General features: G+C 43.2%; 13 protein-coding genes and 1 long non-coding RNA gene across 17 annotated transcripts; 11 read left to right on the top strand and 3 right to left on the bottom strand.

Annotated features, from left to right (window-relative positions):
- Positions 1-12,484: 12,484 nt before the first annotated feature.
- Positions 12,485-150,687, top strand: LOC110016721 (ubiquitin-conjugating enzyme E2 E2). Of its 2 annotated transcripts, XM_023964624.1 has the most exons (8): positions 12,485-12,534; positions 13,397-13,525; positions 14,598-14,702; positions 125,001-125,184; positions 125,579-125,629; positions 145,208-145,340; positions 148,433-148,580; positions 149,897-150,687. In XM_023964624.1, the coding sequence occupies exons 4-8, from the start codon at positions 125,009-125,011 to the stop codon at positions 149,992-149,994; spliced, it is 606 nt and encodes a 201-aa protein (XP_023820392.1). In that variant the 5' UTR covers positions 12,485-12,534; positions 13,397-13,525; positions 14,598-14,702; positions 125,001-125,008; the 3' UTR covers positions 149,995-150,687. The 2 variants fall into 2 exon arrangements, with proteins under 2 accessions (XP_023820392.1, XP_023820391.1); XM_023964623.1 differs by lacking the exons at positions 12,485-12,534; positions 13,397-13,525; positions 14,598-14,702 and adding an exon at positions 123,755-123,944.
- On the top strand, positions 62,874-63,617 carry LOC111948994. The gene is made up of 2 exons (XM_023964622.1): positions 62,874-63,466; positions 63,541-63,617. The coding sequence occupies exons 1-2, from the start codon at positions 62,878-62,880 to the stop codon at positions 63,564-63,566; spliced, it is 615 nt and encodes a 204-aa protein (XP_023820390.1). The 5' UTR covers positions 62,874-62,877; the 3' UTR covers positions 63,567-63,617.
- Positions 150,688-154,010: 3,323 nt separating the features above from the next.
- On the top strand, positions 154,011-162,402 carry LOC101156678 (ubiquitin-conjugating enzyme E2 E1). Of its 3 annotated transcripts, none has more exons than XM_004078394.4 (6): positions 154,011-154,137; positions 156,753-156,936; positions 158,735-158,785; positions 159,826-159,958; positions 161,922-162,069; positions 162,158-162,402. In XM_004078394.4, exons 2-6 carry the CDS (start codon positions 156,782-156,784, stop codon positions 162,253-162,255), a joined length of 585 nt encoding a protein of 194 aa, XP_004078442.1. In that variant the 5' UTR covers positions 154,011-154,137; positions 156,753-156,781; the 3' UTR covers positions 162,256-162,402. The 3 variants fall into 3 exon arrangements, with proteins under 3 accessions (XP_004078442.1, XP_004078444.1, XP_004078443.1); XM_004078396.4 differs by having other exon boundaries at positions 154,032-154,137; positions 156,778-156,936; XM_004078395.4 differs by lacking the exon at positions 154,011-154,137 and adding an exon at positions 154,380-154,601.
- A 2,517-nt stretch (positions 162,403-164,919) lies between these two features.
- Positions 164,920-170,200, top strand: LOC101156434 (nuclear receptor subfamily 1 group D member 2). Its single transcript, XM_004078393.4, has 8 exons — positions 164,920-165,275; positions 167,178-167,396; positions 167,471-167,559; positions 167,641-167,785; positions 167,865-168,484; positions 168,562-168,747; positions 168,821-169,031; positions 169,102-170,200. Exons 1-8 carry the CDS (start codon positions 165,245-165,247, stop codon positions 169,299-169,301), a joined length of 1,701 nt encoding a protein of 566 aa, XP_004078441.1. The 5' UTR covers positions 164,920-165,244; the 3' UTR covers positions 169,302-170,200.
- Positions 170,201-183,506: 13,306 nt separating this feature from the next.
- LOC110016747 (macrophage mannose receptor 1-like) lies at positions 183,507-187,101 on the top strand. The gene is made up of 4 exons (XM_023964152.1): positions 183,507-183,543; positions 183,826-184,230; positions 186,238-186,739; positions 186,810-187,101. Exons 1-3 carry the CDS (start codon positions 183,507-183,509, stop codon positions 186,660-186,662), a joined length of 867 nt encoding a protein of 288 aa, XP_023819920.1. The 3' UTR covers positions 186,663-186,739; positions 186,810-187,101.
- Positions 187,102-191,118: 4,017 nt separating this feature from the next.
- On the top strand, positions 191,119-194,807 carry LOC105356048 (macrophage mannose receptor 1-like). The gene is made up of 5 exons (XM_011485827.3): positions 191,119-191,265; positions 192,374-192,772; positions 193,799-194,140; positions 194,221-194,309; positions 194,380-194,807. The coding sequence occupies exons 1-5, from the start codon at positions 191,196-191,198 to the stop codon at positions 194,464-194,466; spliced, it is 987 nt and encodes a 328-aa protein (XP_011484129.3). The 5' UTR covers positions 191,119-191,195; the 3' UTR covers positions 194,467-194,807.
- Positions 194,808-196,134: 1,327 nt separating this feature from the next.
- Positions 196,135-197,274, bottom strand: LOC110016777. Its single transcript, XR_002292124.2, has 2 exons — positions 196,369-197,274; positions 196,135-196,289 (listed from the first exon to the last, which is right to left on the bottom strand). It is a non-coding gene; the product is annotated as an uncharacterized LOC110016777 (long non-coding RNA).
- A 1,157-nt stretch (positions 197,275-198,431) lies between these two features.
- Positions 198,432-200,746, top strand: LOC110016607 (C-type lectin Cal-like). The gene is made up of 2 exons (XM_023964677.1): positions 198,432-198,518; positions 200,200-200,746. The coding sequence occupies exons 1-2, from the start codon at positions 198,479-198,481 to the stop codon at positions 200,673-200,675; spliced, it is 516 nt and encodes a 171-aa protein (XP_023820445.1). The 5' UTR covers positions 198,432-198,478; the 3' UTR covers positions 200,676-200,746.
- Positions 200,747-201,326: 580 nt separating this feature from the next.
- LOC110016719 (L-selectin-like) lies at positions 201,327-202,419 on the top strand. The gene is made up of 3 exons (XM_020710474.2): positions 201,327-201,784; positions 201,865-201,953; positions 202,024-202,419. The coding sequence occupies exons 1-3, from the start codon at positions 201,487-201,489 to the stop codon at positions 202,108-202,110; spliced, it is 474 nt and encodes a 157-aa protein (XP_020566133.1). The 5' UTR covers positions 201,327-201,486; the 3' UTR covers positions 202,111-202,419.
- Positions 202,420-210,243: 7,824 nt separating this feature from the next.
- Positions 210,244-210,890, bottom strand: LOC101156196 (C-type lectin domain family 17, member A-like). Its single transcript, XM_020710580.1, has 2 exons — positions 210,425-210,890; positions 210,244-210,344 (listed from the first exon to the last, which is right to left on the bottom strand). Exons 1-2 carry the CDS (start codon positions 210,723-210,725, stop codon positions 210,244-210,246), a joined length of 402 nt encoding a protein of 133 aa, XP_020566239.1. The 5' UTR covers positions 210,726-210,890.
- Positions 210,891-215,578: 4,688 nt separating this feature from the next.
- Positions 215,579-218,234, top strand: LOC105356086 (C-type lectin BpLec-like). The gene is made up of 2 exons (XM_011485921.2): positions 215,579-215,851; positions 217,645-218,234. The coding sequence occupies exons 1-2, from the start codon at positions 215,812-215,814 to the stop codon at positions 218,073-218,075; spliced, it is 471 nt and encodes a 156-aa protein (XP_011484223.1). The 5' UTR covers positions 215,579-215,811; the 3' UTR covers positions 218,076-218,234.
- Positions 218,235-218,361: 127 nt separating this feature from the next.
- Positions 218,362-219,180, top strand: LOC110016720 (L-selectin-like). The gene is made up of 3 exons (XM_020710475.2): positions 218,362-218,830; positions 218,911-218,999; positions 219,089-219,180. The coding sequence occupies exons 1-3, from the start codon at positions 218,533-218,535 to the stop codon at positions 219,170-219,172; spliced, it is 471 nt and encodes a 156-aa protein (XP_020566134.1). The 5' UTR covers positions 218,362-218,532; the 3' UTR covers positions 219,173-219,180.
- A 10,946-nt stretch (positions 219,181-230,126) lies between these two features.
- LOC105356085 (C-type lectin domain family 17, member A-like) lies at positions 230,127-231,454 on the top strand. Its single transcript, XM_023964590.1, has 3 exons — positions 230,127-230,518; positions 230,598-230,686; positions 230,773-231,454. Exons 1-3 carry the CDS (start codon positions 230,221-230,223, stop codon positions 230,854-230,856), a joined length of 471 nt encoding a protein of 156 aa, XP_023820358.1. The 5' UTR covers positions 230,127-230,220; the 3' UTR covers positions 230,857-231,454.
- A 974-nt stretch (positions 231,455-232,428) lies between these two features.
- On the bottom strand, positions 232,429-237,496 carry LOC105356084 (macrophage mannose receptor 1-like). The gene is made up of 5 exons (XM_020710471.2): positions 235,898-237,496; positions 235,246-235,644; positions 233,636-233,980; positions 233,467-233,555; positions 232,429-233,377 (listed from the first exon to the last, which is right to left on the bottom strand). The coding sequence occupies exons 1-5, from the start codon at positions 235,935-235,937 to the stop codon at positions 233,294-233,296; spliced, it is 957 nt and encodes a 318-aa protein (XP_020566130.1). The 5' UTR covers positions 235,938-237,496; the 3' UTR covers positions 232,429-233,293.
- Positions 237,497-248,823: the final 11,327 nt, after the last annotated feature.

Raw genomic sequence — 248,823 nt, 5'->3', positions numbered from 1 at the left:
CGTATTTTACGTAGTTTATATGCAGTCATTACATAAATCGTACGCAGTTGTGTGTGATTTTTGTGAAACACAGACGCACATTTGTGGCTTTCCACGACCGTCCATGCATGTACCACCAACGTATAGCTATTGTATCGCGTATACGGCCCACTTCTCATGTTCAAATTGCGTAAGCGATGCACTAATCACAGATGATTTGCATGTAAACAGCGCAATGATTACGCACGTTTCATGTTCTACATTTACGTGTTCTTTGCGTGGTTTATTTGTGCTTCTTCGGGGGGTTTAGGGGGGTTCATTAGTGATTCATCTGGGAAAATTTCACCTATGAATGTCACCTAAAATGCACAACTTTTCTCATTTTTTCCACATACCACGACCAATTTCCATCCGTCCAATATGCGTGAAATGTACATAGTGGCTGTGTGACACGGTCCTAAGGCTGACTTCATTTCCCATCATCCCTTTGTTTACACCCTTTCCCATTAGCTTACAGCCCCTCACACCCCTGACCTAATAATTACAAAAATGGGGAGCAGTATGGGAGCTGTCCAGTTGTACAGTTCTGATCCAGATTCCAGCTCAGACGAGGAAAACAAAGACGTTCATGGATCTATTTGTCTGCAGGTGGCTGATCAGAATGGAGCGGAGCAGGAAGCTTGTGCCTTGCCGTAGTAGCTTCTACATCACAGCCACAAGCTTTTTATGGCCCGCAGCAGCAGTCACCGACTGCAAGGACCATAACGTTTTTCTGCGCCTTTGAGTAAAAATTTGACCCCTGCCGCATACTCGAAAAGTCACCAAAATGTGCACACACCAAGGATAAGTCTTGAGAAAACGGCATTTTCATTGGAGTGGATCTTCAAAGTCACATAAAACAGCAGACGGACCAAACGTCAACTTCTTTTACTGAGGTAATTCAGTGAATAATTATTAAAAAAGTATTAATATTCATTTTATTTGTTTACATTTGTTCAAAGTTTAAAATTTTTTTAACTTTTGAATAAATTCTGTCTTCTAACATCTGCCAGCTCAACAAGCAGTTGCGTTATACCTTTTCAAACATGAAATAACTCCCAGGATTTGGGTTCTCTCTTTACAAAACAATTAAAGGATTAAAGGATTCTTCGTTTAATCTGTAAGTTATACATCCTCTGAGAAGGTCAAACAGGATGTTTAAGGGAAGTTCTCTCCCTGCGTTCTGCTGCCTGTTTCCAATTACAGACCTTCTCCGGACCAGAAGGCCTGTCGGTGCTGTTTTAACGGGGAAGCTTTGATCCTTTTTGCTGGGAAATCTAAAGGCAAAAAGAAGAAGAGAAAGTTGGTGGGAGAACTGAGCTCAGAGCAGAAACATTTTTAAGTCTTATTAGTTTATTAGCCTGTGCTTTTTAAAGAGAATTCCTCCTGTAAAAGGAAACAAACTAAACTAATCTCAACAAGGTTCTGTTACAAGGCTAAAAAAAGGGGCCGTCCTCTTTCTGTTGCATATGTTTATTACTTATAAAGGGTTCAGATTATACAGACAACTTTTATGGTGATTACAGAGGCACGTCTGTGTTCTAAACTGGGCCGCATTTGGCAGCATCAGCAACAAAAAAAATGACTCATTCTGTTCCATTTCCTTTTGTTTTTGTTCGGTCTTTTCTCTTTTGTGCAGGCTGGCTGTGGCTCCTGCAGGGCTCCGCCCCTTCACCTGTCTACCACTTTATTTATTCATTTTAACACTTTAGTCAATTTGTTGTGTTTCTGTTAAAGATCCACTGTTTCTGTGCTCTGTGTGTTTTCCGTTTGGAACTTTTGGCCTTCTCGGCTGTGCTGAGGGCCTTTGTTTGTTTGTTTGTTTGTTTGTTTTTATGCTTCTGGAGTTTTCTCCCCGCTTGGAGGGGTGCCGTTTCTTAATTGAATTATTCTCCTAACTCTGCTTCGCCTCTTTGTTCCTGCATTTGGGTTGGATACCCCGTCACACAATCATGAAAAAAATAGTCGCGGTTTTTAGATATATGGATTTGTAATAATGTCAACAAGTCTAAAGGCCCGTACACACCGGGACGAATATTCGCCAGGCGTTATTCGCCAGCGTTTTTCGCCACGTTTTTTGTGTTCACACCCAGGCGATTTTCGCTGACGATTAGCCGAGCGAACATGAAATTTCATTCCCTGACATTAGATGGCGCTTAATGTAAAACAGAAATACTCCTGTACACAAGGTGGCGCTGCACAACTTTACGCTTCCTAAAGTCGCTTTTCCCTCAGAAGAAGAGAGCAAGTATTTACACGCTTGTCAGAATCATACAAAGAAAACATGAATATTTCAAGCACCAGTAGCTCCAACTGGTGCTTGGTTCGGGGATATTTTAGAATGTCCGTCATTATTTCTTCGCGGCTGTGTAGACGCAACTCGGCATCTATCTTCTTCGCTGGTATGTGTGCTCAGCAAGGCAGTTTTGTGTTTGAGCGCCCCCAAGTTGTGTTTTACTGTAACTTCAGAAGCTCCAGACACGTGTGCAAAAGCGCCATTCTCATTGGTCGAATAGATTTCGACGCGTCAAACCAAAAAAACGAACCCGAGGCGTTTTTTAAAAAGTGACGCTTTGGCGCTTGGCGTTTTTTCGCGTCGGTGTGCACACTCACATTGGTGCCCTTTGTTTAGTCACGAGGCGTTAAACGTCGCCGAAAATCGCGGGCGAAATTCGTCCCGGTGTGAACGGGCCTTAAGAGATTGAAGTCATGTATGTAAAAAATTAAATCAACTTTTCAAGATTTTTGGAATAGGAATTCAACCAAAAACAAATTTAATCAAATTTAATTGTGTCTCACCAATTGTTGAGTAGATTTTCTTTTTCTTCTGAAGGTTACGTGAGTCACGACCGTCATGAACTTCACATGGTGACAGAAAAATCCTGAGGCCTTTGGAGAAATGTTAGCAGCAGTGTGAGTCTGGTGTTGGAGCTAAAAAGATCTTAAAAGGTTTTGAAATCATGGTGAGACCTTCTACACACAGATCTGGTCAACCCAGCAAGTTCATTCAAAGAGGGGACCTTAAAAAGCTCAAGGGGGTCTACAAAAACCCTCAAAGGTCTTCACAAGACCTGTCCACAGTTTGTGTTAAAGAGGATCTTTCCACCACCAAATTGTTTACAGTTTACTCGGGTAGAAGAATAGAGCGGAGGAAACCTTTTGCTCTTCTGGAGAAACATCAGAAATTTACAGGGGAAAACCTTGACAAAGTCCAGGACTTCTGTGGTGACGTTCTTTGGACAAACGAGTCCACACTGGACTTATTTAGACACCAACCGAAGGCATGTTTCCAAAAAACAAAACCGGGAACCAACCATGAATTACGGAGGTGGAAGGGTCATAATTTGAAATTGCTTTGACTCCAGCCTGTGTCGCAGAGGGACTTGCCTGAGGGACACGTGAGAACGTATCTGTCAGAAAGTTCATTCGGAACTGGATCATGAAACAGAACAACGGTCCAAAAACTGGCTGAAAACTCAAACAGAGAGTCCTGGAACGGCCCAGATCTGGGTTCCTTTGAGAGGATGTGACCTGAAACAGGAAGGTCTTCAGGAAAACTTTCCAACCCACTTCAGAGGTAACTCCACACAGCTGAAGGAGTGTCTGCTCTTTTTCCTCAGTTTTTCAGATTAATTTTTAATTACTTTAGTTATATCACTATAATACTCAGTATTGCGAACATTGAGCTTGAGCCGTTGAGACAACTGTGTTGTGCTTTTGGGCTGTATAAATAAAATTGAATTGATTTAATTACACGTATTTGAAAAACAGCCTTTTATTTGATGTTCTTTTTTTTGTTTCATGACCATATATGGTGGTGATAAATCTTGTTTTTAATGACAGTGAAGGAAATGTGTTCAGATAAGTGTTTGAGTTGAGACACATTGGGTTTTTCTTCCAGCTCAAATGACTTTTCAGAGCATAAAATGAATCAGATTTTTCTACAAGCTTTGAATCTGCGTTTGGGTCATTGTTCTGCAGCAGAACCTTGATAGAGATCATGGTCCACCGCTAAATTAACTATAACTATTGGTTCAACTGAACTCCATCCCATCATACAACCACCACCATGTTTGACTGTTGCTCTCTTGTTCTGTCTTAGTTTGATTAGAGACAGTTGGAGACTCAAAACTTCCAGAGAGTTTCATCAGAACATTAGTCCAGAGGTTTTTAATCCAGATGTTCTCGTTGCTCAGCTGTGTCTTTCTCCTTCAACTATCACGGATGCGTGTTTCTACAAACGTTTCTTTCCAACCGTCGGATCATGACCTCGGACTTGAACTGATTCCTTCTTGCCATCAACTTCTGGCCCTTTTCTTATTCCCGGATGTGCCAAGAAAGATTTCCTCAAAGACTTTCTTAAGGATTAAGGGCAGGGAGCGTTCACTTTTTCAAGCAGTGCCAGGCAGAACGCCATCCTTTGACAGTTGAGATTTTGGATTATATTTGCTCTTTTTAAAATTTAGTTTGATGGCCTGAAGAGGCTGACACTTTTTCACTCTTTTAAAGTCGGTTTTCTCAGATTTCAGAATAAAAGTCCATCTTAACGTCTATGTTGATGCAGGTTTGAGCGGTTATCTCCTGCCTGCTCGCTTCCTCTGTGATGTAAAACACATGGAGAGGAAATGGTGGGAAACCCGACTCGAGCCCTGAAGGTTTAGTGGGAGGGACGCCGGCCACAACGCCCTCGGCTCCCTTGTAGGTGGGTTCCACACGAGCCACATTTGACATTCGGCTGTCTTGTGCAGCGGTGCAGCTCATAAACCCCCCACCACCACCTCACACGGCAGCCAGCAGAGTCGAACTCCAGCTACGGGCCTTTGGCGGAGTCGCCGAGGGCCGTGAATGAGTCATGGTCGCTCGCCGAGCCCAAGCAAATAAAAGCCAAACGCTGCAGCTTAATAACTGGTGTTTTATTTTCGTCGGCTCTGTTGTCATGACATTTCGGGTCAGCTCCCCCTCGTGGGTGTGGCTGCCGCTCAAGTTGCACCGTGTTACAACATATTGCATTACGGCTGCGTGACAGCGGGGTGGGCTGCATGAGAAGAAGTCCTGAGAATTCACTCCACACACACACACACACACAAACACACACACACCCATCCCCTGTTTGAACTTCTGAAAAGGGAAAGGCTGATCCGATGTCGTGGGTGTAATTCCCTCACTTCTCGGTTTTCCTGTGGAATCAGGATAAAAATAAAACAGGTGGAAATGTCAAAGTACACTTCCAGCTCAGTTTCATTTGACACAAATCACAACAAGCTGTGTTACTGATGCTGATGGGGGGGGGGGGCATTTAAAGGCGGCCGTTTCGGCAGCTGCACTGTGTGGATCTCGGTTAATCCATAAGCTGCCTGTGCTGCAGAGCAGACCCCTTTCATATCGATCCAATGACTCATTATTCTCAGTACGTCTTCTTTTCATCCTTGCTGCTTTCACAAGAGCTGTTTATTTCATTTCCTAATGATTTCATTTCCCCCCTTTTTTCATCAAAATATGAAGCTAACGTGAAGACATCCTTAATGCGTGCTGCTAAAAACAAAACTTAAAGACCCATGTCAATGAAAATGGTGTTTTCTGTGTTTTTACCATGTTTTTGTGACATTTTTCTGATAATGGAGGACACATATAAAGAAAATTAAGCTTTAAATCACATTTCTGAGTACTTCTTCATTCAAGTGGCTTAGAATCAAAAGCAGACAGAAAGAAAGCGGTTAGAATAAGATCATATTTGTGACGTGTGACACTAAATGTCATAATTATAATTAAAAGACCACCGGTATCGCTTTGAAAATAGATCAAAAGGTGATCCGTGGGACTTTAGGAACAACAGAAAGCACTTTGGGTCCGGATGCACCCAGAGGAAGTCATCAGAGGAGAGCAAACCGTTTCAAAAGGGCTAGGAGGTTCTGTCTGTTAGCGTCAGTGTAAACCGAAAAGCGGTCACATCCCATAAAGTGCTGGAGGGGGGAGCCAGTCCCTGAACAGAGGCTGAAATTGTCTGAAGCAATACCTGTCAGCAACTAAAAGCATTGTTGCAACTGCATCATTTTTTAGGAAGTGTCTCACTTCCGGTTTCAAACGGAGAGCAAACATTCCCTCGCAGAACTTGGAAGAGCTTGATTTCACTCAGATTATGAACAATTTTTGGTACATTTTTAAACTGGATGTCCATAATTATCCTATCATCACCTGTTTCTTTGTTTTCTTTGGTTTGATTTGTCTCAAACATGTTTTATTCCACAGACGTGTCATTAAAATGTTCACACAGAGACCCACAAATGCACACATATCCTTCCTGCACGTGTAAAAAACATCCTGTACGTGCAAAGGTGAGTAGATCCCTGTGTTCAGGTGAGAGTGTGTTTACTGCAGTGGATGATGAATATAGAAATAAAAAACTAAGGTCCCAGCCAGCAAGGCCAAGTGGGCTCCGTGTGGTTTCCAAGTGGGCAGAATATGTGGCCAGTGTACCGTAAAATCCGGGCACTGGAGCACACCTGAAAACAAGCCACACCCTTTACATTTTTAAAGGATTAACTATTTTATACACACACAAGCCGCATCTGTATATTCGGTAGAAGGCAAAGTGGCAATATCAGCAAGGACACCATGAGGGAATCCACCCACCAGAGAACCGAACACTCACCACCAAGGCCAGAGTCTGAGGGATCTCTGCAGGAGCCCCCATCACCAAACAGCACAAGGATGAAGGAGCTCGGAGAACGAAAGCCCCAGCCCAGCTAGAGACCATACCTGGGGTCCAAAACCAGGCCCCACCCACCCACTCCAGAGCTTTATTGGTCCTTCCACGTCTCCCCCTGCCTGTAAAAAACTGCTCCGGGGATTAAGAGTAGCAAGTCAGATTATCTTTACTTTGCTATTTGGTAATAGTATGAATGTTTAGAGGCGTGACATCTGAGAGCTGAAGCGCAAAGGAGGAAGATTTGTAAACAAACTGTTTTTAGTTTAATTTTTGTTAATCCTTAATCTAAGAAAAATGCGTAAAAGTGTTAAGATGACGCACACTGTTCCTACAGTCATTACATGAAGATTCAGTCTTCTAAGCAGCTTTTTAAATATTCTTTATTAGGTAATTCAAGCAAAAAAAAAAAAAGCTCACATCCTAAAAAAACCCAAACTGCATCCACTGCTGCCAGGAACTATTCATTTTAGGGACCAAAGACTTGCTCTGCTGTTCTTCGTGGTCCAAAGGACACTTTTGGAGGATCCTGAAAAGGCGTGGCATTATTTCCACTCAGACGAACAGCAAGAACAGTTACAAATTTCACCAACCGACCATCGGCGTGCTGGGCCGCCCCCTATGGCCCGCTTGTGTTACCTCAGCCTGAGAGGTTATCGTCGGGAAGAAAGGCGTCAAACTGAAAGTGTCTGTGGGGGAAAGCAGCCACAGAAAGTCCTGTTCAGAAAAGTGGCGAGCTATTTTAACCTCCAGACTGAGTTCATGTAAATGTACAGCATGATAGAAAAACATTTAGCTCACAATGGGTCTTTATTAACATCCTCTGCTTTTGCTTTTGTGTCTGCCTCAGCTGTGATCCTCCCGTTTAGTAACAGATAAAAGATAAGACGTTCCTTATGGTCAAAAAAAAAAAACTTAATAAACGTTTAGACTTTCTTTTATTCACAGCATCAGATTTTTAATCAAATGTAAGCATAGTGGGCATTTTCTCCACTCGTTTGCTCTCAGAGTGCTGTCACTTCGAGCCACATTCATCCGCTCTGGAGGTCTTTATCTCAGAGAACAAAAACAGTTTTCATTCTAAACAAACCATCGATCAGACGCAGAGAAATGCCACGTTTCGAGTCTTTCCCAAAGTCTGTGCAATCAGGTTGAGACGGACAACCAACCGGCAACCTCCCTACTGCTGCCAAATTGATTTTTATCAACAAACTAGGCTTCAGTATGCAGAATCTGGCTAGATCCACTGAAAACCTTTAAGCCTCCACGGTGGCTGTGCTGATGTCCTTCAGGTGTGTCCACTTTAGAGTTCTTCAGGTGTAAAATGGAAGTACAGCTTCCGTTTAAGTCTGCTTGTCAAAAGACGTCTATAAGAATGGATAAAAAGTATAATTTCATAATTAAAAAATAAACAAATGGCAAAACAATCCCTTAAATAAAATAAAAAATATAGAAATGTTGTCATTTTTGTTTTCATATCCTAAATTAATTGACTAATAAGACTCCATCACATGCACCTGTACAGGCGGTTGACCCGTACGGGTGCTGTGGGTTTTTGGGTTCAGGCCCGTGGATGGTCATAGAGAGACTTAAGATATGGATTTTAGTTAAGAAATACAACTAGTCTGTTCATTTTCTCTGAATTAAGCAGTAATCTCTGGCCTGTCTTTTTATGTGTGTGGATGTAATAACCCGGCAGAGAGCAGTCCGGGTCGTGCGCCTCCTAAGCAAACATTTTTGCCCAGAGCCTCAGAGGCTGTAAATCCCGGCTCGGCTGCTGCGGCTCCAGAAGCAGCAAACTTTTAGTGCCCTCCGTGTAATTTCAGCACCAACCGTGTTTGTGATCCTTGCAGCGATTTTACTACTACTTCCAAAACAGCGGGATCCTAATGTTAGTAGCAGAAATCTTTCCCCAGGTCTTAGGATTTTATACGACCCTCATATTTATATCCAGGTCAATCTCCCATTTTATTTTTATTTTTGGTTAATTAGTGGTGATCCATAAATCAAGCTCTTCTTGACTTTAGTTAATGATCACTATAATTAATAAAGCAAATCTCATTTAAGTGTCGTTTTATTTTTTATTTTTTAAATCTATGTATTTCACCATTTCTGTAATGAGTTTAAAAAATCTGTTTACATTCATTATCGCTTTGACTGCAATGCTCAAAACCAACCAGTCAATCAAACCAAACAACCAGTTATGCCAAAGTGTTTTTTTTTCATTCTAAACCCTCTGAAGAAAAACTTGCATCACATTAAATGCCTGCTCTGCCGTCAGCGTTGGACTTTGTGTTGTACTGAAATGTATTTCCATGTGCCAGTGGAAGCTGTGCTTAAAACAAATAAAGTAATCTAAAATATTTTCCATAACGTTCCACATCTGTTCAGGTCAGATTTTCCAATTTGCCAAATAGTTTTTGGCAATTTGGCTTTTTATGCCTTTTTTGTTCTTTAACTGTTCTTTGACTTTCTGAGGAACTCTGACTCCAAATATATTCTCAATGCACATATCAGAATACCATGTTTTATTCTTCAGTTTTTTTGCTACTTTCGCTCTCCAATTTTTTCAGTTCTGATAACCTTTTTTTGGGGGGGGGGTTCTGCATATTTAACATTGAAAAATAGTTTTTTTTTGTTTTTTCTTTGCTTTGCTTTTCTTTGATTAAACATCCTGAAGTTTTCTTCATCATCTATTTTTTTTGTCTGGGAACTACTTCTAATTATATGTCTTTAGATAAAAGTACCCAATTTCTTGTGTTTTCCATGTATTTAACATTCATCAGGTTGTCTTCATTAACAGCATTTTTGTCGTTGATGGTTTTCATCTTCAGCTGAGTTTTCTGGATTTCGATTTTTGCATCATCAACTCACATCTTTGGTGGACTTTTTGGGATTTTCAGCAGAGGCTATTCTTTTACGTTTACACGAAGTTGCAGAACAGAAAAAGGAATAAAATTACAACCATATTTGTCCAAAAAAGGTGACGACACCACGTTTCTGTGGTGAGTGGATTATTGGATGGCATTCCGTGTGTAATATTTGTTTTAAATGACCACAGCAGAGAGAGGGTCTGCTAACCGTGACGGAAAACATCTGACAGTCCATGGAAGATCAGGAAAGTCGTGCTCCAACAACTAAAGCAGTCTCAGATTTGCTCGGCGGCTGTGATTCCCTCCTTTCCCCTCTCTCCGCTCAGTCCGCCTCTGGCTCTCTCCTTTTGCTTTATCTGTCTCAGCAGCTTGTAAAGCCAAACGGCCAAAAAGAGATGAGCAGAGGTATTGATCTCTGGGGGAGGGGGAGGGGGGCGGAGGGGTTGCTTCAGTCTAACAAACACAAATTGATGTCAAAAGCTCATCACTTGAGGAAAAAGACAAGTTTGCTCAAAGAGATCTGAAGGAAAAGACAACATTAACTAAAGTGTTTGACGAAAGCGGGCATCAGGGTTCCTTCAGAGGGAGAAGGATGGAGTCTGTGACACAACATCTAGTGGAATGAAAAAACACCCGCAGTTCAAAGGGGAGTTTCTGTAACCCTGTAAGCCTGAAGTGAGGTGATCTAAGACGACAGGCCCTCCAGATTATCTCCAGTCGCTGCTGGACATTAGAGCAGGAAACAACAAGGGTTCAAACTCTGCCCGTTTTAACTGAACACGGATGTTCCTCTGACTTCCCGATGACCTGCTCCTGCATCCCGTCTGCTTAAGGACCGACTCCAGCACTAAATCAAGACTTATTAACAGCGTAAACATGCTTTTTTATGGGGAACAGACAGAGTAAACAGTGCCTTTCAGAGCACAGTCTCCCGGCGTGATTACCACAACGATGTCACAAAAAGCTTCTGGAAACTAGAAAGCAAACATTGAAACGTGGTAAATGATGAAGATTTAGAGCGAGATCGTCACCCTGTGACTCCTTTACAGCCACTCAAACAAAGAATTTCCGGCTGTTTTGCTAACGAAGAGTCGAGTCTGACGCTCAAACTTCAAAGGCTTGACCACATCGCTGCTTTACATCCTGATCCCTGATGAGGGGATTTTCAAATTAAGAGTTAAATAGGAGTAAATGAGGAGAACATGGAAACCTGGAGCGCCTCCAGAACCCATCTGATGCTTTGTAGAATGTAACTCTGCTCACATGACATTTATGAAACATGAGGTGTTTCACTCAAATACACTGTGAAAATGTTCTTTACCACATTAAACAGGTTGCTTCCTGTAGTTTTCTCTCACAGGTCACCGAATGTGACCTGCAGCTGCTGCAGGTCTCCAGTCACTGCAGTCCCTTAAGCCTGAGTCACATGCACCCATACGAACGGCTGCTGCGGGGTTTTGTGTTGGCCTGGCCCGTGGAGAGGAGTGGCTGCATCTTACGTCTTGTTTTTCCCCTCAAGGCTCGTTTGACCACCCAAATGGAACGTACCATTGTCGTGTGTGTGGTGGGTGCATCATGAGGGCTTCATATGGCAAATGGCAGTTAAATGCAATTATGACGTACAAGTGAAGCTGTCCTTACGCCACAGTGAGGTGTGAGCTCTGGCTGTTAACTGACCGCGCACAAATGCTGCACGCACGGGGTGTGCACGTGACACGTATGTGCCCGTAGGACGTCCACACAAACTACACTTTCCTCTTTTTCAACAGTCAGGCTGCACGTAAGGAGCACGCATGTATCACGTGAGCAGCACTGGCAGGCTGAATAACATTTTTTTAATAAAATATTACTTATTTTTGCGGCTCATTTTCCTATCTGGAAGTAAGACGACTCGATCTCTGAGGCTCCGCCTTTCTCTCCTTGTGGTTGCCGCCTATTTCACGACATCATCCTTGAGCCGGCCTCGGCGGCGTGTCTGCGTTTCGCCCCACGAAAACAGACGACATCTGAACTTTTGCAAAGACGGATGTGCAGATTGTGCACGGAAAATAAAAGCGTTTGGCCGATCACCGCTGGCTCCGCAAAGAAAGTGGGCGTGTGTGTTAGCCTGGGGGCGGGGCTGGCAGCACAGACTCTTCCTGGAAGGGGCGGTTCCCCACTTATTGACGTCACAATGTGAGAACCCAATGTAATGTATTAATTCAGTAGGTTGCAGGTTTTATATTTATCATCTCTTTTTCATGTTTAGACCAAACCTTCACACATTTCAACACAGTCATACCAGTATTTTAAATGTTGTCAGTACTAAACAATAAACTCACACTTTCTTTTAAGGCGACTATAAATGTCATAAGGTATCTTCACAATATGAAATGTGTGATACTAGGATTATTTTCATTATTTTATTCTATTACCTCTGTAGAAACACAGGAATGTGGTCGACTCAGTTTTTTTCTCTGACAGTTAAACTGAAAAAATGTCTCTCTAAGCTGGCTTGGTGGGATCAGTCCACTTGTAACCAGGCTTTTCTGTTCCACTTGTCATATTAAGTGGGCTGGTAAACTGTCAAGCATAATTTCAGGAAATAAGATGAAACGCACTAAGAAAGAGGTGCTGGAATAACAGTTGTTACCAGAATGTAATAGTTTGGTTACTGGTGCACATTGTATAGAGTTTTTTTTCCCACAGATAATGAACATTTTTCTGTTTGGTCTGTAATGTCCATCAAATAAACCGTGAGGGACAGAATCTAAAAAGAAAAAACAACAGGATACCACATCGGATGTCACCCCCCCCCCCCCCATCTTTTTATATAAAAATCTGCAGATGGAGAAAAACATTTGACACTTCTATTCCCATCCGTTGGCGGTTGCCATAGCAACACTAGGTGACACAGTGAGTCATGATCTACATAGGTCTGACGTGTAGTCCTGTCTGTAGGTATGTGGTAATTATTGACATGTTTCCTGTTTTCCTGACTCTGTCCAGAAAGATGAGTAACTGTTGCGCTCTGAGGAGATGTCTGTCATGGTTTTACGAATGCGTCTGAGTTTAGTTGGAATCCAGATGATGCTTTGATTCTCTGTGATGAGGACTGTCCTTTGTCTTATGCTGTAGTAGTCGGGTAGGTTCAGGCGTCCCCATGACCCCGTAACAAGCAGGTTTAGAAGATCAATGACTTTTTCTCTTTACATATGTCTGTTTCAACAGACTAGATGCCCAAATTGTAATTGCTGAAAGCAGAGAGACAAAAACATCGATTTTCAGCTTTTAACGGTTACTTTAAAATATTTATTTTGATTCATGATTTAGTTAAATTAATGAGCCATATTTCCTGCTTGGCTTATTAGTTTTCAATTTCATATTTGTGTTCCTGATAAGTGTGTCTTGTCCTGTTTTTCACAGAGCGACCAGCCATCAGACTGATGCTATTGTTGGCTCGGTATAGAAATTTTAACTTGCATTGGTAAATATTTGTTTTTCTCAGACATAAAGGTCTCTGGCTCTGTCATTAGTCTCTGATTTCTGTTTTTTTTTATTACATTGCCTTTTTAAAATTTAAACGGACGAAATAGCAACAATTCTATAGTAATTCCTCCATTTTTCTTAAAAAAAACAATGTTATACCATATTGTTATTAATTATTAAATGTTATACCATATTGTCTCTCAAATACATGTAAAAAAAACAATATGTACGGCATTTATCATGTTAAAATATGTTCTGCCTCTTCGGGTATTAAAATAAATTTACTTAACAGTAATTAAATAGCTTAGGAAAATCGATCAATTTGCTTTTTCAGTTGCTGTGATGCAATTCGGAAGGTGGACACGGGAGGGCGCTAATCAGCGGTTGGACCGCGGGTTCGACGAAGACAAAGCAAGAAGAAACCGCGTCCGGCTTTGTGTGGGTCCTATTTTTCAAACTAGAGGTTCGTAAATGCGCATTTAAATCATTAAATGATTTTTTGGAAAATTATTCATTTTTGTATTTTATGTACACAAAATGACCTTTAATCATTTAAAATCAGAATAGTGTTAAGTAATGGCTTTTGACTCAATGCTAGTTGTTGCTAATGCTAACGCCCGAGAGATTGTAATTTTAAAAAGCTAAATTGATTCAGGGCTGTGGATTTATTTAAATATATTATTTTATTATTTAAAAAAAAACATTTTATTACTTTATTAATTAGTTTAGTTGAAGTAATTTAGTGTTAAAACAAACTGTAAGATGACTTAACCTAACTTTGTTTAGCTAGCCTAGTGCTACAAAATGCATTGTATTTGTTTTATTTACTTAAAAAAAATGTTTTATTTACTTGAAAATAGAATTTATAACGAAGTGTGATTTATTCATCTTTATTGTACTGAGTTTTTAAGATAAATACAAACATATTATAATGGATTCATTTATAGATAAATACACAGATGAATGTTAATATAAATAAAAGGCTTTTTTAAATCTTTTTTTTGCCTCTGCCAGTTTTTTAGATATGTAGTCATATTGTCAGTAATTTATACATATAACGTATTTTCTATTTCCTAAACTTTTCTCTTCACAATATTTATGACTTTTTATTCTTTTTTTTCTCACCTCTTCTCACTCACAAGTGCTGTTACTTTCTTAACTAATCTAATTATTTGCATTTTAGGTGTTTCTGTTATTGAAGCCAAATGTCAACATTCTGTTAAACTAGTGTAGCCGTACCTCCGCAGGTGCGTGCCACGACGGCAGAAACGAGAGCGAAGACAATAAAGGAAAGGTCCAAGGCCTTTTATTTTGATATTGCCCGACCAAAGCAGCGGCACTGCAACCAGAAGAAAATGGTGGTAGAGGAATTGCAAAGACTTTGGTTTTGTTTGATGGACTAAAGTAACTCAGAATGAGTTCAGGTCCGTTTATACCTGACACAGAAAAAGGGATGGTGTTGCATCTGCAACTAGAAGTCATGCCGTGATTCCTCCAGCAGCTCAGCATGTGTTCCCCCTTTGTTTCTTTATCAGACTAGCTTTACACACCAAGAGGACAGAAGATCAGCCGGCCGCTCTTAACTTCCAAGCACTTGGACCAAAGTGGATCTGACTGCATTGGCGTCTCAGAAAAGAACTGTAAGTTTCCCTCTAAAACCTTTTTAAACACGTCTGGCATCACCTCTGAGTGTGCAATGATGTCTGTGAGAAGAAGAGGGCAGTGACAAAGAGCACTTCCAGCATTTGTGTGTTTCTGTAAGCGATGGATCCTGAACTCTGACCTGTTAGGATGGTATCTGTCTGCATGAGTTTCTCCCAGAGGTCTAGTTATCCTTATGCCTCCTGGAAGAAAGGTCTTCAGTAAAACCTGCCAGGTATTTAATGCCTTATTTTCTTAACATTATATAGTGGAGTAAAGATGTAATTTGCTCTTAAACCCATTTCAAGACCCATGTCGTATTATAAATTAACAGGAGGTAGTGTTGAAGACACTACAAGATCTCAGTGGGTCAGAGGGTGTTACGTTGCTTCTAAATGAATTTTGGACGCAGATTCAGTTTCAGGAATCGAGCGGCCCATTATTCACACTGTGAAAATGGCTTTGCAGAACAAAACCCGGGGGGTATTTTTGCAACAACAAGCACAAATCCAGAGTATAAGAGATCAATTTTCCCCCAGCAGTACTTCTTCATTCTTTTTTTTTTTCCAGCACTGAATGTTCAGACGTGATTAAGCGTCTGGCGGCCGACACCAGCATTCATATATTCGCTCCTGGTGCTTATAGTGTCTTTATGATCTGCTCCTAAACTCTCTTGGCTGGTCAACAAAGAGAGCCTTTGTAACCCCGCTGAAAATATGTTTGCTGTATTTTCCAGCTGAGAGAAGAGAAGCAGCAGAAAATGAATACCAGAGTCTGGCCTGTGCTGCACCTTTGTTTCCCCCCAGAAAAGCCCCATTTTCTGCTCTTTTATTTATCCAGAGTGACTGAGAATCCTGTCTTTTGTTGTAAAAGTATGTTTTTCTGTAGATGCATTTTATTTAGATTGCATAGATTTGTGTTGGGAAAATGGATCGAAGACCCACCCCGATCATCTTTTGATCTATTCCCAGAAAGCAATTATGATTTCAGCCCAAATCAAATAACATGACTTTTTCTAGGAGATAGTTTCTGCACGGCGGCAGAAGTTTATCAGAAATTCACACATACTGTCACGCATAGCTGACAGTTCTCTGTTTACATGCTCTCCCACTAGCTTACAGCTCTCACACCCCAACCTAACATGACTGGCGAGCTTTTACTTAGAAGAAAAATAAGAGTTGTTTTTAATCTGATGCTTGGATTATGTTGTGACTTCCTCTCTGTTTGCATTTGATATAATATACGTTTTTAAAATAACACCTATGGTTTTTCTTTGTAAAATTATGGAATAAATTAGTTGGTAGTTTTGTTTATTTTATTTTTTTTTTAAAGATTTTGTTCTCTGTGTTTGTGATTTCAAACTTGGAGCATCAAACCAAATGCTGTTGCTGCTAAAACTGCTCTGCCAAGTACCTTCTAGTAATTGTCTGTGTGAGATGCTCAAGCTAGCGGTAGCTCACAAATCCTCTGCTGCTTCGATATACAAACATTTTTACAGCTATTTGTGAAATGTTTTTGTTAAATATATTCCTTCATTTGTAATTTTTGTTAAAGAACATAAAAGCAGGGGGTCAATTTAAATCAAAAAGTGAATTTGGTATAAAAAAAAATCAGATTTCCTTTTTTGGCGAATCGTCCAGCTTTAATTTAAGAGAAGAAATATTCAGAAAATAAAATTTTGAGCATAGTTCTCGTTATGTATGTTCTCCATTATGAGTAAAATTTCACAAGAATGCGTTAAAAACACCAAAAAAATGCCAATTTCATCACAAAAGGTCTTTAAGTGTGACAAAATGATGTCAAAACTTTTGTCAGTGCGGTTTTCTGCCATCACTTTATGCCCGAACATCACTTTATTTTTACATTAGTGTCTATGAAATCCGTTAAATGCATTTACCCCACCTATGATTTTGCTTCACTGGGAATTCTACTTGTATATTCTTTTATATTTATTCCCACAAGGCCTCTGCCATAAATTAAATAAAAGACATAAACTCAAGGTTATTTACTGAGAGCCTCCAAAGAGTTTCATCGACGCCTGTAATGCACAGAAAGAATGTGCACCTTGTCACAGGATGACACCCAAAGCTCAATAAATCCCACCACTGCCACTGCACCACAAGATTAATGGAAACCCCCTCCATCAGAGCGTCCTGCTCTCCAAACCCTGCTGGGCCACCAGCAGCTGCTATCAAGGTTACGCACAGCCCTGCATTTTGTGATGGATCAGCATGCTTTCTTTTCCATCATTAGATCCCTGAACTCCTGTAAGCGGAGCAGAAGATGGCCCAATCTACAAAGACCAGGTCTGAAGAATTACACGCCCGTAGACGGAGCCCAGAGTTGGCTGCCCCACAACAATCACAAAGGAAGAAAGAAAAACGCTTTTTTTCCAGTTACAGTTTAATTAATATCATGCCAGAATTTAAAAATGAGCTGCTTTAATAATATAATAAATAATGTCTTCATGTTAAATATCCCCTTGGTAGCAGAACAAGCTCAGGGTGAGAAGCAGCTACACTTCCACCCTTATTTATTTAATGTCTGTCCTTCCACCGTTCCATTTGATCAGGAACGACTGCAAAAACGTGAAAACCTAGGGGGGCTGCCATAAATCTGCCCCTTATTTTCGTTCTTTTGTTTTTCATTTTTTATTTTCCGGTCGCACAACAATATCGGAGGCGCAGCTCGGAGTCTGTGCTGCGCTGGGAGCTGGAATTATCATATTGTCTTGTTAACTTTCAGCAGACAGATTCAACAAAGCCAAATCCCCGAAAGGCCAAATCTGAACTCATGGAAACAGAAACACACAGAACTTTGAATAAAGTGACAAAAAGAAAATGCTAATTTGACATCATGAGTAACTGAGACGTTCTAACAGGCTTTGGGGCGAGCTTTATGTGAGTTTTTTTTATTTTTACTGTCACTGAGAGGAGATTTCTGCCCAACCAAAGTCCCCACAAGAATTGACTTGGTTTTTATTTTAGATTATACTAAAGATCTTTTTTCTTTGAAACGTATTAAACGTGTATGAAATTTTTTACTTTACTTCCTAATTGAGGAGAATATTTAATATGTGGGGTTTCATTCAGAACATATAGAACTGTGGCTGTTAAATTCAAAGCTGTGTGAAATTATCTTAACTAAAGGAAAACATTTTTTTGGATGTAAGAACTATGTGAATATGAATTTTACAAAAATATTAAATAATGTGTTTATTACTTCTTATAGTACATGTCTACACATTCACAACAAATTAGGGCTCCACGATCTGAGGAAAACGAAAAAAAAAAACAAATAGCAAAACAACTAAATATATAATTTCCATTTCACTGCAACCGTTTCATTTAAAAAAGAGTTAACGTGTCTTAAATTATTCTCCAAATGACCCTCGTCTACATATTCGGCTAACATAAAAGGGCTCCTTACGATTGGTCAACGACGTGAAGGCGTCCATCCGATTGGTCAAATGGATTTATTTGATTCGTTAAATACTTCAAGCTGCCATAAGTTTGTTTTAGCACATTTAACGTGACCATTTATGGCAATTTTCGGCGACTTTAGCGATAGGAGTATTGCACAGCTTGATATCGCCATAACGATAAATTTGTGATTTATTGTGCAGGCCTACATCAAATGTAATATATTTTATACTTGGCATAAGGTGACGCATTCTTCAGTACCATGTCACATCATTTCCAAATATGTTTGTGATCCAACCTGTAGTTAAAGTGGCAGCGTCTTCAAAAAGGAATTGGACCAGTACGTTTTTATTCTAACCTGCTCTCATATGATAAATCCTTTATCACAAAACGTTGTTTTTAGCAACTTGTTTACATTTAAGTCTTCATCACGGGCACTTATATGGGGGTTGATGTCTAGGTTCATGGTGGGTCGTAGAGAGGAACGGCTACAGCTTAACGGGGGCCCCGGTGTGTCTCGCAGTTCCCTTGAGGCTCGTACGGCCACCTTACAGGATGTCATGGAAAGAAAAAAATGTAAACGAATGTCTGTATTTAGTTAATACAGACGACTCAGATCCTTTTTTGTCTTAGATTTTTGGTTGCTGATGTGCCGCCATTTTATTTTTAACTTTGTAAATGTGAACAAAGTTGAGTTCTTCATCTGACAGTAGTTTGATCACAAAGCTTAAGAGTTTTTGGGCTTTTGGGACCACCAACCTCTACTGTTGGCAGTGATCAGAGAGGCTGTGGACCTTGGTGGGGGCACTGATGTGGGTCTCTTCAGTCCAACCCTCTGAAAGTGGGTGTCAGACCTTCGAATTATTGTTCCATCGCCGAAGAACAGTAAATCTGTAAAGCTAGAGCTTCCAGCCCACAGCTCAGAGACGTCATGAAGAGCCAGCCTCTAGAAGGCTGTTCGACCCAGTGAGTCACAACTTGCTACTCAAAGTGAAGCTCAAAGTTGCCGCTTGTTGTCTGGCTGTGAGCGACAGACTCCAAACTGCTTTGGGGGGCGAGTGACATGACTGAAAAATGATTTAGCAGTTCTGTGGTGTGAGGAAGCAAAAACAAACAAAAACCAAAAAAATGAAGCTACTTCCTACAGGAAAGGGGAAAAGCTGTGAAGTTCTTTAAAAAAAATAAATCAAAGGGATTTCATTTAAAACTAGTTTAAAGCTAATTTCAAACTACATCTGCCTTAAGTATTGATAGGTGTAGATGTTCTTAGCGTAGGTCTAGATCCAAAGGAAGAAGCTATAAAGTTTAGGACTTCCTGAGCTACAAGTTCAAAACACGAGAAGGTAGTTTAGGTCCTCTGGGGTTTGTTCAGGCCAAACCGGCTTTTAGCCGCTCTTTTCTGCTGACAGGTGGAGATGGAGATATCGCCAGCTTAGCGTGCAGGTGAGGAAAAAGCTGTAGAGAAATATGAGGCAATGACAGTGTTTTAATATTCAAAACAGATCCGTCTTAAAGGGATTTGTAAGTGCAGAACTGGGATTTTGAATGTTCTGACCCATGCAGAATATTTTGGACGGAGCAAATGATAAGCGACAACCAGGGAATAGTAGTGGAGCTCAAATGGAAACACTTGTCCTCCCAGTACCTGCTGCATCCTCCTGTTGCTTTCTGACGATTTATCAACTGTCATGAGACAAAGACTCCCTGAAAGTGCAGACGAAGAGCAGAGTACTGCTCATTAACTTGCCTTTCCGTGTAATCGTGCTGCAGCGTGTGCTTCCCTTCAGAGACATGAAGTCATGCTTGTGAATCACGTAAAATGCTACTAGTGTGGTGATGTTGTACAGGTGGAAATAGACTACTATTTATGCATGAAAAGCTTTTGATTTGAACCAAACAGATGCGCAGACTCTTTACCTTGGAAGAGTCCGCTAATGTTTGGAGCTGTGTGCAACAGTCCAGTGAAGCAGTGGGACAGGAAAGAAATGGAGGAGCCAGAAAATCCTAATAACTTGAATCAAATATGATGCATTCAAAGGCCTCCTCACATTGGAAATAATGGCTTTGCCAGGTCCATATGCTGCAGTGCAAGTCCAGTTTCGTAGGTTAGAGACCCACTCTGATGGAAATGCTGCTTTTGGTGTTTTTAACATGTTCTTGCTGAATGTTTCTGATGATGGACATATATACAAACAAGCTCAAAATTGCATTTCTGAGTATTTCTTTGTTTTTAAATCGCTGTGAATGAGAAGCAGACAAAATAAATGCAGTTTGAAAAAAATAAGATCGTATTTGTGATGTAAAAAATACGCTGGGCGGGGCTGCAAGCTCCCTGCTCTGCTCCATTCCCATGCATCCACTTACAGACAAATAGACCCACGTTCGTCTTTGTTTTCCTCGTCTGAGCTGGAACCTGGATCTAAACTGTACGGCTGCGTGGCTCCAACATTGCTCGCCGTTTTTGTTGCACCGCTAACGTTAGGTTTGGGGATGTGAGGGGCTGTAAGCTAGCGGGACAGCATGTAAACTCTAAAGATCTCATCAACGGGGAAGGGGGCGGGGTTATTGGGCACCAACAGTCCAGTCCACTACCCACAGGTACATTTCTAATAAACTCCTGCCACTCTGCAGAAACTATGTACTAGAAAACGGCACATGTTTTATGGTTTTGGCTAAAAACAGCATAATCTTGATTAAATAACCACCAGGAACCCTATAGATCAAAAGATGATCGGAGTGGGTCTGTGCGAAAATACTGAAAATTGTGACTATGCACTAATATTTTTCACATAGACAGACGAGCACTAAAAAAAGAGTAAAACGTATAAACAATACAACAGCTTAAAGAAGTTTCTGCTAAAGTCAAGGTGAAATTTAAAAAGTCAAGAAGATCTTTTTTTATTAGGATCTGCAGCAAAAGCAACAGCAGGAAACCCTGTTCTTCTCGCCTCCTGTAAGGTGATGAACGCAGCACTTTTACCGGAGCCTTATCTGCAGCAGCACTAACACACACTCTTCTGCTCTATCTCTCAACATATAACCTGAGAAATGTGACAGCGCTGGTAGACCTGACTGAGTCTCTGCCTTTATCACGCTCACCATAGATAATGTTTCAACTCAGCCGGGGCTTTGGGGTTCATTCCTGTTTCATCTGAGGAACGTGTCACCAAAAGCCGAATATATGAGCTCCCGGTGTATCCTGCAAAGACAGAAAAGTCGTAAAGATAGTTGCAGCAATCCCCCCTCAGCCCTCATCTCACAAACAAGAGCTGACGGCGCTCAGGCTTATTTATTTATCGGACAAGAGAAAGTGAAAACACATCCTTTTGCATACAGATTGTAAAGTCACTCACCAAAGAGCCACATCTGTGATAATCTAAATCAAAATGTGGCGATGCAGTCAATGCATTTCAAGCTTGGTTTATTTTCATGTCACGGCAGTGCAATACTAAAAAAAAAAAAATCCGCTTAAACTGATTTTAGATTCCTTTCTGTGGTTAGGAAAACAGCTATCAGACAGAAGAGGGAAGGAAAAAAAAAGCAAGGAAAAAGATCAGGTCTGTTTCACTTTATGATAAATTGCCACTTTATTAGACACATTCTGTTCTGGGAGCTTCATCACATTTACTGATATGTGAAACACAATCCCTGTGAATATCTATCCGACTTTGCTTCATCAGTTTGTTTATCTGGAGGTGTCAGCGCGCAGCAGTAGCTCCTGCCGGCTCCTTTATTTACTCACTTCCACTGTTTACCACCAGCCTGCTTTTGGCTGCTCATTGAGCTGCTCTGATGGAGAACGCATGAGCAGCAGGTTTTCCCTGTCAGGGCAGCAATCCCAGGTCTGATCTCTAAACCCTGCAGAAGGCCCTTTAGTTGTTTGAGGCATGGATTGCAGTTAGTAAAAAAAATAAAGGTGGACTTTTTCTGTTTTAGCTTAGCATGCATTTCTGAAAGCTGACTCCCTCAGGAGTTGTTATCCTTTTTTGGGCAAAAGCCTCCAACTATTTAAAGCATGTTACACTCACAGCAACTTCTGCAGATGGTAAACTGAATCATAAATGTATTTTAGAGGATGATAATGCAATACTTAGTTTAAGTCTGTAGCAGTTCGGTTTGCATACTTCTGCCAAAAGCTGAAACCAGGGAGGCTTTGGCTGCTCTGATTGGTCACTTTTAATGGTCTGATCAGACACCATCAACCTTTCCACAAAAGCTCCAAAACTGAAGAAGTATTTCTTGGATGCAAAGCATGTTTATGTCCCAGTGTGCATGATGACTCATGGATATCCTTAATCATTTGCGAGGAACTGCATGTCTTCTTGTTCCATATTCATAAATCACCTCTTGTGTTTTTCCTTTTAGCCCTCTATGCAGCAGCTCCACGTGTACCCTTCTTCCTACGTTCATCTCCCTCTGTTTCAGAAATACAGAGTATGTCATCTGATACCTTTTTAGCTTTGTCTACCCACGGTCCAACTACCTTGGTTTGCTCATGTCCAATCATGACTATTCTCACCATACTCAAATCCTTGACATCTTTTCTTCAGCATAAGTCTCAAGAAATAAGTGATCTCACCATTGTCTCATAAATGCTGCATTCGTTGTCAATCTTACGTCTAGGGGTGTCGATTATTACTTAAGTAAGGGGCCATGGATTCACAGATCAAGTCATGATTATTATATTGTCATATATTATGTGTGAATGGTTGTTAGGTGATTGTCTTTGGATTATTTAACAACAAATCCTGAAAATGTTCTCCATCCTCGAAGTTTAGTGGACTACAGTTCCAGTAGATTGATGACTAGAAGACAGTAAATAAAGACGCAAAAACACCTCGATAGAACTGGAACAACTAGAAAAGACTCACAGTCCTTTTATTTGAACTGACTGCAGTGTTTCCAACAGAAAACACGTTTTACAAACTGGCTTTAGTTGAAAAACCAAAAATCTAACGTTAACGGTGCAACAAAATTGGCAATATTGAAGCTATCCAACTGTACAGTTCTGATCCAGATTCCAGCTCAGAAGAGGAAAACAAAGACGTTTGTGGATCCGTTTGATTGACAGTGGATGCATCAGAATGGAGCAGACCAGGGAGCTTGTGGCCCACCGGTTGTTGCAGCTGTGCCACTGCAACAGCATTTTTTCGTCTGCTCCTGATTCACAATGATTTGAATAAAGAAATACTCAGAAATGCCACTTTGAGTGTCATGATTTCACAAGGATGAGGAACCCAGATGCTGCAACCCAGAAGGAAGACAGGTAAGTGGAGGATGAGAATGGATTTATTGTTTGCTCCAGATGTGAAGATGGCTGGTTTGAGGAGTGTCCAGGTTAGACGTGGCTGTGGCGTGGCTGGAGGGTCTTGAAGCGGTTAGCGGCTGCCGAGAGTTTCCGTGCTCCTGAGGCGTAGAATGGAAGGTCCGTGCTGCCGTCACTCGTGAGCGGTAGGATCCTGAGACAGGGAGCAAAGAATTAGTTAGAGCCAGAGACTTGGAACAAAGCTGTAACGAGGCTAGAACCAGAGCAGTCACCATAAGGGGTAACAAACTGGCGTCGAGTAGTGGCGTTGATCTCCTTTTGAATCCACAGAAGATGATGAGGAGAGTGATGGCAGCTGGTGGCAATCAGGAACATTAGGGCAGAGCTGGAGGGGGGAGGAGACCGCCAGGCACCGTGACAGTACCCCCCCCTCAACGACCGCCTCCAGGCGGTCCGGGACGCCGATCCGGGTGGGCACGGAAAAAGTCAGCAAGGAGGGCACGGTCCAGGATCAGGGAACGGGAGACCCAAGAGCGTTCCTCCGGACCGTAACCCTCCCAATCCACGAGGAACTGGTGGCCGCGACCCCGGCGGCGGACATCCAAAATCCGACTGACCGTATAAGCCGGGGCACCATCGATGAGCCGGGCGGGTGGAGGGGAGGCGGATGGCGGGCAAAGCGCGCTGTCAACGACAGGCTTGACCTGAGAGACATGAAAGGTGGGATGGACTTTGAGAGCCGCTGGGAGGCGGAGGCGGACACAGGTGGGATTGATGACCTTTTCCACAGTATAGGGACCGATGAAGCGGGGGGCGAGCTTGCGGGAGGTGGCCTGAAGAGGAATATTACGGGATGACAACCAGACTTTCTGACCAGGGTGATATGTAGGACCCACCACACGATGACGGTTGGCCGTACGGCGATTGGTCTCCTTAGTCTGGAGCAGAGCAGCCTTGGTCTGATGCCAGATGCTCTGGCATCGGCGGAGATGGTCCTGAACAGAGGGGACAGCGAGGTCTAACTCGTGGGAAGGAAACAGCGGAGGCGGGAACCCCAGAGCAGCCTCGAACGGGGACAGGCCTGTGGCAGAAGAGGGGTGAGTGTTGTGCGCATATTCGGCCCAAACCAGATACCTGGACCAGTCAGAGGAGTTCCGGTCGGCGAGACAACGCAGTGATGTTTCGAGCTCCTGGTTAGCTCTTTCAGCTTGGCCGTTAGATTGGGGATGATAGCCTGAGGACAGGCTGACTGTGGCCCCCAAGGCCCCACAGAAAGCCTTCCAAACCTGGGAGACAAACTGGGGGCCCCGATCCGAGACAATGTCCACAGGAATACCATGGTGACGGAATACATGCTGGACCAGGATCTCCGTGGTTTCGGTGGCCGTGGGCAACTGTGGGAGCGGGATGAAAAGGACAAATTTAGAGAAGCGGTCTATGACGGTGAGGACGACCGTGTTTCCCTGAGAAGGAGGGAGACCGGTTACAAAGTCCAGGGCAATGTGGGACCAAGGACGCCCGGGAGTGGACAGCGGATGGAGGAGACCAGACGGTGGTGAGTTGGAGGTCTTGGAGCGGGCGCAGGTGGTACAGGCAGCCACATACTCCTTAACGTCCTTAGTCATGGAGGGCCAGAAAAAACGCCGACGGAGGAGGCAGAGAGTCCTGGTGACCCCGCCGTGACAGGCAAGACGTGAGGCGTGGGCCCACGTGATGACGTCGGACCTGAGAGATCGGGGTACATAAAGTGTTCCGTCAGGAGGTTCTGGGTGATTGGGTTCCTCACCTTGAGCTTGCATCACTTTATTCTCAATGTCCCAGGTAACGTTTCCAACGATGCAGGTGGAGGGAATGATGGGGTTCGTGGTGCCGTCCTGGTCATCAGAGGAGCAGTACTTCCGTGAGAGGGCGTCGGGCTTAATATTGCGGCTTCCTGGTCTGTAGGTTATGGTGAAATTGAAACGGTCAAAGAACAGGCACCAGCGGGCTTGACGGGAATTCAGTCTCTTGGCGGAGCGAAGATATGAAAGGTTCCTGTGATCAGTCCAGACAATAAATGGATGAACCGCACCCTCCAGCCAGTGACGCCATTCTTCCAATGCTAATTTAATAGCGAGAAGTTCACGGTTGCCCACATCATAGTTGCGCTCAGCAGGGGTCAGTTTCTTAGAAAAGAAAGCGCAGGGCTTCAATTTGTTGGAGGACTCTTCCCGCTGAGATAATACTGCCCCGACGCCTGAGTCGGAGGCGTCAACCTCGACCACGAATTGTCTAGCTGGGTCGGGTTGTATTAGTATGGGGCTGTAACGAAGAGGTTCTTGAGAGTGTCAAAAGCTTTTTGGGCATCCGAGTTCCATTGGTAGGCCCGAACAGTGGAAGTGAGTCGCGTGAGGGGAGCCGCGATGGAGCTGTAATTTCTAATAAACCGCCTATAGAAATTAGCGAACCCTAAAAATTGCTGAAGTTTCTTACGCGTGGTAGGGGGTTCCCACTTGGAGACAGCCTCGATTTTAGCGGGGTCGGGTCGAATGCTACCTGCCTCGAAGATGTACCCTAAGAAGGGGACGACGGTGGAATGAAACAGACATTTTTCGGCTTTGACAAAAAGCTGATTTTCAGACAATCGTTGGAGTACCTGACGAACGTGGTTTCTGTGCTGATCAGGATGTTTAGAGTAGATCAGTATGTCGTCAAGGTAGACAAAAACGAAGCGGTCGATAAAGTCCCGTAGAACGTCGTTTATGAGGCGCTGGAACACGGCAGGAGCGTTTGTTAACCCGAATGGCATGACGAGATACTCATAATGACCGAGAGGAGTTTTGAAAGCGGTTTTCCATTCATCACCCTCCTTGACCCGTACGAGATGATAAGCATTTCGTAGGTCAAGCTTGGAAAAGATACGGGCCTCCTGAATCGAGTCAAAGACAGAGCTGATGAGCGGAAGGGAATACTTGTCTTTTACCGTGATCTGATTTAGTTCTCGATAATCTACGCACGGTCGGAGTGTTTTGTCCTTCTTCTCGACAAAAAAAAACCCTGCACCGACAGGGGAGGAAGAAGGACGAATGTGCCCCGAGGAAAGTGCCTCTTGAATGTAAACCTCCATAGCGGCTTTCTCGGGGCCAGAGAGATTGAACAGCCTACTTTTAGGGAGAGGAGCGCCGTCCAATAAAGTGATTGAACAGTCGTAAGGCCGGTGGGGAGGTAAGGCACCAGCCTTAACTTTGCTGAAAACGGTGTGAAGATCGTGGTAGCAACTAGGCACGTTAGACAGATCGATCTCCTCAGGAGATTTAACGGAGGCAGAATTAGCGGGTGGAACAGCGGATTGCAAACAGTTAGCGAGGCAGAACTCGCTCCAACCAATAATACGACGATGGACCCAATCAAATTGCGGGTTGTGGTGACGAAGCCAAGAGTACCCCAGAATAATGGGGTTCTGGGGGGTTTGAGTTACGAAGAACCGGGCGAGTTCTCTATGATTACCAGAAGTAATTAATAACACCGGTTCCGTACGGTGAGTAATCACCGAAAGGTGTTGACCCCCCAACCCAGCGGCTCTAATAGGGGAAGGAAGGGACTCTGTAGGCAGGGACAGGCGAGTAACTAGGCTGTGATCTATAAGATTCTGTTCAGCGCCGGAGTCAATCAAAGCGTGGAGATCCAGAGTTTCAGAAATATGACTTAACTTGACAGGAATGCGGAGAAAATCTTTAGAAGATGACAAGACTTGACCCGCCCGCGGCCTGTCCTCTAGCGGGGGGTTTTGGAGTTTAAACGCAGGCTACATTGGTGTACCTGGTGTCCTGGTTTTCCGCAGTAAAAGCATGCCCCTTCGATCCGGCGTCGCTGCCTCTCCTCTGCGGAAAGCTTGGAGTGTCCAATCTGCATGGGCTCGTCGGTCTGACTGCGAGAGGTTTCAGACTGGGTTATAGGAGAAATGTGTCCGCCGTACCTTGTGGTGGATTAGCAGGACTTCTGCGTGGAGGCTGAGGTCTTTCATGCTGTCGTTCACGTAAGCGGGTGTCCGAACGGAGAGCCGCCGTGACGAGCTCCTCAAAAGAGTGGGTTTCTGGTTGCGAACACAGGTGGTCCTTAATGACTTCATTTAAAGACTGATAGAAGACCCCTCTCAATGCTGGATCCGTCCAGCCGGCTTCCACCGCCAGGATTCTGAAGTCTATGACGTGGTCGCTCACTGAGCGACTTCGCTGCTTAAGAGCCAGAAGCTTTCGTGAGGCTTCCTCCCGCTTACGGGGTTGGTCAAAAACCAGCCTGAATTCATTAATGAAGTGCTCGTACGATAGGTGGGTGACAGGATTGGCGGCCAGGAAAGCCTGAGCCCACTGCAGCGCTTTATTGCGGAGTGAGTTTATGATCAGGGTAATCTTGCTGAGGTCGGAGTCATAATACCTCGGGGCTTGCTGGAACAGGAGACTACATTGCAGCAGGAACCCTCCACAAGCTTCGACGTCGCCGAAGAATGGTTCCGGCTGCAGTCGGTAGTTTTCAGGTGACGGACCGGAAGCGGAAACTGCGGCGATGCTGGAAGCGGGAGGTGATGGTGCGGGGGTAGCCCCCTGGACAGTTAAATTCATCAAAGTTTGCGTTAGACCATCCAGGCGCCGAAAAAGTTCCTGTTGGGCAGAGGATACTTGCGACAGAGCGTCGGCTTGGCGGCCCAGGGCGATGCCTTGCTGGCTGACGGCAAAACGAAGTCCCTCTGGATCAGCTGGGTCCGGAAGTTGGCCAGTTTGTTCTGTCATGATTTCACAAGGATGAGGAACCCAGATGCTGCAACCCAGAAGGAAGACAGGTAAGTGGAGGATGAGAATGGATTTATTGTTTGCTCCAGATGTGAAGATGGCTGGTTTGAGGAGTGTCCAGGTTAGACGTGGCTGTGGCGTGGCTGGAGGGTCTTGAAGCGGTTAGCGGCTGCCGAGAGTTTCCGTGCTCCTGAGGCGTAGAATGGAAGGTCCGTGCTGCCGTCACTCGTGAGCGGTAGGATCCTGAGACAGGGAGCAAAGAATTAGTTAGAGCCAGAGACTTGGAACAAAGCTGTAACGAGGCTAGAACCAGAGCAGTCACCATAAGGGGTAACAAACTGGCGTTGAGTAGTGGCGTTGATCTCCTTTTGAATCCACAGAAGATGATGAGGAGAGTGATGGCAGCTGGTGGCAATCAGGAACATTAGGGCAGAGCTGGAGGGGGGAGGAGACCGCCAGGCACCGTGACATTGAGCTTAATTTTTCTCAAAACATGTCCTCCGTGATGAGGAAAATGCCACAAGAACATGTTAAAAACCCAATTTTCCATGGAGTGGGTCTTCTAAAGTGTGAGTGGTGATGATGCTAACATCAACATATAAACATATACAGTATCCTCTGTAAACAAACACCTGAGTTCATTATAGTTTCAGGATGCTGCAGCTCCTGCGTCGTCGCCCTCCAGATTTAAGCGAACACAAAGGAGGGACGAACAGGTTCATTTCTCAGCATTGCCTCACAGTGTGGGCATGCTGCACCGAGGAAGACTTTCAAAAGACAGTCCTTAAAGACAGGGCAGATAGCCCAGCCCATTACAAGGCCTCTAGAATTACATTTGTTCTCAGATCCAGTGGGAGAGCCAATACCTCGTGCTCCTAGAGATGGAAACAATTTAGCCTAGGGCCGGCTAATTCTCTAGGCCAATACACCAACTGACAGCAAAGGTACAAACCTTTTTTACAACAGAAAAATGATCCCACTCAGTGATTTTTCGACATAACTCACAAGTTATTCCCTCAGGCTCCAAGCAGACTCAAAACATCTGGATGTTTAACCTCTGCTGCAGCTCATGAGCGTGTTTTAACCTCTGCGCGTTTTCTTATGCTGGCAAAGTGCTGCACTCTGTCTTTTTAAACAAAGCATTCAGCATTTTTACTAAAGAATGAAGGTTAAAAATAAGAACTCAAAGCAGTTGGATACCACATTTCCAAAAGAGCAGAACACATTTTATTAAGTTAGATTAGCTGTTTTGTGATTGTGCATACATGCTCTCAGTGATATCATCTGTTGTTGGTTAAAAATGAATGAATTCATTCCACACAGGCCCTAAGCTCTTAACAGAAAGTAATGTAAAACAGTCTCCCTGGAGCTTATCAAAGTCACAAATGTACATGTTACAAAGCAAAACAATAAGGTTGTTTCAGGTTTAAGACCACATCAGAGGAAATTTGGGGGAAATTTGCAAACGTAGCAGCAGACTTGATCCCTCTTTAAATGTGTGTGTTATTAAACTAATAAATCTTACAGCCTGCAACAGTCAGCTCACATAAGGTCTAGGATGCCATTAGGAAATGATGATGACAGAATTTATGATGTGCTGAACTGTAAAGAGAGATTCCTTTGGATATTTCAAATAATTTAAGCTTTGCACAGTATCTCCTCCCGACACAGTTGCCTCTGGTGAGACATTTTTCCGCTTTAAAGCTGATCTGCTAAGACTGCCCAGACTGCAAGCAATGCCAGCTGAACGTGATCAGACATGGAAGACCTTGCTTTTGGATTTGCTGAGGCCCAATACTATCTGTACATGGCATATTAACTGTTTCTATGGAGTTCATTTCTCGTCCAACGCCTGAAGCCACATTCATATCTATTTTTCCATACTTGCACTCCAGCAATCAAGAACAAATCCGAATTGGAATGCCAAGATATTACAGCAAAATTTCAGAACATCTTGTTAAATGAAGAAAAACAAACATTTAATTTACCTGTATGTTGTTTAGATTTGGTGCAATATGTGGAATGACCTTCTTATTGCAGCTGATTCTGGCATCCTCACCATTTTTACCCCCCTCAAGCCTTTGATACCATTTCTCATTCCATCCTCCTCCAAAGGCTGTCCACCCTCGGCATCACCTCCATCCCCCTCCGTTGGTTCCGATCCTACCTCTTAGGCCACACCCATTTCATTCAGCTTAAATCATTTAAATCTCAGCCTTCTTCTGTTCCTTCTGTTGTGCCACAAGGTTCTGTCCTTGGTCCTCTTCTTTTCATTACTTACCTCCTACCCCTTGGAAATATTTTCCGTGAATTTAATATAAAGCTTCACTGTTTCGCAGATGACACCCAGCTCTATGTATCTAGCAAACTTGACTCTTCTCTTCCACCTTTCTCCCTCCCCTCCTGTCTATTAAACTTTCTGAAGAGTCTAGGTGTCATCCTGGATAGTTCATTATCTTTTCAGTCTCATATCAATAAAATTACTTGGTCTGCCCATTTTTACTTGCTTTATATTAATCGCCTGCGCCCCCCCTTCACCGTCCAGCTGCTCGGCTCCCAAACTCTGGAATTCCTGACCTCTGTTACATGGACTCCTTACCCGCTTTCAGATCTATAAACTCAAAACTCATCTGTTTAAATCTGCCTTTTCATTCTGATTCACTTTTGATTTTCTATCTGTTAATGAATATTTTTGAACTTCCTGACCTTTATTTTTACAGTGTCCCTGAGTTTCCTTGAAAGGCGCTTTTAAATCAAATGGATTGTTATTATTATCATTAAACCGGCTGATTTGGTTTGAGATGATGCTTATCCAACTGCCTCAGTACCAAACAGCATCGATGCTACACCAGCAGATGTGCCAGAGTACTTTGTAGATTTTCGAGTTGGACTCTGGTACTTTTTGGATGTTAGTGATGAGTTTTTGATATCTTGGGAAAAATTCGAGCCAGGTCAAAAGATCAAGTTTAATCGGTTTCTCCAGATTTTTTTGTACGCTTGCCTGTTGACAACATTCAGCATTTTCGCACTGTAAATATTTGTAATATGGCCAACAGAAATTAAAAACATCCACCACCTATTGATGGGTTTAAAGTCTTTAAATCATTCAAAAAAATGTTTCCAAAGGAGAAAAGTTTTATCTTAGGGAAGCACCGAATAAATTTAGTAAAGCAAATGTTCATTTTCTTTTATTATTCCAGTAGCCTTTCCAGTAAGTGTGGTAGTGTTTTTCATTCAGGCCTTTGTCTAAATGTTTCTTCACATCCTTCTGCAGAGCTGTTTGTGTTTTCAAAAATAAAAATCATAATCCAAATAATAAAATAGAGTTTTTACATTTGTTCTCTTAATTATTCTCGCTTTTTTCGGTAGTTTAAGGGGCAGAAAGGATGTTTTGACAAACAGCAGTTTTCAAAGCAAATGTCTCAGATCCTTGAATTCCAGCATTAATGTCTAAAAATACATAGATTTTTATATTTATTTTTAAAATAATGTGTAGGTTTTCTGATGAGCTTAAGTGCAGAATATACTTTTTATTTTTTTCATAGTATTAGCATCTTTTTGAGGTTGATCCTCATATCCTTTTTGTTACAGTAGCTTAAACACTTTGCTCTCCTTTTGGTTTCACTTCCTAAATTTAACTGCAAGCCATTAAAAAGAGGACAAGTTGAAGGATGAGTTGCAGATGTTAGAGGATTTTCATCCAGGTCAAAACTTTATGTTTTAAATATTATGAGACTTTGGTAAGACTGTGGGTAGCCGCTGAAGTGTGCACATAGGGTGCATTACAGTCACATTTGCTTTTAGACCTTCAAGAAACAAGAAAGTGATGAGTGCAATTTCCTGCCAGCCTCATGAAAGCTGCATGACTCCAGTTTAAAGTTCTTTTAAAACTGGACCACTTGAAGATTTAAGCACAATGTCACCCATCAAGCCAATTACACTGTTTGATCCTAAGATTAAATGCTGAATGATTTTCCCACACATGAAATGAGTGTGGAATTAAATCCTTTCTTGTTTTAGCTTCAAAAGATCTCAAGTAGGCCCATTTCTCCTCTTTTCTTCCTTTGTTGGGGACGTGAAGAGCCTTGTCCCAGTTCTGCAGGATCTCTGTTACTCAGCGATAATGTGAAATGTCATTTCAGGTCTTATTTTGCTTATATCTGAAAAGCTGAATGATGAATGAAGGTAATGGTTATTTTTCTGACTTTTCTCTATTTTTTTGTGTGTGTGTGTGTGTGTGTGTGTGGGTGTGGGTGTGTGTGTGTGTGTGTGTGTGTGTGAAACGTCTTGAAAGACCAACATGAAAGCTTGTTTCAGTTAGTGGGGCTTTAAAGGATCACACTGTGTTTGGTGCCGGGAAGATTTCCAAAGCAGCAGAGTAACAGAAATTAGTGCTGCCGTTGTGGTGATTGAGTTGTGTGTATGTGTGTGTGTGTGTGGGGGGGGGGGGGTTGTTTCCTGTATTTTTAACCAGCTCTCCATTCCCTAAAGCCACGAGCTCGTCAAAATGACAGCTCCATCGACAACACAATAGTGACACATTGAACCGAGGCGAATAAGGACAGACTCCACCTGAAGAATAAGCGGCCGCAGTTGTTCTCCGACAGCCGCGTCATTAAAATTCAGTGGAAATAACAAGCTGAAAGACTCGAGAGCAATTACCAATCCTTGCATCTCCAAGAGAAGAGGAAGTGTTAATCTATCCAGTTCAAAAGTTCAACTGTCATTTTTTTTAAATTGTTTTGTAAAATCACCATATAGGGATCCTTAGAAAGAAAGGAGACCCAGAAGATGTAAAATCAATATAAATGTGTCTAAAATGCACCTGTACAAATGTCTGAGTCCATTTATCAAGCCGGTTTGTGTTCTGCGCGTCTCCCATTGCTCTCATTGGCGTCATCCTCTGACAGGCTTCATTCCAGCAGTCTCTAGCCCCAGGTTCTTTGTCATTCCTCATTTTTTTCTCTGATACTGCTGCTTTCTGAGGCTCAGGCAAGTCAAACCTTCACTGTCACCCCTCCGGTAATTAATAACAGGCTTCTTTCAGGGGAGTTCTTCTCATTTGTTTTCTTTTGTTCCGCATAACTGCACAGCTGTGCCTCCACGACGTTCACACTGATGGTCTTTCGGCAGGAAAACGCACGTACATCCATAGTGCATGGCTCGTATGTGTTTGAGCCAGTGGACAAAGGAGGTTTATAATGTTCAAATGGTGCTATTTTGTAAGCAGTCTCTGTAAAAATATGAGGGCTATAATGTTATCATCTTCTAAATAACAGTAAATTAATTATTACGTCAAAGCAACTGTTGCTTAGTTGCAAAAAATCAAAAGGATACATCCCTTCATGTTATTGTTTATTCATTTTCACTGCTTATTAATGAAAAATGAGGTTTTAATCGGGAAGGAAGAATTTAATCAGAAATTTAACGCCTCTCAAAAAAATACTGGAAGCAAAAAAAAAAACATTTGCTGCATTTGCTGTTTTTGTCTGGGAATCATGCCAGCTTGTATAAACCAGGACTTCTGTTCAAATTAGTGCAGAGCATGTGGTGTTAAGTCGTGTCCAAAAATGGAGATTCGCACAAAGAAAACAAAGGGAGGAGGGAAAATTGCATCTAAATTGTACAACACTTAAGTTAATCACAGAAGGCTATATGCTGATGAAGAGAAGATCATTGTAAATGATTCATTGAGCAATTGTCAGATTTTCCTGGAGTGGTTGACTGTGTCACAATGATCCCATAATGCAAATGGCTTAGACAGTGGAAACCAGTCTCGCTTAAGCCAAACTGAACTACTGCTCACTTGTATGTTTTCATGAAGCTAATTCAGAGTGCTTTGGTTTGACAGGAACTGACTGCCAAGTCCAAGTGATTAGAACATTCAATGGGTGTGAGGATCAATCATGGCAGTTCAACCAGGTGCAGCTAACCTACACTGATCAGCCGTGGTCAGAGGGGGGGGGGGGGGGGACACTAAAGAGCAAAAACTCAAAACATCTGCCGCAAGGACATGTCCACCAATACAATAAAGGAGAGCCAGAAAAACTGCAGAGTTAGCTGATTGTTGAAATAAGTTACAAAAGGTCGAGTTTCACATCAGTTCCAATTAATGTCCGAGAAGTCCTTTAAAATATTAAGTTACTTTGCACGAGTTGGTGTCAAAATGAGTTAAATAAAATAAAATTGCACAGTTTGAAACACTTTTACCAACGTCTGTGCAAAAATTAGACTATGCTGACTATATAAATGTCTAGAGTGGGAGAATAGGATTCATTCAGCATCAGGTGTGCAAGGTTTTGTCAAATTCCCTCACTACTCCCGTCTTTGTAAAACATTCAGATTTATTAGTTTTTTTACTTCAGCTAATAAGCGACATCATATCTGGCATTGAACCCTTTAACATGGGTGCTGTTGCTGACGACACCGAAATAACACACTTTGACGTACTGTAACCCATCATGAATTAGCAGATTCTGGTGTGGAGAAAAGCAATTTGGTTGATTACGTGAACATTCGAAGAGTTACGGTGGTCAGAAAAGTCCAAACACAAGTTAAAGGGTTAAAAAAGAAAAGACAAGTAGTGAGCAATTGTACGTTAAAGTCAAGGGCACTGGATAGCTCCACACTATATAGACTGTTAGAGGTTATATGAATTCATGAGGGAATTTGGACATAGTCCATGTTTTCAGAAATGTAATTTTATTCCTTTGGTCTTTGCTGGCTATATACAAGATGAAACAATCAGGAGATGAGCTAAAATAAAATGACCTCAAGTCTTCTGACTCCCTGGACTTTAAGGTAATGCCATTTTGTATTTTCACTGCAAAACAATGAAGTCGTGAATTACTTGGGTGAGGCGACAACCATCCAATTCTGGATTTATAGGAAGCAAGTCAGAGGTAGCACACGTTTTATTTTTTAAAAACTCATCTCAACATTGTGTTATTAGCACACCACTAGAAATCCAGAGCTGCATTATATTGCTGTTAAACATGAAAATGGGTGGGGCTAATGGCAACACTTGTCTGTGAACTGTAAATTAAGTATTTACATTTAAAAATGCTTTATTTTTTCAGAGTGATGAGACCCAAATATTTTAATAGCCTTTAAAAATATTACATAACTGTTTGAAGCAGTCTTTCTTAGTCTTTCAAAGGAAAAGAAATGTCTTGGATTTTTTGCCTAAAAGCTGAAGCCCACCCATCTGAACACAATGTACTTAGTCATCATGATGCAGACAAGTCCCCTAAAGTGCTGCATGGAACCCGAGTGTAGCAGTTCTGATAAATGCAGAAGCATGTGGTCTGCATCTGGAGACTGTTTTATAGCACAGCCAACACGTATAGCTACTGTAGCTACACCTCTGGCTTTCTCAAAATAAACCCAGCAAACCTTGAGATCACAGCATTCCTGGAAATATGTAATGTTGCTCATATTCACAGCCTCCTGCTCTGCTGGAGAAACCTCTCTAGTCAGGGTTTTGTTCAGGTCTGCACAGTATCAAAAGCACAAATGCTGCTTTTTATTAACCTGTTTTTTTGGCCCTCGAACTCCAGCTCTGTTTGATGTTTATTCTCCACATCAAAAAAGGACTTCAAATCTGTCTTTACTTAAAACTCAAAGGAAAGAGATCATTTGCACAAACTCCCGCCTTTAGAAATTCAGACATTTTGTTGCAGAACGTGAAGCTGAAGCGATACAGATAGGATTCATTTTCGTCAAGTCTACGAGGATGCACGGTCGGCACGGCAGTAACGCCAACAGTGATTTGATTCCATTCATGAACTGTTTCAAATCACAAGCCCACTTATTCTGTAATTATAGCGGTGAGGTTCCTGCCAGGAGACCCATAAATGTTTGCTAAAAAGGTTCTGAGCCGGCTCAACCAAACACTTACATGCCTTCCCTATTGCTTTTAATCACACAAATTACATCTGCCCAAACTGTATTGATTTGTGAGTATTTGTGTAAATACCAAACTGTGAGACTGCATTTCTGCACAATGGACACTTGAGTGACCAACAACGCCAACTGCAGCGTAGAGCTTTTTTACAAAAAAAACAGTTTTGTTGGTTTTTTGTGGCTGCACGGTGGCACAGTGGTTAGCGCTATTGCCCCACAGCAAGAAGCCTCCTGGTTCAACCAAAACACCAATGGGGGACCTTTCTGTGTGGACTTTGCATGTTCTCCCTTGTGCATGCGTGGGTTTTCTCCAGGGGCTCCAGCTTCCTCCCACCATCCAAAAACATGCTTCATTGGTGACTCTAAATGGTCCATAGGTGTGAATGTAAGTGTGCATGGGTGTGTGACAGACAGCAACCTGTCCAGGATAGGCTCCGGCAGCTCCGGGACCCTGAAAGGGACAAACCGGGTTTAGAAGACGAATGAATTCATAATATTATTTTCATGCAGCTTCACTGTGTTTTACCCAAAATAAATAAAATATGTATAAAACATAGATTATAAAATTTTTAAAATAAATATTATTAATAACTAGTAATACATGATTGTTAGCTGCTGTCCCACCACTATGTCGTGACATACGATTATTATAAGTATTATAACACTCTGGTGCAGTATGTACCAGTATGCACATATTTTCATTTTGGCTTATGACCAGCAACAATCAAGAGAAAAAGAAAAACAATGGTTCTCCGTGGATACATTTGTGAATTTGATCAAAGAACCAGCTTCAAATAATCTAAAAACTGGTTATCTCGTGACTTTTTAGGAAAAAAACGTTTAGCTGAGAGCCGTCCAAAAGAGCGGAAAAAAATTCTGAATGTGGAGCCTTGCATTTTATTTATCCATGAGAGGTGTTTGTCGGTGGATGAATGACCTGAGCAAGATAATGTTTGAGTTTTTAGTACATTTATTTTCACTATTTGTATTCAAATCCCACTCCGATTATCTTATGGTTTATTGTAAAAGTGTTCCCAGTGGTCTTTTAATTATGATTGTCATTTTTCGGTAAAATAAAAAAAGCTGTCTCGTTTTCTAAGACATGGTTTCTGCAGAGTGGAGGTAGTTTATTCGCCTTCGTGTTGTGGGCTGAACCGTTGGCACGTTATGTTTACACTCTCCCCCGCTACAGCCCCTCACAACCCCAAGCTATCACTAGTGGTGCAGCAAAAATGGCAAGTGGATGCATCAGAATGGAGCAGAGCAGGGAGCTTGTGGCCTGATTTTAAGTGTCAACTACAGCCTACGTGGAATACGCTCCCAGCTTCTCAGAAAGTTGATGTTGTGACAAGGAATAAAAAAAAAAAATCACACCATATCTCCTCAACCATTTGCCAATCAACGCAAGGCAAATTATTCTGAAGCAGGAAAATGCAGCTTTGTGCCAATCTCCAACAGTTTACGCTTGTTGGCAACTGCATCTGTTAAATGGGCACACACAGTTCTCACAAGCTATGGGGCGCCTTTGGCGTTGATGTAAAGACATGGCATTTCTGGAAAAAGGTGCAAAAGCTTGGAGTAGTCGATGGAAAGTAGTAGTTGTAGCTCACACAATGAGACACAACAACATTATTTACTACTGAGACAAAGAGGCATTAAATCAACGAGATGCGACACAGACCAGACATTTTTTCTCGTTGTGTAATGACCATATTTTATTTATTCCAGAGGCAAAATTACTGAGGACATAATCCAATCCTAATTCCTGATAATCCAGGGTTGAAATCTCGAGAGGTTCGGGATTAGTTAGCTCCAGAGTTGACATTAAACGAACTACTGCAACTCTTGAACTGTTGATGTAATTTCAAAAGATTTTGAAGCTCAGAAAAGTAGCTTTGCACAGATATGCAGCATTTCATAGTAGTTAATTCATTCATTTCATTTTTTAAGACCGTTTTTTCCTTTTTTGGGTCACAGGGCTGCTGGAGCCTATCCAGCCACTCATGGGCGAAGGCAGGGGACATCCTTTAAATTGTTTATGCAGTTATAAGACAACTGATTCTTATTGGGAAAAAAGCAGCTTTGGGATGAAATGCAACACCCTCACGTAGTGAAACGTTGCATTTCAGCGCATGGCGGCTTTTCTAAGCTTCAGAATCTGTTGGAATTACAATAATCGCGTAAACAGTTTCAGTAGTTAGAAGAGCGTGTCTTCTTTCTCGTCAACAGATTCTGTTCCAGCATTAAAGGGTTAAGGGCGGAAATAGAACCAGTCACGGTAATTAAAGCAGACATTAATTAATCTTGTTTAATGTCATTGATTTAGCATGCAAACCACTGCACACACAGATTACCCGTTCACATACAACGTTCGTGGTTAACCAAGTCCCTGCTGTTAAAAAGGGAGACAAGACTGATTATAAACCAACAGTTTAAATCGGGAAGCAAACCAAAGTTTACTTCTCCATTTAAGCTTTAATACAGAGAAAGATTCTGCTTCCTTTTTTTAATATAAAAACCAGGTTAAAAAAAAAACACTGCCCTTTACAGACTTTCTTTACTCTATGTTTTCAAGCTCGGAAGAAGTGGAGAGTTTCCATTCGGAAGATCGGTCTTCCTGAGATCACCTCCAAATTGACAAGACTTGATTTAAAGGCTTGCCCAGAAGTAAAACAAAAGCGTGGCAACAAGAAAAGAACCTCATGAATTCAAACACAAAAGCTGCTGATGATTTGTGTCAAGAGACGAGAGGTTTGCTCAGCACTGAACGCACTGACGCACAAAAACAAATGTCAGCAGCTACACAATCGCAGAGCAGCCCGCAGCCGGCTTCTCTGATCAAATAACAGATGATATCATGGAAGACCCTGTTAGGGCACTTGAGCTTTATCATAAATGATGCATAAACAAAGGAGGAGGCGCAGGGACTCTTCCTCCTTCACCTCACATGATTAGTAGAATTACAGAAAAGGAATTCGATTTCAAAATAAAGTAAATGAGGTTGAGATTTAGAAAAAGATCTTTATTTTTTCAATTAAGTCAGTGAAGAAATATATTTTCTTTAATTAATCACACCAAGTGCGAATTAAAAACAAGTCTAACGAGGTTTCATCAAAGACCTCCTGAAGGGTGGCCCCAAGCTCTACGAGCAATGGTTTGGAAAGAAACAAATAAAGAATGAAATTGTCCTAAACTGTGAGTGAAATGGTATAAATATTTTGAAAATAATAATGGAGTAGATTCATCAGTCTTTAACCAAAGAAGAAAATGTTCTTTGATGTGTTGTCACAATCTTTTCTCTCACTAATTTCTCTTTTCTCTCACTAATTTCTCATTAGTTAGCTAATGTGTGATTGTGTGAAAATCAAATCAAACAAGAAATAGCTCAAAAATATTGAATATTTGTCATGGTTCTAATCTGTCTGTAGAAAGCTGTGTTAATATAATTGCCTTTTTTGTTTGAGGGGCTTAAAATTGATTCTATTTTTCACAAAATTTGTTAAAAAAATCAGTGGTGGATGTTTTTAAAGCTTTTGTACAACTACAGCACGATATCATTTAGCAGTTTTGTTCTTACTTTATTCAGTGGATGAACGAACCATTGACTGCATGAGGCAGTGCTTCCCAAACAGTGGGGCACGCCCCGATGCAATGCCAGTAGTAGCAGCTTTAGCCACAGGTAATACGGGCAATTGTCCGGGGCTCAAATTTAACCGGGGGGGGGGCTACAGCGGCTCAGTGCTTGGAAAATAATCTGCAAAACCTTTTCTTTTTCGTGGGGGGGCTTGGCAAAAAATAATTGATAAGGACTGGCATATGGGAACTGGAACGTGTTGTAGACTGAGGATGTGTGTGTGTGGAAACCACGTGTGTAAGAAAGAGGGGGGAGCGTGTGCAGCAGAAGTGTGTTGGGGGTGCGTTCATGTTTGATATACAGAGTGAAGGGGAACTGTAATAAAAGAAGGTTTCCCAGAAGAACGTTGAATGATTCTTTATTAACCCGCTCTGGAGGCTCTGAGGGTCCCAACGGGGAAGTGAACCCCGAAGGAAGATCCGCCTTCGGCATTTTCCGACCACCATCAGAAAGAAATCGCAGAAAAGGTTCAACACATATATTTACAATATTAATTAATTATTTATTTACAAAGAAAAACGGTACACAGAAAGAGTTTTCAAAGTTTCAATAATATACCTGAGCTTTTCTTTCCAAACTAGGGGTCTTCTGGGGGAAACCTTTTATTACTGTTCTCCTTCACTTCGTTACACCAAACATGAACACACACACACACACACCCCCGCGCTCTCACGCACTCTGGCGCTCTTTCCTCTTACACACGCAACGCGCTGACCCACACACACACACACTCATTCTACAACACCTATGTAGTTAGTTCATTAGTTAGATAGGTAGTTGTTACTGTTATTTGTTAATAAAGAATAGTGCGTTGTGATCATTACTTGTACCGGTTTTCATTTGCGACGCATTCGCCGGGAGATTTTGTGTTTTGGAAAAGTCTTCCTCCTCAGTGACAGATTTGAAACGCGTCAGATATTCTTCGCCGCACACTCTCTCAGTCTCTCCTTCGTTGTCGCTGTCAGTGTCACTCTGAGGTAAATTCTCTCCTGAGCTTGCACTGTCCTCTCCATCACGCAGCAGACCGGCTTTTCCAAACCCGTTGGTGATGGTGGATTTTTAATCACACTGCCTTTAACGTTTGCTTTTAACTTGAAAGCTGCGTCACATGCATTTCTTCTTGCATTTTCCATTATGAGGGTCTGTTCGTGCTATTCATTCACAAAGCAGGAATTTACAATAAGCTTGCGTCTTCCTTGACACATAAACCGTATTCCCCCTGTCTCACTCTTACCCTTTCTGCTTGAGCGCCCCTAGAGGCTGTTAGAAAAAAATGCATTAAAAAAAAAAGAAACAAAAATGCATAAATTAGCCACACCATTGAATAAGCCGCAGGGTTGAAAGCGTGTGACAAAAGTAGCGCCTTAAAATCCGGAAATTACGGTAGTTTTTTGAATGGAAAATCCTGCCAGCGGAGGGCTCTGTATCCCTTTGCCACCAGGGTAATCCACGGCGAGCTGAGCCGCGGAGCAGAATCGGATTTTTTCAAGTGGGTGTGCTCTGAAGCACAGAAGTTTGCCTGTAAATGTAAGTAATAACTTTTTGTTTGCGCTTGACTTTTTAAAATTGTAAAACTGAAGTTATACATTTTCCTAGCTCTGGTTGCTACTTACTTCTGTGGACGACCGGCGATTATTGATTACATCATCGAGTGGGAGGGATTTCTGAAATAGAAGACACTGTCCATGTGTAGGGCTAAATGTAGGGGTAGGGGAAGAATTTGGATTCGGCCTAGGTTTCCATCCTTTACCAAGATCCTAAGAATGCTCCTGTCAATCGATCTCGTTCTTGTCATCGTGAGTCCCTAGAGCGTCTCTACCGTCAACTTTTCTCTGTTTGCTAACACATCAGTGAACTACAGCTTAAACAGACTTCCTACTTGTGTGGATTTGTCTGTACCTCAACTGCCACCTTCAGGAAAGTAGAGAAGCAACTCTTGCCATTTAAATTCAATGAAAAATCATTGTTATTTACTCGCCTAGTCCCAAGTTGTCTCTGGGTTTTCAATTTTTTTTAGGGCTCAGCCGCTACCGAATGTTCAGCATGTTTACTAAACCACATAGGATTTGCTTTTTCGTTGGGCATGTTTTTAAAAGCTTTATACTCCGCTTTTCTAAACCTGTAGAGCTTTAAAGTTTCAGGTTTTACTGAAGATATCATTTATCTGAAATCCAAAATTATCCTGTAATTCTGAAGGGATTAGATATATTAAAAACAATCATTTTTGTTATTTTTATTAACCTTTAAGACCGGAGCTTTTGCTGGCGATAGCAAAATAATACAGATCCTTTGTTTGACTGTTAATAACTGTTATTAGTGTAATTCCAACAGATTCTGATGTGGAAATGGCCCCTGCCACAAAGCTACTTTTGTCCGCTACAGAATCCATTGGAATGACATTAATTGCGTAAACGATGGAAGAGTTATGATTATTCAAAGAATGTCAACCCTGGAGCTAAAACCCCAGTGTTGAAGGGTTAATACTGAAACTAATTTCCCAACACCTGAATTTTTTGTAATATTTGTTAAATAAATAAAAGATACAAATGTGGTCATCATTTCTTAATTCTTAAATAGGTTGCCTCCTATCCTAACCTCTTCACTGACTGCCAACGGTCAGTCTTGACCACAAACATGGCAGAATGACTTTAGAAATCGGGCGTGCGAAAGTGTTTTCGGGAAATGATGGGAAAGTAGACCCGGCGTTATGTCTGATGGCTCTGGTGCTCAGGAAACTCCTGCTCCGGGCCGGACTGCTCTCTTTTATCTGATATAACTTTTACCTTATTTTAAAGACAACACCATGCCAAATCTGAGTGACCTGACCTTGTTGGAGAAGTGAAGTGCTCATTCGCCGGTCACCATGAAATATGAAGCAGTACATCCAAAGCCTCCATGCTGTTATCACTCTCACCATTGACACCCTATTTCATTTCTACCTTGCCACTGACCTTCATTCTACAATGCATCCAGCTGACGTAAAACCTTTCCTGTCCTTTCTGCATGGATGATGAACGCCCCACCTGTCCTCTTCACCCAGCACAAACACAGGAGGGGGTGGAGTGTGGAGACCACCACAGTCTTCCTCTCCTCTTCCTGAAACTGACAGTGGACTCTTCAATTATTCACACTTTGAATAATGTCGTCCTCCGTCTCTATCCGAGCTTATCCTGGCCGGCGACTCTTATCTGAAGGCTGAGTAATGGCAGAGTCAATGAAAGGTGGCAGGACTTTAAAAGAGCATCTCTGCCGTTGTTTTTTCACGTGTGAGCCGACCAACACCGCAGTTCAGAGTCCAGAGGAGACGGCGATAAAATGGTTTAGTGTAAACAGCGTCACAGACAGTTTGAGATGATCTCAAGAAGTTAAATACAGAGTATGTGCTGCAAGAACACGTCAAATACCCGCTAAGGCCTAAACTAATGTGTTAAAGGATGCAAGCATTCTATGCCACTTCTTTGATGCTGTCTTTTTGCTCTGATGAACTCTGGGTTTGTATTTTGAAATCTTTTTTTTATAGCTTATTTTCCTATGAAGTGATCACATCAGTGTTTTTCTTTAAACATATTCAAAACTCAAACCGGGGGCTCTTGCTGACTCCTTTGATGCCAGAGCCAGAGGGGAAACGGGAATGCTGTAAAATATGTCAACAAACTTTACCACTGCAGGTTATCTGCACTTTACAATATAGAAGCTGTGCAAAATCAACCAATGCCTGCTTTTATGTTCTTATAGTGCTGAGTCAGCAATAGCATTGTTATTTCTGTTTGATAGTACCTTAAAACTTGCCTTTAAAATTCTCTTAAAATTTGCCTTCCTGCAAATAAAAATAAAACTATAAGAATGCAAATAAATACATTCTAAAATAACACAAAATATGAATCACTTGCTCTGTCATTTTGTTGTCGATGAAAATTGAATGAACTTTATACCCTTTACTGATGTAACAGCTAAGAGACTCTGGTGTCTTGATGGAGTTGATAAAGCGGGACAAAATTGTATTTGTAAATCTTGATTAACTTTGGATGAGTTTTCGTCAGGCATGTTCTTTATAGATACACATCAACTGGGAGAGACAAAATGTCTTAAGAAATGTTAGGAAATCCCAACAATTGACGTGGATGCTGTTAAATAGAATGATCCATTTTGGATTTGACCAAATTCTATTATGCCTTCTCTCGTCTTTCCTTTGTACAAGTGCGTCTCTGTATTTCTTTTGCCTTTGCTTCTATAATATTTGCTTTTTGTGTTTTAGCAATGCTTAGCGCATGTGTTGTGCACTGCAGTCGGCCAGTCCAATCGAAAATCCTCACGGAAGTTCTGCTTTTCAAAAACACAAGTCTGGCAACTGGCAAAGTGTGAGGTGACCCTATCAGAATGAACTTCGCTCTTGTTTATGTCAGAGAAAACTTGTATTTAGTGCACAGAGTACCAACCAACCTTTTCTCTATGAGGACTAATAGATTTTGGAAAATAAAAATACTTTTTTCTTCTAACATGTTTTTAAGAGTGCCAATTATGCTGACAAGTTTTCTAGTTTTGAAATGTTTACTTTTCTAAAATGTTTGCAATGATCTCAGTGATGTAAAGATTAGGCATAATACTTTATTTTTGAATTTAAACTACAGTTAAATGAAACACAATGATATTTTTGTATAAAGTAAACAAGGTATATCTTTGAAATCATCAGTAAATGTTTTCAAGTCACTGCTTTATTTTTGCCAGCTCTACGCTGTTATGTCTAACTGTGCGGTTAAACACTGTAGAGGGAGGTTCTGGCAGTCATATTTATGAGAGTACCAGCCTGGTGGTGAAGAACTCAGGTTAACATTAAGCAGACCAGTGTGACTGCTGTGAAAGGTTGGTATGTGGTGATTTATAGAGGTTTTCAAAGCACATTAGCAACCAGAAATAAGAGAAGAAATTACATTCTTCAGCGAGACAAGAAAATGCTGGATGTCCTGTAGCCCCGATCAGAGAGAATGTTGACAAAAAAACATGTATGTGCCTCATGAGAGGCAGATCCCACAAGTGACACAAAAAAAATCACATCTGCAGGAAGTAATATATCAATTTACGCTCCATCAACACCACTCAAAAATCCATCTGTCTGTCATCAGTCCATCGTGGGGTTCGCTTACAATCAATACCAAATATGTATTAAAATAGGTCTTAAAACATAAAAAACATGCATACCTTTTAACAAAATGAAAGTGTAAATACATGCAGTATCAGTGCAGCTATAACAATAACTTGCACAAAGTAAAGATAGCAATCAGGCCTCTGTAAGTCAGTCAAACAGCTGACATTACTCATAGCGCGATAATTAGATTCTGAGTGGGCATTTAATGGCCTAAGGCTTCCCAGAACTTGGAACTGGCATCCATTAGATTGAGTAGATTTTAATCTTTGATATTGGCAATGCCCCGACACTGACAGTGGGGGTGGGTTTGGGGGTGGGGGACTCACATCTTATGAAAAATGTGTGTAATAAGATTTCCAAAAAAACAAAACACACAATTTTCCACCAATAGCCATGTCCCATGAACAGTATGTTGAAATTCCAGGATGACCACCATCTATAAATGGGAATTTAAAAACCTATTTACTGGCTTGTTGAAAACCATCAATTGTGGAGGTACTTAGAGGTTGTGTGAGTACGCTAACCCCCAACCCTGTTAGTAAAACGTAGACTGATCGATTTGATTTGATTTTGAATTTACACAGTTTACACATTTAGACATATTTTTATATATTGAAACCATATTTTCCGCCTTATGATGTGGAAAATATGGAAAATATATCATTTTAGTATTTTATTCATACACTATTCAGTGTATGTATGCATAAATGTTAATATGCTATTCCAAGTAATGTAAAATGGATAATTTTTCTTTTAGATGAGGTCTTGAATTTAATTAATCAGTATTTCAGTCAGACAACTCTTGCAGAAGAACATTTATTTCACGACATCTTTAGGTTTTCACAACATCTTTAGGATGACATTCACAATTTGATTCACAACTTCGTTTTGGCATAAGGCTCCGTTCAATTCCTTGAGACAATTATTTTTCCATACACTTTCGGGTAACAACCCCCGTAACGGAGCCCACAGGTGGAAGCCGGGGAGGAGGGAGGGGCAAAGAATGAGCGCTGAAGGTAAGAGAGAATGAACGATTGTACACCTGACTTAAATAGGACGCTAAGCAGGTGGGTTAATTAACAGACCCGCCCTAGGGGAGTAACCTGCAATTCTGCCGAGTGTCTGCCCGAAATGCGACGAGTCGCTATTTCAGTCAGACAACTCTTGCAGAAGAACATTTATTTCACGACATCTTTAGGTTTTCACAACATCTTTAGGATGACATTCACAATTTGATTCACAACTTCGTTTTGGCATAAGGCTCCGTTCAATTCCTTGAGACAATTATTTTTCCATACACTTTCGGGTAACAACCCCCAACACCAAGATCATCCAGAAGAAGAAGAAAATGTGAATGTATAATGTATAATCAGTGTGTAAATAAGATGAGGTGTGTTTTCGGCAGCATTCCATTTTCACTTCATTTCATTTCATTTCATTTCATTTTCCAGTATGACTGCTATGTGTTTACCCGGCACCATTGACCGTTTGGCCGCTCCCTTCGAGAACCACTCTACGAAGGGAACATGCTATCTAGTGTATCTGCTATGTGTTTACCCGGCACCATTAACCGTTTGGCCGCTCCCTTCGAGAACCACTCTACGAACGGAACATACTATCTAGTGTATCTGCTATGTGTTTACCCGGCACCATTGACCGTTTGGCCGCTCCCTTCGAGAACCACTCTACGAAGGGAACATGCTATCTAGTGTATCTGCTATGTGATTTCCCGGCACCATTGACCGTTTGGCCGCTCCCTTCGAGAACCACTCTACGAAGGGAACATGCTATCTAGTGTATCTGCTATGTGTTTACCCAGCACCATTGACCGTTTGGCCGCTCCCTTCGAGAACCACTCTACGAAGGGAACATTCTATCTAGTGTATCTGCTATGTGTTTACCCGGCACCATTGACCGTTTGGCCGCTCCCTTCGAGAACCACTCTACGAAGGGAACATGCTATCTAGTGTATCTGCTATGTGTTTACCCGGCACCATTGACCGTTTGGCCGCTCCCTTCGAGAACCACTCTACGAAGGGGACATGCTATCTAGTGTATCTGCTATGTGTTTACCCGGCACCATTGACCGTTGGGCCGCTCCCGTTCACCAGGGGAGCATACTATCTGAAGAGAGAGAGAGAAAAAGAAGACTGGAGGGGAGCCAACAAGATTACACAACCTGATTCAATTTAAACACCATGCATTTTATACTCATCATTCGCGGCTTCTACTTGAGGGAGGACTTCTCTTAAGATAATTATTTTCCTTACGCTTTAGGGTAACAAAAACCCCCAACGCCAAGATCATCCAGAAGAAGAAAATGTGAATGTATAATCAGTGTGTAAATAAGATGAGGTGTGTTTTCGGCTGCATTCCATTTTCACTTCATTTCATTTCATTTTCCAGTATGACTGCTATGTGTTTACCCGGTACCATTGACCGTTGGGCCGATCCCTTCGAGAACCACTCTACGAAGGGAACATGCTATCTAGTGTATCTGCTATGTGTTTACCCGGCACCATTGACCGTTTGGGTCGCTCCCTTCGAGAACCACTCTACGAAGGGAACATGCTATCTAGTGTATCTGCTATGTGTTTACCCGGCACCATTGACCGTTTGGCGGCTCCCGTTCGAGAACCACTCTACGAAGGGAACATGCTATCTAGTGTACCTGCTATGTGTTTACCCGGCACCATTGACCGTTTGGCCGCTCCCTTTGAGAACCACTCTACGAAGGGAACATGCTATCTAGTGTATCTGCTATGTGTTTACCCCGGCACCATTGACCGTTGGGCCGCTCCCGTTCGAGAACCACTCTACGAAGGGAACATGCTATCTAGTGTATCTGCTATGTGTTTACCCCGGCACCATTGACCGTTGGGCCGCTCCCATTCACCAGGGGAGCATACTACCTCAAAGAGAGAGGGAAAGAAATGAAATGGGAGCCGACATAAGAAGTACTCCTACCTGATCTTAGAACGTAAAGCCCACGTCCGCAAAACGCTGTGCGGAACTATAATTCTAGCCGCCATGGACGACCCTAGGATGACACAAACTTACATCCAATACAATGCTCCCGATGACATCCTATGCCATGAATGAAATAACCCCATATTTGAAGCTTCCATCACATACTATGACGGGGTTAACGGCCATAAACATTTCATCTGGCATAATATTCACACAAGCTTAGTAAAATCCATTATTCTAAGCTGCCATCACACTATGACGGGCTCGACGCCATTATATACACATTATGCATGCTACTCACGCAGGTTTAATAACTTCCATTATTACGAACTCCAACGACAATACCACAACGATCTTAACGGCCACAAAGTTTTCTCCCATTTGGCATACCAATTAAAATGATTGAATTGATACAACTTAGAGCAACCTAAATTTTGAGGCTTCCACCTGACAAATAATTTTCTTTCAACATTTATAATCCAAGAATTTCACACTCATTCTGCAGCTGACATAGATTGATTCAAGCCAGAAGTGTCCTTGGAACGCAGAGGAGGTCCACCACCCCTTCACTTTCAGTGCAGCAATAGGTACGTTGAGCAGTCATCGTTGCAGCACCAGATCAGGGAATGCATGGGTGACATCATTTCCTGGAAACGGAGAAGCTGATCGGGGCGTGAGGGTTCGCAGGCTCAGGATGCGATGCATAGATAAAAAACAAAGCAATATTAGTCTTGACAAGAATATATAAATAACCCAGAAACTGATCAGTTTCAACATGATTGAGATAAATTAAATAACAGTGCACTGTAATAGTGAAATATATGACCTGCACGAAATCTTAACACCAATTTTTTTTTTTTTTTTTTTTTTTATATATTCCAATGATAAAAGTAACCTTTGACAGTTTCAGAGGGACGCACCTTCAGGAGGCCATCGAGGAGTAGGAGTAGTAGATGGGAAGAGTAGCCAAGGAGATTTGTAGATGAGGAAGGTCAACATCCCACGTAGCAGAGGATTACAGCTCGGCTGGATTTGATGCCTTGTATATGATATTAATGGTTCTCAAAATTTTTTTATTTAGCCAAGGGCGACTGGATACTGCAAAAGAGAACTTGAGAGCCATGAGGGATCATAGGTTTTGATATTATTTTTGCTAGACTGAACCTTAAGCATTCAGAGGCGGAGTATAACAAGCCTCCAAATGGGGATGCATCTAGCAGAGTGCCATCTGCTTAGAAAAGGCAGACCGAAGACTGACTTGTGGACACAAGATTTAACTCTTGAACTAAGCTTGAGAGCGCAAGTGATATATTTCCTATGGTCAGGGTAGAAGTTGCTCAAAGTGTTAATTAACCAAGTCAACCGATGACACAATACTATCATTCAATATTGAAACAGCCTTAATATAATCTCCAAGGATGAAATAACCGGACGACCCCTTAAGAACCATCAGAGCTGTAGATTCTGGCGGCCGGTCAAACACAAACCACTCTTCTTAAATCCTTTTCCCCCAAACCAGAAGGCGCAGACACAGGAGAACAAGTGGAGGAAGCCTGAAGACACAACAGTCATCACAAAACCACTCCAGGCATAGAGAGGGAAAGATCAAACGCAAAACACGAAAATCCAGAACAGGAACACGCGGCCCAGGATCGAACTACCCCCAGCCGAGAAAACAAGGCCGCCACGAGACCGACACACTCACTAATGCGGCCGACGCAAGTCCCTGAGGACAGGGCAGGACCCACTGGGGTACACAGAGCAGGGAAAAAACAGGCGGAGCAGAACGTGCGGGGGCAATGAATGAGGATCGCTGAGTGAATAAAATGAGCCATAGACGCTGCATAAGAGAGACCAATCATAAGGGAAAATGTCCATAGAGCAGAGACGGGTCCAAGAGACACTGATTCACATTCCAACTAACCAGCAGCTACAACAACGAAGAAAACAAACAGAAGAACCGCCATAATAATAAAGCCAGCATCAAATTAAAGACAATCAAGATGTACATACAGCTCCCAAAGAACAAAACAGCAATAGAAAACAAATGCTAAAAGCCACGATAAATTCAGCCAGCATGAGAAACCTGTCCAAACGAGGTCTGCCAGCCTTCACAACCACAGAAAGGACCCCACAACCCCTGAAAAAAAATAAAACAACCGGACGACGCAGAACTACGCAGCAGAAAAAGAATCAGAAGTGCATCATAAAGGACCCGGAGAAAACTACAATTCCCAGGGTCCTTAGGGGCGTGACGTCACCGAAGTAAACAGGAAGTGAGACGCAGCCATAGAAAACTACACGGGAAAAGTACCGCATGACGCTCACCGTGGATAATTGGGGTGACCACGGCAGACGAGAAGACCCGACTACTCCTGATCGGGGGGCACGGACATCCCGAACATCGCGGAAAGCACACCCCCTGCAGATGCACGCGACCGCGGCGAAACGAACGCGCTGTGCGCCGTCAGCCGCCCGCGGATCGTCAGCCGCCCGCGGATCGGAGGAGAAATTAAGGAGAGCAGACGCGGCGAAACCAAAACCCCACATCAGAAAGATGGGGATCATCCTTCCCAAGGACGGGGGAACACGGCAAGACGCCGAAAGAGAAGGAGACCCGCGGGCTCGGAGACCGGCGAAGAATGAGCGCTGAAGGTAAGAGAGAATGAACGATTGTACACCTGACTTAAATAGGACGCTAAGCAGGTGGGTTAATTAACAGACCCGCCCTAGGGGAGTAACCTGCAATTCTGCCGAGTGTCTGCCCGAAATGCGACGAGTCGCTATTAAAAACATCTTTGAAAATCTACATTTTTCTTCCCTCAAATTTGTGGACACTCTTTCATCCCTCCCAACCTTCAGGTGATCCAGAATTCTGCAGTTTACTTTTAGCACCATAGAAAACCACATCTGTCCTGTAGGAATACTTTTTCAACCAGGAAACAGAAGTAACAGAAAGGATTTAATGTGTGTGATTCATATCTGCAGCCTAACCTCATTTGCTTTAACTTTCCAAAACTTCTAATTGCAGCCTACATAACAAAACACTAAAACTTTTAACTGCTAGCTGTTAACTTTTCCTGGGAAAGAGGCTCTTTGCTCAGTGATAAACATAAAAGCAATGCAACTTTAATTCTCTTTAGGGGGAAAAAATTTGTTCCAAGTCAGTCAGTAAAGTTTCTTCTTTTTCTGAATGTTGTGGACAATGATGGTTCGGTAAAAAGAGCTCTTTGGGAGCTGAGGGTGAGTTTTGTTTTGCTTATATCCTGTGTCAAACCGGTACCTTTGACATGATACTAGTACCCAAACGGTGCTTGAACTGGTGCTTAAAAAATTTAAACAAACGAGGAAAAGAAAAAAAAATCAACATTTTTCCTAAAACATTTACGTGTGACAACCACAGTCTTCTTTCTGAGCATTTTCGGAGCACATGTCACTCTTATTCATCAAGTCGCTGAATTTGAATAATTTGCTGTAAAGTAAAGACAAACTGCTAAAACACTGATGGCCTCCCACATTCTTATAAGAGTTCGCCCACAATTGGTAGAAAAGTAGAATGATTGGCTAGAATTCTACAGCAAAACTGAATAGAATGCAAGTGTCTGAAACAAAGCGCTGAAATCCGTACCAGTATAACTGTATGTGCTGCTACCGGTACCAACTTAGCACCCATCCCTAGTTGGGGCAGGGAGTTGGAATTGCCTTCCTGGGGTCCTGCACAGTATCGTTGCTGCGTCTAGCACTTTTTCTGGACTGAGATGTCAGACGTTTTTTCCAAAGATCTGCTTCAGCCACTTCTCCAGTTTAGGGGTTACTGCCTCGAGTGCTCCAATTACCACAAGCACCACTGTCACCTACACCTTTCAAGCTTTCTCCAGTTTATGCCTTTGTCCCTGGTATTTCTCCAATTTCTCATGTTTCTATCTTAGTTTGATCAGAGGACACTGCATGAAAGGGGAAGGGAGGATGAGCACTACAATGGAGGTAAAAATTATTTGGGAAAGATATAACTTCCTGTCAGAGAAAGGCCTCCTCTCCCCCCATCATCCCTCACCATCTAGATTAATGTTTTTCAACCCCATTGGTCGGAAATCTCAGTGCCATCTGTTTTGATCGTGGTATTCTTGACAGCTGCTCTGATGGTAGATCACATAGCGTGTTAGAGGCTTCAATACCTCTCTCCTCCGCCCGCTCCAGTGATGATTTGCCTTGCTTGCAGATTTTCCTCAATATGCAGCACTTTGTGGGATGGCATGCGTCGTCTGATGAATGGGGAAGACCCTTCGCCCCTGCAGCTGCCTCTCAACTCAAGTCATGAAAGCTGCATAAAGCTGCAGGAAAATCTGCTGGTTGTAAACATCTCAGTTGCTTTTCAATTTCTCTAATCGCCAAGCAACTTGTGAAAAAAACACCACAGACTAAAAAAACTACAGCCACTTGGCTCACTTTTCCAGCTCTTTACCCAGAGACTGTAAAGCTTAAAGGTTGGACACTTTTCCTTAGAATTGTTCCAAGCAAGAAACACAATTCCAGATTTGCTCAACCTGAACAATTAGAGCTGACCCTCATTCCCAGAGCATTCCTGGGGGTTTGGCGCTGCAGTACAGCCTGGCACTGGTGCTGCCGACGGAGAGGGTTTAAAAGTGTCGGTATTGCAGGGGTTTCCATCACCTCAGCTGGTTACAGCACAGAGAAACACCCATATGGAATCCATATGTATGAGCAGCGTTACTCTGAATAGGTTGGAGGTGGTCGTGGCCAGTTTTAACTTTATAGGAACAAAAGCTTTGATGCTGCAGCTTCAGCTTTAACAGCACAGCTGCCAGAAATCCATCGGAAAGCCCGTTCTTGTATCTCATGAGGAACACAGACAAGCTAACAATGACCTCAGACTTTGTCAGTATTGTATGTCAAATTCAACATGTAAGCTGTGTTTCAATGCAGGACATGGAAGGGTACATTCTTTTGACTGTAGAACATGGGTTGCCTTTGAAGCTAAAGTTGCTTAAACTTATCAAACTTGGTATAGTCTGGGGTAGTTGGGTGTAAACGTGTTTACTTTTTAGCAGCGTTTCTCATGAGAGCGACTGCAGCACATGATGCTTCCAGTCAGTAATTTTCATGATCATGCAGTCTGACTGTTAGAAATGAGGAAATAGACACAGTTTGTGTGGACGTCGTACAGGCACTTAGGTATTACCTGACACCCTGTGCGTGCAGCATTCGTGCATGTTCAGTAAGTAGCCACCTTACTAACTGCTAGAGTGTAGCGCAGGGACACTGCGTAAGCATCACCCGTACGTCGTAAGTGTGTATAAATGAGATTAGCCTTAAGAAGACTGAACAACATACCTACAGCACAACAATCATGCAGTCAAACATGGGCCCACCAGGCTTCCCCCTCTGTTGGAATTTTGAAAAATACCCAGCGCTCGAGGGCAAGGACCAGAACCAGCTCCTCAGGGACACCGACCCTACCAGACTCGGATGGGATGTGATCCCCGAATCATGGCCTGGCCAGAGAACTCAGGGATCTCTCTCCCTGCTAGGAGAGAGGGGATATTTTTGTGAATGGATGTTTTTATTAGTTTGTTTAAGAAAATCAGAGATCGGTTTTTACAAATTATTCTTCCTTCTTTTATAATCTGAAGCGAACTGTAACAAGCACAAACTACCACAAAGAAATTGAAATGATGCAGTTATCCTCTTGTTTTATGAAAGGACAAACAAGTTCACAAAGGAAAATAAACGTTTAAGTGAAAAGTTTTCCTGCAGTACAGCTGGAAATTTAGAATGACATCTGGGGTTGTGGTTCCAGTATCTCACAATAAGGCCCGGGTTTTCACTCTCCCCTTTTTGTTCTTCATGCTAAAGTTTCCTCACAGCGCTCTGGCTTCACTCACAGTCCAACATTATGCTTCATGACTTCATTGGCTTAAACTGGTTTCAATATTTAATTAGCTTTTAATTCCAAATGGGCCCTTAAGCAAGTCTGACTTTTGTCACTTGTTCTGGATGCATAAACCGTCTTTTCTTGCTCTCATGACTGTTAGTGACCACAGTCGCATCCCCAGCGGCTCTCATGTGGGAAACACATCTCCATCACGTGACAGAGATCCCCTCCCAGCAGCACTCACCGATTTTTGTGCAGAAAGTCCTGAGCAGACTCCACTCTGATGAAACACACAGATACATGGAGCGCCTGCTTCCTCTCAGATTTCAAAGCCTGATATGAGTCACAAATTTCCGCTCCGTGCCACATCTGTTCCTGTCCCATCATATTTTACCACACACTGTCCCTTTATCTTCTGACAGCCTTTAATTTCCAATTCATCATTATTATGCGTTTGTGTGAACAGCTTCCAGACATTATTCAAATGAGAGCGTTGGCGAATCGCATCCTCCTTCGGGCTCAAACCCAGTGACAATGAACTCTGAAGACAAACTGGGACTGATTCCCTGGATGTGATTGTCTGGGAAATTGTGGTTTGGAGGAAACATGGCCACCATCTGCAAGCGCGTGAAGGCAGATTGTGTGTGTTTTCATCGGCTCATGCATGCATGTGTTTGTGTGCAGGTGTTGGTAGTGGTCATGCACACGGATCGGTGTGGCAGACTGATCGGCAGAGAGGCAGGCCTGACGATGGCGTTCATTACATGCATCAGTGCGCACACAGAGCTCCGACACAGCCATCACTCTCACACACAAACACACACAGTGTGTGGATCCTGCAAACAGGATAACCTTCCTGTGATCCCGCCTGTCTCACAAACCAACATGAGCTTTGGGGAGAAAAACCAGCGGGAAATAAAGACAAATCCCTGTAGACCTGCACAACAATTTGTGCAAAACTTTCAAATACTGTGCAAATCCAAACATTTTTAGTATATAGCTAGAGCTGTAGATAATGACTTGGGTCTGATTCAATTTTCCAGTCAAGATCAACGATTCACTGATCAAACCTCGGATCTTAGAATTTAATACATTATGTCTGAATGGTTGCCATGTTTGTGTCTCAAGAAAAGTCAGACGGCTGGATCCAAATGCAGCAGGTTTGTTAGCCCAGCTAAAAGTCCACAAAGCTAAATCAGGGTCCGGCAGGGAGGGGTCAATAATGAGCATGGGAGATTCAGAGAGGAAGCTAGAGTAGTCAGGATCCAGGCGAGATTCGGGGCAGGCGGCAAGCAAACTGAGTCAGAGACAAAACAGGCTCAGGAAATCAGAAGATCACGTCTGGATATGACGCTCAGTAATGCATGCAGAGTGGCACAAACAATACCTCACACAGAGAGGCTCTGTGCAGTGCTTAGGTAGACTGAGTGATTGCAAATGAGAGTCAGGTGTGTGGCATCCAGAAACTTGGGGGATGCTGGGAGAAATAGTAACAAAACAAAAAACACAAAGTTTTTGAAAGAAAGAAATGGTTTTTATCACTTTAAACAACGTCACGCTCAAACGTTTTTCTGTCAACTTCCTGGTTGACTTCAGCAGTAAACAGTGTTCTTTTTAACCCTTGTGCTATCTTAGATGACCCCATCCTTACATTGACGTGTTCTGCCTACCATGACAAAGGTGGATAAAGGTGGAGAGGATTTCATGTAAGATCACTAAACATTGAAGAAAAAAGGTTCAGCGCACTGTCTAGTGGGTCTAGATGACCCAACTCCCAACGTTAAAGTGCCTAGGATAGCACAAGGGTTAAAAACACACTTTAGACAGTCACATGACGTCACATCATTAATCACTACATTTTTATAATCTTCTTGATTTCCTATTCATTATATATTTTAATAAAATTCTCGACTACTACGAACATATTTCACTAAACTGAACTTCTGTGTACAAGAAAAACTATGAAAATGACAACCTTCACCGACACTTTAAAGATTTATTAACTCCTGGTTTCTTTATTTTAATTATTTAAAAACTAACAATTAAGTTTCTTTTTGTACTTTGAAGAGACAAAACAAACCATGATTGTGTACTTTGTGTACACAAACTTTCTTTCTTTTTTTAAATCTTTTTTTAAGACTTGTAAACACCAACATGTTTTTCTCCAGAAGTAGAAAGAACCTTTAATGTCATTTTTTTATTCATTTACATCCTTGACTCGGAAAGTCTGCATCTCTGCCTTCATTGTGTAACCCGTGACTGTGTAGGCAGCAGGGAATTTATCTGCTCTCCATTACTGCTCGCCTCCATTCCAGCAGATTCAGGTCAAGGAACTTGACAAACGACATGCTGTGTCTCAGCGACCCTCTGATCCAATCAGCACAGAACACATAGACTAAATTGCAGGCTAGATAATATTGCTTGCAGACTTATCATTAATTACTGCCATTCTATCAATATCTAATTATACTGGCTGTCTGGATGAGCAAGAAGGAAGATGAACCCTATACTGGAAGTCTTTAAATTGGCAATAGAGCCACCAACCCGTGACACTGTCCATCTGAAAGCAGCTGTTACTGGACCAGGTCGTTACGACTCAGAATGGCAGCAGATTTCATTTTAGCTGTTTAATCAGCGGCTATTTGACTCACAGGATGCAAAGTGAGTGCAATTTATTTCCATTAACTTCCTGGCGGGGAGGATAAAAAGACGGCAGCGGCTGATTGAAAAACACCACCTTAAAATGAACCCTTGCATTCTCACCTCATAGTGTCATTTTATTTTCATGGATTTTGTAATAACATGACCCATTTAAACTAATCAACAAGGTTTGTTTTCCAGTTTGCTGGTGCAAAACTTTGCTTTTCTGCTGGAAACAAAAGGAGATTCAACATGTGCCATTAACCCTTCCTTAAAAGAATTTCTTCTATTTTTCCAAAATTACTAGAATTTCTTATGGTTTCTTCTTTTTTTTTCTGTCCCGAATTCCTTTTTTTTTTCTTTTTTCTTTTAGAGGTTTTTCTTTACCGAGAATGAGGGCAGGGATGACCGGTTTAGTTAAGTCTGTTTAGTTTTCTTCAGCCATTACCTATTGAATGCTATGACTTTATTATACAGTTACCGGCATGAAGCCCATTGAGACGACTATGGTTGTAATATTGGGCTATATTAGTAAAGTTTAATTAAATTGAAAGTCAATGTTTGTAGAAAAGTTGAGTCAATTAAAAGAAATGTAATCTTTGACCCACCGTGTTGTTGTTCTTTGAACTACCGTAACTCCTCAACCGTTAACACAATTATTGTAATCCCAACAGATTCTGTCTGGAGCGGGGAAAAGCAGCTTTGTGTTACTATCCAGCACTTTATAGTAGTAAAGAGGTTATCCCATTGACTTGAACTGACTAATTTTGATGAAGAGAAAAGCAGCTTTGGGTCAATGTGCAACACTTACCGAAAAATTTTGCATTTTGGGCCAAATCAGTTTTTCTCAGCTTCAGAATCAGTTGGAATAATAAATCATTACATGCACAGTTTAAGAGTTAGTGCAGTTCAAAAAGTGTGTGTTATGTCACGTCTCTGGTTCAGTAATAAGGTATAAACCCTTTAAAATCGGAGTTTTCGCCGGCAACAGCAAAATAACACACACTCTTCAAACTATCATAACTCCCCAACCGTATTCTATCAGGTTTTTCCCCTTTAGAATCAACTGTAAACTGAGTGTCACACTGTATTTAGAGGTTGTTTTTTGTAGCTGACCTGTTGATGTCATATCTGTTGGCCTCAGACCAAACTAAATAATGAGACACTGCAGTCTGCAACCATAGAATCAACACCTTTAAAATCTTCCATTGATTTTCCAAAATGAAATCTTTAATGATCCAAATATCACACACTTGCAAACTGAAGCAAACAATAGTTGCATTATCCTTGTCTACTCTTTGGACCTGATATACGGAATGTTTGTAATGTAAAAATTTGGGCAAATTCGATAGGTTCAGTGCACTTGATTTACTAACATCATTTCAGCTGTTAAACAAAAAAAATCGTTGTCATTTCGTTGATCAAATTTTCTATTGAAGGAGTGTAAAACATGGACCTTTCTAGGACATGCAAAAACTTTGTAGGATCTGGTGCAAAAGGAGCAAACTATCACACACGGCAGGATTCATAAAATGTAAAGCAGTATGGCAGCCATAGTTTTGAGTCTTTTGTCTATTGAAATGCTGACACAACTTCATGCACAAACGCTGCAGAAACCTTTTTGAGGGAGAGGCTTAGACACCGCGACAGGCGTCATAGACGCCGCATCTTTTCTGCTCGGGTGAATGTTTTTGAAATGCCAGACGTTTAATGCCTATCTAGCATGAAAGTCTTTAAGCTTCTGGATGGGTTTAGGGTGGATCTGAGATAAGTCATGGAAAGGAAAGCTGACAATAATTTTGTCTCTGGGCTTTCTCCTTTTTGACAAAGTCACATTTCTACCTAGGAGGTTTCTTTTGTGGACTATCCTCTCTTCTCCTCAATCTGTCCTGCGTTCCTCCTTCTCTTCAAGCTTCAGCTGCTTTGTTCTGGGCAGCTGACATTGATCTGGGCCATTTCTGCCAAATGTGTGCTTCAAAGGCCTGAGTATCCTATCATAGCACTCATGTCACAGGAAAACCTCAGTGTAGATGTCAGACCATCTTTGAGTGCTGAAATCTGTTTCATGTGTTCCAGCAGAACACTGGTCCTTGAACTCCTCAACTCTACATTGCATTGATTTGTCATGCTCTGTAGCCCACACTACAACCTTATTTAAGGGGCCAGTCTATTCATAAGCCTTTTATAGTAAACCATATCCATACATCTGATAATATATTACCTTTGGCACACAAAATAACCCTTTGTGTTGAATGAAATGTGATTTCTGAGGCACTGCCCATGACGTCGCTCGGCAGCGAGTCTGGGTCTCGCCCACAATATCCAAACTTTAGCAAAGATGGATGTTTAGATTGTGTAAATAAAAGGAAAGCGTTCAGCTGATCACCGCTAGCTCCATGGAGAAAGTGGGTGTGTCTTTTAGCCTAGGGGTGGAGCTGGCACTGCAGACTTTTCCTGGAAGGGGCTGTTCTCGTCAGTTCGTGAGAACCCGCTCGTTTTCGTGGGTTGGGAGGGGCTGGTACAGGGGCTGGTTTGCACGGTAGAGACCCTCTACCATGCAATGTTGTTTACATAATTCTAAGCTGATTATCTACAAACAAGCGAACAGAGGCTTTTGTGTGCGCTTTAACTAGGTCCTTAGTACATTTTGGTCTCGTTTTATTTTAGGCTTCTCTTTTTGTGGGAGTTGTAATCAGCTCCTCCCACAAATGTTAGATCACGACCCGATTTCTCAAGTTATCGGATTGTGCAAGTACAAAGATAGAGACAGAATATTTGGATGTCTTTTATCCGATTACAACAGCTTAGGTATAGTCATATGCACCCAAACAGGTCTGTAGAGGGTCGTAGATAGGAGCAGCCAATTTGAGGCCCATCTTAAGAGGAGCACAGGTGTGTCTAGCAGTTTCTTTGATAGTCATTGAAAAAAGAATGCACGATTGTCGTGTGTGTGGTAAGTGTAGTGTGAAGTGTTCAAACGGCAAATGTATGTTGCATGCACTTATGATGTACGAGTGACGCTGTTGTCTTCGCCTCTTCTTGGCTCATTGCACAGATTTGTGGGGGACAAAAAAAATGACAAATCCGTACGACACGCCTGTGTCTCACCTACTTCATCCTTACTTATCCTCTTGCATTGTAGAAGTGTTCACTACGACCTGTCGCCTGCAGCATGCCCGTAGAAAAATGTGCACAAACATTTTATCTCTACAGGCTCACTGAGCAGTCTATGACCTTGATATTATGTGCTGGACACCTGATTGGTCTTTAAGGTTTGCAGATTTTTCACCTATAGACAGCCATTATCCACCCATAAGGACGCTCCTTTCTGATGCATCCACTTGCAAACATCTGGGTCTTTGTTTTTCTTGTCTGAGCTGGTATCTGGATCAAAACTGTACAGCAAGAAAGCTCCAATATTGCTCGCCAGTTTTGTTGCACCGCCAATGTTATGTTGGGTGGGGGCTATATAAACTAGCAGGAGAGCGTGTAAATAGATGGGTGACGGGAAATGGGGGTGGATTTCCTCTGAGCCAAAGTTCCTGCTCACGACACAAATTTCTAATTAACACTGCAGAGAATAAGAACACATCAAAAACACATCAATAGATGATCGGAGTGGGACTTTGAGAGTTTGTAGAAAGGCTGAGAAGTGTCTATAGATGTTTTTATAATGTATTTTTTAAGGTTTTTGAAGTAATGCTTTCTGGTAAAAGTAGGAATCAAAGTTAAGTCCCAGTCTCAAACTTTTTTTAAACGGATGACGTCCAGATGCCACGACTCAACTTCAAGGCAACACCAGGTTAATGAGACCCTTCATTGATAAGTTCACTATTTGTTTCACTTGTACTCCTTTTTTTTATTTTACATTGAAAAAAATATTTTGATTGGGGGGATAAACAAATGTCTCCTGCTTGGTGACTTCATTTGAAGTTTAAAGTTTTGTTTTTTTAATAATACCATGAGCATTCTTTACATTTTAAATAATATAGAAGCAGTTTGTGTACCAAAAAATACTCTCATGTTTCTTTTAAAGGAAAACCAAATCCTGTACTTCCAATATTGCTTTATCTAAGAAAAGATTGATACAATTTTTAAGTATTCAAAAGTCTTACTTTCGTGACTTTTGTGTTTTAATGTTTTTTAGTGTAATCTTGGAATACACTAACTAAAATGTTCAACATTCCTGAAACTGGTTCAGTTTGCTTCTACTCTCTGCTCAGGAGATTTCCGATGTCAATGAGGTTATTTTATGGCCTCATAAAATCAAAGTACAAATGAAAAAATGCTCCCCTTTCCATTATACTTAACATATAATTAGTAATAAATAAAAGTCTTTACATTTTAAAGCAGTGAGGAACAAAGTAGAGTTGAAAGGTCTCGGCAGATAAAAGTTTGGACCAGTTACAAAAATCTCATTAAGGTTTTAATCAGCGTACTCTGAGCAGAGACACGGCGCTTTAATAGAGCAGACTGGTTATGTCGGCAGTCGGATCACCGCTGCATTAATGTGCTTTCCTCCAGAGGACAGTGCAGCTGTCCTTGAGTAAAGCACTTAAGTGCTTTTGCTGAGTAAAGGCTGAGGGGTCGAAGAAGAAGGACTGCAGATGGATTGACGGCCTTTGAGGTCCAACTTACACCTGAGTGAAAGAATGGAAGACAAACTAATGCAAGCTACACAGAGAGCTATTGATCACAGCGCTCAGAATAAACTTTCTCTCCTTGTGGGTGCCGCCCATTAATGGCGTCAACCTAGAGTCGGCCTCGGCAGTGTGTCTCTTTCTTCCACGAAAACAAACAACATTCAAGCTTGAGCAAAGATGGGTGTTGGTTTTGTGTAAATAAACGGAAAGCGTTCAGCCGATTACCGCTAGCTCCACGGAGAAGGTGTGTGTGTGTGTGTTAGCCTGGGGGCGGAGCTGGCAGTGTAAACTCTTCTTAGATGGGGCTGTTCCTCACTTTGTGACATCACAATGTAATAACCCACTGGTTTCTGTGGATCGGGAGGGGCTGGTGCTCAGAGAGCAGGTTATTTAAAGGAATGCTCAGAAATGCATGAACGGATCAAAATACCGCTTTAGGGTTGTTTTTCGTGAGGAATGATTATATTACACTTTAAAACGTTGATTTTGCATGATATAAACCCTTTAAGGGCAACACAAGTCCTGGCCAAAGAGAACTCGGACAAAATCCCATATTTTGTTTCAGATTTACAGTGTTAACAGACAGATGCTAAAAACTCCAGACAGAAACAGTTGGTTGCTCAGATTTTCCTGGGAAACTTTCTGATGAATGAACAATAGACCAAAGGCCTGTACACACCGGGACGAATATTCGCCAGCGTTTTTCAACACGTTTTTTGTGTTCACATCCAGGCGATTTTCGCTGCTGATGAGCCGAGTGAACATGCAATTTCATTCCCTGACATTAGATGGCGCTTAATGTAAAACAGAAATACTCCTGTACACAAGGTGGCGCTGCACAACTTTACGCTTCTTAAAGTCGCTTTTCACTCAGAAGAAGAGAGCAAGTATTTACGCGTGTGGTGGCTGCCTACACTGCCACCCCATCAGGGCAGTAATATCCTGCACCACACCCTACATATCTGTTCACTTTATTTTTGCATATACCTTTGGATTTCTTTTTCAAACATAACACACACATTTGATAACATTTATTAGCATGCTTCAGTTTACTTTTTTATAATTTGATGGTTTGTTTGAGTTACCAGTGCTAAGGGGAACCATTGTTGCTGCTGCTGCCATCTGCTGCTGGAAAATCAAGTCAGGCCTGACACAAGAATGCATCCCAGTCAGCAGAGGCCTTATATTCAGCAGGCAGCTAATTGGACTGAACCATCGCCCAGTGGACAAGGAACTCTTTCTGTGTTTCTTTACTTTAGTTTCTATTTTGATCTTTATTTTTATTCATTTGTGTATGTTAAGTTACTATAGGTTGGACTTTAGTTTAGTTTGTTTGTATTTTGTCTTAGTCATTTTAAGTTCCCCCTTGTGTGTCTAGTTGGTTTGATCAGCCACTATATATGTTCCCTTGTGTTTCCAATGAGAAAGGTCAGTTTAATTATGTTGGTTTGTCTGTTCAGTTGTCCTCTGTTACATTTAAAAACTTGAGTTAATTTTGTTACTTTGACCTCTTTTAAGGGCCCATTTTTGCCCATCTACACCTTTGTAAAATAAATTAGAAAATTTTTGATAAAACTATTTTGCTGTCCTTGTCTTTTACTGCTCGGTCCACCACATAATGGTGTCAGAAGTGGGATCAGCAGTTTAAGGACAGTTTTTTTTTTTTTTTTTTTTTTTTTTCCCTCTTCCCCCCGGCAATCCCCTGAAATTTTTTTTTGTGAGCCATGCAACGAGGAGGAAGGACTACAAGAACACGCATTGAACATAAAGACTACAGCACTGCCAACATGGACAATGGAGAAGAGGAGGAGGCTGGAGCTTCAGGAGCTGGTACAGGTACCGAGGGTGAAGAGCCAACATTACAACATCTCACTAGTATTCTCCAGGCCTTCATGGGACAACAGGAAGCCAGAGAAATGAGACTCCAGGAGGAAGCAAAGCAGCAGGAACACAGGCTAAAAGGCCTGCAGCATCAGTTCCAACTTTTGCAGATGGAGGTGCAGGCCCGGACGTCACCTGTTCCTGATTACACCTCATCAGCCCCTGATCCAACAGAGGAGTCTGGTTCAGATGATCGGCTGCCAGAGGCCGTACATCAGACAGCAGGGGCACAGCAAGTAACCACTCACCCTCGCTTCTCTATGGATCCCAGGTTAGAAAAGCTAACAGAAAACGATGACATTGAACATTTCCTAATAACTTTTGAACGCATAGCAACAGCGTGCAAGTGGGTGGAGTCAGACTGGGTTTTCCGCCTCATCCCACTGCTCACTGGTAAGGCCAGAAGTGCCTATGTTAACATGGATGTCGATGATTCTTTGAACTATGAAAAAGTTAAAACTGCAATCTTGCATAAATATGACATCAGCCCTGAGTCTTACCGACAGAGATTTCGTTCCTTGGAAGTGGGCCCCGACGAAAGTCCCAAGGAGCTTTATGCCCGTCTCAAAGAACTCTATGATAAGTGGATTCAACCCAGAGGTAAAACGGTAAAAGAAATTGGTGAGATAATCATTATGGAACAATACTTAAGAATGATGTCTCCTGAGCTTCAGGTCTGGATAAAAGAACATGGGCCTAAATCAGCAGCTGAAGCCGCAACACTGGCAGAGGTGTTTGTGGCTGCTCGCAAGAAAAATGTACCATGGAGCAACCTGCAATGGAAGGGTATAAAAGACTCACGCAGGCCAACAGCCCCACAACACCACCACCACAGAATGGCTCCAGGTGCACCGAGAATGCCTGTGCATGACGATCAGATGAGTAAACCAGCAAAATCTTCCAATAACCCACCAATCTGCTATTTGTGTGGGCAGGAAGGACATATTAAACCCCTTTGCCCAAGAAATTCAGCCAAGCTCACTCAAATGTGTTTTGTTCCGTATCAGAGCCATGCTTTGGAAAGTCGAGCTAACCAGCCTATTAAAATGACCACTGTTAAAGTGAATGGGAAATGTTTCAATGCACTGATTGACACTGGCAGTACACAGACTTTAATTCATCGACAACATGTACCAGTCAACCTTGTTTCCACTCAAGAGACAGTTTCCATCTGCTGTGTACATGGTGATAAAAGACTTTATCCTACAGCTGATCTCTACTTGGAAATTCAAGGACAGATGTATCTTCTGAAAGTAGGAGTTGTTGAGGACCTTCCTTTCCCAGTTGTTTTGGGTCATGACCTGCCAGTTCTTTATGACCTGTTGGACACAAGAGGAAGTGCTGTTGCGGTTACGAGAGCTCAAGCTAAAAATACAGATGAGAATCTGCCACTTCTCTGCGCTTTACCTTTCTATGATGCTGAGCTTGAGACAAAACCCGGGAAGTCTCGCAAAACACGTAGTCAGAAAAGGCAAGAGAAATTTAAACGCGCTATGGTAGATCCGCCCGTTGAAGCAACTCCAGAAGTGGGTTTAGGGTTCAAGTTGCCATCTAACATTGTTGAAATGCAACAAAATGATCCAACTTTGTCGTCTTGTTTTGTAAAAGCAGCAGAAATGGCTGAGGAGTCGAAGAGGGAGTATCTGGTGGAGAATGGAGTTCTTTATCACCAGCAAGGTAAAGTGAAGCAACTGGTGGTTCCTCTGTTGGTTCGAGATGTAGTACTCAGCCTAGGCCACACCATACCTTGGGCTGGCCACCTAGGGAAGCAAAAAACAACTGCACGTGTGATGAAACACTTCTACTGGCCTGGCTTACGTACAGACATCCAACATTACTGTCAGAGTTGCCCTCAGTGCCAGAAAACCTCACTGAAATGTACCACCAAAGCTCCACTCCAGCCTCTCCCAATTATTGGCACTCCGTTTGAACGCCTTGGCATGGATGTAGTGGGACCAGTGGAGAAAAGTAAAGCTGGAAACCGCTACATGCTAGTCATCACCGATTATGCCACAAAGTACCCAGAGGTGTTTCCACTGAAATGTGTGAAAGCAAAAGCTGTGGCATTCTCTCTGGTTCAGTTCTTCTCCAGAGTGGGTTTCCCCCGAGAAATTTTGACAGACCGAGGTACTAACTTCATGTCTAACTTGCTTAAGCAGGTTTATCAGCTCCTGGGTGTGAGGAATCTGCGGACCACTCCTTATCATCCACAGACGGATGGGTTGACTGAACGCTTTAATCAGACGCTTAAGCAAATGCTTCGTAAGTTCGTCAATGAAACCGGGTCTGATTGGGATCAGTGGCTGCCTTATCTCCTCTTCGCCTACAGAGAGGTACCCCAGGCTTCAACAGGGTTCTCCCCCTTTGAATTACTTTATGGACATGAAGTAAGGGGACCCCTGACCCTCTTAAGAGAAACCTGGGAAGGAGAGCAGGGCAGAGAAGAACCTGTTAATGCCATTCAGTATGTTCTTCAAATGAGAGAAAAGCTGCAGAGGATGAGCGAGTTAGCACAGGCCCACATGGCTGATGCACAGAGACGCCAGAAGAGCTGGTATGATCAAAAAGCACGCCAGAGAAGTTTCCTGCCAGGTCAAAAAGTCCTAGTAATGCTACCCACAAGTGACAGTAAGTTGCTAGCCAAATGGCAAGGCCCCTTTGTGGTCCAAAAGAAACTTGGGGCTACAACATATCAGGTTTCCACCCCAGGTCACAAACAGTCCAGTCGTGTATTGCACGTTAACCTTCTCAAAGAATGGGTTTCCAGGACTGCAGACGATGCCATGGGACTGCTGATCAGAGATGTCAGTGAGGAGGACGAAGTGGATGAATTCCTGCCATCATCAATGCCCACCACCTTGGATTTAAACCATCTTTCTGAAAACCAACAAGCTCAGGTGAAAGCATTGATTGATTCCAGAGTCTTCCAGGAATATCCAGGACGCACAAACTTGGTGCACCATGACATTGTGCTAAAGGAGCAGGCTACAGTTAGGCGCATGAGTTACAGAGTACCAGAGCGTCTACTGGGTCCGCTGAAGGAAGAGGTTGATCACATGCTGTCCCTCGGGATCATCAAGCCTTCGGAAAGTGAGTGGTGTCATCCAGTTGTGTTGGTCCCCAAGAAGGATGGAACCATCAGATTTTGCATAGATTTTCGCTATCTAAATTCTGTGTCAAAATTTGATTCCTATCCAACCCCCAGAATTGACAATCTCATTGAGTGTCTGGGAAAGGCGAAGTTTTTAACAACTATTGACCTTTGTAAGGGTTATTGGCAGGTTCCCCTTACAGAGCGGTCCCAGGAACTGACTGCTTTTCGGACACCCTGGGGGCTCTTTCAGTTTACCGTTCTTCCGTTTGGGTTGCACGGTGCCCCTGCAACTTTTCAGCGACTTATGGATCAGGTACTCGGTGGCCTAAAGGACTGTGCTTGTGCTTATCTTGATGATATTGTGGTTCACAGTGCCACCTGGGAGGAACATCTAAGACATCTGAAAAAGGTTCTGGAGTGCCTGCATGCTGCGGGGTTAACCATCAATCCAGCAAAGTGTGCTTTTGCCCGGAGTGAAACGGAGTACCTTGGTTACACTATTGGAGGTGGGTTGATCAAACCGCAAGTCAACAAAGTACAGGCGATTGAATCCTGCCCTCTACCACAGACAAGAAAGCAGCTAAGGTCTTTTCTTGGATTAGCTGGATTTTATCACAAATTTATTCCAAGCTTTTCAGCCCGTGCAGCTCCGTTGACCGACATGACCGGCTCAAGATGTCCAAACAAGATCAGGTGGACTACGGAGTCTGTGACAGCGTTTCGAGACATTCAGCAATCATTGAGTAAGGACCCCATACTGCACAGTCCAGATTTTAATAAACCTTTCATTTTGCAAACCGACGCATCGCAAAGAGGCATTGGAGCTGTGCTTCTACAGTACACGTCTGACGATCGACATCCTGTGGCTTACATAAGCCGAAAGCTACTCCCCAGAGAAATCCACTACTCCACTGTCGAAAAAGAGGCGCTGGCAGTCAAATGGGCTATGGACTCTTTCAAATACTATCTCTTAGGTAGAGAGTTCACCTTGGAGACCGACCACAGGGCTCTGCAATGGCTGGAGAAGATGAAGGACACTAATGCCCGGATAACGAGATGGTACCTCGCCATGCAGCCCTACAGATACAAGGTGAACTACATCCCAGGGAGAGACAACATCACCGCAGACTATCTCTCTCGTGCTCCTGATGAAGGCTCCGAAGGGGAGGGGAGTGTGGTGGCTGCCTACACTGCCACCCCATCAGGGCAGTAATATCCTGCACCACACCCTACATATCTGTTCACTTTATTTTTGCATATACCTTTGGATTTCTTTTTCAAACATAACACACACATTTGATAACATTTATTAGCATGCTTCAGTTTACTTTTTTATAATTTGATGGTTTGTTTGAGTTACCAGTGCTAAGGGGAACCATTGTTGCTGCTGCTGCCATCTGCTGCTGGAAAATCAAGTCAGGCCTGACACAAGAATGCATCCCAGTCAGCAGAGGCCTTATATTCAGCAGGCAGCTAATTGGACTGAACCATCGCCCAGTGGACAAGGAACTCTTTCTGTGTTTCTTTACTTTAGTTTCTATTTTGATCTTTATTTTTATTCATTTGTGTATGTTAAGTTACTATAGGTTGGACTTTAGTTTAGTTTGTTTGTATTTTGTCTTAGTCATTTTAAGTTCCCCCTTGTGTGTCTAGTTGGTTTGATCAGCCACTATATATGTTCCCTTGTGTTTCCAATGAGAAAGGTCAGTTTAATTATGTTGGTTTGTCTGTTCAGTTGTCCTCTGTTACATTTAAAAACTTGAGTTAATTTTGTTACTTTGACCTCTTTTAAGGGCCCATTTTTGCCCATCTACACCTTTGTAAAATAAATTAGAAAATTTTTGATAAAACTATTTTGCTGTCCTTGTCTTTTACTGCTCGGTCCACCACAACGCGCTTGTCAGAATCATACAAAGAAAACATGAATATTTCAAGCACCAGTAGCTCCAGCTCCAGTTCCAGCGATGAAGAAATTATTGTTCTGTTGAATGATGAAAGACGCCGGAAAAGACGCCGATTTTGGGTACATCCCATAGATACGAGAAGAGAAGAACATGGGGAGTTTTATCGACTGGTAAAGAGCTGAAAATGTATCATGAGCGTTTTCGGGGATATTTTAGAATGTCCGTCAGTGAGTGCATCTTCTTCATCTTATTTCTTCGCGGCAGTGTAGACGCTACTTGGCGTCTATCTTCTTCGCCATGACGTATGTGTGCTCAGCAAGACAGTTTTGTGTTTGAGCGCCCCCAAGTTGTGTTTTACTGTAACTTCAGAAGCTCCAGACACGTGTGCAAAAGCGCCATTCTCATTGGTCGTATAGTTTTTGACGCGGCGCGTCAAACCAAAAAAACGAACCTGAGGCGTTTTTTAAAAAATGACGCTTTTACACATGGCGTTTTTCGCATCAGTGTGCACACACACATTGGTGCCCTTTGTTTAGTCACGAGGCGTTAAACGTCGGCGAATATCGCGCGCGAAATTCGTCCCGGTGTGTACGGGCCAAGGCTTCTTTTTAAAAAAACGTTTTTTAACAACTTCTTGTTGCAGTCTTTACATCAGTAATAGAAGTATTTAGGTAAACAGATTAACTGTTTAATGTGTTACCATTCTTTTTACCACCGTAACTCTTCGCCTTTTCTGCACAGTTTACGTGTTTCCAAAGGTGTTCTGACACCAGAGTAGATTCTTTGTAAATAATCAGTCCAAAAATAAAATAAAAGCGAACATTGTCTGAGCTATCCAGCCGTAGAGTTTAGATCCAGATTCCAGCTCAGACCAGGAAAACAAAGACGTTCATGGATCTATTTGTCTGCGAGTGGATGCATCAAAATGGGGCGGAGCTTGTAATACACTCTTTTTTAAACAGTCTTTTTTTCGTCTGCCTCGATTCACAACAATTGCAAAAATGAGATGCAATTTCGAGCCTAATTTTCTTTGTATATGTCGTCCTCCATTAGAAAAATGCCTCAGGTTAAAAACACCAAAGAACATTATTTTCATTGAAGTGGATCTTTAAGGAAACCAGTGACCTCACTCTGGATTTGATTGATTTTTCTAAGGTTATTGATTGAAGCAAACTTTTATTTTCCAATTATTTAAACATCAAGCTAGTCGGTTGCAGAGTAACACTGCACTTTCTAGTTTCTGGACGCACCTGTTGATCTCTCCAATAAGAAGGTGTCGTCCGGAAACCAGGTCGTCTGATCGAATGTAAACAAACCCAAAGTAAATGTTCAAAACAGGAGTGCAGCATAAACAGAGTCCGGCGTTTTGACCACAATTTGGGTGATGAAAAAGCTGCATGTTTGTCTAATTGTCCCATTTTTACAGTGAATCGTTTAAACTGTCGCTGTCTCCTCTGCTGATGTCCATAGTTTTAATGAGCCTCGTTTATTCATTTAGTTTGACCTCCGCAGCGCGCGGGACTCACTAAATGACAAAACTCCGATTCTCGCAGCCGGTTTTTTGCGTCTCTGCCCACCTGTGATGTGGGAACAGTTGCAGAGCAGCTTGTAAATTGCCTCCATTCTTGTTCCGCTGCTGTGGGGTTGTGACAGAGGTGTGACGAACGCTGTGTGACTGAGGGAGAAAAACACCCCGCTGTCTCTCATCTGATCCCTCCATTCTGGCTAATTGTTTGTTTCTGTTCCGTCCCTATTTGGTCAATTTGAGGATCTGTCATTTTGTGTGGAAAGGAAGAACGGTCGCCAGCAGAGAAACGGCTTTGGTTTCTTTATTTCACACAAATTCCATGATGACTTTGAACTTCTCTATGCTGCAAAGCTTTGGACATTTCTTGATTGGATTTATTGGCAGAAGTTTTCAGATCCGCTGACACAGATAATTGCTTTTCTTTGCAATCGCCCTCCGTTGGCCATGTTGTGCTGGTTTTATCCCGGCTGCTTATTTGTAACCCGAGACAGCAGAGAAAATGCCTTTAATTTCACTGAAAAACTGCACCAAACTATTGTTGCTATTTGTTAAGGAAATAACAGGGGCTTAATGCCAAAAAATGAGAAAAAGAAAATGTTCTAAAAGGCTATTTTATCCAGTAAAATATGAACTTGGACTATTTATCTTACAAAGTAATCATAGTTCTGTCACATATAACAGCAATTAATACATAAATGTACATATAATTGTTTTTCTGAGGGAGAAAAACAACAAAAAAAACGAAAAAAGAAATATTTCCTCTGACTTCTGTAAAAAAAAAAAAACATCCAAAGTTGTGCGTTTTTCATTTTTGTTTTTGGTAAACAGAAAAGTGTTGTGATGTAAATATTCATCACATAGTTGAGAAAAGCCTGTGATCGTAAAAAGCATTTCCAAAACAAAGATGGCGTTTGACGAGCAGCTTGTCTTGGCTTTGTGGTTGATGCGTTTGTTTTCCCTGGAAAGGCGAAGCTCTTGTTTCTGACATAAAGGTCTTTTTCGTAACGTTTCTGTGTCAGGAACTCACAGACAGGAAAAAGTCTTTTCATCTTTTCAGACAGGAGTTCTTCAGAAAGATTTTCTTTCTTTTTTTATCTGACAGAAATGTTCAAAAGGAGCTGCAGACACTTTGTTACATGTTGGATTCAAAGCCTCACTTGCATATCTACCTGCTGGTTTACAGATGAAAAGCACAGAAAAACGCAAAGACAATTTCCTGCTGAAGCTTCAGCCACAGCAGCCCAGTGGAGATGTGAGCCAGCTGCTCATCCGGCAGCTTTGTGCCGGTCGTGTCCGACTGTCTCCTCCCCGCTGCGTTTCCGTCCTGCACATTTTTAAAGAGCATAAAAACCGCCAGCGCCTGTAGGTCAATTATCTTCAGGGAGACCTGGAGGATGCATTCTTCCACGGAGGAACGCTGCGAGAAATAGACAGTGCTCCTGGCTGTCAGCTGGAGATGCAACCCATTATTAAAGAATAACTGAATACTTTAAAAAGTTCTTATTCTTTGCACACTAATTGTCAAGGAGGAATATTTCCCTTCTGTTGATGTGTTGTTGCATCCACCAGGGAGGCACAACAATCGGAGGGCTGTGTACAGCCTTTAGATCATGAAGTGTCAGCCGTCATTTACATCGACGGACGGTATTTTTGTTGGGAGCGGGCCTCTGCTAAGAACATTAAAGAAAAACGCTGGAGGAGTGCAGTGCATCCTGAGCAAAGAAACGAGGTCGTCGCCGTGGCGAGGAAGAGACGAGCCAATTACCAACAAGAAGAAAAAAATGACTGCGGGCGAGTTATTAACAAACTGAGATTTAGTTTAAGGACAAACGGGAATGTCTGTAAACTACAACAACACTGTAAGGTGGTGTGGTGGTCAACCCGATTGCTTCACAGCAAGAAGGTCCTGGTTCGAATCCCACCTGGGTCCGTTCTGTGTGGAGTTTACGTGTTCTCTTTGTGCGTGGGGGTTGGGGTGTCCTAGACCTTACCAGGGAAGGGTAAGTCCAGGCTTCGAGGGCCATTGTGTCTGCATGATTTCCAAGTATCCAATCCGTACCCACGACTGATTACCTGGGTCAGGTGTGCAGCCAATTAGAACACCCCAGAGAAGGGTATGTTGGAAGACATGCACGAATGTGAGCTGCCTTAGACATTTGTGGATGGATACTAGCTGTCTGCGGGGGGAAATGGTCAAATCACACAGATGAAATATCAAGGTGGTAGACTCAGTGAACCTCTACAGAGAAAATCTTCATGTACATTTCTCCTACGGGCATGCTGTGGATGACAGATCATAGTGATGAACACTGATGCAGCATGTAATGGTGAAGTAAGTGAGACGCTAGCCTATTGTACAGATTTTTGATTTTTTACACCCCCAAATGTTGCAGGATTGCGTAAGGAGCCCATTAGTTCTGTTTCCTTCCCATTCATACACACATGCGGTTGTTGTCAACAGAAAGAAAGCTGCCGTTTTCTACGGCATCGTTTCTGCAGAGTGGCAGGCGTGCATTAGAAATTCCAGATTCCAGCTCAGACCAGGAAAACAAAGACGTTCATGGATCTGTTTGTCCTTCAGTGGATGCATCGGAATGGAGTGGCGCAGGGAGTTTGTTGAATGCCTGATTCACAATGATTTGAATAAAGCAATTCTTACAATTTTCTTAATATATGTCTCCCATCATCAGAAAACTGCCACAAAAACATGTTAAAAACATCATTTTCATTGGAGTGCGTCTTTAACACTGCAGATGTCAACACTAATGCAAATTCTTGGAACTCAGGCTTCTCAGCAAACAACATTTGGAGGTTTCATTGGTCTTTCTGCTTTATAATTTTGTCGATGTCCTCTGGGGACATTTTTGACACATCCATGGGGAGCGGCCTCAACATTTAGATGTTGAAACCGAAAGCCTTTTTCAGTCTTTCAGGCTCCTTTTGTCTTTGTCCAAAAAAGTTCTCTTGTGTTCACAGGAGTCTGCGTTTTGTTGCTGAGCAGGTAGCACACGTCAGATTGATTAGAGCTTTCTGAACTGTGGGAAGCAGCCTGCTGTGTTCCTGAGTGCAGTGACTGGAGAACCCAGCAGAACAGCTGCAGGCTGGACAAACAGCATTGATGTTGCTGTAAAACTACACAAAGCTTTCCAGCAGCAGCCTCCCAGAAAGAGCTGGTGAGACTTTTATTTGACGTAAGTTATTAGGTCCTTGCAAACGCAGTCATTTGAGAAACTGTGTCCAAAGGCAACAGCACCACGAATGATGGCTGTAGGATTGAAAATATCTTTAGGACAAACATGATTGGAGGAAAAACTGAAAGAAAAAAGGTCTAATGTTTGCATAAAAATTAATCCAGTTATTTTAGATTTCTTACAAAGAAAAAAAGCCAGAAAATAATTGACAAAAAACATTTGGGTGGGGGTAACATGGGGTGCCAGACCAGTGGAGCTGAACTTGTTCACTGGCTAAACAATCCCAATAAAGTGCACACACAAAAAAAACTCAAAATCCTTAAGTTTTCTCCAGACATCATCAGCGCCCCTTATGGTTGTGTTTACTGACCTGAAACTGATTTTCTGTGGTAAACGGCGCTCAAAATCTGTCCAAAGGTTTTATTTTGACTTTGATAAACAACGAAACCTTAGCGCTTGGACCAGGGGTCGGCAACCTGCACCACTCAAAGAGCCAATTGGATCAGTTTCCCACAGAAATGAAAGCACAGGGAGCCGCAACACGAGGGGTGTTAGCAAATAAAAAATGGTTTCACCGATATATCGCAATAGTTCATTTGGTGATACAGTAAACCCTTGTTTTTCGCGGGGGTTACGTTCCAAAAAGAACCCGTGCTAGGCAAAATCCGTGAAGTAGAAACCTTTATTTTTTTCTTACAATTAATATACAATTAAATACTCTATTATACATTGAAAAGAAAGAACAAACCATTTTACAGGCTCAAGCATTTGTTTAATAAATCAAAGTACTTTAGAAATGTTTTTTTCAACAAATAACTTCTGTACTGTACTGTCAAATAATAACTTTAATCATCGATGTAAACAGAAGGCTTCAAATTGCGGAGATTAGCCCCGCCCACCGCGACCCGAGTAATTGGAGTAAACGGGAGAAAATTTCAAATGATTATGAAAAAATACAAAGTGGGACAAATAGTGACTCAGGTGTATTTCACTGCTGCATCCTGATTCCGCTCTGCAGTGTTTTCTCCTATTGAAGCCCGCAGTGCAGCTGTGTTTGTTCAGGAGAAGAACATAGTGATTGGCAGTTGTTGTCGCTCTTTTTCTATGGGTTTTAGAGAAACTCGAAATTGCAAGAGAATTTGCACGTACGTAATGTAAAATTGGCAAACTGTTTTACGTACCTGTACATATTAAACTGCAACGTTATTGACGCACAGGTAGAGAAGAAGCGGAGTGACTTTTTAGCCAATCAGAATGCAGAACACAATGCAAGGAATCTCTTGGTTTTAGTCCTGCAGCTTTGATATTTGGACACACGGTGCGTGGCCCTCTTCAACTTCTAAAAGACAGATGGCTGGAAACATCTCATGTTGAATGTAATGTGTTGGATTACGTTAGTAATTTTCGGGAGCGTCTTCAACATGTGTGTCAGTTGGCAAAGGAGAACTTAGCACGTGCTCAGTTTAAAATGAAGTCACGTTATGATCAGAAGTCTGTGACTAGAAGTTTCTGTGCAGGTGATAAAGTTCTGGTGTTGTTGCCTTTGCCTGGTTCCAGCCTGCAGGCACAGTTTTCTGGACCATATGAGGTGGAGAAGAAAATTAATGACACCAATTATGTTATCCAAACTCATGACCGAAAGAAGAAATCTCGAGTTTGTCACATCAACATGCTGAAGCGTTACTTTTCCAGAGGGGACTCGAGCTGTACTTCTGGTGATGCCCCAATAATTTCGGTCTCCACGTGTACTCGTCCTTCGGAATATCATATTTCAGAGGATGGATTTATAGAGAAAAGTGGAATTATACCTACCGCTTGTTTGGGGAATTCTGAAATATTAAGCCAACTGGACAGTTTTTTGTCTTATTTGTCTCAACCTGCTCGTGGTGACATCATCCGCTTGATTGAAGATAATTTACTGTTGTTTTCCAATCATCCTCGTCAGACCTCTGTTCTGAGTCATGACATTGATGTGGAAGGTCGGAGACCTATTAAACAACACGCTTATCGCGTTAATCCAACTAAACGGACTATAATGGAGCAGGGAGTGAGCTACCTCCTCGAACATGGCTTGGCTGTTCAGAGCAGTAGTGCTTGGAGTTCACCATGTGTTTTGGTCCCAAAACCAGATTGCACATTTCGTTTTCGTTTTCGATTTCGTTTTTGCACCGATTACAGAAAAGTAAATGCATTCACCAAGGCTGATTCGTTTCCTCTTCCAAGGATGGAGGATTGTATTGATAGAGTTGGCTCAGCCAACTTTGTAACAAAATTAGACCTGCTGAAGGGTTATTGGCAAGTGCCATTGACACCACGTGCCTCAGAGATCTCTGCGTTTGTTACACCTGACCACTTCCTCCAGTATACTGTCATGCCATTCGGGTTACGCAATGCTCCCGCAACATTCCAACGACTGATGCATACAGTATCGTTTGGAGTTAAGAACTGCGAGGCTTACTTGGATGATGTGGTTGTCTATTCTTCAACTTGGTCGGAACATCTTGAAACCTTGTCTGATATTTTCAGCCGTCTTTGTGGTGCCTCCCTTACCCTAAATCTTGCAAAATGTGAGTTTGGTAAGGCCACAATTACTTATTTGGGAAAACAAGTAGGACAAGGTGAAGTACGCCCACTGGCTGCAAAGGTGCAGGTTATTCTTGATTTCCCTGCCCCACAGACCAAGAGAGCGTTGTGTCGGTTTTTGGGGATGTGTGGGTACTATAGAGGATTTTGCAATAATTTTTCTGCAGTGGTAGCTCCTCTAACACACCTTGTTATCCCTTCATTACCATTTGTTTGGTCTTCTGATTGCAAAAATGCTTTTGTACATCCATCTAGTTTGGCCAGCGACGGAGCCGCCAAAAAATCCTCAAGAAAAACATCCATAATGTCCCCACACCACAAAAAAAACTGCCAACCAGAACCCACCAATGACGAGCGAAGAAAAAAAATCCCGGACGAGTCCCCAATTTATGTTACGCCCCCCCCTGTCTAGTGGCTCAAAAAGGACGCAACACAAAAAAAATGAAGCCCCATCTCCCTCCAATCTCAAAAGCCAGCACACTTAAAGCAGGTTAAGAGATTTTATTTTGATTGAAACATTAGAGCTAGAGTATTTACTTCAGAGTGGACCCAGGCCAAAATAACAAACAAAAATTGGCCTACCTAACAAGAACCCAAATCTTACCTAATAAAACAACATAAACCAAAAGACAATAACTTACCTCCCTAACATAACATAAACATGAGAAAACATGAGTCAAAGTAAATGGCAGTCCACTCCTACAACTCTTTTTTTTTTTTTTTTTTTTTTTTTTTTTTTTTACCTTGTCCTGTCCAACAGCTGGGCAAACAGATGAGAGCTGAGGGCCTCTTGTGTTGGACATATTTTACTTTAACAAGAGGGGTTATTAATCTTCAGACAAACCAAAGGTATGTCTGAATAAACCCCTTTTGTAATTGAGGCCAAACTTTATTAATTTCAAACATGTTTGAAGATCTTTGGTGTTGGACCGGACGGAAAAGGAAAGAGGGGAAGAAGAGAGAGGGACGTTAGAAAGAGGGGGGGAAGGAGGGTGATAGTAGGAGGGGAAGGGGGATAAGACCATGAAGCAGCATAGAGCAACAAGTTTACTGGTTGTTAATCACCATGGTAAGGCTCAAATGCAGTACAAAAAGGGCGGAGCCTGTCCACACACACACCCAAGTGTCAAACACACCTGCTAGTTGCAAAAATGTCCATCTGTCGACATGTACACAAAACAGATAGTGCTCACACGCATACTTATGCCTTAAAACCAACTAGTGTGAAACATTTCAGTCATTCAGTCACGCAAACCGCCAGTGCAAAGGTGAGCCAACACCCGTGCTCAGGTGAGTGCTCATGTTCTTCTAATATGGATGGTGGAATGTGTAAAGAAGGAAGGAGAGCGCCCAGCCATCCCCACCCCAAGACCCCCACCGCAGCAGCAGCGGCAGCCGGAATCCCCCCCACGCCACACGGAAACCGGCAGGGAACAACCGCCGCCCGGGCGACCAAGCCCGCCACCCAGGCCAGGGCCAGCAGGACCGCCGCAAGGCCCCCCAGAGCCAGAGAGCAGGGAGGCACAGAGGGAAAGAGAGGGCCGCCCCAGCCCAACCAGGAGAACAGCCCCCCCGCCGCGCCGGGAGAGCCCAACGCAGGGCCCCACCGGAGAGGGACGCCCACAGCCCCAGATGAGCACCCCACCACCACCCAGGAGTTCCGGGCATCCCCCCGCCCCAACCCCAGGTACGAGCCAGGACCCCCCAAGGGAGACCCGCCCCGCACTCCAGGCAGCCATCCGCCCGGCCCACGGTTGGTCCAGGGAGGAGCAAGGCAGGGGCCCGCCGCCCCCGCCCAGGAGGGGGGAACCCCGGGGAAAAAAGAGGGCCCACAAGGGGTGTTGTAAATATGGCCCGACCAGGCTCGGCCACAGTTGGAAGTTAGGCGGGGCCCAGCGCTCAGGAGCAAGGACCAGAACCCACCCCCCAGGGACACCAACACCCCCGGCTCAGATGTAATGTGAACCCCCCCACCGCGCGGAGAGAGCACCGCCAGGCCCAGGAAGCCGGCACCCCGGGGACACGGCCGCCGCTGCAAAGGGGCCCGTACCCCCCACCAGGGAAGAGGCAGGGGACAGATGGTCCTAGGTCCCACCTTCCTTGCAAAATGTGTGTGCGTATATGTGTGTTTAAGAGGGTGTGTGTGTGCATGTGTGTGTGTTTATGTTGGGATGTATATATTGAGGGGGGAGGGGTGTGTGTACTAAGGGGGGTGCAGTTAAAATTGGCGGGTAGGGCACTAAGGGGACATCTCCTGATTACTCACAGTGATGTCCCCTCACCCTCCCCACCAAGGGGCCCTAAATGTCTAAGGTGCGGTTAAAATTGGCGGGTAGGGTGCTAGGAGGACATCTGCTGCTTGCTGGCAGTGATGTCCAAGCACCTCCCCTACCAAGGGCCCTACATGTCTAAGGTGCAAATAAAACCTAAAGAGGGGGGGACCACTCCATACGGCAACCATAGGAGGGGGGGCCACTGCCTAGTAAACCCCCCCCCCAAGGCTCATCGCAGGCTAATCCCCCCACCCCCTCACCCTATTATGAGGTTATATGAGGAAGGGGGTAAGTTGGGGACAGCTGGTAGACTGTCCCCCGGTGGTCAAACAGCTGTCCCCCGCCCCCCCCCCCAGCAAGGGGGCCAGGCCCACCCAGCCCAGGGGCCCCACCCCCGGAGGCGCCGACACCCCAGGCCCAGCACCACCCACCCCACACAGAGGGAGAGGAGCCAGAAAGCGCCGGCCCCCCCCGGAGCAAGCCCAGGCCCCCACCCCCAAACGCCGGCCCTAGAAGAGCTCTGGTCAGGCCTCGACGGGACCGAGGCAGCCAACCGGCCGGGGAAACCGCCGATGGCCTCAGCGGAGACCCCGACCTGTCAACCCCCCCTGCCCCGTACCAATAGTGCCCCCCCCCCCCTCCCCCAGAATGCCCCCCCACAGGACAGGGCCGACAAGACCCCCCACCCCACCCCACCCCAGACCCCGCAGCCGAAGCGGATGACACCCAGAGCGCCCGGGGGCCCCAAGAGGGTTGTCCCGTCCCGCCCCAGAGCCAGGGAAGGGCTGATCCCAGCCCCAGGCGTAGATGGGAAGCCCATCCAGTGCCGCTGGGCCCCCCCCCCCGAGCAGCGCCCCCCGCCAACCCCCCCCAGCACAGGCAAAGGGACCACCCCCCCAAGCCAAGCCAGAACACCCCCCCCCCCCCCCCACGCACCCCCACACCCAAGCCCAGAGGACCACGCAGCGCCCCAGCCCGCCCCACCCCGGCGCCGGACCCGACCCCCCGACCAACGGAGCCCCCACCACCCCCCGCCAGGCACCGGAGGCCCCGGCCCCCACCCCAGCCCACGGCAGAAGGGCAAGGAGCAGCGACGACCAGGCCCCCCCATCCCCTAAGTCATGGAGTCAGCTATGGGAGACCAGAGAGACCGAATTCTTTCAAAGTTACTTGAACCTTGGGCTGACATTTTTTCCAAGCTGATCTGATCAAGCAGCAGATTTCTGTGTTGACTTATATTTATATTTTTCTTGCTTTTCCAATTTGTTAAAATAGTTTTTTTAGCAATGCAAAGAGTTATGAAAATGATAGAGCCTAATCCTCCTTCTACATCGATGGCACTCATGTCACCAAGCACACAAAGTGACGGTGAAGCTGTGATTGAAACCTTAAGCCAGACTGATAAATCGGCACATACCTGCTGCCAGAGAGCCTGGACAGGAGTGCAGAACCACAGTGCATGCATGTAATTGTCGGGTAGATTACTGTCACAGTGCTGACAAATGTCTGAGTTGCTGAGACCCATCTTGAACATCCTCTGTCCAGTGTAGTAAATTCTGTGAAGGGTTTTAAAATGGATTAGCTGCAGATTTGGACTTTTTGTCAGTTTAAAGGTGTTTAGACAAAGTTCTGACCAAAAGCTTTCATCTGTGCTGATGCTCAAATCCGCATCCCATTTTGTTGTCGGAAGTGAAATGTTATTATCTAAATTACATAAAAGTTTGTATATTTTGGAGAGAGTTTTATTCATTGAGAAATTGATCAGAGTGGTAACTACATCTGGTAGCTTTAAATCGTTGTCTCTGTATTTAAATTTTTTAGTAATACTTGATTTAAGTTGCTGATATTCCAAGAAGTTATTTATTCCATGTTTGTCTTGAAGTTCCTGGGGAGTTATGAATCTTCTATCAATAATTACGTGCTCTAGTTGTTTTATGCCCCCTGCTTGCCAAGCTGGGAAGTGGATAATTTTTTTGTTTATGAGGATGTCTGGGTTGTTCCAGATGGGTGTCATTTTGCACGGTTGAATTGATGATTTTGATATTTTGAGAAATTCCCACCAGGCTGTTAAAGTGGCGTTTATATTAATAGTTTTGAAACAATCCTGTTTTTTAACTGTTTGGCTAATAAATGGAAGATCTGACAGGTTGATCTTTCCACATAACGCCTGTTCCAAGTCTAACCATGAGTTGGTTTCTGGATTATTTTTTAACCATTTTAAGATGTATTGTAATCTATTTGCAAGAAAGTATTTGTGGAAATTAGGTAATTCTAATCCTCCACAGCTTTTTGCAGATTTTAAAGTTTTTAGACTAATTCTTGCAGGTTTATTGTTCCATAAAAAGCTTGATATGGATGAGTCTAATGTTTTGAACCATTTTAGTGGCGGTTGTGTGGGAATCATTGAAAAGAGATAATTAACTTTGGGTAAGATTTTCATTTTTACCGTGGCTACCTTGCCCATAAGGGACAGAGGCAGGTTGGTCCAGCGTGTTAGATCGTCCTGTATGTTTTTCAGTAATGGGGTGTAGTTTAGCTGCACCAGTTCTGATAGTTTGGGGGAAAAATTGATACCTAGATATTTGATATTTCCTGATTTAACTGGTATTGTGAGTCTTTGCTCCGCATTATTGTTCAGTGGTAATAAAACAGACTTATTCCAATTAATGGAATAGTCTGATATAGAGGAGAATTCATTAATGATTGTTGCCGTTTCATTTACAGAATGTAAATTACTTAAAAACAGTAATATGTCATCTGCATAGAGACTAATTTTATGATGGCTGTGTTTAGTTTTGATTCCTTTAATGCTTTCATTCTGTCTTATTGCTGCAGCTAAAGGCTCAATGAATATAGCAAAAAGAGAAGGAGAGAGTGGGCAGCCCTGTCTGGTTCCTCTTCCGAGAAAAAACCTGTTTGAAGTCTGTTTATTAGTTCTAACTGATGCATTGGGGTTGTGATATAATATTTTGATCCATTTGATGAATGCTTCTCCAAAACCAAACTTATGGAGGGCGGCAATAAGGAACTTCCAGTTTACTCTGTCAAAAGCTTTTTCAGCATCCAGTGATAGTATGGACATTTCCTGGTTGTTAATGGTGGCAAAATCTATTATATTAATAAGTCTTCGGAGATTGTCATCCGAGTGTCTGCCTTTGATAAATCCAGTTTGGTCGAAGTCAATTATGTGAGGAGTGATTTTTTCTATTCTCTGTGCTAGTGCTTTGCAGATAATTTTTACGTCTGCATTGATTAGAGAAATAGGGCGGTAGCTTGAAGGACTATTGGGATCTTTGTCTGGTTTTAGAAGAAGAATTATGTTGGCTGAGTTCATGTTAGGTGGCATTGATTGGCTTTCATTGATAGATGTGACCGTTTCATAAAACGTTGGTGCCAGCTGTTCCCAGAATTCTTTATAAAACTCAGCAGGAAAGCCGTCAGGCCCTGGTGCTTTACCATTAGGCATAAGTAACAGAGCTTCATGAAGTTCAGACAACGAGAACGGAGAGTCTAAGTTTGTTATTTGATCCTCATTTAACCTGGGTAGGTTTACATTATTAAGAAATGAGTCAATACTTTGCTCTGACGGATTGATCTGTGGTGTGTACAAGTTTTTATAAAAGTTTTCAAATGCGTTATTAATTTTGACCGGGTCATGAGTGATATTTCCTGTTTGGTCCGTAATAGAGGTGATTGATGATTTTTCTCTATTAATTTTAAGCTGATTAGCCAGAAATTTGCCAGATTTATTAGAGTTTTCAAATCTTTCAAGTCGTAGCCTTTGTATTTGAAATTGTGTTTGTTTATTAATGATGTCATTTAACTGCAGCTTTAAATTTTTCAGATCTCCCAGAATGTGTTCCTGTGCAGAAGCAGCATAAGCAGTCTCCAGGGTTTGGATTTTATTTTCTAATTCTAATAAATCTGCTTTCTCTTTGCGTTTTTTGTGCGTTGAATAAGAAATGATTTTCCCTCTCATGACTGCCTTTGCCGTTTCCCACAGAATGCACGGTGAGATGTCTGGTGTATTGTTGAATTCTAGGAAGGTTGCCCATTCTTTTTTAAAGAATTCAAGAAATTCCTGGTCTTTTAACAGAGACGTATTAAACCTCCAGGTCGTACATGAGGGTGTGGATTTTTCCCTGGAAATATTTACAGAGACTGGTGCATGATCACTGATAATAATCGGATGAATGTTGGAACTTTTAATTTCTTTTAAAAGAGAGTTACTGATTAATAAATAGTCTAAACGGGAGTGTGAATAGTGAACTGGAGAAAAAAAGGTGAACCCTTTAGTGTTTGGATGACATGAGCGCCACGCGTCGCAGAGACCCAGATCATTCATGTACTGCTTTAGAATACTTGCAGACCTCCATGTGCGCTGGGCTGCTGCTGTGCTGAGTCTGTCAAGTTCAGGGTCCAGAACCAGATTGACGTCTCCTCCTATAATGATTGTGGAGTCAGAGTGAACTGAGAGTGAGGTGAAGAATCTGTGAAAGAAGGAAGAGTCGTCAACATTTGGACCATAGATGCTGGCTATGCAATAGTCCTTATTCTGAATGGATATATTAATAATTACAAATCTACCTTCTGGGTCAGTAACTGTATCCTTATGAGTAAATGTAACATTTTTATTAATCAAAACAGCAACTCCTCTTTGCTTGGAGTTATAACTAGAAGAATATATGACTGGAAATTTTGAGCTGCACAGGAGGTCCTGAGATTGTGTACATAAATGGGTCTCCTGCAGTAGAGCTATATCTGCTTTAAGATCATCCAGGTGAGATAACACTTTCAATCTCTTTGGCCCAGAGCCAAGCCCACGCACATTCCAGCTAACAATGTTAAGACTGTTCATAACTGTTCTGACCAAGAGAATGTAAGGCTAAATAGAGTGTGTGCCGGTCCATGTGCGCGTGCCCGCTGATCGATGAAGAAACACTGTGCGTTTGTGTGCGTGCGCGTTTCCTGACTGTGTGAGCTGCATGTTGCATGTGTCCTATGTGGGCTTATGTGAGGTGTTTGCGGGATGTCCGCGAGTGTGTGCTGGTTCGCGTGTGCTTGCCCGTGTGCGCGCTTGTCTGCGCGCGCGTGCCCTTCCGTGCATAAATAGAAACCAACTTACCGGGGGACGTGTTACCTTTGGATAATTTACATATGAGGAGGGGGGGAGAGAGGGGAAACTAAAAAGAAGAAAGAGGTAAAGAAAAACAGAAAGAAACAAACATAACAGGAAAAACAACAGAAACATGAGAGGGGAGAAAACTTAAACTGCTTCAGCGAGATGGAGGTGTGGATGATTGATGAGCCGGTTTCATTCATTCAACACGTTTAGCCGCTGTTTTTTCGGATGTCAGATCTTCAGCAAAGCCAGGGGGTGATCTCCGGGTCTCGGAAGAGCCTTCCATCTACAAAGAGTTTATCCACAGAAACCACGGCTCTAGACCCGTTGGCAAGGTGTTTTTTCCTCAGAGGAAAAAGGATCTTTCGGCGCCGCAGGATCTCAACCGGAAACTGGTCATTGACACTAAAATGTGTCCCCCTCCTACAACTCTAAACTCCATACAGTTGGTTTCGGGAGAGGTGGGAGATGTCAAATGAGCCTCCTTTGGTCTTCTTCCTGGTTCCTTTTATAGCAGGTGTGATTCCAGGTGCAACTTCTGGCAGCCAATCCACTCCTGGTGTTGGAGCACCACACCAATCGCAGCCCGGCACCTGCACACTGACATTTGCAAGACACAAGAAAAGAAAACCACACAAAGAAAAAGGTCCTGGGACCTAACAACGATGCAAATCTGTGAAGTAGCGAAACCGTGAAAAGTAAACCGCGTTATCGCAAGGGATCGCTGTACTTATGTATTACGTGTTGATTACAAATGCTGTCAGGATATTTATTTAATTTTTTTTTTAAATTATTTATGAGTGTTCTCTTTCCTTTGATCTTTTGTCCATTTTACACAACTTTGAACAGACTTTTCCGTCTGTCAAACACCCAGGGTTAAGATGAATGACATGATGCAAACTCGTTTTCTATTTCTTTTCTCTTTAAATCTAGTAAACCCAATAAATTAATTCATCTTCTTCCTTTTTGTCCCTTTCGGGGTCAGGGGGCTGCTGGAGCCTATCCCGGCCACTTGTGGGCAAAGGCAGGGGACACCCTGGACAGGTCGCCAGTCTGTCACAGGGCCACACCTCTCATCTAGGGACAATTTAGAGTTTCCAATTGACCTATGAAGCATTTCTTTGGATGGTGGGAAGAAGCCGGAGTCCCTGGAGAAAGCCCACACATGGACGGGGAGAACATGCAAACTCCACACAGAAAGGTCCCCCATTGATGTGCTGTTCAAGGTCCCCCAGCCGGGACTTGAACCAGGGACCTTCTTGCTGTGAGGCAAGAGCGCTAACCACTGCTCCACTAGGCAGCCCTGAACCCAATAAAGTATATGAATTTTATGGATGAGAACTATTTTTTGTTAGGATGCAGCTTTTAGTTTTTTGCGGGTCTTGAATCATAAGCGGTGAGTCTAAGCCCCGCCCTTGCCTCTCTACCTGTTCACACCTCTGCAGCTCTGCAGCTCTGTTTTTCCCCCGCGTACAACCCCCCCCTACAGCGTGTTTTACATAGACAGAGCAACATACGGTCATCGTAGCAGATAGGTGACAGGATAGTAGGGGCGCCCTAACGCAAATTTAGTTAATTTTACGCGGAAATGGGTGGTTTTAGTCAAGGAAAAAAAAAAAACTGTCTTGTTTTTCTTCTGTCTTGAGATTACCACTGACTTTCCATCCCATGACAGACTCTGGTCGGCGTTCACAGCTGCAGACACGCCCCCTCCGCATGCTCACTAACCGATGGTGTTAAAGGTAACCACAACAATCTTAGAACATGATGGTTATTTTACAAAACCACAGAGAGCCGCAGCACAGGGAGGAAAGAGCCGCACGAGGCTCCGGAGCCGCCGGTTGCCGAACCCTGGCTTAAAGGGTCGTTGGAGAATTATGGGTACAGTAGTCAGAAGCTTGGTGGAGTGACATAAGCTGTGCTTCAACATACCGAACAGAAAAAGTGAGAGGATTACTTAATATTTTATGTGTTATAACCAAACAATGTAAAGGTACTGTCAATAAAGTTTTATTATGCTGTGTTGTTCTCTCTGCAAAGGCTGATTATTGCCTAAAAAGGGGCAAAACATGAAGAACACACTGCAGCAGGAAAACAACCCCTCTGACCAATCACCCTTTATGTTGGACCTTCTCGGCATTCTGGGTAGTGTAGTCACAGCACAATAAATTACTGTTTTGTTTTACTTAGGGTGCCTATATTCCAGTATGGCTTAGGGTCCAAAAAATATAATACTTTAAATGCAGATTGTTGCATTTATGTTTATAAGTCGATACATTAAACACGAATAACTGATGTAAACATATTAGTTTAGTTTTATTAAGAGCCACTCTGATGAAAATTTAGTTTTTTCGAGTTTTTAACATGTTCTTCTGTTATTTTTCTCATGATGGAGGACACACATAAGAACATTTAAGATTAAAACAGCATTTCTGAGTGTTTCTTTATGCAAATTGTAATCAAACCGGAGCAGATTCAAAACCGCTGTTTGTAAAAGCTCTTCGTTGTGACGCAGCAACTGAAATGGGCGGGTCAAAGTCTCCGTGCTCCACTCCATTCTGATGCAAACACTTGCAGACGTCTTTGTTCTCCTCATCTGAGCTGGAATTTGGCTCAAAACTGCACAGCTGGATAACTCCAGTACCACTCGCCATTTTTGTTCCACCGCTAATGTTAGGTTGGGGTTGTCAGAATCCAAACAGATGTCCAACATGTTCTTCAACCATGAAGCCCTGAAGCTCCTGATTGGCTAAACACACCTGATCCAGCTAATCAACAGCAGCTTCCTGGAAATTGCTTCAGTGCCAATGGTCTCGCCAGCAACTCAGTGGCAATTTCTGATGAATTCCCGCCACTCTGCTTAAAATTTTTCTTCTAAGACATAAAAAACGGCTTAATTATAATTAAAAAACTATTGGTGACGCTTTTACAGCAGATCAAAATACGATTAGAGTGGGACTGTAGAAGTTACGTTCTTTTTAAAAATAATGAATAGACGTTAATAAATTATTTTTCACATTTGGAGTGGCTGTGGTGTAGGGGAAGAGTGGTCGACCCCTGATCACTGGTTCAGTTCCAACCTTGTCTGGTCACATGTCGTAGTGTCCTTTGGCAAGACACTGAACCCCACATTGCTCCTGGTGATGGTGCAGCTAATTACTAACCTAACGTGTTGCCTAACGGCGCAAAACCGCTTTTCTCTTCTTTAGAATTCACTGGAATTATGTTAATTGTGTTGAAGAGTTACGGAAGTCCAAAGAATGTCAATGTGTTAAAGGTTAAAGATACAGTTTTTGGTTTTCAAATATAAATAGAAAACCATCAAATTTCTGTAAAAATGTCTGCAACGTTAGTCATAAACCCAACAAAACGAGCAAAGGTAACTGAAATTACTTGCACGTCCATCATTTTTGCGTGTTTTTCGGCATCAGAATTACTGATATGCCTTAGTGGAAGTTTAATGCTTGAGAGTTTAGACAAACCGTTTGTGGTACAAACGCTTCACAGTGAACGACAACTACAACTCTTAAAACAATGTTTGAGTTTAAATCAAATGAAAGCTGATTCTCTAATGTCTTCTGAGCCAGCATTTGATTCACAGCAGAGCACAGAAACAAATGTTTCATCTGACAAAAGAACAAAATCAGATCTATCTGTTTGTTGTTGGCTGAGCTGGTAACCAAATCATTCTTAAAGTTACTCTTGTTGTGTTATTTTTCCAGTCTCAGAGCTGAGAAACCTCAGATGAAATAAAGAACATGACATGCTTGTGTCTGTGATGTACAACAGCATGTCTTCATTCTTCTGACAAACCTTCACATTCACTCCCACAACCAATCAATCAGTCAATGCCGTGGATTACTTTCTTTTTTTCATTTATCAAATAGCAACGTATGGAAAGAAATTGAGCGAAGCAGCCGCAGGCGACTGAGGCGAGGATTAAACTTTATCGTGTCCACTCTCCATGGAGGGAAACGAGGAGCAGGCGAGCTTGGTTTCCTCCTCTGCAGGATTATCTCAGCGGGATGTGTGGTAATACTCAGTCAGATGTGACATTTCTCCAAACACTTGACCTTAGGGGAAGAAGACACTCTTGACGCCTCCGAATCCATGTCTTTGTTAGCAGAGAGAAATCAAACTAGTTCCACGTATAAACTATATTTGTGTTTGATGAAATGTGACTCCGCGGAGGATCGTCAGTCTATGAGAAAATCAGAGTAATTGCTGCCCGTGGGGCCTAAACACAATAAGGCTTTTCACTTTCTGAGCACATCGACTGCTGCACTCAAATGAAGGTGAAGTTCAACTCAAATAAATGTTTATATTGTTGACACAAAGCATGAATGCACTCAGTGGTTTAGTCCAAATGTTTAATTAGAGAATTCCTCGTTTTATGAGCAGCTTTTAGTGGAGTTTTCATAATTATGTTCCGTTGTAGAACAATGACCATGGATATCTGACTTTTACGTCATTTCAACATTACTGGAATTTCACCAGAAACATTTACGGAAAACATTGCTTCTTTATGACTGCATGTTCATTATGTATAAGTTTATTTAATTCAGTTATGGGCAAGCTAAGGCCCAGGCCCAAATGCGACCCATTAAACTTTTTGATTATGGCCCACCAAACTCCAATAGAATAAATTGATAATCCTTATCAATGTGTTATTTTCTCTGTAATTGGGGTGTCTCCCAATAGACGATACACTACAAATACATTAACCTTTGTTCAGGTGCAGAAAGTTGTTCTGCATCCATGCGTTGTTTGTTGTTTTTCTAAAGTTCTTGTGTGTTTTTCGAGTCGGACTGTCATTTTTCCCTTTCATTCCAACCCCGCGTTAAAGCAGCATTTCTCTAGTTTGCAATTCTTCCTGAGGGACTTCAACCCATTGGTGCAACTGGCACTAAAATGGGAACCCCTGCAATATGAACCACAGCCATATTTGTGAAATAAAAACTCCAAAATGTTTTGTTTTAATATTTTATATTTAAAAAATTTTAGTATTTAATTTTCATGTTTTTAATATTTCATATATATATCTCACATCTGAGAAAGATGTGTGCAGAAGCCACTCTCCAGGATGAAACATCCAAGATGCATGAATACGTCAACCTCAAGGCCGCAACTGACAGTGTGCTCAGTGAATGTCTCAGGCAATGGAGAGCAGAGGATACAGTGCTGGAGGACAGATCGTCATGGGAGGACAAACCCCTGCATGGGATGTACCACCGGACCATAACTGAAGTGGCTGATATCAAGAAGTCCTACCAATGGCTAGAGAGGGCTGGCCTACAGGACAGCACTGAAGCGCTCATCCTGGCAGCCCAGGAACAAGCCCTGAGCACCAGAGTGATAGAGGCTCAGATCTACCACACCAGACAAGACCCAAGGTGTAGATCTACCACAATAGACAAGACCCAAGGTGTAGATCTACCACAATAGACAAGACCCAAGGTGTAGATCTACCACACCAGACAAGACCCAAGGTGTAGGCTGGGCAGAGAGGCGCCTGAAACAATCCAGCACATAACTGCAGGGTGTAAGATGCTGGCAGGGAAAGCATACATGGAGCGCCACAATCAAGTGGCTGGAATAATATACAGGAACATGTGTGCAGAATATGAACTGGAAACCCCAAGATCAAAATGGGAAACACCCCCGACGGTGGCAGAGAATGAGAGGGCAAAGATCCCGTAGGACTTCCAGATCCAGACTGATAGGATGGTAATGGAGAACCAACCAGACATTGTAGTGGTGGATAAAGAACAGAGGAAAGCCGTTGTGGTGGATGTGGCAGTGCCAAGAGATGGGAACATCAGGAAGAAGGAACATGAGAAACTGGAGAAATACCAGGGACTCAGAGAAGAACTGGAGAAATCCTGGAAAGTGAAGGTGACAGTGGTGCCTGTGGTAATTGGAGCACTCGGGGCAGTAACCCCCAAGCTGGAGGAGTGGCTACAACAGATACCTGGAAAGACCTCAGACCTCTCAGTCCAGAAAAGCGCAGTGTTAGAAACAGCCAAGATACTGCGTAGGACCCTCAAGCTCCCAGGCCTCTGGTAGAGGACCCGAGCTTGGGTGAGAAACCACCCGCGGAGGGTGAGAGGGGCGTTTTTATACATTTAAAAGAAAACATTTGATATAGTTGATTTAATTACTTCCTTTCAACCACTTTGGTTACTTTATCATCATTTGTAGAGATGCATCATTGACTATATATGAGAACTGGACTGAGCGAGTGTGACATCACCCAAAGGAAATGGTTCACTTCCAGCTCCAACAAATTCAAGTCAATTCAATCGCCATTTTTTTGCGTTACGGAGGCCACCTTGTTGGTACCAAATGTCATCAGGAAGCAGTGGTTTGTCCGAGTCACCGTTTCTATGGCAACCATTCTCCCCAATCAGGAGTGAGCTTGCTGGAAGAAGAAGACTCCTCCTACTTTTATAGAGGCATCTGATTGGTCAGTTTATAACTTGAATTACAGAAAAAAATTAGGATTATAAAAAGATGTTAAAAAAGGTTTTCGAGCAATAGTTTAATCATCGGAGTTCAATCCATGCTAAAAGCTGCAACCAAGCAACAGAGGGGAGTCTAGTGATGGATTCTTCAGCAATAACAGGAGGTTTTTGGGAATTCCTGACACCTTATTATCCTGACAGTAAACTTTGACAGCTGTGGTCGAACAGGACCAAAAGTTATGTTTATCCAGAAAGAATAGCCGCCTCTACTCAGCCAAAAAAAAGAAAAAAGTCTTAAGAGTAAAAACTAAAATGTGACTCATGGCATACTTTGTCAAATTAGAAGCCAACAGGTTCTAGTTTGGTTTATTGTGAGTTCAAATTCATTTTTGAAATGACTTTCTGTGGTGTCATTTCTACTTCCATGTGTTCATTTCATTCACCTGAACAGTGGGGGCTGTTTTGGTCACTGACGGTTACAAAAGTAAAACGCTGACGTTGCTGGACCGGAAGGCCATAGTCGTTTAGTTGATCCGTTTAGCGCAGACCTCAGCATTAGAGCCATAGTGGGGAAAAAAACTCAAGAAAAACCTAGAAAATGAAACTTTCTTGAGTCTGTGTTTGTGAGGTTATGGTTTTTCTTTCATAAATCATAGAGAGATTGGCTTTTTAAGAGTCCTGGCATTTCATAGGTTACTTTTAAAATTAACAGTTGCCTAATTCTAGCCTTCAATAAACAAACTGCTAATGTAGACTCTGCTTAGTCATTCAATATCGTTGAATCTTCCCAATGCTCTAATGAATGTGCTGTCGCCGGTGGCTTTCATGGTTTTTATTTACTGGTATATTCACGTACCCATTAGTTTCTTCTCTGCATCACTTCACCTCTATTTGCTGTTCCTTCCAGCCAATGAAGCGGCGTTTAGTGCCATCATTTATTACTGGAGCTGAAGAAAATGTTTGCTTCACTGTCTTGGCCACCAACAAACACACACCGGCACTCATCACCAGGTCAAACCGGCAGTAGTCGGGCCTCCTGATGCCTGAAGTCAACAGAAAACCAAGGACAAACATCAAGGTTGAAGAGTTGAATCTTTGGTGTTTAGTTAGTTATTTTACGGGGAAGTATGAAGGCAGCATGTTTGTCACTTCAGTTTAGATTTAGAAACTCTTGTAAACTAAGACTGCGTTCACACCAAACGCGATGTACGCCGCCAATCGTGTTCTCTGCTTCCTTTTGGATGCACATCAAATTCGCCCGGCAAAAAAAAGTGTTAATAAACTTGACGCTCTCAACGTGTGTGGGAGGAGCTACTGTCCAAAGGTTTCAGCGTCCTCACTTCATGGAAACATTGACTGTTAATCTTATAAACAGGCCCTATGTCTGAATGATGGCCAGTTTGAAGACTTGCTGTCCGGCATTAGTCTGAGGAGGAAAAACATTCATATAGGAATAAAATTAAAGGGCCTATTCGTTAGTTATTATCTCGATGCCAATAAGAAAAATATCATAAAGTTCAGGAGAACGATCAAATTCTCCTCCATGTTGGTTTTGGACTCCACCGACTGATCACATCATTAACTGGAAAAAGCTGAGTGCCTGATTGGTTGATGGGATAACATTTGATCATAAATTTGAACTCCCAAAGACCTGTCCAAAATGCACTGCTACTTAAAAACCTTTCGGGACCTTTAATCGCATCTTTATATTGACTTTGTTATAAAAACTGGATGCCCCTGCAGTGCAAAGCGCTTTCAGTGTGAATGCGACTTGATGCAGGTCTGAAAGCTCAGATAAGGAAGTTATTATCGCCTATGACAAACGTTTAAACATTTATTACTGTAAAACGTTTCAGTCCTTTGTCACAAAATGAAGAACTTTGCCTGAACTAAAGCCCTGTGAGTCTTCCAAGAAAGGAAAGTCATTCCAGGAACTTCCTATTTGTGTTCTCATTCATTGTTTGCCTGGCATGAGACTGTGTTGCAATAATCAATGTGAAAAACAAGTAATAATTATTTTAATGTTGAAGATCTTAAGGGTGAGGAACTCAGCCAAGGACCTTTTATAGTTCTGTTTGTTAACAAGGTTTCACAAAAACAAGCTTTTTATTTCCAGGAAAAACTTTATGGACGGAGGAAATTAACCACAAAGCACCCCCCACCCCTGGAAAAACCTGTATGGGAAACGCAGGTGGACCGCAGAAGAGATGGACGAAAGAAAGTGTTCATGCACATTTTTTTCAATGGGCATGTGGGGCGCGACAGGTCATGGTGAACATTTATACAACACACAAGGGTGAGGAAGAGTGAAGTAGGCGCGATGCAGCCGTACGGATTTTTTATTTTTCAAAGCCCCCCCTGAACCTGCTCAAGGAACCCATCAACGGTGTTCACGTGATAAATGTGCGCTCCATGCCTGACTGTTAGAAATGAGTAAATTAGACAACTAGTGTAGTTTGGGCGTCCAATGGGCGTGAAGGCATCATGTAACCAGCACTCGCACCTCACTTATAACCAGAGTTTGACATAAGGGCTTTCATTGGACTTACGAATACTGTTGAGTGTTTCTTCTTTACTTTCCTGATGTTTTGTAAAACATTTATTTAAAACATTGCTTAGCATAAAAAGTTTTTTTTATTTTTACTCAGAGCAAAAGATTGTACCGTTGCACACTTTATAACGCACATTCAGAGTCACTCTGTGCCTCAGAACCAGGAGTCCATGCTTCCTCCTTCATCGGTTAAGTTCCATCGATTCCAGAAGAGGCCAGTTTCATCCAAAAATTCTCATACAAGGGTCTTGAGTTGTCTGAGTTTTTGTGATGCCCTGGAGGAGTCACGCGACTGAGATAAAAATCTGCAAATACGTGAAACCGCAAATACTGAAACGCGAATAAGCCTGGAGACACTGCGCTTTATTAAAGCCCATCTACACTATGTGCCCACAGTTCTACTATAAATCTTTACTTTGATTTTTTCAGAGTACTGGCTTTATCAGTCAATCCCACTATTTATTTAGTGATTTTCCACTCACTCTTTTATAAGTTAACACATTTATAGAGTGTATTACACGATAATATTGAAAAAAAGGTAACCACTGATAGGACTAACAAGCCTATCATTCCCCCCCAATGCTAAAGACTGTCATTGAACTGAGAAAACCAAATTCAGAATCCAACCTTTCCCACCAATATCTCAGAATCCACACATCAGAGTGACTCGTGTCCAAATTTACAAGACAAGGAGCGGACTAAAAAATTTCAAACATGGATCTCACCAGGCATCAGCTGCAACTTGCTCTTCCTCCCACTTTGTACCCCCTTCAACTAAAGTGAGTATCTTTGCTTGGACGATAAAAACCTCTTCTTCAGAGACCATCAGGAGTTTCTCAACAGCTTGGACTTTTCTCACATGACTGACTCTTCCTGATAAGGAGGCTCTCCTTCTCCTCTTCTGCTCTCACCCTGACCTAACATTTAGTCAGTGACAAAACGGACAACAATTGGAAGGAATAATTGTGTGCCAAATGTGTCTTTTCAAGGACAAAACAACAAAAAGTTTAATTCTGCTTTTGATGATCCAATCTATTTTGATTTGTTTCAAATTGAATGAAGTGTTAGATTTTTTTAACCTTCTGCTAACTGTTTTCTATTTTTTATTTTAATGGAAAAACATGTTTAGTCATTATTTGCCTTTAGCAATAATTAGATTATTTGCACCATTCCTTGAAACAAAAGTGCATTTCAGTCCATCTAAAGAGGAGCTGCTGCGTTTCTGAAAAAGTCCATTTGTTTCCTCCAAAATTCAGCCTAAAATTCCTCTTCTGACAGCGCTGCTTTTCTTGGACATGACGCTGCTCCTAAACTTGATTTTACAAAAGCGATATTCAATCTTCAACATAAACAGCAGCAACTCAGACCAAGACGAACTCGGCTAAAACCGAACGGTAAAGTCAGATTTTCCCAACAACCCGTATTGTTCTGTTTCTCATTAAAATTTGCCGGTTCGGTCTCCGGCCGTGGCTTGTTTGAGGCGGACCCAAAATTCAAACACAGCCCAGAAGTGTAGCATGAAAGCAGAACATTCTTGAATCTCCCTTTTTTATAAAACACAGTGACCGAACAGAAAGAATGCCAGAGTCTCATCAGCGAAACAGCGTTACGGAAAAATCTGCGAAGAAACCTAAATCTGAAACGACAAGCAGAAAGGGAACTGAAGTGGTACCAGAGCAGAACAAATTACAAAAGTCTACCAATGAAACATGGAACACGCAGAGGGATGTTCTCCTTCCTTCACGTTTATGTTCGCTTTGTTTGGTTTTATTTGTTTTATGTGCCACAGTAAAATGAGGACGATCTGATGGTTCATTTAATGGTTTCTGGAGGTCTTTAAGGTGCAGTTTCAGTCGTCACTCATGTTTCCATGTTCTCTCTTTCTCCTGGGAAGACTTCCAAAAGCTCCGGTTGAACTGTGTCGTCACGTACTTCGGCGTTTAACACACCCGGTGAGGTCTGCCGGGCCTGGTCTCGGGTTCCTCCGGTTATGACGCTCTGAGTCTGCAGGGAAGCTGCTGAAACATCTACTTTTCTGGAGTTTGTGAACACTCTTTAAGTGCTCTCATTTTATGATTAGATGTTCTCACTGGAGATCAATAAACTCCCAACTGTGAGGAAACGGTTTTTAACAGCTACTTTTTAGGGCCACTCGTGTCTTTTCCACTCATGCTATCCTAAACTGAAATGTTCCAGACCAACAAACAGAAAGAAACTTTGCTTTTTACGCACATTTTTCATGTTTCTTAGCCTCTGAAATCATCTAGACCAGTGGTTCTCGACCTTTTTCAGGTTTAAAGTCAGACAATATTTTAATGGACTGGTCTGTATGAGGGTGAAGTGGGAATACGTTTTTTATTTTTCCTTAACTTTATGCAGCTTTCTTTTATTTTGAAGTCCAAGGCTCTTCTTCTGTTTTCATACTGTTTATGTTCCACCAAAGGAAATGTTCCAAGTACTTGTATTTTTTGTTAACTTGGGGATTTCAAGTAGCAGATTTGGTTTTGCCTGAGCGACTTGACGTGCGTCAAGAATGAGTCGGATGTGGTGGATAGAATCCTGGAAAATTCCAAAATAAAACTTCTGTCAGAATCAGATGAGAAATAAAAATGTAGATTGTGTTTTATTTTGGGTTTTTTCTGCAGTACCAATTATCTCACAGCCTGGAGGTTAGAGACCACTGATGTAGAGTAATTATAGTTTCAATGAAAACATCAATAAAACAAATGGAAAGAATTACATTTTGATCAAACTGACATTGTGTTTGATGCCACAAAAATGTTTTTTGCTCGTATCTGTTTGATCAGGCAGGAGGCATGAACAGACACAGTTCCAATGTTTTTCAGTTTAGAATATGGCTTTTGTGAAGATGTTTCCCAGCATTCAGTGTAAATGCTATAAAACTGGATGTTTGTTGAATTAAAAAAGTCTGCTGCAATTGTTGTTTTTTAAACACACAAATAAGTTGTGATTAAAAAAAAAAATCGTATCCGTTATTGAAGTGGGAAAACGCTCTCCGTCTGATGATTGGAAGGTTCCTGCTTTGAAGGCGGGAATGTGAGAAGAATGCAAGCATATGAGGACGAGTGTCTGCGGCGCCGGATGTGTGAGATGCTTTGGTGCCTCTGTGCGGGGAAAAAAAATCCCAGCATCACTCTGTCGCTAAGCGCTCCCCCCTAAAAGGCTTCCACCCCTACAAAGCTCTGCAAATAGAGGCTGGCCGGCGCAACCGACAACAGTCGCATTACTGTGGCACAACAGGAGATAAGGCGCCGTTTACTCAGCAGGGCTCCTGGGTGGCCTTTTTTGCAGATATCTCAAAGTGGAAAACACACAGAAGTGACAGTCTTTCATGATGTTATTGTCGCCTCTACACACAGAGTACACACACGAAGAGATGAGGAGGGAGGCATTAATGCTCTTCATCTTTCTGTCTCTAGATCAATTCACAGCAGACTTGTTTCTCCCTGCTGACTCTTTTTTACTCCACAATTAACACACTTATCTTTCATTTCATGACCCCGTCCTCCAGCAGAGGTTCTCCCCCTGGCCATCACTATCCAGCCCCTCTTCCTGCTCTGAGGAGGAAGGATGCCCTTATCAAAGGTTATTTCACCACGCTTCCAGCAGAAGTCAAACTTTCTCTGTGATCCTTAGCAGCAGGGAGTGCGGTCACAGCGGTTAACCGGTTAAAGGAACGATTAGCATTTTTTTTACCAGACAAGAGCGCACAGTTTTATCCGTTCAAGTAAATACAAGCTCCTCGTAGGCTACAAACGTGTCCAAGAAAGCTGAGATGTCAGGTCATTAAAGTCCTGAGAGGTTGACTCGTACGGGTGCTGTGGGTTTTTGGGTCCGTGAAGGGTCGTAGATAGAACCGGCTGCATCTTAAGGGAAGCAAAGGTGGGTCTTGCAGTTCCTTTGATGCTCGTACAGACACCTGAATGGGACGTTCCGTTGTGGTTTGTGTGGTAAGTGTATCGTGACGTATTTATAAGGTTAATGAAAGTTAAACGCACTTATGATGGTGTTGTACAATGCCTTAACGCCACACTCTACTCATTAGTGAGGTTTGTGTAATGGCTCCTTACTGACTGTGCCCGAATGCATCACGCAAGGGGTTTGTACGTGATTTGTAAGTGACCGTAGGATGTTCACACCAACTATACGCATGGCAGACTGCGTGTCCCCTACAGGTTTGACCCTTTTTCATCCCCCAGACAGCTCATATCCACCCTTAGGGCAGTTGGGACTCAGGGTTAATTGGTTCAGACCCAGAAGCTATCCTGACCAACAAATTAAACTACAACCAATGTAATTAAATAAAAATCAGTAAGGCACTGCTGTTTTTTTTTAAAACGGTTTTCCAAAAGCTTTTTAGCAGAAATGTACAGACCACTTAGTGTTAAGTCATCACACATAACACGACTCAGCCAATCAAATGTTTGCTGTAAAGGCCATAAATGTTGATCAGACAGTGCAGTCAGAGTCAAGTTCTCAATTGTTCTATTAAATCCAGTGGCAGAGAGTCAGAAAATAATCAGTTTGGATGAAAGTTTGAGGAACAGACGGGTCAAATGGAGAAAAGAGATGAAGGATGCTGCACAGGGGACGTTTGAGGAAAAGGCAACACAAAGGGAGTGAGCCAAACAACACAACAGAGGAAAGTGGCAGAAAAAGAAGTTTATAAATGGCTTTCTCCAAAAAAAAAAAAAAAAAGGTGAACTGTAGAAAATAGAGCATTAAATCTGGAATGGACAAACTCAGTTCTGTTCATACTTCACTTTGGAATTACTAAACTAAAGTCTGTCACGGGTTCAAAAACATTAACACTGAATAAAGGTTTCAATGTGAAACAGTATTACGAGACCAAACTGGAAGGTTCTCTGCACAGCAATTTAAAATGGTCCAGCAAAGGCTGTTGGCTTGTTTTGGGTCCATTAGGAGGAAGGCAGCTTCTTTTCTGGCAGAGCTAACCGGTCAGGGGCAAATCAGTTTTCTTCTTTTTGGAGACGTCGATGAAGATTCTCATTCATCCAGGTGACATCTTGAAGTTGAGTCATAGCATCTGGACTTAGTATCTTCTCTCTCTGAAATGTTTCACCACTCATCCAAGCAGCGTCAGCTTTTTCTTTTAACAATGAACGGATGCTACAGGAAAAGGATAATTCAGCCATCCACTCTTTTCAGAAAAACTTGAGATGTTTACAGTAGATCTGCAGGGAGACTTTGCACTAGGGTTCGGCAATATAAAATGAATAAGATCACGATATAGTTTCTTTCATCAGGGGATCGCGATATAAACTATATAACTTTATTTGTCAAATATGCACACTGTTGCTCATAAGAGAAATGTGTTATCATCAGCAGGTTGTTAAGGTTAAATTATTTATTTATCAATCTTTAAACATAACAGATGCACTGAAGCAACAAGATGCTACAGTTTCTTTCAGATAGCTAAGAAAACTCTTTTATATATATATATATATATATATATATATACACACACATAAATATATCGCAATATTGATCACTAACAGGAAATACCACCAACCTTTTGTAACACCTGAAGCACAACTAAGGTTGCTGTGCAGGTCCTACTTCGAGAAGAAACTCTCACAATTTGCTTTAGTTTATCATATATATAGATATAGATATATAAATATGTATATACTGTATATCTACCAACCAAATAATAACACTGTTTTACACAGAAATACCTTTAGTTTAGGGCTGCACGATACGAGGAAAACTCACGATTTGCGATATTAGTGATCAATATTGCGATGATGAACAAATAGAAAAACAACAAACGACATGAGTGAACAAAAACAGATATGATAGAGACCCCTGAAAACATAAAGTTTTTGATTATTATTCTCATATATTATTAACATTAAAGTTACAGCGCTCTCATGACAGGGGGGGTCAGCACACAAATATGACACAGGTTGAGGTTTATGGTGTTACACCGGCTCTGTAATGCTCATTGACAGTAAAATAAGAGAAATAGATTCAAATACATTGACGGTAAAATACAGTCAATGGTGATGCTTCAAAGAAGCAGCGAATACGCACTGGATTCAATTCATGTCCTACTAATTATTTTTGTTGTATTTATCTGCCACGGCCTAAAGTGCGGTCTGTGAAAATATTGTCCGACTGTTAAACCGGTCGGGGATCACATAGGCGAGACACGGATCAGCTCGTTAGCATAGCATCATAGCATTATGCTACGCAACAGCGCAGTCTCCAAATCAACGCTTTTTATTCATCTGCCTGTCGCTGCTGTTGTTCCAGCAGGTTTATCTTCCATTTCTGTCTGGATCATGTCCAAAATAGCCAAATGTCCCCCTGCTTCATCAGCCAAATGCTACACGGAAGTGAACTGGCCACGGGGGTGGAGCGTCTCTCACGCGTGCTTGTTTACCTGGTGTGTAGACGATACAGGAGGAGAGAACAAAAGAAATCCACCAATGGGAGGGCTGATAAACTTGATTCATTTAACGCAAACATTTACTAGCTAACCCTCTAACTTTTATTCACGTAAAGAGGACAAAATGATCGCAACTGGTGAGTGTTAATTCCCCGACCCTTTCAAAATAAAAGTATCATGACAGACTCAATTTTCCATGTAGAAAAAGTTACATTACGATATGTTTAATGATCCTTTTATCACCCAACCCTACTGTGCACACTTCCCATCAGTGCAGGATCAAGTTTTTCATAGCTTCAGTGTTGGACAGCAGGTCATTATGTTCATTCAGAACCCATTTCTCCTCACAGATCTACTGGGTTCTTCAAAGGAAGTCACTCTAGATGCAGTCGGTTGATTGCCAAGCACCTTTGCTCTTAAGAGCAGTTTATTAGAACGTATCCTTGCATGTTCTGGCTCTAAAAAACACCTCCCACGTCAGAGAAAGTAGCTCTGTATATCTTGACCATATTTGGTTCTACATTTAGCTGCCAGGTGTCTTTCTCTACCGGAACATTTGATAAACTAAACACAGTTCCAGGCTCACTGACGAAGACCTCCACACGTGTCTAAGAATACCCCTGACTCTATTCCAAGCCAGGTATCAAATCCTGGCAGGACAAACAAGAGCTTCATTTTCTTACTGATTAGAAGAAAAAAAATCAAGACTTGAACGTAAAGGGAGTCAATAAATAGCTTCCAGAAGTGTTAATATGAGTTTAAAAAACTGGTTTGACTCAAGATCTCAGGAAAAGGAAAACTCTACGTCCCTTTAAATTTTGTTTTGTTTTTCTAAGTTAGGCACTGAATTTGAATACATGCAAATATGATGTGACAGTAATAGCCTCTTGACCAGGACTCCCTTGGAAAAGAGGTTTTTAATCTCAATGGGACTTCCTGGTTAGATAAAGGTTTAATAATGATAATAAAATAGTGACACCAAAATATAAATAAAACTTTCTGGACACAGTAAAATATCACACTTCTTAACAACTTATGAGCTGTTAGTTCATGAAATATTTTGTAATTCTGTACGGTTCAGTTGAATATGTCTGTGGTGTTATTTCTGTTTCTGTGTTATCAGGAAACCTGAAAGGAAAGGAGACCAATCCTGGTGACAGAAAGCTAAACATAAGAAACCCACGAGGTGAGGGAGCCACTAAAGTGGGACAAAACAAATGAACGGACTCTTAAATACACTGAGGGTAATTAACAGGCCTGGGTACATGCACGGTCATCATGGGTACATGCACGGACGTCATGGGTACGTGCACGGACGTCATGGGTACATGCACGTCATGGGTACGTGCACGGACGTCATGGGTACATGCACGGACGTCATGGGTACGTGCACGGACGTCATGGGTACGTGCACGGACCTCATGGGTACATGCACGGACCTCATGGGTACATGCACGTACGTCATGGGTACATGCACGTCATGGGTTCATGCACGGACGTCATGGGTACGTGCACGTACGTCATGGGTACGTGCACGGACGTCATGGGTACGTGCACGTACGTCATGGGTACGTGCACGGACGTCATGGGTACGTGCACGGACGTCATGGGTACGTGCACGGACCTCATGGGTACATGCACGGACCTCATGGGTACGTGCACGGACCTCATGGGTACGTGCACGGACCTCATGGGTACATGCACGTACGTCATGGGTACATGCACGTCATGGGTTCATGCACGGACGTCATGGGTACGTGCACGTACGTCATGGGTACGTGCACGGACGTCATGGGTACGTGCACGTACGTCATGGGTACGTGCACGGACCTCATGGGTACGTGCACGGACCTCATGGGTACGTGCACGGACCTCATGGGTACATGCACGGACCTCATGGGTACGTGCACGGACCTCATGGGTACGTGCACGGACCTCATGGGTACATGCACGTACGTCATGGGTACATGCACGTCATGGGTTCATGCACGGACGTCATGGGTACGTGCACGTACGTCATGGGTACGTGCACGGACGTCATGGGTACGTGCACGGACGTCATGGGTACGTGCACGGACCTCATGGGTACGTGCACGGACGTCATGGGTACGTGCACGGACGTCATGGGTACTTCCACGGACGTCATGGGTACGTGCACGGACATCATGGGTACATGCACCTCATGCACATCATGACACTTATCCTTTGGTGCAACTATCTCCTAATACATGTGCATACCTAGGTCTGATGGACCTAGAAAACAACCTTTTTCTTTTCCTTAAGCTTGGTTCAGATTCCAGAATATTTCAGCACAATTTGCTAAAGTAAATCTATTTTAATTGAAATCCTAATTAGATCATATTTTGAATATGTTGCCTAAACTTCCTGTAAAATTTGAGTGAAGGTTAAAAATCCCAAAACAGAATATACCATTTCCAGAAGGTTAGATTTTTTTTAGCCCCTGTTTGGTCACAGTTAGGTTTGGACATTCTTTAAGTATCCCAAACCTCCAGCTAAGGTTCTGTATGTCTATACTGCAGAGATGTTCAGCTAAGCCTCATCTGGATGACTGAAAAATCTTCCAAGTCATCAATGTTTTAGTCAGATTTGGTACAGGTCCCTTTCTCAAACCCTGTTTCTGTGATTGTTTTACTCTGAATAAGTGCAGCCATCACTGTCGGAGCTGTATGCGAATTCAAAGCTTTAAAAAGTCCTGATTTTGGTGCTGCAAACTTACGGGGTACGTCACCATGTTTTGCTGCTCTCCCCCCGTTTCACATCTCAAAAGAAATTATTGGGATTTTTGTACAACTGGAGGAGAATTGTGGGGTTTGATTTTAATAGATTTTTTTTCCCTGTGTTTGTGTGCTGCCGCTCATCCTGACAAAACCACAGGAGACGCAGATCTGAGCCAAATCACAGATAGTGATGAGGCGGCTGAACGTTGCCTTCATGAAGCCCAACAGAACAAAACTTCACAAAGCTGGACTCTGGATCGAACAAAAAAATGTTTCTTCTTTCTTCTATTACACGGTTGTGCATTTGAATATGCTCCTGCTGTCACCTGCAGGTCAAAACAAGCACTGCATGTTGCTCGCAATGAAAATCTAGGCTGTCTTGAAACAGCATCCATGAATATAGACAAACTCTGAATCCCGCAGTTCTCCATAGGGTTTCCCAGAGTTTTAAATTGGTTACTGCCAATACTGGAGGACTGTTGTGCTGGAAATATGTCTTAAAGATTTAATTGCAGTTTTGAAAGGACTTTTTAGGGATTAGCAAACTCCCTCATGGTGATGGCGCTCTCTGAAGACATCATAAAGTCCTGCCTACGTTCTCAACGTCTACTGGTCCGTTAGGATCACACTCAGGATGACTGCAGAGATGGTGTTTTATAGAAAACTGAGGTCATGGGTTTATGGTCATGGAAAGTCACCACAGTCGTGACTAAGACTGGGTCGTACTTAAACTTTTATGATCAGAAACCGGCAGAAAAATGAGTTAGCTGAGACTGACCCGCCCCAAACGGACCACAAGAAGAAGAGAAGTTGGAACCATTGTCACCGGGGGAAAGGGAAGTACCCAGGCGCAGAGAGGAGAGGAGGCAGGAGGTTGCAGGAGAACGGGGTTTAATAACAAAGCTAAAGACAAAACCAAAACCACTGCATACGGCAGGCAAAACTTGAAACACTAGAAAGACTCGAAACCGGGGAAATATACAATATGGACCAGCACAGGAGGAAGGGAAAGACAGCACTTAAATACATACAAGGCAACAAGACACAGTTGGAAACACTCAGGACTGATGGGGCAAGGTAAAACTCGAAACAACAACAAAACAGGAAATACTACAAAATAACACAGGAAATCAAGGAACAAAACAAAAAGTGACTGAAACCGTAACATAACCCCCCCCTCAAGGAACCGCACCGAGGTTCCTCCAAGAGTCCAGGAGGAGGGGGCCCGAAAGGCCACTCCAAGGGCCAACAGCAGTCTGGCGAAGCGGGTCCGGAGGACGGCCCGGAGACCGCCCTGTCCGGCGAGGCGGATCCGGAGGGCGGCCGGGAGGCAGCGCCATCCGGCATCGACAGTCTAACCAGCAAACGGCTGGCGGCTCGGGCTCAGAGTCTGGAACTGGTGGCTCGGGCTCGGGATCCGCGGCGGGTGTCTGGGGGTCGGGGTCCGCGGCGGGCGGCTGGGGGTCAGGGTCCGCGGCGGGCGGCTGGGGGTCGGGGTCCGCGGCGGGCGGCTGGGGGTCGGGGTCCGCGGCGGGCGGCTGGGGGTCGGGGTCCGCGGCGGGGGGCAGCGGGTTCGGGGTCCGCGGCGGGGGGCAGCGGGTTCGGGGTCCGCGGCGGGCGGCAGCGGCTCGGGGTCCGCGGCGGGCGGCAGCGGGTTCGGGGTCCGCGGCAGGCGGCTCGGGTTCGGGGTCCGCGGCAGGAACGGAAGGGGTGGCGTCCGGCAACCTCCTGGGAGCAGGAACTGAAGGAGTTGCGTCCAGCAACCTCCCCGGAGCCGGAACTGGTCGAGGTGCGTCCAGCAACCTCCCCGGAGCCGGAACTGGTCGAGGTGCGTCCAGCAACCTCCTCGGAGCCGGAACGGGTCGAGGTGCGTCCAGCAACCTCCTCGGAGCCGGAACGGGTCGAGGTGCGTCCGGGACCCTCTTAGGAGCCGGAACGGGTCGAGGTGCGTCCAGCAACCTCCTCGGAGCCGGAACGGGTCGTGGTGCGTCCGGGACCCTCCTGGGAGCAGGGACGGGAGGAGCTGCGTCCGGCAACCTCCTTGGAGCCGGAACGGGTCGTGGTGGGTCCGGCTCCCTCCTGGACGCAGGACCGGGTTGGGACGCCTCCAGTTCCACCTCCGGAACCAAAACAGGGCGTCGAGAGGGACGGTGGCGACGACGACGGCCCCTTCGCACAGCCAAACGAGGCCCGTCGAAGAAGGAGGCGGGGAGCTGACCCTCCAAAGTCCACTAGGACTCTACCCCCTCCTCCTCCAGGTAAGGGTCCTCCCACAGCCACAGGTCCTGGTCCAGAGGGTCCAGGAAGGACCGATGCCGGAGAACGTCACGCTCCAACCAGGAAACAGGGGAGGACTTAGAATGGGGGCGGCGGTGATGTGGTCGACCCCCCCTTACGGCCAGGCGACTCCCCTTAAAGTCCCTGTAGATCTGGGAAGAGCCAGGGGTCCACCAGAGACAGGTCCCCTCTGCTGGGTACTGGTAAGGCTGGTCCATAATGTCACGGGGGGAAAGGGAAGTACCCAGGCGCAGAGAGGAGAGGAGGCAGGAGGTTGCAGGAGAACGGGGTTTAATAACAAAACTAAAGACAAAACCAAAACCACTGCATACGGCAGGCAAAACTCGAAACACTAGAAAGACTCGAAACCGGGGAAATATACAATATGGACCAGCACAGGAGGAAGGGAAAGACAGCACTTAAATACATACAAGGCAACAAGACACAGTTGGAAACACTCAGGACTGATGGGGCAAGGTAAAACTCGAAACAACAACAAAACAGGAAATACTACAAAATAAAACAGGAAATCAAGGAACAAAACACAAAGTGACTGAAACCGTAACAACCATGGCCCATCTAAACAGGAAGTGGCATACTTTAAAAATATATATATTTTTTTTAATTAGGGGCATTATTTATCTGTTTGATACCCAATATTCTGTCAGACAAGTGTTGGCCAATACGCTAAATGATTTTCATCTTTTACTCTTAATCTTTATTTCTTGTTGGTAAAACATCAAATCAATGTAAGAGTTGACCGATAGGCAAAGCAACACAGGCGCACGTAAAAGTCTTCATTAAAAAAAAAAGACAATGCACCTTTTCATCCGGAGTGCCTTATGTACTGTAGCAGTACCTCTGCAGTGTGACCAATGGGGATTCGGTTCAGGGGCGTGTGAGGTAGAAAAGGGGAACAGGTGAGTGTGTGTTGCTGTAACACTTGGCCGTTTCTGGTTTTGCGGTGCATTGTGCGGTTGCTGCTTATGGTGTGTTTGTTTGGACATTCTTACATGTTGTTTTTAGTGTGTCGCCAGATCTCTTATAACATGTTTTGTGTATGTCGGCGTGTATATTTGTGTATGTCACATTATTGTGTATGTCATCTTCTTTTGGTTGTAGTGCTGCTGCTGCTGCTTTGGTTTGGATGTACAAAATAAATAAAAGGACGTGAACCTGTCCTCTAGTCCACTAGACGTTGCTCTGGTTTCTGCCGTCGCGGCACGCACCTGCGGAGGTACTGCTACAACGTGAAAACATTCTGGCTGTGCCAAAGCGATTTTGAGAGGTACAGGACGCCCTGTCAAAACGTCAGTCTGTTGTTTTACGAGTAGCAAACAAGGTTGGTTGGTTTGTAAATACGCTAACATGTAGCGTGTTTTTTACGTGTTACTAGCAGGGTTACGTCTGTTTTTTCGTGTTGCAGACAAGGTTAGATGTTACAAATGAATACGCTATCGTGGCTAACGTGTAGCGTGTTACAAACAAGTTCTAGAGTACTTCACTGCGCCTTATACAGAATGTGACATCAGTTTGAAGACAGACCATTCATTGATAGTGCGCCCTATAACCCTATAGTGTGGAAAATACAGTACATTTAAGCAAAAAAACATTATTAGGTTCAGAGGTCCACTTGTTTTACTGGAACTCCCGTCAGTAACCAGAATAAATCAACATGATAGCAGAGGATACATTAAAAATAACTAAATCAAATTGCATTCTGAGTCCAAACTGCTGTTTGCCTCCAGCTTTTCAGCATCTAACTGAGTCATTTTAACAGCTGCCTCTGCAGCAGCAGCTCATGATTAACATTTAAATCCAGACAGAAACACTTTGACTCACCTGTGCATCCAGAACTCCACATCATCTGGATGCAGCTTGATTGATTTGTCATTTTACTCCGAATTATGGCGTACAAAGATACCCTCAACTTTTCGAAATGAATCACAGATGGTGAGCTTACGTGTTAAAACAGGTTCTGATCATTTTTTTATCTATCAGATTCAAATGTTTTCTTCTTTTAAAAATGTCTGTAGCTTTTTATCAAAACCTTCAAGTAAACAGTTATTGAATGATCGATGGCCATCTCCTTAAAATGTTGTCTTGGTTTTTTCTTTACATCCTTTATCCTTTATGTTTTGACTTTTTTCTTGACACGTTAACCTTCAGTCTGATTTGTTGTTTCATGTGAACTTGAAATGTTTATTTCCGGGGAATCCTGATAAATTTTTTTCTAAAGTTTGTTTAAAGTTTTCCAGCACAGAAACATTAGGAATTCAAAGACTTGACTGATCTCCATAATGTGAACATTTGTTCCCTTAAAGCGTTTTTCTGTTTTCCTCTGCTGAGCCTCAAATCAGAAACCAGCCACTCTGAAAAACAAAACTGTGACCAGAATATAAAACACTACTTTTTACAGCCTTAATTCTTTTGCTAACATTTAATTATATTGTTTCCCGTCTCCCTGGGAGAAAAAAACTCTCTCCCCCCACATTTATCATTCATTATATGTCCAGCATGTATGCAGCAGTGGGTCGCTTGGGACGGCGGGATGAACAGAAAACAAAAACAAACAATAAATTTCCTCTTGCCTGGAAAAAAAAATCACCCACTCCGAGCTTTGCCTCAAAACATCCTGCTGGTTTCGAGTTTACTATCAGATGGACCGTTCCCTTTGAAAAGAACGGGCTAAAAAACTTGAGTTAAAAGGGAAACTGGTCTCTGCTAATAAACTAGCAGCTGCATTTAACTGATTTCCTTTGGTGTGCGAGTCAGAGCAGAAATCAGGCTCCAGAGCATTCAGTAAGAAAAGAACCTTCTGGAAGCTGACCAGCACTCATGATGAGCAATCAGAGGCCATTGTTTGGGTAATTGGAGAGGAGTTCAGCGTGACTCCATGGCACAACATGGCTGATTGTGTTTGAATTGTTGCTGATTGATTTCAAGGGCCTAAAGCCAGCCCGCCAACATGCTGTTTGTCCCGCAGGTCACAGGAACACGAAACCCACCAGGGAAAGGACTTTCAAATTAAAAGAGCTGTTCACGCTGGATGGAAATGTTCCGTTCATGTCACAGCTGGGAAGGCGTTTCTTTAAAAAAGGAATCAGGTCGTGTTCGAAAATATATTTCCTCAAGTTAATACATGTAGAGCCGGTGGCGTAATGGTGTGATTGGAAATCAAAGGTCTCAATCTGACTTCACCATGTTTCTCTGTTAATAGCAGCTTCTTTGCCCCTCAGTAATGAACACATTTGACTCATTTCTATCAATGCATTGACTGTATGAAATCTGGACTGAGTGACCCCTCCCTCCTGGCGTTCCAAACAGGAAGTACCTGCTGGCTCCAAGTAGCTTAAATCCAGTAGACTGCTAAAGAGAAAGAGACGTGTTACTCGGTGGCGCTGGGCCCCAGGCACGGCGAATGGCCTATTCTTCTGGTGGGCTGGAGCTCCTGTGCCTCCCTGATTTCTGGCATTGGGGGCTCCTGTGGCGGTCTGGCTGGCCCTGGTGTGGGTGGTGGACGTGATTGCCTAGCAGGCGGATTTCCTCTACCTATTATACCAGGGGTCGGGAACCTATGGCTCGCGAGCCATATATGGCTCTTTTGATGGTCACATGTGGCTCGCAGACAAATCTTTAATTATAGTTTTTTTTTTTCATTAGACCAGTCCTTCTCGGGCGCGATGCGATGCCAGAGGCGCGCAGTAGTAGCAGTGCTTAGAGAGAGAAATCTGCGCCAGCGCTATCAGTTACTATTATCTATAATATCACAGAGTTTGTACCAGCTGGAAACCTTTGAATTGACGTGCCTAAAACTGCGCGCTCCCGTCTCTGAGAAAGAGCGCGCAGATGCGGGGACGGGATGTGTGAGGAAGAAAGCAGAGGGTGGGGGTGAGGGGTTGTGGGGACAGGCAGCAGGTGAATCGCGCAGGGATTGTAAAAACGTAAAACCCACTGCCTGTCACTCACTGCGGCGTGTGAGTATATGTTTGGCTCCCCGTCTGCATGTGAGCAGTCTTTGTCACATCTACAGAACATTCAGACCTATGATCACGTTTAAAGTCTCAACGCCTGCATGAAGCAGAAACTCACCACGGATCAACCAGACTAGACCATCAACAAAACTACCACGAGAAATACTCATCATTTATTAGCAACAGAATAACAATGTTATTAAAAAGAATCCACAGACTTATTGTACTTTAAAAATGTTGAAATTAAATCAAATGCACACATTCATTTGTATATTTAGTTTTAAACAAATTGTCGCGGACTGAGTTGGATGGCTGTTGGGCCGCGTTAAAAGTTCTGGAGTTCATTGAACGCGTCAAGCAGAGATCTGATTGGCCCTCAGTTCTGTCGCTCAGCCTGTTGTTAGGTAGTTTGGACCAATGGGGTTCAGCTATGGGCCGAATAAGGGAAATGGGAGGGCTGGAGCGGGAGTAGGGGAATATAAAGTTGGGAGACGCGCTCTCGTCTCGGCGGGAGAGATTCAGGAGTTGCTGAATTAATTGAACGGCCTTTGTTGCGGTCTGCAGTAATTGGAATAAAGAACTTTAAAAGAGGTTAAGTCTCCGTGCCTCAGTGTGGGGAAGGGACACTACATTATTGTATGGCTCTTTCGAAATTACATTTCAAAATATGTGGCGTTTATGGCTCTCTTGGCCAAAAAGGTTCCCGACCCCTGTATTATACCGTACGGGTGTCGGGGGGGGGGGGTCCTGGCTATCATTGCCACTTCGGTGAACAGGAGCTGCTGGTCCTGTGGGTGTGGTAGCGGCTATGTGACGAGAAGTGTTGGCGTGGCTGGAGGTTGTGTCCTCTGGTGGAACCAGACAGTGAATAGATGTGTTGGACCCAGGTCGGCACAAATGGTGGTTGATCCTGTGGACAAGGAGGTACCGTAGTGGTGAGCACACAAGAGAGCTGAACGTAGGTCAAGGTAAAACTTTATGAGGTTCTAGATTAGCGAGAGACCAAGTACTGCACCAAAGAAGGCAAACGAACTGGCGGTAAATACTGGAGCAGGCACATCCTAAATAGAGGTCCACACAAGGAGAGCTGATGAACAGAGTGCAGACAGCTGAGTCCAATTAGGAATGGCCAAACCCACGGACTAGGTTCCTGGAGTACTGCATAGTACAAGAAGAAGAACAGAGAAGGGAAAAGGTAGACCCCAGAGCATCAAGACATGTTGAAGACGAGGATGATGATGATTCAAAATCCAGGTTGACCTCCAGTGCAATAAGACAGAAACCATATCAAGCAAACCTAAACCAAATAATCCACATTGCTCTAAAAGCATGTCATAAACCCCAAATCATTCCATACACCAGAGGCTGGTCCTAATGTGTTTGATCTCTGATGAAGTCAACAACTTTACTAAAGGATAACCAAGTCTGCTGGTAAAGAGAAGGTTAAACTTATCTAAGCCTAAGATGCTTTCTCATTGGGTTTTTTATATTCCTGCAGTAACTCCACAACCCCATTGTGTCCCTAGTTGTCTTTTTGAAAGCAAAGCACAGCTGGTTTTGTATTGAATGAAAGAAAATGTGTGTCCCGGTAGGAAAATAGAGCACTTGTTTGGTTTATGAAATGTTCTTCAATAACACAATCATGTTTTGGCGTGCGTCAAATCCATCAGTGTGTGTGTGGCCCTTAAAACTCACCAAAAACAGGCCCTACTTACTGCCAGCAAATCCAACACACTTTGATCTTTCTGTTCAGGCAATAAAGGCCTCTTTACAGCTAGACTGTGTTCTCCTGCTGCAGATATTCAGGGAGGAGATCCCGGTTTAATGTGTTTACCAAAGCCACAGAACTCATGCAGCATTCACCAAATCCCATTAACATGTGGGGACTCTGGTGAGGGTTAGGAATTCTTCAAGGGTCACGCTACAACCCTCATTGCTCTCATCAAATGACTTAGTCACAACTGCCCTTAGGGGTAGATATGGGCTGTTTGTGGGGGCAAACAAATCTGTATAAGACACGCCTGTGACCCGCACAAAATGTCACGGTTCAGAAACGCTTTTTACTATGGGCATGCTGCGGGCGACAGGTCATAGAGCAGTGTTTTTCAACCTTTCTTTGAGCCACGGCACACAAAAATCCCGCGGCACACCAGCATCCCAAAAAAAAAAAAAAAAGCAGAAACTCATAGTCTGTTTTGATCTACAGCGCCCCCCCCCCGGCATTTTTGTGATAATTGTGGCAGAAAAAGCAGGAAGTTGCAGATGTTTTTTCTAAAAGATGTAATAAAACTTAAGTTACATACAAACTGTATGTTTGTTGTGGTTTCAAGACGTGTAACAAGGACGACTCATTGTACGCTGAGGCGCTGTCCCTTTAAGCCAATGCATCATGGGAGATGTAGTGTGAAAACTGCGAGAAAACGGCAGAAAGACTCGCGTCTCTGAGCTTCATGGTTTTGTTCACTTGTTCCACGGTCTGACACCAGATTCTGTGGAAAGCTACACCGCTAAAGACGAGCTTTAGCTGGTATTTTTGTTGGAACTGAGTGTGTTATGAGCTAAATTGGAACAAGGAAGTGAATACTTTAAAGACTTCTGATTGGTCAGACTGATGACATGTGATTAAGCCTTCAAGAATGATTGGCGGAGTCGTGGAGACAGTAAAAGCTGCGAGACTTTTCAGATAACAGTTATAGCTGCAGCTAAATCGCGTCACCGTCAATCTTATAAAAATGTCTTTAATAGAATCAAATAAACACAAAGAAAAAAGTATTTTATGATCTTTCATATTCCTAACTACTCAGTGTTTTATCAGGACCTGTTTGGATGAACACAGAGCTGATTTCCTGGAGATGGGAAATGTTTTTAGATCAATTAATGAGGGCAATTTTCCACGGCACACTTGACCATCTCCCACGGCACACTAGTGTGCCGCGGCACACTGGTTGAAAAACACTGTCATAGAGAACACTTATACAACACGTAGGGCCCATTGGTTTGCTTATCTTTTGCCCGCAGACGGTACATACCTCACGGTAATGGCAGCTGTGACTAATACTTTAATAACTACTAGAGTTTGGCACAAGGGCACTTCACGACAGCGTCACCCCGTACATCATGAGTGGGTGTAACTTACCTTTGCCTTAGAAATACTCTACAATACACTTACCGCAAAAAAACATGAATGAAATAAAATTAGTATACTTTTATACTAAAAATAAAAATGTTTCTTTGCGAATTTCTAGCAAATTTACAAATGTACCTGTTCTACTACATGGAGAGAGTGGCAGGGGTTTACCCAACACTTCAACACACAACATTCCACACCAGAAATGCAACGAAAATTCTTTCAGGTTGATGTAGTGTCACATTGAAGTCACGGGGAAAAATCTTTTTTTTTTTTTTCCTGGCTGAAGATGCGATCATCCTGACAGACCTTCAGAGGAGACGGAGAACAGCTCCCTGCCGAAATCTGCAGGGATGTGGGGGATCCTGCCAAAGAGGACATCTCATGGTGAAGCACAGTCGGTGGAAAACAGGTGGCACAGACGTGGAGAGTGTTAATAAAGCAGTGAAAAGACAGCTGAACGCACTAAAAGGCCGTTTCAAAGTTCACCGGCGACCGTGTGATGTTGAAAGCAGATGTTTTTCACATGGCAGCAGCCGTTCTCCCGCTCCGTTTGAGGGAATAACTGAAAGTATGTTAATGGCACGCACACAAGCTTTTTCTCTCAGGATGAACTCGCTCCAAGCTTTATTAGGACGAAGATTATCTGAGACGGGGGCTGACACCACAGATGTTTTTGCTGGACTGGAACTGGAACGGGAAGGGGGTCATTTGGATCCAGCACTTTGTGGCCACCAGCTGTACTGGATTCCCAATTTGGGTCCCACTTTGAAAGCATAAATCTCCCTGCGCTTCATAAACTGAAATGTCCTTGCGAAAACAGCATAACTAGCTCTTTTAGTGAGTCTGCCAAAAAAAAAGGTCATTTTTCTTTTTTTTTGTCAAAGTCTTCAGAGATAAGATCTTTGAAGCACCTCAATGGATACTTGCTGTTCTAAAGCCTTGACTGTTGTTGTTGCTTTTGCTGACTGTGGTTTTTTTTGTCTGAGAGCTGAGTTTTTATTAGGTTATTACCTGAGACACGCTTCCTTGCTTTTTCTTCCCTGCAGCTGATTTGAAAGCGTTTGTATCGTCAGGAAAAGCTATAAGAGTCCGTCCTGATTGAACGCTTTCTGTGACATTTCAGGAGGGCGACGACGACACGGGGTAACACAATTTAAAGCCCTGAAAGATCACTGAGCATCAGAGGCTTCTGAGCCACAAGTTCATTTGTCAGTGTTTAATGGACTATAGGGAAGCCTTTGAGAAAAAGAAGAAAAGACTGGCTGTCCTTAATCGGAAGGAAAATAGGCAGAAGAGATGAAGATGAGAAACAAAACGGTGGTTCTGTCAATATAAACAAACGGCTTTGGTTGAGCAGGAAGAGGAAACGCACGCCTGTACATTCTGCCCCCCCCCCCCTTTCACTGCCCTGACATTACGCAGAAGCAGAAGGGCAGGAGGGCGAATGATTTGCACAAGAGTCACAGCTCCACCTGGTGTTCAAAAGCAGGGAATGCATGACGTTGAGAGATTACAAAGCATCCAAAATCCTTAGCATACAGCGCAGAAGGACGTTTCCTGAATGAAACTGGGCTTTAATGAAAACACTGCAGCTCTTAAACTCATTTACTCAGTAACTTTATTTCATTTAGAAAAGTAAAAACAGTCTTTCAAGTCACAGTTTTTTGGGCATCTTTTAAAAATTACAGTATAAATGTTCAGCATAAATTTAAATCAAATGTTACTTTTTTTATTCCTACATGATTTGACAGAAATGTCAAAGAAAAGCCACACAGATGGAACTTTATGCCCATTTTGTGACTTTTTATTTGTATAACGTATTACAAATAAATAGTTAACCCCTTGATATCACCTGTGATTCAGTAGATGCTAACTTAAGGTCATTCTGGAGCCAAAGTGTCAATAATATAATTCCTCTAAATCAATGCTTCCCAACCCTGGACCACAAATTCCCACACTAACGGTTGTTTTTGCCCCAAGGACACTTTGACACATGTGTGGCAGGGCGGGAACCAAACCTGTGATCTTCTGATCACAGAGTGACCGCTCTTCCACTCCACCACGCCCCAGAAAGCCCCTCTGTGTTATTTTTCCCTCAAGTCGGATTCATTTCTGCATGCAGCTGCGTATGTCAGCAGGCGGACGCTCTGCAGCCCCGTGCAGCTGCCAGCTGAACGTGGGGTCCCGGTGAATCAGCAGACGAGTGCTGCTTCCGGTGACGCGGCAGGCCGGCCTCTGCACGAGTCCCCATCCGATCTGACGATGAAGAGACACTTCAGCCCGCTTTAGCCGGCCTCTGCACCCTGTTGCTTCCTGAGCGGAGCAGGGGTGACCGGGGAAACACGGAGGGCCAGGTTGTAGATTGTTGCCGGGGTTAAACTTTACCCACAGGATTTCCATCACAAAAGCCTCCTCAGCAGTAAGCAGACGTGACCTCGGGGCCTGCCAGCGACGAACTGAGGAAGTGAATCCCCCCCCCCATTCAGGCGTAGGCCTAATAGGTCGCTGTCTGTCACACCGAGTGTCCGACCCTTGACACACCTCTTTCTGCTCTTACAGCAGCCAGAATCCCGTCATTATGCTGCTCTAATGGCTGTGGAGGGTTTTCCAAAAGAGCCTCATTAGAATGAGGCCGGCGCGTTTCGCACTCATCCAGATCTGAACTGACACCGGCGCCCATACCTGCCAGCTCTCATGAGCTTTAGAGTTGACAGCAGCGGCGGATCAACTGATGTCTTCCAAAAGATTCCTAATCACATCCCACTGTTTTAACTTTATCTCTATTTATAGGGAAATACCAAACGAAATGGATTCATTTTTGCTCTGAGAGGGTCGTGGAGGGTGCTGGAGCCTATACCAACTGCATTTTTTGTTGTTTTTCGGAGCTACACAATATTCACCTTATTTTTTTTTATTTGTTTGTTTTTTTAAACCCGTCCCGTCCAGCAGCTGAGCAACAGATATGAGCTGTGAATATCTTTAACATTAATGTTAAAAACAAGGGGTTCTGTAGCTTTGGACATACAGGGTGTATATTTGCATAAACCCCTTTAGTATTTGGCGCAAAACGTAAAACTTGGGCGCAGATTCATTCAGATCAAAGTTTCTTTCCAATGGCGATAGGTGGGTTTTGACGATTGTGGTTCCGATTGTGGTTTCATGTAAACAGTTTATTCCGATTGTGAGTCACTATTCCTCTGGTTTTACGTCATGCGCAAACGGTGTGGCACTCCAGAGGAGGCCTAGGAGAGCGAACAGGACCGGCCAGACTTCGTGTTTGCGGGCGGGGTAGGGTGCTTTGATACGCTGTGCGCTCCGTTCGGACGCTTCGGACCGCAGTCCGTTCGGACGCTCTGCGTGAGCGAGCTGTCGGACTCAGGAGAACCGTGTCTCTGAGCAGAGGGGGCGGCTTTTCAAAGCAGAAATGCCCCGCAGTCTTTAGAAACCCTGTCAACAATCATGTTGTTACGCCCCCTTCTGTATCTTGGGGTACTTAGGGGGCCATAACATAAATAACTCAAGTTTGGCTACCAAATTTAAATTAACACACACACCAAACAAATGTCTCCAAAACCCCACCTCCAACTGATCTCTCCAGCCAAGGTCTGCCTGAGGGTTGGAGCGTTCGCTGCTCAGACAACTGCTCTCACAAAATGCTCTTGGCCTCCAAAGCCAACAGGACACCAACTTCAAATGCCAATTTTATGGCCCAAAAGAAAACAAACTGTTAACCAATGTCTCCAAATACAATTGAATCTGAACAAAACCCACATATCAAATATGAACAAATTATGAATAGTTAACAGATCCCGGACAAGCCCCCAATTATGTTTTTTTTTTTTAAATCAAATACACAAAACACAACAGAACCTAACACACCAAATACGGCCACAGCCGTAACACACGTGAATTTGTGTTTCTAGTCGTGTCCAGACAAAACAAAGGCTAATGTCATTGCCACATATTTACGTGCTCCACATCGCGGCGTTGACCCCTTGGATTATAACTTCATCGAAAGCTAAATGTTGTTAGCACGTATTAGCTTAATCCTAACTCTTCCTTGTGGTGCGTTCGGCCAAGAATAAAGCACTTGCCGCACGGATTTAAACAATTATGAGCAAACAAGTGCTCAATAATAATCATACCAACAATAAAAGCACATTTAGAAGATCATCTCGCTCTATGAGAAGACGAAGCTTGTTTGTTTACTATGGAACTCAATATATCTTCTTTTACAGCCGTTTCGAGTATTTTAGAGAGTTCTGCGCGTGTCCAAATGATTTGTTCCGACTGAAAGCGTGGCGTATGCAAACGTTTGTTATAATCGGATCAAGTTTTTTCTGGACCCGTGCATACAGTTCAGTTCTATTCCATTTGTCACAACAGAACAGTTGTTATGACAATCCTCTTTTGACACAATCACCTTCAAAAGACACTTTAGCTGGATTGTGAAGTCATTTTTGTCTTTAAATAAAAATCTAACTGACAGAGAAACTGTTATTGAGCAGAAGGTTGCACTCCATCCAAATGAGTGATTCAAGAGTACTTTAATAACAACTGCAGAGAGAGGGACTTTCATTGGTTGAGGAGACACACAGAACAAAGTTTGTTAACATAAAAAGAAGTCGCTGATAACATTCATCCAAAACCAACAGCTGGAAGCGTCCCCCATTCAACCATTCATGCATCCTTTTGGCAGAAATTCAAGCAGAAAGATTCTCCCTGAAAAACAAACATCTTCTATTCAATAAATGTCTTTACAGACGGAACACGAGCAGCTCAGCCCGAGCCTTTATGTGTTATTGATCCCTGAACTGTGATCCCATGGGGGGCGTCAGGCTGTGAAACATACTGGTTAATCAGGATGAATTTGAGAATATTCTACCCAAAAACACACATGTCTATAATTAACTGACGTTTCATTTCAGGAGGAGTACTTTTCACACCAAGAGCTGGTTTGGAGCCAGTTATCGGGCAATTTATTTCTGGTAGTTTACAAGAGAGCTTCCCTTTGGGCGTTCCTTAAGATCTCTGTGAATCTGCTTTGGAGAGGTGAGAAGAAAAGAAAGGAGCTTCCAGTAAGTCATTACCTCTGACTGAGGGGTTATTAATGCAGACAATAAAGGCTGTCGCTCTCAGCGGTTCATGGTTTACACTTATTTTGTGGGCTTTTAGCTGAGACATACACTGATTGTGCAGGAGAAGGGTTTGATCGGCAGTAATAACTATTTACTGATGTGAAAATACGACACCTGAGGGTTTGAAATACAAGGATTTTCCTGAATACATGGACAAAAAAAGAGTTTTTCTGGAATCTGAGAATAGAGTTCAATTTAAAAAAAGTTTTTTGTTGTTGTTGTTAAGCATGGAGGCAGATCGATGATGGTTTGGGGGTTCATGTTGCCTTAAGGGAGAGAATGCTGCTTAAACTGTAAGGCCATAAACAGTCATGCAAGCAGTACACCAGATATTGTACTGTATTTATGTAATTTTGTTGTTGTTGTAGCTTTTAACCAAAAAAAAAAAAAGCGCTTCTCTGGAGTTAGAAAAGGGCAGAAAAGTCTCATTTTACCCTGTGGTCATTGATTTCTGCTGGTTGGTGTTTCTAGAACTGAAAGCAAATCATTAGTAAGTTAAGAAACAAAGAAAACTCACATCTTTAATGTGTTAAAAGTACTGTACTTTTTGACCATAAGGTGCAGATAAAATCCTTTCATTTCCTCAAAAAGCGATAGTACGTCTTATGTATGAATTCTGGTTGTTTTTTAGTGAGCTGGATTGAATTTTGCCCAAAAATCTGAAAAACTATGAAGCCGCATATCTGGATTGATTGACTGATGGAGCATTTTGGGTTTTGTAGTCAGGAGCTCACCGGAGTGATCCGTACTGAGAGTACTGAAGTGAAAAAGGGCCAGTATTGTTTTTCTATTCTTTGTGGTCCCACAATATCTACACAATGTTAACAGTTATGGTCAATAAAACTTTAATATCCAACTTCCCATCAACCCTTTTGACCAACTGCCTTCCTCTTGGCCTCTCCAGGCATTCTGGGTAGTGTAGTATCATCTTCTGATCTGTTTTCAAAGCCTCCCAGTTGTCTTTTATTTCTGTTTTTGTCATTTTTAGCCAGAAATCCTGAAAAACCCGTGTCGATTTCCAGGACATAGTTTCTGCAAAGCGCCAGGGGTTCACTAGAGATCCACCTCTGAGTTGTGGCTGTTGGTGTGGAAGTTAGCCTCCACTTATTTCCCTTTGTTTACACTCTCTCCCGCTTGATCCAGACCAAATGAAGTGGCATCGGTCCGGACCAACGGACGTTTCCGGCCTGAATACACCCTTTAGTTCACAGCCTCCTGTTTCAGACCGTCGATGAGTTTTTTTATGCTAGTTTTGAAATGCTGCTGCTAATTTAAATGGTCCTGTGTCGCAGCTCAAGGCCAAAGTTTGATGGTCCTGGCTGAAAACAGATGCTTTACACAAAGTCCGGCCCTTTGGTCCCCCCAGACGCACGAGGGTCACATTTGTTCAGGGGCAGCTGTGCTGCAGAGCCGTGCATCACCACTAAAAAACCCTCCGCAGGTCACAGTCGTCCCATTAGCATGTCAGGTTCTGACCCTACCATGCATCTTCACCAACCTTTGGATTTGAGGGATAAGCCCCCGAAAACGGTTCCACACAGAGGTTTTCTTGTCTGACAGTCGAAACCTCCTTTTTTACATTTCAAACACTTCCTTTTCTTCCAAACATCAAAGCTTCTTTTCAATTGTTCAAATTCTTTTTATGCATATAAAAATGCAAATATAAATGTTTTTTATGGCTCTAACTGGAACGACAGAAGATTTTGCACAAAAACTGACTTAAGCCTCTAAGACAAGGAGCAGGAACCCACATGGTTCCAGTTAGCTTGTTTCAGCTGTTTGCCATCCGCCATAATGAGAGCCCTGAAAGGCGGGTGAACGCGGGACGGCGTTTGTCCCCCTTTAGCCAACACCACAGGGGAATCAGGGTTGTTCAGCAACATCTCAACCCCAAAGATAAACATGGGACAGCAGATGTGAGGATCCGGTTTGATGTTCGACAAGGAAACATCCTCCATTTGTAAAACTAACCATGTCGGCGTGATGCGAAGGGAGATTGTCTGATCTACGGTGTTCAGTCGTCTAAATGTTAAAAAAAAAAAATGCTTTAGGTTTAGAGCCCTTAGGAGCAGAGTCATAGCTTGAGTTTTAAGATGGTTGTTCCAGAATGGATCTTGTGCGGTTTCCAGATATGTGAGAGTTCAGATAAGCAGAAGCTCATCTGAACTCTCGATTTCAACCTAAAACGTATCAAGATTAAAGTACAGATAATTGCTTTAACATTTATTTTGTTTGAAGTGACCCTGATATGAGCGGGATAGTGGCCTTCAGGGTGTCTACTATCAGAAATGAATGCACTTTGCGGGAATAACCGTCTGGCGTGGAGCTGAGGACGATTCACGCCTCTGCGTCATCCATTCATTTGACACCTCGTCTGGCTTTGTGTCTTACTTAATTCCTACCTAAAGCATCAGAGACTGGATGCTTCTGTGGACCTTCTCTGGTATCACGTCTTCTTTTGTGGATATTACTAAATGGATGTTTTTGCGCCATAACGTATATTAAAATGATCCACCTTCTCACCAATCAAGGAGCGACTTTTACTGGAGTTCTTGGTGGGATGCTCCAACGTCATGCTCACTTTGAAAGAGCGTAGCAGAAACTTCTCCCTGCAGCCGGTTTCCTGTGGCTGCAGTTTGGGAGGCGGGGACGCCGGGAAAGTGAAACCATAATGTGAGCGCCGCGGCGAGTCGTTTCTAATAGGTTCATATGTCGTCTGCGGCGCAAACCTGTGCACACAATCCAGATTCTTTATCCATAGAGATCAAAAAGTTTTAAGACACCAACATGTGCAGCTTAACCCTAGAGCACCATCGCCGGGTGATTTCCAGCAGAGTAAAACGAGTTATATGAATATTTCAATGTGTTGCGTGTCCAGGAGTCTGTTCCTTCACCAGGGAAGTCTCACATGTCACAGGAATGGGTGGACCAAAGACCAAGTTTATAGTATCGTTTTATTAATTTTTTTAGGAATTTTTGGTTCTCAAATTCCTAATTTTTCCGTCATTTTTGAGCATGTTTTTAGGAACTTCCTGTGTTGTGTTTTGTTTTTTCATTTTGTTACACAAACCACAGTTGAAAATCAAACAAAAACACTGTAATTTCTCACGTGTTGTCAAGTTTTGATGAGTTTTTATACTTTTTGTTGGGTATATTGTGTCCGGTAAAAATTACCTTTTTATACTGAAAGTATTCTAGGGTTAAAGCAGATTTAAAAAAAATTGTATCTATTGTTTTTATTAATTTTTCTTGAACAAATCATTTCAAGGTTTTATACTAAACTAAATTGAAGTGTTTTTTTTTTCTCTCTCTTTTGGGAAACTGGAAAAATTTGTCCAGCTTGCTCCTTTTCCCTGAGGGGAATATCAGTTCAGAGCAGAAAAAGAAAAAAATCCCTCCACATTTACTTAAAATGAAACACAGAGAGGCTGCAGTTTCTGCAGAACCGTTTGAACGTCAGCAAAATCCCAAAAGGTGAACGTTCAGTCAGTTGAGTCAATAAAGCTGCACTTCCTGCTGCAGAGCCGCAGGTCATGTCTCTGCGTGTCTCAACAAAACCCAAACTATGTCAGTGTTTGCAGAGCTGGAAGCATCAGTGACACGGCTTAAGGAGAGCGAGGAAAATGCTTAAAAATATTAAACAGTCCGCCGGTAACGGACCGCTGACGGTGTTTCTGACGCCTTATGGCTGCTTTCTCTGTCCAAACGTTGCCTTTACTGTTTGTACAATCTTGTCTCAAAATGAGGCTTTAAGCTCAGTGAAATGTTGATTCTGTGGCAGTTTAGGCGAAACAAACACGGTTTAACATTAATCTCAACTATTTCACAGCAGGAGGTTTCTAGGATGAGTTCAATTATATATGTTTTTTTTTTTTTTGTCTTTAAAGGTCAAAAATAAAATAAAAACATCAATGAGTTTCAACATTTTTCCTTTATGCTAATATTTAATCCTTTAGTCAAAGATTCACAAGAGTTTCACTTTATCTTTTGGAGTTAAACTAAGTGCAAATTACCCCACCAATAGGCCTGCACAAAATACCACAAATTTATCGTTATCGCAATATCAAGCTGTGCAATATGCATATTGCAATAAATGGTTACCTTAAATGTGCTAAAACAAGCTTATGGCTACTTGATGCATTTAACGAATTTAATAAATCCCTTTATACCAATCAGATGGAGCCCTTTAAGCTGTTGCAATGATGATTTTGGTTATTTTGTTTCTTTGTTTATATACTGCAAATTATATCGTTATCGCAATATTAATCATCAATATCGCATATCACAAGTTTTTCTCATATCGTGCAGCCCTACCCACCAATGACTGTTTTTAAACTTAATCTCTGTGTTTTTATGCTTGGTCTATTCGTCTTTGCTCTCGCTGTTCATTAAAAGCTCTGTTTTTCACCTGAATCGTCATCTGCAGAGATGATCTGCCATGAAATGTCCGGTCAGGCTTCAGTCTTAGGGGTCACCGACACATTGCCCGCCTTTCTTGTGAATTTCTTATTTGTGCCGACTCATTTTAAATGAGTACTTGTTACAGCTCATACGTACACATTTTCAAGGATAGGCAGGTTTTTGATAGACAGGTGGGTGGAGTGCTGTGAGGTTGGGCAGAGCAAAAGTACCAGTCTGTGTGCCCCTCCCACCTAAGGCTTTATTTTCATTGTTCAGAATGAATGGATGCCATCAGAGATGATCCATCCAGTGTAGCAAACGTCTATGGTCAAAACACGGACGTCAATGGTCAGATTCCAACCTTTAGGACTCAGGACTGTCCATCAGAAGTGAAACAGTACATTCATCCCAGGTGGTCGTGGTTATCCAGACTACTGCAAATCTTACACAGACGCACACCTGTTTTTATTTAACTGGCTTTTTTTGCAGAATGCCCGGGTTCTGCTGATCCTCATCCAAAACACTGAGGGGGTCAAATCTGACCCCACGTCTACAGTCATAGTCAAATTAGGATTATTTGACTGTATTTAAAGGAACATTTTTGCAGAAATGGCAGAAGATTTTCATCCAGAGCTCTTTGTGGTTTCACGCTGGGAAGACACGCATTTATCAAGCTGTGGGGGGGAACCCCCCCCCATTAAAATCCCCAGCCCTGCAGTAGACGGCGCTTTGAGCCAGGAGCCTGTCTGTCATCCTGCAACCGCAGCATTGATGGAAGATGCAGAATGACATGCTTTGAGTATCCGCACTGCTCTGCTGCAGCCATGTAACTGTGGTTTCAGTCTGTTCTGCCAGAGAATGAAAGCAAACCACCGGCGTGTGCATCTGCTGGGTCCCACAACCCCCCCAGGCTGTGTGCACTGCAGCAGGGAGGGGCCTTTCACACATGCATAATGCATGCTCTGAAGCTGTGACCTTGGTGTTAGAAAACAACGTCTTAATTATTGTGCGGCTCTGATTGGCTGCTGTTACTTTGGGACTCCGCCGCGTTCGTGAAGCTCCTGCTTTCATGCAAGAGGACTTTGACCGTCTCCTCCACATGAAGCTGCGACACAGAGGTTCTCTTCTGGGGAGACAATAAATCTCAGGGCTGATGTTCTTCGCTGCCCCTCCCTCACGGTGAAGCTCAGCATGTCCTCCAAGGACTTCACGAAACACCAGAGGAAACTCTGAACGTTTTCTGGACTTGTACCTGACGCAGAACTGCGGGTTTCCAGCGAGTCCGGTTGGAAAGTCTTTCAGGGAAAGCTGCTCAACCACAGCGAATCAGAAGGAAACATCCTGAAGAGCAGCGGGGTCTCAAAAGGTTTGAGTTCATCCTGATTAATTAGGTTAATCCAAATAAATATAAAGCAAAAACAACATTTTGTTTCTTTTGGATTTTCAGGACCGTCATAGACCACAAAATACATTTTTTTGTTGTTGTTAAAAACTGTTGAAGCTCACGGCATCTGTAAAAATGTGAAAATATTCTGATTTCTGAATTCAAGCGGTCCAGACTTTTCCACAGACTTCCTGTTTTAAACACGCCTTGCTGCAGCGCAACATAGAGACCTCATGGGGAGGTTTGTACCGAAAACGCTGCAAACCACAACGCTTGTCAGAAAAGGAGGCGCAGATGACAATTAAGGAAATACACGAAAGATTTTACGATACTTTTAGCTTTATCATCCAACATTCATGAACCCACAGGAATCTGTTCTTCAACTAGGTTTTAAATGGTTGATGTGGGAGAGGCAGATGGTCTTCCTTTCAGGTCATCCTATAAAGTCCGGCTGAAGAACAGAAATCCTGCCATCAGCTCACAACCATTGGCTGTTGATAGATTCCTTTCAGTGGAAGGGGTGTGGACTTTGAACGCCCTTACTCCTGATTGGCTACATAGAAACGTTGACTCGGACCACTCGGCCCAATCACCGTCGACTGGCTTAAAGATGTTGAGGTGTCGCGGAAAAATAGCAACTGAATTGGCTTCCTGTTGCTGGAGCCAGAGGTGAAGGCGTTTTCTATGGGTGACATCACACACAACCCGTCCAGTCCATGCTCACAACCCAACCAAATCATTGTGCAGGTTGGGTTGACCGTCCTCAAGATGGTTGGGATCAAGTTACAGACATAGAATAGATTCAATCTAAACCAAATGAAAACAGGAAAAATGGAGATCAAAGCAAACAACAGGTGGCTCCAACGAACTGTGTGTAGAACAAAGATCAGACAGCGTGGGGTGTTCTGGGTGTTCAGTCCTACCAGTCCACAGACCTCCCACACACTCCAGCACACGGGGCCACTCTACTGCTCACAGACATGTATTCACTGTGTCTCACGGAGCTTTATAGTGATCCAGACGACGGGCTGTGAGGTCTGATTGGTCAGGCCTCCACCGGGTAGTCAGTACGTAAAAAGTAGGGCTACACGGACAGGAACCGTAAAGATAAGAGATTGTGGGCCGTTGAGTTAAAAGGATCTGTTAGGAAGGGATGAAGGAACCTAGAGGTTGGTTTTGACGTTTTTAGGACGCAGTCGTTTTGTTTATAGTCCCCCCACTCCGACTCGTACTCCTGCACAGTAGACGGACATCCATCCTTAAACGTAAGCTGCCACCCGCCAATAAAACCCAAAAGAAAATATGAAGACAAGAAGGACAAAAAAAGAGGGATCTGCATAAAAACAAACATGAAAGAGAAGGTGGACACCAAATAAGATGAAGATGTCTTGGAGGATTGCACTTAAAGATCGACTCCGATCATCTTCTCATCTGTTTTCAAAGCGTCTTCTAATGATGATTATGCTGTTTTTAGCCAATTGTCGTTTTGTAGGACAGAGTTTCTGCAGCACAGCAGTAGGTCTTTAGAAATTGTACTCTTGGTTGTTGGGCGCGACTGTGAAGAAACCCCGCCCCCACTTCCCGTCCCTGTTGCTGAGAGCTTTCTGTTTACGCACTCTCCCACTAGCTTACAGCCCCCAACCTAACATTAGCAGTGGAACAAAAATGACGAGCAACATTGGAGCTATCCGGCCGTCCAGTTCTGATCCAGATTGCAGCTCAGACGAGGAAAACAAAGACGTTCATGGATCTATTTGTCTGCAAGTGGATGCATCAGAATGGGGCGGAGCAGGGAGCCTGTGGCCCCGCCCAGTGTATTTTCTATGTCACAAATACGATGTTTATCAAACAACAGTTTTCCTTCTGCTCCTGATTCACAACAAATTGAACAAAGAAATAATCAGTTTTGAGCAAAATTGTCTTTATACATAAAAATCAGAAAAATGCCACAAGAACATGTTAAAAACACAAAAAACATCATTTTCATCGGCGTGGGCGTTTAAGGGAGGAGCCATTTAGAACAGCTTGACCAGCTTTTTACATTATGGTGATAAAACAGAAACGTATGAGTATTTCCATTGTTCAAACAGAAAATTTTCTTCTTCTTTTTTGGGGATTAGGGTTACTTTTTATGCATTAATACATTTAATTGTATAAATGATTTGTAGCTGCCAACAGCTACTTCAAAAATATTTGAAGCCACCAAAATCCAGGTAAAAAAAAATAAACCCAAACCTTTATAGACATTTTCCTGCAATAATACCAATATTATTAAACAGTATAGCCACAAATATATATTTCATACTAATTTAGGTTTCTGGTAAGCAAAGTTGAACCTTTATTTAACTTGGTAAACTTAAGAACCCTTTTTTTTATTTACAATAACGCCCGCTGGCATTTCAGGACCCCCCTCCCACCCCTAAGGGGATTTTGGAAGGTAGAAATGTGACATAACTTTACCTGTGCAGGTAAGCTTTCACCTTCTTCATTACAACACAAGCACAAATATATATATTTTTAAACGTAGTTTAAAGAGGGTTGAATTTGGGCGTATTGCCTTAAGTTTGTATATTACCTTAAAATAACAAAGTCCTACCCCCCTCCCCCCTGAGATAAAGATGTCCACCTGTGATTCATTCATGTGGCCTTCGCTGCCTCTTGCAGGCTACTTGTCCGCGCGCGCGCGCGGGCGGGCAGCGCGCGCTGGTCGGGAGCGCGCGTGGAGGCGGTCCGGGCTGCCTGGGTTTTTTTCTGTAATCGCTTTTCTGCCGCTGAACCTCCAGTTAAATAGCGAGGACACGGGAGCGAGCAGGCGGCCGTGTGAGGATATACTTTTTTGGTACCTTGGGATTAACGACGCGGAATCGAAGCATCGACGGCCGACCTCCAGGTAAAAACAACAACAACAAACAAACATCGACCGCCCGCGCCTCGTCGAGCAGCCAAAGTGAGCAAATGTCCCGAGAAAAAAGTGTCGTTTTCACGGAGGAGGAGGAGGGAAGGGGGGTGGATGTGTGGGACGAGCCTCCCTTTGTGCCTAGCCAGGGTCACTGATCCCCAACGCTCAATGTGGGCACTGCAGAAACGGCGAGGGTCCCCCGCGCGCGCCTCTCCGCCGCCGTTGGCCGCCCTCCATCCGCCTCTCCGCCGCTTTTTGGGGCGACAGAAGCGCCTTCCTCCCTCTCCAGCGCCTCCATTAAAAACCCGCGGCCTGTTTGGCTTCTGTCTAATTTTAACTCCCCCCCCCCCCCCCCCCCCCCCCCCCCCGTCAGCGGCAGCCCCGCTCGCCGCCCCCGGCCTGTAGCGTTAGCTAGCTGCGTGTGCTCGGCGCCGCGCGCCTGCAGTCTCCCGTCGACCCTTTTGTGTGTTTCATCCCTTTAAACGCTGACCTGCCCGCTTCGACCGCGCGTGCGGCTGATGCCTCCGCGCGCGCGCATCTCAACTCCCCTCTGCTATTATTTTTCTGTCGGCGGGGGGGGGGGGGGGGGGGGGGGGGTAATGTCCTCCCTTCGACCCTGACATCTTGCATTGATGCGGCTCCATCTGAGCCGCTCGTGTCCTTATCGTTACCGTGGAACGCCTCCGGGGAAAGGCAACCCCCCCCCCCCCCCCCAGAGCCAATCGATGGCAGAGATTAATCCATCTCTTCTCGGATGTCTGACTATGTCCCACATATTCATGACACCCCCTTTGATTGGGGGGGGGCTTTTCTGACCTGAGTTAGGGTTTACATGGATCCGTTTGTTGTTAAGTGTCATCAGGTCATCCAAGCACAAACAAATGCTGCAATTCGTTTGACCCCCCCCCCCCACACACACACACATTAAAACTTAATTTCCAGCCCTGATATTTCTTCATCTGCAGATTCACACCGGAAGTGGCAGCATCCATTTGGGACGAACGAGCCCTAACCCCTTTATTTATCTCTATTTCATGTCCTTTCCAGGGCCCACGATGTCCAGCGAAGTGCAGAGACCGGACGACAGCCCCAGCACGAGCGGGGGCAGCTCGGATATCGAACAAAGGGAAACGGTACCGCCCGAGCAGGAGCGGGAGCAAGCACAGCCCAAAAAGAAGGAGACCAAGATCTCCAGTAAAACCGCTGCTAAACTTTCAACCAGTGCCAAGAGGTAAACGTTGGTCCGGCTCATGGTCCCCTGTGCCTGTGGGGGGTGGGGGGTGATGTATGCATACCCACAGACACTCTGACCTCAAACAGCAGGACGCCTCTGCTGTGGCGTTGAACCATCGCCGCGGCCGTTTATCAGAGCTTTTCGATCAAATTTCTTCTTTTCTTAATCAATACTTTCAATCAGCTCCACTGCCGTTTCCTCGACAAAAGACGATGGAGGGATTATGCAACCGGTTGAGTTTGGCCGACGCTGAGAAGCTCTCAGCGTGTCTGTGCATCTTCTCCACCTACGGGCACAATCGGGGGCAGGAAGTTGGACGGCGTCCGCGCTCAGACGCTCCGCCTCAGATCTTTGAGGTCTTTGGTTCTCATCTCACGTCTTTCTGTTGCAGGATTCAGAAGGAGCTCGCAGAAATAACACTAGACCCGCCTCCCAACTGCAGGTAGGGAGACGCAGCCTTCATTTGTGTGTGTGTGCCCCCCCCCCCCCCCCCCTTTGTTCCCGCTCTTTTGTTTGTGTTAAAGATCTCAGGTGAATCTGCGGCCTGTTCTTGCTGCAGACGCCTTCATGTGATCGATAGTAGTCTGCTGAAACTGTAGAAAACGAACGGCGATGCTGCTTTAGCCCCCACCCACCCACCCACCCCCGCCACCGTGCTGGGGATTTACCGCAGACAATGGTTATTGTGTGGAACGACGGCAGCGGCCGTGAGCGAGGGGCGGACCACATGTGGACGCCACAAAAGACGCACCTCTGGGGTCTCGCGCCCTTATGTTACAGAAATACGATGGAGCGACGGCGCCATCGATCAGAGCTGCGTTTAGCGAGGGGGGGGGGCTGCTTCCTGGACGCCGGGGCGTCCTCCCTCACACACACCTGCTGAAAAACAGCTTTGTTTGACTCATCTGGCCGGTTTTGAGACGACTGCACTCGAGACGGCCTTGTGTATTGGATGAATTAACACACTCACACACATACACACACACACACACACACACACTCCCCCCGCTGGCGCTCATCAGAACCCCGCCGTCATTAACCATAAACATGAGGCTAACCTTTTCATTTCTGCACAGCCCAGTTTTGTTCCTGAGCTGGAGGGAGGGGGGCTAAAAAAGATGCTGTTCTCCTTCGGGGGCTTTAATCTATTTTACCCCCCCCCCCCCCCCCCAAAAAGAAAAAAGAAAAAAGCGGGTTGGCTCACAGGAAGGATTTGGCTCGGGGACACCAGCAAGTCATTTGAAAGTAAAATAATGGCTAGCAGATATTTCACAGTCCTTGCCTCGGTGGGGGGGGGGTCGCTTCCCGGGAAACAATTACGGTTCTCCAGGATTATCTTTTCCTTTTTTCTTTTGCTCTTAATTTGACACCAACAGTTTAAAGATGTTTTCTCTCTGAGATCCGTCGGCCGTGGGAAATGTGATCGGTTCTGCCGTTTTCTCTTTCATTCCCTCCCGTATTGCTCAGGTTAAGCCCCTTCCTTTTTCTGACAAATTGAAGATGGGGGGGGGGCTCTTTGGCTGTTGGGTGGGGGTTCGTGTTTGAGAGGTTCCACAGATGTTGGTCTTCCGCCTTTGTGCTGCTCCGGCCTCCGAGGCTGTAATGAATGGAGAGGCTTTGCTTCCATCAGTCGGTGCAGGAAACACGGCTTTAGTCAAACAGGACTCGCCCTCTTCATCACTGTAATAAAGCGCCCGCGGCTCCTCATCAAGCGCCCGTCCAAAGCTACGCTGATGACGACGCTCTGTTTCTGCGGCCAGTGCTGCTTTTTGCCTCAGTTTCTTCCGGTTGGGACGCTCGGGCAGGACGTTCCGCTTCATCTTATCCCACATTTCTACAGACATATCCGTCAAACACGTTCTATAATTTCCACTTTTAGTCGTTTGTTCGTTTTAGAGAACATAAAACCCAGCAGCACACCTATCAGCTGCAATTTAAGTCCATATATTTCATCACAAACAAAAGTGTAAAAAGCTGAAAGAAGCAACGTATTTTATGCAAAAATAACAACTAGAAATGCAAAATTCCCTGCACACATCTGCTGAAAGATTCTCCAGACTGCTAAAAAGAAAACTATAAATACAGATAACTGAAGCTGACCAATGCTAAACTATGCAAACAAAAACAGACAGGAAATGCTTTATGTGAGGTGAAGAAGCTTTAAAATTCAGATCTTAATGTCACAAATTATGTGTTGAAAAAAGGCTACTTTAGCTAAATAAAATCGAGGACTTTTGCTAAGAAACATGGTCCTGATGAACCATTTTTAACAAGGTCACCTGATGAAAAACTGAATCCTTTCCTGTTTGGAGAAACAAAGAGGCTCAATGATGCTCGGCGTCGATCATCAAATGCCAAATTAGCTATAAAATAAGAGGCTAAAACGTGAAAAAGTTGCTCAATGGGAAGACAAACGTTTGATTAAGCTGCAGAGATTCAAAATCATATCAAAAATCTCTAAAACAGGGAAATGAAACCCTTAGAAACGCTAACTGAACGGCTGAAGGCTCAGCTAGCTCGAGAAGTTCAACCCGACCGAAAAAGCCGTCCATCCCGACTCTGATGCTTCTTCCGGTGGAGCCAACTGAACATGCAGCTGTGTCCTCAGTTGGCCCCCGTGTTTGGAATTTTCCAAACCCCTGTTTTCGCCGTTTTCTGACTTCCTCAGAGGTTTTTTCTTTTCTCTGACTGATCTTAAGAATGGATTTGCATGAACAGCAAACAGAGCGGCGGCACAAAGCGCCGCGTAGAAAAGACGGCGCCTGACATCAACTTTTAAGTTGCAGCCGGCTCGTTACGGCGGCACGTGTCGTGCATCTTGAGAGCAGCAACACATCGGAGCGCGAGAGGATCTGACAGGGCAATTATTCTCACTGTCAGGCTCTTCAGGGGTATTGTACCGGCAGCTTGAGCTGCTACACCTGTGGAAGCAGCTTTTTCTGGGGGGTTTTCTCTGTGTGTGACGTCATTAAAAATGACCGTTAGGTAGCATTAGTAGCATTTCTTTAGTCATTTCTATATGATTTGGGATTTTGGGAGTAGATGTTCAATAATGCAAATAGCTCGAGTGGTTCAGTCCTCTCTGGGGGAGGAACCAATGCATTTTGGAGTTAATGAAGGGAGTTGTGGGTAAATTCTTGTGTTTAGTGTGGCGGCTGGACCTCAATCACGTCTCGTCTCTCCCACGTCCTCCTCCGCTTCCTGCTTCCCATTTTCTGTCCTTTGCATGGCAGCAAAGGCTTCAGCTGCACGGATGAAAGCAGAAGTGCATGTGCGGCGGCGTCCGGCGCTGACGTTTCCTGCAGAAATCCGAGCAGAGGCTTCCTGGTGCACGGTCAAGCGTGCGTCTGCCGGCACTGCGCTGCTCTCAAACGCTGAAGTGTGAGCTTTCTGTGTTCGGCAGTCCCCAGCTTTTGTTCAGGCCGCCTTTGTTCGCAGATGTTCCACAACAAAAGCAGAATGATTCTTTGCTGAAGAGGTAGCAATAGCGTTTTCCTCCTCTGAGGCAGCTTGGAAAGATTAAATGCAGCTGCAGCCCCCAGTGCTCTGCAGAAACACGTTCAGCCGCCGTCTGTCAGCTGATCTTTCCACAGAGAAGAAACCACAACGTGAAGTGGATACGGCTGAGAGGGATTTGACACAAACATAAACACAGACCGGCTTCTCCTGGCAGATACAAGAATATTACAGGTTTTTTTAGGGTTCCTGAAAGCTTCATTATCCTCCTCTGTTCCTTGAATCCAGCAGCAGCGTCCGTCTTTACTGCAGCTCTTCATCATTTGCTGCGACTTGACTCTGAGTAGCATAAACTAATGGAAAATGAATTTTTTTTGCGTGCGTTTTAAAATTCATGACCTGGCAAGGGTTTTTCAGGAATCTCAGCGTCTGCATTTGCAGCTTCAGCTTTTGGATGTCAGGAATATTTGCAAAATGAGATGTAAATTCCAAAGAAAAGAGTTTTTCTGCTTTTGGAGCTGCTCTTTAACATTATGAACTTGTGCTTTTATAAGTCTCTCCTATAAAAACGCTGACAGTGTAATCTGCTTAAACACAAACAGCTGGAGTAGAGCAGATTTGGACTTTTCTGCAGTTCTGAATGTAAAACAAATGATGATGTGTAAAAAAAAAAAAACGTTTTTTTTTTAAATTTATTGTATTCACAGCTTAAACGATGCACAGTTTGATTCTGCACACATTTTCCATCACAACTAACAGTTTTTAAAATGATTATTTCAACTACAAAAAAATCAGATTTCTTCTTCTGGATAAACCTAAAATCCAGATCAGCAGAACCAAGAAAGTCCTTTTATTGTGAAAGCCTCTGTTTTACTCCTAAAGGTTCAGTTCTGCTCCATGTAGCTTAACTTTCAGCGTTCTGCGGTCCGTCGGGTGTTAGCGGTTTTGGTGCACCTGTGCGGTCCGTCAGATGTTGGAGGTTCTGGTGCTCCTGTGTGGTCCGTCAGATGTTGGAGGTTCTGGTGCTCCTCTGTGGTCCGTCAGGTGTTTGGGGGGGGGGGGTCTGGTGCACCTGTGCGGTCCGTCAGATGTTGGAGGTTCTGGTGCACCTGTGTGGTCCGTCAGATGTTGGAGGTTCTGGTGCTCCTGTGCGGTCCGTCAGATGTTGGAGGTTCTGGTGCTCCTGTGTGGTCCGTCAGATGTTGGAGGTTCTGGTGCTCCTGTGTGGTCCGTCAGATGTTGGAGGTTCTGGTGCTCCTGTGTGGTCCGTCAGATGTTGGAGGTTCTGGTGCTCCTGTGTGGTCCGTCAGATGTTGGAGGTTCTGGTGCTCCTGTGCGGCCCGTCAGATGTTGGAGGTTCTGGTGCTCCTGTGCGGTCCGTCAGATGTTGGAGGTTCTGGTGCTCCTGTGTGGTCCGTCACATGTTGGAGGTTCTGGTGCTCCTGTGTGGTCCGTCACATGTTGGAGGTTCTGGTGCTCCTGTGTGGTCCGTCAGATGTTGGAGGTTCTGGTGCTCCTGTGTGGTCCGTCAGATGTTGGAGGTTCTGGTGCTCCTGTGCGGCCCGTCAGATGTTGGAGGTTCTGGTGCTCCTGTGCGGTCCGTCAGATGTTGGAGGTTCTGGTGCTCCTGTGCGGCCCGTCAGATGTTGGAGGTTCTGGTGCTCCTGTGCGGTCCGTCAGATGTTGGAGGTTCTGGTGCTCCTGTGTGGTCCGTCAGATGTTGGAGGTTCTGGTGCTCCTGTGTGGTCCGTCACATGTTGGAGGTTCTGGTGCTCCTGTGCGGTCCGTCAGATGTTGGAGGCCAAATCTATTGTTTTCAAATCAGCGTGAACCTTCTTACGTTTAGTCCAAAACTGTCTCTGAGACCTGAAGCTGCAGAAAGTCCCAGTTTGTTGCTCTGTAATGTTTCAGAAGATAAAATACTTTCTGGAGGAAGATCTGATGCTTTATTGACCTCAACACACTTCTGTCTTCATTGTTTTGCTGTATTGTCATATTTAGCGCATCAGTGACACGCAGAACCCCTCCCTGTGTTTGATGTTCCACTTCCTCGCATCCTCCTGCTCTTTGAAGCTCCAGAACATTCCCGGGGGGGGGGGTGCTGAAGCTCATGAGCCGCTCGAACCATCGGTGGCAGATGACGCGATGCAGGCGTCACATGACCGGCGAGTCGCCTGCCGCTCTAAGACGGGCGCACGTCTCCGTCTTTGTTGGGGCCGTCTTTGTTTCAGCGCTGACCTTCAGTTCAGATGGGAACGTCCTCGCGTCCGTGGTGACTGCTTATTGGTTCTGCTCCCCCCGAATCGTACATCTACCCCCCTGGGGATGTGCGAGTGACACAGCCGCGATCATTTTTCACGGCGTTACCATTAAGCACAGCAGGACGGGCCTATCAATATTCATGAGGGGGGTGCAGGGGTGGGGGGGCTGCTGCAGGATTCCTCTCGCTCGTTGATCTTCCGCCACGGCGCCGTTGACACACGGTGTGCACGAGCGCGCTGATGTCAGTCTGAGCCCAGGAAAAGGATAGTAGAGAGGAACCAGGGGGAGAGCGTCCGCCTCCACCCAGGTTGGAGAATCAAACTCTGAAAAATGTTGTCATTTGTGTTTGTGGACAAACAAAGAAAAGCAGACAAAAGCAAACATCATCGACTAAACTCTGTGACGTTTCTGTGTGAGGGATGAGCCCAAAAGCTGAATTGATTTGAGGCGTATTTTCTGGCGTGTACGACCCTCCACGGACCCGGACAGCCCAAAACCAGAGGTCAAAGGTCTTTCAGGATATCTTGGGCTTTGAACAAAAAGGATTTGTGGGATTTGTGACATGGGCTACGTTCACACTGCAGGGCTTAATGCTCAATTCCGATTTTTTGAAAAAATCCGAATTGTTTGCTAGACCGTTCACATTTCCAAGTAAATCCGAACTTTTGTGATCTCCAGTGTGACCGTGACACAACCCAAACGAGACCCGCATGCGCAGAAGCCAGAAGAATACTCAACGGTGAACGACGTCACTTGTTGTTTGCGGAGCAAACGTTAACAATGGATGTCAACAACAGTGTTGTCAAAGCGGAGCTCTTTTTGTAATATTAAATTTATTTTCACGAAGGAGCAGCACAATTACAATCTTCTCATTTTAAGAAGGCAATGGAGTCGAGATCGTCTGTACCCACTGTAGTGGAATAGGAATGTGCATGTGTTGGAGCCACGCCCCCGCGTGTGTGCAAGCGCGTGCCACGATAGAGAATAGGGGGGGGGGGGGGGCAGTGTGTGCGCGCATTCATGTTGTGTGTTACGGAGGAAGGAGGGCGGTAATAAAAGAAGGTTTCCCCCAAAATAAATGCTATGGACTCTTTATTAACCCGCTCTGGAGAATCTAAGGATCAGAACAGGGAGGAGGAGGAGGATCGCCTCGGGTCCCCCGCGCTTGAGCACGGTCGGAAAGGAGAAAGAAAAAAAAAGTTATCGCGGGAAAGGTTCTACACCACGCTCTGCCATTTAGCTGGAAATTTTTTCAAAAACCGCCCAGTTGCGATCAGAGCCCTGGAGTTTGGCCTGAAAAGAGCGATCAGCCCAAATATTAATCCAATCCGTGACCTCCCTTCCCTTCCACTGACTGGTCTCAGCAGCATCGTCCACCATGGTTGATGTTTACGTTCTCGTTCCCGCCTACTTCAACGCAAAATGATGACGTTTGTTGCGTGTCGATGACGTACAGTTCGGAATCAAGTCGCCTGGCCGGTCAGACGGCGGTCGCAATTGAAAAGAACGGCTACAATTCGGAATCAGGACGGCAAATCCACGGGGCCTGGGTCGCAATTGAAAAGATCGGATCTGTGTCATTCAGACTGTCATGAAAAGATCGGAATTGGGCCGCTTAGGGGCAAAAAATTCGGAATTGGGTCGTTTCAGCCTGCAGTGTGAACGTAGCCATGATTTTTGCTGCTGCTGCCTTTGCAGCTCCTCCATAGATTTGTGTGTCTGCTGCTTTTACACAACAGCATACAAACAAGCTTCCTCTATAGTCTGTCTCTACTCTACTGATGTCATATCACACTCATATCTTTTGTTTTCCACTAATTCATTGACTGCTTTTCACAATGTCGGTGTGTAGATGTTATCTGCTTTGTGTGTTTGTTGCAGCTGACGGATGGAAATCTGCAGTTTCCTGTGAAATCCGGAGCATTTGTTCTCACAGTGTGACGTTTTCTCTCTTTTTTTCCCCTCAGTGATGCTCAATAATGTGCAGAAAGTTTCATTTTTCAATCCAAACCCGAGTGGTGAAGACTGATCTTTGAATCCTGGGTTGAATAAACTATCTGTGTTTGTTCTGAAAGCTCCTTTAGTTGCATGCAAATCTGTTCCAGCCTCTGATGAGAGATGTTTGTTTGCGTTTAGTTCTTGGACTGTTCGCTGCTGTTATTTTACATTTGTTTATGTTTATGAGAACAATCATATAACGGTATTTCTGTCCTCTTTCATTTAAATAGATTGAACTGGACTTTGTTGCTGTATTTTAAACCAATGAAAGAGGTGTCACTTGACGGATGCCATCCTTTACGTTCTGTCAAAGTTTGGACCCACACTTTTTACGACCGACCAAAAATCCCGAATGTCTGTATCTTGAACAGGCAGACTTGGGAACCGTGCGGCGCCTGGAACAGATGTTCTCTTCCGGTTGTGAACTCCTTCATGAGTTTTCAGCAAACAGCGGCTTCTGATTGGAAAATAACCTCATGTTCTCCTCCAGAACGTGCGGCGGCGTGCTCTCTCTCTCTCTCTCTCTCTCTCTCCCTGTTTGATTTATCCGTACTGCCTCCCGCCGCCGCTCTTGTTTGACAGGAACGCGGAGCGCCTTGATTCATGCGCGTCATTGAATCCTCAATGTCCTCATTTGTGAGGTAGTTTTCTGGCGAGCGTTTGTCCGCAGCGTTATTAATGGCTGTGCGGAGAAGTGAAGCGTGGCGTGTGGACACTCTGCGGCGCCGCGCCACCGCCTTCGCCTTCACAGTAGCGGTTTAGGTCATTGAGAATGACTGAACGCCGATCTGATGCGGCCTTGAAAGCGAACAGAGGAATCTCTTGGCGAGCGAACAAAGGCGTAACTCTCAGCGGCTCCCGGATCCTGTTTGGCGGGCGTCGGGGGTCCGAAAACCTCCTGGATCTTCTCCTGAAGTCACAAATCAGCGCTGCTGCCAAGCAGACTCCAAACGCTGACATGTTTGTGGTCTGGAGGATGTTGACACTTCTAAACATTATGCTGTTAGCGGTGGAGGAAAGCAGCAAATGATTGACCTTTTTCTCTGCGCTGACGTGCAGCAAAGCCGTTTTCCTCCTGCAGACAGGCTGGAGGCTCAGCTTCTTCTGATCGCTGACCGCTCTGCCAGAATCCTAAACGGCTGCCCAAAGTGCTTTAGTGCAAATCCAGACGACGCACTGAAGCTTTGGTTGAGTGCGTCCGTTTGGAGAGCTGTGAAATAAACATTAACATCCCGCTCTGGACTAATTAACCTTAATCAAGAGCAAAAGGCTGTTTTTTATGGAGGGCTTTCTAACCATCCATTCGTTTTATCAACATGCTTCAGACCGCTGGAGATCGGGGGCAGAGTGTCGGATCATTTCAAGGAAAATATTGGATTCTGGACGATAATGATTCTGGAAAAAACACAAATCAAAGTGATCTTTTCCTGGTAAATCTATTATCCAGTTAACAAGTCCGTCACACATAGACACAAAACATTATTAAAATTCCACAAATGTGGAAAAAACGCAGTTTCACAATCACACTGTTTCCATTAAATCCTAATTATGTGAATAAACACAAACCAAATCACACGATCAGTCATTCCAAAACACGGATGTGAACAACACTTTAATTGACAGCAGATCCATTCACATTTCTGCCACCATCATCGATCAATGGAGACGTCGGCGTCCCCTTTAGTTTTTGTTTAGAAATACAAAGTTTTATCAATCAATCAAACATTATTTATGAAGCACTTGTCATATAAAAGCATAACACAAAGTGCTTTACATTAAAACACGAGCACGAAAACAAGATGTTGGAAACGCTAATAACTGGAACCTCCCTCTCTGTGAACAGCTGCATAGACGGCCAAATGCAGCGTCACAGGCGGGGACCGCTCCACCACAGCTAAGCGGTTATGCAGGTCCCCATCCAGAGCCACAGTGGCTGAACAGCAGCCGACCCAGAGGGAGGGGTCCCAACTGAGGAAGCACCGGAAATTAAAATGAAACAGTAAACATAATAATGATGAAAGCAATAAACACTGAATTAAGGTAAATTAAAATAACGCGTTAAAAATCTAGTTTAAGTTCATAAAACAAGATGAAATGGACAAATAAATCAACAAATTAGATAACAATAAATGAATAACTACATAAGTAAATAAAAGTAGTAAAAAATCAGCTAAAAGCCAGGTTAAAGAGATTTTCATAAAAGCATTAATGCTCTCTGCGGCCCTCAGGTCCTCTGGGAGACTGTCCCATAAACGGGGGCCATAGTCCTGAAAAGCAGCCTCTCCATAGGTTTTGGTTTGTTACAGTGGGAATGGTTAAAAGACCAGAGCCAAAGGATCTCAGGGTCCATGAGGGTTCAGACTTTACTAAAAGATCTGAGAAATAGGAAGGCGCAAGACCGTCAGGACATTTAAAAACTGTTAAAGTATCTTAAAATCAAGCAGGGAAAGTTCCTCACCTGTTTAGTTGGCATCATTGTGATGTGAAAGTTTTGTTTCCTGACAAAACAAATATGCTTTTGGCAGGAAATTTGACATTAAATTGAATATCTTCTACCGTTTACCAACCTGATGGGATTCCAGCGAGCGGCTTTGCGCGGACATGGCCGATCAGCATAAATCAGCTGAATCCCATAGGGAGAAATGCCTGGGGGAGGGGTCACTCAGTCCAGGTCTCGTATGCAGCCAATGCATTCATGCGTCATTAAAAGTTCCTGTTTTACCTCCAGACAGACACAAAAACACTAGAACCTGTGGTAAAAGGCACCGAGTGTTGCGATGATTCATCCATGTTCGTCATGGTCGACCGTCCACCTGCAGACCCACGAGGACCCGCTGACCAACCATCACCCAGGGTTTCCCCGCGTTCTCCAAGTTGTTGTCGCTCCTCAGGATCTGCAGAGTCTGTGACTCATGAAGGCCTCGTTCCTGCTAAGCTCTTAATGATATGGTAATGCTATAGACCGTGTACATGTGTGGCTGCAGGCAGGTGTTTGCAGCGCGTGTGCTTGGCGGCAGCATGCAGCAGCACACAGGCCTGCAGAGGACAGAACTGCTTACAGCCCTCAGATCTGTGTCGTGCCTCAGAGGCGTTTGTAGAATTATCAGGAAAAGCAGAGGAAGGGTCGCCGCCACCGCTGCGTTTGACTCTGGAAGTATGCGTCCACTGAAGTCTGGAGCCAAAGGCCGCCCCCGACTGAACCCAGCGTGTGAGGTCGTCGCCCTGCAGGAAGACGGTCCGGCTCTACGACCAGAAGAACCGGCGTCCGCCCGGTCGAGCTCTGCGCTTGGTGCTGGATAAACCTTCCGCTCGGTAATTGCAGCGCTCACAGCAAAAGGCTGGGTTATGAAACAAAGCGTGTCATTTGGGGCTGCAGTAACGGAGGAAGGAGGTGTCACTCGAGCTGTTGAGCTGCACAGTAATTGGTCTTGGGGCTCTTTCACGGTTGGCGGAAGAGAAGATTGCTTCATTAAAGTTCCTCCTCTGATAACCGCAGCTGCCACGCTGATAGAAAAGCAGATCGTGGCTGAGTGATATATATATATATATATAGAAGCAAAGAGGTGACTGTGGGGACTGAACTGCAATGGCAAATAATGCAGATAATGGCTTTATTTGTGCTGCTGCACCGCATGTTTTATTTATCAGCCCCCTGACGCAGTTCCTGCGCTTCCCTGCCCTCGACGCGCATTTGATTGCATAAATGTGGGTTGGTGTTTTCGGAACCGCACACCGGCGTGGAAGCTGGTCCGACTGGTCTGTGTGCAGGGCTGCAGCACGCCAGTGAGCGGCGGTTTTGCGGGAGTCTTGCTGACTGCTTTCACTTCCTGTTGTCAAAAAAAAAAAAGGTCTTTGCAGAAACCCCGCGGGCCCTGCACGGCTGCAGGTGCATGCTGGGGCCGCCGGCATGCAGGCGTTTCCAAAAATGGTTTGTTCCTGTTGGATTAGAGTCCAGATTATTACATCCTAAAACAGCATCTATTTTATGTATATGAATCCAAAACTCATTTAGAAGTCTGGTAAAACATCAATAAAAACAATTCTGTTTTGAATGCCTTGGATTAGATTAGATTAAATAGGATTAGATTTAGAGATAAACCCAATAGAAGCTTACTGGGAACAAGCATTGGAGGTTCTTGGTTTTGAATCAAGATTTTATTTATTTTTATTATGAATTATTTTGTCTTGTGTTTAAAGATGCCTAATGCTGCGTAAACCTCTCACATTTTCTAAAAGCTTTTTTACATTTTTCTGCATCAAAAACATACATTTAAAAAAAATGTTAAGCTTTATTTGCCGTAGATAAAAAGCTGGTTGCAGCTTTGCATTTGAGAAATATAAACGGTTTGGAGTTTTGGCCTGAATCACAATATTTTCCCTAAATATTCTACAACTGTAAACGGTGAGCGGCTCTTTTGGTGTTCCAGCTGCAGTGGAAAACTTCAGATCTGTCCGTTTCTGAGAGGAAAGCAGTATTTCTGTCCTGCAGCCGTGCAGACGGGACCTGTTGAACATGAAATGCAGGCGTCTGTTCTGCAGGAGCTTAAATGAATTTGTGGTTATCTAGAAAATACTTTCTACCTTTCTTACCAATAAGATTAATGACCTCTCCTTCTTCTGCTGGCACCGGCGCCTTCTGGGTTCTCCCTTCCTTAGCTTTGTTATTATCATTTCTCTTTTATTTGTGTTTGTCTTTCATGTATTTTATTATGATTTTGATATTTTATTGCGTGTGTGGGGATTGGTGTTTTTTCCTTGAGCTGTTCTTTTTTTTTCCTGAAAGGTGCTTTAGAATTAAAATTAATTTGAATTTGAATCATCTGTTTGCACATACAGATGTTTCTTTATGGCAAATGTTTGAGCTGAGGTCGTGTGTCTGTCTGTCTCTGTCTCTGTCTCTGTCTCTGTCCGTCCGGGTTTTTATTTTTGTCCTTTTCAGAACTTTATCCCTTTATTTCCTGTTTGACCTTAAGGGGTGTGGTCTTTTGATTGACAGGTGACCACATTGTTCACAGGCACTTTTTGAAAGTGGAAGATCGTTGTTTTAAGTTGGTTCCATTGAAGCTGGGATCATTTTTTTCTTTGTCACGTCGTCATGGAGACGACCATATCTTCTGCTTGTTGTATTCCTGCGCTTTTAGATGGTTAAAAGTACAGATTAAGAAAAAGTTTTCCCATAAATGACTTGATTTCTAAACTTTTAATACAAGAGCATTGATGTTTGTAGTTTCCATGAAACTCTTTCAAAGTAAAAGCACAGAAACGTGTTTTCATGACGCCATTAAATACAGTCAGGATTTGTCTTTTCTTTCAACTCTGGTCCTCGTGCGCATTTGTGGTTTTGCTCTGCTGTGACTCGCCGCGGTCAAAGCATGTGACATGTCAGGCGTGTTGCAAACAACATGACACGGCTTCACGCGCGCTCATGTTAACGTCTCCGTGCAAAACTACAGATTTACGTCTGTTAGCTGTATGTATGGTGAAAAAAAATACTGCTTTGGTTAACGAATAAATGTAATCTAATTGAAATGTTTTTAAGCGGTAATTAAATCAAAAGGTGTGAGTTTTTATATGCAGTTCATTAGTGCGTCGTTAACGCGATATGATGGTTATCCATCGGTGGAACACGCGGGAAAAATCTGTTAGACATACATGGAACGATCGCAGAACAACACAAATTTGCATCTTGCAAAAATCTCACACAATTGCGAATAAACTGCACAAAATAAGGGTTACATTAAATGGTAACCTTGAATGTGCTAAATTAATCTAATGGTAGCTTGAAGAATTTAATGAACCAAATAAATCCATGTATGCATTTGACCAATCGGATGGACGTCTTTACGTTGTTGACCAATCGGATGGAGCCCTTTAATGTTAGATGTTTGCCTCCTATGCAGACGATGGTTAACTCTTATTTAAATTAAACTGTTGCAGTGAAATGGAAATTATGTCTTTGCAAAAAAAAAAATTCTTTTTTTTTCGTATACGTGGTGAGCTGCAGCTGAACTGCACTCAGGAGGCGGTAGCGTTAAGGGGTCTTGCCTAAGGACCCTCACTGAGTGATGTTAACTGCCATTGATATGGTAATTGCCCCCAGTACCATTGCTTCTTCCCCTCCGGGAATCGAACCCTGGATTCCTGCATGGTAGCCTCTCACCTTACCAACCTCTCACCTTACCAACCGGTTGTATATAAAGATATTTTTATATCTCATATTGTGCAGCCCCTAATAGATTAATAAATGAGATAAATTAATGTTAAGTTATATCAATTGGATGTGTATGTGGGGAAAATATCCAGGCTTTCATAGGGAGTCCTAATTTTTTCACATGACTGCATATCACGCATGTACATGTTCATACGTGGAAAATGGTAAAAACGTACGGCGGTGTAACTCGGCCTGAGCGTGGAAAGAGTCCTGGTGTGAGGGTTTCCTGACAGCGTGTCAGGACTTGATGAACTTGTGTTTGTCTGCGGCTGGAGCTTTTTATTTATTTTTTTTCATGGATGCGGTCGTCCTTGCTCTGCGTTTCTGGTCAGGCTCCTTGGTTTGTGATCTCAGGGAATCATCGAGGAAGTTTAACAGTCTGACGGTTTTCTCACAAAGGTTTTTCTTTTTTTTTTAAGTGACCATATTTGATTAATTTCTCCGCCCTGGTCCATGCAGAAGCTTTCATGCGCATCCATCAAAAATATCCCGATAACCGGCGTCTGTGGGAATTGGCTCCGGGGGACAACGACGGCGTGAGATGTCAGAGATGTTATGGAGATTAGCCCGGCTCATGCTGCAAGATAAAGGTTATCTTTTGGCATCAATCTGCAGATTGGCCTGACAATGAAATGAGGCAGCGTGGATGATTAAACGGGCGACGAACAGGCCGCTCGCTCACGCCACTCTGTATCTTTGGAGGGAAAGGTCACTGAATATAAATGGAAATTATTACTTCTGTCTGTGATCGTGGACCGCCGGTGAGGTGGCTTTTTAGGAAATGGGATTAAAAGGTAAAAACAAGGACATAAACCTGTGGAAGAAGACACAATCACTGCTACTCCTTTTGCTCTGCACGGCCAAGAACGTGAGAGCAGAAGCGTGGAGGGGAGAAAGATGAACCCGGAAGAAAGGGAGCAGCGCCTGTCTGTGGCTCGGCGCTATTTTGGTGCAGCGTGGCGGGGGGAGCCGGCCCAGCTGTCGGTGCGGTTTCCTGTGTGAGTGTAATGCCGGATGACAGGGCAGCGGCGAGATCCTCAGACACCCGCGCACTAATGCATCCCCGACCGCCCAAACAAATGACCCAAATAGTCAGTGAATCCCGCCGTTTGGCCGACGGTGAGCCGCAGATGTGGAGCCGTCCGCACGCAGTTCGTGGTTCCTCCGGCCCCCGCGGCGCCCGCCCAGCATATACGTTCGCCGTGAGCTGATCCGTTAGAGATTCAGCAAAAATGGTGTTTACCCAGCATGCCTCAGTCCAGAGAGACTGTGGACGGGGAGGGGGGGGGGAGAATGTCTGGAAACAAGCAGGTTCCTGGTTCAGCAGGAGGGGGGGACGTGCGGGCTGCTGCGCGTCCGCCACGTTCGGTCCACGCCGCAGGTTCTCCTGCGACAGTGGGCTGCTGTGAAAGCTCGTCCAGAACCTGTGTTCCCCTGTGAGACGGCCTCCCCAGCAGACAAAAGGAAGTCAAATGAAGACGCTTTAAAAGCGGCACCAGCGCCGTTCTCATGTAAACAGACTCTTGGGGATGGTGGGGGGGAGGGGGCGACTCTCATGTAATTGTGCTGCCTTTCTTCTTCCTCTAATTGTCCGGTCGGAGCTCGTTTGCTGCCCCCAGGTGAGCGTCTGTCAAACTGCAGAGTTTTGTTCTCTGTTCTTGGTGGAGATCTGCAGAGATGCCCTTCTGTGAATAAAGGTCCAAACATTTAAGGCATCAGGGCGGCCTGCTGAACAGATCCTAACGCTGCGCCTCCTGGCAGCAGACCCGTGCATGTGGCTGACACCCGCCTCCCCGCCCCGGCTGCTGGGTGACAGAACCACCGCTGCCCTCGTGGCCTGGGAAGGAGCCGGCGTCGAGCCGGCGAATGAATGAAAAGCTGCCTTTGAAAAGAACTGCGTTGTTTATTAATCTACAGATTCATCCTGTGTGCTTCGGTTATGAGGAGCAGAAGTCAGCCTTTCAGAGGGAATTTCTGCCATCAACAGACTGTAGAAAGTCACTGCCCCCCCCTCTGCAGTTCGTTTCACTCCACTTTTATTATTGAAAGTGACTTTTCACTCTGAGGTTCCCAGCTGCCTGTGAGCTGACAGAGTTTCTCTGTCACACATTTCAGAGACGGAAATACTGAAGGATGTTTCTGCAAACGCGTGCAGCTCTGCCTTCACATGTCCTGATTCTTCCTGGGTTTTTACTGCAATAAATGAACAAAGCAGAGAGTCAGAAACCAGAAGAGTTTGTTTTTTATCACCTCGAGGAAGTAAAAAGACGCACCTTCTCTTCATCACCACTATTTACTGTTTGATGTTAGAATTTAGATTTAACTGCAGTGAAAAGTGGAGAGATCCTGAAATCTGACCTGATGACTGGAAATGAGGCTGCATGTCTGCTGCTGCATGTCTGGTGATGCTGCATGTCTGCTGCTGCTGTTGCATGTCTGGAGTTGCTGCATCTCTGCTTCTGCTGCATGTCTGCTGTTGCTGCATCTCTGATGCTGCTGCGTGTCTGCTGCTGCTGCGTGGCTGTTGTGTGGCTGCATGGCTGATTTTGCATGTCTGGTGTTGCTGCTGCATGTCTGCTGCTGCTGCATGTCAGCTGCTTGCAGTTCAGCGCATTCTGAAGCCTCTTGGGCAGAACTGGACACACCCGTTTGCGTCTGCTCTCTAATTTTCCCACGGCAGTAAATCTGCTCTCCGCTCTTCCACATGTTGAAGATCTCGTCTTCCTTCCACTCCTCTGTTTTTCTGCCGGCTGTTATAAACAGGTTTGGCGTTTCCAGCTGTAGACAAATGCTCCGCTCTCCTCTCTTCTTGCGGTTTCTTCTGATCTCAACCTTAAACATGACTAATTCTGATGACTTTGTTTTGGCGTGAGGACACAAACAGGAACACTTCTCCTGTAGGATTTGAAGACTGGACTGAAGTTTTGATAACCTGAAGGTTGGTTTCTGTGCAGGAAGGAGAGTTTGAAGGTTCTGCTTTGTTCTGCCTTTCATGGTTTGGATTCTGCCTTTGGGTCTGCTGGTTCTCCTAAGCTTGATCCCATAAAGGCACCGCCGCTTCCACAAGGTTCCTTTCGGGGCGGTTGGTCAGTCCTGCTCTACATGGTTTACTTACCGCTGCTAACGTCCAGGATGGATGTGGTCCAGGACCTGAGTGTCCACATGGACGGGACTCCGTGACCGTTGTGTTTCTGTTGTTGCTACTTCTGTTTGTACCGAAGGCACCACTGTTTAGTGATGTCGTCATGGGAATGATGGGAACTTGAGGCCCTTTCACACCAATAGGTTTTTCTTCGTCTTCTGTGTGAAAGACCAAACAATCCTGGTCTTCCATGTGAATCCTGGTCCGGTTCACTACAGTCTGAATGCTAACAAAGGACCCATTAGAATACAGGAAGTGAACTGAGGAGTGAAATGCATTATGGTCTGAATGGTTTGCATAGGAATCAGCACCGCTGTGGGTCCGTGGCCCAAACCTTTAAAAAAAACATCAATCTGGTTCCAATTTGCTTTGTGGTTTAACACGATGGAGCATCAAAAACCAGGTGCTGTGTGACCTGGACCCCGATAGTTTTAGTCACATCTGCCCTTATGGGTGGAGTTAGTTTGTGCAACTTACATTAGCCTCATAAATACTTCACAATGAATTTAACACTAATGGTACGTTCCATTCTCCTTGAGGTGGTCATTGGAGCCCCAAGGGAACTGCAGGACTGAGCTCTCCTTAACAAGCGGTCGTTCCTCTCTATGACCGTCATCCGTGGACCCGGACCACCAAAGACCCACAACACCTAAACGGGTCACAACCCAAAGACCCACAGCGGGTCAACCCCTGTATGGGTGCCTATGACAATCTGTGTATTCAGACACATTTGGTTCACTTAACCAAATGTTAAGTGAACCAAACCAGAATTCAGTTCCCCGATAATCCGGAACACATTTTCAGTCTGAATTCATCCCAGCGGACCCTAGTCGGACCCCCAACTATCAATGTACAAGGACTGCAAAACGTAGGACCTCCATCATGGTCTAATTAGCTAATTAGTCCCGTTTCTGCATTAGAAAAAACAAATGTAAGAGAATAACATGTAAAAGCTTTTTCTTAGCAGGAATACCTACAGAATGATATATATATATATATATATATATATATATATATATATATATATATATATATATATATATATATATATATATATATATATATATATCTCTTTTTATATCCTCTAAAACCACTAAATTAGACCAACAGAGCAGCAATTGGTCAATCTGATGACAACACTTTAAATATCCTTCAGCTGTGAATATGAAAACAGAGGAAACCCAGAATCTGTAAATAAATAAAAACAAGCCAACAACAGTCCGGGGGTTTGAGTCCACTGCACTGGAGGTCAGCCGCTGCTCCCACCGGATCAGCAGGACCCCGGACAGTCCAAACAAAGACGTCTGCCTAGTTACTTTGCCCCGCCCTCGTAATTCCTGGCCAACGAGTGACGAGATCTTCAGTCACATGGTTTTGTTTACAAGCTTTGGTTTGAAACAGGAAAGTCCGCCTGACGGCAGTTTGAATCCAGACCAAACGCGAGCATCAGGACTCGGTCCGGACCAAACCGTTTGTCCGGTCTGAATGAAGCAGATTGGGGTGAAGCGATGGGACTAAACGGACCTCTAAAGTGATCCTGGCCGAGGCTGAAGCAGCCAAATGTCCAAATTCCCTTCCATTCTCAAGCGGGTGTCGTGTTCATCTGCTGCCTGAAGCTCTTTCCTGCACCGTGGAGAATGCGGCCGACACGCCAAACCAGTTTCTGACACGCTGAGGAGTTAGACCCAGAAACGGCTGCTTGCTTGTTCCTGGACCCAAAAATCCCCCAAAATAAAGACTTCAGACGACTGAGCAGAACACGCTTCTATTTTCAATTCAATGCAGAACGGCCAGAAATCCTGCTGTCATCCACAGAACAAAGAAAGCGTTGATTCACTCATCGCTTATTCTTTTCTTTGAACTTCCTTTTAGAAATTTGGTTTGGTTATAAAAAAAGGTTTTCACATAAACTGTTTAAAAAGAAACAAAGAATAAACGTTAACCACGAGAGCCTTTTTATTAATGAAAAAAAAATACTACAAATACTCTAGAGTCTCACTGCGATCATCTACTGATCGCTAAGCGTTTCCTTTTTTTTCCCGTCTGCTCCTGATTCACAACGATCTGAATAAAGAAATGTCATTTTTCTCCTCATATCTGGCCTCCATCAGCAGAAAGACGCCACAGAAACACGTTAAAAATGGCAAAAACAATGCCGTGAGTCTTTAAAAAGCTCCAGACTCGTGATGGAAACGTCCATCTTCTCTGCTGGGATCCGTGGAGAAGCGTCTGCATGTGAGCACGTCCTCACTCTGCTGTCAGATGGCATCACTCTGTCTGCCCCCCTCCCCGTTTAGTCCCCTCGGTTCTGATGGTTTCCTCCTTTCAAGCAGCAAAACTCCCTCACAAGCTCCGCTGGAACAATCGCACAATCTAAACAAACACAAATCCCGTAGCTTATTAGCAAAAGCTGAGGAATTTCTATGAATAGGAGATGATCTCTTTTCCTCGCGGTGCTTTGATGTGAAGCGAGGCGGCAGCGGCCTCGGAGATGAGCACCAGCCCCGCTAATTACACCCAATCACAGGCGTGCTCTGTTGTCGCGGGCTTCGTCATCTGGACGTTGTCCCGGCCTCCTGGCTGTCGGCCACATGGGGGTCCTGCCACAAACATCTGAGCTGGGGGGGTGGGGGGCTGGGGTGGAACAAACCACTCGGTCTGTACAACAGATGTGACCTTCAGCCCCCATGCAGCAGAAAGGTTCAGTCCGTGCAGAGGCGGGGCTTGAGTAGGAGGTGGTTGTGATGTCACCTCCAGGCGGAGCTTCACCGTTACCTTCAAGGAACCTTCTGACAATCGTTGGAAAACCTCCAGCGGTTCCCCCAAACTCCATCATTAACTCGTCAGAAGCTAACAATTAACCCCCCCCCCCAGCCCCCCCGGACGCCGTATCTGATGCAGCTCCCTGATTAACACACAAACTCGTCTTTCTGCCGCTTCTATTGTTTCAGTGCCGGCCCCAAAGGGGACAACATCTACGAGTGGAGGTCGACCATCCTGGGACCCCCCGGCTCCGTCTACGAGGGAGGGGTCTTCTTCCTGGACATTGCCTTCACACCAGACTACCCCTTCAAACCCCCCAAGGTAAGCTCCCTGACCAGAAACTCCCCTCCACCATTAAAAAAAGGGGGGGGGGTAGAAATATGCGTCCCACCATTTACCACGACACTGATCCACAGCGGCGGCCGCTGATCCACAGACAAAAATACACAAAAACACAGGAATAACAAAAAAAAGAACGCACCAAAACACAAAGGCACAATCTCCAAGATTTAAACTTCATTGAAAAGCACAAAAGTTCGACTCTTTAAGGTCTTTGCAGACATGACTCCACGTTTCCAACTATTATATCTGTAACATGTATTTATTTCAAGGTTTTATTACAGAAATAACATAAAATAAGCGAGCACTTAAAAACATAACCAAAGCAAAAAAAAAAAAGTCTGACCCCCGATTTATGAATATTATTATTTTTTTAATTATTTTATATTCGATTAATCGATGAAAAAGCTGAACTGGTATTTATGCCCATCAGGTAAATCTGCTGGAAAACTTAATAGAAAAACTTAATTTATGTCTGCTGTGGTGTTTTGTTAATTGTTGTGCGTTGATCCGGTGTCGTCATGCTCTGACACACATCATCATTTGTTTTTATGTTGTTATGTTTATTATTTTCTGCCTTATTCTGCCACCAATCGCGGCAAAAGAATTCCTGGTTGGTGAGTTTATCCTCATCACTAATCAGCAAAGACGACATTAAAATTTGATTGTTAAAAAAACAAATCAAACGGATCAAATCCTCCTCCTCCTCCTCCTCAGCAGCAGCATCTCTGTCTCTTCAGGAGGAAGAAATCCTTGCCTCCAACGCTTTGATGCGTCTGCAGCTGTAATCATCCAGAACCAACGATCCGACTTCATTCCCAGCATTGATCCTCAGACTCTCTGCTGCTTTAGGTTCTGCTGATCGCCTCGTCAATACCTCATCACGTTGTTCTTTACCGGAACCTCCTCCACCTCGATTTCAGGAGGAATACTGGAAACGCACAGATTTCTGGAGCTCCGCCTCTATTGCCCCCCCCCCAGCTGGTTTTAGGCTGCGGGCCACGTTCCCGTCGGTTCCTGCAGAACCCCCGAGTCTGCAGTTCTGCAGGCTTTTGCTCTGCATGCTGATGATCTGCTGTCCTGTCGTGAAGGACGCGGCGGGGGCGTGGTGTTTGAGTTTGCCCCCCTCCCTCTGCAGAAGGTGGATGTGTGGGGCGCGGAGGGGAGGGGAGAGGGGTATTTATATCCAGAGCCGTGTGGGGTTTTTTTTTTGGGGGGGGGTCGCAGAGGGGGTCAGGCGCTGGTGATTGGAGCAGCAGGGCGGACAGACGACCACACAGATGGTCGCGCCCACCCCCCACCCCCACCCCGAGTGTTTTGCTGCATGAGTCACAGCTGGAGCCTGTGTGGTTGGGGGGGGTGGGGGGGGGGGGGGCTGTTTACTTTTACAAGTAAGCAAACTAATTGACACTTGGCTGCTGGAGTCCAATATTTGAACAGAGCCGTCATTGTTGTGGCGCTGCAGCTCCACGCTGCCCTCTGCTGGCCGAGGACAGAATCGCCTCGCATTTCCAATTTCAAAACTCTCCGGATTATTCAACAAGACGCGCCTCACCTGTTGGATCCCATTTAAGGAGTCGAGCTTCTCCAGCAACGCCGACGGACAGAAAAGCGCCCCCCCCCCCCCCCCCCCCCCCCCCCCCCCCCAGTGGAGCCTGCGTCTCGTTATCCCTGCGGCGTCTGAGCTCTCTGCAGGCCGAAGAGGGAAGTTGGTGCAGAAGCGATCCTGCATGTCAGGAGTTCTTCCTGTTTGACAGGAAAACATCTGAAAACAATCAAAGGTGTTTTTGGTGCCCAAACGAACTCTAATTTCTGTCAGATTTGAATCGTGTTTCCGTGAGGATCAAGAGGAAGTGATTAGAAGTTAAAGTGAGAGGAAGTGAGAGTGTTTCCTTCATGGCTTTTTGTTTCACAGCGTGGAGGCCGCCGCCGCCGCGCTTGAATGAAGCCTGTTTGCGTTTATCAGAGGCTCTTTGTGTCTGTGAGCTGCGGAAGCAGAAACTGACAGAATGGGACGTTTGCTGAAAACTGTGTGATCGACAAAGAGACTGCAGTGGTCGGACTCCCAACCAAAGAGCTTCAAGACGACTGAAGCTCCGCCTCCACCGCAGATGGAGAAGCAAACATCAGCCTCCATGTCCTCTGCAGGGAACATTTCTAAACCTGAATGTCTCCCAACCACCACATACTACTGAAAGAGTGTCGACAGAGGTCATGTGGGGCTTTTCAGGGATATTAAATGTAAAGGGGTGGAGCTATGGGAGTTGTAGTTTTTTTTAGATTTAAGGGTTAAAGTGTTTTGGTTTTTTTCTTCTGGTAGTCAGAAAACTTTTACAGCAGCAGCAAACACTAAATATTGTGACATCGACGCTCAAAAGAAGCCGGCGATTTGACCTGAATCTTTTGATGTGATCCTGGAAGACGGGAAGTCCCGCACAGCACCACAGAAGAAGAAACGATCGCTTTAAGGATGATACGTTTCCCAGCAAACGGCTGTCTAAGTCAGACTTTCCATTTCAACTTAGCTCCAAACTTCGTCCGTCCAGCAAAAAACTAGAAAGAACGAGGCCATCTGGTGGCCAAAGTTAGTCATAGCAATCCAAACTGCTTTCACGTAAAACGCTGTTTCCCTCCAAGGGTCGAAGGAGGGGTTTGACGTCTATTGTGAAACGTATTTGTATTTGGCGTGCGGCACTTTGTGCTGTCGTGAATGAAAAGTGCTCAATAAATAAAGATTGATAGGATTTGAAAACATTCTTCAAAAGGCGTCATTAGGCCACTTTTGCCTCAAACCTCCAGCAGCAGTGAAGTCACTGAGAAACGTTCTGGGCTCATCGAGGTGGATCCAAAAATAACAGTAACCGTTGGTTCCAGAAAACTTTATTTAAAAGCTTTTTTTTTAAACGTTTGGATCTAGTGGTTTCAAACACCACGGCTGAAGGAATCGAACAGCGCTTCTTCTCTTCTGTTGCTGCTCGGACCCAGAGATGACTGGGTTCTGCGCATGAGCAGAACCTCTCGGCCCGTTACAGCGAATCCGGCTGACGGCGGGAACCCGTTTGTTTGTGCTGCAGGTGACGTTCCGCACGAGGATCTATCACTGCAACATCAACAGCCAGGGCGTGATCTGCCTGGACATCCTGAAGGACAACTGGAGCCCCGCCCTCACCATCTCCAAGGTGCTGCTGTCCATCTGCTCCCTGCTCACAGACTGCAACCCAGGTGAGGCGTCTGCAGACCGGGCCCCTCCCCCTGACCCGCTTAAAGGAAGGGGGGAATCATGGGGACTGTAATCTGGTAGATTAGGAACCTTACGTCGAGACAGTTTCCATGATGGGAGGATTCCATAAATCTGCTAGATCCTCCGACTGCAGGAATCCAGACTCCAGCCGTAATCTGGGGGTTCGGGTGGAGAGGTCTGAGGTCGCTGGTTTATGTCAGAACCGCTTTCTTTACATCTGAAGATGCAGTCCTGTTTCTGTCCTCATAATGAAACCCCCCCTACGACGATGATGGGGCGACAGAGTAGAAGACAGAGTAAATTTAGAACCCCATCGCCACAGACGATGCTCGGAAACTCAACCGTGGGGCCGAAGCAGAGGATTCTGGGCTTAAAGACGCTCCTCGTGTCTGCAGGGTCTTAACAAAGTCCAAACCTGACGACACTTTTGACCACAAGTCCATAGATTCTAGCAGACGAAATGAACTTGCTGGTTCCCTTTTGGGGTCATGTGGTTGCTGGAGCCTATCCCAGCTGCTGTTGCAGGGACACTCGCTCACATTCATACCTAGAGGTCTTTCAGTGACGCCAACTAACCTGTGAAGCAGTTTTTAGAAGCCAGCCCGGGTTGGAACCAGGCTGGGGCGACCGCTACCCCAAGAAATCAATCCTAAAACGTTTTTCTCCGAGAAAACTAGTTTTCTGAACTCCGCCGTGTTTGGCTCACGCTCTTTAAAGATATTTCCTCTTTTCTTTTCATCCATTAGTCTTTTCCGTTTAGGTCCCTTTTTTTTAGACGTTTCAGCTTCTGTGTGACTCAAAGTTGGATTCAATCGTTTATTCATTTATAGAAAGAACAATCTGTTCCGGGTTTTGCTGTCGGTCTAACTGATGAACCTGTTTGGCTTCAATTTGAGGCTGGATGTCCCCGTTTGTGTCCCAATTCCTTCCCTACTCACTACATAGTGCCTTTGTCATTTTCTAGTGCCCTACAAATCTAAAATCCAGTGCCCTAGAAATTTCCCAGAAGTCTCTGCAAAAACCAGTGTGCATCGATGCTCACTAGATCGGCGAATATAGACCACAATGCATTGCGCCGGACCAATTTTTTTTTAATAAAGCCTCAACGTTTTCATCTTCAGAAGACATTGGACTCATAAATAATGGTCGGCACTACATGGTAGCACTGTATAGTTTTGTAGTAGTTAGGGTGGGAACTCGGACACGCTCCCTGTGTTTTGTGTGTGTGGGGGGGGGTCACTGTGTTTTGGGGCGCTGGCGGAGGTCAAACGCTGATGCTTGTGTCCGTGTCTTTCAGCCGACCCTCTGGTGGGGAGCATCGCCACACAGTACCTGACCAACAGAACAGAGCATGACAGAATAGCTAAGCAATGGACCAAGAGATACGCCACATAGACGCCCGCCGCCGACCCCCCCGACCCCCCGGCCTCTCTCTACCTCTTCCCCTTTAGTCTGTCAAAGCACACTCACACAGTGCAGCGGTATATCTGCCCCCCTGTCGTCCTCCTCCTCCTCCCCCCGTTTTATCTACCTTTTCTGTGCAAAAACAAAAGAAAAAGACAAAAAAAAACAAAAGTTGTCCTTTGTTCCTTGTTGACTTGAAAGCTTCTTTTTTATACAGAGAGTAGATTGGGATTTTTATTTTCCAATATCTGAATGTTGGAAGTATTGTATTAGATAAAAAACACAGAATATTATAATTATCATACGCATCGTCCTCCAGCTACACAGTATGTATTCTCATTTCCTTCGTGGCGCCCCGGAAACAAACGCGCAGACCGTTGCTTTTTCCGTTGCTCTCCTCGGTTCTCGTCACGGGTTCTTGGCCTGCATGGGACGGGACGGTTGGCTTCAGTGGATCCTTCATGCTTTCTAACTCCCTCTGATTTTGTTTGTACTGTATGTATTTTTTCAAAGGCTTTTGAGGCAGACCACTAAAGTATAGGTCTGCCTGTGAAAGAGGCAGGACTTGTGTATTTACTGGCTACCCGCCACCCCTGCAATTGCAGAGTGGTTTGTCGTGCACTTGTATTTCTGAAGCACCCAATAAAACACAGTGGTTGGCTTGTGAGAAAAGAAAAAAAAAAAGTGTAAATGCTCCGTTTGTGCTTCCTCCACGTTGACACCACCCCCCCCCCCCCCTCTTGGAACCACGCATGGTTCGATCCGCCACGTCCGGCAGCTTTTCTTACCAACATCCGGAAGGTTCTCCGGCAGCACATCAGTGGTTAGATCGACAGAAATCTGACATCATGAAGGGTCATCGTCATCCTCGGAGAAGCAGGGACGCGTCTCCTCGCCGTCGCCTTTCCGGACCTCCATCAAAACGCTAAATTACGTTTTGTAGAGGAACAAGCTGTCAAAATGAAAAAAAAATAGAAGAAAAAAACTCTTATTTTTATTTCACCCTCACTAAATTACAGTCCAACCAATGGCTGCTGTCAGACTCTGTCACCATGGTAACCCTTGAGTTTAGATCAATGAAGCAGAACTCTCCTGACCTCTGACCTTTCCACAGAACGCCTCCAATTATTTACACGAGGCCACCAACACACGTGCTGTCGAAGGGAATTCAGCTGTGGTGCAGCGGGCGCCACGCCAGATACTGTTCATGCGTCAAACGCGCTGGATACCGACATCGCTCTTTGACGGAAGACAAAACCACATAAACTGAAAACAAAAAAAATCAATTATCCATTTCTTTCATTTCCATTGCTTGTTTTTTACAGTGATTTAATAAAGTCTTTATAAAAACACTGGAGCCTTTAAACGGGCTGAGGTTGCAGGGTTGAAGACGCCTGATGTTAAAGGACGTCTTTGTTAAAGTCATCATTTCTTAAACCAGCCGTCAGTTCCATTCTAGATGCTGAGTAGTAAGTCAGTTTGATGTCTGCTCCGCCCACCTGGTCTGAAGAAGTGGGATTCACGGCACAAAGCGAGAGTTTGGATTCACCCACCGGCTAATCCAAACACCACGACCTCAACTGAGGACAACGGTTTAAAAAAATAAATCGATAAACATTCATCGTTTTTGCGCCTCTAGTGGTCATTTGGAAGAACTGCAACACGTGGTTCTTTTGGATCGGCTTTAGGTTTGATTTTAAAGGAAAACTGTTGATCGCATGACTGTGAACCTTTCACATGGTCTCCCTGCTGAAGTCGTGTTTCAAACTCACCTGTGGACACCTGACGAAATCGGGCAGACGGGTGTGGTTCACCTGGATGGGACTGCAGGCACCAAACAAGGTAAGGGGGCGTTTTTTGTTTCGTTTTTCCTTTGTTACATTTTTAACCATGTTTCAAAAACTCCTGAAAGTACAAATCTCGTTACCAAACACAGTCCTGCTGATGGTGTTGCCGTGACAACGTAAATGTGTGATGGACGGAGGGAGAAGGAGATAAAGTTTAACACATCCTTCACCTGAACCACATCAGTCCTCATCGATTACCTGCAGACATTTTTACAGCGTGAAACTTTATAAACAGCAAAAGCTTTGAGTTGTTGAATGAATGAATGAAACCCTTTTCTGTTTGCGTACTTGACAGTAATATTCAAGTTCTAAGGCAAAGAAACTGGAACTTTGGGCCATTAAGAGTTCATGAGATTAACCTCTCCATATTCCAAAGGTGATCATGAAAAAAAGGAATGTAGGAACATTCAGGTTAGCCCACAAAATGACCGACTTTGGACTTTCCTTTTTCGGTTTTAGTTCTATTAAGCTCAACTTTGTTAAATTAATGTCAGTCCTTTTACTGCAGTTCCACTGCGATCATCTTTTCTTCCATCTTCAAAGTCTTCCCAGTGCTCTTTTATTTAGGATGATGATGTTTGTATTGTGCCATTTTTAGTCAAAAGGACATAGTTTCTGCAGAGCGGCAGAAAGTTCATTAGAAATTCCCCTCTAAATTGTGGGTGGGACCATAATTGAGAACTCTCTGTTTACACTCCTGCTATCTTACGGCCCAACCCTAACATTAGCGGTGTAACAAAATGGTGATCTATTGGTCTGAAAGTGGATGCATCAGAATGGAGTCTGCTCCTGATTCGTAACTATTTAAATAAATAAAAAATACTCACAAATGCAAATGTCAGTTTAACTTTAGTTCTAAATGTCCTTCATGATGAAAAAAATGGTTAAAAAACCCGGTTTTCCTCAGAGTGGGTCTGTCAGATGACTCGCCAAACAGCAGAGAGGTTCCCAGCTTCACCAACATGTTCTCCTCTGTGGAAAGAAGGAACTGGATCACTGATCGGTGTGAACAGAACCGCACCAGAGTCCAGAAGGTCGTTCTGCCGCGAGAGGACGGCTGACCGTCCTGCAAACATAAAAGGCGTTTTCAGCAAAAACCAACCACGAGGATCAAATGTTCTGCAGAGGAGCGCCGTCTCCTCTGGTAATAGGGCCCGTTCTTTTTTGGGGTTTTTTATTCGTAAACGGATAAAAAAAAAACGGTACGGTAGGCGCGTGCAGAAAAACGGCTCTCTTCAGAGAAGCATCCTGTTGGCGCCGAACACAAACGTGGAATTCCAGCTGGATGGTTATTGATCAGCGGCACGCTGGAATATTAATGCTGCAATTAGCCTGCAAGATGAAAGCAGGAAGAGCCTCCAAAGCTGTTCAATTTACCAGAAAACGTAAAAGCGGGGGCTGTTTTTAACACAGGCTCTAAAAACATGTTTGAGACACATTAAGGCAGGGATGTCCAAGCTTTTTGCATAAAGATGAAATAGAAATATCTTTATTGTCATTTTACATGTGCAACGAAATCACAGTGCAATTTTTCCAAGTACATAAAGTACATATGAAGTACATATTTATAACATTATTATAGAAATCATTATATATCATAGATAAATATGAAAAGTCGGGATAGCTAATCATCAGGAATCATCCGAGAAAGTGCTGGGGGGGCCGCATGTCAATGATTTTATGACTGGTGGCACCAATGACCCACAAACCGGACTTTGGACATGCCTGCTGAACACATAAAAACCAAAAGAGTCGAGTTTGCATGACGTAGGTCCTTGGGGGTGTCCTAGGGTGGATGCATGTGATGCTGCATTTCTGCATAAATGTGACATAAATGCATGAACGGGGGGGGGGGCTGTAGAAAGTGATGCTGTTCTCTGGAGGACAAGCAGCCTTCATGAGTAATTGTGAGCACACTACAGGTTTCTGTGGTTGCTGCAGCTCACTCATAGCAAAACAAATATTAAATATACGTCAAAAAAGATTATCTTTCATGTTTTTAATTTAGATTATTTGGTATTTTTATTATAATTGCTGGTTCATGAGTTATATATTAGATTTAACGTCCCGACGCAGCAGCGTAATTTGTCAAAAAGATCATGTTGGGCTAAGAGAGGATTTATTAAACAATAATACAATAAAAATGTGTGCGGAGGAACGGCTCTTCCCACAGCGGGACCGGCGCCGCTCTGCGCTCCGCAGCCGCGGAAGGCTACTTCCGTTCCGCAGAGGGCGACAGGCAGCAGCCAGCCTCGACCGTGGCGGAGGTCCAGACACAATAGACTGGGTAAGTTGGAGAAGTTTCACGGCTCGGAGCCGACGTTTTCGGCTCCGGGCGGAGGTTCGGAGCCGCGGATCCCGTTCGTCTGTATTTTAGCCTGTGTCGGTGAACAAGCGGCGGAAAATAACCAAGAAACGGCGAAAGGCGCTCGGCAGTCACACGGGGATGGGCTCCGGCTATGTGCTGGAGCGGAATGGTTCCTAGCCGTAGCCGTGCCCGGTAACCGCCGCGTTCCTGGATTTATCTCGTTACAGGTCGAAGTTGGGCAACAGAAACACGTCTATTTGTCGACGAAACAACATTTAGACGGCTGCATGTCTAAATTCCTCCCTGAACTCGGCGGGCCTGACTCGGATGGAGCTGGAGTTGATGTGAGGTGGCTGTGGGGGGGCGTTAGCAGGTATAGTGCGCTCGTGCAGCGCGGAGGTGGCGGCTAGCTTATCTTAACGACAGAACAACCGTTCAACTTGGTGAGTTTCTTACGGTTTATTTTGGTAAATTTTGGGGGTGCCTCGTAAGGTAGCTAGTTTTGTAGCTAGCTATTTTTGCGTTAACCGCTGCGGAAAGCGTGAAGTTACGTAAAATGAAATATATATATATATTCGTAACTCTCGCGAGAGTAGCGAGGAAAGCTGCGCTAACAAAAAAAAGAATACGCGTGAACTGATGTCGTTCCTTAAACAGAATGCTTGTTGGATTACTTAGTTATCGAAAAAAAAATGTTTAAATTGTTAAATATGTACTTACTTCGAAAAATGTGCTCAAATTAACATTTTAAACTTGAAATAAAACGATAACTTGCCAACGAGATTTGCTGATGGAGGCACTAAATTGGGATAAAACCATTAGGGTTCTAATCTGTTCCAGGTTTGGCCATGTTTTTAACTGTATAATCATAGTTCATATAGGGGATCAGTCGATTGTATTGATGGTTTTCGGTGCAATTCCCAAACCACAGTTGGGAAGAACCAGAATCCCTCATGGTAACCATCTCTCGTGAGCGGTTCTGATCCACTAGGACGGGAGAAAACTACTAGAACTTGTGTTGTATGAGGAAGGAGACAATTTCGTTAAAGAAAAAAACACCTGAGGTCCACCACCCTGCCTGTTTCCAGCTCTTCCTGCCCTGCCACCTTCTGATTACCTGGATCAGGTGTGTTACGTCAGTCAGAATGTGGAAACACCTGAGTCGGCTGTACACAGACAGAGCTGTGAAAATCCTGAGTGGGTTCTGCTACCCCGCTCAGCCCAGGGTCAGCTGACCCATGAGCTTCACCGTAATGTGGATGTTTCCCATTTAACAATATCTTAATCGATCCTTAAACATTAATGACGGACCTTATTTTACAATAAGTGACCAGAAAGTTCAAATAATATGCCGGGTGTGTAAAATTTCAACAGATTTAGCCTCTAAAGGCGTCGTTACTTTACGGCTCCTCGCAGTTTCAAAAGAAAAGATGGAAACTGGACAGAAAAGAATCGTGTTTTCCTTTTATTGGCATCATGGTTTTAAAAATGGCCACATGTCCAGTTTTGTTTCTGTTGGTCTAATCCAGTGTTTTTCAACCAGTGTGCCGCGGCACACTAGTGTGCCGTGGGAGATGGTCAAGTGTGCCGTGGGAAATTGCCCTCATTAATCATTAACTGATCTAAAAACATTTCCCATCTCCAGGAAATCAGCTCTTTGTTCATCCAAACAGGCCCTGATAAAGAAGTTAGTAGTTAAGAATATAAAAGATCTTAAAATTACTTTTTCTTTGTGTTTATTTAATTCTATTAAAGAAATTTTGATAAGAATCACGGTACCACGATTTACCTGCAGCTATGACAGTTTGCGGAAAAGTCCCGCCCCTTTAACTGTCTCCACCAATCATTCTTGAAGGCTTAATCACATGTCATCAGTCTGACCAATCAGAAGTGCTTAAAGTCTTCACTTCCTTGTTCTTAATTCTGCTGATAAAGTCGCTCAGTTCTAACAAAAATACCAGCTAAAGCTCTTCTTTAGCGGTGTAGCTTTCCACAGAGTCCGGTGTCAGACCGTGAAACAAGTGGACAATACAATGAAGGTCAGAGACGCGAGTCTTTCTGCAAGTTTTCGGCAGTTTGCACACTACATCTCCCATGATGCATTGGCTTAAAGGGCCAGTGTCCCAGCGCACAATGAGTTGTCCTTGCGAAACGCCTTGAAACCACAACAAACAAACAGTTTCTAAATTTTCTAATTTAACTTTCATTTCATCTCTTAGAAAAAACAGCCGCAACGTCCTGCTTTTCCGGCCACAATTATCACAAAAATGCACGTGAGATTGCGGGCGCGGGGGGGCTGTCGATCAATACAGACCATGAACTTTTTTTTTGGATGCTGGTGTGCCGCGGGATTTTTGTCAAGGTTAAAGTGTGCCGTGGCTCAAAAAAGGTTGAAAAACACTGCTCTAATCCACTGAGAAGGTTTATGGTAGAGTTAATCCCAAATAACACAGAAATGCTGATTTTTAGGGATGGCGTCCAGCTTTACTGCCACAGTCCTCTGTTCTCTCTATTTTACCGGGATTTCTGAACCGAATGAACAAGTTTGAACCCGTGGTTCTTCCTCGCTGAGCCGCTTTGGTTCCTTTCCTCAGGTTCCGACTCTTCTCCTCTCAACAGCGGAATGTCGGATGAGGATTCCCGTGCCAGCACCAGCTCTTCTTCATCACCACCTTCATCGAGCCAAACCCGACAGAAAGACGCGACCTGCAAGAAGAAACGGGAGAGCAAAGTCAGCATGAGCAAAACCTCCAAGCTGCTTTCCACCAGTGCCAAAAGGTGACGTGATGCAGGACGCCCGCGTGGGCACATGCTAACTTCAGACCACAGGTCCCTGACTCCAGACCTCAAGGGCCGGTAACCTACATGCTTTTTAACCAACCTGTCGTTAAAGCTCCCATTGGCCGAGCACACCTGATCCAGGTGATCGGCAGCAGATGAGGCAGGATTCCTTAAAAACAGGCAGGATGCCGACCGTGAGGCCTGGAGTCTGAGACCCCGTCCTTCACCTGCAAAAATCCGGATGGTTGTAGTTTGGAAATGTGCTCCTTTAGCTGAAGTGAATCGTTTTTTACGTTTGCTCGAGTGCCTTTATCGATTAAAAAGCAACAACGAAATGAGACTTGGAAGCACTTAACTTTTTAAAAATGTACCTTAAATTAAAACATTTCCAAAGAAGGTTTAAATGTTTAAAATAGTTCAACAAACCTGCTTCCAGAGAGATCAGGATTCCCTCGATGGCGGCGACCGAAGGCCGCCGGGGGCGCATGCCCCCCGTGGCGGTGTCCAGCTCCGGCTCTGATGACGAAGTGTCGTTCAGTTGTTCCATCTAGTACAAAAACATGAATGGGTCTTATTTTTGTGAGGATTTCTTTTTAACATCGCACCAAAATTAAGCATTTTACAGTCATTTTACCGTATCTGCTAATCTCTTAGTGGCTTAATTAAAATAATCTATGGAATTCGATTATTATGTTGCTCCTTCCAAGTAATTATTGATATATTATTCTTTTATTTTTATTTTTTTAACGGGGTCAGCTATTAAAGCTGTCTAATCTCGTCTCAAATAAGCAAAGGGGGCGGGACTACGATTTGTCATTCTAGAATTGAAATTAAGGCCACACCCCCTTTTGTGTTAACCCAAATATAAAATATGTAAATTAAAATATATTTTGTATTAATATTGATAATGAACCAAAACAAAGATGAGAAATGTTTAAAACATGTTTTAAATTTTGGATTGTGTCTCATTGGAATGAATGGAGACTCCACCCTGCCATCTAGTGGTGACTTGATGAACTGGAGTTCAGGGATTTTATTTTGGAAGGGGCTTCAACCCTGAAGTCAAAGGTTGTTTTTTGGCTGCTTAGGAAAAACTCGGGGACTTACTAACAGATGTGACTCCATAGAAACAGAATATTGATTATACTCTACTGAGAAATGAAACCATATTTTTGTCGGGTCACGGTAGATTCTTAGACCACGGGGGCCATTTTCTCGCCACAGCGATCCTTCATCACCTTTCTGACCTTTGCTCTCCAGCGCTGCAAACAAAAAGGTTCCTGCTGCAAGCGTCTTTTAAAAAAAAAACTCTTTTAATTCTGACCTTGTTCCGTTTGCTGCGCTCTGTTCTGCAGTTCTGTTGAGGATCTGGACCTTCATGCTAATCATTTTCTAAAGGAAAATGACATCGAACAGACGGAACGGCGTTCGGTCCTCTGCTCCCGTCATTCAGACGTGTTCGCGGGGAAGACCCGTCTGAATTTCTGAATGCAGCTTCTTTCAACAGTCAAAAAGGGTTCAGAAGCGACAATTTGGAGTTTTTGTAGCTGCTGTCACGCTGACGCCTGACGTTCAGCGGCCTGGCTGCCGTGCGTCTCCGTCGCACCGCGAGTCAGCAGAGAAACGTGGTCATCCTTCATATTTTCAGAGGAAGAACCCTCCAGAAGATCTTTAGAGGAAATGGTGCAAAACTCCCTTTTTCCTCTTTAGAAGGATGTTGAGTTTTCTTTCTCTTCTTCTTCTGGTCAATTGTGAGTCTGTGTTTTGGTTCTGATTGTGTGGTTCTTGTGTGCAGGATTCAGAAAGAGCTGGCAGACATCACTCTGGACCCCCCGCCAAACTGCAGGTACGTCTGCCGCTTCATGGGTGTCTACAAAGAAACTGGTCTTTCTCCATAAACTCTCATTGATCCACGTTTGTCCAAACGTCTCTTTTGGACTGTTGGATCCTAAAACCCGCTCCTCTGACCTCCTGAGGGGTCCTCCGTCTGTTGGTTCCTCCTGGAGAGGGGTCTCCTTCCCTCCAGGGTTCCTCCATGTGTGGAGGATGGATCTCTGTTGTTTTCTGGAGTCTCAAAGACTTTTTCCTTTTCGGTTTCGTACGATTACACAGTTTTTGCTGCTCCGTTAATGTTAGCTTGGGGTTGTGAGGAGCTGTAAAGTAGCGGGAGAGAGTTTAAACAAAGGGATTATGGGATATCTGTCAGATAACAGTCCCGCCCACAACCAATTTGTAACAAAGTCCCGCCGCTCTGCAGAAACTGTCCCAGAAAACGACAGATTTTGAGATTTTTGACTTAAATCGGCAGAATGCTGATTAAGAGAGGATCGGGAACGCTTTGAAAACAGATCGACAGATGATGGGAGTGGGATGAAGCGGCGTGACGGGGCGAAGGAGAGCGCGTGAAAGAGTCTGAGGTGCTTCATTGGCTTCTCTGGTAACGGTCATCGTCATGACGACGGTCTCTGTTTACCCCGGCAAGATCTTTCGCTGTGAAGTACAGAAAGCCTTTCGCCTCTGGCATTTGGTTCGAAGCTCCACCCACCCTGTAGACCACACCCATTCTCGTATAAACCCCCCCACCGTCGTGGGAAAGATAAAATGATTGGCTAGATTTGTTCAGCAACGTCTAAAAAACGAAGCACCGTGTTTTTTGGTCGGTTCTGGCAGTACCGGATGTTGGCGGCATCCTTTTCTGCTGCGTTATTCCGTCTGTTTTCCTGCAGCGGATCCGGCCTTTGGACCGGCGCCCACCCCCCAGCAGGTTCAGGGCCGCATGCTCTCTGCAGGGCGGCTTTTGAGGAAAAATCAATAAATGTAGAGAGTGGCTGCAGTGGGGGGGGGACCAGTCAGCTTTTCCAAACAAACACCTGACTGTCTCTGCAGCGCCGGCCCAAAAGGAGACAACATCTATGAGTGGAGATCCACCATCCTGGGACCGCCGGGCTCCGTCTACGAGGGAGGGGTCTTCTTCCTGGACATCGCCTTCACGCCAGACTACCCCTTCAAACCCCCCAAGGTAGAAGCTTCAGCCCCTCGCCGTTTTTCCTCAGAACCCTCCGGTTCTCCGTGCGTTTCACTGTCACGGCTGCCTTCCCACCGGAACCACGTTGGGCGCTTTTCTGTAGACGTGCGTCGCGCTCGCCGCTTCTCCAAAAAAAATGTGAGGCTCCAGGCGCGTGTGGGAGGAGCTACCACCTCACCAGTGCACGTATTCTGAGCCGTCGCTGCTGATCCGGACGGATCAAGATGTTCCCCACTTTTTTGGGGGGGTGGCGTCCAAATCTGCGATTCTAAATCCCCAGGGCCTCACAAATTTCCCAGAAGTCTCTGCGGACGGTGTCGCCACCCGATCCGTCCCAGCAGCCACAGAAACGCGCTACGATCAGAGGACGTAAATAACAATAACAACCTTCTAAAATAAAAAAATAATGAAAAACTTTGCTTTAATGTTGACGAGGAACAAAGAAAAGGTGAGAACACGATGCAATGTCATGGTTCTACCTGATCCACACGGCGCCGCTGCTGTTCGGGGCTTTATCAAAACGCGCTCACCTCTCTTTTCCTGCTGCCGACATATGAAACTGAAAACCATCAAACCGACAGAAGGACTCTAAATTCTGTCACGCCTGCTCCAGTTTTCCATCGGGGGGTCAAAAGGCAGGTGGGGTCGTGACATTCAACCATGTTCACCAGATAAGTAAATATAGACCACAATGCATTGTGTCTGAATGACAACCCAAACGTCAATAGTCTGTAAAATGTTCCTATTTATTTGCTTTTTACTTCTGTAAATGGATGACATCAATGAAATAAAAAAGTAGTTATCCGTGAAGATGTGAAGGAATTCTGACATGTCTAGAAACGGACCGTCGGTTTCTGGGATGTTTTACTTTCCGTCTGTCGACTCTCTTTGATCTTTTGGGTTCATGTGGGTTTTTTTTTTATCTCCGGGACATTAAAAAAAAACCTGGCAGCTCCTCAAAAACCTGGTGTTGATCCCACCCTGCTGTGATGTTTCTGTTACCCCCGCAGAAGCAGAGGTGAGGTAGCACGCAGAACCCCCCACGCCAAAATGACAGCCTCTTTATTTTTTCCGCTGAGCCGAGCGGCGTTCCAAACGCTCACATTCCCTGATTGATGGGGTTTCCTCGGTGCAGACGCCGTGGTTGCTCTTCGCTTTGCACCAATGAACATTTGGCCACGCCCCCTTAGTGAAAGGGTCAGCGGGAGGAGGGGCTCCTTTGATTCCTGCACTTAAAGCAACACAGGAGCGGGAAAAGTTCCAGCATGTTCCGCCCCTTTAAAGGGATCCGGACTGTCCGACCGGGAGCGAGGCGGCCCGAGAGGACACGGTGTACCTTCACGGCTTCAGAACCCGTGCAGAGCCTCACCAGAACCAAACGGGTTTCTGAGGAAGACAAGCAAACGTGACGTCAGACTTTGAGCAGTTCCGTCCTCTGCTGAGCGTCAGGCCGTTGTGCCATTTGTGCAGAAGCTGCAGCAGCCGAGGGTTTGAGCCCTGACCCGTCTGTCTGTGGATCAGTGGAAGCTGCTTAAGCGTGAATGAATGAGCATATTAACAGCCACTCTGCAGGTGGAAGTTCTTCCCTTCAGCCACCAGAGGGCGCTTTCCCCTCACAGCTGTTGTAAACGGGCCTTATAGGATGTTGTTGTGGCATTTTTCTCACAATGGAGGATGTATATAAAGCTTAAAGATGCATCCCTGAGAGTTTCTTTAGGCAAATTCCTGTGAGTCAGGAGCAGATGGAAGAAATGTCGTTGAAAAAAGCTTCCAGCTGTGAAGCTGAAGCCACCACAGCGAGCCGCAAGCTCCCTTCTGACGACTAGATCCATGTACAGAGGGGAAGTGAAGGCGGGCTCCTTAAAATCTCCTAATGAGCTCCTGCCACCCTGCTGAAACTATGTCCCAGAAGGCGCCTGTTTGATTTCCACGCGGTGGTGCTTCCTCTCTGCTGCAGGTGACGTTCCGCACGAGGATCTATCACTGCAACATCAACAGCCAGGGCGTGATCTGCCTGGACATCCTGAAGGACAACTGGAGCCCCGCCCTCACCATCTCCAAGGTGCTGCTGTCCATCTGCTCCCTGCTCACAGACTGCAACCCAGGTGAGGCGAACGACCCAAGAACGACCGCACCCTGATTTTTATTTTAGTTTTTTTTGTTAAACCCGCCGTCTACTGCTTTGTCCTTCAGCGGATCCGCTGGTGGGAAGCATCGCCACCCAGTACACGACCAACAGAGCAGAACACGACCGAACAGCCAAACAGTGGACGAAGAGATACGCCACATAGACCGGCAGTGGGGGGGTCCGGTCGTGTCGCAGATTTTTAGAATTTTGTCCGTTTTTTTGCTTTGTTTTTTTTTTTTTTTTTTTTTTTTTGCTTCCTGAATAAGTTATATCAACAAATACGGTAATAAAGGAACAACATGCAAATCCGGCTCTTTTTTTTAATCTTTGTGTTCATTCTGGATCACTAGAACCTTCTTTTGATTCATGATGCACACGGGGGGCCAGAAGACAACCCTCCGGCTGTGCGAGAGCGTCTGCAGCTCAGAAGGATTCTGCAGCATTGAACTTTGTGTTCCGTGTTTTTCTGCTGATGAGACACTTTTTAGCGTCGAGTATCTGCGATTAACGAGGAGCGGCGATAACGCGACCTTCAGTTTCCCACCGTCACGCTTCTGCTGGACCCGGATTATTGAGTTTAGTTTCGTTCTTTTATTGCTGAGTGACTTTCCCTGATAGTTTCAGTTTCATTAAATGTTTTAAATCCAGAACAGAACTTATTTTCTTCTCTAAAGTACCTGTGAATTTCAAAATAAGACTCCAGGAGACGTTCAAGACCCACTCCGATGATAAGTGTTTTTTACATGTAGCGTTTTTGGAGAGATGGATGGAGAGAAAATAGTTTAAGATTAAAATCGCATTTTTTGCTGAGTATTTCTTTATTCAGCAGATGGAAAAAATGTGCATCCGCATCCATTTACATCCACCAGGAACACCTTTACAATAGATGAAGAAAATATCCATTAAACGGTTAAAAAAAACTTGCATTTACTTTCCAGAAACTGGTTTAAACATCGCAGGTTTTAGACATCATCACTGCACATTAAAGAAAGTCAGTTTTAGTCCCACTCCGTTCACAGTGGTCTTTTAATTATGTCGTTTTTAGTCAGAATAAAACAAAAATTGTTGTTTTGTAGGGCATAGTTCCTGCAGAGCGGCAGAAGGTCATTCGAAATTTGCATCAGAGTAAGCCTGCCCGCCTTCCCATCATCCCTTTGTTGTACGCTCTCTCCTGCCAGCTTACAGCTCCTCACACCCCCAACCTGACATTAGCGGTGCAACAAAAATGGTGAGCAACATTGAAGCTATCCGGCCGAACAATTGGGATCCAGATTCCAGCTCAGACGAGGAAAACGGAGACGTTCATGGATCTGTTTGTCTGCAGGTGGATGATCAGAATGGAGCGGAGCAGCACTGTGGCAGCTTCTACATCACGGCTACAGGCTTTTCTTTCCCCGTCTCCTACTGATTCACAATGATTTGAATGAAAGAAATGCTCAGAAAAGATCATAAGAAAAATGCTAAAAGAATATGTTAAAACCGCAATTTTCACCTGAGTGGGCCTTTCAATTATATTCTCTGCTATAAAGCTATGAAAATATGACATAAACTCAGTCTACTGTCAAAAAAAGTTTAATGTTTGTGTCGTTAAAAATAAATAAAGACGTGAAACTTCTTGTTCTAAATAGTAATGAGCAATGATCTGCTCAAAATCACTGAGAGGTCAATGATGATGACTTTTATTATTGCATCTAAAGGAAAGCCTTTAAAAGTATGAAAAAAATATATTTGTCTGGTTCTTCAGGATATTATGGGGTGATAACTTGAACCAGATTCTTGGCAAAATGTGTTCCCTGTTAGCAGACATTCTCATTTCTAGTCATAGTGCTGGGAAGACACAGTTATTCAGATGGTTTTACATTATAATAGTCCCTCACTTCACTCTGCAAGTTTAAAAAAAAAAGTTAAATGTCGGAAGAAGGTATTTGCTAATTCAAGGTAAAGTGTTGTTTTAACTTTTTTATTTATTAGCCATTTTTTACACAAAATGTGGGAAATTATGTTGTAGGGACTCAAAAGACACCAAATGTTAGGAATGGCCTAATCAGATAAGTGGATTTAAGATCAACCAGTAACATTAGATTGAAATGGGACAGGACTTCTTCAGCGTTGAGACTGCAGGGATCCACCAATCAGACTCAAATGGAAGATGGAGAACCTCTCCATGAATCCAAGAACACAGGGAGAACTCATCCAGGAGGTCATCGGAAAGGTGGGATAGAAGTGCAGACCGCACTCTACCTACTTAAGGTCAGAGGTCACGGTTAACAGTCAGAAAGAGACTTTTGAAAAAACATGGGTCAACGTGAGAGATCAAACATAAACAGAGTGAAGAACGTCTGCTGTAGCTCAGTAATATTACTGTTATTATTGTTGAATGTAAAAAGTTCAATAGAAAATAGTCAAATGAGTAAAAAATCCGCACATTTGTTTGAATGAATGAGTAAAAGTGGGTTATCTGACTTTAAAACGGGTTAAAGTGGGTCTAATTTATGAGCCTAATGCAAAAACATAAGGTACGTGTTGATAACAAATGTGGGCTGATGGGTATTTTTGGGAGGAATAACTTGTGGAAGTGGTGCACATGCGCAGTTGTTATGACTTTACCGGAGACGCTCTCGTTGCAAAGTTAAAGTGAAATAACGTTTTAAAAACAACACCGGACTAAATGTCAGCTCGCGCTCGGACTCGGACACACTTTCACGTTGTGCTTTGCAACGTGACCGCCGTGTTACTGTCCCCTGTTACGTTGACGTGCCGCGTGGCTCCGCCCACTTCTGTCTAGAATGTGTGTCACTGGGTTAAAGTGGCCGGTTAGGGGCGTGGCCGACAAATGGGTCACATGGGCGAGCCACTGTGTTGAGAACATTTAGTTCTCTTGAATAACCCGCAGTGAAACACAACAAGAGGGAGTTCTTTCGCTTCGTCGGCGCACCGCAAACACCTCTCCGTCAGACTCAGGACGACTCGCCGTTCCTCCTCCGCTCTCCGCTCCGGCTCTTTCCACTGCTGACGCCCGCTGTTGGAGCTGCAGCCCCGCCGCTGCGTTGGGTTGGATCTCCGGACCGCTGTCGAGCTCCATCAGTCGCCGTTCCCCGTCACGGAGTTTGGATCCAGTTTGCTGGGTGGAGGTTTCTGTTCGCGGCTCAGAGATGCCTGATGACATCGGGACCGCCAAGCCTGGTAAGAAGCGGCACTTTTTCAGGCATGATGATGAACGAGTTTAGTTTTAGGAACACTTTGTCTCAAAAACCGATGTCCGAGCAAACATTTTTAAAGCTTTTCCATCGGGATATCTCTGATCGTTAATAAAGTACATTAACGTCATTTAGGGGGAAATAAATTCTATTTTGTAGTGTTTTGTCAGGTGACAACATTCGTCAAAGTTTTGTTTTTCTGTGTGAAATGTTGTCAAGTTGCGGCGTCACTGACATGATGTTCCAGCTCGGAAGACACAACAACACTGCTCCACTTCCCCGCGCGCCTCACATGGACGCCGCAGCCTAGCCATGTGCCCGTGTGTACGAGCTTTCCCCGTGCGCCGCTCTGATTGGCTGAGGGGCGTCCCCTGTCTGCCAGAGGAGCCGTGCTCTGATTGGCTGAGCGGGGGCCTGTGACGTAGAGCATTGTATAATGCAGCCATGTGCGCCGCGTTTTTCGGCGCGTGGTCCACGTGAGACAGTGACCCAGATTCTCTGTTTCTGGCGATTGCCTGTCCACAGACGTCGTGACAGGTCCACGTGTGGGTGGCCGTGAAGGAGAACAGTCATGGCCGAGGTTACGTAATCCAAAAAAGGCCTCCCAAAAAAGTTGATATACATGTATAATAATGTTATTTTTATTATGAATAAAAAAAGAAAAGAAAACATTTTCCCCGAAAACGAAAGGTAACACGAACTTTCCAGCTAAAGTACTACATGATTTGTACTTTATATTTAGAGATAATTTCAAAATATATTTTTGCGATAATTACGTCTAATGTGATCAAAGTCCTGCATAGTGTAGTTTATTTTCTTTTTTTAAAAATCAGAAAAATTCGTATAATTAAATGAAACTGATCATCATTGATTGAACATTTCCAGATTACTTGAATCTTTGAGTTGATGAAGACATTTTCTGTGTTTCCTCCAGCTTTTTCTTTAGTTTCTGAGTCATTTAAAAATGTACTTTGGTCATGAAAGCTTCCCATGTTGTGCGTGTGACGGTGATGCTCAGCAGAAAAAAAAAGCTCTGGACCAGATTTCAGTGATCAGAGGCTCTTTGGAGAATCTACTGGAACTTATGATTGTTTTTCTAAAAGTCAAAGAGTTGAGACCATTAGATGAATGTAGGAAACCTGAAAACCATCAGTAGACGATCAGATCTTTGGCGTGCATGTGAGCGAGCTCATGGTGGTTTACCAAACATTACGTAACCCAGACGTGGATGTCTTCCCTTCACACATGTGCGTTTCCACGTTGGCCTGGTGCTTGACTGACCCGTTTGGTTGTCATGTCAGCAGCACAGGGACCCGAGCTGTTATGTAACCGTGTTATCCAACGTGAAGTTAGAAGCAGGTCAAGGAAGCGGCGAACACATGTACACCAGAGCTGCAGGGCGTGTCTGCTTTCCATGAAGCCTCTGTTTGTTTGGCCCACGCTTCCTTCAGTTACTCTTTAACCCACAGTCTTCCTGCTTCACCTGGCAAGCTTCACCTGTAGTTCAATAAAAACAGAGATTTCATAACTACTCAGTGGAACAAACTCTACTTTTATTACCTTTGTTTATATTTTTCGTTTGGAGAAACCTAATTCAAAAGTGATTAAAGTCTCTTAGCTAAAACCCGATTCTTTCAGCAGCAGCCCGTCTTTAAAAGTGGTTTTATATTTTATAATTATAGGACATAAACTGGACATATTTATAAAGCCGCTCCGATCATCTTGATTATCCGGTTTTTAGCCAAAGTTAAAGCACCCCGTGTCGTTCTCCAGACTGCTCCTGATTCACCACCGTTTGAATAAAGAAATCCTCAGAAATGCGGTTGAAGCATCGTGTTTTCATCGTGTTGGTTCTTCTCTCTCTGAGCGCCTCCTCCTCTCTCCACAGCGGGAGTCATCGCCTACATTTCCTCGGGGTCGGGCTCCCCCTCGGACTCCTGCCTGAGCAGCAGCCCCAGCAGCGGGTTCTCGTCGCCCGCTCTGTCGCGGCCCTCGCTGCCCAGCCGCGCCGTGGGCATGGTGGTGGACATCGCCCCGCCGGCCAAGCGCAGCCCGGCTGCAGAGAAAACCGGCCGCGCCTCCGCGTCGGCCAAGAGCAGCATCACGAGTAAGCAGCGCGGCCTGCGTGCGACGGCGGCGTGCGTCGCGCTCACGTGCCTGACTCTTCTCCTGCCTCCTCAGAAATCAACGGCATGGTGCTGCTGTGTAAGGTGTGCGGCGACATGGCCTCGGGGTTCCACTACGGCGTCCACGCCTGCGAGGGCTGCAAGGTGAGGCCCACGCCTCCACTGCTGCGTCTCCTCCTCACGGGCTGCCTGAAGGAGTGGCTCACGCTCCCCTCTGTTCCGCAGGGCTTCTTCAGGAGGAGCATCCAGCAGAACATTCAGTACAAGAAGTGTCTGAAGATGGAGAACTGCACCATCATGAGGATAAACCGCAACCGCTGCCAGCAGTGTCGCTTCAAGAAGTGCCTGGCCGTGGGCATGTCCAGAGACGGTGAGCCTTCACAGACAGACAGGGGGCGGGGTTTCCGCAGAGGGCGGGGCTTCAACTGACGATTCTGCTTCCATCTCAGCTGTGAGGTTCGGCCGCATCCCCAAGAGGGAGAAGCAGAGGATGCTGCTGGAGATGCAGAACGCCATGAACAACATGATGAGCAAAAACAGCCAGCTGCACAGCATGCTGCACGGACAGCAGAGCCCGCCGCTGCCCATGGAGGCCAGCGACACCCGCTCCTCCTCCTCCTCGTCTGCCTCCGACTCGCCGTCCTGTTCCAACCCCCCCTCCCCGCAGTGCCCGCAGGACTCGGAGTCTGTGGTTTCCATGGACACCAACTCCAGCTCCTCCTGCGGGTCGGACAGCAGCGAGGACGAGGGCGCCCTCAACAACAGGCAGCGCCAGGACGGCTTCGGCCAGCAGAGGTCGGAAGGCGGGCCTTCGCCCTCTGCCAACGCCGCCGGCGCCCCGGAAACGGCTCACAACAGCCGCATGGAGGAGCAGCAGGAGAGCTGGAACAGCTGGAACGGAAACACAGCTGTGACGGGGTACCAGGGCTGTCCGTACAGCGGCTGCCACGCCACCAACTCGGCCTACAGGGAAGAGCATCAGCTCGGCGGCGCCCCTGGCGGCGAGACACGGGCCTGCAGGCAGCCGGACCCTCACACACAGACCTCGGCTGCTAACAGAGCGTACCTGGTGAGTGTTCCCGCCTCTGCCGGAGGTTCTGTTCGCGCTTCTTCCGGCGTTCTGGCTCAACGGTTTTGTTCTGCCAGGTTTGTCCGATGAACACGTCGCCGTACGTGGACCCCGGCAAGCCCAGCCAGGAGATCTGGGAGGAGTTCTCCATGAGCTTCACTCCGGCCGTCAGGGAGGTGGTCGAGTTTGCCAAAAGGATCCCGGGCTTCCGTGACCTCAGCGAGCACGACCAAGTCAGCCTGCTGAAGGCCGGGACGTTTGAGGTGAGAGGACTACATCCTAAACAAAGCCGCCGCCTGTCTGAAGGGTGGAGCCTAAAGATGTTTGTCTCTCCAGGTCCTGATGGTCCGCTTCGCCTCTCTGTTCAACATGTCTGAGCGAACCGTCACCTTCCTGAGCGGCAGGCGCTACAGCATCGACACGCTGCGCTCTCTCGGCGCCGGCGAGCTCCTCAACTCCATGTGCGAGTTCAGCGAGAAGCTGGCGGCTCTGCGGCTGGACCCGGACGAGATGAGCCTCTTCACCGCCGTGGTGCTCGTCTCAGCCGGTAAGCTCCGGCGCGGCGGCGTGCCCTCCTCCCCCCCCTGTGCCGCGCTAACGCCTTCCCTCCCTTCCAGATCGGTCGGGGATCCAGGACCTGGACTCGGTGGAGGCGCTGCAGGACAAGCTGATTCGGGCGCTGCGGAACCTGGTGATGCAGAACCACGGCGAGGAGTCGGCCACCACCTTCACCAAACTGCTGCTGAAACTTCCCGAGCTGCGCTCGCTCAACAACATGCACTCAGAGGAGCTGCTGTCCTTCAAGGTGCACCCATAAAGACTTCCTACCGGGGCCCCCGGAGCCTCCTTCCAACCTTCACCAGGACCTGCCTCTCGCCCCGCCCGCCCCTCGTGTTTGACCAACCCCCCTCCTGTCCAGAATGGATGAAGTCGTGTTTTTTTACTCTGCTGCGGCAGACCGGCCCGCCGCGGCCCCCGGCGTGTGCTGTATCTATAGACTTAGCTTTGCTTGTTGCACACAAACACACGAGTGTTGGGCGGATCGTTTTTTCTGTCGCCGAGACGGAGACGAGAACTTCAGCGGCTTTGAGGAACAACAGAACAAGAATTGGATTTTTACAGAAGAGCCGATAATTCCAAAGTGAAGAGCGGACGAACGCGCGCCTCGCCCAAGCCGAGGATGAATGTGACGCAGGCTGACCGTGCATGACTGTACCTCAGCGGGATCCGGGCGCGCTCCCCCGCAGAAAGCATGACTACACTGTGTTGCTGTACAAAGTGTTGTTGGTTTGGTTCCATTGTTGTGCTCGTGTTGTTGGGAGAGGCCGGCACGCCGTCGGCTCTGGGTTTTTTTTTCTTCTTCCTCAAACATTTGATGACACCTGTTAACAGAAACAAACACTACGTTTGCACACGTTCTGGAGCGGAAAAAGCAAGAAACACAAAGTCCTTGAACTGTGCGAATCCACACGGACATTTTTTTAAACACAGACAGTCTTTCCCCCCCCCCAGTTTTTGTTTTTTTAAACTAATCTGACTGTTTTCAGCTCAGCACTGAATCTGACGCCTGTTTCTGTTGTCGACTGGCTTCTCCTCCTGGCAGCACTGCCATATGTAAATAGCATATAAATCTATATATATATGTGATATAAATATATATATGAATCTGATGGACATAGAGAACTATAAAATAGTGTGAATAAAAAGTGAAGAGTATTTGGTGTGGTCGTGGTTTTCATTCAGGTGTGATGACTGTTGTTCACCAGCAGGGGGAGCTAAGTGTCTGCTGAGCTCTGCTGCTGGTTTGACACTGAAGGAACAGTTTTTCACCTTTTTCATGCAGTCAGAAACGACGCAAACATCTTTTGGCCCCTCTTGTTGGCCCTCCTCACACCTTTGTCCCTCCTCTGCCTCATCCCTGTTATCTCAGGTTCTGTCACGTCGGCGTCCCAAACCACACGAATCCTAAATGTCCCTCCTGTTTGTGGTCTCATCCTGGCCCAGAAAGCTTTCAGAAGAGACGCAGGAAATCAGTTTGATTCGTCAAACTTTACGATCGTTCGCCTCACCTTTCTGACCTGATATGGCCGATATAAATATTAAATTTATAAATAATAAAACTGGAATTTTTCTGTTGAACAACAGTCTTTTGTTAGGTTTTTACTTAAAATTTAAATAAATGACAAATCAATTAATCATTCCTGCTATGCTGGGGCGGAGCTACAGGGGGGAAAGAGGGGGAACCGTGTCCCCCCCAGCACAAAGCTTTGCCCCACCAATTTTCTAAGTCAATAGTAGTATCATTATTGACAAAGATTTAGAAGCTTCTTTAAGCATCACAATAATAAAAACTTAATTTAAATAATAAAAAACAATAAAAAAGAGAAAGGAGAAACTCTTGAGGGAGTTCGAGAAAAGACTATTTTTGATCCTTCTATATACTCTAGTGCTTTGCCACCCTTCTAAAGTACCCCCCCCCCCACCCGCTTTATAAAATGTCGTAGCTCCGCCCACGCTTCTACGAACAAAGAAAAATAAAATAAAAACAGCAGCTGGAAATGTAAGGATTTTAGATCTGCCTCTTCCCTCCTACATGTGCTCAAATGCAAGACGGTGGAAACAAACCAAACACCCAATTCTTCAAAATGTGTGGAAAAGTACGGAGGGATGTAGATCACTTTCAAAAAGAACCAGACTATGTGTCTCAATTCAGTCCACTTTGGGCCAATCAGTTATTTCTGCCTGCTAGAACAGATCCAACATTTAAGTCATGGACAGCCAAAGGCCTTGTGACGATACAAGAACTACACTTATCAGAATCCGATGTACTTTTGACCTTTCAGGAGCTGCAAATCAAGTATAAATTGGATAAGAAGCATTACTTTAAATACCTCCAGCTCGGATATTTTATAAGAGCAAATCAAAAACCCAACTTTGGATAAAAATGTTGATGAAAGACAGTAAAGATATCCCAGTTTTACAAATTAATCATGACTGATGATAGACTCAAGGCCTGGAACGGGGATTTGTTGTTACAATTCTCAGATGGAGACTGGAAAGAAGCATGTGACAGAATTCCCGCCCTAATTCCTAACTTCTAAAAGAATCTGTAGGACCCTGGATTTTGAAAGCAATTCGGACCCCATGCTCACCCCTTTTTTTTCAAACGGCGAATATGACGTCATCGATTTCACCGAGTGAAAATCTATTAGATTTGAGCGTTTTGTGATGAGGATGAAAACGTCAATAGTTCATTAAAAAAATGAATTTAAATACAAGTTTTTCGCCAAAATTGTTTTAAACGCAATGCATTGTGGTCTACATTCACCAATCTAGTGAGCATTGATGCACACTGGTTTTTCGCATAGCCTTCTGGGAAACAAAATGGTGAAAACAACAAATATATCTGTAAATACTCAGTCTCACAGCGAATCATTTCAAGTGGTCGACTTATGTGACACCTGCAGGTTTCAACACATGTAACCCTTGTGCTGTCCTAGGCACTTTAACGTTGGGAGTTGGGTCATCTAGACCCACTAGACAGTGCTCTGAACCTTTTTTCTTCAATGATTTGTGATCTTCACTGGTGTCCAAGGATTACATGAAATCTTTCCACCTTTATCCACCTTTGTCATGGTAGGGAGAACACGTCAATGTAAGGGTGGGGTCATCTAAGATAGCACAAGGGTTAAATCTTAATTTAAAAAAATGTTGAAAAACAAAACAGCAGCTGAGGTAAAAATGAAGGATGCCGGTGCTGATTTTCACCGACGCCCTCCTGGTTGATGCCAACCACCTTCATCCTCATCCAGAACCTGTCTTCCCTTTTCCATCCCTATCCTTGATCCACCTCACCTGTTCCAGATCCACCTGTCACAAGTCCTCATACGATCTGAGTTTGTATGGAAGCGTTTCTGGGGCATAACTAAAAATAAAAGTCAATACCGGAAATGCTTTTACATTTTCAAAATGAAGCTCCTGGAAATGCTGACTGGAATTGGATTTTGCTACACTTATTGCGGGATTGATGTAAAAACCAAAATGCAATCCCCTCTTTGCATTTTCGCTTTAATTATATCGCAGACAGAGTGGTGTTGAAGTAGAAAATGAAAAAGCATTTTGAAGTTTTGATTGAAAATTTTATTTTTGAGTCATTTGATGCAGTTACATTGTGAAAATGAAAAAGCATTTCTGTTCATTCATTTCAGTCGTTTAATTGGATATTTCAAATTGAAATTTGCTACACATTTACCAGAGAACTTTTTGAAAATGAAATGTCAAACACCATTTTCATTATCATTTTAATTAAGTGTTGAAGACAAAAAAGAAAAAGCCGTTTGGCGGATTGCTTTTTCTTTTTAATTTCGAGTCAACGAATCCAGCTTCATTTTGAAAAGGAAAATGCATTTCTGGTATTTTTATTTTAGTTTTATTTATGCTACAGAAAAACCTCCCTAAGTTTGGTCTTTTCCACCTTCAATGTGTGCTTCAGTGACCAAAGCGACCCCCGTGACCCCCTGCTAATCTTTTCCTCCTATCACATCCTGAACTTCTAAGTGTCCTTATATCTGAGACCGTTGATCCTCTCATCCATCTCCTTTCAGAATTTCTCCTTCACTACAGGTCATCTTTCCTGGGGGGTCATTTCACATCACAGCTTCCTACTCCTCGCCATACCTCTCTGAACCTCCAGAAAACTCCTTCAGGATCTTCTCCTCCTCCGTTCTTCTTTCCATCAACACCACCTTGAACTCCTCCTTTTCGAGATCGAGGCCATCAGGCTTTTGGATTTGAATAGTATCCTCAGAGATCCCAGAATGCAAAAGGAGATTTAGCCTTGTTTTACAAAGATTTTCCTGAATGTCCCGAGGGGCAGGAAGGCCGGCCTCCACACTCTCTGAGGATGGATTAAGTCTCCATCTCACAGGCTGAAATTTGGTCAAATTCAAAAAAGTTCCTGCCGCTGTGCTCAAAGTGAATAAACCTTTCAGGACTCAGAAATCCCCTTTTGTTTGTCAAGCAGCAGTGGATGCAGTTTGTTTTTTGAAAACAAGGTGCAATGGTTAAGTTTGTTTGGTTGGTTGTTGTAGATGACACTGTAAACAAAACTCAATTAACAGCAAAGCTTTTGTTTATATCAGTTTGGATTTCTGGACTTTTACATTCAGTCATGTAAAAGTTAAATTCATGCAGATATTTATGTTTTGCTGCTTCAGGTGCAGTCGTGCATTTAATTTACATTTGTTCAAAGCAGAGGTTTGTGGGTAAAACCAAAAAAAAAAAAAAACACCACAAGATAGATGTGACAAGCAGAAAGTTGAATCGGCTTCACAGCAAACAAGCGCGTTGACGTTCTCCTGCAGGGTGGAGGTTCAGGCGGAACCAGGCTTGCAGAGTTCATCAAGGGGGAACAGTTTCAACTCGAGCTGCAGAACGCTTCAGATGTCAGATGTTTGTCTTTTCAGGATGGAAACGGGGGTGGGTTACTCATCTAGGCATCAAAAAAGCGTATTTTAAACAACTTTAGAGAACAAAATAGAATTGATCCACGATAAATAAATGAAATATGACATATGTACATTTCGCGCATTTCCCACATTCGAGATTTCAAGCTTTCGTGGTACGTGCGTGATCCACGTCATTCATAAGTGTTTCTTTCATTCGTCGATGTGCGCGGATGTTTCAGCTGATGGGTCTTTACGTGAATTCTTATTTTTTTTGTGTTTAGAAATTTTAGTCTGTTGAGAATTACGCAGTTTACGCATATTTTATGGAGTTTATACACAATTATTACGTAATTGTGTGTGATTTTTGTGAGATTCATACACAAATTTCATTCCACGTATTTCTATCAGACTTTTCACGCATGTTCCATTGACGTATAACTTTCATATCTCGTATACGGCGCACATATCGCGTTCAAATGACGTAATGAATTAATTGGGTGAAAGCAGACTGCTGCAGAGAGTCGGCATCTGGATCAGGAATGTTTTGCATTGGTAACCAGAGGAAGTAAGACAAAAAAAACAAAAACAGATTTTGATTTCCCACAAGCAAAACCCTCCAAAATAATCTTTGAAGATAAAACTTTGCATATTCAAATGCTTAAGGGTTTAAAGGTGACGCTTCTTCACAGAGATTTCAGCCTCATGAGAAGCAGCTGCTCCATGACGATCTGTGAGTATTCCTCTGATTCTAGAGCTTCTCTGGACAGTGAGACGGTGGATCACATGAGATCACATCAATGGTTGAAGTGTGAATGATTTTCTCATGTACTTTATTTAAAAAGAAATGACTGAACCTTTTATTTTGACAGAAAAGTTCAATAAGGACGAAACAGTTTCTTTGTAAATCATCAAAAAACTTCTTCATTTTAATATGATTTTGCTACTGTTTAGGAGTGAATAATATTTTCATTTACAGTCTCTATCATTTTACTGCATTGAAAACATTGTGCTGATTTAATTGATAAAATGTTGTACATGATTATTAAATTATGTAATCTGCATGACATTGTTCAAGCTGTTTGATGATAAAATACCCCTAATTTACAGTCAAACCTGTCCTTTTTACTCTAAAGAAGTACTCTTATTTTGGGGAAATGATATTGACAGGATGAAAACCGTGAGTAGGGGATGGATTTTCTGTAACCAGAATCAAAGTCAAAACTTGTTGCTGATCTTGCTAAATCTGATCATTTTTTTCCAGTTTGGTCTTTTTTTTACTTCGTGCAAAAATCAAGAACAAAAATCTGTCCAATTTTTATTTCATTTAACATTTTTTAAAATGAACCAAAAGGTGGTACTTATTACATTTTTTTTAAACGTTTAAACCAATTTACAGCTAAAACGTAAAGACATGTGAATTTTACTTAAATCTAATTTATGCAAACACAGTAGGAATTTCTGCAGAATCTCATAAAACATCTTTTTGTTTGCAGTCAAATAAAAAAATGGATCACTGGAGATCTCTGATAACTCTCTTCTTTGGTAAGAGTTTTACTTTTTATACATTATTTCTGTGTATTTATAGGCATTACATTCAATAATATACAGATGCAAACCCTACAGATTTCTCCAAGCTTTTATTTTGTTAACATCAATCAAAAACTTTGATACTCAAGGTGTAAAATGTGTCCTTTGTCTCTGCTTAAAAGTTAGATTAAAAAATTTGAACATTTCTACATTTTGATTTGTTTTATGTTTTAAAGAACCAAAATCAATTTGAAAGAAAAAGTCAGAAAAATGACTTTTCCAAAAAAGGTAAAACCGACAGGACAGTATTTAGATGGGATGGACAATAGAGATGTTTTATAGAAACATGTCATTTAAAAAATCCACAGTAAGGTCATGTTTAAGAAAAAAAGGGTAAACCCTTTAACTGCCTGTGCAACCAAATGGTAGAAAATGGTAGAGCACATTTAGAAAATGTGAAAGGATAACTATTTGTTCCCCCAATGATTATTAAAAAAACAGATGTGTGAAACAGTGTGAAAAACTCCCCCAAGGCAATAAGCAGCACAGTTTTATTGTAATTTTAATTGATTTTGCCTTGGTTGGGTAGTTGAAGGGAATTTTGAAATTTTCCAAAATGTTGTGACAATATTTAAAATTAACTTGATTAATTGCTGGTCTTTCAAGCTCAATTTTTGGAGCTGTAACCACTGCAGTTTAAAAGGTGCAGCTTCCAAGGTCCAACATTTGTCTCTTTAAAAATATTTAAAATATTATTGATAAGATTATAAATACTGGGATGGAGCATTAGGGCCAATTTACAAATGAAAAAATTAATATAAAAATGTATGACTTTAACCTTGTTATATAACTTTTTACTTTTTGTGGCCCAATACTCCGTCTTAACTTAGAGCTAATCAGCTTTAAGGCACAACATGCAAAATTAGAAAAACATTTTTCTACCTTAAAATGAAGTCTGAGAGAAATCTTGTATCAGAAACCTTAAATATGCACAGAATATGTAAATATTTGTTCATTTGTTTTTATTTAAATTCATGTTTCTTTTAGTGCTGCGGCTGTAATCTCTATTCTTCTATTTTTCTATCTGCAATGGTCACAGAATGATGCAAAAACTGAAGTTTCCTTCAAAGACGAAGCATCTTTGATTTTATTTTGAAAATCTCATCTGTTATTTCCTTTTTCATGAGCTTCCCAACTGGATTTCCTGAACCTTGCTGTTCATTTGTCGTTTGGATTCTTGTCTCCCTCCAGGATTTTCTCTGAGCTCCTGCTCCAGGTTCCCCCTGCGTCAGTACCACTATGTGGACTCGGCCAAGTCCTGGTATGAGGCCCGACAGTCCTGCAGAGAGAACTTCACCGACCTGGCCACATTTGAAAGCATGGATGACATAAACAGGCTGCAACCCCCTTTCAACAACACGCAGGCCTGGATTGGGCTTTGGGACGATCCGAACGCTTGGCAAACATCTATGGGCAACCAAAGCAACTCCTGGAGATGGTCGGCAACGGGGGAAACCACCAAGACCTGGTACCATTCATGGTATTCCCCATTTCTGGACTTTTATGGAGGACTAGAAACATGTGGGATGATGAAGAGCGGGGGACGTTGGGGAGACTACAATTGTGCTGTCTCCCTGGGCTTTTTGTGTTACAATGGTAAGAAAAGATTCTGGATTTTATGTTGTACATTGAGAATGGGTGTCATAGAGCAGAACTCTTTAGCTGGGACCAAACCGTCTTCTGCAGTCCCCTTTGAGGCGATGGAACCTACAAGATGCTTTGAACAGGATGGAATAAAAGGGTCTACATCCTGCTTTTGTTAAGCCTTTCATAGTAAACTACATCCATATATCTGATTATATATCACCATTTGCAGGTTATTTTCCTACCTGAAAGTAAGATGACTCGATCTCTGAGGCTCCGCCTTTCTCTCCTTGTGCGTGCCGCCCATTTCATTACGTCATCCTAGAGTCGGCCTTGGCAGCATTTCTGCGTTTCTCCCACGAAAACAAACGACAGTCAAACTTTTGCAGAGGTGGAGGTGCATGTTGTGCGTCTAAATTGAGAGTGTTAAGTCAACCACTGATAGCTCCGCAGAGAAAGTGGGTGTTAGCCTGGGGGCGGGGCTAGCAGCCCCCCTTCCTGGAAGGGGCTGTTCCTCACTTTGTGATGTCACAAGGTTTAACCGCTTTGGTTTAATATTAAAATAAACGTAAAAAATAAAAAGTTGATTTTGCATGATATAGGCCCTTTAAAGCTCAAAAATGAATGCAGTTAGTTCATCCAGTCCCCCAACTGTCTTAATGCCCCGCCCCATGCACTTGTATGGGGGCTTAACCGTACGGTTGTGTGGGTTTTTGGGTTGTCTGGGTCCATGGAGGGTCGTAGAGGAGTGGCTGCATCTCAAGGGGAGCACAGGTGTGTCTTGCATTGACCTTGAGGCTATATGACCAACTCAAGGGACGTAATGAAAACGGAACGTACCATCTTCGTGCATGTGTTAGGTGTATTGTGAAGTATTTGTAAGGATTAGGGAAGTTACATGCACTTCTGACGAATTGGTGATGCTGTGTCCTTACTGGTCGTTAGTGAGGTGTGAGTACTGATCCTTACAGACCATGCACAAATCTCATTTTCTTCAACAACTCTTCAAAGTGTTTTTTCCATCTTTCCATGGTACTACTGACACGTTAACACATCACCGTCCCCATCCTTGATCACCCTAACCTGCTGCATGTCCTTTCCATCTCGGTCTCTCTGCCTTGCTAAACTGTATCGGTCAGTCTCTACCCCTACCCTTTCTTTTTTCATCTTTCTCATCACCAGAGTAATCCTACACACCACCATCCTAAGCTGTCTCACCTACCACTACTTTTCAGTCACTGATGTCCTTCATACTAAATAATCTACACAAGATGTGGTCCAGCTGTGTGCTTCCACCTCCACTCTTATCCGTCACCCGATTTCTTTGCAAAATCAGCCACTTCGGGGAAGCCACCGTCCGACGCGAACCTGGAGGAGGGTTGAGGCTTCCACATTGTGCATTAACTTCTGACAAAGCACACTTTGTTGGCCATTAACCCCATAAAGAAAATAAGATTCCACCAACAACTGATTTATTTGTTACTGTGGCAAAAAAAGCACAACTTCAAATAAATAAATAAATAAATAGTTTTAGGCTGCAAAAACTGTCATCAAAGTTGTGTATAGTAAGACTAAAAAACATAATTAAATTTTAAACACAAAAACCACAAAAGGAGCGAGCATTGAATCCTGTAAGAAAACTGCAGAAAGGAAGAGACTGAAGGCGTTAGCTGATAGAAAATGTCAGCTGGTCTGTTTTTTATTTACAGAAAAGGATCTGTTTCTGAACACAACCATCAGTGAAGTCTTTTATTTTTATGTTGCAGTAACAGAACAGAACCAGAAAGTTTATTTTTACATTGGACAGTCCAGGTCCTGGAGTTCTGCTCAAAACTACTGCAGAGAGCACTACTTGGACTTGGCGATGATTGAGAACCAGGAGGAGAACACAAGGGCTGGCAGCGCTGCACCATCCTCACCTCTGACCTGGATCGGTCTGTACCGGGAGCCGTGGACCTGGTCTGACCAGAGCCACAGCACGTTCCGAAACAACATCCCCGCCGGCCTGACCAACCCCAGCGGCGGACACTGTGTGCTGGAGAACACGGATGATCACCTGTGGGACAACCAGGACTGTAGTGTGAAAAATGGGTTCATCTGCCAACAAGGTGACGATTCAGTCCAGGTTCCACACAGAACCCGGACTCTGCTGTGTGACTGTTTGTTCTGTTTGGCTCAGTTTCCAGGATGAGAACCACCTTCAGGTTAAAACTCCTCAGCCAGGTGGACCTGAGCGATCCAGCGGTGAAAAGCCAGATCCTGCAGCAGGTAGATCTCTGGGACGCTTTTCTTATGAAAGGATTCTACTTCCTGAATGTTTATTTTCTTTGTCTTTCAGCTTTCTGCTTTGCTCACAAAAGACGGATGGAGCGACTTCAACCTGCAGTGGACAGTTAAACCCCAAAAAACTCCGTAGTGATGCAGGGATGGTCCTCCAAATGACCCCCATGTCCACAGGAAAAAATGTCCAAAAACCAACCCCACTTCTTCATGGTTTTGAATGTGCTTCATATACGTTGCATTTATTAGTTATTAGTATATTAATGATCATTCAAAAGCTTTTAATTACTTTTAGTTTGTTTCTAATTTTGCTTTAAATTATTTGTTTGTTCTTTTTTTGGACTCAAGAAACTGGCAGAAAAACTACAGTTAGAGTTTGCATTTTTACAATAAATAAAGACTTTGGATTGATCCCAAAATTTAAAAAAAGTTGTAAAATATTTCTATGTTGAACCAGATTACGTAGAAATCTCACAAGTAGAATAACAATTGATCAATAAACCCTTTTATATTCCAGATCAATCTGTCTGAGGCAAGTAGTTAATCGTATCCACCAATACCAATAAAAAAGTCTCAAAATAAAACAAATTGTTTCTATTGGAAAACACCAAGTTCCATTCCAGCGGACAACACACACACCTGCTGCAAACACGTGTGACCAAACAGTGAGGTTGAATGTTCCCTTTGGATTATTTGGATGTGGAAAAACAACAGTGGACTGAACTTCAGGAAACACTTTGGTTTAGTCTGTCATAAGAGTGGAAATGCCCGATGTAACGGTGTTGCATGAATAAAAGACTCTTCATTCTGGAGATGGGATCAGGTGTGTTGTTTTCCCCCCCATAGAATCTCGTTGCTGCCGATTTGGGACAAACCTAAAATATCTATTTTATGTACAATAGTCAAGGGGTTAAGAAACCATAAATACAAGCATCTTTAAGCATTAGAAATAGCCCCTTGGCTAAAATAACTGCTGTTTTATTGATAAGAATAGCAACAAAACTGTTTGAATTACAGCTCAGTAAATAAGTATTTGAAGACCTGAGAAAATCAATGTTAATATTATATATGGAAGCCTTTGCTTGCGATTCCACAGGGAAACGTTTCCTGTTGTTTTTCACCAGGTTTGCACACACTGCAGGAGGGATTTCGGCCCCCTCCTCCACACAGATCTTCTCTAGATCAGTCAGGTTTCAGGGCTGTCGCTGAATAACAGTTTTATTTCACTCCAAAGATCTTCTATTGGGTTAAGGTCTGGAGACTGACTCGGCCACTCCAGAGCCTTCACAATGCAGTCGTCCTGTCCTGTGTACGGAAACCCCCCCAATAGCATGAGGCTACCACCACCATGCTTCACATAGAGATGGTGATCATTCCTCTTCCTCCAAACACAGCGAGTGGAATCAAGACCTAAAAGTTGTATTTTGGTCTCATATGACCACATGACTTTCTCCAATGATCCTCTGGATCATCCAAATGCTCACCGGCAAACTCAACACGGGCCTGAACATGTCCTGGTTTAAGCAGGGGAACCTTTTGTGGCATGCATGATTTCAAACCATCACGTCTCAGTGCATTGCCAACAGTAACCATGGAAACGGTGGTCCCATCTCTTCCCGTGTAGGTCTGGACTGAGTCCTCACCTTTCCTAGGATAATTGAGACCCCACCAGGTGAGATTTTGCATTGAGCTCCAGTCCGAGGGAGATTGACAGTCATGTTTAGCTCCTTCCATTTTCTAAGAACTGCTCCAACAGTGGATCTTTTTTCACCAAGCCGCTTGTCAATTGCCCCGTAGTCCTTTCCAGCCTCGTGAAGGCCAGCAATTTTGTCTCTGGCGTCTTTGGACAGCTCTTTGGTCTTGGCTATGTTAGTAGTTGGAGACTCAGTGATTTTTATGGGGTGAACAGGTGTGTTTATGCAGTTAATGACCTCAACCAGGTGCTTCTTATTTAGTGGAGTGGAGGTGGACTATTTAAAGGTCTTTGAGGGTCAGAATTCTAGCTGATAGACGGGGGTTCAAATACTTGTTTGCCTCACTAAATGCTGCCATCACAGGCTTTAGCGGACAATTGAATTAGTTGGAAATCTCATATTAAATATGAGCATAAAAGATACTTTTAATGGTTTTAAAATAAATTAACGCTCCTGCACCTTTTATCAGTCAGATCTTTTGGTAAAATGCCCTGAAATGCTCCAGAACTGGTCTTCTGACCACTCCAACTATAAAATCCCAAACTTATGAGAAGGCGTCTTTTCAGCACTATGGCCCTCATTTATGGAGCAGCCTGCCGGAAGTGTAGGGCAGTAATTATAAAACAAAGCTGCAATCAAACACTTTTAAAAAATGGCACCGTGCTGGTTTAATCACTATTACAAACTTAGTAGCTCTTTAAACTTTACAGTTTTTTTCAAAGCTAAAACTCAAAAATTGCCACACAAAATTCCAAATAATTTCAATGAGAGAGAAAGAGGCCAAATTCTAAAGAGCACAACCTTTAAATCTGCACGTTGACAAAAGAAACTGAAACGTTTTGAGGCGAATCGGCTGCAGAAAATGAGGACCAGGAGTATTTTGCATTGTTAAATGTGCAGGGGTTGTTTTTTTCCCCAGGAACCAGAAAAAGCGGAAGAAGAAAAACAGATTTCGATTTGCAACCCTCCCCAAAAAGAAAATTTAAAGAGGAAACTTTGCATATTCAAAGTCTCCACATCCAGGGTTTTAAAGGTGGTGCTTCTTCACAGAGTTTCACAGAGATTTCAGCCTCATGAGTAGCAGCAGCTCCATGAAGATCTGTGAGTATTCCTCTGATTCTAGAGCATCACTGGACTTTCACAGGCAGATGGAAATATGAACACATTTAGGTTTAGTGTGTGAGACCACATGCTCATTGGCCATTTCCTTTAGATGGGATCTAGTTTAATGCTACCGGTGATTGAAGATTTTGAATTTCTTTTGAAATTGTCTGGGAAAAATATATTCTGGAGTCTTTTTATCCTATTTAGGAGGGAGAGGAAAAGAGGACACACACAAAAAAAAGAGTAAAAAAGTCTTATTGCAGTCCAGAACACATTTCTTGATAATTATTACGATGATAATGATTTTTGAGGGAAATAAATTATCATTAGAATTATGAATCTGCATAATATTATTGATATTTTACTGTTATGATAATTAAATATTACTATTTTACAGTTTGAAAAGTATTTTGTACTTTAAAAAAGTACTTATTTTTAATCAATAATGACACTGACAGGACAAGAACTATGAAGAAAAATTGTTTTTTCTGTGAGGAGAGTAAATATATTAAACCCAAAAAATAAATTCAAGCATTGAAATACCTTAAATAAGTAGTGTAATGCTATGACATGTAGACTTTTTAAAGTTTTTGTTTTTTTACTTGATGATTTTTGAAAATCTGTCTGACTTTGCAAGCCAGGTTTAAACATGACTTTGATTAAAGTTACTTTAAATCCAATTCTTTCTTCTATTTGGTGCCAACTTCTTGCTATTTTCTTTCCTTAATTGAAATAAACAAAAATGAAAAAAAGAGACATTTGTTAAATCCTTCCCATTTCTACACCAATTTCTTAAGCCAAAATGTAAAGCCATAAAGAATATATTTGACTTTTGAAAGCATGAAATGAAATTTTAGTGAAAATGCATCTCAATGAAACATTTTATCGTTTGCAGTCAAAGCAAAAATGGATCACTGGACAAGTCGGATAAGTCTCCTTTTCTTTGGTAAGAGTTTCTTTTTTATTCATTGATGGAAGAGATTATTTGTCCGTGATTAGGGCGGGGTGAGGGCTACGGTTGGGGTTAGAGTTAAAGTATACAGAACTGCCGCTCGCTGGATAATTTCTCTTTTTCTGACCATTCTCTGTGAACTCTAGAGATGGTTGTGGGTGAAAATCCCAGTGGTAGTTTCTGAAATACTCAGACCCGCCTGTCTGGAACCAACAACCATCAAGGTCACTCCAATCATCTTTCTTCCCTGTTCTGATGCTACATGCCTAAATGTTGCTGCCATGTGATTGGCTGGTTAGAAACTTGTGTAAACGAGCAGCTGGACAGGTGTGCCTAACGAAGTGGCCAGTGACTGCACAGCTTCTTGTGTTGACATGGATGCGACTCTATATCTGAAGTTTTATGTGGACAGTGACAATAAAGTCACAGTTCTGGCCTTCAAATGTGTGTCTTGCGTTACGCCACATCAATATTATGCTATTGGAATGCATGTTAACCAAATCAGAGGATTTAATAAATCATAGAGTGATGTTCATGTATAGGTGCAGAATGGTGCAAAAGTTGAATTTTTCTTCTGTGAGAAAGTATCTTTTATTTTTTTGTTGTTGAAAGTTTTCTTTCACTATTTGCTTCCCAACTGGATTTCCTGAACCTTGCCGTTCATTTGACGTTTGGATTCTTGTCTTCATCCAGGATTTTCTCTGAGCTCCTGCTCCAGGTTCCCCCTGCGTCAGTACCACTATGTGGACTCGGCCAAGTCCTGGTATGAGGCCCGACAGTCCTGCAGAGAGAACTTCACCGACCTGGCTACATTTGAAAGCATGGATGACATAAACAGGCTGCAACCCCCCTTCAAAAACACGCAGGCCTGGATTGGGCTTTGGGATGATCCGAACGCTTGGCAAACATCCATGGGCAACCAAAGCAACTCCTGGAGATGGTCGGCAACGGGGGAAACCAGCAAGACCGGGTTTAAGTCGTGGTATTCCCCAAATCCAGATTTTTATAGAGGCGGAGAAACATGCGTGATAATAAGGAACAAAGGAGTTTGGGGAGACATAGACTGTGCTTCCTCCCTGGGCTTTTTATGTTTCAATGGTAAGAAAAGGTTTGGGTTTGTGGTGGCTGATACTCCTTGAACAACATTTTCTCTCATTATGAGGAAACACAAAGTGGCACACAACTGTAGAGTAGAAAATAAATGTCTACAATTTAAACAGACAAACAGACACCCAGTATGGGGTGTTGACCCATTGGGGTCTTCCAGGCTCGTGGAGGGTCATTGAGAGGAGCGTCAAGGGGAGACTAGGTGTATTTCGGCGGCGGTTTTTAGTTTTCGCCCACAAAAACAAACAACATCCAAACTTTTGCAAATATAGATGTAAATATTGTGTCTCTAAAATGAAAGAGATCACTGCCAGCTCCACAGAGAAAGTGTGTGTGTTAGCCTGTGGGTGGGGCTGGAGGGACAGACTCTTCCTGGAAGGGGCGGTACCCCACATTGTGACATCGCAATGTGAGGACGCATTCGTTTTAGTGGGATTGGGAGGGGCTGGTGCTCAGAGAGCAGGTTTTTAGAGTAAAATGTGTAAATGGATCAAAATACCGCATTGGGGTTATTTTTTCATGAGGAATGAACATTATAAAACAAAGCTCAAAAAGTGGATTTTTGATAATATAGGCTTTAATCATTTTTTGCTCATATCCATCAGTTAGGGTTCATTTATACACTTTTATTTCAGACTCAGATGCGGTCCATAGAAAAAGATACAAATACAGCATACATAATAAAAAGTAAAAAATATAAATTAATAAACATCTTTTATTTCTTCAAAAAACAAGTTAAGCCAGGGGACTTTTTAATGTTTTTTTTAACTTCTTTATTTGACTATTTGTGGTCGACGATCTGATTCATAGTCGATATTAGTTCAATTCTCTGACCTTAAATGGATCCCAGACAACTTTAGCCAAAACCTAAACTAGTGTGACTCAGAGAGAAATATCTGGTTACTGAACAGAGCAGGTGAAGTTTGACTAACTTGCCTCAGACAGATCGATGTGGTAGGAAAGTACTGTACTGTAAACCGATTCAGCGATCATGTCCCTTAATCGTTAAACCCATATTCTTTATCTTCAGGGTGTTAATTTTCTCCTCAAAACGAACAGAATGAACCGGTGTGAAATGTTCCTGTGGTTCTTTCAGAAATCTGGTTGGAACCAGACCTACATTTAGAAAACCAGTTTACCTAAGCAAATGCAACATGTAAAGACTCTTAATTTGCTTTTTTAAGTAACCACGTTTCTTAAACATTGTGCAAACCGGAAAGTATTTCCATAATCAGATTAGAGGAACAAGGAAATCTGTCTTCCTTATGTTGATTTTTGTCCCCTGGAAAATCTGTTTTTTCCAGGAGAACATTTGCATAACAAAACCTGCAGAAACTCTGCATCTGACTTTCCAAGAAGCAGCTAAACGAGAGCAACGAAGAAGATCCTGCAGGGTAGTGAAGCTGCGAAAACCCAGTTATTTGTCAGTATAAATAAACTTAAATAAACTAAATGCAAATAACAAGAGTTTCATTTAAAAATCTTTTTAAATAAAGGATCTGAGAATTTGTGCATTGCAAAACTTAAAAATGAACCTTTTTATTGACAGCTAGCAATATTTATACATTTTCTTCATTTAAAAAGACACAAATGTGAAGTTTGATTTTAAGGACAGAGATCAGAACACATCCTTCATTAAAGCAAACCCATGATTAAACATGCTAAATCCACACAGTCCTACAAATGTGACCCAATTTAAAGTTAAACCTTAAGAAACATTTCACCAGGGAAATGATTTTTTCATACTTTTTTCTTTACAATATTTCCATCCAGTTATGGTCTGTCCACGTTTTCTTTTTTATTATTAATTTTAGGACTTTTCTCTCAAAGTGATTCTCAGCAGTCGGTCTTTTGTGAGACAGAAAGAAGGAACAAAGTGACCGACTGACGTTAGCCTATTGAAAATGTTGTCATCTGGTCTGTTTTTTATTCACAGCATAGAAAAGGATCTGTTTCTGAACCCAACCATCAGTGAAGTCTTTTATTTTTATGTTGCAGTAACAGAACAGAACCAGAAAGTCTATTTTTACATTGGACAGTCCTTGTCCTGGAGTTCTGCTCAAAACTACTGCAGAGAGCACTACTTGGACTTGGCGATGATTGAGAACCAGGAGGAGAACACAAGGGCTGGCAGCGCTGCACCATCCTCACCTCTGACCTGGATCGGTCTGTACCGGGAGCCGTGGACCTGGTCTGACCAGAGCCACAGCACGTTCCGAAACAACAACCCCGCCGGCCTGACCAACCCCAGCGGCGGACACTGTGTGCTGGAGAACACGGATGGTCACCTGTGGGACAACCAGGACTGTAGTGTGAAAAACAGGTTCATCTGCCAACAAGGTGACGATTCAGTCCAGGTTCCACACAGAACCCGGACTCTGCTGTGTGACTGTTTGTTCTGTTTGGCTCAGTTTCCAGGATGAGAACCACCTTCAGGTTAAAACTCCTCAGCCAGGTGGACCTGAGCGATCCAGCGGTGAAAAGCCAGATCCTGCAGCAGGTAGATCTCTGGGACGCTTTTCTTTTGAAAGGATTCTACTTCCTGAATGTTTATTTTCTTTGTCTTTCAGCTTTCTGCTTTGCTCACAAAAGACGGATGGAGCGACTTCAACCTGCAGTGGACAGTTAAACCCCAAAAAACTCCGTAGTGATGCAGGGATGGTCCTCCAGATGACCCCCATGTCCACAGGAAAAAATGTCCGTAAACCAAGTAAAACCTTAGAGATTAAGACGTTCCTCCCTTGATACAACTGAAAAAATCTGAACCAGCAGAATTTGTCTTGGTGAAATTTATGTGAATAAGTTTGAAGACCAAATTGGAAAAAATGTCAGCAAAGTTCAAGTAACTTTGAAAGAATTCAGTCTCTCTGGTCTCCCATAGCTAACTCCATGACTTAGGCGGTGGGGGGCCTGGGTGTCGCTGCTCCTTGTCTGTCTGCCGTGGTTAAGGGTGGGGATCGGGGCCTACCAGTGCCCAGTGGGGGGCGGTAGGGACTCCGTTAGTCAGGGGGTCGGGTCCGGTGACTGTGTGGGGCAGGCTGGGGTGCTGTGCGGTCTTCCGGGCTCGGGTGTGGGGGGAGTGTGGTTGGGGAGGTTGACTGGTGGTCTGGCTTGGCTTGGGGGGTGGTCTTTTTGCCTGTGCTGGGGGAGGAGGGGATTGGCGGGGGGGGGGGGGGGTGTCTGCCCATCTGGGGTTGTGTGTGTGTGCGGGGGGGGCTTGTTGGCCCTGTTCTATGGGGGGCTGCCTGGGGGAGGGGGAGGGCCCACTATTGGTACGGGACCTTGGAGGTTTGAAGGGTCGGGGTCTCCGCTGAGGCAATCGGCAGTCGCCCCGGCTGGTTGGCTTTCTCCTAGTAATGTAGTTTTGTCTTATATCTATCTATATATATCTATATAAGTGTTTTTTTGCAGTGTCTTCGTGGTTTTAAAGAGTATTTCATGTCAGAGATGCATCATAGTTTATACTGTTAAATTATGTGTAATAATGAACGTCACAAGATTTATTTGTTCTCATCTCTTTGTTTGATCTTTTCTTTGAAGAAACTGGCAGAGAAATTGGAATTAGTGGAGATTGTATTTTTACAACAATAAGAGACTTTGGTTTGATCCCCAAATAAAAGGTTTTATAAACATTTCTGTGTCAAACCAGATTACGTAGAAATCACACAATTATCCATTATTAAGAAAATGTCAACAAAAGCACTAAAAACAACACAAAGGGTACAGTTGCATTGTTTTCACATGATTTACATCTGCAACCTGAGCCTCCGGAGCAACATGCGGCTCCTTCTTCCCTTCATTTGTTTTTAAAGGAAAAACACAAACAATTTGATTAAACCGAGGTAATTTGTGTTTGGATTCAATCAAAATGATCTATTGTCAGTGGTTTATTGTTAACACATTTGTATCTTCTGCTGTACAACTTTGTTTCGTTGCTGTTCAGCGGTACAGTTCTTAAAGCAAATAGTGGGATACGCATTTTTTAAAATTTTGATTGCATCTTTAATTCCTGTAAATCTCCTGCACCAGTAGAACCTTCTTTGACACAAAATGTGCTTTGTTTTGAAAGGAACTTGTAAATGCTGCTGTCAAAAGTAAAATAATAAAATATTAAAAAAATAGCACTGTTATGTAAATGAATGGTTTAATGGCCACAAAGACATAAATGAAATGTACTTTTCTTAACAGTGAAGTGGAACTTTGCGGCTCTCGCTGGGTTTTGGTCATAAAGAGACGCTGCAAACGGTCGCAGACCTCTGGTTTAGTGCAAATATAAACAAAAAAGGAGGACAGATGAGCAGCAGATAGACTGGAGTGGAAACCTTCTGCTCAGCTGGTTGAACATCCGACTGGTTCCTGAGATCCACCTTTGTGCAGCAGCTACCAGCTCCTCATCATGTTTACATGTTGGAGCGTCAGTGGTTCTGTGCAGAACATGCTGGTGATTCCAGAGTCCAGACATCAAATCTGGAGACCAAAGAGGGAAAAAGTCTGAGCCGGCAGCAGAAGTAGAGCTGAGGTCCACCCAGCAGAGGTTCTGGAGGGGCTTTATGGGGCAGCATCAGCTGTTTACCTGCTCAGGCATGGAGGTGTTAAAGGTGGGGGAGGAGCCTAAAGCAGGTGAATCAGAAAATGGCTGCAGCTGCTGTAGAGAATTCTGTGGAAAACAGGGAGAGGAGGCCGTTTGAAGAAGAATCCGGTCGGGATGAAGCAGAAGAAATGACCTTCAGTGACGTCACAAATCCAACAGGTGAAGGAAACGTTTAGCAGACGGAGCTTCACAGGCAGGACTGAGGCCTGCTAGCTGTGTAGCGGGTTTAAAGGTTTAACTGGGTTTTGGAGAAAAGTTTTGTCTCCCTGTTTGTTGCTTTTCTACTTAAATGTCTAGGTGCTCTCCCTTCATTTGCAGTTTTGATGCCAAATAGCTGAATCTGGATAAGGAAAATTTGGAGCAGCCAGACATTAACTTGTTTTTCCCCCCATTTTATCATATTACAAAAAGTACTTTAATTGTAATTGTACAAAAAGTTCTCTTTAGTCAGAACAACATTCATACTTTAAAACAATAATTTACTGTAATTAAACGTAAGACTGAATGAATATATATATATATATATATATATATATATATATATATAATAATTACATAAAAAATAAATATTAATATAAACAAAGCATCTAATGACAACATGCACAGTTCCTGGAGGTCCAAATTCAGGTTTTTACTAGCCATGTGTATTGCAGTTGGAAAAGAAACCTTTTTAATGTAACATTTTATATACAGTTTTGTTATGTCATTTTTTCCACTTTCTATCTTTTTTATTTGTAATTTCTGTTTTTGAGACTGGCAAATCCAACACAGCTCCAGATCTCATTGAACATCTTGATATTTTGTGTTTTTAGAAAAGAGCGATTTAAAAAAAACAATATTTTTTCCTTTTTGTGCTGTTCATTTGTTAAGTTTGTGATCAGAGTTGTTTGGGCGACACTGGCTTCATGTGCACGCCCTGTGCGTGCAGTGTCAGAAAGAATCCAGCACTAACCTAACTAACAACCTGACGGGTTACTTCACAATGCCACACGCACCACAATGGTACGTTCCATTTTCATGGCGTCCCCTGAAGTCGTCAGGTGTCGAGTCCGCCCTCGCACACCTAACTAAGGTTCTTGCACCTGTTCTGCATCTAATTAGTCTGCCTTTATTAGTCCTTCACTCCCTCCGGCCATTGTCGGTTCATCTGTTTTCTCCTATGGAACAGACCACTGATCCCTGCTGGTTGAAGCCAAGCAAAGCCAAGCCAAGCCACGCCAAACCCAGCCTAACAAAGCGAGACCAAACCAAGCGAATCCAAGCTAAAACAAGCCTAGCAAAGCAAAGCAAGACCAAACTCGGCATTTCCAAGCCAAGTCACGCTCCTTAAGCCAAGCTGTCAAGCCTCGTCTTTCTTTTTCTGGATTCATCCCCTCTTCGCCATCTAAAGTTGATCTCTGGATCTACAGCCAGTTGCCTCTCCTGAAGATACCATCCTCTTTTCAATAAACTGCTATTATTCCAGTCTACATTTGGGTCCAGCTTATTCAAAACCTGACAGAGGTGGCCGTACGAGCCTCAAGGGAACTGCATGACACATCTGATCTACGACCCTCCACGGACCCGGAAAACCCGAAAACCTGCAGAATCCATACCGGTGAACCCCTGTAACCCGGTTGCATGCGACTGCGGCTTTACTTTGTTTGCAGGGTGGAACGTCATTTCCGAGTAATTTACAGTCCATTTTACATACGGCCTTATACGAAACAGCCTCATTATGTCAAGTTTGTTTAATCTGAACGATGGTAAATAAAAAACTGTCTTGAAATCAATAAATTATTTAGAACCAAAGTACAGGAAAAAATAAAAAATAAGGGCGAACAACAACCTTGACACAAAGACAAAGCAGCTTTGCATGTTATGGAAATATTTCCTGATACTTAAACAGGTTCAAGTGTCACATCTCTTCACTTCAACGGGTTCAAGTGTCACATCTCATCCTCAGAGCTTTCAGAACGGTGAGTGTGATTATATTTACTGAACATTTCAGCTTCTGTTACAGAAGTAAACAGGACAAGAAAAGATTTACTTTTTCATGTGATTACAATGTTTTAGTTAACTCAAACTATATATAAATAAAATAATAAATATATTGGGACATGTTGTACTTTGCTTCTAATTTATTTTAACACTCAAAGTAATAAGAACAATATTTATTAAGGATCCATCTAGTAACTGATATTAAAGCTTTTAAAAACTATTTTTACATTATTTTCCAGGTTTTTCTACACACTTTCAGACACATTTACAGAAATAACGCATATATCGTCCTTAACGAAGCACGATGGCACTTTTTCCACGATCAGACGTGTTTGGACAGCAGTGAACGTCTGCAAAGATCTCAGACATTTAGAGTTTGATCTCCATGTTTTATCCTGTGCAGGGAAATCGGAGGATGGATAAATACGCACCGCTGATGACTCTGTTCCTTTTGGGTAAGTTTTACTGTCGTTTAAAGCTGTAAATGTTCTTTGAGAGATTCAAATTCATTTCAATAAGTTTGCAGATAAACATTTAGTAGCATAGAATCTGTTCACATCAGATATTGTGACAAATACTTTGGAGTCTTACCCTTCTGAGTCTTTATATATTGATTTATCAAAGAAGGCCACGCCTCTGAAAGCACTCAGTGCTCATTTTAGCCAGAAATAAGTTTATTTGTAGATTTTACTCAGAATATTACATGAAAACTCTTCTTTTCAGCTGTTTAAGTTTATTCTCTGAGGCTAAACTTTCCTTCAGGCTTGGACTGAAAGGAGGGGCGCGGTCACATTTGCATATATCCCAAACATTTATTTTTAAGATTTAAACTGAACATTTAGATCAACATTTACATTTCTTTAACATTTAAATTTAGCATTTACTTTTAGCGCTTGGATAAACATGTATTTTTGACATTTTATTTCCATTTAGATCAATAAAGGATCAAGTTTTATTTTATTCTATTTTAGATTTAACATTCATATTTAGATGTGTGTTTAGACTTTTATTATTTTGTACATGTAACTTTACATTTCACACTTAGACTTTACATTCAGATTTAAAATGAATCTTCAATAATTAGATTTATATCTAAATGTTATACAGTAATCCAGCATCCTTTTTAAATTGTAGTAAATATAATAAAGTGTATGTTTTAAGTACTGCTGCACCCTCAGACACTGTAATGTTTCTAACTGTTCAGTTTGGCTTCAGGAAGTTACATTAAAGTCACATTATTCGTCACGTAACTAGGTGTGTGTGTTTACATTTGATTGACCCCTCCCCTGGGGGAGCGGCGAGCTGCAGACACAGCCGCGCTCTGAAACTATTTGGTGGTTGAATCCATCAATCCAACCTGTTGACCTCTTGAGACTTGAGCTAATATATTTGGGCTAACCGTCTCCACACACAGTCACAGCGCCCCAGTTCAGGAAAATGCATTGCTGTGGAAATACAACCACAAATGAGGACACCAGGTCTTAATGCTGAGTGTCAAGCAGGGATGCATTGGGTCCCATTTTTAGTCTTCATCTAAAACTTTTAGTCTACGCCTCCATCCAGGCTGCATCTCCGGCTCACAGATCCCCCTGCGTCAGTACCACTATGTTAACATGGCTCTGAGCTGGAGAGATGCCCAACTGTACTGCAGGGAGAAATACACCGACCTGGCTACATTTGACAGTCTGGATGACTTGAACAGACTGAAAGCCAACTTTTCCTACACCTGGGCGTGGTTTGGTCTTCATGATGATCCAGCAGCTTGGAAAACATCGATGGGAAATAAGAGCAACTCCTGGAGATGGTCAGCAACAGGACAAACCAGCACAACTGGATACCAGTCGTGGGACAGTTACTCTCCAGATTACTATCAGGCAAAGGAAACATGTGCAGCACTAGGTGGAGGAGGACTGTGGAACGATGCAATCTGTATTAACTCCTACAGATTTCTGTGCCTTAATGGTAAGACATTTGTTTTTATGGATATTTCTGACATTGCTTTTAGAGAATATCATACTTCCCAAATTACTGAATAAACTGATTTGAGCTTTAACATAATAAAAGAGGGAAGAATAGATAGTAGAGAAGAAAAAAACAAACACTCCCTCCCTCCAGCTCTTTTCAATAGAGAACCATGCACAAAATATGAGTCTAGTGTCATGATATATATGACGAAGCAGACCTAGATGCTGGAACCGGGAAGAAAATTCAAGATGTAGTAGAATGAAACTAGCTGGAATGATGGACAGCAATGACAGCAGTCTTGACAGCAGTCTTGCTGTAGCAGGAGTTTCGTAATAGTTGGAACACGGAACGAAGCGAGAGTTGTGGCGTGGCTGGAGTAAGCGTGGCAAGTGTTGAGGCGTAGAGAGAGTCGGATCAGGCTGCTCTTGGAGAGGAATGTTCCAGGTGAACACTCGTGGAAATGAACCATTAGGAGCAACGAACTGGTGATGAATGCTGGAGCACGATCTCCTTAAGAAAGCTGGTAGAAGATGAGGTGAGCGTCCACAGCTGGTTCCAATCAGGAGAACAGAGCAGAGAGGGGAGGGGGAGAGGGAGAGACTGCCAGAGGCACCATGATATCCAGCCTGTAAAGACTTCATTTTAGTCAGAAAAAAATTGAAATTCAATCTGTTACATCCCACCCCAAGGGCGGGAGAAAATAGGTAACATAAAAAATATATATATTTAGTTTAAGGATTTAAACTGCCAGGGCAGCTGTTTAGTAATTATTAATTAATTAATTAATTATTATCAATCATCTCCTGCAGGTGGTGAAGTCAGACGGTGTGGTGGAGTTGGCCTCTGTTAAAGGATAGACACACATACACACAAAAATACACACAGAAGGCCTGGGGCCGTAACACTATCCATCAACAAAAGAAATCAAAGCACAAAACTATAAACCAAAGTCTTCGAACCTTACTGTACTTTTGCTTTTTAACATTAGTTTGTTACATTTTGACTAAAAATGTTCTGTTTCAGTTACAGATCAAAACAAGAAAAACTACGTTTTCATCAATCAGGCGATGTCGTGGAGTTCTGCTCAGCAGTACTGCAGAGAAAACTACAAGGACTTGGCGATGATTGAGAACCAGGAAGAAAACACGGAGGCTCAGAACACTAAACCATCCAATTATAAGGTCTGGATTGGTCTGTATCGAGAGCCCTGGACCTGGTCTGATGGAAGCAAGAGCTCCTTCAGAAACTGGGACCCCTCAAGTTTAAACAACTATGGAGGAAACCAACACTGTGGGACAGAGAATTCTGAGCACGTTTGGGGCGATGAGGACTGTAGAGTAAAAAGAGTTTTTGTCTGCCATCAAGGTGAGCATCTAAAGAAATGCTGTCATGTTTTACATGTAAAATGTTGGACTTGTGTGACGGTTTTTCACTGTTCTGTTCAGTTTCAAAGAGGAAAACCACTTTGAGGATGAAATTCAGCTCTGATGCTGACCTGACCGACCCAAAAGTCAACGCCCAGATCCTGCAGCAGGTAGATTTCTGAGACTCTTTTCTTTTGTCAGGAAGGATCCACCTTTCTGAATGTTTTTCTTCTCTTTTAGCTCCCTGCTTTGCTCTCAAAAGATGGATGGACAAACTTCAACCTGCAGTGGAAGATTCAACCCCAAAAAACTCCAGGGTCACAGTGATGGTCCTCCATCTACCCTCAACGTCTTCATGGGTTTCAAGACTATTTCCTGTTAGAAACACGTTATATTAGTTTAGAATGACAATAGAATCGGTAATATTGTGTATATTGTCAAAGTAGCTTTTGCTTTTTTATTTTTGTTTCTGCTTTTGCTTTAATGTGTTTTATTTATCATTGTTTTCACTAAAGAAACTGTCAGAACAATTAGAATTTTTACAACAGTAAGAGACCGGTTTGATTTTGATGCCAAAATAAAAGTTTAAAAAAACATTCTTGTGTTAAACCAGATTACATAAATTCACATAATTATCCATTTTGACTAAAAATGAACACACCAACCAAAACTTGTTTGTTTGTAGGTGACCAAATACTGATTTTCCACCATAATTTACAAATAAATTCTTAAAAAAACAACGTGATTTTTTTGTGTTTTTTCCAAACTTTGTCTCTTATAGTTGAGGTGTAAAGGCCTCTCTCATTAAGAAAATACTTTTTTGCCCCACTGTACGTGGAGAAAGCCGCATATTTGCGCATGCATCTCGCAAAAATCATGCACAATTGTGTAAGATTTACGTAATAATTGCATTAAACTACAATAAATATGCATAAACTACATATTTCCCAACCGACCAAAAATTTTGAACAGCTCAAAATTGAATTGACGCTCTAGAAGTTGAAAAATATGTACAATCAAAACTCAAAGAAACTCTTCTGCACTCTTCTTCCAATCAGCTCGTAGAATGGATCAGGTTTGTGCACGTTTGGAAGAATTTCTGACCAATCAGCATCAGCCTTCGTGTCCACGTCTGTTATTGACTCTGTTGTGAGCGCAGAAGAGAGAATTTCTCTCAAGTGAAAATTGTTTTGTTTGCAGGTTTGTTTGAGTTTCAAATGCATTTTTCTGTTCCAAGTGAACCATTTTTTATTTTTATTTTACGGTCGAAACAGTGAGAGTTGTCCTTAGAATAATGGCATAAAAATCACTCCATACTGTATGTAGAGAGCTCTAGAACAACATTTTGGTGGAAAGAAATTTGCAAGTACCAGTGGTTGATTATTAACTTAGCATTGTTAATTAGTTACAACTGAAAAAATCTGAACCATTTGTCTTGGTAAGATTCATGAAAAAAGGTTTTAAGACCAAATTGAATCTTGAAACTAACTATAAACACACAAATTTACGTCTTATAATAAGTGAGCATTCAGAATAAAGTTGTCAGAATAAAATGTAAATTATAAGCCAAAATAAGCAACTTATAGTAGTTATATTACTTAAAAAGGAAATTCAAGATAAATTGTCTTAGAAAAAGTCATTACAGAAAGTTAATGTAGTTTTGTCTCATATCTGGAAACCAGTCTAAAATACTTAATGATATTTGTTTTTTTGCGGTGTCTTCATGGTTTTAAAGAGTATTTCATGCTAGAGATGCATCATAGTTTATATTAGTTTAAATGCAATAATGAATGTCACAACATTTATTTGTTCTTATCTCTTTGTTTGCTCTTTTCTTTTGAGAAACTGGAATTAGAGGAGTTTGTATTTTTACAACAATAAGAGACTTTGGTTTGATCCCCAAATAAAAGGTTTTAAAAACGTTTCTGTCATGATATGACGTGAGTTCAGAGTGACCCAAATGCTGGAACCCAGAAGGAGACTCGGACAACGGGGTAAGTTTAGTTGATTTAATACAGCAGAGGGTGAGTAATGGCTTTTTCCAGAGGAGGCGCGGCGGCTGGCTGGAGGAGAGCGGCAGCAGGATTCCAGGGGCGAGACAGCGACAGACCAGAGGACAGCGACCAGGTGAGGGCCAAAGGTGATTCTTCCTGAGACAAAGACGAGAAGAGCAATGAGTAACTTGAAGCTTGGTAACAAACAGGAGCGTGAGCTGGCCAGACTATGCACCGTGGGAGGAACAACAAACTGGCGTCGAATGACAATCCAGGTGCTCCTTATGAAGGCAACAGCGAAGATGAGGTAAGTGGAGGCAGCTGGTCGCGTCCAGAACAGAGCAGGCGGGGGAGAGTAGCTGACAGAGGCACCATGACAGTTTTTGTGTCAAGCCAGATTACATAGAAATCACACAATCATCCATTAACATTGAAAATGTCAACAAAAGCACTAAAAACAACACTAAAGGTACAGTTGCATTGTTTTCACATGGTTTACATCTGCAACCTGAGCCTCTGGAACAATATGCGGCTCCTTCTTCCATTCATTTGCTTTTAAAGAAAAAATATAAACAATTTGATTAAACCAAGGTAATTTGTGTTTGGATTCAATCAAAATGATCTGTTGTCAGTGGTTTATTGTTAGAAAACGCTGCAACACACATTTGGATCTTCTGCTGTACAACTTTGTTTCGTTACTGTTCAGTGGTACAGTTCTTGAAGTAAATAATTGGATGCGCATTTTTTTTAAATTTTATTTTGATTGCATCTTTAATTCCTGTAAATCTCCTGCACCAGTAGGACCTTCTCTGACACAAAATGTGCTTTATTTTGAAAGGAAGTTGTAAATGCTTGTAAATGAATCAGAAAATGGCTGCAGCTGCTGTAGAGAGTTTCCGAGGAAAAAGAGAGAGGAGGCCTTTTGAAGAAGAGTCAGGTCGGAGGGATGAAGCAGAAGAAATGACCTCCAGTGACGTCACAAATCCAACAGGTGAAGGAAACGTTTCGCAGATGGAGCTTCACAGGCAGGACTGAGGCCTGCTAGCTGTGTAGCTTTATCTGGCCGGGTTTAGAGGTTTAACTGGATTTGAGTTGTGTTTCCCTGTTTGTTTCTTTTCTACTGAAATGTTGAGGTGCTCTCCCTTCATTTGCATTTTTAATGCCAAAAATCAGAATCTGGATAAGGAAAGTTTGGAGCAGCCAGACTTCATTAAAGAAAAAAGGTTCAGAGCACTGTCCCGTTGGGTCTAGATGACCCAACTCCCAATGTTAAAGTGCCTAGGATAGCGCAAGGGCTAAACAATGTTTATTGCAGTTGGAAAAAAACCCTTTTTTAATTTTATATTTTATTTACAGTTTTGTTATGTCATTTTTTCCACTTTCTATCTTTTATTTATAGTCTCTGTTTTTGAGACTGGCAAATCCAACACAGCTCCAGATCTCATTGAACATCTTGATATTTTGTGTTTTTGGAAAAGAGCCATTTAAAAAAAACTCTTTTTCCTGTTGGTGCTGTTCATCTGAAAAGTTTATGGTCAGAGTTGTTTGGGTGACCCACCTGCTCTTGGGTTTCACGTGCACGCCCTGTGCATGCAGCGTCAGTAAGAAGCCAGCACTAACCTAACTAACGACCTAACTGGTTACTTCACAATGCCACACGCACCACAATGGTACGTTCCATTTTCATGGCGTCCCCTGAGGTGGCCGTACGAGCCTCAAGGGAACTGCATGACACATCTGATCTACGACCCTCCACGGACCCGGAAAACCCTAAAACCTGCAGAATCCGTACCGGTGAACCCCTGTAACCCGGTTGCATGTGACTGCGGCTTTACTTTGTTTGCAGGGTGGAATGTCATTTCCGAGTAATTTACAGTCCATTTTACATACGGCCTTATACGAAACAGCCTCATTATGTCAAGTTTATTTAATCAAAATGATGGTAAATAAAAAACTTTGTCTTTCTTGAGTTTAATAAACCAAATTACAGGAGAAAAAAAGTAAAAGTGAACAACAACCTTGACACAAAGACAAAGCAGATTTGCATGTTATGGAAATGTTTCCTGATACTTAAACAGGTTCAAGTGTCACATCTCATCCTCAGAGCTTTCAGAACGGTGAGTGTGATTATATTTACTGAACATTTCAGCTTCTGTTACAGAAGTAAACAGGACAAGAAAAGATTTACTTTTCATGTGATTACAATGTTTTAGTTACTTTAAAATATATATATATATATACTTTTTCAAGGACCAGACGTGTTTGGACAGCAGTGAACGTCTGCAAAGATCTCAGACATTTAGAGTTTGATCTCCATGTTTTATTCTGTTTAGGGAAATCGGAGGATGGATAAATACGCACCGCTGATGACTCTGTTCCTTTTGGGTAAGTTTTACTGTCGTTTAAAGCTGTAAATGTTCTTTGAGAGATTCAAATTCATTTCAATAAGTTTGCAGATAAACATTCAGTAGCATAGAATCTGTTCACATCAGATATTGTGACAAAAACCTCAGACTTTCAACCTTCTGAGTCTTTATATATCCATTTATCAAAGAAGGCCACGCCTCTGAAAGCACTCGGTGCTCATTTTAGCCAGAAAAAAGTTTATTTTTGTAGATTTTGCTCAGAGTATTACATGTTAACTCTTTTTTTTTCAGCTGTTAAAGTCTATTTTCTGAGACTAAACTTTAACGGCGCGTTAAAGGCGCGGTCACATTTGCATATTTCCCAAACATTTATTTTTAAGATTTAAACTGAACATTTAGATTTAACATTTACTTTTAAACTGGGACAAACATGTATTTATGATGTTTACATTAAGATCAATAAAGTATTAAAAAGGTTCAACTTTTATTCTATTATAGATTTAGATTGAACGTTCATATTTAGATTTGTGTTTAAACTTTTTTTATTTTGTACATGTAACTTTACGTTTCACACTTGGACTTTAGATTTTTATTTAAAATGAAATGTCAATAATTAAATTTATATCTAAAAGTACATACCATAACTTACATTTGTGATAAATACTGACAATGTGACACAATTGCAGCATTTATGGATAGAAATCTCTAAATGTGGTAAAACTGTTTTATAATTTCAATGAGGTGAATATTTACTTGTAAAGAGACTGAATCATTTTATTTCCTTTTTATATAGTATAGTAAATATAATAAAGTGTATGTTTTCAGTACACCCTCAGACACTGTAATGTTTCTAACTGTTCATTTTGGCTTCAGGAAGTTACATTAAAGTCACATTATTTGTCACCTAACTAGGTGTGTGTTTACATTTGTTTGACCCCTCCCCTGGGGGAGCGGCGAGCTGCAGACACAGCCGCGCTCTGAAACCATTTGGTGGGTTTAAACCATCAATCCAACCTGTTGACCTCTTGAGACTTGAGCTAATATATTTGGGCTAACCGTCTCCACACACAGTCACAGCGCCCCAGTTCAGGAAAATGCATTACAGTAAACCCTTGTTTTTCGCGGGGGTTACGTTCCAAAAAGAACCCGTGATAGGCAAAATCCGTGAACTAGAAACTTCTATTTTTTTCTTACAATTAATATACAATTAAATACTCTATTATACATTGAAAAGAAAGAACAGACCATTTTACCAGGTCAAGCATTTGTTTAACAAATAAAAGTACTTTACAAAAGTTTTTTCAACAAATAACTTCTGTACTGTACTGTCAAATAATAATTTTAATCATCGATGTGAACAAAAGGCTTCAAATTGCGGAGATTAGCCCCGCCCACCGCGACCCAAGTAATTGGATTAAATGGGAGAAAATTTAAAATGAATATGAAAGAAGAAGAAGAAGAAGAAGCGGAATGACATTTTGGTCAATCAGAATGCAGAACACAATGCACGATGCAAATCCGTGAAGTAGCGAAACCGTGAAAAGTGAACCGCGTTATAGCAAGGGATCACTGTACTGTGGAAATACAACCAAAAATGAGGACACCAGGTCTTCAGAGGTTAATGCTGAGTGTCAAGCAGGGACGCATCAGGTCCCATTTTTAGTCTTCATCTAAAACTTTTAGTCTACGTCTCCATCCAGGCTGCATCTCCGGCTCACAGATCCCCCTGCGTCAGTACCACTATGTTAACATGGCTCTGAGCTGGAGAGATGCCCAACTGTACTGCCGGGAGAAATACACCGACCTGGCTACATTTGACAGTCTGGATGACTTGAACAGACTGAAAGCCAACTTTTCCTACACCTGGGGGTGGTTTGGTCTTCATGATGATCCAGCAGCTTGGAAAACATCGATGGGAAATAAGAGCAACTCCTGGAGATGGTCAGCAACAGGACAAACCAGCACAACTGGATACCAGTCGTGGAGCAGTCGTGGTCCAGATTACTATCAGGGAAAAGAGACTTGTGCAGCAGTAGGTGGAGGAGGACTGTGGACTGACGTTGACTGTTACTCCTCCTACAGCTTTCTTTGCTTTATTGGTAAGAACAAGTTTTATTTCATGGATATTTCACACATCGCTTTCAGTGAATATCATACTTTCCAAATTACTGAATAAACTGATTTGAGCTGAAACAAAATCAAAGAGGGAAAAATAAAAAGTTGAGGAGAAAAAAACAAATACTTCCTCCCTCCAGCTCTCTTCAATAGAGAACAAGACACTAAATATGAGTCCAGCCTTTAAAGACTTGTAAATGTATAATTTAACCTAAATTTTAATCAGAAAAACTAGAAATTCCATCTGTTATATCCCACCCCAAGGGAGGGAGAAAATAGGTAACATAAAAAGAAATATATTTAGTTTAAGGATTTAAACTGCCAGGGCAGCTGTTTATTAGCTGGACAGTAACAGCTTGAATTCTCAGGCACTGTAGCAATAAATAACAAAACCTAAAGCGGGACTAAAACCAGAGGGACATTACTAGGTTACAAAGTCCACACGCAAGAGGAAAAACGTTGGCCATTTTCACAGGCTTCTAATGCCAAGTCCAAAAGCAGGGGCCAGCTGACAAACGCATTCCTGTCAGGAATTCAGCTGCTGAGGCTTTTATGTTTCCCACCCAGCCTGGTGATTGGAGGAGGGAAGGAGGCTGCAATCATCTCCTGCAGGAGGTGAAGTCAGACGGTGTGGTGGAGTTAAAGGACAGACACACATACCCCCCCCCCCCCCCCCCACACACACACAGAAGGCCTGGGGCCAAAACACCATCCATCAACACAAGAAATCAAACCAAAGTCATTGAACCTAGGGTGTACCTACTTTAACTGTACTTTTGCTTTTTAACATTAGGTTTTTACATCTTGACTAAAAATGTTCTGTTTCAGTTACAGATCAAAATAAGAAAAACTACGTTTTCATCAATCAGACGATGTCGTGGAGTTCTGCTCAGCAGTACTGCAGAGAAAACTACAAGGACTTGGCGATGATTGAGAACCAGGAAGAAAACACGGAGGCTCAGAACACTAAACCATCCAATTATAAGGTCTGGATTGGTCTGTATCAAGAGCCCTGGACCTGGTCTGATGGAAGCAAGAGCTCCTTCAGAAACTGGTACCCCTCTGGTTTAAACAACTATGGAGGAAACCAACACTGTGGGACAGAGAATTCTGAGCACGTTTGGGGCGATGAGGACTGTAGAGTAAAAAGAGTTTTCGTCTGCCATCAAGGTGAGCATCTAAAGAAATACTGTCATGTTTTACATGTAAAATGTTGGACTTGTGTGACGGTTTTTCACTGTTCTGTTCAGTTTCAAAGAGGAAGACCACTTTGATGATGAAATTCAGCTCTGATGCTGACCTGACCGACCCAAAAGTCAACGCCCAGATCCTGCAGCAGGTAGATTTCTGAGACTCTTTTCTTTTGTCAGGAAGGATCCACCTTTCTGAATGTTTTTCTTCTCTTTTAGCTCCCTGCTTTGCTCTCAAAAGATGGATGGACAAACTTCAACCTGCAGTGGAAGATTCAACCCCAAAAAACTCCAGGGTCACAGTGATGGTCCTCCATCTACCCTCAACGTCTTCATGGGTTTCAAGACTATTTCCTGTTAGAAACACGTTATATTAGTTTAGAATGACAATAGAATCGGTAATATTGTGTATATTGTCAAAGTAGTTTTTGTTTTTTATTTTTGTTTCTGTTTTTGCTCTAGTGTATTTTTTTTATATCTTTACTTTGACTAATGGAATTGTCTGAAAAACTGGAATGTTTTAATTTGACTTTGACCAAAATAAAAGTGTGAATTCTTGTGTTAAACCAGATTACATAGAATTCACATAAATATCCATCCAGACTTACAAAGGAACACACCAACCCAAACACTCAAAATGTCAAACACAGACTGTGGTCACATGGTTTAGAGCAGGGGTCGGCAACCGCCCCTAATAAAAAAGAAAGCACTCGGAGCCACAACTCGTTTTGACATCATTATATATATTATGCATGTGTATATTATTCAAAGGTGCTCATTACGTCGATCGCGATCGACCTTCAATGACATGAGTGTAGATCGCGGGCCAGAAAAGATAAAAAAAAAAAAAAGTACTTCTTTAAAATCCACCAGCCAATCAAAATCCTCAGTGAGAAGTAAGGGACTTGACATGTAGATTGGCCAATCGGACATCGTCTGAAGCATACGTCGCTGCAAATGCACATTATGTTCTTTAAAGGATGATATTGCGGCCGCGTGTGGGAGGAGCTACTGGTTCTGGTCTGATCGCTGCATGGAGCGATGTGTTTATCAATGCATGGTAGACACTGAGAATGTGGAGAGATCAGGTTTATTGTTTTGAAGAGTTCTACTTGGTAATCATGTTTCCATGTTTGAGTTCATAAAATCATCCCAGAGAAAGTCTCTGCTTCAACTCCTGCAGGGAAAGCTGCGTCTCAATCTGACGCCCGTGTTTGCATCTCTCTGACAGAGTTTGAAGCCAAAGCCCCTCCTCCGCCTCTCTACCTGCTTTTCCTCTCTACCTGTTCACCTGTTCACATCCTCTGCAGCCTAGAGTTGGTTTCCCCTGCGCTCCCGGTGTGTCCTACACAGAGAGCGCAAAATACGGTAGTCAGGGCGCTCCAGTGCCGCACAAGGATGAAAGAGCCGGACGCAGGTTATAGCGGGGATAGAGCGGGTTAAGCAAATGAATGGAAGAAGGCGCTCCGCTGAAGAAATATTCAATATTGTACACATTTTATTATTAGTCTGAACTTTCTTTTATTTAGAAAAATCTTTTATTTTATTAGTCCAGTACGGAAAAAAAACATCAACAAAAGCTGTGTTGGGTGGTTTTTGGCTGGGTCTGGCGGTTTTCAGATGACTTTTGGGCTGGAAAACTGTGACTCTATCTGGCAACGCTGGCGCGAATTCTCAGTCTGTCATCAGCGAGTTGGTCTCTGCCCCGCGGTACGTCAAGTTCCCGACAGAATACAAGCTCATTACGAAGCTGTTTTTTACGTGGCACTCGCTTCGTGCGGAGCCAGCAGCGCCTTTGAAATGCCATGAAAAATGAACAAACTAAAATAAAATTTAATTATTATAAAATACTCATTATTTTCCAAAGTCACAGGGAGCCACAACAGATGGATGAAAGAGCCACATGTGGCTCCGGAGCCATGGGTTGCCGACCCCTGGTTTAGAGGAAACAACAGCAGCAGCAAACAGACAGACGGTTGTGGAAACATGCTGTTCATTTGGTTAAAGATACTGACCAATCATTCCTTTGGGAAGGCCGTGTCTAGGCCACCACATGCATTTTGCCCATATTGCCTTATGCCTTATGACAGCATCACCTGTACATCAAAAGTGTAACCAACTTGAGTACCTTACAAAGACCCCCCAATACACTTACCACACACACAACAATGGTGCAGATTGTGGAAGAGGTGCAAATGTCACAAAATCTTGCTCCAGGATTTTTCCTTCACACCTCTATTCTGATTTATGAAAGACTTGAAGTCAGAGCATTTTACAATTATTAATTTCTCCTTCATGGTTAATTTTTATGTATTAAAAGGGATGCCATTTATGTGTCACTACCAAATCCGAGTCCCTTATTAGTCAAAGATCGACCTTGTTTATCTTTCAACGCGCTTTCAATGGCCGAGGCTTTAGTGCTTAAACGGTCGTAGAAATTGTGCTGCTATGTGGACGCCCAAAAACCTGCACTTCTGCGCGGTTACCCAGACTTTTCCTTGGAAGCAGTCACTAAAACATGCTTTGGCGAGGGTGGTGTGAAGGTAGCTTTAAGGGGTCAAACGACGGACAATTTTAGAAGATAGCAACATTTATACAAGTATTTTTCAGCAAAGCTATAAACTTTCTAGATCAACATTTCAGTGGAAAAGAATTTGCAAGTAGTTAATGATTTACAAAGCATTGTTTATCAGAGAAAGTTTGCATATGATTAGTTTTAACCAGACACAAACGTCGCTTTACCAGGTTAAAACTTCAGATCTCATCCTCAGAACTGCTGCTGCTTTCAGGACTGTGAGTATGATTATTACTGCATTTTTAAAGATTTTTTTGCAGGAACAAAGTAAACAATAAATAGCATAATAGAGAATAATCTAATGTGCAAATTGACCTGCTTTATAAATGAATCCCGCCCTCAGCTTTCTTTAATTGTGTTTTTTAAAGCATTTTCCTGCACTTTCTGGATCATTCATGATTGATTGCAGGCTTTTTTCCCCCTTTACACTTGTTTAAATCAGTAGCGGTTATAGGCACGGGCTACACGGGCGATGGCCCGGGGCGCAAAAATGAAGGGGGGTGGCGCCGGCAGCTCAGCCCTTGTAAAATAATTTATGCACCACCATTGGTTTACTTATGTCACAGACATAACAGTCTGAAACCTGGTGTTGCCCTCGCCCCGCAGCTGCGCTCTCTCTCCTGTCTTTGAGAAGTAGACGCAAATGTGCGTGAAGAAGAAGAAGGGAGGGGGCGCGGGCGAGGTGAAGGGTGCAGGCTGAGAGGTGAGCACGGAGCGCCGCCGTGTTTGCGCATGCGCAAAACCTGGCCGGATCATCTTCAAGGGGGGGCGACGGTCGTGGGCCGCGGCTCAGTGCTTGATGAAAAAATAAAAATAAAAACTGCGACAGCGCCGCCATGTAGTGAATTGGCGCCCCTGGTATCATGCTTTTTGGGGTTATTTTTGTGTGAAATGCCCAAAAAATATTTATTTTTTATTTATTTACAAATGTTGGGTTATATTATTAGTCAATAGAATTTTTATAAATCTGTTGGTAGTTTTAAGGATTAATATTTACCATTCACTACAACTCTATGGTGACAAAACATAATTTAACAGGTCATAACTAAAAATGTGCCAATCAAAGGATTGAAGACAGCAAACCTGAGCAGATAAATATTGACGAGTTGATGCTGACCTGACAGACCCAAAAGTCAACGCCCAGATCCTGCAGCAGGTAGATTTCTGTGACTCTTCCAACCATTTCTTCATCGAGGATTTTGGTGTCACTTTCCTGCTTCGTTGTTTAAATTCTCTTTAAGCTTCATATGATGCTGTGCAGTGGTGGAATGACAGACGTCAAACTGAAGTGGACGATTCAACCCAGTAATAAAAAAACGTTGGTCTGATTCACCCATTTAACCATTCTATCTATCACCATGAAGACATGAAGCATCTCATTTATAAATCAACTTTACAATATTTTCTTTGCTTGATTTGAGCTGCACCTAAAACCATATTTGGGGGCTCCTTCGGGGAAATGGGTTTTCAAATGACACCAAAACAATTTTCTGAACTGAATAAAGTTTCTTATCTGAAGACTTGTGTTAAGCGATGTAGTTTCTGTTCTCCCATGTAAAAATCGTCAATAAGTGTTAATAACTTTTACAACACAGAACCTCTGGGTCCCGGTCCATGGCTGATCAGCTCTTTCTCTGGACCACCTCTCCAGTATTAAGCCCCTACCTTTATGCAACTGACATCACCTGAGACATTTAAGGGAATTTTAACAAATGGAAAAATTAAAAGATTCCGTCCAACACGCCTGAATCTCACATCCTTACCCTTACGTTTTGTATAGGTGTTCATTACGACCTGTCACTCGCAGCATGACCGTAGCAAAATGTGCATGAACGTTTTACCTCTATGAGCGATCTACGACCCATATATTTCCTGCAGGTAACATTCATGATCCATAAGGGTTTTATATTGTTCCCCTGCAGTCAGCCCATATCCACCTGCAAAGGCAGTTGGGTTTGGGACTTAAAAGTTAAATGTTTAAAGTTTAAAGGAATTCTAATAAATCTTTAAAGAATCTTTAAAAATACAAAACCAGAAGATTATTTGCACCTTAGACACGTAGGGTCCTTGGTAGGGGGGGTGCTTGGACATCACTGCAAGCAAGCAGCAGATGTCCTCCTGGCACCCTACCCGCCAATTTTAACCGCACCTTAGACATTTAGGGCCCCTTGGTGTGGAGGGTGAGGGGACATCACTGTGAGTAATCAGGAGATGTCCCCTTAGTGCCCTACTCGCCAATTTTAACTGCACCCCCCTTAGTACACACACCCCTCCCCCTTCAATATATACATTCAAACATAAACACACACACATGCACACAAACACCCTCTCAAACACCCATACACGCACACACATTTTACAAGGAAGGTGGGACCTGGGTCCATCTGTCCCCTACCCCGTCCCTGGTGGGGGGTGCGGGCCTCTTGGCGATGGCGGCCGTGTCCCTTGGGTGCCGGCTCCCTGGGCCCGGCGGTGCTCTCTCCGCGCGGTGGGGGGGTTCATATTACACCTGAGCCGGGGGTGTTCGTGTCCCTGGGGGGTGGGTCCTGGTCCTTGCCCCTGGGCGCTGGGCCCCGCCAAACTTCCAACATGGCCGAGCCTGGTCGGGCCATATTTATAACATCCCTTATGGGCCGCCCTTTTTTCCCCGGGGTTCCCCCCTCCTGGGCGGGGGCGGCGGGCCCCTGCCTTGCTCCTACCTGGACCAACCGTGGGCCGGGTGGGTGGCTGCCTGGAGTGCGGAGCGGGTCTCCCTTGGGGGGTCCTGGCTCGTACCTGGGGTCGGGGCGGGGGGATGCCCGGAACTCCTGGGTGGTGGTGGGGTGCTCGTCTGGGGCTGTGGGCGTCCTTCTCCGGTGGGGCCCTGCGTTGGGCTCTTCCGGCGCGGCGGGGGGCTGCTTTCCTGGCTGGGCTGGGGCGGCGCTCTCTTTCCCTCTGCGCCTCCCTGCTCTCTGGCTCTGGGGGCCTCGCGGCGGTCCTGCTGGCCCTGGCCTGGGTGGCGGTCTTGGTCGCCCGGGGGGCGGTTGTTCCCTGCCTGTTCCCGTGTGGCGCTGGGGGAATTCCGGCTGCCGCTGCTGCTGCGGCGGGGGTATGGGTGTGGGGGTGGCTGGGCGCTCCTCCTCCTTCTTTTCACATTCCACCATCCATTTTAGAAGAACATAAACACTCACCTGAGCACAGGTGTTAGCTCACCTTTGCACTAATAGTTTGCATGATTGAATGAATGAAAGATTTCACACTAGTTGGTTTAAAGGCATAGGTATGCGTTCGTGAACACTATCTGTTTTGTGTGCATGCTGACATGTGGACATTTCTGCGGCTAGCAGGTGTGTTGATAATATTTGAGTGTGTGTGAACAGGCCCCGCCCTTTTTGTACTACATTTGAACCGTACCGTAACGATAAACAACCAGTAAACCTGTCTGCTCTATGCTGCTTCATGGTCTTACCCCCCTTCCCCTCCTATTATCACCCTCCTACCCCCCCCTCTCTCTAACGTCCCTCTCTCTTGTTCCCCTCTTTCCTTTTCCGTCCGGTCCAACACCAAAGATTTTCAAACATGATTGAAATTAATAAAGTTTGGCCTCAATTACAAAAGGGGTTTATTCAGACATACCTTTGGTTTGTCTGAAGATGAATAACCCCTCTTGTTAGAATAAAATATGTCCAACACAAGAGGCCCTCAGCTCTCATCTGTTTGCCTAGCTGTTGGACAGGACAAGTAAAAAAAAAAAAAAAAAAAAAAAAAAAAAAAAAAAAAAAGAATCTTTAAAAATACAAAACCAGAAACAACGCGCAAAACAATAGACAGAGACTCTGACTGCAGTCATTCATCTCAAAGACCCAAAGTGGTGCTTTTAATACGGTGGCCCAGAAGGGTCACAACACAACACATTAACTTTATACACAACACACTAACTTTACACACAACACATTAACTTTATACACAACACATTAACTTTATACACAACACACTGCTAGCTTCTCTTGTAGCAATAACATGCTCCCTCCACAGCTCACTGTGACATTACTTTCTGTTAGGTAGTTAGCTGCTCAGCCCAGTAGAAATTTCAGAATAAAAGCACTTCAATTGCTGCTTTACTTCCGTTGTGAGTTAATGTGTTGTGAGGTAAGTTAATGTGTTGTGTTGTGACCCTTCTGGGCCATGAGTTAATGTGTTGTGTTGTGAGTTAATGTGTTGTGTTGTGAGTTATTGTGTTGTGAGTTAATGTGTTGTGTTGTGAGTTATTGTGTTGTGTTGTGAGTTATTGTGTTGTGAGTTAATGTGTTGTGTGTTAAGTTAATGTGTTGTGTGTAAAGTTAATGTGTTGTGTGTAAAGTTAATCTGTTGTGTGTAAAGTTAGTGTGTTGTGTGTAAAGTTAGTGTGTTGTGTGTAAAGTTAGTGTGTTGTGTGTAAAGTTAATGTGTTGTGTGTAAAGTTAGTGTGTTGTGTATAAAGTTAATGTGTTGTGTTGTGACCCTTCTGGGCCACCGTATTTTAACGTGTTCTTGTGACATTTTTCTGATGATGCAAGACATGTGTAAAAGAAATTAAGTTTTAAAATTTAGTTTTTTAAGATTCAAATTATTGTGAGTCAGGAGCAGACAAAGAAATGCAGATTGAAAAAGAGTTTATTTGTGATTATTTGAGAAAACATGCTGGGCGAGCCACAAGTACGTTGGCCGAGAGGTGCAAGACACATTTACATTTAAATACAACAACAACAAATCCCAGTACAAATGAACTAATACTGAAAGACAACAGCAAATCCAGCTACAAATGACCAAATCGAGGAACACGACAACAAAAGTGGAGACACAGTTTTCTTTATGTAGACATTATAAATACTTGAAACAGTTCAAAAGCATTTTTTTTTTAATTGTATCACTACAATCAAAATCGCAACAATGTTTAGCATGGTAAGCTTTTTGCATCTCTTCCGGTATTAAGTGTACTGTGTTCTCTTTCCGTTAGCAGCCAGCCAGCAAAACATGACAGCAGAAGAACAAAAGCGAGCAGATGCTAACTCAACGGTGGATGAAAACTCGTTATGCTACAGAGCTTCTTAAAAGGGATGTACCAAGTGCACCATCGACAAAATTAGTACTTTTTTGATCGTAGCTAAAGACTTTTTTTGCATCATTGCACAAATAAATTCTCTAAAACCCAGACATTTGCTGATTATTTTTTTAAATTCTTTTTCTCACAGTTTTAGTGTGTCTTTAGTGAACTTTAAAGACCAAATGGGACAAACGGTTTGTTTTGTTTTAATGTATGTACTGAAAAAAAACAAAGTTTTTTTGGTTAAAATTCCTTTATAAGTCTCAGTAGATGTTAATTGTAGCAACACCCAGAGGGAGGGGCCTCCTGCTGGAGAGTCCGTCCAGTCACAACATTACATTAAATTCACAACATTAAATCTCTGAGTTCAACTAGGGAGTTAAACTCAGAGATTTAATGTTGTGAAGGTTTATGGGGGTTCTCGGAGAACCCAGAAACAAAAGCACAAGCGCAACTCTTCAGATAAGACACTTTATTCAATTCAGCAAAATCTGGGTCATTTAAAAAAAGAAACCTTTCCCGGAGGAGCCCCCAAATATTTGGTCGCAAGTGTAGCCCAAATCAAGCAAAGGAAATTATTATAGCGTTGATTCATAAATGAGATTTTTCATGAAAATGATACAAATGATTAAATGGGTGAATCAGACCAACGTTTTATTACTGGGTTGAATCGTCCACTTCAGTTTGACGTCTGTCATTCCACCACTGCTCGTCATCATTTGAAGCTTGAAGAGAATTTAAACAACAAAACAGGTATAAACATGACACCAAAATACACGATGAAGAAATGGTTAAAAGAGTCTCAGAAATCTACCTGCTGCAGGATCTGGGCGTTGACTTTTGGGTCTGTCAGGTCAGCATCAGAGCTGAATTTCATCCTCAAAGTGGTCTTCTTCTTTGAATCTGAACAGAACAGTGAAAAACCGTCACACAAGTCCAACACTTTGCTTGTAAAACATGTCAGTATTTCTTTAGATGCTCACCTTGATGGCAGACAAAGACCCATGGGATGTTACAGAACTCATCAGCCCATTGATGCTGGGGATTCTCAGTAATACAGTGTTGGTTTTTATCGATGTTGTTTAAGCCAGTGTTTGGTAACCAGTTTCTGAAGGAGCTCTTGCTTCCATCAGACCAGGTCCAGGGCTCTCGATACAGACCAATCCAGACTAAATCACTGGATGGTTTAGCGTTCTTGGCCTCCGTGTTTTCTTCCTGGTTCTCAACCATCGCCAAGTCCTTGTAGTTTTCTCTGCAGTACTGCTGAGCAGAACTCCACGACATCGTCTGATTGATGAAAACGTAGTTTTTCTTGTTTTGATCTGTAACTGAAACTGAGTTTAAGTGTTTTTAAGGCCCAGACAGACCGGACACAAGGCATACAGAGTTGACTGTTGGAAATTGGACTCATTCTAGCAGTGGTGGACCATCAGGGCCTTCAAGGCTTTTCTGTAGTCCTAAAATATCGGAATCATGTGTTAATTATAGCTTTCCGTACATTCTCATTACATCATTCCAAATGGTCTGTCTATTCCCTTTTATTGTGTTTATGATGGTTATGCTGCTTCCAGACAGACGCATTTTCAGATTGCAATGCAAAGCTCGCTTCTTCGTCATCCAATGGATAATTCAGGGTTAAGTGATTCAGACGTAGGACTACTGAAGGTCCAGGTGTGTAATGCACGGCCCACCACTGCATTCTAGTCACCAGATACAAATATTCCATTGAATTCCAAATTAAAATTTTAACCTAAAATGAAGTCTTTACAGGCTGGTACTTATATTTAGTGTCTTATTCTCTATTGAAGAGAGCTGGAGGGAGGAAGTTTTTTTTTTCTCTTCAACTATTAATTCTTCCCTCTTTGATTTTGTTTAAGCTCAAATTCGTTTATTCAGTAATTTGGGAAGTTTGATATTAACTAAAAGCAATGTCTGAAATATCCACAAAATAAAAGTTGTTCTTACCACTAAAGCAAAGAAAACGTTGGAGGCTGTTACAGTCAATGTCAGCCCACAGTCCCCCTCCACCTACTGCTACACACGTTTCCTTTGCCTGATAGTAATCTGGACTGATACTGCTCCACGACTGGTATCCAGTTGTGCTGGTTTGTCCTGTTGCTGACCATCTCCAGGAGTTGCTCTTATTTCCCATCGATGTTTTCCAAGCTGCTGGATCATCATGTAGACCAATCCACGCCCAGGAGTAGGAAAAGTCGGCTTTCAGTCTGTTCAAGTCATCCAGGCTGTCAAATGTAGCCAGGTCGGTATAATTCTCCCTGCAGTACAGTTGGGCATCTCTCCAGTTCAGAGATATGTTAACATAGTGGTACTGACGCAGGGGGAACTGTGAGCCAGAGATGCAGCCTGGATGGAGACGAAGTTATTGATAAAATAAAACATTAAAACAACATGTTATTTTGGTTGTTTTCCCTATTTTATCGTTTTCTGACTATTCTATAGTAAGAAACAGATTTTTTGTAAATCAATACCAACAATGATGTTAAAATAATTATTAGTGTCTTACAATCAAGAAGACGCTTCATGACATTTTCTTATAATTCGGTGAGATTTGACATTCACATACAAACTTTAAGCAAATGTATCGCTCAGAAAAACTGAGCTTTTCTAAATAACTTACCAAATGAGAGGAGAGTCATCAGCGTCGTGTACCGATGCATTTTCCAGATTTCACTGCAGATAATTAAAAAGGCATGGATGTTCTGTTAGTCTGACACTATAAGTAGAGGAAGAAGAAACTCACTGCAGTCCAAAAATGTGTTTTAATGTGTCCTAGTGCTACAATAAGGATAAACGTTTAAAGAAAAAGAAAGAAAAGGAAAAACCTTGCATCAGTCCTGCATGAATGTTTCTGAAAATGTGGAAAAAAATTAAAAAAACAATGACAATTTTCCCCCCTAAAACTAAGGAAGATGATTTCTGTAAACAGCACATCAGTTTACTCATTCCGTCATTTTCCTCTCCTGTTAATTCTTGTAATGAAAGCTAAAAATCTTTATTAAATATAATCATACTTACAGTTCTGGAAGCAGCAGCAGTTCTGAGGATGAGTTCTGACACCTCAACCTGTTAAAGGGACTTTTATGTCTGATTGAAACTATTTCCATATGCAAACTTTAACTTATTCATAATTCTTTGCGAGTTCTTTATAACTTGCAAATTTTTTTCCAATGAAATGTTGATCTACAAAAGTCTTTTACAGAATAGGAAATTCTATTCCTTTGTTTTGTTGAAATAAGCGTCTAAATAGTAGTTTGTCTTCTAAAATAGACCATCATGTGATTTCAAGCAGCTGCTCGGAACGCCAAGTTTAGCGGCCCAAAGCGTAAAAGCTAGTAAAAACCAAACAATTGAACACATTAGGAATGTTTGCAATACTTGCAAAAATTGTTCATACTGAGTGCATTGTGATCTATATTTGCCAACAAGGTGAGCATCACTGCACACTGGTCTTTTGCACAGACTTATAGGACACTCGATTTTGGAATTGTAGATTTGGACAGCTCTACAAAAAGGCAAACGCACTATAGGGAAGGAATTCAGACAACCTACGTTTAAACCAACCGCAAACATTTGTCAGAGAATGAAGATTCAATCACATAAGGGTAATGATTTTTGGAAGTTGCCTCTGATTTCGTAACTTTTATGAATTTTCCTAGAGCAACAGGAGAATTAGTCAGGCATCTGTTGAGAAACTTCAGCACAGAAGATGCTCCTCTGTGTTAAAAAAAATACACAGTTAATCAGGATTTATGTAAAAACAAACGAGGATAAATATTGTGTCATGAAAGATGATCTGAGGATTGGTTGAGTTCTCTGTGTTTATAATGTTGCTGTTGTTGAATTTTTTACAAATCCCAAACAAATTCTACAAATGATCAACTTTGTATCATTGAATCTTTGTCAACTGTGAAAAAGATTTCCTAATGTTTACAGATTTTTTTTAGCTAAATGTATTGTAGTAGCACATATTATTGCGAATATTACTGGAGAATAAAAATCGTTTTTCCAGAAACTGGAAGCTTAAAAATATTACACTTTGACCCGTTCAGACCGGCCCGTGAATGTATTGTCTTACATTAAAAATGTTCGTGGCCTGAAAAAAAGGTTGGAGACCACTGCCTTTAAAGTGGCCATAAGAGCTTTAAGGAGACACACCTTAAGATGCAGCCGCTCCGCCACAGCAACCCCAAAAACCCTATTTCACATTTCTGTGAATCCTCTGTTGTTCCTCTTTGTCCTTGCTGCACGACCCGATTTAGACCAGATGGCAGATCTTAGCAGATGGTCTCACATTTGATCCCTGAGTGTTGAGGTTTACCAGCAATGTGTGCTTTTCTCTGTGATGACAAACGACAAAACTCTCAAGGGACTTTTCTCAAGGTCACACCAGTCCTCTTTCTGAGGAGGACACTAGTGTGACATTCCTTCCTTCCTTCCTTCCTTCCTTCCTTCCTTCCTTCCTTCCTTCCTTCCTTCCTTCCTTCCTTCCTTCCTTCCTTCCTTCCTTCCTTCCTTGCTGCCTGCCTTATTCTTATTCAAAGTCTTATTTCATTCTGACGCAAACTCCACTTTATTTTTTGTTCTCAGCCTCACACAAAACAGAATTCTACAATATTTAGCGCTTTTTTCTAAATTTTATTCTTTTTTTAAAAAAAAACAGGCTCACGGTTGACGGCCACATTTGCCAGCAGCTTTGAGGTAAAGTGAGCAGGTCAAAACTACAGTGGCCCACAGGGCTCACACTACATAAAAAAGAAAAAACGCAACGGCAGTATTCGAAGCACAACGAAGTTGCCCGCAACGCTACGACATAACCACAGCAATAGCATTAACCTCAGCACAATGGAAATGAGGACTTTTTTTTCCTACCGGCGGAAAAAAAACAATTCAGTCTCAAACTATTTGGTGCAACGGAGTTATAGAGTTCTGAGAAAAAAAATCTGAATTTTCTATGCCCTTTTTTTTCTTTCTCAATGGCCCTAATCCTCTTCCGTAAGCAAGTGTACAAAAAAAAATTGTAATTTTACGAGATTAAAGCGGAGGTGAGCAGACAGTGCAGCAGCAGAGCAGACCGACTAAACTAAGTAGAGCAGCTGAGCTGAATGTTTATTGAAAACGTCCCAAATGTTTGGAAGCTCATTTGTTTGATTTATGATCTATTAATGTTTTATTTATTGATGGGGAGTTTGCAAGATCTCTGCAGCCTGATGAAGCTGTGATGAATGATTGGTGGAGACAGTTAAAGGGGCGGGACTTTTCCTAAAACAGCTGAAGCTACGGCTAAATCGTCATTCTTATCAAATTGTCTTTAATGGAATCAGATAAATTCAAAGAAAAAAGTATTTTATGATCTTTCTTATTCCTTACTACTCAGTGTTTTATCAGGGCCTGTTTGGATGTAAAAATCTTCAATAAGTGTGAATAACGTTTACAACACTGAACGTCTGGTTCATGGCTGATCAGCTCTTTCTCTGGAACAACTCTCCAGTAATAAGATAAGATAAGATAAAACTCTATTCATCCCACAATGGGGAAATTCTTTTATCTCCAGCAGCAAAAAAAGACATTCAGAAGTGCAAACAGCAAACAGAAAATAACTAAGTAAAAATACACAGCAGAAGCAACCGTAGAAGAATAAAAAACAACTGAAAAACAACGACAACAACAGTTTACAAAATAAGTAAAATGAGTGAATGGAAAAACAAAAAAACACAGAGGGTCCGTGGAGTGTCCTCTACAGTTTGGTGCAGGGGTGGGGGGGGGGGGGGGGTTATCCATGATGGATGTTAACTTACCCATCATCCTCCTGTCCCACACCTCCTCGATGGACCCTAGTGTGCAGCTCAGGACAGAGCCGGCCTTCTTAACCAGTTTGTTAAGCCTCTTCCTGTCTGTCCTGTCCAGAATTTTGCAAGTAGTTAATGATTTTCAAAGCATTATTAATCAGTGAAAGTTTGCATATGGAAATAGTTTCAACCAGACATAATGGTCGCTTTAACAAGTTGAAACTTCAGATCTCATCCTCAGAACTGCTGCTGCTTTCAGGACTGTGAGTATGATTATCCGTTTTTTGGGATTTTTTTGCAGGAAAAAAGTAAACAATAAATCGCATAATTATAAAATAATCTAATGTGCAAACTGACGTGCTTTATAAATGAATCCCGGCCTAAGCTTTCTTTGTGTTTTGTAAAGCATTTTCCTGATTTTTTTCCTTGTTTAAACTTTCATCTTTAGGGAAAAACATGAAGACACTTTGGACATTTATGGACTGCAGTGAGTTTCTTCTTCCTCTACTCATAGTGACTAACGGAACGTCCAGAACTTTTTGAACATCTGCATAAATTTGGATATGGATCGGTACACGACGCTGATGACTCTCCTCTCATTTGGTAAGTTTTACCGTCTATTTTGGAAAGTTTCTGTTTTTCTTTAAAGCTGTAAACTCTTTATGAGGGACGCATTTGATTAAAGTTTGTTCATGAATGTGAAATCTCACAGGTGATAATAATGATCCTGCAGTGTGTTCTGGGGCCTCATTTATAAACGTTGCGTACGCACAAAAGAAGGCGTACGCCACTCTCTACGCAATAATTGAGATTTATAAAAAGCAAACTTGACGGGAAAATGTGCGGTCCTTCACGCAAGCTCTGACCCAGGCGTTCGCACAAAAACGGGTGAAATGAGAAACGGCGACGCCGTCGGCAGATGGAAGAAACACGTGAAAGTGAAAATGACAATACTGCCTCTCAGAAATAACATGAAGACTCCACAAAGCAAGTCTTACAATTAACAGCCTACACGAACACCCGTTGATCGATCAGCAGTGAAACAAATAAAAAAAAATCAAACGAAAATTACAACAGAAATTCAAATGAACACTTATTTGCAGAAAGAAAAGTGAAGTATGTTCTGCAATATTGGCATGTTGTGCAATTCATCCTCATAAATAATATAGTTAACAGAACGAAATAATGTACAAAACTGATATTCCCATCAATGTGTCCGTCTGGCGGAGCAGATATAGGTGCAGACAGACAGATGGATAGATAGAGAGAGATGCATTAATTGTCCACTAGGGAAAGTTGTTTACATAGTCAACATTTCTTCATAAGCTACAGAATTATGGTATTCATACATATGCCTTTAGTTTGTTTTATTTTTGATAAAACAATGTATGGCGTATGTCTCAACCATTCAGAAAGCAACAAGAAATTACATTTGCGCTGATCAATTTCCCATTTCCACGTCGATTATTCCCGACATCTGTAGCTTGTCAGATGTAATTAAATGGAGGGAAATAAAATGCCCCATCACAATGCGTAATGACGCACAATGGCTGATCTTGCGCTCTAAGAAGAAGTGGCAAATGGAAGAATTCAGAGTGAACGCATCTTTAGACAACAAGAAGACTTGCTGGCAAACGAGGACGAGTGGCTTATGAGCCGGTTCCGACTTCCTCGAGCCGTCCTGTTGGAGCTTTTGGGGGGTGTCACCCGGTGCATCTGGTGCGTCGTGTCCCCCTCCGCCTCAGTCACCACTCCACTTAAAAAGGATTCCCCAATAATTGCCGCCAGTCTCTCATCAAGAGGGGTCAGCTCCGGTGTCCCCCCCCCCGTGGCAAACACACTCTGGCGATGCAGCGCCAGAGGTTTTTTTGCCTCAACTTTGATGTCCGACCATTTCTTTTTTATTTCGGCCACAGTCCGAGGTTGTGAGGCTACAGCATTAACGGCGTCTGCCACCGTTTGCCACTCACGTGCCTTTTAGGCATTAGTAATGCCCACACTGTGGCCTCCAAACAACACTTTTCTCCTCTTTTCCACCTCGCCAACGATAAATTCTACTTCACATTGAGTGAAGTTACGTTTTTTTCATTTCCTCTCGGTGTTTGCCGTGGTTTCGCAATCAATGAATATTCATTTGTGGGCGTTTCACTGACTATTTATGGGCAACTATGGGCGTGTCGTAAAGCCGCAAAAGCTGCGCTGCATTTAGAATCGGTTGTGATTTATTAAGGGAAAGATGCGTAGGATGTGCGTGCGCACGGTTTTATAAATCCGAATTTTTCTGTGCGTACGCACGTCCTATGTTTCATCCGTACGCCACTTCTGACGCAAATCCTACGCAAAGTTTTATAAATGAGGCCCCTGGACGCTTTATCAATAACTTCATCTCCATCCAGGCTGCATCTCCGGCTCACAGTTCCCCCTGCGTCAGTACCACTATGTTAACATGGCTCTGAGCTGGAGTGAAGCCCAACTGTACTGCAGGGAGAAATACACAGACCTGGCTACATTTGACAGTCTGGATGACTTGAACAGACTGAAAGCCGACTTTTCCTACTCCTGGGCGTGGTTTGGTCTTCATGATGATCCAGCAGCTTGGGAAACATCGATGGGAAATAAGAGCAACTCCTGGAGATGGTCAGCAACAGGACAAACTAGCACAACTGGATACCAGTCGTGGGACAGAGCCAATCCGGATTACCTTGATGCAAAGGAAACATGTGTAACAATAATTGGAGAGGGACTGTGGAACGATTTGACCTGTAATGCCTCCCACACTTTTCTTTGCTTTAATGGTAAGAAAACTTTTGGCCGGAAGTTTTTCTGAATACCCTTTGAACCCAAAGGTTTTTCTGATCTTTGGTCTAATTGAGACTATAAGTAAAAGATAAAGTAGCATTGATGCTTTATTTGTTTCTTTACTCTGCTGGCAGCAGTTAGGCTGGGTACCTTTGGCCACAGTACCATGTACTGACCTGCTCACAACATCTGTCGGTCTGATTAAACCATGTACCAACCTATCAATCACAGAAAGACTCTAAATTGCGAACTAACTTAAGATTTACAACAAAATAATTGGCTTATTTCAGTTTAAAAAAGAAATTCCATCCTCTCAACTAAATAAATCAAAGGACAAAACTGTAAACCAAAGTGATTGAACCCAGGGTGTACATACTTTAACTGTAGTTTTACTTTTTAACATAAGGTTTTTACATTTTGACTAAAAATGTTTTGTTTCTGTTACAGATCAAAACAAGAAAAACTACATTTTCATCAATCAGACGATGTCGTGGAGTTCTGCTCAGCAGTACTGCAGAAAAAACTACAAGGACTTGGCGATGATCGAGAACCAGGAAGAAAACACGGAGGCTCAGAACACTAAACCATCCAATTATAAGGTCTGGATTGGTCTGTATCAAGAGCCCTGGACCTGGTCTGATGGAAGCAAGAGCTCCTTCAGAAACTGGGACCCCTCAAGTTTAAACAACTATGGAGGAAACCAACACTGTGGGACAGAGAATTCTGAGAACGTTTGGGGCGATGAGGACTGTAGCGTGAAAAGAGCTTTCATCTGCCATCAAGGTGAGCATCTAAAGAAATGCTGTCATGTTTTAAATGTAAAATGTTGGACTTGTGTGACGGTTTTTCACTGTTCTGTTCAGTTTCAAAGAGGAAGACCACTTTGAGGATGAAATTCAGCTCTGATGCTGACCTGACCGACCCAAAAGTCAACGCCCAGATCCTGCAGCAGGTAGATTTCTGTGACTCTTTTAACCATTTCTTCATCGTGTATTTTGGTGTCACGTTTATATCCGTTTTGTTGTTTAAATTCTCTTTAAGCTTCAAATGATGCTGAGCAGTGGTGGAATGACAGACGTCAAACTGAAGTGGACAATTCAACCCAGTAATAAAACGTCGGTCTGATTCACGCATTTAATCATTTAGTGGACCCTTTTGTCACAGCATTACCCTTTTATATATATAAAACAATTCATTTTTTTTTTTTTTTTTTTTTTTTTTTTTTTAACTTGTCCTGTCCAACAGCTGGGCAGGCAGATGAGAGCTGAGGGCCTCTTGTGTTGGACATATTTTACTTTAACAAGAGGGGTTATTAATCTTCAGACAAACCAAAGGTCTGTCTGAATAAACCCCTTTTGTAATTGAGGCAAAACTTTATTAATGTTTGAAAATCTTTGGTGTTGGACCGGACGGAAAAGGAAAGAAGGGAAGAAGAGAGAGGGATGTTAGGGGGGGGGGGGGGGGGGGGGTTAGGAAGGTGATAATAGGAGGGAAGGGGGGATTAGACAATGAAGCAGCATACAGCAACAAGTTTACTGGTTGTTAATCATTACGGTAAGGTTCAAATGTAGTACAAAAAGGGCGGGGCCTGTCCACACGCACTCAAATGTTATCAACACACCTGCTAGCCGCAAAAAATGTTCACATGTCAACATGTACACAAAACAGATAGTGTTCACACACGCATACTTATGCCTTAAAACCAACTAGTGTGAAATATTTCATTCATTCTATCACGCAAACTACTAGTGCAAAGGTGAGCTAACACCTGTGCTCAGGTGAGTGTTTATGTTCTTCTAAAATGGATGGGAGAATGTGTAAAGAAGGAAGGAGAGTGCCCAGCCATCCCCACACCAAGACCCCCGCCGCAGCAGCAGCGGCAGCCGTTACCCCCCCCCAACGCCACACGGGAGCAGGCAGGGAACAATCCGCCCCCCGGGGGACCAAATCCGCCACCCAGGCCAGGGCCAGCTGGACCGCCGTGAGGCCCCCAGAGCCAGAGAGCAGGGAGGCATGGAGGGAGAGAGAGCAGCCCCCCCACCGCGCCAGGAGAGCCCAGCGCAGGGCCCCACCGGAGAAGGGCGCCCACAGCCCCAGACGAGCACCCTATCACCACCCAGGAGTTCCGGGCACCCCCCCGCCCCAACCCCAGGTACGAGCCCGGACCCCCCAAGGGAGACCCGCTCCGCACTCCAGGCAGCCACCCACCCGGCCCACGGTTGGACCAGGAAGGAGCAAGGCAGGGGCCCGCCGCCCCCGCCCTGGAGGGGGACACCCCGGGGAAAAAGGGGGGCCCACAAGGGGTGTTGTAAACATGGCTCGGCGGGCCCTCCTTTGCAACGGCGGCCGTGTCCCCGGGGTGCCGGCTTCCTGGGCCCGGCGGTGCTCTCTCCGCGCGGTGGGGGAGTTCACATTACATCTGAGCCGGGGGTGTCTGGTCCCTGGGGGGTGGGTTCTGGTTCTCTCTAGCGTCCCTCTCTCTTCTTCCCCTCTTTCCTTTTCCGTCCGGTCCAACACCAAAGATTTTCAGACATTATTGAAATTAATAAAGTTTGGCCTCAATTACAAAAGGGGTTTATTCAGACATACCTTTGGTTTGTCAGAAGATTAATAACCCCTCTTGTTAAAGCAAAATATGTCCAACACAAGAGGCCCTCAGCTCTCGTCTGTCTGCCCAGCTGTTGGACAGGACAAGTTAAAAAAAAATAAAAATAAAAAAAAAAAACATGGCTCGGCCACAGTTGGAAATTTGGCGGGGCACAGCGCCTAGGGGCAAGGACCCGAACCCACCCCCCAGGGACACGAACACCCCCGGCTCAGGTGTAATGTGACCCCCCCCCCCCCCCCCCCCCCGCACGGAGAGAGCACCACCGGGCCCAGGAAGCCGGCACCCAAGGGACACGGCCGCCGTTGCCGAGGGCCCCGTACCCCCCACCAGGGAAGGGGCAGGGGACAGATGGTCATAGGTCCCACCTTCCTTGCAGAATGTGTATGCGTGTGTTGGAGAGGATGTGTGTGTGTGTTTATGTTGGGATGTATATATTGAGGGGGGAGTGGTGTGTGTTCTAAGGGGGGTGCAGTTAAAATTGGCGGGTCGGGCACAAAGGGGACATCTCCTGATTACTCACAGTGATGTCCCCTCACCCTCCCCACCAAGGGGCCCTAAATGTCTAAGGTGCGGTTAAAATTGGCGGGTAGGGTGCCAGGAGGACATCTGCTGCTTGCTGGCAGTGATGTCCAAGCACCCCCCCTACCAAGGGCCCTACATGTCTAAGGTGCAAATAAAACCAAAAGAGGGGGGGCCCACTCCATGCGGCAACCATAGGAGGCGGGCCACTGCCAAGTAGCTCCCCCCCCCAGGCGTATCGCAGGCTAAACCCCCCACCCCCTCACCCTAATATGAGGTTATATGAGGACTTATATTTATATTTTTTTGTTTTTCCAATTTAATAAAATAGTTTTTTAGCAATACAAAGAGTTATGAAAATGATAGAGCCTAATCCTCCTTCTACATCGATGGCACTCATGTCACCAAGCACACAAAGTGATGGTGAAGCCGTGATTGAAACTTTTAGCCAGACTGATAGATCGGCACATACCTGCTGCCAGAGAGCTTGGACAGGCGTGCAGAACCATAGTGCATGCATGTAACTGTCGGGTAGATTACTTTCACAGTGCTCACAAATGTCTGAGTTACTGAGACCCATCTTGAACATCCTCTGTCCAGTGTAGTAAATTCTGTGAAGAGTTTTGAAATGGATTAGCTGCAGATTTGGACTTTTTGTCAGTTTAAAGGTGTTTAGACAAAGTTGTGACCAAAAACTTTCATCTGTGCTGATGCTCAAATCCGCATCCCATTTTGTTGTCGGAAGTGAAATATTATTATCTAAATTACATAAAAGTTTGTATATTTTGGAGAGAGTTTTTTTCATTGAGAAATTAATCAGAGTGGTAACTACCTCTGGTAGCTTGAAATCGTTGTCTCTGTATTTAAACTTTTTAGTAATAATTGATTTAAGTTGCTGATATTCCAAGAAGTTATTTATTCCATGTTTGTCTTGAAGTTCCTGGGGAGTTATGAATCTTCTATCAATAATTATGTGCTCTAGTTGTTTTATGCCCCCTGCTTGCCAAGCTGGGAAGTGGATAATTTTTTTGTTTATGAGGATGTCTGGGTTGTTCCAGATGGGTGTCATTTTGCACGGTTGAATTGATGATTTTGATATTTTGAGAAATTCCCACCAGGCTGTTAAAGTGGCATTTATATTAATACTTTGAAAAAAATCCTGTTTTTTTACTGTTTGACTAATAAACGGTAGGTCTGACAGGTTGATCTTCCCACATAACGCCTGTTCCAGGTCTAACCATGAGTTGGTTTCTGGATTATTTTTTAACCATTTTAAGATGTATTGTAATTTATTTGCCAGAAAATACTTGTGGAAGTTAGGTAATTCTAATCCTCCACAGCTTTTTGCAGATTTTAAAGTTTTTAGACTAATTCTTGCAGGTTTATTGTTCCATAAAAAGCTTGATATGGATGAGTCTAATGTTTTGAACCATTTTAGTGGCGGTTGTGTGGGAATCATTGAGAAGAGATAATTAACTTTAGGTAAGATTTTCATTTTAACCGTGGCTACCTTGCCCATAAGGGACAGAGGCAGGTTGGTCCAGCGGGTTAGATCGTCCTGTATGCTTTTCAGTCATGGGGTGTGGTTTAGCTGCACCAGTTCTGATAGTTTGGAGGAAAAATAAATACCTAGATATTTGATATTGCCTGATTTGACTGGTATTGTGAGTCTTTGCTCCATTACTTATTCAGTGATAATGAAACAGATTTGTTCCAATTAATTGAGTAGTCTGAAATGGAGGAGAATTCATTAATAATTGTTACCGTTTCATTTACAGAACGTGAGTTATTTAAAAACAGTAATATGTCATCCGCATAGATGACATATTACGATGGCTGTGTTTAGTTTTAATTCCTTTAATGCTCTCATTCTGTCTTATTGCTGCAGCTAGAGGCTCAATAAATATAGCAAAAAGAGAGGGGGAGAGTGGGCAACCCTGTCTGGTTCCTCTTCTGTGAAAGAATCTGTTGGAAGTCTGTTTATTAGTTCTAACTGATGCATTGGGGTTATGATATAATATTTTAATCCAATGAATGATTCTCCAAACCCAAACTTATGGAGGGCAGCAATAAGGAACTCCCAATTTACTCTGTCAAAAGCTTTTTCAGCATCCAGCGATAGTATGGTCATTTCCTGGTTTTTAATGGCGGCAAAGTCAATTATATTAACGAGTCTGCAGACATTGTCATCAGAATGTCTGCCTTTGATGAATCCCGTTTGATCGAGGTGAATTATGTGAGGGGTGATTTTTTCTATTCTCTGTGCTAGTGCTTTGCAGATAATTTTTACATCTGCATTGATTAAAGAAATGGGGCGATAGCTTGAAGGACTATTGGGATCTTTGTCTGGTTTAAGGAGGAGAATTATGTTGACGGAATTCATGTTAGGTGGTATTGATTGGTTTTCCTTGATAAATGTTACCATTGCAAAAAACGTTGGTGCCAGTTGTTCCCAGAATTCTTTATAAAACTCAGCAGGAAAACCGTCAGGCCCTGGTGCTTTACCGTGTGGCTAATAGAGCTTCATGAAAGTCAGACGATGAAAGCGGTAAGTCTAGGTTTGTCATCTGATCTTCACTTAATCTGGGTAGGTTTATTTTATCTAGAAATGAGTTAATGCTTTGCTCTGATGGATTAATCTGTGATGTGTACAAGTTTTTGTAAAAGTCTTTAAACGCGGTATTGATTTTGACGGGATCACGAGTGACACCCCCTTTTTCGTCAATGATGGAAGTGATTGTTGATTTTTCTTTATTAATTTTAAGCTGATTAGCAAGAAATTTGCCAGATTTGTTTGAGTTTTCAAATCTTTCAAGTCATAGCCTTTGTATTTGGAATTGTGTTCGTTTATTAATGATGTCATTTAACTGCAGCTTTAAATTTTTCAGATCTCCCAGTATGTGTTCCTGTGCAGAAGCAGCATAAGCAGTCTCCAGAGTTTTGATTTTATTTTCTAATTCTAATAAATCTGCTTTCTCTTTGCGTTTTTTTATGCGTTGAATAATAGATGATTTTCCCTCTCATGACTGCCTTTGCTGTTTCCCAAAGAAGGCATGGTGAAATTTTGGGAGTATTGTTGAATTCTAAGAAGGTTGCCCACTCTTTCTTAAATAATTCAATAAATTTTTGGTCCCTTAAAAGAGACGTGTTAAATCTCCAGGTCGTACCAGAGGGTATGGATATTTCCTTAAAAGTTTTTATAGAAACTGGTGCATGATCACTGATAATAATTGGATGAATGTTGGAACTTTGGATATCTTTTAAGAGAGAGTTACTAATTAATAAATAGTCTAAACGAGAGTGTGAGTGGTGAACTGGAGAGAAAAAGGTGAATCCCTTAGTGTTTGGGTGACATGAGCGCCAAGCGTCGCAGAGACCCAAATCATTCATGTACTGCTTTAGGATACTTGCAGACCGCCATGTACGCTGGTTTGCTGCTGTGCTGAGTCTGTCAAGTTCAGGGTCCAGAATCAGATTGACATCTCCTCCTATAATGATTGTGGAGTCAGAGTGAGGTGAAGAATCTGTGAAAGAAGGAAGAGTCGTCAACATTCGGGCCATAGATACTGGCTATTCAATAGTCTTTATTCTGAATGGATATATTAATGATTACAAATCTACCTTCTGGGTCAGTAACTGTATCCTTATGAGTAAAATTAAGGTTTTCATTAATCAAAACAGCAACTCCTCGTTGTTTTGAGTTATAACTAGCAGAATACATGACTGGAAATTGTGAGCTGCACATGACATGGTCCAACGAATTCGGTAAATGGGTCTCCTGCAATAACGCTATATCTGCTTTTAGACCACACAGGTGATTTAACACTTTCATTCTCTTTGGCCCAGAGCCAAGTCCACGCACATTCCAGCTAACAATGTTAATACTGTTCATGACTGCTCCGACTGAAAAGGTGTAGAGCTAAGTAATGCGTGTGTGCCAGTCCGTGTGCGCATGCCTGCATTGCAAACCCGCTGCACAGAGAAGCGCTGTGCATGTGTGCGCGTGAACGTTTTCTGGCTACGTGAGCTGCGTGTTGCGTGCGTCCTATGAGAGCCTGTGTGAAGTGTTTGCAGTTTGTCGGCGTGTGTGTGCGGGATCTCGTGTGCACGTCCGTGTGTGCGCCCGCGCGCCCGTTCAGTGCGTAAATAAATACTCACCGAGGATGCGTTGCTTTTCGATGATTTACATATGAGGAGGGGGAGAGGGGGGATAAATTATTGAAGATGGTTAAAATGACTGATTTCTACTCTTATTAATTCACTTGCTCCAAAAAGTCATGATTTGTTATGTTTATTTTCTGATTTTTAATCATAAACATGATTTTTCTAATGAAAATAATCAGAAAATATTTTAGAGCAGTGTTTTTCAACCTTTTTTGAGCCACGGCACACTTTAACCTTGACAAAAATCCCGCAGCACACCAGCATCAAAAATTAAAAAAAAGGAGAAACTCATAGTCTGTATTGATCCACAGCTCCTCTACAATCTCACGTGCATTTTTGTCATAATTGTGGCAGAAAAAGCTGGAAGCTCCAGCTGTTTTTCGTAAAGATGTAATAAAAATTAAGTTAGAAGATTTAAAAACTGTTTGATGTGTGTTCGTTGTGGTTTCAAGACGTCTATGTAAGACTCATTGTGTGCTGAGACGCTGTCACTTTAACCCAATGCAACATGGGAGATGTAGTGTAAACAGCCGCCGATCGCAAACAGACAAGCGTCTCTGAGCTTCATTGTTTTTTTGTTCACTTTTTCCACAGTCTGACACCGGATTCTGTGGAAAGCTACACCGCTAAAGACGAGCTTCAGCTGGTATTTTTGTTGGAACTGAGAGACTTTATGAGTAGAATCAGAACAAGGAAGTGAAGACTTTAACCTCTTCTGATTGGTCAGACTGATGACGTATGATTAAGCCTCCAAGAATGATTGGTGGAGACAGTTGAAGGGGCGGGACTTTTCCTAAAACATCTGAAGCTATGACTAAATCGCGGTACCGTCATTCTTATCAAAATGTCTTTAATAGAATCAAATAAACACAAAGAAAAAAGCATTTTACGATCTTTCATATTCCTAACTACTCAGTGTTTTATCAGGGCCTGTTTGGATGAACACAGAGCTGATATCCTGGAGATGGAAAATGTTTTTAGATCAGTTAATGAGGGCAATTTCCCACACTGGTTGAAAAACACTGTTTTAGATAACTGATCTGTATGATCAGCATCATAGTCATGTGATTTTTTTGATACTTAAGCATACTGACCTGAAACTGTGTTGGTAAGGCATTGATATCAGATGAAAAGTTATGAACCAGATAATGATCAATCGTGTAATAAAATACTTACAGTAGAACAGGGGTAGGATTACATTAGTTAGCTTCCTTCCACTCCCTTTCAAGCAATCTTTGATTTACTATCTAATTATCCTAAATTTTATACGTCTTTGAATGAATGTTTGAATGCTGATTGTATTGTTTTGTAGATTATTCCTTGATTGCTGGAAATAAACCATTTCAAATCTAAATCATAGTAAAACTCATTCTGTTCATCATCATGAAGACATGAAGAATCTCATTTATGCAACAACTCTACAATATTTTCTTTGCTTGATTTGAGCTGCACCTAAAACCATATTTGGGGGCTCCTTCGGGGAAATGGGTTTTCTAATGACACCAAAACATTTTTCTGAACTGAATAAAGTTTCTTATCTGAAGACTTTTGTTCAGTGACTTTGTTTCTGTTCTCCCGTGTAAAAATCTTCAATAAGATAACTTTTACAACACTAAACCTCTGGTTCATGGCTGATCAGCTCTTTCTCTGGACCAACTCTCCAGTAATACGATAAGATAAGATAGACTTCATTCATCCCACAATGGGGAAATTCTTTTCTCTCCAGCAGCAAAAAAAGACATTCAGAAGTGCAAACAGAAAATAACTAAGTAAAAATACACAGCAGAAACAACCGTAGAAGAATAAAAAACAACTGAAAAACAACGACAACAACAGTTTACAAAATAAGTAAAATGAGTGAATAGAAAAACTGTGGGGGGGGAATGACCTGCAGTAGCTCCTTCTTGCACTGTGGGGGCAACAGTCTGGTTGCTGGTCAGCGCCTCTACAGTTTGGTGCAGGAGGTGGGAGGGGGTATCCATGATGGATGTTAGCTTAGCCAACATCCTCCTGTCTGCCACCTCCTCGATGGACTTCAGTGAGCAGCCTGACACGCCTGAATCTCACATCCTTACCCTTACGTTTTGTATAGGTGTTCATTACGACCTGTCGCTCGCAGCATGACCGTAGAAAAGAATGTGCACGAACGTTTTACCTCCATGGGTTCACAGACCGATCTATGACCCAGATATTTCCTGCAGGTAACATGCATGGATGATCCATAAGGGTTTTACCATTGTTCCCCTGTAGACAGCCAAACCCACCTGCAAGGGCAGTTGGGATTCGGACTTTAAATAATCCTTAAAAATACAAAACCAGAAACAACGGGCAAAACATTAGACGATGAAAATTACATTTGTGATATGACTAATGTTTTAAACGTCGCTTTTCAGTGAATATGACAGAAACTAAACAATAAAGTATCTTTAATCAGAAGATGATCGGACTTGAAAAATGACCTTTTGACCTCAAACAGAGACTCTAAATGCAGTCATTCCTCTGAATGCAGCTATGTGGATGCCCAAAAACCCACAATTCTGCACGTTTACCTTAGACTTTTCATTGGAAGCACCACTTAAACGCAGAGGGCAGAGTGAAGGTAGCTTCAAACAACGGTCAGTTTTAGAAGATAGCAACATTTTTAGAAGTTCTTTCAGCAAAGCTGTAAACTTTCTAGAACAACATTTCAGTGGAAAAAAATTTGCAAGTAGTTAATGATTTTCAAAGCATTGTTTATCAGTGAAAGTTTGCATTCGGAAATAGTTTCAACCAGACATAAAGGTCGCTTTAACAAGTTGAAACTTCAGATCTCATCATCATAACTGCTTCTGCTTTCAGGACTGTGAGTATGATAATCAATACATTTTTTTTAAATTTTTTTTTGCAGGAACAAAGTAAACAATAAATAACATAATTAGAAAATAATCTAATGTGCAAACTGACGTGCTTTATAAATGAATCCCGGCCTAAGCTTTCTTTGTGTTTTTTAAAGCATTTTCCTGATTGTTTTCCTTGTTTAAACTTTCATCTTTAGGAAAAAACATGAAGACACTTTGGACATTTTTGGACTGCAGTGAGTTTTTTCTTCCTCTACTCATAGTGACTAACGGAACGTCCAGAACTTTTTGAACATCTGCATAAATTTGGAAAATGGATCAGTACACGACGCTGATGACTCTCCTCTCATTTGGTAAGTTCTACCGTCTATTTTGGAAAGTTTCTGTTTTTCTTTAAAGCTGTAAACTCTTTATGAGGGATGCATTTGATAAAAGTTTGTACATGAATGTGAAATCTCACGGGTGATAAATAATGATCCTGCAGTGTGTTCTGGACTTTAACGCTTTATCAATAACTTCATCTCCATCCAGGCTGCATCTCCGGCTCACAGTTCCCCCTGCGTCAGTACCACTATGTTAACATGGCTCTGAGCTGGAGTGAAGCCCAACTGTACTGCAGGGAGAAATACACAGACCTGGCTACATTTGACAGCCTGGATGACTTGAACAGACTGAAAGCCGACTTTTCCTACTCCTGGGCGTGGTTTGGTCTACATGATGATCCAGCAGCTTGGAAAACATCGATGGGAAATAAGAGCAACTCCTGGAGATGGTCAGCAACAGGACAAACTAGCACAACTGGATACCAGTCGTGGGACAGAGCCAATCCGGATTACCTTGATGCAAAGGAAACGTGTGTAACAATAATTGGAGAGGGACTGTGGAACGATTTGACCTGTAATGCCTCCCACACTTTTCTTTGCTTTAATGGTAAGAAAACTTTTGGCCGGAAGTTTTTCTGAATACCTTTTTGTGAAGAATAGTTAGAAACTGCCTTTAACTTTTATTACACTAATGGTTTAAACTTAATTCACTGAGCATGTATTGTCATCTCAAAATTATATTACATTTGAAGAAAGCACAGCCAAACTATTGTTCTAACAGTTTCTTCCCATACTCCCTCTTTTCTGTGCATGTTTTCTGCTGAGCAGGCCTCAGACTTATCTTCACTTTAGCCTTGGAGCTTCTCTCCACCAGTAACCTGTGGGCGTGATTTTCACACGAGGTCCATTGGACGATCTTCTGAATATGCAAATGCAGGGTTTTTATACCAAGCCCATCCCTGAACTCTTTGGTTCGGACTTTGAATGTACCATGTTCATGTCTGTCCCCTTCGTGTTTGTGCGAAGTAAAACCTCCACAAAAGCTAAGTAACTGTCTCTGAGTCGTTATTCATTATTTCTGTGTGCAAGAAACTGACGGGGTTACGAACTAACACAAATACAGTCCTTTCTAGAAAATCCAGTTTCTTCACACTTTTGAACCCAAAGGTTTTTCTGATCTTTGGTCTAATTGAGACTATAAGTAAAAGATAAAGTAGCATTAATGCTTTATTTACTTCTTTACTCTGCCGGCAGCAGTTAGACTGGGTACCTTTGGCCACAGTACCATGTACTGACCTGCTCACAACAACAGTCGGTCTGATTAAACCATGTACCAACCTATCAATCACAGAAAGACTCTAAATTACAACCTAACTTAAGATTTACAACAAAGAAATTGGCTTATTTCAGAATAAAATAGAAATTCCATCCTCTCAACAAAATAGATCAAATTTCTTACTCTCATTCACCCAGGTTGATTCCATTTTAGTAGGTTTAGGCGATGTCATCTGGACTTGGTTTTAAAGTTAGAAGACGTTTCACCTCTTATCCAAGAGGCTTTGTCAATTCAGAATTGACATCCCCTAAACCTACTACAATAGGGTGTACATACTTTTACTGTACTTTTACTTTTTAAACATAAGGTTTTTACATTCTGACTAAAAATGTTCTGTTTCTGTTACAGATCAAAACAAGAAAAACTACGTTTTCATCAATCAGGCGATGTCGTGGAGTTCTGCTCAGCAGTACTGCAGGAAGAACTACAAGGACTTGGCGATGATCGAGAACCAGGAAGAAAACACGGAGGCTCAGAACGCAAAACCGTCCAGTGACGTAGTCTGGATTGGTCTGTATCGAGAGCCCTGGACCTGGTCTGATGGAAGCAACAGCTCCTTCAGAAACTGGAATGACTCTTATTTAAATAACTATGCAGATAAACAACACTGTGGAATAGAAAACTCTGACCACAACTGGGATGATTTGAACTGTGGCATGGAAAGAGTTTTCGTCTGCCATCAAGGTGAGCATCTAAAGAAACACTGACATGGTTTACAAGAAAGTGTTGGACTTGTGTGACGGTTTTTCACTGTTCTGTTCAGTTTCAAAGAGGAAGACCACTTTGAGGATGAAATTCATCTCTGATGCTGACCTGACCGACCCAAAAGTCAACGCCCAGATCCTGCAGCAGGTAGATTTCTGGCCCTTTAACCATTTCTTCATCGTTTATTTTTGTGTCACGTTTATACCTGTTTTGTTGTTTAAATTCTCTTTAAGCTTCAAATGATGCTGAGCAGTGGTGGAATGACAGACGTCAAACTGAAGTGGACGATTCAACCCAGTAATAAAACATTGGTCTGATTCACATATTTAATCATTTGTATCATATTCATGAAGACATGAAGAATCCCATTTATAAATCAACTCTACAATTTTTTCTTTGCTTGATTTGTATCATGGTGCCTCTGTCAGATACTCTCCCCCTCCCCTCTCTGCTCTGCTCCGGACGCAAACAGCTGGTTCCACTCACCTCATCAAATTCACCGCCTACTTAATGAGATCCAGGACCAACATTCTATGCCAGTTCGTTGTTCCTCCCATGGTGCATAGTCTGACCAGCTCATGTTCTTGTGTCTTGCCAAGTTCTGCCACGCTAATTATTCCCCTTCAATCCACTCACACGAATTATCACCACGGGTCGCTGTCCATCATCCTCGCTCCTCGTTCAAACTTCACATCAAGAATCCTGTCATTCACTTACCTGCAGTGAATTAAACCTTACTTACCGCACGTTTCTGAGTTTCCTTCCGGGTTCTGGCGCTTGGGTCTGCCTGAAGTCTCACGAGATCATGACCATTTGAGCTGGACCTAAAACCATATTTGGGGGCTCCTCCGGGGAAATGGGTTTTCAAATGACACCAAAACATTTTTCTAAACTGAATAAAGTTTCTCATCTGAAGACTTGTGTTAAGTGACTTTGTTTCTGTTCTCCCATGTAAAATTCAGACAGCCCGTTTTCACTTGCAAGGGCAGTTGGGTTTGGGACTTAAAAGTTAAATGTTTAAAGTTTAAAGGAATTCTAATAAATCTTTAAAGAATCTTTTAAAAATACAAAACCAGAAACAACACGCAGAACAATAGACAATGAAAATTACATTTGTGATATGACTTATGTTTAAAACTCCACTTTTCAGTGTGTCATGATTTCACAAGGATGAGGAACCCAGATGCTGCAACCCAGAAGGAAGACAGGTAAGTGGATGATGAGAATGGATTTATTGTTTTCTCCAGATGTGAAGATGGCTGGTTTGAGGAGTGTCCAGATTAGACGTGGCTGTGGCGTGGCTGGAGGGTCTTGAAGCGGTTAGCGGTTGCCGAGGGTTTCCGTTCTCCTGAGGCGTAGAATGGAAGGTCCGTGCTGCCGTCACTCATGAGCGGTAGGATCCTGAGACAGGGAACAAAGAATTAGTCAGAGTCAGAGACTTGGAACGAAGCTGTAACGAGGCTAGAACCAGAGCAGTCACCATAAGGGGTAACAAACTGGCGTCGAGTAGTGGCGTTGATCTCCTTTTGAATCCACAGAAGATGATGAGGAGAGTGATGGCAGCTGGTGGCAATCAGGAACATCAGGGCAGAGCTGGAGGGGGGAGGAGACCGCCAGGCACCGTGACACAGTGAGTGAATATGACAGAAACTAAACAAGAAAGTATCTTTAATCAGAAGATGATCAGACTTGAAAAAAGACCTTTTGACCTCAAACAGAGACTCTGACTGCAGTCATTCATCCCAAAAACCAACTCTGATGAAAGTGGTGTTTTTAACGTGTTCTTGTGGCATTTTTCTGATGATGCAAGACATATATAAAAGAAATTAAGTTTTAACATTTAGTTTTTTAAGATTCAAATCATTGTGAGTCAGAAGTAGACAAAGAAATGCAGATTGAAAAAGAGTTTATTTGTGATTATTTGAGAAAACATGCTGGGCGAGCTACAAGTACGTTGGCCGAGAGGTGCAAGACACATTTACATGTAAATACAACAACAACAAATCCCAGTACAAATTAACTAATACTGAAAGACAACAGCAAATCCAGCTACAAATGACCAAATCGAGGAACACGACAACAAAAGTGGAGACACAGTTTTCTTTATGTAGAAATTATAAATACTTGAAACAGTCACAAAAGCATTTTTTTAATTGTATCACTACAATCAAAATTGCAACAATGTTTAGCAAGGTAAGCTTTTTGCATCTCTTCCGGTATTAAGTGTACTGTATGTACTGTATTCCCTTTCCGTTAGCAGCCAGCCAGCAAAACACGACAGCAGAAGAACAAAAGCGAGCAGATGCTAACTCAATGGTGGATGAAAACTCGTTATGCTACAGAGCTTCTTAAAAGGGATGTACCAAGTGCACCATCGACAAAATTTGTACTTTTTTGATCGTAGCTAAAGACTTTTTTTTGCATCATTGCACAAATAAATTCTCTAAAACCCAGACATGTGCTGATTCTTTTTTTTAATTCTGTCTCACACAGTTTTAGTGTTTTTTTTAGTGAACTTTAAAGACCAAATGGGACAGGTATCAGAAAAAGTGACTGACAAACGTTTTGTTTTGTTTTAATGTATGTACAGAAAAAAAAATTATTTTGGGTCATTTAAAAAAAGAAACCTTTCCCGGAGGAGCCCCCAAATATTTGGTCGCAAGTGTAGCCCAAATCAAGCAAAGGAAAATATCACAGCGTTGATTCATAAATGAGATTCTTAATGAAAATGATACAAATGATTAAATGCGTGAATCAGACCGTCGTTTTATTACTGGGTTGAATCGTCCACTTCAGTTTGGCGTCTGTCATTCCACCACTGCTCAGCATCATATGAAGCTTAAAGAGAATTTAAACAACAAAACAGGTATAAACATGACACCAAAATACACGATGAAGAAATGGTTAAAAGAGTCTCAGAAATCTACCTGCTGCAGGATCTGGGCGTTGACTTTTGGGTCGGTCAGGTCAGCATCAGAGATGAATTTCATCCTCAAAGTGGTCTTCTTCTTGGAATCTGAACAGAACAGTGAAAAACCGTCACACAGGTCCAACACTTTGCTTGTAAAACATGTCAGTATTTCTTTAGATGCTCACCTTGATGGCAGACAAAGACCCATGGGATGTTACAGGACTCATCAGCCCATTGATGCTGGGGATTCTCAGTAATACAGTGTTGGTTTTCATTGATGTTGTTTAAGCCAGTGTTTGGTAACCAGTTTCTGAAGGAGCTCTTGCTTCCATCAGACCAGGTCCAGGGCTCTCGATACAGACCAATCCAGACCCTATAGTTGGACAGTTTAGTGTTCTGAGCCTCCGTGTTTTCTTCCTGGTTCTCGATCATCGCCAAGTCCTTGTAGTTTTCTCTGCAGTACTGCTGAGCAGAACTCCACGACATCGCCTGATTGATGAAAACGTAGTTTTTCTTGTTTTGATCTGTAACTGAAACCAAAACAAATCTGAATCAAAAATGTACACTGAGTCTAAGTATTTTAAAGTTCAGTGTTCAAGGCGTTTCTGAAGGCCAGAAAATATCTGAATCTTGTATTGATTATATTTTGTCCATGCATACTCAATAAATCATTTGTCCATTCCCTTTTATTATGTTTATGATGGTTATGCTGCTTCCAGACAGACATATTTTCACATTGGAGTATTTAACCAATCGTATTTCAGCTGTCCTCTGTTGCCAGGCAGGGTCAGAGCTAAAGAGGCCTTCACTACGAGTTCTGAAGTCCTACTAATGCAAAACCAATGTTGGTCACTCATTTCTTTCAACCAATCAGATTTTGAGTTTATGTCAGCAGGGCCTTCTAGCAGGCTTTGGTAACGTCGCGGTATTCAGACCTACAGAAGTTTCAGGAATACAGGAAGACAGAGCACTTTTTGATCCGTCTCAGTTAAAAACAGAGCTGACTGTCCCACTGAACTCCTCGACTTGCTTCATCAACTTGCTTCATCAGAAAAATCGTGGTGAATTAAGAAGCAGCCGTACAGATCTGTGTGTTTGGCGCTGAAACACAACTGGACAGACTGGGCTCTCCGCACGGGCCTTGATGGAATAGTAAAGGACATCTTGATGGAACTGAAGATCATAATCTAAATGACAGGGTGATGGAACTGTTTTTGAGGAAAGAGAGGAGGATGGATTTTGTCTTCAGATAATCCCATTTTTGATGAGTGAAATGATAAATATAATAATAAATAATATTCGAAATGCATGTGGTTATTTTCAGTTTGTTTCTGGCTGTAGTTGCATAATGAGATTTGTTTACTATTTTGTTTATTCTGTTTATTTAGAGGCATTTATTGTGGCTACAGGAATTTTCAATGTGCAATGGAAAGCTGGTTTCTGCATCGTAAAATGGTTCATGAAGGGCTGAGCGATTCAGACGTAGCACTACTGAAGGCCCAGGTGTGTAATGCACGGTCCGCCACTGCATTCTAGTCATCAGGTACAAATATTCCATTGAATTCCAAATTAAAACTTTAACCTAAAATGAAGTATTTACAGGCTGAACTCATATTTTGTGCTTTTTTCTCTACTGAAGAGAGCTGGAGGGAGGAAGTTTTTTTTTCCCCTACATTTTTTGTTCTTCCCTCTTTGATTTTGTTAAAGCTCAAATCAGTTTATTCGGTAATTTGGGAAGTATGATATTCACTAAAAGCAATGTCAGAAATATCCATAAAGTAAAACTTGTTCTTACCATTAAAGCAAAGAAAACTGTAGGCGGTATTACAGATATCATCGTTCCACAGTCCCCCTCCAATCATTGTTACGCATGTATCCTTTGCCTGATAGTAATCTGGAGAGAAACTGTCCCACGACTGGTATCCAGTTGTGCTGGTTTGTCCTGTTGCTGACCATCTCCAGGAGTTGCTCTTATTTCCCATCGATGTTTTCCAAGCTGCTGGATCATCATGTAGACCAATCCACGCCCAGGAGAAGGAAAAGTCGGCTTTCAGTCTGTTCAAGTCATCCAGGCTGTCAAATGTAGCCAGGTCAGTGTAATTCTCCCTGCAGTACAGTTGGGCTTCACTCCAGTTCAGAGGCTTGTTAACATAGTGGTACTGACGCAGGGGGAACTGTGAGCCGGAGATGCAGCCTGGATGGAGACAAAGTTATTAATAAAATAAAACATTTAAAAAACAGGTTATTTAGTTTCTTTTCCTTTCTTTTTATAGTTTTCTGAACACGTTCTGTCTTTATTTTATATTAAGAAACAGTTTTTTCTGTAAATCAATACCAACAATGTGGTTGATGATAAGAAGCTTCATGATATGTATTATTTCCAGATTTGCTGAGATTTAACATTCACATATAAACACAGAAAAACTGAGCTTTTTTAAAGAACTTACCAAATGAGAGGAGAGTCATCAGCGTCGTGTACCGATGCATTTTCCAGATTTCACTGCAGATAATTAAATAGGCATGGATGTTCTCTTAGTCTGACACTATAAGTAGAGGAAGAAGAAACTCACTGCAGTCCAAAAATGTGTTTTAATGTGTCCTAGTGCTACAATAAGGATAAACGTTTAAAGAGAAAGAAAGAAAAGGAAAAAACCTGCATCAGTCCTGCATGAATGTTTCTGAAAATGTGGAAAAAAATTAAAAAAACAATGACAATTTTTTTCCCTTAATCTTCTATCATTTCCCTCTCCTGTTAATTCTTGTAATAAAAGCTAAAAATATTTAGTAAATTCTGTATATTCATACTTACAGTTCTGGAAGCAGAAGAGATTCTGATGAGTTCTGACACCTGAACCTGACACCTGAACCTGTTAAAGGGACTTTTATGCCTGATTGAAACTATTTCCATATGCAAACTTTAACTTATTCATAATTCTTTGCGAGTTCTTTATAACTTGCAAATTTTTTTCCAATGAAATGTGGATCTACAAAAGTCTTTTACAGAATAGGAAATCTGTTTTACCTTGTGCATCGATGCACACTGGTTTTTTGCACAGACTTCTGGGAAATTTCTAGGACACTCGATTTTGGAATTGTAGATTTGGACAGCTCTGCAAAAAGGCAAACGCACTGTAGGGAAGGAATTCAGACAACTTACGTTTAAACCAACCGCAAACATTTGTCAGAGAATGAAGATTCAATCACATAAGGGTAATGATTTTTGGAAGTTGCCTCTGATTTCGTAACTTTTATGAATTTTCCTACAGCAACAGGAGAATTAGTCAGGCATCTGTTGAGAAACTTCAGCACAGAAGATGCTCCTCTGTGTTAAAAAAGATACACAGTTAATCAGGATTTATGTAAAAACAAACGAGGATAAATATTTTGCCCTGAAAGATGATCTGAGGATTGGATCTGTGTTTATAATGTTGCTGTTGTTGAATTTTATACAAATCACAAAGAAATTCTACAAATGATCAACTTTGTATCATTGAATCTTTGTCAACTGTGAAAAAGATCTCCTAATGTTTACAGATTTTTTTTTAGCTAAATGTATTGTAGTAGCACATATTATTGCGAATATTACTGGAGAATAAAAATCGTTTTTCCAGAAACTGGAAGCTTAAAAATATTACACTTTGACCCGTTCAGACCGGCCCGTGAATGTATTGTCTTACATTAAAAATGTTCGTGGCCTGAAAAAAAGGTTGGAGACCACTGCCTTTAAAGTGGCCATAAGAGCTTTAAGGAGACACACCTTAAGATGCAGCCGCTCCGCCACAGCAACCCCAAAAACCCTATTTCACATTTCTGTGAATCCTCTGTTGTTCCTCTTTGTCCTTGCTGCACGACCCGATTTAGACCAGATGGCAGATCTTAGCAGATGGTCTCACATTTGATCCCTGAGTGTTGTGGTTTACCAGCAATGTGTGCTTTTCTCTGTGATGACAAACGACAAAACTCTCAAGGGGCTGAAGGCCACACCAGTCCTCTTTCTGAGGAGGAGACTGGTGTGGCCTTCCTTCCTTCCTTCCTTCCTTCCTTCCTTCCTTCCTTCCTTCCTTCCTTCCTTCCTTCCTTCCTTCCTTCCTTCCTTCCTTCCTTCCTTCCTTCCTTCCTTCCTTCCTTTCTTCTCTTCTTCCTTTCTTCCTGCCTTCCTGACTCCCTTCCTTCCCTCCCTTCTTCCTGCCTTCCTTCTTTCCTTCCTTTCTTCTCTTCTTCCTTTCTTCCTGCCTTCCTTCCTTCCTTCATTCCTTCCTTCCTTTCTTCTCTTCTTCCTTTCTTCCTGCCTTCCTGACTCCCTTCCTTCCCTCCTTTCTTCCTTCCCTCCCTTCTTCCTGCCTTCCTTCTTTCCTTCCTTTCTTCTCTTCTTCCTTTCTTCCTGCCTTCCTGACTCCCTTCCTTCCCTCCTTTCTTCCTGCCTTCCTTCCTTCCTTCCTTCCTTCTTTCCTTCCTTTCTTCTCTTCTTCCTTTCTTCCTGCCTTCCTTCCTTCCTTCATTCCTTCCTTCCTTTCTTCTCTTCTTCCTTTCTTCCTGCCTTCCTGACTCCCTTCCTTCCCTCCTTTCTTCCTTCCCTCCCTTCTTCCTGCCTTCCTTCTTTCCTTCCTTTCTTCTCTTCTTCCTTTCTTCCTGCCTTCCTTCCTTTCTTCCTGCCTTCCTGACTCCCTTCCTTCCCTCCTTTCTTCCTGCCTTCCTTCTTTCCTTCCTTTCTTCTCTTCTTCCTTTCCTCTACACCACATGCGTGAAACTACGACATCTGCAGTCGTTGAAAGACATGGATGCCTCCAAGTGGACTAAGGTTTTTGGAACGGGGCACACTCCAAAAGGACGCTGGCGGTCCCTGTACAAGTTGCCTGTTGAAAAACGCGCAGCTGATCTCCAGTGGAGAATTGTACACGGTGCCATAGCTACGAACAGATACAAAGCACACTTTGTACCAACTCAATCAGACAAATGTGATTTTTGTGGGACATCTGAAACTCTGGCACATTTGGTAATCGAGTGTAACAGGCTAAGGCGCTTGTTCACAGTTTTGGAGAACTGGTGTCTCAGGCTTGGGGAGGTGTTCTCTTTCCCATTGTTCATTTTTGACCCCAAAAATACAGCCCGAAGGAAACATGTACACACCATACTTAATTTTATTTTTGCAACAGCTAAACTCACAATCTGGCTAACAAGGAAAAACCGGTTACTCTCTGTTGGTTGTGTGGATGTTCCCTTTATGTTTTTTTCTCTTCTGAATATGCCTACTTCAGGTTGATCGATGACCTTCAAAAGTTTAAAAGTATGTGGGCTCTGGAGGGAGTTCTGTGTACTATTGGGGAGGATAATAACATAGTGTTCAAATTCTAATGGATTACAAGCTATATACCGTTTTTTTTTTTATTGTTGCTCCGCAATGGGGTACTTTTTAAGTCTTATTACCTTTCCTTTAATGTACAGTGTGTCTTTAATTTAATGTGATTATTAAAGTTTTTGTAAAAATCAAAATCTTCCTTTCTTCCTGCCTTCCTTCTTTCCTTCCTTTCTTCTCTTCTTCCTTTCTTCCTTCCTTCCTTCCTTCCTTCCTTCCTTCCTTTCTTCCTGCCTTCCTTTCTTCCTGCCTTCCTTCCTTCGTTCCTTCCTTCCTTCCTTTCTTCCTGCCTTCCTTCTTTCCTACCTTCTTTCCTACCTTCATTCCTTCCTTCTCTTCTTCCTTTGTTCCTGCCTTCCTTCTTTCTTTCCTTCCTTCTTTCCTTCCTTTCTTCCTTGCTGTCTGCCTTATTTTTATTCAAAGTCTTATTTCTTTTTGACGCAAACTCCGCTTTAGTTTTTGTTCTCAGCCGCATACAAAACACAATTTTACAATATTTAGCGCTTTATTTTTGATCTATTTTCTATTTGTTTTTAAAAACAGGCTCCCGGTTGACGGCCTCATTTGCCAGCTGAGGTAAAGTGAGCAGGTCAAAACCAAAGATAAAGAACAACAAACAATTCAAACACTACGGACTTCAGCTCATTCAAACCTGTTTTCTTTGACCTCTTGTTTGCAAATCAAATGGCGCTGCAGCTCAGACACCGGCAGACTGAAGCGGTTTTGCATGTCCAGTCTCATTTTCATGGGAGCGTTTCTAAACATGATCTATGGGACCCAATTAGGATCCGTTGAAAGTGACGGAAAAACCAGATTGTAAAACAGTTTTTCTAAACTTGAATGAGAACTTGAAAAATATATATTATAAATGTTAAGGAAACATTGAAAATCTGAAATGTAAATTTGAAAGTTGAATTAAAAAAACTTCAGACCATTTCTCATGTTTAGAATCTTTGATGTTTCTGTCTTTGAAAAGTTCTTAATCAAAGCTCAATCGGTGCAGGTTCTGCACATTATATATGAATCTATTGTGTTTAAGCTGCGTAAACATAAACTACTTTCACATAATATCTATTAATTCCCAATCCTTTACCTCTATGTTCTCAGATTTTTTGGTGACACTTTTTCTTACAAAGACTTTCATAACAATTCTCAATCAATGCTGCCATCATCTTCATCTTTTTAAGGCTGAGGTCTTCCTCCTAAGCAGCACAGAATGTTAGCTTGTAAAATTATTTTATTTTAAAAAATTGTCGCTAGTCAGAGCTCTGTCTCCCTCTCTGGTCACCAGCGGGACCTGTCCACAGAGTACTGAAAGCACTTCATTTCCCAGCATCCCCAGCGTGCACTTCCTGGATGCCGCACACCTGACTCTCATTCATTCAATCAAGCACAGGCCACTTAAGCTCTGAACTGAGCCTCACTCAGTGTGAATTATTGTTTGTGCCACTCTGCCGGCCTTGCCAAGTGTTATATTTGGACCTGATCTTCTGTTTCCTGACCCTGATTCTGTTTGCCTGCTGCGACTCTCGCCTGGATCCTGACTATCCCGTCTCTCCTTGTATTATCTCATGCCTGCCTGACCCTGATTTAGCTTTGTGGACTTTTAGCTGAGCTAGTGAACCTGCTGCATTTGGATCCAGCCATCTGCCTGTTCTTATGACAGTAATAAGATCAAGAATAATATTCAATGAGCTGTTTTTACTTGAATTAGTTATAGTTAAATGCATTTTTTTAGTAGATTAAGTGCCTTTGAATCCATTGTTCTTTCCTTTATCACAGGGGGTTACGTTCTAAAAATAACCCGCTGCTGCTGAAATCTGTAAAGTAGGACTACAGAAAACTGTGGGGCAGGTTTATTGCAGGACCATAATAGGTTTTACTTTGATATGTACCTTCAGTTTTTTAAGGAAAAAGGCTGTTAAAAACTTATCAGGATGTTTTATCATATTTGATTATCACCAATGAGGTTGTGAGGAATTGGAAAAAAGATTCTGAGGTTTTCTCCTCGGATATGTCACACTGAAGAAAAACTGAACAAAGAGATCTGTTTTTGGTTTCTGCTGTTTTACTAGTCTGACAAAACCCACAAGTCTTCACTCCCCCCGAGGCCTTCTCCAACCTTTTCCGCCTCTGTCGTCCTCAGACAGTGGAAGCACAGAGATGTCAGGCTAATAAAAGCTGGGGTCAAACTCCAGGTAAGGGTTTACAACTTGCTGTAAAGAAGCAAAAGGCTGTTTTAGGACCTGTTCAATCTGAGCAACAACCATCCATTTGGTGTGGTGTCATGGTTGGGAGAAAAAAAAGACGAAAACTTTTTATAGCTGGAAAAAACCTCAGGATGGATCTGGAGTTTAGGTCACATCAGTCATTCCTGCAAACTCCAATCTGTTCCTAAAACTTTTCAAACTAATAGAAACTTTAATCTAACCCACAGTTTTCCGGATTCCATCACCATTTTTAACAATAATAATTATAATTATAATTATAATAATGGATTTCCTTTTCTGCGCTTTTCCAGACGCTCAAAGCGCTTCTTACAAAGTGTCCATTACTCCTCCCCCTTCTTTTATCGTCACGTTTGGAATATTTATGTTTTGTTTATGCACATAAAACCAATAAATGTGATGATGTTCTCTGTAATCTTTTACAATCGCAGCCCAACAACACTGTTGTCAGGTCAAGCAACCAAGTAAACCGGGCGGATTCTGGCAAAGAGCAAATGGCGTGCAGTGAGTACGTCCGATCATCCTTCCATTGCTACCAGAAGCTTCACCTTAGTGGGAATATCCAGTGAACCTCATCCGACTCCAGAAACAGAACTGGGCAGACAGAAAGCATAACAAAATTAAAAGAAGCAATTTGGCTTTTCAAAGTAAAACACCAAATCCAGTCTCCACAACACCTTTTAATGTTTCTATAGATCCTTTATAACCACTAAACTTCTGAAACGCCTCCAACAGGGTCTAAAGTTGGAGTAAAAACCAATTTACAGCTTAAATTAAATGAACATGTCATATAACTACATAAATACAAGATGTTTTCATTCACGTCTTTATTTTATTTTACCAGTAGGACCAGTTGAGAACAGTATTTTATTTACAATGATGACCAGCTTTGTCCCAGATTTGCAAACACTTCGCTTTCCAAAAAACCTCGTCAGTACAGCTGCAATGCAATCACTAAACATGATTTTTGGGGCCTTTTTTCAACAATATATACGCGTTACAGTGCATAGACTCAACACCTCACCCACTATTTTAGTCTACAGTCTAGTTCAAGTATGTTGTGCACTTAATTTAAGAAAAAAACAACTTATGTAATGACTTTTTTTAAGACTAAAAATCTTGAATATCTTGCTGGGTCCTTTGATCTTAAAAAAAACATTTTAAGTAACATCTCTAAGGAAACAAAGTTTGTTAAACATAATTTATAGACAATTTTGACAAATTTATCTCAAGCTGTGAAATTCTTATCTTTTTTTCAATACAAGTAATTAAAACTGTAATGTTGCTGGGAAAAGTACAACCATTCTAAATGTACGTGAAACATTGTATGTATATTAAGATTATGTTTACATTTTTAAGATTATATTTCCAATAATCAGGGCAATAAACCTAAATATGAGAGTTGTTTTGGTCTTGGAAAAAGCAGGAGATTACAAGTAACTTTAAAAAAACTTATCAAGACAAATTTAACTTCTGGTATTTCATCTGGAAGATTTTTGTTCTGCGCAGTAAAAAAAGTGTTTCTCCTACAGAAGAGTACGCTAAGACCTGCTGAGGCTGAGGAGAACTTTAAAAGAAGCATCAGCGATGACACCCGGACTGCTGGAAAGACGTGTTCTCAGGCAAAAATAAACAGTGACAGCTTCATCCCCCAGCGTCCTCCACGCCACAAGGTCCGTAAGTGTTGTGAGAGGGGACGGCAACAGTCCAAGGTGATAAAAGCTTTACGCTCCATCCTTTTTTTCTGTTTCTCTCCTCCTGGGATTGGCATAGATTTAAAAATGAAATCCTTTTTTTGTTTTGATTTGTTCCCTGTTTGTCCTCCTGGATCGTCTTTGGTCTTCAGGAACCATTGGTAGCTTTACTAAAAGCTGTGTCTCACCGCCACAACGTTCATTTTGTGCAAATTACACGCATGAAAATTAGCCACAGATGAATATACATGGAAAAAGTGAGAAAGGTTGTGGTTTTTTACATGAAATTTTCACAGATGTATCAGAAATGAACCACGTTAAAACCATGGCACGACCGTTGCACACACGTCCAACCGAATTTTCACGTGAACGACCGAAGTATAACTTTCATCGCTTACTCTCCCACGAATCTCTAATGAATTGCATAGTAACAGCGCAATCATCACGCATGGTTCATGTTCTACGTTGATTTACGTGTTCTTCGTTCTTGGCGTGGTTTTTTCGAACTTCTACTCGTGGAAAGCCACAAATTTGTGTACGCGTCTTGCAAAAACAGCGCACAACTGCGTAAGATTTATGTAATAATTGCACATCAGCTATGTAAAATAAGCGCAAACTGCGTCATTCTCAAAAGATTGTCACCGTACAAAAGAACACATTTGTCCTTCATCTTCAGCCAATCTACAGTGTATACTTTTGAGATTTAACTCTGTTGTTCACCAATAAAGTGACAAAAAATGGACAAATGACGCCGTTAGATATACGTCAAGCCAGTTACGGATGAGATCCATGCAGGCCTACGTAAATGACGCATGTATAAAGAAAGACCGAATTTTCATACGAGTAAAATGTACGCAGAGGCTGCGTGACACGACCTTAAAGTGTTTTTTGTTCAGGCAGAGACTTGGTTTACTTTGTGGATGCATTGTTGGTGCATCCACAAGGTTCAAATTGATCCTATTTGCTAATGTGTTTTTATTTGATTGATGATTTAAAACAAATGAGCGGAAAATAATGAAAAACAAGTTTGATGATCTAAAAAAAGAAATTATGAAATTCAGCTATACAAATCTGAATATTTCATTTGAAAAAGACGATGATGACCGAGTGAAGGAGGTAAAAGTACGGTAAGTCTGCGAGTCATCCCGTCTACACCTGGGGCTGGGATCGGCCCTTCCCTGGCTCTGGGGCGGGACGGGACAACCCTCTTGGGGCCCCCGGTCGCTCTGGGTGTCATCCGCTTCGGCTGCGGGGTCTGGGGGTGGGGTGGGGTGGGGGTCTTGTCGGCCCTGTCCTGTGGGGGGGCATTCTGGGGGAGGGGGGGGGGGCACTATTGGTACGGGGCAGGGGGGGTTGACGGGTCGGGGTCTCCGCTGAGGCCATCGGCGGTTTCCCCGGCCGGTTGGCTGCCTCGGTCCCGTCGAGGCCTGACCAGAGCTCTTCTAGGGCCGGCGTTTGGGGGTGGGGGCCTGGGCTTGCTCCGGGGGGGTCGGCGCTTTCTGGCTCCCCTCTCTCTGTGTGGGGGTGGTGGTGCTGGGCCTGGGGTGTCTGCGCCTCCGGGGGTGGGGCCCCGGGGCTGGGTGGGCCTGGCCCCCTTGCTGGGGGGGGGGGGGGGCGGGTGACGGCTGTTTGACCACCGGGAGACAGTCTATCATCTGTCCCCAACTTACCCCCTTCCTCATATAACCTCATAATAGGGTGAGGGGGTGGGGGGCTTAGCCTGCGATGAGCCTTGGGGGGGGGGTTTACTAGGCAGTGACCCCCCTCCTGTGGTTGCCGTATGGAGTGGGCCCCCCCTCTTTCGGTTTTATTTGCACCTTAGACATGTAGGGCCCTTGGTAGGGGGGGTGCTTGGACATCACTGCCAGCAAGCAGCAAATGTCCTCCTGGCACCCTACCCGCCAATTTTAACCGCACCTTAGACATTTAGGGCCCCTTGGTGGGGAGGGTGAGGGGACGTCACTGTGAGTAATCAGGAGACGTCCCCTTAGTGCCCTACCCGCCAATTTTAACCGCACCCCCCTTAGTACACACACCCCTCCCCCCTCAATATATACATCCCAACATAAACACACACACATGCACACACACACTCTCTCAAACACACATACACGCACACACATTTTGCAAGGAAGGTGGGACCTAGGACCATCTGTCCCCTGCCTCTTCCCTGGTGGGGGGTACGGGCCCCTTTGCAACGGCGGCTGTGTCCCCGGGGTGCTGGCTTCCTGGGGCCGGCGGTGCTCTCTCCGCGCGGTGGGGGGGTTCACATTACATCTGAGCCGGGGGTGTTCGTGTCCCTGGGGGGTGGGTTCTGGTCCTTGCTCCTCAGTGCTGGGCCCCGCCAAATTTCCAACTGTGGCCGAGCCTGGTCGGGCCATATTTACAACACCCCTTGTGGGCCCTCTTTTTTCCCCGGGGTTCCCCCCTTCTGGGCGGGGGCGGCGGGCCCCTGCCTCGCTCCTCCCTGGACCAACCGTGGGCCGGGCGGATGGCTGCCTGGAGTGCGGAGTGGGTCTCCCTTGGGGGGTCCTGGCCCGTACCTGGGGTTGGGGCGGGGGGATGCCCGGAACTCCTGGGTGGTGGTGGGGTGCTCGTCTGGGGCTGTGGGCGTCCTTCTCCGGTGGGGCCCTGCGTTGGGTTCTCCCGGCGCGGCGGGGGGGCTGCTCTCCTGGTTGGGCTGGGGCGGCGCCCTCTTTCCCTCCGTGCCTCCCTGCTCTCTGGCTCTGGGGGCCTTGCGGCGGCCCTGCTGGCCCTGGCCTGGGTGGCGGGCTTGGTCGCCCGGGCGGCGGTTGTTCCCTGCCGGTTCCCGTGTGGCGTTGGGGGGAATCCGGCTGCCGCTGCTGGTGCGGTGGGGGTCTTGGGGTGGGGATGGCTGGGCACTCTCCCTCCTTCTTTTCACGTTCCACCATCCATTTTAGAAGAACATAAACACTCACCTGAGCACAGGTGTTAGCTCAACAGACTGAATGACTGAAATATTTCACACTAGTTGGTTTTAAGGCATAAGTATGCGTGTGAACACTATCTGTTTTGTGTACATGTCGACAGGTGGACATTTTTGCAACTAACAGGTGTGTTTATAACATTTGAGTGTGTGTGTGGACAGGCTCCGCCCTTTTTTTTGTTTTTTTTTACATTTGAACCTTACCATAATGATTAACAACCAGTAAACTTGTTGCTTTATGCTGCTTCATGGTCTTACCCCTCTTCCCCTCCTATTATCACCCCCTACCCCCCCTCTCTCTAACGTCCCTCTCTCTTCTTCCCCTCTTTCCTTTTCCGTCCGGTCCAACACCAAAGATTTTCAGACATGTTTGAAATTAATAAAGTTTGGCCTCAATTACAAAAGGGGTTTATTCAGACATACCTTTGGTTTGTCTGAAGATTAATAACCCCTCTTGTTAAAGTAAAATATGTCCAACCCAAGAGGCCCTCAGCTCTCATCTGTCTGCCTAGCTGTTGGACAGGACAAGTTAAAAAAATAAAAATAAAAAAATAAAAAATAAAAATAAAAATTAAAAAAAAAAAAAGTCTGCGAGTCATCATTAATGAGCGTAATGATTGGAAATCCATATTACTAAAAATAGCAAAAACAACTCATTTTACATAAAGTAAACACTGCACTGCATTTACTGTCTCACTGCTTATTTGTTATGTTTTACTGCATTCAAATGTTGTGGAAACACATTGTGAAACGAGCTTCAATCCCATTTTTATTCTACCAAAACGATTTTTAAAAAACTTGTAGTTTTTTTCTATGCTAAAGTTCAGAACAAAAACAAAAGAAGGATGTGTTTCAATTCAAGGAGTCAAGAAATGGAAGAATCTAAAATAATCAAATTAAATAAACCAAAACCACAAATCACGCCTCGTAAATGCAATCAATGAGGGATAAGGTACAAACTTTACTTATTCTAAACTGAATATAACTAATTATTTAATGGTACATATAGCAGATATGCTAAGTTTTAAGTTTGTAGAAGGGGCAGAAAAATACAATTTCTTCTTTCTGTTCTGCTTCCAGTCATTAGATCTTTTGTAGAATCTGTTGATTCTTGATTTTTATGGAAGCGAAAATAAATAATAGTTTCAAACAGATTGTAGTGGCAGCAGTTTTTGATTTGATATGATTTTGATTTGAAATGGTTTATTTCAAGCAATTAAGTAGAAATAATACACAACAGCAATATAATCATCAGTTATACATTCATACAGTAACTAATCAAACTTCGGATAATTAGACATATTAGTTTAATTCACAAGCAAGTGCATTTCCTTCCTCTAAAGGAAAGTTTGGACCAACCCAGCGAGTGGTTATCAAAATAAAAGCCCGCGGCTGAACGAATATCGGAGCAAAGAGAGAAATGAGAGCGGTTCAAAGCCAAACAGAGGAAAGAGGCAGAAAAAAGGGGCTGGGGGAGGATGGAGCTGAAGAAAGGAGGACAAGTGAGCAGGGAGGGAGGTGGGCGGCAGCAGCAGGCTGCAGGAATGTTTCACATGCCTGTCCTCTGCATGACCTCGCCTCCCTGGAGTGTGGGAGATACTGGGAGTAATTAGCCTCTTTTAACATTGGAGCTGAGCTGCCTTTGCGCCCTGGCGGGGTTAGCAGTGGCATTGAAGGAGATCAAGTGTACAATCATTTCAAACGGGACTCGTTCTGCGCCTCTTTTTGTTTTTCCGCCCAAGCTCCTTTGGTGTCATTTCCAGCCCAAACAATGCCGTGAATCACTTTCATTAATTGGAAGAGCAGATTTCCTCTCCCCGCCCTCCACGCCATGCCCACAGCTGACCTACTTCATCCTCCCTGAGATTCAATTATGATGTCTCTGACAGCAAATGGTTTTCACTTAAGGTCAACATTCAGGAGGCCAGCAGTCGTGCACGCAGAGGTATCGATTGTGCAAAATCCTGTAATGTGGAGCAAAAGCGGGTCAAGCTTTGCTTTGATGGCCTCCATTAGAGCTTCCTTAAGAGCTCCAACAAAGCAGAAAAAAACCCAAACCCTTTTGATTTCTGATCCCTGCAGAGCTGCATTTAAAAAACATTTACATTCCTGAAGTCAAACCTGATCATCTTTTGATCTATTTTTGTGCGTTTTTTTTATACTGAGGCCGTTTTTAGCCTAAACTTGGACGTATTTTCTGCAGAGCGGAAGGACTTCACAAAAAAATTCACCTCTGGGACCAGCAGAGCAATCCCGCCCGCCCTTCCCATCCTAATTGACAATGATTTGAATAAAAAAAATACTCAAAAATGCTATTTTAAGCTTAATTTCCTTAATTGAAGTCCTCCATCCTTAAAGAAAATGTCACAAGAACATGTTAAAGACACCTAAATGTTTTTAATTTTATGTTTAAACATCCAGTTTAGAGTTAGATCTTCAAATCCTGTCTATCATTTCGACATTTTTAACTAAAATATAATGAAAACTTTATCCTGCTCTTTAAGCCATTGTCAGAAAATGTGACCATAACATCTAAATAACAAGCTCTCTTTGAAATACCATAACTTTTCAGCCTTTTTCTAAGACAACATTGTTGATCGAGTAAACGGTTGAAACGCTACAGCATCAACACCAGGGCTAAAGGTTAACCTGCAGAAAACTACGGATATTTTTATATTGTAGTTTATATCTGACACTAGGAGGTTTTTACGGTAGAAAATAACATCAACAAATCACTTGACACAAAAACATTTGAAAGATTATGACAATAAAAAAAAATCTTAAAAAGCAAAACAAAACTTCCGAAACCTAAACTTAAAAAAACAAAAAAGATTAAAAAACATTTAGATTGATTTTCAGAAAACAAAATGAAATATTAAAAACTGAAAACATTACAACAAAACAATTTGAAATGTTCAAAAATAATATTTCTTTTGGAAAAAAATGAAATATTAAAAAATTGAAGACATTTCAGGAAACAAATTGCTACAAACAAAATCCTAATTTTTTTAATCAGAAAACGTAATGAAATATTAAAAAATGAAAATGTTTTACAAAACATTTTGAAATATCAAAATATGTAAATAAATTCAGCAAACAAAATGAAAAGCTGGAAAAACGAAACACAACGAGAAACTGGAAAAGGTAGGTT

This window comes from Oryzias latipes, chromosome 16 (assembly GCF_002234675.1).
Source record: "Oryzias latipes chromosome 16, ASM223467v1".
Classification (NCBI taxonomy): Eukaryota; Metazoa; Chordata; class Actinopteri; order Beloniformes; family Adrianichthyidae; genus Oryzias; species Oryzias latipes.
The sequence above is the reverse complement of the archived record's forward strand: the minus strand, read 5'-3'. Positions and strand labels throughout refer to the sequence as shown.

Bases quoted from the DNA above. Each gene is read 5' to 3' on its own strand.
- LOC111948994 (XM_023964622.1), top strand. From the start codon at position 62,878: ATGGGACAACAGGAAGCCAGAGAAATGAGACTCCAGGAGGAAGCAAAG. The intron at 63,467-63,540 runs GTAAAACGGTAA...CCTGAGCTTCAG, and splicing joins TAAGTGGATTCAACCCAGAG to GTCTGGATAAAAGAACATGG.
- LOC110016721 (XM_023964624.1), top strand. From the start codon at position 125,009: ATGTCCAGCGAAGTGCAGAGACCGGACGACAGCCCCAGCACGAGCGGG. The intron at 125,185-125,578 runs GTAAACGTTGGT...TTTCTGTTGCAG, and splicing joins CTTTCAACCAGTGCCAAGAG to GATTCAGAAGGAGCTCGCAG. The intron at 125,630-145,207 runs GTAGGGAGACGC...CTATTGTTTCAG, and splicing joins GACCCGCCTCCCAACTGCAG to TGCCGGCCCCAAAGGGGACA.
- LOC101156678 (XM_004078394.4), top strand. From the start codon at position 156,782: ATGTCGGATGAGGATTCCCGTGCCAGCACCAGCTCTTCTTCATCACCA. The intron at 158,786-159,825 runs GTACGTCTGCCG...CTGTCTCTGCAG, and splicing joins GACCCCCCGCCAAACTGCAG to CGCCGGCCCAAAAGGAGACA. The intron at 162,070-162,157 runs GTGAGGCGAACG...TTTGTCCTTCAG, and splicing joins GCTCACAGACTGCAACCCAG to CGGATCCGCTGGTGGGAAGC.
- LOC101156434 (XM_004078393.4), top strand. From the start codon at position 165,245: ATGCCTGATGACATCGGGACCGCCAAGCCTG. The intron at 167,397-167,470 runs GTAAGCAGCGCG...CTGCCTCCTCAG, and splicing joins GGCCAAGAGCAGCATCACGA to AAATCAACGGCATGGTGCTG. The intron at 167,560-167,640 runs GTGAGGCCCACG...TCTGTTCCGCAG, and splicing joins ACGCCTGCGAGGGCTGCAAG to GGCTTCTTCAGGAGGAGCAT.
- LOC110016747 (XM_023964152.1), top strand. From the start codon at position 183,507: ATGGATGCGACTCTATATCTGAAGTTTTATGTGGACA. The intron at 183,544-183,825 runs GTGACAATAAAG...GTCTTCATCCAG, and splicing joins TCTGAAGTTTTATGTGGACA to GATTTTCTCTGAGCTCCTGC. The intron at 184,231-186,237 runs GTAAGAAAAGGT...TTTATGTTGCAG, and splicing joins GGGCTTTTTATGTTTCAATG to TAACAGAACAGAACCAGAAA.
- LOC105356048 (XM_011485827.3), top strand. From the start codon at position 191,196: ATGTTTTATCCTGTGCAGGGAAATCGGAGGATGGATAAATACGCACCG. The intron at 192,773-193,798 runs GTAAGACATTTG...GTTCTGTTTCAG, and splicing joins CAGATTTCTGTGCCTTAATG to TTACAGATCAAAACAAGAAA. The intron at 194,310-194,379 runs GTAGATTTCTGA...CTTCTCTTTTAG, and splicing joins ACGCCCAGATCCTGCAGCAG to CTCCCTGCTTTGCTCTCAAA.
- LOC110016607 (XM_023964677.1), top strand. From the start codon at position 198,479: ATGGATAAATACGCACCGCTGATGACTCTGTTCCTTTTGG. The intron at 198,519-200,199 runs GTAAGTTTTACT...GTCTCCATCCAG, and splicing joins GATGACTCTGTTCCTTTTGG to GCTGCATCTCCGGCTCACAG.
- LOC110016719 (XM_020710474.2), top strand. From the start codon at position 201,487: ATGTCGTGGAGTTCTGCTCAGCAGTACTGCAGAGAAAACTACAAGGAC. The intron at 201,785-201,864 runs GTGAGCATCTAA...TGTTCTGTTCAG, and splicing joins AGTTTTCGTCTGCCATCAAG to TTTCAAAGAGGAAGACCACT. The intron at 201,954-202,023 runs GTAGATTTCTGA...CTTCTCTTTTAG, and splicing joins ACGCCCAGATCCTGCAGCAG to CTCCCTGCTTTGCTCTCAAA.
- LOC101156196 (XM_020710580.1), bottom strand. From the start codon at position 210,725: ATGTCGTGGAGTTCTGCTCAGCAGTACTGCAGAGAAAACTACAAGGAC. The intron at 210,345-210,424 runs GTGAGCATCTAA...TGTTCTGTTCAG, and splicing joins GGTCTTTGTCTGCCATCAAG to ATTCAAAGAAGAAGACCACT.
- LOC105356086 (XM_011485921.2), top strand. From the start codon at position 215,812: ATGGATCGGTACACGACGCTGATGACTCTCCTCTCATTTG. The intron at 215,852-217,644 runs GTAAGTTTTACC...ATCTCCATCCAG, and splicing joins GATGACTCTCCTCTCATTTG to GCTGCATCTCCGGCTCACAG.
- LOC110016720 (XM_020710475.2), top strand. From the start codon at position 218,533: ATGTCGTGGAGTTCTGCTCAGCAGTACTGCAGAAAAAACTACAAGGAC. The intron at 218,831-218,910 runs GTGAGCATCTAA...TGTTCTGTTCAG, and splicing joins AGCTTTCATCTGCCATCAAG to TTTCAAAGAGGAAGACCACT. The intron at 219,000-219,088 runs GTAGATTTCTGT...ATTCTCTTTAAG, and splicing joins ACGCCCAGATCCTGCAGCAG to CTTCAAATGATGCTGAGCAG.
- LOC105356085 (XM_023964590.1), top strand. From the start codon at position 230,221: ATGTCGTGGAGTTCTGCTCAGCAGTACTGCAGGAAGAACTACAAGGAC. The intron at 230,519-230,597 runs GTGAGCATCTAA...TGTTCTGTTCAG, and splicing joins AGTTTTCGTCTGCCATCAAG to TTTCAAAGAGGAAGACCACT. The intron at 230,687-230,772 runs GTAGATTTCTGG...ATTCTCTTTAAG, and splicing joins ACGCCCAGATCCTGCAGCAG to CTTCAAATGATGCTGAGCAG.
- LOC105356084 (XM_020710471.2), bottom strand. From the start codon at position 235,937: ATGCATCGGTACACGACGCTGATGACTCTCCTCTCATTTG. The intron at 233,981-235,245 runs GTAAGAACAAGT...TTTTGGTTTCAG, and splicing joins CAGTTTTCTTTGCTTTAATG to TTACAGATCAAAACAAGAAA. The intron at 233,556-233,635 runs GTGAGCATCTAA...TGTTCTGTTCAG, and splicing joins GGTCTTTGTCTGCCATCAAG to ATTCCAAGAAGAAGACCACT.